The sequence below is a fragment of the Delphinapterus leucas genome, unplaced genomic scaffold (assembly GCF_059928025.1).
Source record: "Delphinapterus leucas isolate spDelLeu-1000000601 "Yukka" unplaced genomic scaffold, BTC_Dleu_Yukka2 spDelLeu_asBTCV2_sq62, whole genome shotgun sequence".
Taxonomy (NCBI): Eukaryota; Metazoa; Chordata; class Mammalia; order Artiodactyla; family Monodontidae; genus Delphinapterus; species Delphinapterus leucas.
Window position 1 is genome coordinate 717,963 of NW_028322271.1, and position 288,358 is coordinate 1,006,320.

General features: G+C 37.6%; 1 protein-coding gene and 2 pseudogenes across 25 annotated transcripts; 2 read left to right on the plus strand and 1 right to left on the minus strand.

Moving 5' to 3' along the window:
• Positions 1–75,738: 75,738 nt before the first annotated feature.
• On the minus strand, positions 75,739–240,137 carry LOC149743871 (uncharacterized). Of its 25 annotated transcripts, none has more exons than XR_016391687.1 (9): positions 234,944–237,146; positions 230,520–230,611; positions 223,380–223,422; positions 208,050–208,313; positions 163,846–164,444; positions 162,106–162,205; positions 140,710–140,853; positions 135,734–136,033; positions 119,220–123,439 (listed from the first exon to the last, which is right to left on the minus strand). XR_016391687.1 is itself a non-coding variant. In XM_089906092.1 (5 exons), exons 1-5 carry the CDS (start codon positions 234,967–234,969, stop codon positions 123,433–123,435), a joined length of 432 nt encoding a protein of 143 aa, XP_089762218.1. In that variant the 5' UTR covers positions 234,970–237,146; the 3' UTR covers positions 119,220–123,432. The 25 variants fall into 25 exon arrangements, 5 of the variants coding, with proteins under 5 accessions (XP_089762221.1, XP_089762218.1, XP_089762219.1 ...); XR_016391688.1 differs by having other exon boundaries at positions 140,710–140,868; XR_016391686.1 differs by lacking the exons at positions 135,734–136,033; positions 140,710–140,853 and adding an exon at positions 237,160–240,137 and having other exon boundaries at positions 234,944–235,007.
• On the plus strand, positions 80,123–93,648 carry LOC149743872 (T-box transcription factor T-like; annotated as a pseudogene).
• Positions 96,080–106,614, plus strand: LOC149743873 (casein kinase II subunit beta-like; annotated as a pseudogene).
• Positions 240,138–288,358: the final 48,221 nt, after the last annotated feature.

The following is a 288,358-nucleotide window of genomic DNA, read 5'->3' on the forward strand; positions in this document are numbered from 1 at the left end:
TTATCTCATATTTCATGTTATAAAATATTTATTTTGTTTCCATTTTAAATGATATTTAACTAGGTATAGAATTCTACACTGGGGAGCATAGAGAAAAATGGAGCAGTAGTGGAAAAATGGAGCATAGAGAAAAATGGACCCTCAAACCTAAATGCAGGGAGAGAAGAAAAGGAAGGATAGAAAGAGCTTCAGCCTGTAATGCAGCTCTGACAAAGTATTGGCCAGGATGATCAGAGCCTCAGGACAAAGATGTCCCATTTAAGGAATCACATATTAGGCAGGAATATGTATCATAGCTCAAGTACCTGAACCATGTTCAGTCATTGGCTGGGAGTAGTCTGGGAAGAGTGTGGTTTGATAAAATGTTCTGGAAGATCCTTAAGTTATGGCAATTGGAGGCTCTCAAGTAACTTTACTCTTTCCAACACAGATTCTCTCTTGAAGAGAGTTCTGAGTGGAGCACTCCCCTGGCTGCCACAGAGACATCCTTATCCTGATATAGAGCATCTTTGATAAGGCTACAACAAATATCTTCCTTACGATGGAAGATCGAATACTTTCCCCTTGAGCTCAGGAACAAGACTGTCTGCTTTCTATTCAGCATTGTATCAGAAGTGTATATATATATATACACACACACATATATATATTTATGCCATATATATGTATTATATATTAATATAAAGGTATATTACATCTGACTTTTGAAGGATGCAGTATTCTCTCATATCTTTAAGGATAATAGCAGTATTTCTTCCCCATAAATAAATTGATTCTCTCAAGTTGCTTTGGTTTGTTTTCATATTATTTTCTTTCCTGGTGATCTTGATCAAGCATCTTATGTATAAGATAGGGATACTAAAAAGCAAGGTCAACTAACAGGTGTGTGGGAATACTTGGCCTCTCTATCCTTACTGTAGACTGATCTTGCTGGCACTTAGTGTAGAAATCCCTGGTGATAATATTTTTTATTTAGTTATTTTTTCATTTGCTTGGACTTCCCATATATTGTAGAGAAGATAATGTCCGTCTCCTGCCTTGAGTGTGAATACCTTTGTCCCAGTTAGAATACCAAGTAGCAGAAAAAGCCCTTGGGTGTTCCTTAATCCTCATGTGATTGTCTCCCAAGCTTCAACTTTTCCTCCAAGAAAGAAAATTTATATTTTACACTCTAGAGTATAATTCTGAGTCTTCTCTTAAGTAGGGAAGTTACAATCTCCTGCCTGCTTGGAATGGGGGAGGATACTTGGGTATAATTTCTTCTCACTTAGACTTTCAACCAGTCCACCTGCTGTAAAGGTCACCTTCCTTTACCTTTCAGAGTTTACTGCCACCAATTAGTATGGCTTCTGGAAGCTCTATGGGGATAGGTTTACTTCATTCTTAAATTTCCCCACTGCTAAATTAAGGTTCTGTCTTCCCAAGCTTACTGCATGTAAGCAGAAGGCACTGCTATCTCTTTAATCCTTTTAGACATTTAGGCTATATGTATGTATACATGTGTGTGCAGTTTTTCTGTCATCCCATGATCTCATGCTCTTGGGTTTTACTTTGAGGTTTTAAATCCAATAGCTTGAGTTCTCCTGGTGCTTGTGACTGATGACTTTCACTTACTATGAACTTTGTAATTTCTGATTTTGAGCTTGTGAGCTCATCTTAATCTGGCCTCTTTTGATTTTCCCCTTTATAAATCCTACATGGACCAATGTGTCCCTCCAGAACAATTTTGCATTTGATTTCTAGACTCCCTAGGATTTTCATGACACCAGGATCATTTTTTAATTGCTACTTTCTCAGCTTAGGATATCCCCATATTATGAGCATAGTGTAAATTCATGTTCAAACACATCAAAGTTGCAGGGCTACTCTTTTGATTTCTTGTGAGAATTGTTGCCCCACACAGAGTTATGACAAAGGCAAGCTTAATTTCCTCTGGTGGCAGATTTAGTTAGTTCCCTTACCACTAATACTAAAGGCCTTTGACAGAATCTACTCTATAGGAATTTTGTACGCCTGAAAGCACAGTACTCAAACCATCACTATTTCAATAATTTCACAGGACTGTTGCTGTATCATCTTATTTACCTCTGTCTAGTGCTCAGTGCATTCTTCACTTCTGGCATTTAGAATGCCCCCCCCCTTTTTTTTTGCAAACTATTGCATAAATTTTTAAATCATTTTATCTGTAATCTAGTTTTTCAGAATAAAAATAAATAATTGCAATTCTATTACTGAAGTCCAACACACAATTTAAGTAATGTTATAAAGAAACCATAATTTATATTTCTTAATAGTGATATGTGTTCATCAAGATAAAGAACTTACTAAATAGGACTGGGGTGTATTTCCTTTTTCATTACCCTTTATGAAAATCTCTAAGCTTTTAGTGCTACTATATTTGTTCACATCTCAATCAATCCTTTAGACCTATATTTACATTGGTTATTGGTTTGCTGCACTAGGCAAAGATTTTCTCAGTCCTCAAAATAAACTCTGTTTTTTTCTATCTTCTCATCTACCAGGTGGAAATATTCTAATGTGTCTTAAGTTATATCTTTTTGCTTGACATTGTGCTCCCAGCTTATCCTTTAGCGGATTCTCTGTAATAAACCGAGAAACAATTTCTAGCTTTACCTACTTTCATGCACCTCCTTAGGAATTCAGCATTAGAGGTCTGGTTGATTTGTGAGGCTGTCTTTTTCAGTTGATGGTGAGGATGGCTCATAGTGACACTTTGAAGCTACTCAAGAAGCTGAATGTGACATCCATGGCAAGTCTGTGTTCACAGCAGGAGAGATCTTGTGCTCAGCTCTGCTCTATTGACCCTTCACTCAATTTGTCCTTTCATGCTATAAGCCATGATTCAGAAATAGATACTGGCTTTCTCTGTTTTTCAAGTATCTACCACTTGCCAAATAATATATACAAGACAAGTTTGCCCAGGAAGAAACGTGTATAATTTAATGACTGATTCATAACAGAAGTCACTATATTGTTAAGGGTTTTCTTCCAGGTGTATATTATAAAACACATCAGTTCATCAATTATGTTCAAGAAAGTGTGTGGGTATATATCTCCTTAGGAAATTACATATATATATATATAGCATGTGTGTGCATGTCGATTTAGTCCGTGAATTCATATAGTTTCATGGGTTAAATATCATCAATATTCTGACATTTAAGAATTTATATTTCAAGCCTTATTCCCTCTCCACTCATACAATCCAACTGTCTAGTCAATATTTATATCCAACTGTCCAATCAGTATGTGATAGAAAGCTCAAATTTTCTACTTTCAAAACTTACTGGCTTTATATCTCATTTTTTGTTCTATACCACTCTTCTCCATTTCAGGTGGTCCCATCATTTCTGTTGCTCAGGTGAAAAATACTGAAGTTTTCCTTGACTCTTGTTTATCATAGTCCCATATCCAATCAGTCATTAACTCCTGTTTACATTTCATCAACATATGTCTAAAATCTAAAACTTCTCAATACCCCCACTATCAGCACAAGATATTCAATTGTCTCTCACATGAATTATTGTAATAGCTTCCTGAGTGTTCCTAGTTTTACTTTTTCATGCTTCCTTCCTACTGCATATTATCAATACTTGAACCAGAGTAAATTTTTAATAAGTCAGATTATATTGCTGCTCTGCTAAAAAGTCTATGGCTCCCTATGTCTCTAGTATAAAATAATAGCTAAGAACAATCTTATTATGTTGGCAGCATTATCACAATTTTACAAATGGAGTAACTAAAGCACAAAAGGGTCATTTTCTTGACCCATACTCTCTGGCTAATAATGGTAGTATATGATTTGAGGCCAGGAAGTCTTTTTGCAGAGTCTACGCTTCCAGCCATGATAATATATTATCTCTCAGTAGCAGGTACCTAAGAAGCCCTAAATGTTTGCACCCATTCTCTCCCTACTTCCCACTGACTTCTCTTACTTCATTCTCCTTTTAGTTTCCCATTTGTTCAAACTGAACTTGATATTCCCCAAAGATTCCAGGCATAATTCTGCATCAGGCCCTCCTCCTGCACTGGCTCTTCCCTCCTACTAGAGCTTTCCTGTACCAGAAATTCATTTGGATCACACTCTTATTACATAACTTCACTCAAATGTTGCCTTCTCACTCAGATCTATCTTGCCTTTATCGAAAATTCCAACATCCCCCTCCCCTGGCCTTACACCACTATAGATCCACACAAAACCTATCACCATAGGTTTTGTCCATAAACCTATCACCCTCTAATTAGTTGCACTTAGTTTATTTTGGTGTCATGTAGAAAAAAACAGAGAGGAAAATAAAATTTTTAATTTAGGAAATAATAAAAGTTAAATTTTATGTATCTTAATCACTCTTTAATTTATGGGTAGCCTTTTCCTCGAGTTTACTGTGAAATATTTACTAAGAATTCTAAATTGTGATAAGTGAAAACACTTGAATTTGTACTGCAAAGCTAAGGATAGACTGAGGTAGAAATTTCCAATTTTTTAAGGCTGATTTTAGCGACAAAATAAAGTAAATATAATGAACATTAACAATTGACATTTTTATTACCATTATCAGGCTCACTGTTATTTCTCCTCCAAACAGTTTTTTACCATATATAATTCCTTTCATAAAAGATGAAAGCATTTTGAAAATAGGCTATTAACAAATATTTATTGAGCACTTCCTAAATCTTAATATGTTAAATAAGATCTCAGTCATCACAAATGTTTGAGGTTTTTTATCCCATATTTTTATAAATAAGTAATTCAATTTACAGAGTATAAATGTCTCACTGAAGTTTATCCAGTTAGTAAGTGACTTATCCAGAATATAAATTCAATATTTTCTTCCACTAGAGAATGAGCTCATTGCCCACTGACATCCCCAAATTTCTCCCACCCATTCTCATTACTGAGAAATGAAAACCCATGTGTACATATCAGTTAACCTAAGAATATTTATTACTGTGGCTAGTGTCATTTCACAATGTCCATCTTCCTAAATGTTTTAAAATATTAGCCTAAGTCTAATATAATTATTACCTTTTCTATTGATTTAATTGCTTCCCAGGATGTCAAATGTGTTTTTATGTACACTGACATAATTTATAAAGAAGAGATCAAATGCAGGGCAGTCTGTGCTGGCAGTCAGACACACAATCACAGAAATGTAATTAATTCCTGCTCATTTTTATACACTTCTTATGCTCTGAAATTCTTTTGAGCTTGGCTTTTCCCCAGGTATATAGTTTGTGGTCTCTGATATTCAAGGATGTTCTTTGTCAAACTATATCGTCTCAAGTAAGTTTACTTATGTGGATTGAAGTTTGTAAAGCAGAATGACTTTCAGCTTCCACATCATTTCTTGAATGCTACCATAAATTAGTTTGTAATAGAGTTAAATATTTCTTGAACGGACTAATATCTAGACATTCATTTTTAGCATAAAAGAGACTCTCCATCCTTCCCTTGTATATTCTCTACTGATAGTTTGCATTTGAATTTACTTTATAACATCTGTGTAAATAAGATTTTTTAAATAAAATTTGAAGAAAACAGAGAATTGAGATTTAAGATTAACATGTTTCAACTACTTTTTAAAGTAGTTGAATAAGAAAGAAGCTGTAATATCTTCTTAAAAAATAATATTGAGAAACAGGCTAAAACATGTTGGATAACATCACAGGGAATGATATTCAGAACCAAATCAATATAAGACAGTTGTAATGCCTCAAAAATATGTTTTTGTTAATTTTTTTAAAAATTGTGAAAAAAAATAGTAAAACTCGAATATTAAATTAGCCATACAACTGGCTAACTTCAACTGACCTGTAATTTGCTTTTTTGTAACATGGAAATAATAATGCCTGCCTGTCCTTCCTCACAAAAATTTTACAACATCAAAGCTGTTGACAAATATGAAAATATAAACTACTATGGAGAAATCAAACCTCCTTAATCTATCTGTGCTGCCCTTTTTGATTTGGCCTACCCCTATATTACCATCCTCACCTCCAAACACATTCTATTCAACAAAGTAGGCTATTGTAATTTTATTATATTATGTACTGTTACCACAACCAGTTGGAAACTTTCACACCTTCTAGCCTGTAATCCTATTTCCCCATTGAAGGTGTTTCTTCATCTGAATTTCTCTCTCTTCTACTCATTTCTGTAGCCTATTCTGTATCAGTCAGTGTACAGACAGGAGAACTAAAACATCTTCTGGATGTTTCAAGCACATAAACATTTAGTCACAAATTATTTTAGATGGCCTAAAATTGCAAAAAGGAAAAATGAAGATTTCATAGAAATGTGGAAGATGCTACCATCCTAGCTGGAGCCCACTAGTCTACCTTTTCATCTGGAGCCTCCCCTGTTGTACTGCCAATGGTGTTGCAGCCCACAGTTTCCTGGAGGTACCCAAATCTGCTGATTCTTCTACTGCAGTCAGAGTGAGAAATGACACTTTCTCTTTTATATTCCCTTATTTCCTATCAGGGAATCCCAATAACAGCAACTGAGTAGAAAACAGCTGTTGAGGGAGTCTAGGCAGTGTGGTTTTTAGGTCCCCTGTGAAACTGTGGAGAGCTAAGGAGGATGGGAACAGAACTTGGAACCAATACACAATATCTGTCAGAGTGCCTGTACTAATTGTCTAGGGCTGTTGTTACAAAGTATTACAGACTGTATGGCCTTAAACAACAGAAATTTATTTTCTCACCATTCTGAAGACCAAAATTTCAAAACCAAAGTGTCGGCAGGGTTAGTTCTTTCTGAGAGCTGTGAGGGAAGTTTCTGTTCTAGAGCTTTCTCCTTGACCTGTAGATGGCTGTCTTCTTCCTATGTCTCTTCACATTATCTTCCCTCTGTGTGTGTATGTCCAACTTTTCCCTTCTATATTGGATTAGGGCCCATCCTAATGACCTCATTTTAATTTTATTAAGTCTATAAAGATCCTATCTCCAGATCAAGTCACATTCTGAGATACTGGAGTTTAGGACTTCAACATATGAATTTTAGGGAAACATAATTCAACCCATAAGAGTGTCCTAATATGGCAACTACATAAATGATTCATAGCCCATATGGGAATTTATTGAACTTTTCTATTTGTATGTTTTTTTCCCACTACTCTAGGAGGAATCTTGTTTTCTCTTTTAACTTTGTCTAGTAGCTAGCTGCTTGGCACATCAGAGTCTCAATATATGTCAGCTGGTCAATCGTTATAGATTAATGGAGCTAAACATTTAATGTTACATTAAAGGCTTCCAAAACTAGAAGTCAGTTTGCATTTCAAAATTATTCAACATTGCTTTCCTATGTTGACTCTCCCATTAATTTGGCCACTATCAATCTATTGATATTCTATACATCAGACACTGATTTTACAAGACATTGAAATGTTACACACTGAAGATAGAAATTCAGATAAATGTGTTACTCCTTCGGAAAGCTGATATTCAACAGGAAGACAGAACTAAATCAACAATATTCTCAAAGCTTAACAACTGCTCTTAGAAAAATCCCATGCTCTGGGAGTAAAGGTGCACTGATTAGAGAGCTGATCTTTCTACAGTACTCATTTCAACTCCCAAATATTGATCATGATGCTCATCCCACCACTAACACCCTCCACATTACTCTCTACCTATCTAATATATATCCATCAATACTTAAGTTATTTGTCCCTCTGTCTCTATAAACTAATACATGCTAAGTTCCCTACCACAGTGCCTGGAACTTTCTTTCTACATTTCTCTCCATTCCTCTCTCCTGTCTTCCATTCTGCTTCATCCTCTCTTCCTCTATTTCTTTCATTTATCACTTCATTTCAGCAAATTCATAACAATTACATCCAGCTTTGCTAAAACCTGACATACATGTTGATTAAAATTAATGTGCTATCCAAAATAATGCCATCAAAACCACAAGCCTTTGGGGAAAATAGAATTTAGATTTATATCTGAATATTTATAATCAGAATTTTATAGTGTATTTTCTTTTATGCCTTGTATAGTAAGACTTGCATATATACATTTATTTTTAATGTCAGTAATTAACTCATTGAGTCCTTTTCTTGTATTATATTTTTTTATTTTTTATTTTTTCGGTACTTGGGTCTCTAATTGCTGCGGCCTCTCCCGCTGTGGAGCACAGGCTCCATATGCAAAGGCCCAGCGGCCACGGCCCATGGGCCCAGCCGCTCTGCAGCAGGCGGGACCCTCCTGGACCGGGGCACGAACCCGCATTCCCTGCATCGGCAGGCGGACTCTCAACCACTGCACCACTAGGGAAGCCCTTCTTGCATTATTTAATCAATCTTTTTTAATACGAATACTAATTTTAAAATTCTATAACCATATATATCCATTACATTACATTAAATTGTATTGTTCTGAAATGCTCTTTTTGTACAGATTTGAGAAAACTCATTTCTGGTCACAATTCTTTCCTCCCAGAGTAAGCCACCTGGAATGCACTGTGCTCATATTAATTTGTCCATGTGCTATTATCTTTCCTATATGCATATTGGATAAATTTGAAAGCAAAGTATGAATAAATTGAGAAAAAGTAAATTATGTTTGTTAAGAGGATTGGCATTCATAACTGCTGTCATCACCATCACTATTATATAGTTATCCAGACAGACAGAATCCACCTAAAATTTGTAAGGATGCAAGACACAGAGAAGATATCATAGATTCTAATACCTCTGTGAAACACTGAAAAGGGTAGCCAAATATCATAAAGCATTCCCTTTACTTTATGCCAATGGGGACAGAAATATTCTAATATACATGATTTACTTGTGGAAAAGTTCCAGACTACATATAAAAACAAATGATTAGGACTTCTCTGGTGGCGCAGTGGTTGAGAGTCTGCCTGCTGATGTGGGGGACACGGGTTCGTGCCCCGGTCTGGGAAGATCCCACATGCCGCAGAGTGGCTGGGCCCGTGAGCCATGGCCACTGAGCCTGCGCATCTGGAGCCTGTGCTCCGCAACGGGAGAGGCCACAACAGTGAGAGGCCCGTGTACTGCCAAAAAAACAAAAAACAAATGATTAATTTATTAAAAAAAAACTGAGACATTGGATTTGAAATCATGAATAAAATCACAAAAATATCCATTAAAACATAAACATAGTAATATGTTGTCTTTCAGCTAGAGATGGAGATAGATGACCAATAGCAAGGCTAAATGTAAACACATATGATCTTTTGAATTAATATAATGTGATATTGAATTAATCATAATATTTAAATAGTATAACATTGAACTCCATTATGAATAAATATTTAACTAAATTATTGAGAAATTTGGAATGCCAATTGTTGAATTGTTTTCTTGTGCCATGTGTTTATGCTACATATGAGAGGGCTTTGCATTTAGGTATGAAAAAATGACTTGAAAAATGCCCACTAAGATTTTACAAAGAAATATATTGTACTTAGGTCCCTGTGCATGAATCTGTGTGTAGGTCTGTGTGTGTGTATGTGTGCACGTGCCCATACACTTACACACTTGTCTGGCATTTCCTATTATGTCAGAATTCAGAGTAACCCAAACATCTAATAGAACAATTTGTTACCTTGGTAGAATATAAAAGCATTAATGCTCATTCTTAGCTTTTTTTGATTTGTATTACTGCTTATTCTAAATATTTATATTAAACTTTTATAGCATTTTTCTACTCTTTAAATGGCTAAAATATAGCCAATTAATACTTTACACAGAATGAAAAATTTATAATATTTAATATAGTCTAGTATTTGTACCCTGTGTTTTTATTTTATAGGCACCTGTTATTTTCTTATTTTGTTCAAATAGTATTTTGATTCATATTTATTCTTTAAAATTTGAAAGCAATACCCAATTACATTTATTGAAATATATACTTCTCATAATTTTTAATAATTTTGATTAATTTTGAGTTACTTCAGAGCTAAGTAAGATTTTTTATATATAGTCCTGTTACTCTTTTAAGTTTCCATTCAATAATTAGAATTCTCCAGTTTTGAAATCAACTCAATGTATAACAAAGATACACCACTGGTAAAATAAATTTTTGTTTGTTTCCAACTGACCATTCCTCTCTTTGACATCCTGAGGAGTTATACTTCTATGTCCTCTGGCTATTTCTCCTCAAAGATTTTACCCACACCTGGGTGCCAATAGCGTAAAATTTACCATAAACCTACATCATGTTAGGATTTTCTAAATTTCAGTACTCAAATACATTTAGAATAATAAATCACTGTTAGGTATGTGATATATATGAGACATAAGCTAACTTATCCTTCTTTTCTTAAAAGGAGTGCTTGCAAAAACAAATATAGATCAATGGAACAGGACAGAAAGCCCAGAGATAAACCCACGCACATATGGTCACCTTATCTTTGATAAAGGAGGCAAAAATATACAATGGAGAAAAGACAGCCTCTTCAATAAGTGGTGCTGGGAAAACTGGACAGCTACATGTAAAAGAATGAAATCAAAACACTCCCTAACACCATACACAAAAATAAACTCAAAATGGATTAAAGACCTAAATGTAAGGCCAGACGCTATCAAACTCTTAGAGGAAAACATAGGCAGAACACTCTATGACATAAATCACAGCAAGATCATTTTTGATCCACCTCCTAGAGAAATGGAAATAAAAACAAAAATAAACAAATGAGACCTAATGAAACTTAAAAGCTTTTGCACAGCAAAGGAAACGATAAACAAGACCAAAAGACAACCCTCAGAATGGGAGAAAATATTTGCAAATGAAGGAACTGACAAAGGATTAATCTCCAAAATTTACAAGCAGCCCATGCAGCTCAATATCAAGAAAACAAACAACCCAATCCAAAAATGGGCAGAAGACCTAAATAGACATTTCTCCAAAGAAGATATACAGATTGCCAACAAACACATGCAAGAATGCTCAACATCATTAATCATTAGAGAAATGCAAGTCAAAACTACAATGCGATATCATCTCACACTGGTCAGAACGGCCAACATCAAAAAATCTACAAACAATAAATGCTGGAGAGGGTGTGGAGAAAAGGGAACCCTCATACACTGTTGGTGGGAATGTAAATTGATACAGCCACTATGGAGAACAGTATGGAGGTTCCTTAAAAAACTACAAATAGGGCTTCCCTGGTGGCACAGTGGTTGAGAGTCTGCCTGCCAATGCAGGGGACACGGGTTCGTGCCCTGGTCTGGGAAGATCCCACATGCTGTGGAGCGGCTAGGCCCATGAGCCATGGCTGCTGAGCCTGCGCGTCCGGAGCCTGTGCTCCGCAACAGGAGAGGCCACAACAGTGAGAGGCCCGCGTACCGCAAAAAAAAAAAAAAAAACAAGAAAAAAAAAACAAGACTACAAATAGAACTACCATACGACCCAGCAATCCCACTACTGTGCCTATACCCTGAGAAAACCATAATTCAAAAAGAGTCATGTACCACAATGTTCATCACAGCTCTATTTACAATAGCCAGGTCATGGAAGCAACCTAAGTGTCCATCAGCAGATGAATGGATAAAGAAGATGTGGCACATATATACAATGGAATATTACTCAGCCATAAAAAAACGAAATTGAGTTATTTGTAGTGAGGTGGATGGACCTAGAGTCTGTCATATAGAGTGAAGTAAGTCAGAAAGAGAAAAACAAATACCGTATGTAACACATATATATAAAACGTCATGAAGAACCTAGGGGCAAGACGGGAATAAAGACGCAGACCTACTAGAGAATGGACTTGAGGACAGGGGGAGGAGGAAGGGTAAGCTGGGACAAAGTGAGAGAGTGGTAGCGTATATATGGACATATACACTACCAAATGTAAAATAGATAGCTAGTGGGAAGCAGTCACATAGCACAGGGAGATCCGCTCGGTGCTTTGTGACCAGCTAGAAGGGTGGGATAGGGAGGGTGGGAGGGAGGGAGACAGAAGAGGGAAGAGATATGGGGATATACGTATATGTATAACTGATTCACTTTGTTATAAAGCAGAAACTAACACACCATTGTAAAGCAATTATACTCCAATAAAAATGTTTAAAAAAAGGAAAAACAAAAAAGGAGTGCTTGTAATATCTAATTATGCTCTTTAAAGAAAGATGAATCAATCTGCCACGAGTAGTATAGTTGCAAGGCTTAGCTTCTTAAAAACATTAATGTGAAATAACATAATTCTTTCAAACTGAGCTTTTCTTACTTTTACCAGCATGCTACACAAAATGATTTCTTACTTTTACCAGCGTGTTAGACAAATTTAACAAATAAATGACATTTTAATGCAAAAAGAAGAAATGTATTGGCTTAAATTATCATATTTATAAAACCATCAGAACAAATAAATACACTCACTTAAAATTATTTGAGGGATTAAGTAAGAACCTTAAATATGTTATTAAGTAGGAAACCAATATTTTAACAATAAAGAATAATGTAGTTTGCCTACTGTGTACTGTTCTGGGTTATTCTGACATTTCAACTATACATACATATATTTATGTATATATATATATGTTTCTGTTTGACTGCAGTGTAAAATCTATGAATTAACATGAAGATTTTTGAAAAGAATGATTACTTTTTAACCAATGTTATGCTTATTTTTCTTGACTTTATTAAAATATAATACGTGATGGGAAATGATATAGTTTCTCTTCACATGAAGATCACATAAAACAGTGATATTTCATTAAAAAAATTTTTTTTCCACCAAGTTACTCACAGGTTTGTCATTAGTTACAATAAAAACCATAAAAAATTAATATGCCTCAGGTATTACTTATTTACTTAGGTGACATGCCAATTGCCAAAATTCTGTCATGCTAACTTTTAGGAGAATTAATAACATTTATGTTGAGAATAATGACTGCATTGCACTTGTATTTATAAAATATAAAATACTGTGAAACCATACTTTTAATTCTCATTTTATTTGTCTACATTTAAGGTAATTTATCCAATTACATCATGATTAAGTAACAAGAACAAGACATACTTATGCCCTAAAAATAACTATAGTAAAAACAAACAAAAAAAGCTTGACAAGAGACAAACGAATGTTTCAGACACTAGACACTAAAGTATGATTTTGATTACAGACACAAAGAAAACAAATGTTATCTTTGATATTAACTCAGATTTTCTGCCTATTACATTTTTTTTTTTATTCTAAGATCAGGTATGGGAAACCAAGCAGAGTCCAAAGCCTTACTGAGATGAGGAGGTAGAGACTAGAAATCTGGAGAGGCTGAGATGGCTGAAACTTACAAAGTTAGGTTCTAGAAAAAGGGAACTACGAAGAAAAATAAATCCAGAAATATGCTTAGTGTCCCAATTGATATTTGCTGAATATGAAATTATGCAAGTGTGGAGAATAATTCTAAAAGCCCAGGAAAAGAAAAAGTGAAAAATTGTAAACTTAAAACTATTTTCACTAATCACGCAGGGCAAGTAGCTATTGGAGGTATTTACAGGCCAAATGAATAGTTTTTGGTGACCACCTGGGCCCTTTAGTGGAGACACCAGAAGACTCATGTCTTAGTAATAGGGCTGAACTATCCCTGGAGAAAATGTTATAGTTTATATTCTCTACAACAGCTAGTATCATATTGACTTGCAAATAATTTAACAGCCAGACAAAACAAACTACAGCACTCTTTAAGAAAGAAAACAAAATCCAGTCACTCAACAAGAAAATACCATGACCAGTATCCTACCAAAATATGACAAGAGGCAGAAAATTTCCCAAAAGTGTATCAGTAAATGTAAAGGCATAGCAAGATAATAAAATAGAAGTATTTTTTAAAAAGTACCAGAGCCTCTGTAATCCATGAGGAAATTTCCATTTGTCCAACATATGTGTGATTGCAGACCAAGCAACAGAGGACAGTGTGGGGATGAGAAGAAAAATTAAAGTAATAATAACCATTTTTTCCCAATGTGTGTGTGTACATATGCACACATATATAACATACATTTATACATATATATAAAACATTACATATATATTTCTTCCACTTTTATTCTTTGCCCTTTTTATTATTTTTTTCTGTATGCCTTTTGATGCACCAAAATTCTTAAAATTTTTTAATGGAATTCATTTATCTTTTTTTACAGCAAGAAATTTGAGTCCTTTTAAAGAAATACTTGCCCATCTGAACTTGAGGAAGCTATACTATTGCTTTCTAGAATCTTTGATACACCATTCACTGTTTCCATATGGAAATCGAATGTATCAGCACCATCCCTTTCACAATGTATTGTAGTGCAACCTTATGTGTACTGATCTCTATATTTGGTGTCTTTGATCTAATTAGCTATTCCTGTGACAATAACCACACTATCTTAAATAGATATTAACAATTTTCAAAAAGCCACCCTAAGTCCTCAAATTTGTTCTTTCAAACATGTTTAGGTTATCATCGGATGCTCGCAATTTGATATGTAATTTGGATTGTGAATTTACACACATCTGCTAAGACTTTTACTGGGACTAAACTAATTATTCATGTTTGAAGAAGATTAAAGTTGTTTCCATTTAAAAGCTTCAGCTTTATGAACTTCATATATTCCATTTACTTAGCTATTCCTAATGTCTTATTTAGGTTCCTGAGGTTCTTTTAGGTTCCTTAAGTTCTTGGAAACTAGAGTTGCCATGGCATAGTGTCCTATGTATCAATAAGTTTGATATGTTAATATTTTGCTGAGGATTTTTATATCATGTTCATGACAGAAATTGAGCTATTAACCAAAATGATCTACCTTTTTCAGGTTTGTCTTTTGTTTATTTTATTTGTTTAGTTTTAGCAAAGTTATTGGGTTTTCATAAAATTTGTTGGAAAATGCTTCATTTTCCATATTTCATTGTTTTGTGTTATTTACTTATTAAATATTTGACACAATTCACCCTTAAATCATTTAAATAATTTTGGTCTGGAATTATATACATGTGTGTGGGTGTGCACACATGCACATGTGTGTGTTAAATTTATTATTTTGTTGGTTTTAAGTTCTCTTTTTTTCTGGATTTGTAATTTTATTTAATTTTTAAATTGATTTACTTACACATGTTTATTTTTTTTTTTTATCTTTTTAGTATCAGTAGAATCTGGAGGAATAAAACCTGCATTCCTGAGTTTGGTATTTTGACAATCCTTTTTAGTTTAATTTTTAATTCCTATTTCAAATTTATTGGTATTTTTAAAGAATTTCTAATGTTTTTGATTGTTTTTTCTATTAATTCTTCTTTTCAAATTCTTTAATTTTTAGTCATATAATTATTTTCGATTTTCTACTTCCCTGGGATTTGCTTATCATTTGCTTATATCATCCAAATTCATAAAATTATAATTAACAATTTATTTCAAATTTTACCTTTTTCTGAATATGTTTTTAATACTAAGCCTGTGGAAAAAATATAGGAACAGGTCTTAAAGGAGTTGCATCAGGATCTAAGGAATGTAGTGTTGGATCAGCTTGAAATGTGCTGATTTATGCAGAACAAGGAGAAATTCTGGTTTCCATGTGTTGACTCAAGTGCCTGGGAATGATTAGCGTTTTTCTTGGTTGGCTGATGTAATCATAAACCCAAAGGTGATTTAACAAAATATAGTTGAAACTCCTGAACTTCCTTGTTATTCTGTAGAAAAAGATGTCAAGAGAAAAAGAGGGAGTGAGAGAAATCAGAAATTTAAAGTGGATCTGTCATACAAAACTTGTTTAATCATTCTCTACCCATTTTCTCTAGAAGGAAAAAAGTTCTTTATAAAGACTGTGATTGAGATTTCTCAGCATTTTCAAACAACACGGGGCTACTATCTGCAGGCAGAGAATGCCAGTGGAAGTGATGCCATGAAACTGAGCTCACTGAAATGAATGGAGATGACAGAATCTGTGGCGGCTGTGGCCAAATGGCATGGTTACCATAATGGGCAGCAGAGTCAAAGAATTAGAATTGTTTGGGTCACAGAGATTTTTGATGTGGCTGGTTGACCAAGATCCCAACAATGGAAACAGATGGGCAGCCTACAGAAGTTATATTTGTTTTGCATATGCAGGAAATATCCATATCTGTTCAACAGAATTGACTAGAATCACCATACTGGTTACAATTATAGTACTTAATTCCAAGACTTGAGCCAGCTAACAGAGTCAAAGAACTTTAAATAAAGGTGAAGTTATATCCTCTTACAGAAGTATCCTGCTACTTAACCATGTGTTACCCTGTAATTTTCCCTTTAGTAGACCTTAAAAGAAAATCCAGCCATAGATAGCAACACAGATGAACCCTGAGGACATTATGCTAAGAGAAATTAGCCAGTCACAGAAGGAAAAGTACTGCATAATTCATTTATACGAGGTATCTAAAGTAATCAAAATAATAGAAACAGTGTAGAATGGTTGTTGTTAGGGGCTAAGGGAAGTAAAAATACAGAGTTGCTATTCAACACATATAAAATTCCTATGCAAGGTGAATGTTTTAGAGATCTGCTGTGCAACATTGTGCCTATAGTTAACAATACTGTATCATACACTTAAATTTTTTTTTAATAGGATAGATTTCATACCCCATGTTCTTACCACAGTAACAAAAGAGGCACCTGAGGACAATTTACAAGGGTAATTGTACATTAGCGAAGGGGAAATAAACAGAGTTTATGAAATGCTGGCTTTAAACTGAAACTACTATCTGGAGACCAAAACTGTCATTGTATTCAACCAGTCAGAGAATAGCTTTACGAATATCTGGTAATCAATAGAGTTTCAACTGGGGTTCATTTTACAGTTGGCTCAGGTCTTCCTCAAACCTCTCTGTGGTTATTTCCCCAGTTCCAGAATGTATTGTTTCAACAGACATACTAAACAACTGGCAGCAATTTCTCATTGGTTTTTATGATCCATGGAATGATGATTTATACTGTAGGGAAGGCCAAATGCCTTTATCTACACAAGTAGTAAGTTAAAGGCAAATATAGAGGGACTCCAAAGAGTAATGCTGCCTTCAAGGACTTGAAAGATGCAAGAGTAGTGATTTCTACCACAGCCATATTCAATTTGACTATTATCCTATACACAAAATATGTGTCTTGAAAAATGATGGCTTTTCATTAACTTTAAAAAAAAACCTTCATTATCTAATGCTACATAATAAACCACCCCAAAACTCTGGTATAAAACAATTTTATTATTCTAACAGATGTGGATCTTCGAATTTTTTTGTTCAGTAGTCATTTTTAAGCATCTAATAATGTTTATCATTCAGTATGTATTCAATATATATTTTGAATGGTTATAAATTATCTATCAATATTGAACTACTTTAAAATTTTTAAACTGGGCAAACATTTTCACACATCTCTGTTCTTAGACTCTTGGCAATATTTGTCTCCTTGAATGCTTGCATTTATTTAATAAAATATTAAGCATTTATTAAAACATAAAATATTGTAACTATCAGAGCCCAGAGTATCTGAAAACGAAAGCACTTTTTGTAAGTGGGTCATTAGATGTAATCTTAAGAGATTTCCCCCCTATTTATGTTTCTTTGTTCCATACCTAAATATTCTGATAATGGAAGAAAAGAAATCTTGTGTGTTGGGTCAGAGCATAGCATACATTTGTATATCTCAACTTCACGAAATACTGTCTCCAAGATACCAATTAATGGAATTTTTTAATTGGACGCTTTACATATCTTTGGTCAGGGAAACGTTATATAGGAAAATATATTTTGTATTAGTGATATTTAGTATGCTCACAGATGGTAGATTAATGCACAGATGGAAATCACACCTTAGTTTAGAGTAAGTGTCTCTTTCAGTAAGAGTAAATAATACTCCATTTCACGATGGGAGGAGTTTGGTACTGTCGATTTGCTGGTAGGTAAATGGCTGGCATTTCCAAGGTATGATTAAGTATAGAAACCAATGAATTGTCCTTCTGCCAGCAAATGAAACATTTAGCAGTAAAATTAAGTACAAGTTAAATGTACTTAACCCATGCATATTATTCAGTTTTCATTTTTACCATCATGACAATTTGATCATGAGCTCATTGGACAAGACTATCTAGAACTGGGATAAAAGCTTACTAACATTCAGGCAGTAAGTCATTTTGCTAACCTTTCTATTCAAGGTATCTTCACTATAGAAGTCCTAAGGGGCAAACCCTTAACTTATTCTGAGATGTCCCCAAACTCCACCTTCCTATGAATTCATTTGTTCTTTATATACAGGAGCTCACACTCTAAGCAGAGTAGAGATGTACTGTTTAAAGATAAATCTTTGTATTTGACAGCTTTGTGGTGCTTCAGAGATTCTAATGAGCCGGGATATAAATTTGTAGCAGGTCACTCTGGCTGATGGGAATAAATTAAATAACTCTCCGTTTACCAAACTCCAATTGTTTTTTACCCTCAGCAGGCAACTAGTTAAAAATAACCCCCATTGCAGCACACGTATAGGATATTTCAGCAGGAAAAGTCACTGTGGGAAGGTGAAGAATCTGCTTACACAGTATACATATGGCTTCAGGACATTCTTGTGCCCAATCTCTTTTGTACACTTTAATTGGCATTGTTAATTAGATTTACCTAATGTAACGGCTAGGTGGGTCAGAGTAAGTTTGGGAGAGGCAGCCTGGATTTCATGTTCACTTGGGCTTCATGTTATATTAGGGCCAGTGGAAAACCACTGGCCCTAATATAAATGAGAAGATTTAAAAATAAGATTTAAAAATAAATGAGAAGATTTATTGACCAAAAACAGTAAAGCACAGTTGTATGATTGCTATGGGTCCCATGCTGCAACAGAATTTGCCTTAGACACTGAATTAATCATGTCTCCACAACTAGTCCATATAGTCCACGTAGTCAAATGCTTCTACCACTGTGTGAAAAGCTGGAAACCCTTCTGAATGCATTCAGAGCTGGAAACTTCTTTAGTTACTTACTAAATAGGTAAAAATAGCATATCTAAATAGAATATATTTTTCCTCAAAGGCAGTCCAACTAAAACTTAGTCCTCTTAGTGCTGGAAGGGATAGAGTATAACTTTTTCCTTCAATTATAAGGTAATATTTTACCCTGTCTACACCACTGGTTGGACAAGAAACTTTAAAGAAGTGTCAGACCACTGAATTATCCCTAAAGCATCTCTCTCTTTTGTGACAATTGACTTAATCATAGCTCTCTTAGAAGGTCGGATACTTGCCCTTCAGGTCGTGAGGGATGATGTCATCAACATGTTGAACAGAATATCTGTGATGATGAGCAATTATCCTTCCTAGAGACTCAATTTTGGTACAAAACTAGAGGGGTAATTCATTCCCTAAGAGTAGAATGAAATATGTACTTTTGTCACTGTCTTTTGAGAACATTTCCTCCTCTTAATTCTTATCACAAGGGTGGGAAAAAAACTAATCTCATCAATACAAGATAAAAGTAGCTTTATTAATTTGCTCAAGTAGGGAGACTACATCTGGACAGCATCTGTAAGCAGATTCATCACCCAATTAAACTGATGATTATCTGTCATTCTCTAATTCCCATCTGTCTATTGAGCCAATTGAAGTGGATAATTTAATGAGACTGTGTTAGCAATCATCATTTTCATGTATTTCAAGGTTTTAATGTGGACAGATCTCTGCAGTTCCACCAAGAATGATCCATTTGTAGAGGGTTGTATGTGTGTTGTTTGTTTTGGTTTGTTGTTTTTTTAAATGGACTGTAAACTCTAGGGATTTCCATCTGACTCTTCTTCCAAAATACAGATTCCAAAATAAGCTATATATATTTATATTTATATATTTATATATGTTTACAATTACAAAGTCCCAGAAATTACAGTGAGAATATATGTGGTGATCTATTTGGACATACTGAGGCATTTCTTCTTTTTTTTTGTTTTTAAAGCATCAAAAATTAGCTCTTGGGGCTTCCCTGGTGGTGCAGTGGTTGAGAGTCCACCTGCCGATGCAGGGGACACAGGTTTGTGCCCCGGTCCAGGAAGATCTCACATGCCACAGAGCGGCTAGGCCCATGAGCCATGCCCGCTGAGCCTGTGCGTCCGGAGCCTGTGCTCTGCAACGGGAGAGGCCACAACAGTGAAAGGCCCATGTACCACACACACACACAAAAAAATTAGCTCTTAACTTTCAGTACACAATTGAGTGTATATAGAAAAATCTAAGGAGTTGATAGTTTCCACTTAAATCAGATGAAATATTATCATAAAAATGGAAAATCTGAACAGTTGTGTATGGGTATGGCTACAGTTTTTTTTTGAATTTTTATTAGAGTATAGTTGATTTACAACATACTGAGGCATTTCTCTCAAAATTGTAATTATCACCTAAGTCCCATATGCTCTCAAACTTAGTTATAAACTAAAATTTTCTTTAGTTCACAAGAATTTATAATAGCTCAGATTCAGGTCTAATATTTCCTCAAAGTGCTGAATTTTTTTTCCATATCCAATGACTTTGACAGTTGTCTAGAGTCCCTTGGTAATAATTAAGAGAAATAACCTTAGTATATATTTATAGTGTTACTGTGTGGTCTCCTTCAGGTGTGTCTAAACTTCCATTTCTCAATTGATTTTAGGTCTATTAACTTATCTAGAGCTAGAAATTGGCTTAGGGGTCAAGGGTCTGTTGTGGTGGCTTAGGATATACCTTACAAACATGGAAATTTGAGGTTATATAAGCTAAGTTGAAACTTAAGTGGCCATTCATAACTTTTGATTCTGGAAACTCCACAATTAAGACCAACAAAATATTTCTGGTTCAGACTACTGTGACTCTACTGGCTCTTTGGTATCTACACTCACTTTATCACTAGGAGTTAGCTCTTACTAACAGATGTCTGTCACTATGAAATTCTTCTATCTTCTGAAATATGGAGACATTTTAACTTTACTATTTCAAACCTGCATCACCAACTGTAGCACTCAGAATGGGCTAGCGTATGCTGAAGTATAATAAACACCCCCAAATCTCAGTGGCAACACAAAAATGTTACACTTTACTTATGCTATATAAGGTCAGCAATGGTTGGAGGACTCAGAGACCCAGAATGAACTGTGATCTACCTGCACACATACTCCATAATGTCTGAGTGAACGATGCATTGTCCTCTAAAACTTTTACTCAGAGGCAGCTGTTCAAGACAGGGGTGTAGGAAGATCCTGAACTCCTCCCATGGACACACCAAATCTAGTTACATATGGAAAAATTCCCTTTGAAAAGACCTGAAAACTAGCTGAATAGTTTTTCCAGAACAAAGGAAAAAAGAGCCACATTGAGACAGGTAAGAGAGGTAGATTGCCAAAACCTCACCCCCAGCACAGTGACCTACAATCAGGAGGAATCTCACAAGTAAAGAGCTTTTCCCTGAGGAGTGAGGGATTTTTTCCCCATGTCAGGCACTCCAAACCTTGGGACCTGCACTGGAAAGATAAGCCCCCAAATTGTCTGGCTTTGAAAACCAGTGGGGCTTATGTCCAGGAGACCCAAAGAGCTATATGGAATTGAGATCCTGCTCTCTTAAAGGGCTTGTGTGCAGGCTTACTCACCCCAGGACCCAGCACAAAAACAATAATTTGAAAAGCACCTAGACTATATGCAAAGGAGATTCATTTGCTAATCTTAAAGTGTGTGCTGAAGGGGCAAGGGCCTGTTGGGGTTCTCTCTAGGGATGGAGGTGGTGGTGGGTACCAGTTTTGCACTCTCCTTCTACCTTGTTAACAGGAGCAGGCACACCCTGCCTCCATACTCTCCTGCAGCCCTGTTAAGCCAGGGGGCATGCCCTCCCCCCATACTCTTTTGCAGCCTTGCCAAAACCAGCAGGCAGGCTGTACCTCCACATTCTCCTGTGTCACTGCTAAAGCTGGCAGGCACACACAGTCCACACAGGGAATGTCCCTTGAGCATCTGGCACTAGTAGCCAGCAGAGTTAGTGTTTCTGAGCCCTACAGGACTGAAACAATTGGAGAGAGAGTTCTTGGCAGGCTACCACCCCACAGGGCATACCACAGAAAGAAAAATGAGACATAATCCCAGTCTTCCTATGAAAAAGGAATTTATTTACTTGTCCTGGAGCTTCAACCTGAGGGGCAGGCTTCAGGTTTACCACACATCTAGAGGCTACAGAAGAGGTCTCAGGAAACATAGCCCAGGGAACATGATCTTCGCACTCTCCCTTGGCCTTGCTACAGCTCACTGGTACCTCCCAGAAACGAGCTTTTACACTTGTCTAAAACCCTGATTTTTGCAACCACTGTCAAGGAAACACTTCTGGATCAACTGGTCTGGAGGTCAGCAGGGTTTAAAATTGAGGTCCCAGAGGACTGTATATATTTGCATAATTTAGAAGCTGCTGCCTGAGAAACTGGCTCCCAAACAGACTGAAATTAAGTACAGACTAAAAAAAAAATTTTTTTTGAACACTGACAGGTGTTGCACATCCTTAACTACTGGAATCTATGAAGAATAAATCAGGAAGCTTGGACAATCACATAGATTTCAGAGACAACCAAGACTAAGAACAAGGTTGAATGACAAGTTTCATCTCCTACACAAAGCCACTCCTTCAAGTCTGGGAAAGGTAGCTCTTCCACCTAATACACAGAAACAAACACAGAAAGTAAAGCAAAATGAAGAAACAAAGCAATATGTTCCAGATGAAAGAACCAGATAAAACTCTAGAAAAAAACCTTAATGAAACAGAGATAAGTAATTCATCTGATAAAGAATTCAAAGTTATAGACATAAAGATGCTCACTGAATGGACAGAATAGATGAACATAGTAAGAACATGAACAAAGAGATGGAAAATATAAGAAAGTATCAAACAGAAGTCACAGAGCTGAAAAATGTAATAACTAAACTGAAAAACACACTAAAAGGGTTCAAGAGCAGACTAGATGAAACTGGAGAAAGCACCAGTCATCTCAAGACAAGGCAGTAGAACTCACCCTGTCAGAGCAGAAAAAGAGAAAAGAGTTTTTTTAAAAAAGTAAAGATAGCTCAAAGGACATATCGCACCACTTAAAACAGACTACCATTCACATCATAGGGCTCCCAGAAGGAGAAGAGAGAGGGAAAGTAGTAGAAATATTATTTGGGGATATAATGACTGAAAACTACCCTAACTGGGGAAAGAAGACAAACATTCATATCCAGGAACCGGAAAGTTCCAAATAAGATAAACCCAAAGAGACACAAGCCAAGACATATTATAATTAAAGTGTCAAAAGATAAAGACAAGAGAGAATATTAAAAACAACAGGAGAAAAACTTCTTGTTATGTACAAGGAAACTCCCATAAGCCTATGAGCAGATTTTTTCAGCAGAACTTTGTATATCAGAGGAAGTGGCGCAATATATTCAAAATGCTGAAAGAAAAACCTTCCAACCAAGAATATTCTACTCAGCAAACTTCTTATTCAGAATTGGAGAGAAAAGAGTTTTCCATAAAGGAAAGGCTAAAGGAGTTCATCACCACTAAACAAGACTTTAATAAGAAATGTTAAAGTGACTTCTTTAAGCTGGAAAAAAAGAGCACTAATTAGTAACAACAACAAGAAAAGTAAAAATCTCACTGGTAAAGGTAAATTTATAGTAAAGATAGTGGATTAACTATAAAGCTAGTAGGAAGGTTCAAAGACAAAAGTAAAAAAAAACTGTAACTAAATAATTAGTTAAGGGATACACAAAATACAAAGATATAAAAATGACATCAAAAACATAAAACACAGGGATAGGGAGTAAAAATGTAAAGTTTTAGAATGTGTTCATACTTAACTTGCTATCAATTTAAAATAGATTGTTAAATGAAAGCTGTTATGTGAGCCTTAGGGTATCCACAAAGCAAAAACGTATAGTAGAAACAAAAAAGATAATGAGAAAGAAATCTAAGCACAACACTAAAAAAAGGCATCAAACAAAAAGGAAGAGAGCAAGAGAAGAAAGAAACAAGAATTATGAAACAGCCAGAAAATAATTAACAAAATGGCAATAAGTACATAACTAACAATAACTACTTTAAATAAAAATGGAATAATTCTTGAATCAAAAGATACAGTGGCTAAATGAATTTTAAAAAGAGCCATCTGTAGCTGCCTACAAGGGACTTACTTCAGATATAAGGACACACAGACTTAAAGTGAAAAGATGGAAAAAGATGTTTCATGCAAATTGAAACTAAAAGAAATCTGGGATAGCTGTATTTATATCAGAGACAAAATTCACTTTAAAACAAAGACTGTCATTAAAAACAAAGATTTGCATTACATAATAATAAAGGGGTCAATCCAACGAGAAATATAACATTTGTAAATTTTCATGCACCCAGTATTGATGTACATATATATAAAGCTAATATTAACAGACAAAGGGAGAAATTGACAGCAAATCTTAGGACACCCAGACTGCAAATAGGACACCCAGACTGAAAAGTCAACAAGGAAACACAGGCCTTAAATGACAAATTAGACTAGAGAGACTTAATAGATATATACAGAATATTCCATCCCAAAGCAGAATACACATTCTTTTCACGTACACATGGAACATTCTTTAGGATAGATCACATGTTAGACCACAAAAAAAGTCTCAGCAAATTTAAGATGACTGAAATCATATCAAGCATTTTTCCATCCATAAAGGTAATAAACTAGAAACCATTAACAAGAAAAAAACTTGAAAAAAATAATAAATATGTGGTTAAACAACATGCTACTGAAAAAGCAATGAGTCAAAGAAATCAAAGAGAAGTCAAACTATAACTTGAGAGAAATAAAAATGAAAATACAATATACCAAAATCTATGTGATGCAGCAAAAGCAATTCTAAGAGGGACAGTCATAGTGATACAGACTACCTCAAATGACCAGAAAAGTCTCAAAAAAACAATTGAACATTACAACCCAAGAAACTAGAAAAGGAAGAAAAAATGAAGCCAGAGTTAGTAGAAGAAAGGAAATAATAAAGGTAAGAAGATAATAAAAAGAGAAAATAAATGAAATAGAGTCTTAAAGAGTAGAAAAAAATTTTAAAATTAAGAGCTGATTCTCTGAAAGATAAAACTGACAAACCTTTAACTAGACTCACTAAAACAAACAAAAAAAGAGGATAAAATTAGAAATGAAAAAGGAAAAATTATAACTGAAAACCAAAACATTCAAAGACTCATAGGAGACTAATATGAATAATTACACACCAACAGATTGGACAATGCAGAAGAAATAGATAAATTCCCAAAACATACAATCTTCCAAGACTGAATTTTGAAGAAACAGAAAATCTAAATAGACCAGTTACTAGTAAGGAGATTGAATCAGTAAGAAAAAGACCCCCATCAAACAAAGTTCAGGATCAAACAGTTTCACAGGTGAATTCTACCAAACATTCAAAGAAGAGTTAATACCTATCCCTCACAAACAATCCCAAAAAATTGTAGTGGGAATGCTCCCAAACTCATTTTATGGGTCCAGCATTACCATGATACCAAAACTTGACAAGGACACCACACACAAAAAAGATTATAGGAAAATACTGCTGATGAATATAGATGTAAAAATCCTCAATAAAAATATTAGCAACCAAAACAATACATTAAAAAGATCATACACCAGAATCAAGTGGGATTTATTCCAGGGATACAAGGATGATTCAACAGCCACAAATCAAGATGATAGTCCACATTAACAAAATGAAAGGTAAAAATCATATGATCATCTCAATAGATGAAGAAAAAGCCTTTGACATTCATTTATGATAAAAAACCTCTAAACAAAGTGGGTATAGAAGAAACATAACTCAACAATAATAAAGGCAATATATGCCAAGTACACAGCTAACATCATACTCAACAAAGAAACGCTGAATGCTTTTCCTCTAAGATCAGAAACCAACAAAAATGTCCACTCTTGCCACTTTTATTCAACTTAGTATCAGAAGTCCTAAGACAGAGCAATTAGACAAGAAAAAGAAATAAAAGTCATCCAAATCAGAAAGAAGGGAGTAATACTGTCACTATCTGCAGACAATATAATTTTATATACAGCAAAATAATAAAGACTTCACCAAAAAAACTATTCGAATAAACAAATTCACTAACGCCACAGGGAACAAAATCAATATCCAAAAATCTGTTGTATTTTTATACACTAAAAACAAACTATCAAAGAGAAATGAAGAAAATGATCCCATTTACAGCTGCATCAAAAAGAATGAAGTACCTAGGAATAAATTTAACCAAGGAGATAATAGACTTGCATATTGAAAACAAGTCCTTAATGAAATAAATTGAAAAAGATACAAATAAATGGAAAGATATTCTGTGCTCTTGGATTGAAAGAATCAATATTGATAAAATATGTGTACTCCAAAGCAATCTACAGATTCAATGCAATTTCTATCAAAACTCAAATGGCATTTTTCAGAGAAACAGAACATATATTCCTAAAACTTGTAAGAAACCACAAAAGACCTCAAAGAGATAAAGAAATCTGGAGAAAGAGGCACAAAGATGAAGGCATCTTGCTCCCTGATTTCAAACTATATTACAAAGCTATAGTAATTAAAACAGTATGGTATTGGCATAAAAACAGACACATAGATAGATGGAACAGAATGGACAGCCCAGAAATAAACCCATGCATATGTGGTCAATTAATTTATGACAAAGGAGCCAAGATTATACAATGTGCAAAGGACAATCTCTTCAATAAATGGTGTTGAGAAAATTGATAAACAACATGAAAAAGAATGAAACTTGACCACTACTTTACACTATACATGGAGATTAACTCAAAATGGATTAAAGATTTGAATGTAAGACCTGAAACCATAGAACTTGTAGAAGAAAACATAGATGGTAAGCTACTTGACATAAGCCTTGGTAAAGGTTTTTCAATCTGACAACCAAAAGGAAAAACAAACAAATGGACTATATCATACTAAAAATCTTTTGCAAGGCAAAGGGAACCATGAACAAAATGAAAAGCCAACCTACTAAAAGGAAGAAAATATTTGCTAATCCTATATCTGGTAAGGGGCTAATATCTACAATATATAAACAACTCATACAACTCAATAGAAATAATCCCAAACAATTTGTTTAAAAACTGGGCAGATCTAAACAGACTTTTCAAAGATGAAACACAGATGTGCCAATATATACAAGAAAAGATGCTCAAAATATTAATCTTCATGGAAATGCAAATCAAAACTATGAGATGTCACCTCACACCTGTTAGAATGGCTATTATCAAAATGACAAGAAATAAGTGTTGGCCAGGATGTGGAAAAAGGGAACCCTCATGCACTGTTGGTGGGAATATAAATTGGTACAGCCAATATGGAAAACAGTTCCTTGAAAAACTGAAAATAGAGTCAGCAATTCTACTTCTGGGTATCTATCCAGTGAAAATGAAAACATTAACTCAGAAAGATATACAAGCCCAGTATTCATTGCAGCATTATTTACAATAGCCAAGGTATGGAAACAACCTAGATGTCCATCAATGGATGAATGGTTAAAGAAGAAGTGGTATACATACATACATATATACACACACACACACACACACACGAGATACTACTCAGCCATTAAAAAGAATGAAATCTTGCCATCTGCAATAACACACATGGTCTTTGAGGGTATTATGCTAAATGACAGAGAAAGACCAATGCCAAGTGACCTCAGTTATATCTGGAATTTAAAACGAATGAATGAATAAACAACAACTAAAACAAGCTCATAGATACAGAGAACAGATTGGCGGTTGCCAGAGACAGTGGGTGGGAGATATGTGAAATGAGTGAAGGGGATCAAAGGTACAAACTTCCAGTTATAAAATAAATAAGTCATGGGGATGTACAGCATGGTGACTATAGTTAATAATACTGTATTGCATATTGGAAAATTGCTAAGAGCATACAGTAAGTCCCCTACATACGAACAAGTTCCATTCCGAGAGCACATTCATAAGTCCATTTTGTTCATAAGTCCACCAAGTTAGCCTAGGTACACAACACAATCGGCTATACAGTACTGTACCGTAATAGGTTTATAATACTTTTCACACAAATAATACATAAAAAACAAACACAAAATATAAACACTTTTAATCTTACAGTACAGTACCTTGGAAAGTACAGTAGTACAGTACAACAGCTGGCATACAGGGGCTGGCATTGAGTGAACAGGCAAGAAGAGTTACTGACTGGAGGAAGGAGAGGAGGTGGGAGATGGTAGAGCTGAAGGATCGTCAGCAATAGGAGACAGGGGGCAAGCTGCAATTTCACTCACGCCTGACGTTGATGGCACAGGTTCTGGTTCCTTGCTGGATTCAATTCTATCTACCCTCTTGAAAAAACAATCCAGTGATGTCTGAATACTAGGCTCTTTTTTTCCCATCATAGATGACATGGTAGCACTGTATTACATTCCAAACAGTGGCTTCAGCCTTCGTGTACCATTCTACATTTAGGTCCTGTGCCTCAAAAACTAACGGTGCCTCCACAAATAGAACTCACATGATTGGACATGTGAACACACGTCTGCATCTTTGAAGGTTCGCAACTTGAAGGTTCATATGTAGGGGACTTAACTGTAAATCTTAAATGTCCTCATCTCAAGAAAAAGACTTTTGTAACTATGTATGGTGATGGATATAAACTAGACTTATTGTGATAATCCTTCACACAATATATCAAATATTGAATCATTATGTTGTACACCAGGAACATGTATATGTCAATTATATATATATTATATACATGTAATATTATTACATACATTATTATATTATTATAAATATATATATATATTATTACATTCTACAACATTCATGGCTACTTCAACTTCCAACATACCAAATAATAACAGTCAACTAAAAATGTACCTCTGCATGCAATCCAGATTTATTTTTTAGAACCATTTTCCCTAATCAAATTTTAGGTCAATAAATAATAACACAATATAAAATATACCCCATTAGTTAAATGATTCCTTATTATTATTTACAAACTAACATTTGCTTAAGTTAAACTTTCAAATAATAATTCCACATTATATATAAATATTTGGATGAGTAATAAAAAATTTCCTGTCTATTCTCTCATATTTTATGGTACATAATTACATTTACTCTCTGCCACTTTCTTTCAGGATGCCCATTTATAACTTTAGTACATCTGACATAAAATGATGTTCACAGAAATTCCCTGGAAGGGCCATTCATGATGGGAGAGAAGTTTAGTTCCTTACTGCCAAAATGATGTCAAATCCTATAGATCAAATGAGAGCTATAAATAACCTGAAACTGTGATTTATATTTTGAAATAATATGAGAGGTGTTACATTGAATTTTCCTTTTTATTCACCAAACTTATAATTCTCCATGTGATCATATAGTGTTAACATAGGAAAGTCAAGTGTTTAGGAAAATAGCAATGTAGAGGAGGTAATAGCCTTTACCTCCTTTAGGCTTAGGATTCTTTAAAATATCTAATTAGTACTGATGTGTCTATTTTTTTAAAGTCAACAAAATTAGTCGATATAATTAGTGTAACTCCAAAGAGCTAATGAAGATAACATAATTATTCTTCAATATATGCTATTCTTTTCTCCAATATATTATCTGCATTTGCCACTCCTAAAAAAAACTTTTTTTTTAAGCCTGCTCTTTTGTTAACAATGTAATTAATGGGCTTTTAGATTACATTTTCTAAACAAATGCTGAAAGCACAACATCAATGCCAAATAATGTTATCTTTATATCTTTGTCATCTTGTTATAGACTTCAATGTTGATGCTATGTTTTAACATGGCTTGTGACTTATCACTTACCATAAATTAGGAAGTGTCGAGCAATAAAAATGAGTACACAGTGTTTTATTTTATAAATTATCAGCTTTGAGTAAAGAAAGCCTTTTAGCAATACATGCCTAGAAAATTTAAAAAACCATGAACTATTACCTTATATTTACATTAAGGCTAAGTTGACTATCAATAATTTCTATTTAATATTATTTTATCAATTTACTGTATTTGAAAACAGAAAAGAAATACAAAACTAAAATTATGAGTGATTAATTTCAACTATAGAGAAATTTTATGATATTAGAGAAAGGCTTTTGAACTCTTTTTATTGGTTATATTTTTATAACAATATGATTTTCCAACCCATAAATTAATACTGACTAGTTATCAATTTATAGATTGTTACATTCTCAATTTTTAAATCTATCTTTTTAACCAATTTAAATTCACTATAATTATGTAACACAAAGTTATGATTATATAAGTCATATACATATATGTGTGTGTGTACAAATTAAATATATTTTAAAATTAAAATGTGATAGTGAAAATAATGGCTTCCTGAAACGGCCTATATATTAAATCTTATAATTGTGAATACTTTAGGCTACATTACAAAATAATTCAGGCTTCAAATGAAATTAAGGTCGATAATCAATTGACCTTGAAATAGGGAGATTTTTGCAGATTATTCAGATAAACATAATATAATTACAAGGTTGTTTAAAAGTGGAAGAGGGAAACAGAAGAGTGACTATGGAAGAAAGGCAGAGAATGATGCAATATTTCTGGTTTCAAAAATGGAAGAAGGGGGTTCTAGGAGCTAGAAAAGACAGGGAAACAGATTTGTCCCCAGAAACTCTAGGAAGGAATGCAGCCCCGCAGACACCTTGTTTATAGCCCAGTGAGACTCATATCAGACTTATTACCTATGGAACAGTAAGATAATAAATTCGTGTTTTTTAAGACACTAAGTTTGTGAAAAATTATTAAGACAGCAGATAAACTAATACACCAAATGGACTTATTTTTTAAAACACATTCTGGAAAAAGAGATTAAATGTGCAGTCAAGACACCCTTTTTCTGCCAATTACCTTTATGGATGTAATACCATAAATAAGGGGACAGTGGCAGAAAATTGAGTGGGCTTTCTAAGGCATCAAGAATCAACATATCCAGGAACTCAAGGGTAAGAAAGCTGACACAGGACCAAAATTTTGGTGACATGATAGGTAATAGAATGCATGGTGGTTTAAGAAACCTTTTTCTAATCAAGTGTACAGGATTTGTTGGGGGTGGGGAAAGGGAAAGCACTCAATCTGCCTAACATGGATAAACCAAAACTTGCATTGGTAATGTAAATTCTTCACAAACGTTTAAGTTTTGAATGAACTGTCTTTTGCATCTGGATGAACCTGAGAAAAGAGAACATGCTGGAGGAATACAATACACTGGTTAATTTTTTCCCAGCCTATAAGAGCAGAAGCTTCTATTCCTCTTACTCCTGCTGCTTGGCTATTGCTCCATAATGTCAACAAATTGAGTTCTACAAGTATTAAGGAACCATGTCATCCTGAGTAAGTAGAGAAAAATCTTATCTATTGTAACCTAATGGAGAAAGGCCAAAATGAAATAATTAAAGAGACAGAAAAATGAAATAAAGAATTATCAAGAAAATACAATTAGAGCAAAAACAAAAGCAAACACCCAGAACTAAAAAAAAAAAAATGTATTTCCAAATTTCAAATAAAAACATAACTGAGGGCTTCCCTGGTGACGCAGTGGTTGAGAGTCTGCCTGCCGATGCAGGGGACACAGGTTCGTGCCCCAGTCCAGGGAGATCCCACATGCCACGGAATGGCTAGGCCCGTGAGCCATGGTCGCTAAGCCTGAGCGTCCGGAGCCTGTGCTCCGCAACGGGAGAGGCCACAACAGTGAGAGGCCCACGTACCGCAAAAAAAAAAAAAAAAAAAAAACTGAGAAAAAGGAATGGCTATTTCTGAAAAACAAATTTATTTTCAAGTATATAAACTGATAAAAAAATTTAGAATTTAGAATTATGTCACGAAGAATGACAAATCATTTGTTAAAAATCAAAGAAACATGAGATGTGGCAAAGTCAGTACTTAATTGGGAATTTAAAGCATTGAATACACATATTGGAGAAGAAGAAAGAAATGAAATTAATAATCTAAGCTTCTACCTAAGGCAACTGAAAAATGAAGAGCAATTAACTCCAAAGTAAGCAGAAGAATTAGTAAAATTAGAGCAGAAATGAATAAAATTAAAAACAGGAAACCAGTTGAGAAAGATCAATGAAACCAAAAGCTGGTTCTCTGAAAAGATGAAGAAAATCAATAAGCCTCCAGCCAAGTAACTAAGAAAAAAAGGGAGAGGACACAACTTATTAATATCAGAAATGAAAGGGGACATCACTACAGATTCCATGGACATTAAAGGATAATAAAGTAATATTATGAACAATTCAGTGAAAAAATTTAATAACCTTGATAAAGTGGATTAATTTCTTGAAAGATAATCTGACAAACTCACATAAAATTAGACAATATGAATAGGCCTATAACATTAAAGAAATTGAGTCAATAATTAATAAACTTCCAAAACAGAAAGCACCAGGTCCAGATGGATTCACTGATGAATTCCACCAAACACTTAAGGAAGAAATGATACCAGTTCTCTTACCTCTTTAAAAAGATAGAAGCAGAAAAAATACTGACTCATTTGATGAGGTCAGCATTACACTAATACCTAAACTAGACAAAGATATGATAATGAAATTAACACAGATGCAAAAAATCCTCAACAAAATTTTAGCAAATTAAATCCAACAATATGTAAAAAGAATTATACACTACAAACAAGTGGGGTTTATTCCAGGTATGCAAGACTGGTTTAATGTTTGAAAATGAATTAATGTAATCCCTCATATCAACACACTAAAGAAGAAAAATCACATGATCATATCAACAGATGGAGAAACAGAATTTGAGAAAATCCAACACTCATTCATAAAAACTCTTAGTAAACATCCTTAACTTGACAAAACATCTGCCAAAACTTACAGCTAAAATCCTACTTAGTGATGAAAAATTTCAAGCTTTCCCACTAATATCAGGAACAAGACAAGGATATCCCCTCTCATTACTGTCCTTCAACATCATACTGGAATAACTAGCTAATGCAGAAAGACAAGAAAAGGAAATAAAAGTTATACATATTGGGACGAAATGAAGTTGTCTTTGTTCACAAATGACTTGATTAGCTATGTAGAAAATTTGAAAGAATCAACAAACAACTTCTGGAACTAATAAGCAATTATAGCAAGGTTGCAAGACACAAGGTTAATTTATAAAACTCAATGACCTACCTATATATGAGACAGAAATAAGTGGAGTTTGAAGTTAAAAACATGATACCAGTTGTATTAGCAGCCCTCTCAAATGAAATACTTATATAAAAATCTAACAATATAGATACAAGATCTATTTGAGGAAAAGTGCAAAACTACTGAAATAAATGAAAAGAACTAAATAAATGGAGAGATACTCTATGTTTATGAATACGATGACTCAATACTGCCAAGATGTCAGCTCTTCTGAAGCTGACCTATAGCTTCAATATATCTCAATCAAAATGCCATCAAGTTATTTTGTTAATATTCATAAATTGATACTAAAGTTTATATGGAAAAGCAAGAGACCCAGAATAGACTAAGGAAAACAACAAAGTTAGAAGGCCGATAGTACCCATCTTCAAGACTCACCAAGACAAGTGTGGTGTTGGCAAAAGAATATACAAACAGATCAACTGAACAAAATAGAGAGCCCAGAAATAAACCCCTATTAATATAGTTAACTTATCTTTGACAAAGGAAAAAAAGGCAACACAATGGTTCAAAGAATTTTCCAACAATGGTGCTGAAACAACATGACATCGACATCCAAAAAATGGATCTAGATACAGAACTTAAGACTATCCCAAAAATTAACTCAAAATGGGTCATGGACCTCAAAGTAAAATGCACAACTATAAAACTCCTGAAGGTAACTTAGAAAATCTAGAGAACCTTGGGTATGGAGATGACTTTTTAGATATGACACCAGAAGTACAATCTATGAAAGAAAGGATAAACTAAACTTCATTATGATTAAAAGCTTCTGTTCTATAAAATACAATGTAAAGAAAATGTCAAGACAAGCCACAGACTGGGCAAAAATATGTGCAGCACATCTTATGGACTCTTATTCCAAATATACAAAGAACTCTTAAAACCAACGATAGGAAAACAAACTGCCACATTTAAAAATGGGCCCAATACTTTAACAGGCACCTCACCAAAGAAGATATACAGATGGAAAATAAGCACATTGAAAGATACTCCACATCATACGTCATTACAGAAATGCAAATTAAAACAATGAGATACCACTACACACCTATTAGATGGCCCAAATCCGGAACACTGACATCAAATGCTGGCAAGGATTTGGAGCACCAGGAATTCTCTCTCATTCACTGCTAGTGGAAATGCAAAATGGCACAGCCAATTTTGAAGATAGTTGGGTAGTTTCTACAAAAATAAATATTTGCAAACTGTCTTAGTCAGCTTGGATTCCTAACCATCATCTTCCTGGACTTCAACTATATGTTAGATTATTTGATATTGTTCCACAGCTCTTGGATGCTCTTTATTTATTTTTTTGTCTTTTCCCTCTCTTTTGCTTTGTGTTTGTTTTTGTAATTTCTGTTGTCCTGTTTTCAAGTATACAGATTTTCTCTGAGGTATCCAAAGTAGTCCATGGTAGGAATTCACCTCTGAAATAGTGCTTTTAAAAAATTGTGTTTTCATTTTATTCTTTATCTACAATTTCCATTTGTCTTAAAATTCCTCATCTCTTTTTTCTCCTATCATTCCCACTTGGCACTTTAACATAGTTCAGAGTTATTTTAATTTTCTTGTCTGTCACTTCCAAAATCTTTTTCTTCTATGGCTCTAGAGCTATTAATGGCTTTATGTCTTAATAAGTCAGTTTTGATGCTGTTTTCTTTTTCAGTGTTTCAATTTTTGAATAAATGCCAAAAATGTGTATCAAATTAGAGAGGCTGAGAAAAATATTATACTTGGTAATGTGCACACCCATCTCTCCTTTGATGGAACTTTTTCATGAAGTGCAAGGTCAATATAGTCAATTAAGCTTCTTATTTGGGGGGAGATGGCATGAGCTACAATTGCTTTGAGATTACTGCTATTTAAAAATTCCACTTTATATTGCATTTTGTGGAGTTTTAGAGATCCAGAGCATTTTTCTCACTTTTCCTTTCCTACCCTCAGCTTTCAGCAGGTCTAACACACATGCACCAGAGATTGATTCTCTTGCATTCTTCTACCTGAGCCAACAGTAGATAATGGTTTCTTCTTATTAACTGAAGGCTCATGGTGAGACAGGAGTAGTTTCTTGGTTTTCTTTCTCCAGCCTTAGGCAGGCTCATTATCTACCAAAGTGAAAAAGCTTATGTGCCTTATCTTTGAGGAGACTCAACACCCTCTGGAATTTATTTTACTTGTTTGCCTTGAAATATCAGTTCTCTACAGGTTCAAGGAAACATGATTCTGTAGATTAACTGACTGTTTCTCACTGTTAGAATGTGAACAATTTTTCTTCTGGGTTCTTTCACCTTCAAAAGGATGAGATTCTCATTGTTCTCATAAGTCTGCTTAATAACTAGTAAGTTCAAAGCATACATCACTAAATCATGGCTGAATGTTGGCAAATTCAAATAATTTTGTGGCAAAAGAGTAAATGTATACTGATTTCCATTTTATAGCGATATTTACTCTGCCTTGCTGAACTCTAAAACTGAGATTATGAAGAAGGTATTAGCCAGGCTATAAAGAGTAGATTACCAGTTCCTCTCGGTTTGTTGCATTTCCTGAAAAAGCTTTTTACATAAAAGGTAAAACTGAAGCAATCAAATAGTCTATATTAACTTTTCAGATCATCTTGCTTATGTACTGACCATAGTGTTCTTGAAATGTCAGTTATTGGAAATCAAAACTTCTTTTTCCAATATTTAGAGAAATAATGTGTGTTGCCCCTGGGATTCTTTATCATTCAGTGTGTTTGTTTTTTTTTTTTTTTTTGTGGTACGCGGGCCTCTCACTGCTGTGGCCTCTCCCGTTGCGGAGCACAGGCTCCGGATCCGCAGGCTCAGCGGCCATGGCTCACGGGCCCAGCCGCTCCACGGCATGTGGGATCTTCCCGTACTGGGACACGAACCCGTATCCCCTGCATTGGCAGGCGGACTCTCAACCACTGCACCACCAGGGAAGCCCTCATTCAGTGTTTTTAAAGGAGTAGTGCATGGTTGTAGTGTAAGCCTTGGCAGGTTGTTTTGGGGGGTTTTTTGGGGTAATGCAAGTGCCTGACTTATGCTTTGATTGCTAAGGCATCCACTTCAAAGAGGCATCCACTTCAAGGATGGCTATCTCAAATAAACCCATGACTAGATAAAGGTTAGGATGCAATACCTTAAAGGCTGTATAGTAGGAAAAGACATATTTATAAAGCATTTAAAGAGTATGAGAGAAGGGAGATGAATTCAAATGGGTCACAGATTAAATGTAAAGATTGACAATCCATTCTAGCTTGCAGAAGATGTGCTGGAGGATGTGATACCTGAGCTATGTCTTGAAAGATAAGCAATATTTCATAAAGTATAAGGTGGGGTCAGCTTGGAAAAAACAGGAGTTTGTAAAGGGCTTTGCATGTTCTGGTGGTAAAATTTAAACAGTAGACATGCCAATTTATATGGATTCAAAGAATTTGAACACCTTTAAACAGAATTACAGAATGCATAAATCCATATTCACTTAAGTTTCTTTATGTAAATATTTTCTCTCCAGTGATGCTGTAACAGAAATACCCTAATATAAACTTTCTTGTACACTATGGTCCAATAGCTCTGACACTCAAACTAGTGGATTAAGCATCCATTATTCTTTTTGAAGTGGTTTTGCTTGCTTGTTTTTTTCGGTATGTGGGCCTCTCACTGTTGTGGACTCTCCTGTTGCGGAGCACAGGCTCCGCAGCGCAGGCTCAACGGCCATGGCTCACGGGCCTAGCCGCTCCGCGGCATGTGGTATCTTCCCGGACCGGGCACGAGCCCGTGTCCCCTGCATCAGCAGGCGGATTCTCAACCACTGCGCCACCAGGGAAGCCCTGAAGTGTGTTTTTATACGGTGATTTCTAAGACAGTCTTTTAGTAAAATTAGGTATTTTTTACTGACTTGACCTACTCATTCACTGAATTGAAATGAATGGCCAACCTGGGAAACTGGAACAAAACAAATTCATGTTGCTTTCATTTTGTTTACATGATTCATTAGCGGAGAAAGGTACAAAGTGGAAAATAAAAGACAGGGAAGCGAAGAAATAATAGCAGATGTGGGATATACAATCACTGCCTAAATCTTCCAACAGAGGAATTTGAATTGACATTGAAAAATTAGCTTCTGGAAAGCTTTTACTTACTGGTTACCTATACTATATTACCTACCTAACTTTAAGAATGGTCAACACCTAGGAAAAGTAGGAAAAAACAATCAGGTGAATCAAGTCAATTTGACAAATACCTGGCTTTACTTTCTTCCTCACCAGGGCTGGGAATACACATGTTGCAAACAAAAGATAAATCACTAGGTGTGTGGTCTCCTAAAATTTAGTCCTATCCAATCCGTGAATACTCTAAAAGAGAGAAAGAAAAGCTCTGAAGTTGTTGAAGAAATGAAATGGAGCAGGACCATATGGGGCCCTCCTGGGTACAAATCCTTTCCAGGTCCCCCATTTTCTTGTCTGTAGAGAAAAGGCTTCACCCTCCTTGACCTTCCTTGAGTTCCAAAGGGAATATTCAAATAGTTGCTTATCAGGGAAGGGCAGGAATGCAGAAACAAAGTAGCAGCAGTAAAGAAACAATAGTTCAGTCATGGGGCAGGGTCCTGGTTCCTCTTCAAGGAATATACATAACAATATCTTTAAGTTCTTCTGTGGGAACAAAGGTCCCAGCCCAGGTGGAGGATGATAACTTCAGACTGAGCACAAGATTCCTGGAGCACTGCCCTCTTACCTCACCACAAACCAATCAAAAGAAAGTCTGCAAACAGTGGAAGATAAGGAAGACTCTGATCCCCTCCGCAAATGATTCTCCCTGTAAAAACATTCATGGTTCAGCAGAATCTTTGGAGTTGATTTTTGTTTTTTAGTTTGTTTTTAACCTTTTATTTTATGTTGGAGTACAGCCTATTAATAAAGTTGTGATAGTTTCAGGTGCACAGCAAAGCGACTCAGCCATACATATACATGTATCCATTCTCCTCCAAACTCGGCTCCCATCCAGGCTGTCACATAACATCGAGCAGAATTCCCTGTGCTATACAGTAGGTCCTTGTTGGCTATCCACTTTAAATACAGCAGTCGATCCCAAACTCCCTAACTATGCTTTCCCCCACTCCATCCCCCCAGTAACCATAAGTTTGTTCTCTAAGTCTGTGAGTCTGTTTCTGTTTGTAAGTAAATTCCTTAGTATCATTTCTTTTTAGATTCCACATATAAGGGATATCATACAATATTTCTCTTTCTCTGACTTACTTCAGTCAGTATAACAGTCTCTAGGTCCATCCATGTAGCTGCAAATGGCATTTCATTCTTTTTAATGGCTGAGTAATAGTCCATTATATGTATGTACCACATCTTCATCTTCTTTATCCATTCCTCTGTTGATGGACATTTAGGTTGCTTCCATGTCTTGGCTATTTGTAAAAAGTGCTGCAATGAACACTGGGGTGCATATATCCTTTCAGACCATGTTTTTCTCCAGGTATATGCCCAGGAGTGGGGTTGCAGTGTCATATGGTAGCTCTATTTTTAGTTTCTTAAGGAACCCCCATACTGTTCTCCATAGTGGCTGTACCAATGTACATTCCCACCAACAGTGTAGGAGGGTTCCCTTCTGTCTACACACTCTCCAGCATTTATTGTTTGTGAATTTTTTGATGATAGCCATTTTGACTGGTTAAGGTGATACCTCATTGTAGTTTTGATTTGCACATCTCTAATAATTAGTGACGTTGAACATCTTTTCATGTGTCTCTTGGCCATCTGCATGTCTTCTTTGGAGAAATGTCTATTTAGGTCTTCTGCCCAGTTGTTGATTGGGTTGTTTGTTTTGATGATATTAAGCCTCTTACCAATGGCATTTTTCATAGAACTAGAACAAAAATATCTTAAAATTTGTATGGAGACACAAAAAACTCCAAAGAGCTAAAGCAATCTTAAGAAAAATGGAGCTGGAGGAATCAGGTTCCCTGACTTCAGAGTATACTACAAAGCTATAGTCATAAAAACAGTATGGTGCTGGCACAAAAATAGAAATATAGATCACTGGAACAGGAGAGAAAGCCCAGAAATAAACCCATGCACCTATGGTCAATTAATCTACAACAAAGGAGACAAGACTACACAGTGGTAGAAGGAAAGTCTCTTCAACAAATTGTTTTGGGAAAACTGGACAGCTACATCTAAAAAAATGAAATTAGATCATTCTTTAACACCATACACAAAAATAAGCTCAAAATGGTTTAAAGACCTAAATGTGAGATTGGACACTATAAAACTCCTAGAGGAAAACATAGGCAGAACACTCTCTGACATGAATCGCAACAATATCTTTTTTGATCCATTTCCCAGAATAATAGAAATAAAAGCAAAAATAAACAAATGGGACCTAATTAAACTCAAAAGCTTTTGCATGGCCAAAAGGAGACCATGAACAAAATGAAAAGACAACCCACAGATTGGGAGAAAATATTTGCAAATGATCTGACAAGGGATTAGTCTCCAAAATTTACAAACAGCTCATGGAGTTGATTTTTGGACATGAGTCTGCCTTCTCTCCAGGTTGCCAGCCTCCTGAAGAAAGCAAACTTTTGTTTCCAACCAACACTTGTCTTTCCGAGTATTGGCTTTCAAGCAGTGAGCAGCTGAACCTGAGTTCGGTAACAGAAACACAGACAGGGAACTCCGATTACTTTCAGCTTGACCTGCCGTTAGTCTTGCCCTTCAAAATCCTTCAAAAATTTCTAGAAAGGTAATGTTGGGGAGAAAGAAATTTTCTTTTACCCTTCTGGATTCTTCTGGCAGGTCTAAGACTTAAATTGATGTGACAGAGTTTAACAGGAGAAAGTCAAACAAAAGCTTAATAACATACATACTTTGGAGAGACCCAGAAAAATTCCAGAGTAACTCACCAAAATGACTGAAATACCTTAAATACCATCTTGAGCTAAAGACAAAAGATGTTGGGGGTAGTGGTTTGGGAAGGAAGGGAATTCACAAGGAGATGGAAAAGCAAATATTTCATAAGCAAGTGTTCCGTAAATAAGCGTTTGGTGGGCCATACAAAGACAATGGGACATAGGAATTTTAAATAAATTTTGATAGACTCTTCCCTGTCTAAACACCTAGCTCATCCTATACTTATGTACGGTGTTAGCTCCCTTCCTGGAACAAGTCCTCTATCTACATTCTTTAGGCAGTTAGGGGAAAGGTCAAAGTCTCTTCCTGAGTCTGTTTGGCCTTGTTTTCAGCTCAAAATAATTCACATGCCAAACAGACATTTTGGGGTGCCAAATTTTCTCCGCTATAGTAATTACCTAGGTTATTCTGAAAATAACAAATTGATCTAGTAAAAGTTTTCAAACAAAAGAGATAACTATTCTCTGAAATTTAACCAGTAGGTTAATGAATATTTTAGGGTTGAGTCTTCCCTTGATTTTCAAGTGTCAGTGATACCTTTTACAAGCAATTTTCTCAAGAAGTTGGCATAATTGGAGCTAAAATTAAGTGTATATATATAAATAATTGGCAGATGTTAGACTTAAACTATATGCAAAAAGCAGTGTTTCTTCTTACAGTGATTTAAAAATAAACATTAATTAATTGGGATTAAATATGAACCAGTAAAAAACTTTAAAAATATTAGTTAAAATGACAAAATAAAAAGAAGTTCCACCTGAAGACATACATGTGCATATATAATTATTTTAGATGATTCATATATCATTAGCTTCTTGGAGTTATATCTATAAATTATGTTAAATCTGTTCTTATATTACTATATAAATATTACATTAACATGTGAATTGTATTGCAATACTATTTGCTGATTCTGAGACTCGGATGTATTAATTTCTTAAAATGAAATTTGCAAACATTGTAATAAAACAACAGGTTATTGAGCTGGCTAGCTGTAATTAAACTTCAGGTGGTGTAACAAAAATTAAATTTTTTAACAGGTAGTCTCCCAATGCCCCTGAAAAATAGGTAATTGATGAAAATAACCATAATTCAATATAATTAGTACAAGAAATTCTCATACCCATATTACAATATAACTGTTTAAAATACAACATAAAATGTTATTCATTTCAAACTTCACAACTTTTAACTTTAGTTAAAAACTGGAAACATTTTAGTGCAGGATAATAGTTTTCTGACTTCTCTTGCAGACAGGGATTGTTGCCTGCCATTCCAGTAAAGAAAGAATGTTGCCTATCTTTCTTCTACAAGGATCAAGCCATCAGCCACTACAGCTGCTCCCTTCCACCCATGGTATGCCCTGAAAGGAATTCAGGATGGAGACAAACAGGAAGCATTCTGGACTTTGGATACTGGCCCTAGATAGTTAAGCTTCATATCTAAGGAATAGTTCCAATGAATCCAGAATCTTGCATCTTCCTCTACATAGAAAAGCACTAAAATTATTAACTTGAGATGTCTGTTCTTTGTGATTAGCAGTAATCTTTTGATCTTCAACTACATGTTTTTTTCCCCCCAGCAAAAAACTCCTGGCTCCTCCCTTAACTCTAAGGAACTGCTCCAAAGAGATACCTGAGAGGCCTGTCTCCCAGGCTATAGTATTCAGTAAGACATCCAAATAAAACTTAATATGCAACTTTTAGGTTGTGTTTTCTCTTCAGTTGATACTCTTCTTCTTGCTTTTTGACTACTATATTTGTACTTATGAGTTTAAAACACCATTTTGTCCTGAGTGAAAAATTCTAGGCTGTTAGACACGTTTTATCAAATCTTAGATATCATCATTTTAAAATACACAATTATTTTATGTAGGGCTAAGATTATTGAAAAAAGAGACAAAAATGACAATTATCTATAACATGGTGCTTTCTTATGACTTATTTACAAAATAACTCATTTATATTTAGACATAGATTTCTATAATATAATCAACTCATATATTTTTTCACTTATAGAATCCAACTCTTCCAAATAATTTTTCTCCTAAAGTTTTTAACGTCTGTTTTCCATTCCATATCCTCCTCTGTGCTGTCAGTACTGTTAGTGGTATGGCATTAAAAAAAATGTTTTATAATAGCTGAGATTTTTTCTCCCCAATACATTTATATCTGTCCCCCAATTTTTGAGATCCTGATTTTTTACCTCCTCTAAATGTGACAATGAAATGTTTGCAGGACAGTAGGCAAGACTCATGGTTTCTCTTCAAATAATCCTTAAATTATTGTTGATTGAAATTTCAAATGGCTGAGGGTGTCTAGTCACACTAACAAAAATAGTAAGGTTTCCCCCATATGCAGGCTGTGACACTGGTGTCATTGTGACTATCACCTGCCAATGACAATTTTAATATGCCATTGAACTTAAGATGTGTCCTACCTACAGATACATAAAGATATGGGAAAATGTGCATCTTACAATTGAGGGATTATGTAATTAATATTGCAGAAGGATACAATATTTAATAATATTTTATTATGAACTAGTGAATAGCTTTTTCCATTTGCCTTGTCCTTAAGATCCCTCATTATGTTTATAAAATTAATATATTTATGACATTTTCAATTTATACTATGTATATATATTTTCATATTTGTGTATGTACACAGGTATGTATGTAAAATAATTCTTTATTCTCCATAGGAAATAATGTGTATTTGCCCCATGTTTTCCAGTTTCATTATGAGGATTTGGGTAAGAGTATAGAAATATATCTTTAGGTGTCCAAATTTATTTCTTGCAACCTGTTTTCAATTTTTATCACCATCAGTAAACTGTTATTTTGGTTCCAGTCTACGTCTCTGCTCTCATGAAACAATTTGTTTCAAAAGGCTATAGCTCTGTTCAACAGGAAATTCCAACATAGTATAGCACTTAAGAACATGACATTGAAAAACCAATAAGTGCACCGTTAAGGAAATGCAATTACCTAGATTTGTGTTTGGTGTTACCAGAAGGTAGATGGTAAGGTGTTATTAACATTCAGTGATGAATTTATTCTATGGTTTATGAAGGACAACTGAAAACAGACACCAACGATAATGACATTTTTCAAGTCCTATCACTTCACTTTCAACCTGGTATTCCACCCCATGAACCATATATTTTTGGTTTTTTTTTTTTTAAATGCTTACCTGCCTAGGTTTATGATTGACCCCTCTTCTATTTCTTCTGAAAACTATTTCCCTCATTTCTTTATTTTTTTTATTTCTATTCTATCTTCCAGTAAATACACATATTCTTTACTAGAACTGTATTCCACCATTTCTTTCTTCTATCTATGGATTCTATCTAATAAATAAAAGAGTGGCTCCAAGAGTCCAAATAGTACAACACTTTTTGTGAATGACAGCCAACTCTACTTTCAGTTTTCTGACCTCTACTTTCATAGGTCAAACTGATTGCAGACATATGCATATGGATAGTGTTGCTTTTTTGTTTTTGTTATTTTTTATGTATAATTTACTTGTGTTTTATATCAAGTCTGAATAATATTGCAAATAATATTTCAACAAAGTTCCTGAAAATAGGAGACATTTTTCAGTGACTAAAGTGACCACACTCATAGCTACATAAAAGATCACTCAAGATGAACTGACTTAGGAAACTGGAAGATTAGACAATGTAGTCTTTGCATAATTGTGGTAATGTGGCTACACACAAAGCCATATTGCCTAATGCTATCACCAAGACCTCGGATCATATCACTGATGGGGAGTTATAAAATCAAGTATAATATTCATGAAATTAAGGATTGACTTCCAAAGGGAGGATTTTAATGCTGCAAAATAGCTTCGACATGTAATTCTCCTTTCCCATAATCTGGCTAATGATACCTACATTCATTGGCAAAATTAAAAATATTTTGTTACTCAATTCCTAATTACAAAATATTTTATAATGAGTAAATGGATTACAATTATAGATAGTCTGCCTTCTGTTAAATAAAGCATTTTATACACAGAAAATATTTTTACTCCTGTCATCTCATGATGAAGACATTTCCACCGCCTGCACCACTGTCTCTACCGTGCTCAATTCAGACTCAGCAATTGGAGAATCTACCCTGAAGAAGGTTTTGTCGGCTAGGGAGATGGAAGATACATTGGTGTGGGCCTGTGTGTATGTGTGTGATGGCTGTGGCTGTGGCAAAGGAAGACACAACTGGAAAGCGCCCCCTCTGTGCAGCCTGCAACTCATTTTATAGGCAATGAATTTGGCAAGGGGATGCAAACCAAGTAGCAAATTGTTGGCATTTAGTTTTAAAATCAAATATGAGTAATTCTGGTGGAAAAGAATCCATTGTTGAAAAGTACCATTTCTGTTAAAGCACAACATGTAGACATATGTAATCATATATGTACACACATATTTACTTTTTCTGTTCTGATACGACATTCATTCTACCAAGGGGGTCAGAGCTTTTAGGTTAGATGCTTTACTGCTATCACCAGTGGTTTCTCAAACCTCACACCTCTGCTTCCATATCAACCCTGTGCAAAATGTCATCAGTATTATCTGGGGGTGTTTAAGAACTTATTCTCTTTATTCATAGATTTGCTAGAACACCTTTTCATTCTCAATACAATATTATATTTATAAAGTTCTTAGAAGGTCACACGAGGTCAGATTTAATGGTTTGCTCGATTATACAGGAGAGAACTAGGTGAGGACATTTGGACACGATTGGCTTCTAAGTTTAATTTTCTCTCTTAAAATTCCATGAAATCTGTGCTCATTACTCAACACTTTCATTGCTCAAAAGAAGACGTCACTTGAAGGGGAAGCCTGTTATACAAAGATGTCCTAACATTTCCACATAATTCATCTCTGTACCCGAAGCGATATATCACGTTTCTTGATTAATGCCCACCAGAACAAAATAACCTGGGATGGTTTCTTGTAGTTTGCATTAATATTATCTGGCCGACACACCTAGAGGTTACTGGTCTATTGAGTAGCAGTTAATAGCTAGCTGTAGAATGCTTATTTAAGTTTTCAATTTAAATGCCTAGATAATGCTGGGGGCAGTGCAGATATATAAACAACTTGTTCTTGGCCTTAAGAGGTGTGATTATTGCTTAGGATGAGCAATTGTTCAAGATATCCTCAGGGGATGTGAGATGTGACAGATGACACACTGATACTATTTAGAAGGAGCCTGCCAGATGGTCAGAACCTGCAGCTGTGGAATGAGGACAGTATGAAGGGACCTGGGGCAAAAAAACAGTCTCTGTAGCAATCTGGTAGCAGCAACATTTGGAAACCTGAGAGACCGGGTCTAAGGGTATGGGAGAAAAACTTCACAAAGTACATGAGTTAGATAAGAACTGAAAGTAGACTCATTTCACAATTCAGTCTTTTCCTGATTAAATCATCTTCTATGGCCTGAGAGGTTGGCTGTTTCTACTTCATCTTGATATAACATACAAGTTACAGTAAAATTTAAAATTTTACTTTAAAAAGTGAATTTTCCCCCCCTCGGGCTACAGAGAAAAGAGTTGGTTATTGCTCTGGCCACAGTTTCAGCACGTTCTTTAAGTCGCCCTGTTATCAAAATCTTTTGCTCTCTTCAGTCTCCATATGCTGCTTACAGCTTGTAGTGCTGAGGATCATTAATTCTTTGTCCAACCGGTATATCATTGGTGGATGAGGACACAAGGAAGTATGAACTGCAAATGAATGTTTGGAGGACAGGAAGGCAAGAGTCTCTGTCAGCCTCATTTTTAGTGTTATTCGAGAAGCACAATACAATGGTGGGAAAATAGTTATTAAAGGGAAACATCAAAATTTACCCATCCCAGCAAGAATATGCCTTTCAGATGAAACATAATATTTCTGACATGTTTTAAATGTAAGAAATGATACTTTGCTAGATTATAGGAGAGAGAAGCTGTCACTGTAATTACACATCACTATTCTTTAGATTTTTTTTTTTTTTTGAGGTACGCGGGCCTCTCACTGTTGTGGCCTCTCCCGTTGTGGAGCACGGGCTCCGGACGCACAGGCTCAGCGGCCATGGCTCACGGGCCCAGCTGCTCCGCGGCATGTGGGATCTTCCCGGACCGGGGCACGAACCCGTGTCCCCTGCATTGGCAGGTGGACTCTCAACCACTGCACCACCAGGGAAGCCCATATTCTTTAGATTTTTAATTAAATATTTTAATATAAGTCAAATACAATAAAATGCTCTCATGCCAATGCCATGATTACTACAGTTTTATAGTAAGTCTTGAAAGTGAAAAGGTAAGTGTCTGACCACCTTTAAATTATTTTTCAAAATACTTCTGGCTATTCTAGGTAAATGGCATTTCCAATAAATTGTAAAGTTTGTCAAGTTTACAAAATTTCTTGCTGAGATTATGACTGGGATTGAAACGAAGCTATAAAGTCTTCCAAGCTATGTATGTAGTTCAATAATCTGTTTATTTAAATTTTAATTTTTCAAGGTTACTCGTCTATTGAGTAGTAAGTAGTTCATAGCTAGCTGTAATTTATAGTTTAGTTATTTTGTCAAATTCATTCCTAAGTATTTTGATTTTGATACTACTGTAAATGATGTCATTATGTTAATTTTATATTGAAATATTTTGTCCATGGTGTCTAAAACTGCGATTAAAAAATATCTATTGCTCTTTTATTTTGAATCTTGCCATGATCACTTTACTTTATTGTATATATTTAGATTTCTTTCAGTTTGATTTTGGTGTTTTTTTTTTTTTTTTTACAAAGATTATCATATGGTTTGAAGACAGTTTTAGAGTGGGGCATCTTTGCCCTGTTGCAAAACTTAGAATGAAATTGTTCAGTCCTTCAACATTAAATATATACTAGTTCTAGGTTTTTCAGAAATGACTTATCAAATTGAAAGGTAGTGCTCCACTCAAGACAGTGGAGTCATAGGACGTGGAACTCACCTCCTCCCACAGATACATCAAAAATACACCTACAAATGGAACAATTCTCACAGAACACCTACTGAACACCAGCAGAAGACCTCAAATACCTGAAAGGACAAGAAAGATCTCTACGTAACCAGGTAGGATGACAGGAAAAAAAAGAGGAAGCAGGACGGGACCTGCACACTTGGGAGGGAGCTGAAAAAGAGGGAAGGTTACCACACTCTGGGAAGCCCTCTCACTGGCAGGGAGATCAGCCAGGACAGAAAAGGAGCTTCAGAGGCTCCTTTTGCTCCTTCTGCAGAATGCAGCCCACTATCTATGGCAGGCAGAAAAGAGAGAGACCTACGTGGATGCACGTGTCACTGCCCTGTGCACCCCAGCTGCCTCCTAGGAGGGTTCCTGTTCCAACCACCACCTCAGCGGGCCCTGGGAGCAGGCATCAGTGGGTTGCCCACTCACAGAGGTGGGGTTGAAACCACAGCTGAGCCCCAGGGGCTGTGTGACTCAGGAAGCAGGGCTGAAATCTCTCAACATGGCTGCGTGCACTATGGATTTACACCTCTGCCTCTGGCTTTGTAAATTCATCACCTGTGGGACAACCAAATAGACAATGGGTGCTCCTGCAGCTGGGACAGAGCTGGCCTTAGCAGCTGTGGGCTTTGTGGGTGCATGCACACGGGGGGCTGGCCTGGGCCTGGGTCTGAGTTGCCTCCATAGCTCCCAGAGTGGGTCCAGGTTCGTAACTACTGCAGTCCATGGACCTGACTTCAGCGCATTGCACTGGTGGCCTTGTGGAAACAGTGCCTGAGAGACATGAGGCATTGTGTGATCCAATCCTGCCTACCTCACACTGCAGCTCACAAACACAGCTCAGAAACAGATCTGGGGTTTCTACTCCAACACCTTGGGAACAGATCCTGCCCCTGACAAGGCAGTGACAACCACAGAGCTAAGGGGAGGACCTGCTCAACCTCCAGTGCAGGACCTGGTCACCACAACACCAGTCACACCTCCTATCAAGGGGATAATGGCCAGCATATACTGAGGAAAGAGGTGGCAAGGCATCTATATTAAAAACGGCCTTCACACCAAATATATTAAACCCATGCAGGTGACACAGGGATGTTCCCACATAAAAATAGTCCCCCAAGATCACAGTAGATAACTGTTTCTCCTAAACTCATAGAGCAAGAGAAAAAAAGTAAAATGAAGAATCAGAGGAACGATTCTCAATTAAAACATCAAGAGAATTCTCTTGAAAAAATAAACAATGAAACAGACCTCTTCAGTCTAATAGACATTGATTTCAAAAAGGAGATAATAAAAATACTGAAGGAATTTAGAAAGGCTATTAACAGAAATGCAAATTACTGTAAAAAGGAACTATAAACTATAAGGACGAGTCAAGAAAAGTTAGAAAATTTATTTCCAGAGATGAAAGCTGAACTAAAGGCAATGAATGCAGAATGAATAATGCAGAAGAAGGAATAAGTGACCTGGAAGATAGAATAATGGAAATCACCCAATCAGAACAGCAGACAGAAAGCCAAATGATAAAAAATGAAAGCAATATAAGAGACTTTTGGGATAATATAAAGCAGGACACTCTACTGATAATAGGGATCCCAGAAGGAGAAGAAAGAGAAAAGGGGATTGAAAATGTATTTGAAGAAATTATGGCTGAAAACTTCCCAAACCTAAAGAAGGAAACAGCTATCCAAGTACAGGAAGCACAGAGGGTCCCATACAAGGTAAACCCAAACAGACCTACACCAAGACATATTATAATAAAAATGGCAAAATTTAAAGAGGATTCTAAGGCAGCAAGAGAAAAAGAGTTAATTACAAGAGAACCATAAAGCTATCAGCTGATTTCTCTACAGAAATGTTGCAGGCCAGAAGGGAGTGGCAAGATATATTCAAAGTACTGAAAGGGAAAAATCTACAACCTAGGATGTTCTACCCAGCAAGATTATCATTTAGAATAGAAGGAGAGATAAAGAATTTTTCAGACAAGCAAAAAGTAAAAGAATACAGCAATATTAAACCTATCCTAAAGGAAATATTGAAAGGTCTTCTCTAAATAGAAAAGAAGTAGGAATCTATAGGAAAGAGAAAATCACAATTGAAAAGTAAGTAACTTAAATAAGCCAGTACACAGATTAAAAAATATCAAAAAAATTCTGTGAAAGCAATGATAACCACAATGAACAGCAAAAGGATATACAAGAAGATGTAAAAGAAGACATCAAAATTATAAAGTGTGGGGGAGAAGAGTAATAAAATATAGATTTTTTTTCTAGAATATGTTTGAGTCTATATGACTACCAGTCTAAGGCAAGTAGATGTAGGAAGGGAATACTATACTTGAAAAATAGGGTAAGCACAAATCAAAAACATACAATAGATTTACAGAAACCAAAAAGAAGAGAACATAATTATAATACAAATTGAAGCACAAAAGGAAAAACAAGAAGGGGCAAAGAAGAAATATAAAATCAATGGAAAAACAAGATTAAAGGGGAAATAAATATATATCTATCAATAATTACCTTAAATGCCAATAGAATCAATGCTCCAATCAAAAGACACAGAGTGGCAGAGTGGATAAAAAAACAAGAGCCTACAATATACTCCCTACAAGAGACCCACTTTAGGGCAAAGGACACACATAGACTGAAAGTGAGGGAATGGAGAAAGATATTTCATGCAAACAGAAATGAAAAGAAAGTGGGAGTCATAATACTCATATCAAACAAAACAGGCATTAAAACAAAGGCTATAAAGAAAGATAAAGGACACTATAATGCCCAAAGGATCAATACAAGGAGAGGATATTACACTCATCAACATATATACACCCAATATAGGAGCACCAAAATACATAAAACAAATACTAACAGACATAAAGGGAGAAACTGACAGGAATACAATAATAGTAGGATACTTTAACACCCCACTCACATCAATGGACAGATTTTTGAGACAGAAAATCAGTAAGGCAACAGAGAACATAAATGATACAATAGAACAGTAATGTAATTGAAATTTCAGGACATTACATCCAAAAAAAGAATATACATTCTTTTCAAGTGCACATGGAACATTGTCTAGGATTGACCACATACTAGGGCAGAGAAACAAGCCTCAACAAATTTAAGAGTATAGAAATCATTTCAACCATCTTTTCTGACCAAAATGGCATGAAACTAGAAGTCAACCACAGAAAAAGAAATGAGAAAAAAAACAATTATATGGAAATTAAACCACTAAACAACATGCTACTAAAAAAACAGTGGGTCAACAATGAAATCAAAGAAAAAAGTAAAAAAAACCACCTTGAGGCAAATGACAATGAAAACATAATCATGCAAAATCTATAGGATGCAGCAAAAGCACTGCATAGAGGGATGTTCATAGCAATACAGACCTTCTTTAAGAAACAAGAAAAATCTCAAACAATCTAACCTACCACTTAAAAGCAGTAGAAAAAGTAGAACAAAACCTAAAGTCAACAGAAGGAAGGAGATAATAAGAGAGGAAAAAATAAAATAAAGATTGAAAAATAGAAAAAAATCAATGAAAGCAAGAGCTGGTTCTTTGAAAGGGTAAACAAAATTGACAAACCTCTGGTCAGTCTCACCAAGAAGAGAGAAGTCCCAAATAAACAAAATAAGAAATGAAAGAGGAGAAATCACAACTGATATCACAGAAATACCAAAAGCCATAAGAGAACACTATGAACAATTGTATGCCAACATATTTGACAACCTAGAAGAAATGGACAACTTTTGAGAAATATAGAGCCCACCAAAACAGAATCAAGAAGAAATAGATAATTTGAACAGACAGATCACTAGAAGTGAAATAGAATCTGTGATTTAAAAAAAAAATCCCTACAAATAAAAGTCCAGGGCCAGATGGAGTCGTAGGTAAATTCTATGAAACATACAAAGAAGAACTTATGCTGATCCTTCTGAAACTCTTCCAAAATATTAAAGAGGAAGGAACACTCCCAAAGACATTCTTTGAAGCCATCATCACCCTGATACCAAAACCAAAGACACTACCAAAAAACAAAATTACAGGCCAATAACTTTGATGAATATAGATGCAAATATTTTCAACTGAATATTAGCAAACCAAATCCAACAACACATAAAAATGATCATATACTGCAACCAAGCTGGATTTACCCCAGGGTCACAAGGATGGTTCAACATATGCAAATCAAACAATGTGATACACCACATCATGAAAAGATAAAAACCATATGATCATCTCAATAGATGCAGAAAAATCATTTGATAAAATTCAACATCAGTTCATGATAAAAACCCTTATGAAAGTAGATATAGAGGGAACATATCTCAACATAATAAAAGCTATTTATGATAAACCCACAGCCAATATAATATTCAATGCTGAAAAGCTGAAAACCTTCTTGCTAACATCTGGAACAAGACAAGGATGCCCACTCTCACCACTTCTCTTCAACATAGTATTGGAAGTCCTAAGCACAGCAATCAGACAAGAAAAAGAAATAAACTGTATTCAAATTGGCAGGGAAGAGGTAAACTTGTCATTATATGCAGATGGCATAGCTTGAATTCATAAGTGGAAGAACAATGAGAATTTGAAGTGTTGTTATATTTGTTCAAGGACATTACTCTTAAAAATTTGAGAAACAGTATTTAGTGTAATTGTTAAGAGCACAGATTTGAGGTCAGACTATTTGGGTAAAATAAATACATCTGCCTTTTATTGGCTGTGTTTACTTGAGCAAGCTATTTAATGTCTCTGGGTCTTTGTTCTTCATCTGTAAAATGGAGATAATATATTCACATCTGTTGTCAAGAATAAATAAATACACGAGAAACACTTCAAATGCAGCCTTATCTACATTAAAGTACTGTGTGTTAGTGATTATATTTAGTCTATTTTCCTATCCAGTGATAAAAATTTTCATTTCACATTTAATTTCCTAGGGGCATTTTATAACAACTAGAAACCACAATAAAAACAAAAAAGTTCTCAACACAATTATTTTCACTTCCGCAACATGCTTTCCGTATGTATGTGTTTCCCCCTTGATTGATCTACATTCTATAGTTGTTTAACCTACTTTACCGAAATTTCTCCCTGATGATATTGTCCTCTCAAATTTCATTTCAGACATTCCCTCCTTCATCCTAAAGCCCAACTAAATCCCCTGATATAAATGATCATCTCTCCATCTTAAGTCCCATAATAATTATCACCTCGGTTGTAGCAAAGATTGTATTCTGCTTTGACGTTTTTTCATCCTCATCCAGATCTTAAATAACTTATCTATGAGCTTTGAGTTGAATCATTCTCCATCACATGTATAACTTGAGCTTTTTCGTTGTTATTTCATAGGTAATTTTTAAGTTATAAAAGTAATGACTTTAGAATATTCAATGTAACTTAATACTTTATATGTATATGTAATACCTTATGTAATGTATAGTTAGAATTAAGATTCAATTATTTTCCAAATGCTTTTATTTGTGGGTATCTATATAAACATTTGCCTTTGCTCTGTTTTCTAATTTTAACTTTAAGAAAAGGTAGTACTTTTCCTCTGTATTTACTAGTGGTTTTACAATATTTTAAAATGTATTTTTCTCACATAGTGCTCATCCATAATATTACAAACATTGGGTATTGCATTAATATGACTAAGTTGCTGTAACTTAGTTTGTTAACAAGAATATATTTCAAGAAGTATACTGTCCAATTAGTTTTCTATTTGAATAATTTACAAACCTTCTGAAAATGGATAATAGTGAATAATAAAAATGTCATACAAATTAGTAAGACCTGTCTAATTATATAACTATATGATATATTCTAAACCTTTGGGCCTTAAACACAAGATAAATCTAAAAAACCTTATAATTTAGATAAAATACATAATAACAAAAACAATAGCAAAGACAAACATTCCTATAGTTCCTACTATTTATCACACAATTTAAGAACTTTACTAATGCATCTATATGATGGCAAACAAAAGCTTAACACTGACTATTTCTAGTGCTATTACATGTGATTATTTCTCCTTATACTTTTTTGTTTTGTGCAATAATTTTGTTAACAAATATGTTACTTTGGGGCTGAAAAATTTTGCCTTTTATGCCTTTTCTCTTTATTTTTAAGAAGTTACTTTCTGTTTTTCCAAATAATTGTACCAGAGTGGGTTTTTCATACATTCTGATATTCAGTGGAAGAAACTCTCATACACAAATGTTTTTTAATGATTTTATCTTAAAAAATCTTATAGGATTTTTAAAAATTTGAAATATAGTTATTTATTTCTAAGTTAATCTCAAGAGAAAGTTAAAATAACTGCAACTATAAGATGTAAGAAATAGGTATACATGAAATGAAAGAGAAAAAGAAATTCTTAAAATCAGCAACTATCAAAAAATCTTATATATTTACTATATACCATTTTCAACATACATATAATCATATGCCTCATTTTATGGAAAAAGTTGGCAATATTATATATAGTAAAAATGTAAAAGCAGCAGTGAGTTCAATGTGAGTCTTCTTTATTTATAGAAAAATTTCAATGAAATGATTTCAATCTCATGATCTATCCCTTTAAAGAGGTTCTCTGGTACCACCTTATCCCCACCTCCATCTGTATATGTGTGTGTATTTGAAAAAGTTTTAGATTTTTATTTGGAAATAATTAAAATGGCGTGATGTGTCTCTCTAATATGGGTCTCGTTTTTCAGACTTTTGTATACTTCAGTTTGAATGCAAGAATTAAGGTCACTGGTGTTATACTTTAAGGGTTTGGGGGCTTATTTTTGGATAACCGTGAGACTGGGCCCATTTTCACATTAGCAGTGACTTGAAAATTATTCCACTGGGTAACAGACATATTCAAAAACTACAATCAATAAAATTAATATTTTAGATACGATCATAATAAAATCTTATTAATAAGTGATTAGGTGTGGGGGGCAATATTTTATGTGCATTTTGTTAATAAACAAAATACAACATGCATTCACTTTTAAGTGAATAGCCGATAGCTCAAAGTACTGCCAGTATTGCAGTTTTGAAAGAAGAATTTCCCTTCACCAAATAAATGTTAGTCCTGGTATATTTCCTGAAACAATCTAACTTTTTATTTTCCAAGTTAGGTTTTTAGCCTATGAACTTCAGCATATTTTTGAATGTTTCTTTCTTTTTTTTTAAAATTTTATTTATTTAATTTATTTATTTTTGGCTGCATTGGGCCTTCGTTACTGTGCGCGGGCTTTCTCCAGTTTTGAGGAGCGGGGACTACTCTTCCTTGTGGTGCGCGGGCTTCTCATTGTGGTGGCTTCTCTTGTTGCGGAGCACGGGCTCTAGGCACGCGAGCTTCAGTAGTCGTGGCTCGTGGTCTCTACAGCACAGGCTCAGTAGTTGTGGCCACGGGCTTAGTTGCTCCACGGCATGTGGGATCTTCCCGGACCAGGGCATGAACCCGTGTCTCCTGCATTGGCAGGAAGATTCTTAACCACTGCGCCACGAGGGAAGCCCAAATGTTTCTAATAATGGTGTACCATGAACTAATTCAACACCGATCATTTTTACATACTGGATTTTGTTGTTTAAAGCAACGAAAGCCACTTAACCACAAGGACATCCTTTATTGAGAAATAGGATACCACTTAGAAATGCATCACAATAGTTGCAGAATATATATTATCTAATATTCACTGGGCTCACTGTGAAACAGACTTGAGCTAGCAATAAAACAACCTATTTTATTAATTTTCATTTACTTAAGGGTCATTTAGTCCAAACTAAATATAAATTATCATTAATTCATTCAACAATATTTATGGAGCACTGATTTAGGGGCAGGTCCTTCTCCAAGCTATGGAATTTCTGTAAGTTTCCAAAAGACATCAGTCCTAAACTCATGGAGCTCAGTCTTATAAATCTTAATTATATTAAAAAGTCTTTTGTAAAGAACTTTTGTTGTTGTTTCTAAAACAGACTCAATTCAAAGAATTAAAGATAAATTATATACTCATATAAAATTTCAGGTTGATTTAAGTTAAGAAAAAAAAAAACAAGAGAGAGAAAGTATATCTTTCAAATTTCAAAAACAAAATTATCCATTTCTCATTAAAGCATTTACCTTGTGTAAAATAAGGATGCTTCAGCTTTTTCTCTCACTTCCATAGGAAGGGATATTTCTTCTTTCAAGAGAGAATTTCCTGGCATTTTCCTTTTTTTACTAAAAAGAAACTATTCTTATATGTTTTACCGGATTTTCACAGCACCAGGACCCGGGGTAATCAAAGTCATTCACCAGAATGACCGTGCATTGTAACAAGGCCTTCTGCTGCTGCCGTCTGTCAAGAATGGAATCTTTTTTTTAATGTAGAGAAGCCAGGAAGAAATAAAATGAAATGTCTGCCCTTTAACATTTCAGAACTGGGAAACTGATTCACTCTGCCCTATTCCAGTTAAATGTAATAGATGTATTTTTGTACTTGTTCAAACCACAGAGCTTCTGATGGGCATTCTTTTAAAATACTCCTATAGATAGAATATATTCTTCCTCTCTGTTTATTTTCTTTGGAATGGCAGCTGCCTCAACTTAATGAGATTGAGACCATTTCTCTGAGGATCAGATGCTAGTTCAGTGAGATTAATGAACAGTATGAAAGCTTAGTTTGATATTTGAAAAACTTATTTGTTTACTTATTTATGACCACTACTCATGGAATTCTGCTCCATAACCAGTGAATTCTAGTTCCTCAGGCCTGATTCAGGGTAACATGTAGACTTTAAAATATGACCAATACTATCCTGATGATATTTTGACATCCTTGACTCTCTAGTAGAATCAGTAGATTTTTAGCAACATTTATTATTTGTTCAGAGATTTAGAGTTCATTCATTTGCATCATCTGTCTTATCAGAGTGCCTGAGTGAAGAATGATGGTGATGGTTTCTATAAATACACATTCTCAGTTGAAGGAAACATTTTTCTAATCCTTTCCTATGGTCATTAAAAATATTTTGAAAGTAAATATTAAATATTTTCAATACCAGTTAAAATTAAAGTATTATATCTCTGTGTATCTATTAATATTGTAATTGCATCGTAGTAAGCTGAAATATGTCTCCCCCCAAAATAGTCACAACCTAATCCCTGGAACCTGTGAATGTTACCTTATATTGCAAAAAAACAGGGGTATTTGCAGATGTGATTAAATTGAGATCTTAAGACAGAAAATTATGTTGGATTATCCTAAATGCCATCACATGTATCCCTATAAAAGGGACTCAGGTTTTACACAGATGGGGGAGAAGGCAACGTGAAGATGGAGCAGAGAGATACTTAAAGACACTGGAATGATGGGGCCACATTTGACGGGATGCCTGCAGCCACCAGAAACTGGAAAAGTCAAGGAAAAAATTCTCCTAAGAGCCTCTGGGGGGGCCATGGCCCTGCCGCCACTATGACTCAGATTAAGTAATACTGACAGAATTGTGAGAGAATAAATGGAACACATTTTGCTTGTTTTAAGCCAAGTATCTGCTGAATTGTTACAGAAACTTTTTATGACTTGGAAAAATTATTCTTATGTTATCTTCTTGATTGAGGGCTTAGCTAATTTATTTCTTGGTTTTTAGTTAATTCTTGAAACATCAATGTCTTTCTGAGAACTATTTTTATCATATTATATATTCATCAGCCCATAGTCCATATGGTTGCCATTTAAGCAAATTTAGTGAGATTTTTCTTAGTGCCCATATTCTATGTCTGTAAAACATTATCGATGTTTGAATAGATTGAATGTTATTCATATCGTAGACACATATATTATAGGTTAATATATAGAGGGGTATGGATAGATACTTTTTAATATCAAGTAAAACAAGTTTTATTATGATATAATCCCTTCTTTGTGTTTTCCTCTTAGTTTTTTGCTTGCTTTGCTATATTTGAACAAAACTGTTTCCTATTGACTTATTACTTACACATGTCATACAGTTTGTAATGATTTCCTGTGAATTTAAAATATACATTGTTATATCTTTAATTAGTAGACCTTTAGTTAACCAGTTTCTACCTATAGGTGATATGTTGTTTCACCTGTCATATAAGGTCTTTAAAACTGGCCTTAAAATGCCCTAAGGCCAACATTGTCACTGTTTTTTTAGCTAAAGACTTTTCTCTTGTGGTGGAAATAAAGGGGAAGCATCAGGATGCATATACTTGTCCCACCCACATGGCTGTGTTCCCCTCTCCAATCTGCATCACTAATAAGCATTTCTAGTTGATCTTTCAGACCTTTACTGTGAGAGACCAATGGATTTAATGAAGAAAGAGTCCTCCAGGACATGCAGACTCCCCCAGTTTCTTCAGTGCAGGGTTGTTTCACATGGCATTCCCAGCCTGCAATTAACCTTCCTCAAATGTCTGTCCTTCTAACTAAATTCTTCTTACCAGCTTCCTGCTGTGTCTACCAATTTTGTTTACTTTTGTGTTGTTTTAAGAACTTGTTTTATCTGTATGTAACAGTACTATTGTAACAGTGAAGAGCTAAATTGGACTGCAGGTTAGATCTGTTTCTTTGAATTTAACCTTTGCTTTTCATTGCTTTTATTATTATATCATACATAATGGCCTGCCTCAAGGAACACTGCCCCTCTGCCTGAATGTTAAACTAAACTGCCTTGGTTCAGCTCACAGGGAGCCGATCTGACCCTGCCCACTTGTGAATGGCTGCAGTTAAGAAGAAATTAACACATCTCCTCCTATTTTGCAAGATAAATGGCCTTGTTTACTTTACTTCTTCACCTTCTCTCCCTCTCTGTTCTGTAAAAGAAACTGGCATCCAGACCCCGATAAGATGTTTTTTTGGGAACCCTTGCCTCACCACTTGCTGTCCCGATTTATTGGCCTGTCGTGCGGCGAGCAGAGTGAGCTTGGACTCGGTAACACTATTGCATTATTTGGAACATTAGTTACCTCTTAGATGTCATTTTCTAAGAAAGACAGCATCACATCTGACTCTAACAAATTGTAAATTCTTAAGTATGTCTTAACTGCTAGAATTTTCTATTTCTTATTCCACTTTTTAGAGTATTTCCCTCATTCACATGTGTGTTATATTGTGCAAGTTTTACACACTTGTGATGTTTCTCTGTTCTTGTTTATCATAATTTTTACTGATATAAAGCAACCCCCTTGATTTTTAAAGCATTTTTACCGTAAATTCTATTTTGACTGAGATTTACATTGAAAATCTTGTTTTAATCTTGCTTAAAACTTCCAGGTCTATAAATGGAGATACTTTTAAATGTCTTAAATTTTGGTTTTGATTTGTCTACTATAAATAATATAGTGATAGAATTTTAAGTAGTCAGTCTAGGAAAATTTGTCTTTTAATGCAAGCTTTCTATCAATTCACAATTATTATGATCCATAATATACTTCCTCTTATATCTGGTTTTCATTGAAATTCTTTTGCTTTTTCCCTTGTTTCTGCATTTTCTTGTATTCCAATTTAAAAACTTTTCTAGAAATAGTTTGTATTTTATATTTGTGGTTCTTATTTTTCTCTAACACTTAAAAATGTCTATCCTCTCTTTATAAATGGTACATGTGAAACCGAGCAGGGCCCTTTTGAGGCTCCCGGGCACGGAGGTCTCTTTTTTGTCCCCTGTTTCTTGTCGGCGAGATTCCAGCCTCCTTGACCTTCCCTGAGTTCCAAAGGGCAGATTCAAACAGTTGCTAATCAAGGAAGGAGGAGGCAAAAAACCACTTGAGGCAAGATTAAAGGGAGCAGAGAAGCTCATCTAGATTAGGAGACCCGCCACTGAGACCCTGCACACACCCTAATCTTGTCAGCAACCCCACCCTTGGGAAGCATTGTTATAAAACTCCTTATCAAATCCTCCTGGGTGGGGACACACAGCTTTTTGAGGCAGAAGCCCCCTGTGTCCCCCTTTGCCTGGCAAAGTTATAAAGCTATCCTCTTCTATCTCATCCAAAGCTCTGTCTCCGAGGTTCGATTCGGCACTGGTGTACAGAGAAGCTGAGCTTTTGACATCACAGGTAACTGAGATGACCGTATCTAAATGTAAAACAACTTTAACTGCAGCATAAACAACTATGTATATATCCCTGGTAAAACAAACAAATAACAAAAATATCACTATGCATAACTTCTCCTATAACATAGCAATACGTTTTGCATGGAATTTCTTGATCCTTCTCCCCTCCCTACCTCTAAACCCAAGGGTTGGTCCTACCATCTAAAATATCTCTTCTTGTTTATAAGTTTTTATATATACAAACAAAAACAGCAAACAACATGAACGTTCTTAAATGGTAAAAATGCTGAATAAATGATAGTACATATAAATACAGAAATATTACCGTTTTTATATGTGACTTGTATGTCCGTCCTCACATGATATCTTGATTGATGTTTAAGTGGGAAATGCGGGTTTCAGAGTACTGTGCATAGTTTGCTTCCGTTCTTTATAGAAGTAAACAGCAAACACATCTACATATGTGTCTGTGTGTATGTATGTTTTCGTATGGGTGCATGGTATTGAAGCCGAATCCAGCCTCTGTACCCTGACACCGAATTGAATCTCAGAGACAGAGTTTTGGGTGAAGTAGAAAAGAATAGCTTTATTACTTTGCCAGGCAAAGGGGGACACAGCGGTATAATGTCCTCAAAACTGTGTGTCCAAAAAGGGAGGGGGGGTTGTGAAGAGTCTTATAGTCAAGGGGGCAGGGTTGCTGATAAGGATCGGGCTGTGCATTCCTTCAATCCAAATATCATCTGGCGTCAGGTGGTGATGGGCAAACTGTTACCTTCTCTGGAATGAAGAGTGCTTCGTCAAGTAGTTAACATCTTCCATTTGGTGAGGGTTTTAGTTCTGCAGAAGAGCTCAAAGGTATTGTTATGAATATCCTTTGCGGGGGTGGGGTGGGGGTGGGGGGGGACCAGGACCCTGCCCTCAAGGCTGTACTATTGTTTCTAGACTGCTCCTCCCTTGTCTCTGCATCCCCTACCCCCTCTCCTGATTAGCAACTGTTTGAACCTGGCCTTTGGAACTCAGAGAAGGGGATACAGAAAGGCTTTTGTGCCCAGGAGCCCCATAGGGTCCTGCTGGGTTTCAGTATCTTTTTAAATTCATGAGGAAAGATGTAATAAGTTATATATATATATATATAAAAAAACTCATTGCTTGAAGGAGCTAGAAAATGTTTTATTTCTGTGATTGCATTGAACTTGTATTATTTTGCAATACAAATATTTAGTACTTAAATTGCATTACATTCCAAAGTAGTGTTGTCAAAAAGTATTTATGTTTTAGTCAGTTTTCTCCAGAAAAACAGAGCCTGCAGCAGATATAAAGATATGCAGAGAGAATTTTTTTATGAAGGTGACGTGATTATGGAGGCTGAGAAGTTCCGCGATCTGCAGTTGGCTTGCTGGAGGCCCAGAACACTGGTGACGTAGTTCCTCTTCAAACCCAAAGGCTAAGTGGAGGGGAGCCAATGGCGTAGGTCCCAGTCTGAGTCTGAAGGCCTGAGAACCGAAATCATTGATATCTAAGGGCAGAAGAGGGACCTCCTGGCTCCAACAGAGAGTAAATTCACCCTTCCTCTGCCTTCTTGTTCTATTCAGGCCCTCAGTGGATTGCGTGATGCCCCCCTCCATTGGTGAGGGCCATCTTCTTGACTCAGTCTACTGATTCAGATGCTAATCTCTTCCAGAAACACCCTCACAGACATACCCAGAAATAATGTTTCACAAGGTATCTGGGCATCCCTCAGCCCAGTCAAGCAAGTTGACACATAAAATTATCTATCACAATTTAGCATAAGCTGTGTTTTGCTATTTACATATATATGTACATACATATATAGTTTTTTTATATATAAATTTATTATCAGTTTTACTGACCTTATCTATGTGATTAATTTTCTTTTTCTGAAAAAAAATGTATGTACTTTATTTTTTAATTTTTATATTTCTTCAATATATTTGTTTTTTTATACTTGCATAATTAGTTACAGAGTTGTTTTTGCAATATATATTTTTTTGACCACACTTGCACACGTCACTATATTGTTTTGGAGAATGGGGTCATCTCTCAATACATGTTTTATTACCTCATCAGATAATAAAGAAAATGTGACTGTTTTAAAGTGTAAATATTCCTTTTCCCTAGGAGTTTGTAGCAATTTATTATTATTTTGTTTGTTCATTAATTTTGTCTGAATGTTTCAGATGAAAGCATCATCAATCTTAACAGGGTTTTTGGGGTTGTTTTTAATTCAGTGATACGTTGTACTATTTATTTATCTAAATACCTTTTGCTCTTATATTCTCTCTATCCCTTAGTAGGATATATGTTACTGAGGTTGCATATGCATTTATTTTAAATTCCTAAGCTCCCTTAAAGAAAAGTTTCATATTTTGCAGGAATGCTACCTTCTCAAACATTACTAAGCATATTTATTAAGTTATTTGTGTTTATTTTTCCATTAATTTCTTTCCTTAATAGATAGTTCTTTCATTAGCTCCAGCCAGTGTTCCTCTTCTATGTTCCCCTCAGATATTTGGTCATTATGGATTTTTCTGTGTAAATTTATAACAGTAGTTAGCATTGATCAATAGTAGTTGTTTAAGTAGCTTCTTTTTATTCACTCAGCACAACACTAAATATTTTTCTTTTCCAAACAGCAGATGCACTTTTACTTTATGTGATTTCTAGCTGTGGTTGTAATTATGAACTTGAGTCTGGTCTGGTTTTTCTGTTGAACAGGAAGAAATAGCCTTTTCTATGGTGATGACCAGAAGTTTTCCTCAGCACACCTCTCAGCTTCTCCTTCCAGCTTCAACACTCTGGGAACCTGCCATACTTGATCTCTTTGGAGAGGTATTCTGGGACAAATCCTCTAGATACAGCAAATGTTAAGAGGTAACTGGCACAGAATTAACAGCTTTCATACTTGGCTACAAGACAGTCTTCTCTAGTTTCCCATATATTTCTTGACCTGATGCATTTAAGGACGTTTGAAATCACATTATTTTGAAGTGTCTTAATTTTGCTTATATTGGGTTGTGGAAGTTTCAGATTAGGTTTATCCTCTCAAGGCAATCTGATCTTATTGGCTCTGTATCCTTCAGAAATAACTGAATAATTGATTCTTACTAGGGACTTCTCTTGGTTTTTCAGGACCTCCAAGTCTTTAACTGTTTATTTACTATATTTTGTGATTTCTATAATCTCAATGGGATTTTTGAAGGAAGAAGAGATTAAAACATGGCCTTAGTCAGCCATTTTGAAACCCCAAGTCTCTCTTTTTTTTTAGGTAATATTATCACAGTGAGGGAACAGAAAAAACAGTTAACAATCAGAGTTTAATACAGAGTACGGTTCTATGAGTTATACATGGACATATAAACAGCAGTTGAAATCTAATCCCTATTAGAAGGAAATGCACATTCTTAAATGTGATTATTTTAACTTCATTATGATTAATTTTAATAAAATTACATACAGTTTTCTGGAATCCAGTTTATCATTAATTAAAATGAAAGGTATGATTAATACATCCACATTAAAAGTGTTTTTAAAAATTAAGCAAGAAAAAAATACACTAATAAAGTAAATGTGAATTTTATTAGTAAATAAGGAAAGTTAATTGGTTTGAAATAATTAGAAATAGACATATCCTAGATTTAAATTGGGTGTAGAATAGAAATTCCACAGAGAATGTAACTTTAATTCAAAAGGTAATACAGTGAGTTTTACAAATCATAACTTGAGTGTGGGTGGAAAATCACCTCAGTTTCTTTTTTTGTTTTTGTTCTTTTTTTGCAGTACACGGGCCTCTCACTGTTGTGGCCTCTCCCGTTGCGGAGCACAGGCTCTGGACGTGCAGGCTCAGCGGCCATGGCTCACGGGCCCAGCAGCTCCGCGGCATGTGGGATCTTCCCAGACCGGGGCACGAACCTGTGTCCCCTGCATCGGCAGGCGGGCTCTCAACCACTGCTCCACCAGGGAAGCCCTCGGTTTCTTTTTAAAGTATGCATTCCTGGTCCTCATTTCCAAATATCCTAGTGAGATTCACAAGAAACTAAATTCCTAACAAGAATCCCCAGGTAATTCTAATGAGAGACACTGTTCCAAGAGAGTATGTACTCATTTTACCACTCAATAAAAGAGCTCAACAGAAATAGTTAATCAGATTTGATAATGCTGCAGCAATGCTAACTATGAGAGTAATAGTAATAATAACAATTACAAGAGCAAACAAATTAATAGCTTTATAGGTGTCAGTCTGCTATGAACTTTCTTTTAATGGTTTCCAGTAATCCTTATAAAAATCTGAGTTCCTACAAATTAAGTTTATACTTCTGATAAAGAATTTAGTCTAAGAAAAGAGAAGCTATTTGTCTATGTCCTGTAAGTAGCAAGCATCAGCACTCTCTGACAGCAGAGACTTCTCCCATAATCCTCCCTGCTAGACACTTCTATTTAAAATCATAATTTTAATAGTGCAAGTTGAAAACAACATATATTTATATAATTACTATGTATCATGTTAATGTATCACATGACTAATAGAAAGACACCTTTCTGATGTTGATTCTTCCCATACAAGAACAAGGTATTTACTTCCATTAGTCATATCTTTTTTGAAGACTCTCCATAATGCTTCACTATTTTATCTATTGAATTTCTAAAATGTATTGAATGAGTTATTTCTAAATATGTAAATATTTGTTCTATTGCAACAGAGTTTTTTTTTTCTTTCTATGATGTTTCTTATCAATTTTTATTAGGAGAAGTAATTTTGGTATATGATTAGATCACCAATTTAACACATTGCTTATTTTAATTTTTTGTTACATTACTAAAATTTTCTAGGTAATGTATCTGTAAATTGTTAAAATTTTATACCACTTATGCCTCTCATATAATCATATGATAATTGAAAAAATGTATATTAATCAAGAGCTGTGTCAAGCACTGCATTGAGTGTTGTAGTGAAAAAAACAAAAAGCAAAACCTTGCTTCATTAAACTTACAATTTACTGGTAATCTCAGGCATTTGCCAAGTAATCATACAGAAATATAATTCCAAATTGGATAGGTTCCATTAAGAAAATACAGAAAGATTTTTTTTCAATAAATTTATTATTTTATTTATTTATTTTTGGCTGCATTGGGTATTCGTTGCTGCACACAGGCTTTCTCTAGTTGCACGCAGGCTTTCTGTAGTTGTGGCGAGCGGGGACGACCCTTTGTTGCGGTGCGAGGGCTTCTCATTGCAGTGGCTTCTCTTGTTGTGGAGCACAGGCTCTAGGAATGCGGGCTTCAGTAGTTGTGGCTTGCGGGCTCTAGAACGCAGGCTCAGTAGTTGTGGTCCACAGGTTTATTTGCTCCGCATGTGGGATCTTCCCGAACCAGGGCTCAAACCCGTGTCCCCTGTATTGGCAGGCAGACTCTTAACCACTGCGCCACCAGGGAAGCCCAAGAAAATACAGAAAGCTTTTAATGTATGTCACGGGGCATGTGATTAGCAGTTCAGATTTTAGAGAAATGCTGCAGTTAACGAGAAGTGTTACGGAATATTGTTTTACATGGGTGGCACTATTTGAAAGCTCCAGGCATGAGGGAAAACAGGGCACAGTGGAGAGCCTAAGGCCTGGTGACTGAGGCAGAGACCACAAAGGGGAATGAGATAGGAGAGTGTATTATCTACTGCTGTGTAAGAAATTACCTAATTTTAATGGTTTCTAACAATAAAAATGTATTTTCTAACAGTTTTTGGGAGTCAGGGATCAGAGTGTGACTTAGTTAAGTGCCTTTGTCTAAGATCAATACTGAAATTATAGTCCATAGGCCACCTGGGGCTCTGGTCACACCTATAGACTCAAAGTGAGGAGGGATAAATCCAGTTACAAGTCCATTCATGTGGTTGTTGGCAAGTCTCTGTCCCTCGGCACATGAGCCTCCTACAGGGCTGCTCGACAAGGTGGCCTAACATGGTGATCAAATCCAAGAAAGCATGAGAGAAAGCAGCCAAGATGGAAGCCAGTCTTTTTACAGCCTAATCTTGGAAATGACAAGTCACCCCTTCTGCTATTCTATGTTACAAAGGACTCCATAAGTCCAGCCTCCACCACCCACAGCCCCTCCCTCCGCGACCCACACCACCACACACACACATGCACACTCCATCCTTCCGATCTTCTCCATCTCACTGTCTATGTTCCCAGGGTGACCATAAGCTGTGGCTGAACCATAAAAATCTTCACGTACGCACAAGCTGACAGTGCTTTGCAAAACGCCCATACTGTGCCCCTCTTACTCCCTGTCTGACGACTTCTTTGTTTGAGCCGTTACAGGACCTCTTTTGGCACATTCCTTTGCACAACCTGAAAGTATGTGGGAGTTAATGTCCCAAGGGGTAAACTTTGAACAGTAGGATTCAGTAATTTGTGGGTAAATTCAGTCCTATTTATCCCTTCCAATAGAAGGACCCAAAATGAAGCTAGTATGGATTTTTGAGAGTAATCATGGTATTCTGCAATTTGTCTTACTTAGTGGTAGGCAGTTCAATAATCTATACTTGTATCATCTCTCCCTTCCTCCTTGCCACTTTGTCTTTCACTTCTGCTCCCTAGAAATGAACATAACTCCTCTGCCTCAGGCTCAGCTTTCTGGGAAGACTAAGCTACCAGTGTGTACTTAGAATGCTAATCTTCAAGGTGGAATTTCGGAACTGAATTTTACCCTCAACTGAAAGCAATAAGAACACCATGTAACAGCACAATCACTAAAGATTTTATGTGTCATTTGGATGAGATATAGGTGGAAGGTGAAGAGTTCAGATTTATAATGGCTAAGGCACTTGAGCAGTATGACAGCAAAAAATAATTATAAGAACTGTGAAGTGGGTTGGCTTTTTATAAACTGCTAACCATAAGAATGTACTGTAAACCGTTGTTATTTTTAACCCAAATTTTAGTATAAAAATATGTGACCTTCAAAAATTAGAAGTTTGCATTCCTATATCTCTTACCTAGAGTTTCCAGGTTTCATTATTTGCTATATATCCTTTATCTCTCACCCTCGGTCTACCTAAACATACACTCACAACAATACACATTTTGATTACATATTTATCAATTATTTAAAACTAAGTTTCTGATACTTCACACAAATATTTTAGCTTGTATTTCATTTTTTTTGAGATATTTTATCTAATTGTAATGTAATTATCACATCCAGAAAATTTAAGCCTGATATACAAAATGTTCTTTAATATTTATGTCACGTGTTCAATATAACAATTTTCTCCAAATATGCCACTGAATATTTTTCTAGTTGTTTTTATTTCTTAGTTCTGATCCAAGATCTAATAAAAGATCACATATTGAATTTTCTGGTCATCTAGAACAACCCATATTCCTTTTATTTTTATAACGACGTTTTCACAGTTGTGACTGAGAATTTTCTTCACTTACTTCCAAATACCAGGAATGAACTTGACTAAGGGCTCCAAATCCACCACTCTGAAATCCAACTCTGTGATAACACTGAGGTCACAGGCTATCTACCGGACTCCTCTTAGAGCCGATGTTGCCAGTAACAATGTCCCTTTATTTTCCATTCTTGATATTGAAATTTTTCATTCTTATAGGAAGCTCTTCTCCCTTTTTTCTTGGTCACTGTAACTAGAAGTTTGTCGATTTTATTGAACTTTTCAAAGAATATGCTTTTATTTGCATTGATTTTTTTTAATTTTTCTATTTTCAATTTCATTAATTTCTTCTCCATTCTTTATTACTTCTTTCTACTTGCTTTGGGTTTAGTTTTCTCTATTTTTCTTTAAAAATTTCTTAAGATGGGGCTTCCCTGGTGGCGCAGTGGTTGAGAGTCTGCCTGCCGATGCAGGGGACACGGGTTCGTGCCCCGGTCCGGGAAGATCCCACATGCCGCGGAGCAGCTGGGCCCGTGAGCCATGGCCACTGAGCCTGCACGTCCAGAGCCTGTGCTCCGCAACGCGAGAGGCCACAACAGTGAGAGGCCCGCGTAACACAGACACACACACAAAAAATTTCTTAAGATGAAAAATTAAATTATTGATCTGAGTCATTTCTTCTTTCCTAATATAAGTATTCAATACTATAAATGACCCTGAGAGCACTGCTATAGCTGTATCCCTCATATTTTGATGTGTTGTATTTTTATCTGTATTTCATACAGACTATTTTTTCATTGGTTTTAGACTTCCCCTTTAACCCTGGGTTATTTAGAAATGGGATGTTTAATATCTAAAGATTTGAGAATTTTTTAGATTTATTCCTGTTTGACTTATAGCTAAATTCTATTATGCTATTAAAATGTAGCTATGATTTCTACTCTTTTAAATTGTTTGAGATATTTTTATTGGCTTATTATATGGTCTATCTTGTTGAATATTCATATGTCTTTGAAAATAATGTGTATTCTACTGTTGGGTGAATTGTTCTATAAATGTCAATTAGGACTATTTGGTTGATAGTGTTCAAATCTTCTATACTCTTACTGTCTTTCTGCCTATTTGTTCTATCAATTACTGGGAAAGGATTTTTGATGTCTCAATTATAATTTTAGAACTGCCAACTTGTTTTACTAACTTCCATTTTTGTCTCATTTATTTTGATGCTCTGTTATCAGTAATATATATATATATTTATGGTCATTATGTCTTATTGGAGAATTGACCCTTAATGATGATATACTGTCCCATTTTATTCTGGATAGTATTCCTTGTTCCGAAGCTGGCTTTTTCTGATATTAACATAGCTATTCAAGGTTTTGGGGGATATTTTCATGGCATATCTTTCTCCATCTTTTTACTTTTAACTTATCTTTATCAGTATATATTAACTGCATTTCTAATAGACACAGTAGAATTGGATCTTGCTGTCTGATCCAATCTGACAATTGCATTCTTAAGAAAGTTATATTTAAGCCATTCATAAGTAACGTGATTATGGATATCGTTGGATAAAAACTTTACTAAATTGCTAGCTGTTTTGTATTTATTTAATTTATTATATACTCTTGCTTTGCCTTCTTTTGCCTTAAATAAACATTATATAGTATATCATTTTACCTCCACTATTGACTTATTACTTATACATCTCTTATAAAGTTTGTAGTAATTTCCTGCTAATTTAAAGTATACATTGTTATATTTTTAATGAATATACCTTTAATTAATCAGGTTGTACCCTCAAATGATTGTTTCACCTATCATATAAGCTCGTTAAAACTGGCCTTAATATACCCTAAGGCCGGTAGTGTCACTGTTCTTTCTGATTAAAGCTTTTGTCTTGTGGTGGAAATAAAGAAGCAGCATCAGGATGCATATACTTGTCCCACCCACATGACTGTGTTCCCCTCTCCAGTCTGTATCACCATAGGCACTTCTTAGTAGATTTTTCAGACCCTTTGCTGTGAGAGGCCAATGGGGTTCATGAAAGAGTCCTTCAGGGCATGCAGACTCCTCCAGTTTCTTCAGTGCAGTGTTGTTTCACATGGCATTGCCAGCCTGCAATCATCCTTCTTCAAGTGTCTGCTCTTCTAGCATCCTACCAATTCTGTTTTGTTTTGTGTTGTTTTAAGAACGTGTTTTTTTCTGTATATAGCAGTACTATTGTATTATTTGGAACATTAGTCTTCTCTTAGATGTCACTTTCTAAGAAAGACAACTTCACATCTGACTCTGACAAACTGTAAATTCTTAAGTATGTATTACCTGCTTGAATTGTCACATAATAGTAAATGTTACACTGAAAATATTTTATGATGAAAGACCTTTGGAATAAAATACCCTTGGAATATTGTAAACAAAGTTTTAACATATTAAACAGGGAACTTTTTAAACAGAAGTACTTAGTAAGTTTCTCACAACTTGACATAACCTTAAATACATACCTTACTTAGAATGATTGCTTCTATCATAGAACAGTCCTATGCTGAGATCTATACCATTATTGAAATAGCTGAAAATCAATGTGTTATTGGGAGATATATAGCCAGGTGTATATTCACATTGTCAGTATGCTTTATAATAAATGCTCAAGGACTTAAAATTATTATAGCTAAGTGATTTGCCCTTGACATTCAGGGATTACTGTTATGTATTTTGACTCTTGCATTTTATATAATAGTAAGTTCATTTGGCTCAGAGCCCTAAATGTTTCCAAATGACTACAATTTTTTCAATGCCAGCAGTTTGGAAAATAATTGCTTTGAATCTCATTTTTTTTTTTATTACCCATCATCTACACTATGCCACCCAGACAAGAGAACAGTGAAGTAAAAAAAATTGTTGATTATTTTGTTACATTACAAAGTCTTCCCATTAACGTATATTGATATGGAGTTTTTTTAAGTGCAAGGACTAAGATCACTGAAAGTACAAAATAACATGCCTTAAATTTTGTTGTTTCTGGTAGATAGGCTCTGCTATAGAAATGCTGATTTGAAGGATAGTCACAAAAAGTCACAAAGCCAGATATGTAAATTTTACATGGATTAGAATATATTAGCTCAAATTTAACTTAATCCTAATTTTAGAAAAGCTACAGAACTTAACAGATAGTCAAGTTAAAAGCTTATTTATTATAATTTGTGATAAGACAAAAGATCATATATTCATACCATTCCACACGTCACAATATATAGGGCATGGAATTTCTAACACTCTTGATATCTTTGGCTTAATCCCATAAAGTTAACATTAAAAACTTCAATAGTTTTTGAGAAAGATTAACAATTTAAACAAATATTACATATGGTTTAGGATTTACTAAATGAAAATTGAAATTCCATTCTGAAATTTAGTGATTATTGATTTCTTCAATCCACATAAAATTAATTTCAGGACACCAAGGCACAGTTCAGTCAGATGAGCACAAATTTCCTTATTTTCTCTGTTCAATGTTAGACAAGAAATATTCAAATATAAACCATGCTATCTTCTGTCTGATGATAGTGTGTCAGATACAATGGTGTTCATCAACCCAGTCTATTCAGCCCCACTGTTTTCCTAGTCTTCTTTCATCTAAGGAAAGCAATGTAGCATGGTTCCAACAATTAGATGGAAACAAGTCACTGAGTTGAGCTTTTGGGAATGTTTTGAAGAATGGTGAGGCTCCATAGGCAGGCAGTTATGCTTTTGCCCTTAGGCACTTTATGTTTTTTCCACCCTTTCTTCTTCTTTATGCTTGGAATAATGGCAGGTTGTTAGAAGATTATCAACCATACTATGAATGGGAGAATGGAATCCACATGCTAAAAATGGCGAAGCAGGAAGATAGAATGTACCTGGGCCTTCAATGGCATTGGTCAGAAGCTGCATGTTTAAGAAAAACTTATAACAGCAACAAAACAACTAAGAGAGAAGAGGAGGATGAGAGAGAATGAGAGAGAGAGAGAGAGAGACTTAGAATGAAGAATGTTCTTTTATGTTTTTCTCCCTTGTTTGTACTCTTTCTTTGAAAAAGAAAACCATCATAGGATAAAGTGCTAAAAAAATGCTCAATATTTACTTAGTTAACTTATTCAATATGCTTTCCAGAAGGAAAAAAAAAATCATTACATGAAGTGGTTGACAGAACTGTAAAAATATCTCCCCAAGATTTTTTGTTTCCTAGCTGTTCAGTAAAGCACTGATACAGATACTGCTGAGAAGAGTCTTTCACGTGGAATTAAGGTTACTAATCAGTTGCTTTCTATTAGGAAGGTTATCCTGGATTACCTGAGTGGACCTAATGTAATCATATGAGCCCTTAAAAGCTAAAGAGGAAGACAGAATCATCAGTCAAAGAGATGAAGCTTGAGTGACTTGAGGCATGAAAGGGACTTGACCCACTCTTGTTGGTTTGAAGATGGAGGAATGGGGCCAGGAGCCAAGGAAGGCTAGCAGCCTCTAGAAGCTGAGAAAGATCCCTGATGTCTAGCCAACCGGCAATACCAGCAAGAAAACAGGGACCTTAGCCCTACAACCACAAGGAAGTGAATCCTGCCAATCACTCACACAAGCCAGGATGTGGATTCTGCCTTAAAGCATCAAGAAAGGAACACAGCCATGTAGACACCTTGATTTTAGCCTTCTGAGACCCAAGGAAGCTAGACTTCAGACTGTGAAGGCACTGTGAGATAATGCCTGTGTTAAGTCTCTGAATTTGTGGCAATTTGTTATGGCAACATTATGAAACTAATAATCATAGTAATACAAGAGAACCTGTTTAGAACATTTGCAAAAAATGTCTTGACATATTAACCTTTCAAAAATTACTTTCATCAAATTATAAGGCACAGATCAGAGATCAAAACCCTGAAAAATTACTACTAAGAACTCAGTGTTTTAGTGGAGGCAGGGAAGTAAGGATCATGAGATGCAATCAGGGTAGATAGTGTGTGGCTCTGTGGATGGTCCTTTGTGATTGAGCTTCCAATTGGAAGTTTGAAAAATGAATGCCAAAAAACTACACTACTTCAGAGTTTCCACTAGTGTCAGTTTCTAAAAAATCTTACATGAATTACTATAATTTCAACAAAACATTGATTTTACTAACATTTTATATTGTTGTAACTCTAAGATTTGAACAATAATGTTTACTGTGAAATATAGGAAATTTATAATTATGTTTTTAAATTTTTTGCATGTAAAAAGTAGGTTGATTGAGACTATGCAATCCCATCTATTCACTCTTTTTGTGATTATACTGAAGTGCCATTCTCTTCAGAAAAGAAAAAAATATAGAGAGCTCAACTGAAATGAAAGGATTATAGTAGTATGAATTACTCATTCATGTTAGTGATATATTCAATCAATCCAAAATATTAATTGAATAACCATTATATCCAATGATTTTTATACATAAATTTACCTACATTGCCACAACACAATGCATATTTTGAATGCATTTAAATTATTTTACACACATACACAAAATAAGACTGCTGATGATTAAATTTCACCTCGAAGTATCTTATTAGGTGATTAAATAGTAGGTGGCACAGAGTACAGTGAATAGTACCAACTATTATTTCATCACTCACTTATAATAAGAAAACATTGAATAGAGAGTCAGCGTTGTATTTATCTGAGTTTCCCAAGCAAACAACAAAATACCTAATACGTAGGAAAATAAAAATGCTGTTGGAGTGAACTGTATGTTAATAGTTACACTATTTAAGCAAGAACATGACCAAGGATAAATGTATAACTGAATAGTTATGTCCTGTCATTTTGATAAAAAATTTCAAAATAACACTAAAAAATCAAATTTTATTCTCAATTATTTGCTATTTTTCATTCTCTAAACAAATATTACATGAGTACTTGCCATGTAGCAAGTATCCAAGACATTTAGGGAATGGAAACGAGCAAAGAGAGTCTCTGGCTTTAAGAATTTCCTGGACATGTTAGAATGTTTGCCACATGCAATACCTGAAGATGTTTATTAGAGCTTTATTCGGCATGCAGCAAAGGGCAGAGGAGAAAGTGTTTAACTCAAGGTAAGTTGTTTATCTGCTGGGGGAAAATCAGTGAAATAGCTGAGAAAAACTGTCATGTGATATTATGGTTTAGTTATTCTGAAATGGGAAATAAAAGAATATTTTATACAGAAATATTAAATTATTTTATGGTGTGCAAATTAAATTCTTTGCATTGAGGTTTTGTAAAATGGCAATGTTAATCATGAACTTAAGAAAAAATATAGGTGAAAAAAGAGAAATGAGTTATATTTTTCAGGATTGGGCTGAGGGGAATATATTCCAGGCAGTGGCAACGGAAGATGCAACTTGCAGGGCTGTGAAAACTCATGGAACTTTTGAATGATGACAGGGAATTCAGAGCCAGAGCAGAGAGGTCTTGTAGGCAGACAGGGATGAGTCTGAGAAGCAAGCAGGAGTAAGATCAAAAAAGTTCTCAAATATATTGCCAACAATTATTTGACTTCAAGCTAGGCTCTGGGAACTCAATGACAGATGTGAATTGCAGAGGAATGACCGTATTTCCATTTCAGAACAATCACACTGGCAACAATGTGGAGAGTCAGAAGGGAGGCCAGAATGTGAGCACTCAAATGAAGAAAAAATGAGCATGAGCCCAATGCCAGCAGAAATAGGGTGGAGGAGAGGGCTTCAAGATAGGTTTAGGACGTAGAGTCTGTAAGACTTTCTGATTGATTTGAAATGAAGGGGAGGAACTGCCAAAGGAAGATTCAAGGACCACCCCAATTTACTGGTTAGCAAAACTTAACTTATCACACATACTTGTGATAACTATAAACTGAGATTTAAAAAAATCTTATTTATACTTGAATTTCAGAGTTAACCTAAACATTTCCTAATAAAACTTGCCTATAATTATGATTCCTTCTATTTTTTTCCTAATACTCAAAAGCAGTGATTTTACATTTCATGTAATCATGGTATAAGTGGCATGAGAAATACTAATTGCAGAATATTTACTTCAATAAGCCTTTTTCTCATGTGTTTGAATATTTCAAAACATAGCTTGTGACATTAAAGAAAAAATAAAAAAGATATAGTTAATTCTAAAAGGCACCATGAAATGCAAAATTGCAACCTATACTTAAAAAAACATTAAAACATTGAGTATTTGTCCACATACATTGCCCATTGATTTGCAGCAGCAGTAATTCATGTAAAAGCTATCATGTAATATACATGAGGCTGCTTTTCTACAATCTTGCAGAAAGGATACTTGGAAGTATCCTTTTGTACCAAAACTGGAATCATTTTTCTGATGATAGGGTAAAGTAAGGTGAAGCTTTACATTTCATGAGTAGTCAGTAAATGTAGGTGGGTGAAATCATTTATTCCTTTCAAACAGATCACAAAATGTGTTATTCTTGATGATTTCCAACAATATTATAAGTCCTTGAAGTAGCACATGTATTTGCAGAAAAAAAAATAATATACACATAAGCAAAGCAGGGTGAAAGAAACAAAAATTTACCCATGATCCCAATAGCGATTATATATATATTTGAAAGAGAGAGAGAGAGGATGCTAGCTAACTGACTAGGTAATCAGACTCCCTAAGCAAAGTCTACCATTACAGGGATTCTAGGAATCTAGGGGTGGGCAGGAATATAGTGATTCTAGTACGTCATAGTGCTTAGTCACTGGGGAAGCAGTCTGGCAAGAACACATTGGCCAATCTTGGGGCAGCTGGGGGCTGTCAACCAGCTATCCTTCCTGCAGAAGTCTTCCTTGAATAGAGATGTAAGCAAGACACCTCCCATCCATCCCTTGCTTCATACAGATTCTCTTCTCTGTGCATGAGGTTTGGAAAACAGCTCCTTCATCATTTTCTTTTTAAGCTTTGTATATGCATTTTTCTTTTGAACCAGAATCATTTTTTTAATTAATTTTTTTTAAATTTTTGGCCGTGTCCAGTCTTTGTTGCTGTGTGCAGGCTTTCTCTAGATGCGGCGAGTGGGGGCTGCTCTTCATTGTGATGAGCGGGCTTCTCATTGCAGTGGCTTCTCTTGTTGTGGAGCACAGACTCTAGGCACACGGACTTCAGTAGTTGAGGCATGAGGGCTCAGTAGCTGTCGCTCACGGGCTCTAGAGTGCAGGCTCAGTAGTTGTGGCACACGGGCTTAGTTGCTCCGCGGCACGCGGGATCTTTCCGGACCAGGGCTCAAACCCGTTTACCCTGCATTGGCTGGCAGATTCTTAACCACTGTGCCACTAGGGAAGTCCCTCCTCCGTAGTTCTTGTCCGTGTTTCTAAGGAGAAACTTATGAGAGGTTAGTGAGAAGAGGTACAGACACCATTGCTGCAGGTAGGTTCAGGGTACCATTAATACTCATCCTCTCCCTCTTCAAACACCTATACTAACTTCCTCCTACCCTTAATTATTACCACAGGATTTGGTAGCTTACCTGGCTTTATGACCCAGGATTAGCTATATAATTTTCTGTGTTCAGTGCAAAATGAAATGTAGGACTCCTTGTTCAAAAATTACTAAGAATTTCAAAACAGTGACAGCAGAGCAATAGACCAAGCATGAGGTTCTTTTAAGTATGGGGCCCTTCATTTGACCTGTGGGACTGCCCAGGTCAAATGCCCATGAATCTGGCCCTGTTGTGGCCCAAACTTAAATTTCTAAAGGGACTGAGACCTTGGTAATCACCCCTCTGTCTGGCTGGGGTTGCTGCATCCATCCACTCACAGGTACAACTGGGTAAGTTCCAAATTTCATAATGAGAATGCATAATCATTACTGAACTGAGCATGAGGAATTGGATTAATATCAAGATTTTACGTGTGGAAATGGTAAATAGGAGCTTAGAATTCACTAAATTATAAAACTGAAGAATGTTTCAATGTTTATGCCAGTTGAATGGTATTCTTTTAACAATGTTACTTTGTTTTCATATGTGATGGGAACCTCCTAATTCCTGAAAAGACCTGTGACTTCTGAAAAAAATAAACAATATCTTGAAGTTTTGTGACTTCACACCTACTTTATAAACTAATTGAGCTGAAGATTGGTGTTTAAAATTCTTGTGTTCTCGAGTGGACAGCTTGTGAAAAAAATTGAGGAAAAAATAATACTGGAAAATAAGAAATTTATTTGGTAAAGTATAAAAATATTCTATTGGAGAAGTGAATATGGCCTGTGCATTACTTATTAATAATAATAAATATTTACAAAGCACCTTCTAGGCACTAGGAAAAGTTCTAATTGCTTTCCATTTTTTTTATTATATGATAAATGCCCCCATTTTATGGATAAGGAAACAGAATAAGTAAATATAGGTAAAAATTTAAGAGTTACAGTCTTAATCAGTTTTTTAAATTAATTACAAATTAATAAAATTCATGTTCTGGTATAAATTAAATTGTGTTTTGAATCATTTACTTTTTAAAATTTTGTTTTAATTTTACTCAAAGAGAAAAAATATACTCCTGAGTTTGATTAGAGAGAAAAGTGGTCACATTTCAGGAACTAGGTAATATACGATCTTTATATACAATGCCAGCACCCAGGAAGAGACTGCCTATTATAAGTTGTTTTTTCTCAAAGTAACAGCTTTATGGAAATATAGTTTACTTACCATACATTTTACCACTTTAAAGTGTGCAATGTTTAGCATTAGTGCTTAAGTGTTCATTGTTTGGTATATTCACAGAGTTCTGCAAGCATCGCCACTATCTCATTTTGGAATATTTGCATCACCCCAGGAAGAAATCCTTTAGCAATCTCTCCCCTGTCCTTCCTCTTCTTAACTCCTATTAAACTCATAAGTTTTTCAAAATTGAAAAAAGTCACATTGAATCTTAATGTGAGGCCCCATTTTTGTTTGTTTGTTTGTTTTTAAGCTGTGAGAGACTTATTTGTTTGAAGTTGATGATAATTTTGTTTTTAAGAGATTTACAATGCCAAATTACTGAGTGTTTGATAGTAATGTTAATTTAAATGTGTTACACTAGATATAACAAAATTCAGATTTTTCCTTATGTAGTATGTTTAAGATGGGTTGCTTGTATATTTTAACCCCTTAACATGACTCTGCATTGAATTTCTGTGGTAACCGCATTTCTGCAAAAGCATAAAAACATTCAGAGGCTGTGCCCTCTCTCTCCTTTTCCTGTTGCCTTTCAGATCAGGAGAACATGTCTCTCCAGAAGTCACTGGAATGCCCTACATACATTTATTATTATTGCTATTTCCATCCCCCAAATTAATATCAAAACTACCATGATAGATTTGTAAAGAAACCATTTAGGACTACTCATGAGAAAGAAAATTATCTTGGATAATGACAGAAAAGAAAAAAAAATACAGTTAGAAGATAGGAAGTCAAATTCAAACTGTTTGGCCTAATCCTGAATGTATCATTTTCATTATATAGTCAACTTCTGCTGTGACTTTATGGCTTAATGATATGATTATGCCCAGTTGATGATGAGTAGCTCTGGTCATAGGATCACCCGAAATCCTAGTCATGTTTAAATAGAACATAGTGGTATGTGAGAAGCTCTTACTCAAACTAAGAGTAATTTACTGTCACAGCAACCAAGACTTTGTCCCCCAACTTCAATTAGGCTATGATGTTTTATCATAATATTTCATTCCTCTCAGATTTCCTATCTTTGGTTATAGGACCAGATGGTTTCACTGGTGAATTCTACCAAATATTATAAGAAGTCATACCATTCCCTCTCAAACTTCTCCAAAACATAGATGAGGAAAGAACACTTTGAAATTCATCTTACAAGGCCATCATTACCTGATACCAAAGCCAGACAAGGATATACAAAAAAATTAAATTACAGGTCAATATATGTGATGAACATAAATGCAAAATTACCCAATAAAATATTAGTAAATCAAATTCAACAGTACATTAAAAGGATCATACACCATGATCAAGTGGGCTTTGCTTCTGGGATGCAAGGATGGGTCAACACTTGCAAATTAATCAATGTGATTCACCACATTACAAAATAAAGGATAAAATCCTGTGATTATCTTAATAGATGCAGAAAAAGCATTTGACAAATTCAACATCTTTTCCTAATAAAAAACTCTTAACAAAGTGGATATAGAAGAAATTTATCTCAACATAATAAAGGCCCTATATAACAAGCCCACAGCTAACATCACAATCAGTGATGAAAAGCCGAAAGCTATTGCTCTAAGATCAGGAACATGACAAGAATGCCTGTTCTCACTATTATTTAACACAGTACTGGCAGTCCTAGTCAGAGCAATTAGTCAAGAAAAAGAAATAAAAAGCATTCAAATCAGAAAATAATAATTTAAGTTGTCTCTGCTTGCAGATGATATGATATAATATTTATAATAGACTTCACCAAAAGACTGTTATAACTAATAAACAGTTTCAGTAAAGTTGCAAGATACAAAATCAATATACAAAGGTCAGTTGTGTTTCTATACACTAATAATACCTATCAGAAAGAGAAATTAAGAAAACGATCTCATTTACAATTGCATTAAAAAGAATAAAATACTTGGTAATAGGTTTGTTCAAGGAGGTGAAGGATTTGTACACTCAAGAATTGTTCCAGATTGAATGTTGAGCATCTTTTCATGTACCTGTTGGCCACTTGGGTGTCTTCTTAGGAAAATGTCTACTTAGTTCTTCTACCCATTTTTTAGTTGGAGTATTTTGTATTGAGTTGTATGAGTTCCTTAGATATTTTGGACATTAACCCTTTACTCTGTATATGGTTTGCAAAAAATTTTCTCCCATTCTGTAGGTAGCCTTTTCATTTTGTTGATTGTTTCTTTAGCTGTGAAGAAGCTTTTTAGTTTGATATAGTCCCACTTGTTGATTTCTGCTTTTGTTGCTTGTGTTTTTGGTGTCAAATCCAAAAAATCATTGCCAAGATCAATGTTAAGGAGCTTTCCCTACATGTTTTCTTCCAGACGTTTTATATGTTGAAGTGTTTAATCCATTTTGAGTTAATTTTTATGAGGAGTATAAGATAGAGGTACAATTTCATTTTTCTCCATGTGGTTATCCAGTTTTCCAGACACCATTTGTCGAAGAGGGTATTCTTTTCCCAGCAAAAGAAGGTATCAAAGAGGTATCAGCACTTCTGTCATTATTGCAACTTTACTCAGAATAACCAAGATACGAAAAAACTTAAGTGTCCATCAATGGATGAATAAATAAGATGTAAAATATATATGCATGTATATATATATTTATATTATATTATAATTAATATTATAATATATATATATATATAATTCAGCCATGAAAAAAATGAAATTCTGCCATTTACAACAACATGGATGGACCCTGATTTATTATGCTAAATGAGCTAAGTCAGACAGAGGAAGATTAAATGCTGTATGATATTACTTATTTGTGGATTCTAACAAAGATAAAACAGAGAGTAGAATAGTGATTACCAGGGGCTGAAGGTTGGGGGATTGGGGAGATGTTATTTAAGGATACAAACTTAAAACTAGTAGATAAATAAATCCTGAAGTTCTAATGTAGAGCATAGTAATTATAGTCACCAATACTGTATTATGAACTTCAAATTTACCAAGAGACTAGATCTTCATTCTTCTCATCACAAAGAAAGAAGTGATAATTACATGACACATTAAAGGTATTAGGTAACACTATGGTGGTAATCATATTGCAATATATAAATGCATCAAATCAACACATTGTACACCTTAAAATTACACAGTGTTATATGTCAATAGTATCTCAATTTAAAAAAGAAAAAAAAGTAATTGGTTGAATAATTTAGTTATCAGAATTGATGTATGTGTAACTTTACCACCTCAACGTGAAGCCCTGATTTCTGTCTAGTCTAAGCTTCAGAATTCAGTTTTACAATTGTAAATTAGAAATGAGGATTCTGAAAAGTCCTACACATAAATCCATGTAGATACATATAGCACGTGCACACACACACACGCATCATACTTTGTGTATTTATTTTGAATAGAAAATGGAATAAGCAGGTGAGTAGTTTCAAAGTTGAAGATTTATTCATTTTTGGAAATTTTAAGGTAATTTTAGTCAGTTTGATATAAATATCAATATACTATATGTTGGCTGCCATTGGTCTAAAAATCTACCAGATCTTCCAGCTCCATGCTACTAACAATATCTAGTACTGCTGTGAGCTGAATTGTGTCCCCCCAAAAGATGTATTGAAGTCCTGAACCCAGGCACCTGTGAATGTGACCTTATTTGGAAACGGGGTCTCTGCGATTTAACCAACTTAAGGTAAGGTCATATTGGATTGAGGTGGGCCCTAAGTCCAATGACTAGTGTCCTTATAAGGAGAAAGAGACACAGAGAAGTAGACACGCAGGGTAAAGGGCCATATGATTGTGGAGACAGAGGTTGGAGGGATGAAACTTCGAGTCAAGGCACGCCAAGTATTTGCCAATGATCATCCGAAGTTAGGGAGATGCAATGAAGGATTCTTCCCAAGAGTCTCCAGAGGGAGCCTGGCACTGCTGACACATCAATTCCAGACTTCAAGCCACCAGAACTGTAAGAAAATAAATTTCTGTTGCTTTAAGTCATATACGTGTAGTATTTTGCTATAGCAGCGCTAGGATATTAATACACATACTATATACAGTAGTAGATAGTAGATTGGCCAGTGATATTCCAACTGGGTAAACATTTCTTTGACATGTTCTTACACAGATGGGCATTCACCATACCTTAATGACTTGCAATTTATAATTTTGCTTCTGTGACAGACCCATGATATGAACTTTGGAACAACAACAACAAACAAAAAGTACTGGGTGAAAGAACAGTATTGTTTCTCCTGAGAGACAATTAGAAACTGGTTTCAGACAGGCTGGAAGTAGAGAATGCAAATTTTCTGTTAAAAATCAGTGGAATAAAAGCATTTTATTTCAATCTCGTCTTTTCGACCCCTGTCAAATGCCTAAAAGAACAAAAGAATAGTAGAAAATTCAAGATTTAATATAATAGAAAAAAAACCCTTCAATATACAAATAGAATTATACTAGCCAAAAAATGTGAAATACTAACCTAAACAAGAGTGCATGATATTTATTTTCACAAACTTCCTCAGTCTCCAAGGTATTTGTACATTTCCAAAAAAAAATTAAGTATCTTATTCTGCATAATCTCTACAAAATGACAGTTAAGACATCAAGAGTTATAGGAAGGCTCTGGGTACTGTGGAGTATATCCTGTTGGGACCCAGATATTTGTGACAGAAAAGCAGATACCTGGCAAATAAAAAACAAATAAATAATAAAAATAAATAAAACCATCTGTACACTTTCTTTCCTAGCCTGAAAGTTACTTCACTGAGAGCTGAATAGAGGAGAGGAGGAAAAGCATTGCCATAGACTAAATGTTAGTGCCCCCATTCATATGTTAAAACTTAATTTACAGTGGGATGTCATTTGGAGGTGGGGCCTTTGGTTGGTGATCATGTCATAAGGGCAGATCCCTCATGAATGAATGACACCAAACCTGCTGGCACCTGATCTTGAATTTCCCAGCCACCGGAAGTGTGAGAAATAAGTTTCTGTTGTTTATAAGTCACCCAGTCTACGGTAATTTGTTATAGCAGCCTGAATGGGCTAAGACAGGAATAGAGGAGGCAATCCATGATTTTATAAGTTGAGGGGTGCTCTGGATACTCTAGCTTTCAATATGATGGGCTCTCAATATTACACTTTCCTTTCTGCACTTTCTTCTGTACTTTTGAGGGATAAACATGCAAGCCACATATTTCAGACAACCTAGCTTTCTGAATTTCTCTTGGTTTCTGCCAATTGGAGGCACTAGATGGAATTTAGAAGGAAGAAAGAAGAAACAGAATATTACTTTGCTATTTCAGTTTCTTTCAGCACCTAGGGGCTGTGACAGTAGCAGGACCATAACGACAAAAGAAGGCATCTTGCTCATGGTCTTCTTGGCATGGAACCTCCATTCTAGGAGAAGAGCATGCAGGGGTGGAGGCAAAGAAAGGCAGACCAGCTCTACAATATACAAAAATTTATTGAATTAAATGCTCGCGAAATGGGTGAATTTTATAATATTTAACCTATATTTTATAAAGCCGTTTTTTTAAAGGTGATTTTAGGCAGCAGTGAATGTCAGCAACTTTGAGAGTAATTTAGCAGCAATGGTAGAGTGGGCTCCTGGTTTTTGCTTAATAGCAAAATACATTTCTAACATAGCAGACACAGAGAGCTTACCCCTCATACTGTCAGCAGCTCTGGGGCGAAAATGGTCACATGAGCTGTAGCCTAAGGCAGTGACAGTTTCTTGATCTATGAAGAACAACCCTCCTCTTCCCTTAACGCCTTTAGCCATTCCATCACTCTAGTCACCCGTGATCAGCTATAAATTTCCCCATCCTTAAATACTGAATGGTTTTCACATCTGCCAAATGTACGCTGAATACCAAAGAAGATTTTTCTGTCACCCAAGCAATTTGTTGAGGAAAAGTTTGGAGTCAACACCTCTGAATCCACGCCCCAGATAGTCCCAGTTACCATAGTTGTCAACATCTCTGGCAAGCAGCAAAAATAATTCAAAGATGGATCATACTTAGAAAGGAAATGATATGTGCTCTATGCACGAAACATTTTTCTTTAAATCAGTAAACGGTCATTTCTGATAAAAAGATGGTTACAGTAAAACAAAGGAATGAAAGAAATGCTTCTCATTATTCTCACAGAATTTATAGATAATATCATCTTTATAAGTAATAAGTGAAATTTGAACAATGAGAAAAAGGTATTCCAAAGAGACTTTATAGGATGTCCAAAGAATATAGAATTGAGTTGCAAAATGTCACAATATGACAAAAAATGAAAAGCCAGTGTAGAGAATAATGCCCATTATAGGTGGAAAAAGTTAGATGTTTGTAAGTAGTTATGAGGGTGACTCAGAGAGAAAGAAAGAGAGGGAGGGAGGGAGGTGGAGCAGGGAGAGAGAAAGGGGAATGTAAACATGATCACAGAAGGAATGTTAGACTTTAAAAAGGTATATCTAACATGCATTATTGATATTTTTAAGAAGAACTAAGCAAATGAAAATATAGAAAGAGTCTAAAGTATAATTTTTTCAACATTTTTCTGAAATAAAAACAAGTTGAATGTGTAGACTGAAGGGGCTCATAGATTTCCAAGAAATAATGAAACCTAACATTCATACCTACCATTCCAAATCAAAGCATATTCTGGTAAGGATGTTAAAATTCAGGTACAAAGAAAGAATCCTAGGAGTAGGAGGGGAAAAAATCATGCCCCCTACTAGTGTGAGATATCAAGATGGATTCGACATCTTCACAGTAATATTCATGCAAGGAGACAGTTTGATCAGTATCTAAAATATACTGAGAGGAAGAATATGTGATGCAAGAATTTTATAATCAGCCAGGTAATCCTTTGATTTTAAAGAAAACTTTTGAGTAAAAAGGAAAAGGGTGCACGAAGTTATGCCATTTATGAATAACAAGGTCTGAAACTCCTAGGGGACAAGGTTAGGCAGTGATAAAGAAAGAAAAGGGAGAAAATGGAGCTGAAATCAACTGATTAGGTGATGAGAACTAAAGGATATTTTTTAAATTGACAGAGTAGACACCCATGCCAACCCACCCCCACTCCTGCCCAAATACGTTAAGATTAATTTTTATTTAATGAAAGTGACAGAAGCGTGAGATGGTCACATGATCAGAGCAAAGGTAGCGGGAATATTCAGCCAGCCTCCTTTGGGTTGCAGAGTCTGTTAATTTTGACTCTGTTCTCATGTGAGGACTCTTGTCAATACGCAAAGCTCATTTTTTCTAAGCTCAAAGCTTTTTCAGAATCAAGTCACCTAACACCATTCAGAAAGAACTTTAAGCAGCATCTATGTCCTTCCTGTGAAATATTTATGAGCAACTTGGATTCTGACTTTCCTGTCAAACCCACCAAAGCCTAGTCTACATTCTCTTTTAAGGACATGATGGATGTTGGAAGTGGAAATCCTGTTTATCCCCAGCCCACATCTATCTTTCTATTTTTTTCTATTTCTATAGATGATAGATAGAGAATAGAGATACAGTTAATTTCTCACCGAGCTTATTAAAAAATCTATGTTCTTACAAGATGTTACTTATATTATTTCATTTGATTTCCCCAATACTGTTAATAGTTGGCATCATAATTCCCATTTTACAGCATAGAAATTTCAATTCCATTAGGTTAAATCAATTTGTTCTAAATTACACAGAAATTCAGTTTTGTGTCTGGTATTCGAAGAATCTCTTTGTACTTCCCCACCACCCCTTACTGTAGTTGTAAAATTCACCTATTGGCAATCACATATGATAAATGATCATATGATTCCAGAGAATAAATTACAAGTGTTAAACTTAAAAATAATGGCTCGTTAGTTCCCTATCCCCCCATCTTTAATGACAGAAATCACAGATCTTGTTCATGAGGATCACAGTTTTTGAAGTAAAATACTGGATTTTTATTTCTATTGCTATGACGGTATTATTATAGTAATACCAAAACAAGAAAAACACAATACACAAAAAGAAAACTACACACCAATTTCCATCATAAAATAAATGTAGAAATCCTTAGCAAAATATTAATAGAATTAGCAATATATAAAAATAATTATACACCATTACCAATTGATATTCATTCTCAGCATGTAAAGCCAGTTCAATATTCAAGAATTATCAATGTAATTTACCCAATCCTAAAGAAAAAAAAATTGCATGGTCATATAATTCAATGCAGAAAAAGGGTTTGACAAATTTCACAACCATTCATGTTGTAAAAACAACAAACGAACAAAAAGCTCTCAGAAAAATAGGAATAGAGAATAACTTCTTCCACTTGATAAACAGCACCTATGGAAATCAAAAACAAAAAGAAAACCAAAACCAAAATTCCCAAAGTTAACTTATACTTAATGATGAAAGACTGAATTATTTCCCTCCTCAAGATCAGGAACAAGGCAAGGATATTCACTCTCACCGCACTCATTTCACATAGTATGAGGTGTTCTAGCAAGTTCAGTAAGGCAAGAAAAACAATTAAAAGACAGATATGTAGGTAAGAAAGAAATAAAATTGTCTCTATTCGCAGATGATATGATTATATACAAACTGAAGTCTAGGAATACACATATACTCAAAAAATACCCTTTTAGAATTAATAAGTTAAGCAAGGATACAGGATATAGAACAAACATAAAATATTAATTGTAAACCTATTTGCTAGGAATTAACTATGGGCAGTGAGATTTTTATAATCACTCAAAAATGAAATATAGAAATATATCCAAATAATCAAATATTTACAAGACTTGTCATCAAAAACTATAAAATGCTCATGAAAAAAATCAAAGAGGTTCTAAATAAATGGAAGACATTCAGTGTTTATAGATTGGAAGCTTCAGCTTGGTAACTGTTAGTTTTGCAAGGGCCATCATAACAAAATATCAAAGGCTGGGTAGCATAAATAAAATAAATATATTTTCTCACAATCCTGGAGGCTTATTAAAGTCCATGATCAAGATGTCAGCAGGGTTTTATTTTGCCTAAGGCTTCTCTTCTTTTCTCCTAAATGGCCATCTCTTCTCTGTGCCTTCAGAGTCTTCCTCTATGTGTGTCTGTCCTAATTGCAAATCAGGTTGGATTAGAGCCCATCTTAATTACCTCATTTTAATTTAAATACCTCTTTAAAGACCATATCCCAAATATAGTCACATTATCATACTGTTAAGTCTGGGGGGTTAAGACTTCTACACATAAATTTTGGGGAGAGTCAATTTAGCTCATAACAGTAAGGATTTCAATTATGCCAAAATTGATATATAACTTTAAAACTATTCTCATCAAAACATCAGCAAGAATTTTTGTATAGACCAGATTATTTAAAAATATATATGGAAAAGAACAAAGGAACTAGAAGAACAAAAAGAATTTGGAAAATGAAGAATATAGTAGAAGAAGCCAGTCTACCCAATTTTAAGCCTTATTTTTTATCTTTATCTTTTTTTATTACTGCTTTATTTATTTATTTTGGAGTATAGTCACTTTACAATATTTTGTTAGTTTCTACTGTACAGCAAAGTGAATCAGCTATACGTATACATATATCCTCTATTTTTTTGGATTTCCTTCCCATTTAGGTCACCACAGAGCACTGAGTAGAGTTCCCTGTGCTATACAGTAGGTTCTCATTAGTTATCCATTTTATACGTAGTATCAATAGTGTATATATGTCAATCCCAATCTCCCAATTCATCCTTATACTATCTTTAGTAATCAAGACTGTGTGGTGTGAGTGGAGGAATAGACACATAGGCCAATAGAAGAGAACAGAAAATCCAGAAATAAACTCACAAATATGCCCAAATGATTTTTGACAAAAGTGAAAGGAACAATTCAATGGAGAAAAGATAGCCTTTTAAACCAATGGTACTAGAGTAATCTGATAGGTTAAAAAAAACTGGGCCTTGACTTGTCACACATCTTACATAAAAATTAGTATTCTGGTTGTGATATTGTACTATAATCTAAGATGTCACCATTGAAAGAAACTGGGAAATGAGTACATGAGACCCCTCTGCATTATTTCTTATTACTGCTAATGAACCTACAATTACTTCAAAATGAAACTTTTTAAAAAATTTAAATAAAACATATAAATCCTGAATAAGATCAATAGTCTGAATATTGATTCATAGTAAAGCCTTTGCCAGTTTGGTGCTTGTGCTATCAACAGCAAGGCAGACTGCTATGATCAGGTGAAAAAAAGAGATTACTGTGTGTAGCCTCTCATCCTATAATACCCCACTTGAGTTCAGACCTAAATAGAAGAGAGTCCTATTTACCAATCAGCTGGGGGAACACATACTGTCTATATATATGTATATATTTCATTTTTAGGAGATTAAAGAAATTCCTAAGCTATAAAATCAAAACTATAGTGCTTAGGACTCAGAATGTTATTTGCTAACTTCAGAGTTTATGAAGATCTTTCATTATGAGCTTAAGGGAAGAAAAGAAACTAATATGTAAATTAAGCAAAAGAAAGTTATAATAAAAGAAAAACAAAGAGAAAACCCAACAGAGAAGGTAATAAAATTCCAGTGGAGATCATTACAGGTACTTTTTAGAAATAAAGGTAGTAGAACATAATGATAAGCATGATTTAGAACTGAAAAATGTTGAGAATAAAAGCAGTACATGCAATTTTTAAATGGCCAATATAACCTCCAAAAATGACAGAAACTGAGGATGGAAATTATTTTCCAAATATAATTTTAAATGATTTTTTACCAACTGAGGAAATCCTTTCAGCCTAACATTCTCCCCCAAAGGGCATTTGGATTTGAACTCCTAAAGATGGGAAGATAATTGGTATTTTATTGCTCAATATGTTTGCAACCATAATGATGAAAATATTGTTTATTTACTTTCAATTTTGAGTCAATCTTCAGGCCACGGAAAGAAGATGCTATGTTTAAGGATGGAATGAAAATCCAAGAGCTATGATAAAAATGTAACTTACACAAAGCAGATTGTGAAGAATATTGGGTAGAGAAACAAGGGCATTAAAATTGTCATATAAAGTATGAAAACTGAATTAAAGGACTATAGAAAAATGAGTTTAATTACATTGTTTATACTAAAGATAATTGACAGAAAAACCAAAAGAATAACATAATTGACTAAAACAGTTGGAGAAGAGGACCTGAGTGAGTTAAATATTTATATTTGATATTGGGGGAATAATAAATGTTATCTGATATTAATAAATTCAGAAAATATATATTGTTTGAGAAGGGAAATAACCAAAATATAAACAATTGTGAAGAACTTGTCTGGAGAGTAGACTTAGAAGTGAAGAAGTGATCTGACTCTGTTGATATTTAATATAAAACATTCTTTAACATGTGATTTTTTTAATGAGCATATATTACTTGATAAAACCAAATACTTTAAAACTACAACCCTACTTACTTATAAGTGATAGTGATTTATATGATACGAAGGTGCTTATTGTTGAATTGATATGAAAAAATTTAGAATAGAAGCAATTACCAAACTAGAATCATGCATGTAAACATTTTTTCTAGCATTTTTTATGTGTTAAAATGTGTTATTTTTCTTTGCTTTATACTGTTGAATTTGAAATATCACCCACCCAAGGCTCTTCGTTTCTCCCTAGTTACTTGGCTAGCGGCTGCTTCTATTTGCAAGGACATATCATGTGAATTACAAGGAAGTAAAATAATTGGCCTTCAACTAGACTAAATTTTCACCAAGTGGATTATTGTGCCCTGATAATGCCCACAGTCTAAATGACAACACTCAAAACTCAAATGTGTTCTTAATTATAATTTCCAAGTTAGGAAAATTGTGTTTTGTATAAAATATTATTTCATTAAATTAGCCACAATAAAAAATAAGAATCACCTTTCATTGGGAATATACAAGAGTAAGTTTCAAATAATTTTATCATGGAAAGTATTATAATAATCATTTCTAATATTTACAGTTAAGAATCTTAAAATCCTTCTGGCTTTACTTTCAAGAAAAGTCATCAGCAACATTTAAAAATGTATGCTTATGAAATAAATCATCCAATTACTCTATTTCTATGTTTAAATTCCCCAGTTCTTCTGGCAATAGAATATAAGTCACTGAAGCTTTGTTTCCAGTGGAAAGTGGCTGGTACCTCCAATCCTACCCCAGAAACCCACATTTATATAATCTGCAATAATTATCCAGGTATTTTTAGATCACTTCCATGGCTTTAATATTTACTTGTCATGTTACTTATTTTCACAGCTAGGCATCACATCACCCGTCTTTACAAATCAATTTATTACAAATTAAAGGATATAATCCTTCTTCTCTGACTAGTTTTCTACAATTTCTTTTTCCCAGCAACAAATATAATTAAAAATAATAATTGATCATTTGTTTTAACTTGTCAGTAGAACTTACCATTTCCTGGTAAGGACATCTTTGTTAAAATTGGATGATTTTTAAATGTGTCAAAATGATCAAGATAATAAAGGTCTTGAAATATTTGCCTTTTTGAATTTAGAAATGTAAGCTATGACAGAATACAATTTCTTTCTGTAAAACACATACAAAAATGAATAGCACGTTTCAAATAGTTAACTGTTATTTCACAAGGATCATAAAAATTAAATAATTAGATGAGGAACTCTGTTCCATTATTCAACAGGACAATTAGTTCTATCAACATTTACAAGTTTTAAATATAGATTTATAATGCAAATATATTTATAATGTATTTTTATTTTTTATAGTGTATTTTTAAAATCTTCAATTAAAATCAGTAATCAAAAGAATTTAACATTAATGATAAAGCATTTATTATAATGTTTCTTTTATTCTTCAGTTATACTATTTCAATACTTTAAATACATGTTCAATTTTATTACCATATTTATGAATTAAAAATCTTAGTTTTGCTTAATGTCCTCCACTAGCAAGAAAACAAAAATTGAATGATACATTTCCATTTACTTATAACTTGAATTCTTTATAAATAATTTTATTTATCAAATATAAATAACTATGATTATAAATATAAGGTTTCAAAAAATGAGAAAAGCGAAGATACAGTTCATGAATTTGTGCTAATGACAGTTAATTATGCTTAAAATTTACTGTCAATTTGAACAAAAAACTATCACAAAAACAAAGTAGGACATTATATAATGATAAAAGGTCAAATCACCAGGAAGATATAACAATTACAAATATATATTCATGCAACATCAGAGCACCTAAATATATAAAACAAACACCGACAGAATTGACTAGAAAAATAGACAGAAGTGCAATAATAGTAGACGATTTCAACGTCTCACTTTTAAGAATGGAGAGACAGTTACCTTATAGGGAACAATTTTTATGAGTTTTTCTTCTCTCCTTTCCTTATTTATTTTTGCAAATATAAAAAAAAAGCACAAACTGTGAAATAATAAAGAAAAGAAACAGAGGTGAAAGAGAGAGAAAGGGGTGGAAGGAAGGATGGAAAGAAGGAAGGAAGGAAGGGAGGGTATCTTACACAAAAGGTGACATACTATACACAGTTTTCTGCAACTTCCTTTTATCACTTAACAATTTATACTCCAAAATATACAATATATAATCCATTTAATCCATTTTGTAGAGATCTTCCCAACTGCTTTGCGCAAGTACATAGTAATCCACTGTGTAGATATATTGCAGTTTATATAACTGTTGGATTTTGGTGTTAGAATTTTGGATTTTGAGGGCGATTTCAATTTTGTTACTAGTACCAATAATGTTACATTGAAGAACATTTGATACATGTCATTTCAAACTAATGTCAGTGTACTTTTGGATCTTTGGAACAGATTCCTGGAAGAGGGATTGATAGATCAAAGGCCAAATACAGCTATGATTTTGTTAGATATTGATAAAATCTTCTCCATGGATGTTGTCCCATTTTACATTTTGAAAAACAAAATATTAGACTGCTTTTTCCTCCTTAGCCTCACCAACAGAGTGTTATCAAACTTTTCATATATTTCAAATCTTACAGGTGACTAATGGTTTTGGTTTTAATTAGCATTTTTCTCATTATAAAGATTATAATATGAAATATATTTTCTAACAAACATTGTTCCATTGAAAATATGAAACCTACATTTCGATCTGAGTAGCCCAGGGAAGTATCCTGGGTTAATGACATAAGTGGCTATTTAGTTGTAATTAATTAGGTTAATCTGAAACCATCCATTTTACTCAGGACTGCAGTTTAAAGAGATAGGAGAAAGAAAGGCAGAACAGAAGAAAGGGAAGGAAAGATGGAAGGAAGGAAGGAAGGAAGGAAGGAAGGAAGGAAGGAAGGAAGGAAGGAAGGAAGGAAGGGAGAGAGGGAGGAAAGGAGGGAGGGAGGGAGGGAGGGAGGGGTGAATTAAGCTAGGTCTGAATTAAGACAAAAAAATATATGAATAAATGGGAAAGAACTGCTTAAATCAATGTAATTACCCTTGTTTGCTTGAAATCTGTGTTATAGTTTGAAGTCCGTGCCATACCTACCTTGTTAAAAAAACACTAAATTTACCTATTTTGCTCATATTCATGTTTCTCATAAACTCTGACCAGAAATTACAAATTTTAAAGTTTTACCGCATTTCAACAGTAAACTACGTGCATAACCTCAGAAATGGATTGATGTCTCTTGTTAATACATATTTTGTTCATCATATGCTGGGTAGGAGCTACATATTAGTATATATGCTCAAATTTTTATTGCATTTAACACACCAGAAGGGACATTATACAACTAATAAGAAGTGAAGTCCATATTAAGTTATTTGATCAAATATGTTTCATGAAAACTGCCTAAGAACATCAAAACAATTAGTCAAACCCAAAATTCAATCTGAGTTAGCATTCATATTCAAAGATTTGAATTCAGAAGTAAGTTCAGAGACCAAATATTATATTTTGATTTGTTCTGGAGTGGCCATCTGCCCATATGAAAAAGCTACTGCAACCGTCTGGCAGGCAGTTTAAAGAACCAAAATAACTACTCTGCGCAGGTCAGGTTCACAGGCATCTGGGTGTTGACTTGGAAAGCACAAAAAGTAATAATCACAGCACGTGGTACTTTACCGAGTAGCCAGCCAAAAGTGTCTGTCTAAATAGTCAAAAAATTTAGCTGTCATAAGAATCCTTTGAGGAAACTTTATAAATACCTATCAAATTTCAAATATCAGTGGCCAACATTTTTAAAAACACCATAAAGATCTAATAAAATGTTATAGAAAAGTTATAATAATCCTGAGGTACCCATAATTTATATCCTGGCACATTTAAAAATGTTCCTTTTGTTTAAAAATGGGCTTCAAAGATATCAATAGTTTTATTTGTATATTTTATAAATATTTGTGTGCTAGTCAATAGTCTGATTTTTAATTGTTTAAAGCAAATCCAATGCCACAAAGAGCTACTTTAGTCATGACTTGCAGGAGTTCAAGGGGAATATCCTCTATCTTCACCCCTCTGCCCCTCCCCTACCTTCAAGTCTTCTCCTCACAGGTCTCTGCCTGGGAACTGTGGACTTTTGCTGCTCCTTTTCTTGGAAGAGTGGCTGCTGAAAGGAGTTAAATATGGCTCTTGGATAAGTAAGTCTGGGTTGGAGGGCCATGAAGAAGGGTCAGCAAGAGGACAATCTCCCTTGGCGTCCGGAACTTGTAGAATAGCCTGCAATAGAGTGGACCACCAGCTGAGCTCCTTGAAGTGAGAGCTACAGGCTGGCAGGGAGAAGGGTGACCCCAGTGTCAACCAAGAAAAGTTAGATATGGCTGCACTTCAGAGAGCTCACCAACCAGGTGATGGTCACCAATAACAGCAGGAGGATGTTCCCAGTGCTGAAATTGAGTATGGCTGGCCTGGACCCGAACACCATGTGTTGTTTTATCTTGGATTTTGTGATGGAGAGCAACCACTTCTGGAAGTGTGTGAACAGAGAGTGGGTGCCTGGGGGGTCAGTCCAATTCATATGTGCATATGAAACTTCTTACATAAATAAAAGCTCTAAATTCATATAGTATGAGTTGAGGGTCTACAGGGGATGACTACCAGCCACGGCATTCTCAAGACTCAATGCATATCTGTCAAGGCTTACCAGAAAGAGATTACAGCTCTTAAAACTAAATACAACTCATTTGCAAGGGCTTGCTGTGATGCAAAAAGAAGCAGGGATCACAAAGATAAGATGGAAGAACCCAGAGACAAACAGCAACCTGGGTATTACTAATGGAAGTAGCTTATCCCCGGACTCAGTTCCTCCTATCTGCTGTCAACCCCCATCCTCAGTTTGGAGGTCCTGTCTCACTTTTCTCCACCCATGGCTGTGAAAAATGCTCTATGCTGAGGAACCACAGTTCACACATCCCTGTCCCTGTCCTCAAAGCTGTGCCTAGGACTCCTCCCCACTTGGACAAGCTCATACTTAGCCCATACACTCATTGGAAAAATTCTCCAACCTATTCTGACAATTCATTTGCAAGTTGTCCATGATCTGATCCCATGAACTTAGCCCAGCCTCAGCATGCGTGTACATACTATCATGTTACTCCTGAGCACAACAGGACTGCATCAGTACCCCAACCTGTGGTCAGCTAGCAGAGCACCTTCACACCAGGGTCTCAGACAGCATAGCTACCTAATGGGCTGGGAGTCCAGTCCTTCCCAGTGAACACTATCTTACCCAAATAATCTCAGGTCCCTTCTCCTCAGGATTCTCACTCTATAAGAACCATGTCCTGGCCACAGATATTCCTGACAGCCAATATCACACCTTGGCCTCATAACCTCATGGATATCCCTGTCACCACCTTCCATGTAAACCAAAGCCTTTCCTTAAAATATACACTATTTTTTTTTTATGTCTACCACTTTTACTCAGGATTTGATCTAGGTACAAAATGACAGTCTCATAGGTCAAGAAAGAAAAAAAAATCTTATTAACTTCACTTTAAAATATGAAAAGCAATATATGTTCTGTTGTTCATCAAAAAAATAACCCCACCCATCATCTGCAACACAAGTGTAGTCCTATGTTGTGTTTGTATGCTACAGATGAATTTAAGTATGGAAACAAAACTCAGTTGGACTATTAAATCACCATTACTTGATCATAATAAAATTTTGTTTGCTAAGATCCAGAAACTTATTTGTTTGTGTCTCTTACAGAATATAGAAGATTTGACACACTAGAATTAATAAACTCAACTCGTCTTATTTAGTGAAATAAAAAGCATACTTTCAATTGCATTTCTTGTTTCTTCAGAGTAGTTTTCAGGTCTCTTTTGTGACAGCTATCATACTTATAGTTAAGCTGTTAGGGACAAAATAATAAATTCATAGTTGAGGACAACAGACTTTAACTGAAATGGAAATTTCACTGTTCTGCCCAATAGAATGCGTTTATTTTGAGCACATGTAATTGCCTCTTGTATTGTTAAACATACAATGGCAATATTTTTCTTCTGAAAAAAATAGCCAAAGACAATGAGCAAAACATTTTCTGCAAAATAAAGGCAATATGAAAAAAAAAAAAAATAGAAACAACAACAGCAAAAAACTAAATACAGTTCTAAAAAGATCTAGTGAGAGGAGTCAGTACTAGAAATTAGTGACAAACATAATCCACTAAAATTTTCAAAATTTACATAGCTCAAATTCTCGTCTTTTGCTAACTTACTGTGCGTCTAGAAATATTTATTTTGGAAAATATTGAGCAAACTTCTTTTGCCCAGAATGAAAAACTTTAAAGTTTAAGATGGATTACACAAAAGAACACATGCTTTCCTTTTCAAAGGAGACTGATTTTTTTTTTTTTGGCAGTACGCAGGCCTCTCACTGTTGCAGCTTCTCCCGTTGTGGAGCACAGGCTCTGGACACGCAGGTTCACCGGCCATGGCTCACGGGCCTAGCCACTCTGTGGCATGTGGGATCTTCCCGGACCGTGGCACGAACCCGTGTACCCTGCATCGGCAGGCGGACTCTCAACCACTGTGCCACCAGGGAAGCCCTAAAGGAAAGTGATCTTAAGAGCTTATAATTACTTAGTAAAGGTTTTCTGAAGATCAAATGCTTTTTAAATGCCCCTTTTTTGGTAATCTCTAAATTAATTGGAAGCATGTAAAATTGTTCTAAATTAATGATAAAAAAATCAACTTCATATTTTTTAACTGGCTCTTTAAGTTTTATATTAACAAATTGTAGCTCATGATATACCTTAAAATATTCTGATAAAGTATCCAGATTAAGTTCATCCAAAGAAGAGATAATGCATTTCTACATTTGTTTGTGATAATTGGAGCAAAGACTGTATTAAACTAAATAATGATACTTTGACAGTGTAAAGATGCAAATGTACATGAAAGTAATATTTTTCCAATGGTGAGAAGATGTATTTTGTACTAGACCTGACTTAAGTCTTTTGCACAGGATATTTCTTTGTCTGGAAATGGCTTTCCCCACATAATCGCCTGGCTTACTCCTTCAATTTCATTCCTCACAGAGGCCACGCCTGACCACTCCACATCAACTGCCCCAATGTACTATGAAAACTCTTGGTCTGTTAGATTTTTTTCATAACATGAATTTTTATCTACTATGTTTATTCTTTTATTTTCCAAATATTTTATTGATTGCCTCCCTTGCCCCTGCCAGAATTCAAGTTCCTCAAGTGCAAGAACTCAAGTTTTCCTTGCTAGTTGATCAGTCCCCAAGACCTAGAATCATTTTTGGAAAATAGGAGCCCAGTACATATGTGTCAAAAAACACTCAATGACCTAGGAGGAATTTCAGGAAAACTTTTGTTGTCATAATCACATAAAAATACATAATGTCTATAAAACAGCAATAACTAATTAGATGGGAAGAACAGGCTGGAATGAAAAAGGAATAATGAGGCAAAAATGGGTTTAGGTGAGATTAAAAAATACTGCTAAGAAAGTAAAAAACAAAATCTAAAAATTACAGCCACACTAGAGGCCCTAAGACAACAAGAAACATTAATATGATTATAAATGTCACAGCAATAATTCTTTTTTTGGTTAAATTCCTGAATCAAAAGCAAAGTATAAAGTCTGAGTTTTAAAGATGCGATAACTACATGTACTCAGAGAGAAACAAATTACCCAAATGTTTGATAAAAATGTTAAAAAAAATAATTATATACAAAAACTATTTAAAAAGTGATGAAGAATGAAAGAAATGTCAATTGATATTTACAAATATACCAGTCTAAATTAGGGATATGATTAGTCTGAAACCATTGAGTGTTAGAAAAAAATGATAAGAAGGTAAAAAAGAAGTTAATAAGAAATCAATGATAGTATGAAAAAGGAAAAAATTTCAACATAACAAGAAGGTAATAGAAAAAGGAAATTGAGGTCATTTAACTACTAAACTGTAGACTGTTCTTACTATGTAACTATGTTCTCACTCTATCCACTTTCTGCCTCCTATTTTTCCAACATACTTTGGACATTTTAAAATAAATTGCAACACACTTGAAAACAGATAAATTATAAGGGTTTACATCACATTTTCTTACCACAATGTTATAAAACTAGTAATTATAACAAAATGTGATAAAATATTTTGAAGTTAAAACACACATTTCTGAAAGTTTGTGTAAATAGGAAAATAAAAGCTGAGTTTTTAGATTTCTTATAAATATCAAAGTAAATTATGTACCTCAAGACTCAAGCACAGGGGAGGAGTCAAGATGGCGGTGTGGGAACATGCAGAGTTAGCTTCTCCCCACAACTAGGGTGTCTGCCAGCCACTGGTAGGGGACTCTGACCCCCAAGGGGACAGGAGGAACCTCAGAGTGAACGAGTAGGATGTAGGCAGACCGATGGGGGAGAAGTGGAGCCCAGACAGGATTGGCGTCCCTCGGGCCGGGGAGCCTGCTGAGTTCCCAAGCCAATTCCCCCTCCCCTCAAAGCCCCATCCAGGCCACATGGGTCCTGAGGACATAGGAGGGAGGCTGGGGATATCAGGAGTGGCAGATAGGAGGGGCCATCCAGGAGGATCAGGAGAGGAGCAGAGGTTGATTACCCTACTCACTTGGGCACAGGGAGCCTGCTGAGCTCCCAGGCTGGTCCCCTGCCCTCGAAGGCCCCCTTTTCCCCCTACCGTATTGGTCCTGGGGACATAGGAGAGAGGCCTGGGAGATCAGAGAGGCAGGCAGGAGGGACCCTCCCAGACCCCAGACCAGAGGAGCAGGAGAGGAGAGGAGGGCATTTGCTCTGCCCCTGCTGGGCTCCCAGGTGAGGTCCCCTACCCTCTGAGACCAGGGGCGGGTGGCACGCCTGGGTTCCTACTGTTCCTTGAGTATAAGCCCCACCCCCCACAGCCCTCAGGACGTTTTCCAGCCTTGTGGGTCCTGAGCATTGGCCCCATACACCACCCAAACCTCACCCTTACTTAGGCCTCGCTCTCCACAGCCAAGGCCTTCCCTCCCCCACCTTTTTTTTTTTTCCTTTTCCCTCCTCCTCTTTTTTACTACAGGGTACTGATGTACATTCCAGTTGTTGATTCATATATATTTTTATTTTTACACTCTTTCTAATAAATATGTTAGTTTCCGTCTAATTTTATTTTTACTTTGTTACTGTTCTTTTTTTTTTTCTTTTTTTTGCTGCCCAACATGGCTTGTGGGATCTTGATTCATGACCTCAGGGTCGGGCAGAAGCTCTTGCAATGGGAGCTCTGAGTCTGAACCACTGGACTAACAGAGAACCTCAGACTCCAGGGAATATTCTTCAGAGTGAGGTCTCCCAGAGGTCCTCATCTCAGCACAAAGACCATCTCTACTCAATAGCCTACAAACTCTAGTGTTGGAAGCCTCAGGCCAAACAACCAGTAAAACAGGAACACAACCTACTCATTAAAAAAAAAAAAAATGAGATGGCAAAAAAATATGTCACAGTTGAAGGAGCAAGGTAAAAACCTACAAGACCAAGTAAATGAAAAGGAAATAGGCAATCTACCTGAAAAAGAATTCAGAGTAATGATAGCAAAGATGATTCAGAATCTCAGAAATAGAATGGAAGCATGGATTGAGAAAATACAAGAAGTGTTTAACAAAGACCTAGAAGAACTAAAGAACAAACAAACAGAGACGAACAACACAATAACTGAAATGAAAAATACACTAGAAGGCATCAGTAAAAGAATAGCGGAAGCAGAAGAATGAATAAGTGAGCTGGAAGGCAAAATGGTGGAAATAACTGCTGAGGAGAAAAATAAAGAAAAAAAGAATGAAAAGAATTGAAGACAATCTCAGAGACCACTGGGACAATACTAAATGCACCAACATTCAAATTATAGGCGTCCCAGAAGAAGAAGAGAAAAACAAATGGTCTGAGAAAATATTTGAAGAGATTATAGTGGAAAACTTCCTTAACATGGGAAAGGAAAGAGTCACCCAAATCCGGGAAGCACAGAGAGCCCCAATACAGGATAAAACCTAGGAAAAATACACCAGTACACATATTCATCAAATTAACAAAAATTAAATGCAAAGAAAAATATTAAAAACAGCAAGAGAAAAACAAAAAAATAATATACAAAGGAATCCCCGTAAGGTTATCAGCTGATTTTTCAGTGGAAACCCTGCAAGCCAGAAGGGAGTGTCAGGATATACTTAAAGTGATGAAAGAAAAAAACCTACAACCAAGATTACTGTACCCAGCAAGGATTTAATTCAGGTTTGATGGAGAAGTCAAAAGCTTTTCAGACAAACCAAAGCTAAGGGAATTCAGCACCATGAAAACAGTTTACAACAAATGCTAAAGAAACTTCCCTAAGCAGGAAACACAAAGAGAAGAAAAAGACCCACAAAAACAAACCGAAAACAATTAAGAAAATGGTAATAGGAACATACATATCAATAATAACCTTGAAAGTAAATAAACTAAATGCTGCAACCAGAGGACATGGACTGGCTGAATGGATACAAAAAAAGACCCATATATATGCTGTCTACAAGAGACCCAATTCAGTCCTAGGGACACATACAGACTGAAAGTGAAGGGATGGAAATAGATATTCCATGCAAATGGAAATCAAAAGAAAGCTGGAGTAGCAATACTTGTATCAGATAAAATAGACTTTAAAATAAAGACTGTTCCAAGAGATAAGGAGGGACATTACATAATAATCAAAGGATCAGTCCAAAAAGAAGATAGAACAATTATAAATGTTTATGCACCCAACATAGGAGCACTTCAATACATAAGGCAAATGCTATCAACCATGAAAGGAAAAATCAACAGTAACAAAATAATAGTAGGGGACTTTAACACCTCACTTACATCAACGGACAGATTATCCAGACAGAAAATTAATAAGGAAACACAAACTTTAAATGACATAATAGACCACATAGATCTAATTGATATTTATAGAACATTCCACCCAAAAGTGATGGAATACACTTTATTCTCGAGTGCTCATGGAACATTCTCCAGGATAGATCACATCTTGGGTCACAAATCAAGCCTTGGTAAATTTAAGAAAATTGAAACCTATTAAGCATTTTTTCTGACCACAACACTATGAGATTGGAAATCAATTACAGGAAAAAACCTGTAAAAAACACAAAAAAAATGGAAGTTAAACAGTGCGCTCCTAAATAACCAAGAGATCACTGAAGAAATCAAAGAAAAAATAAAAAAATACATAGAAACAAATGACAATGAAAACACAATGACCCAAAACCTATGCATCACAGCAAAAGCAGTTCTAAGAGGGAAGTTTACAGCAATTCAATCTCACCTCAAGAAACAAGAAAAATCTCACATAAACAATCTAATGTTACTTTTAAGACAACTAAAGAAAGAAGAGCAAAGAAAACCCAAAGTCAGAGGAAGGAAAGAAATCATAAAGATCAGAGCAGAAATAAATGAAATAGAAATGAAGAAAACAATAGCAAAGATCAATAAAACTAAAAGCTGGTTCTTTGAGAAGATAAACAAAATTGATAAACCCTTAGACAGAATCATCAAGAAAAAGAGGGAGAGGACACAAATCAATAAAATTAGAAATGAAAAAGGAGAAATCACAACTGACACTGCAGAAATACAAAGGATTATAAGAGACTACTACAAACAACCATATGCCAATAAAATGGACAACCGTGAAGAAATGGACAAATTCTTTGAAAGGTACAATTTTCCAAGACTGAACCAGGAAGAATTAGAAAATATGAATAGACCTATCACAAGTAATGAAATTGAAACCATAATTAAAAATCTTCCAACAAAAAAATGTCCAGGACAAGATGGCTTCTCAGGTGAATTCTATCAAACATTTAGAGAAGAGCAAATTTAGAGAAGAGCAAACACCAATCCTTCTCAAACTCTTCCAAAAAATTGCTGAGGGAGAAACACTCCCAAATTCATTATACGAAGCCACCAGCACCCTGATACCAAAACCAGAAAAAGGTATCACAAAAAATGAAAACTACAGGCCAATATCACTGATGAGCAGAGATGTAAAAATCCTGAACAAAACACTAGCAACCAGAATCCAACAGCACATTAAAAGGATCACACACCATGATCAAGTGGGATTTATCCCAGGGATGCAAGGATTCTTCAATATATGCAGATCAATCAATGTGATACACCACATTAACAATTTAAGGAATAAAAACAATATGATCATCTCAGTAGATGCAGAAAAAGCTTCTGACAAAATTCAACACCAATTTATTATAAAAACCCTCCAGAAAGTGGGCATAGAGGGAACCTACCTCAACATAATAAAGTCCATATATGACAAACCCACAGCAAGCATCATGCTCAATGGTGAAAAGCTGAAAGCATTTCCACTAGGATCAAGAACAAGAGAAGGATGTCCACTCTTGCCACTCTTATTCAACATAGTTTTGGAAGTCCTAGCCATGGCAATCAGAGAAAAAAAAGAAATAAAAGGAATACAAACTGGAAAAATAAGGATTAAAACCATCACTCTTTGCTGATAACATGATGCTATACATAGAAAATCCTAAAGATACCACCAGAAAACTACTAGAACTAATCAATGAGTTTGATAAAGTTGCAGGATACAAAATTAATGCACAGAAATCTCTGGCATTCCTACACACCACCAACAAAAAATCAGAAAGAGAAATTAAGGAAACACTCCCATTTACCATTACAGCAAAAAGAATAAAATACCTAGGAATAAACCTGCCTAAGGAGGCAAAAGACTTGTACTCAGAAAGCTATAAAACACTGATGAAAGAAACCAAAGATGACAAAAAACAGTTGGAGAAATATACCATGTTCTTGGATTGGAAGAATCAATATTGTGAAAATGACTATATAGCCTAAAGCAATCTACAGATTCAGTGTAATCCCTATCAAACTACCAATGGCATTCTTCACAGAATTGGAACAAAAAAATCTTACAATTCATATGGAAACACAAAAGACCCCAAATAGCCAAAGCAATCTTGAGAAAAAAAAAATGGAGTTGGAGGAATTAGGCTCCCTGACTTCAAACTATACCACAAAGCTACAGTAATCAAGACAGTAAGGTACTGGCACAAAAACAAATATAGATCAATGGTACAGGACAGAATGACCAGAGATAAATCCATGCACATATGGACACCTGTTTTATGACAAAGGAGGCAAGAACATACAATGGAGAAAAGACAGCCTCTTCAATAAGTGGTGCTGGGAAAACTGGAGAACTACATGTAAAAGAATGAAATTAGAACACTACCTAACACCATACACAAAAATAAACTCCAAATGGATTAATGACTTAAATGTAAGACCAGACACTATAAAACTTTTGGAGGAAAACATAGGAAAAACACTCTGACATAAACCACAGGAAGAACTTTTTTGACCCACCTCCTAGAGTAACAGAAATAAAACCAAAAATAAACAAATGGGACTTAATTAAACTTAAAAGCTTTTGCACAGCAAAGGAAACCATAAACAAGACAAAAAGACAACCCTCCGAATGGGAGAAAATATTTGCAAATAAAACAACAGACAAAGGATTAATCTCCAAAATATACAAATAGCTCATGCAGCTCAATATCAAACAAGCAAGCAATCCAGTTAAAAAGCGGGCAGAAGACCTAAATAGACATTTCACCAAGGAAGACATACAGTTGGCCAAAAGGCACATGAAAAGATGCTCAACATCACTAATTATTAGAGAAATGCAAATCAAAACTACAGTGAGGTATCACCTCACGCCAGTCAGAATGGCCATTATCAAAAAGTCTAGAAACAATGAATGCTGGAAAGGGTGTGGTGAAAAGGGAGCCCTCCTGCACTGTTGGTGGGAATGTAAATTGATCCAACAACTATGGAAAACAGTATGGAGAGCCCTTAAAGAACTAAAAAAAGAACTACCATATGACCTAGCAATCCCACTATTGGGCATATACTCTGAGAGAACCATAATTCAAAAAGAGACATGCACCCCAATGTTCATTGCAGCACTATTTACAATAGCCAGGACATGGAACCAACCTAAGTGTCCATCAACAGAGGAATGGATAAAGAAGATGTGGCACATATATACAATGGAATATTACTCAGCCATAAAAAGGAACTAAATTGAGTTATTTGTAGTGAGGTGGGTGGACCTAGAGTCTGTCATACAGAGTGAAGTATGTCACCATATGTTAATGCATATATATGGAATCTAAAAAAAAAATAGTACTGATGAACCTAGTTGCAGGGCAGGAATAAAGAGGTAGACATAGAAAATGGACTTGATGACGTGGGGTGGGAGGGAGAAGCTGGGGCAAAGTGAGAGTAGCATTGATGTATATACACTCCCGAATGTAAAATAGTTGGCTGGTGGGAAGAAGCAGCATAGCACAGGGAGATCAGCTCGGTGCTTTGAGGTGACCTAGAAGGGTGGGATAGGGAGGATGGGAGGGAGGCTTAAGAGGGAGGGGACATGGGGACATGTGTATGCATACGGCTGATTTGCTTTGTTGTGCAACAGAAACATGGTATTGTGAAGCAATTATACTCCAATAAAGATGTACTAAAAAAATTGGTATCAATAGAAAAAAAAAAACCTCAAGCATAAGGACAGTTCGAAAAACTGCAGTATTTACAAAAGCTGAAGATACACAGTTCCAAAGATAATCAGCTCCACTCCTATATATATACCTAAACCCAACAGGAGTGCATTCATAAGTTCACTGAAAGGCATGCACTAGAATATTCATTATAGCATTATTTGTAAGCCCAAACTGGGTGCTACCCACATAAATATCCACTCATAGGAGAAGCCGTGAAAATTGTGGAATACTCACACAATGGGAATTGATCGTCTATAATGTGCATAATGCATAATTTATCAATACTAAGTACAAAAAAAGACAGGACGAATCTCTGGTTTTAGAAGTCATGAGAGCAGTTAACTGGAACAGTTTTTACTGAGATGAGAATGTGCTAGGTTATTGGTATTCTGTTTTTGATCTGAGTCTGACTAAGCAGGTATCTTCTGACATGTGAAATCAATACATTAAGCTGAACTCTTTTGATGTGGTTACTAGTCTTTACCGATACTATCTTCAATAAACACTTAAAAGTACATAGAAATTAAAAATATCATTCCCATGATATTTTTATTTATTAATTCATTAAAATAAGTAGAAACACATTTTAATCATGGCATGCTTTGCAAAACAAAAGAAAAAAAAGACCCCTAACTTTCAAAGACTTTTATGATCACTCAAGAAAGCAAAATTACAGAGACAAAGAAGCATCAGGAAATCAGTAAGGAAAAATAAATGACAAATTAAAAGAAATGATTTAAACATCAGGAAGTGTTATTTATACTGGTTCTGTGGGCTCCATGACTATGAATTCTTCTGTGAAGTGGATGAAGACTCCATCCAGGACAAATTTAATCTCAGTCAACTCAATGAGCAATGAGCCTCACTGTAGACAAGCTCTAAACATGATCTTGGACCTGGAGCCTGATGAAGAGCTCGAAGACAACCCCAACCAGAGAACCCTGATTAAGCAGTCAGCCAAGATGCTGTATGGGTTCACCCAGACCACCTATATCCTCACAAACCATGGCACCACCCAGATGTTGGAAAAGTACCAGCAGGGAGAGTTCGGCTACTGCCCCATGTGCACTGTGAGAACAAGCCAATGCTTTCCAATAGCCTTTCTGACACCTCAGGTGAGGCCCTGGTGAAGCTCTACTGCCCCAAGTGCATGGACAATTCCACACCTAAGACACCATCGAGACAGCACCACACAGAAGGCCCCTACTTGGGTACCAGTTTCCCTCACATTGCTCTTCATGGTGCATGCTGAATGCCGACCCAAGCAGCCCACTAACCAGTTTATGTCCAAAGTGTACAGTTGCAAGATCCATCCACTGTCCTACCAGGTGCAGTTCCAAGCTGCCAGCAACTTTGAGTCTGTCAAGACCGTTCACTTATTCCCAACCCCACCTGTCACTCTGTCTTTGACAGTTCCAGTCCTCCCCTGCCACCTTTAAGGAAATCTCTATGGTTTATATTTTAAATTAGAAGAGTCATTATTGTGGTGTGAATATGAAATAAAGTAGAAAAAAGGCAAAAATAAGTATTTACTCAAAATTTATATAAAATCTTGCCAGATCTCTTCAGGAAAAATATTTTAGAGCTTGATGACTCCTAATATAAATGTTGTAAAATCATAAGGTATTTTAAAAATAATTCTATGGTAATTTATTTAATTACTAAATAAAATTGATTATTTATATTAAGATACATTAGCATCATTGATGAATGTATGAGAAGAATACTGAATAGTACCATAATAATGAAGAAATTTTTTAAAAGATCTACAAAAACTACCATGTTGAAAGGTACAAGAATCACAGGTCTTTAGAAAGGAAATTTTCATATACCTAAAATCAACGAATTCTCATATTATTTAAATAGTTCTGGGCTATAAGTTGAAATGGACTTTACTGTGTCAAACCACAGACTGACTCGCATTATTTTAAAAAAAGCAAATCTCAAATATCACTAGTAAATAGCAATTAAATCTTAAGAGAGAATATATTTTTATACTTGATAAAATCAATTCAATGTTTAATAAAATTCAAAGAAAGCATAAGTACCAACAGACGTATCTAAACATGACAAGAATGTGTATCTCAATCCAGCTATATTTCAAAATGTTCTGGAAATTAATTTAATAGATTTATGATTATAAATGTGAAAAGAAGCTAAAATTTAGGTATATGATCTAGCAACTACTATAATGTACTACAAAACCTTTTATTTTTCCCTTGGAATAGAGAGTCAAGTCAAAAATAATGAATAATCCAATGAAATCAGAGTGTATACAAAATTTATGAACATCAGCGGGGAGAGATTGGATGACACATTAAATTGAGAATTGGCTAATTATGTCAAGTTGGGTTGATATAAAACATCTCTTAGTTGGAGAACTGAAATTCCAATCCCATCTCAGTGGAAAAAATCAAGATGCCTATTTGGAGAGTGTTCTTAGCCATCAAAATCTAGCTAGGCTAATTCAATGACTAATGATAACACCATACTTCTATGTGAGTGACAACAAATATAGACATTGTAATATTCATATTCTTCTCAGTATATTATTTGTTAAGCACTGCATGTTGTTCTAGTTTTTTTTTTTCATATTATAAGTGTTAGTTTTTGTTAACTTGATCTTTCTACACCTATCTATCCTTGAGGTGCTTGGATTTATCCTGTAGATACTGTGTTGGAATCATGTTAGCCACCTCAGGGTCAGATATTATGAAACATTTTTGTAATCCACAATGGAGACTTTGTAACAAGCTACAGCGGTGGGGAGTAGCAATTTATTTAAGTATAAGGTATAAATGGGGCAGCAAAATAATAACATTAAAATTCAAACAAGACCCTTTCAAATAAGCATATTTGTTGAAAATATTTAATCTAAGAGGCAAGTAGACAGATGAGTAAGGACAAGGAGCAGAAAACTATGGTGTCTTGGAAAACCATATCCATGTGAAAACTGAATACTGTCAGCACCAAGTTCTTTCATGTAGTCTTGAATTCAACTGTAATTGAAGCACAGATCATAAATCAGAAAGGTTTTTCAATCTGACACCCTTAGAGGAAAAAAGTGACAAATGGAATTTTCAGATTGCAAAGCATTAGTTTATCATTGCACTTTGTTGTGAAGATATAGAGCAAAGTTGGAGAATATTTATATACCACATCCTAATGACACATGGAATAAGAAAGTTGAGCTCATCATTCTGAAACTTAATATCTCTTTTGTTTACTAAAAAAAGCAAAAAGCAAAACTGTGATAATCGATATTTTTCACTTATATCTAGGGATAGTTATATTAAGCATGGTGTTTGTACTAAGAAGCTGCTGTTGCTCAAATGGATATTGCAACATATTTTTCTTGTCCACTCAAATTTATAATCTATGTTAGACAGAATATTTAGTTTACCAACTTAATCTAATTATCCATACGTATACCCCAGTTACCATGTTTTAATTAATGTGAACATTATATAAATTATATAAATCATCTTGAATTATGAAAAACTTTTAAAACTATCTTTCTAGCATATTGTTAAGATAAAATTAAAATTTTATTTACAGTCAATTCACTGAAAAACATTTTATCTGAAGCTTTTGGGTGGAAAGAAAAAGCGTTTACCGTTACCTGTACCCTCAGAAGGACTGACTGAGTCTCTTAGTATCAAATAACATATACATAAAGTATGAGATAACTTGTTTCTTAATCATATGCATTAGGAAGTATATACTGCCTTGCTAAATAAGGGTTTGAAAACTCTTATTCTGATGCTTTCTAGTTTCATAATCTTGAGAAAAGATACCTAATCTGTATTAAACTCAATTTATTAATTTGTGACGTTGACAAACATTGAGTGACTCCTCATAGATTAATTGAAGAGATTAATAACATAAGCCACATAAAGTATACTACTATATATAGAAAATGATCAAAGTGTATTGACTACTATTGATATTAATTTAATGTAAGTAAGTGTATTTGGTAATTCCACCCAAACAATCTCTCTATAGTGCTCCTGGCTTCTGGGATATTATGGAGCTATTTTCACTAAAGATGGGAGATGATTCCACTTCAAATACAGCATATTTCTTTCAAACATATCTTCGATCCTGTTTCTATTTAGCATCCTTTGAAGTACAAATAAATTTCCAAAGGGAGCCAACCCTCTTTTGCTGAATGTTGTAAAGAGATTTTTTTTATTTATTTATTTATTTTTTGTAAACAGATTTTAATCTCAGTACCTGACAGGACAACACAGCTCTTCTCTTCAGCACACCATGTGTTTGTCACTCTACTCAGTGTATCCAGTTTTCTGTGCACTGTAGATCAGTAGCTGTATCTCCATCTCCAGGCATATTTATTTCTGCACTTTTTGTATCACCAAATAATCCTAAGTATGCATTGATTGTTTCCTGAATTTTATATTTCAAAGGCACTAGTTATTGATTGGGCAGCTCCAGAAACCTAGATTTGTGCCCTTGTCTCCAGTCCCCATTCAGGGACAGCTAGAGCAGTGGCCCATATGCCATTCTTCTCAAAAGCCTAATTGCTTCAGGTGACTATCCCTACTATTTTCTGAAACGTCTGAGACTGAATTCAGAGAGTTGAATTCCGTTCTTTTTTGACATGTTCTAACTACATTCATGGAAGGAAACTTGTACACATTTTCAATTTTAAAAATTACCTAAAATAGTAAGACTTTAACTCCCCCTGGATGCCATTCCTCACAATCATGGTTGTTTCTTTGGGACATCAGTCTGGGCAGGAATCTCCTCCTCCTCCTTTGTCAGGAGGTGAAGTCATATCTTTGTGCTTGCATTTGTTCAGTTTCTCCACACTAAGTTTGGAAAGGCTGTTTTGATTATTTTACAATCCTGACATTCAATTGTGATCATGACTAACTTACTGCAACCAAAACTATTAAGAATCCAGGAATAAATCATCATCTTTCTGTTCTCAGGACAAAGCATGCCACACTCGAAAGGAAAATTGTTTTTAGTAGACCTATTCAATTTTTCTGAAAGGATGCAATTCAAATGTAGACTACAAACACATTGTACATATTTTACTGCATTGTGTAAGGAAACAAAAACACAGGTAAATAAAAGTAAAATTTCCTTCAGAGTTTTGCAATTCACTAAAATAGCACTATAAAATTTCTTTGTAAAAGAAGATAATAGGTCTGTTGGTTTCAAAACAGTTCTAGTAGGGTAAAAGTATCTTGAACTGTCAACAAATGTGGCATCCATCTTATCTATTAATGGTCTTGGGAAGACCGTTTTCAGAATGCAAAACTTTAAAACTGAAATTCACTTCATGGGGTTACAGCTTTTAATGGACTGTCACTGATAAGGAAATGATGGAGAGCACAATGTTTCTGCAATCTCATTAGCTGCATGTGTTGTGTGAAGTTGAATTTCCCAATCTCCAGAATACGAACATATAGTACCAGTGAGGAGAGAAGAAAAGCAATTCAAAGTTCTATATTTAACTTTTATTCTTTTGAATACAGCATTAAAATAACAATTTCCATGGCACTGTATTTTCCTTAGTTCTTTAGTGGGCAATAAAAATAAATCTCATATTATTTTAGCATAATATCATCCTTCCAAAGGAAATCTATTTTGAAATGACATCTCATGTGGTCAGAGAACTTCCCTTAGTTCATATAAAGTTGGCAACTACACTGTTTTCTTCATTAGAAAGAGACAAGATAATATATTCAATCATCAGTGTCACAGGGGCATGCTTCACGAGTATTTGCTTAAAACTTTTAATGCTGTGTAAATGTGACATTTAAGAAATATTTATTTAGAGTAAGCCAAATAAATTTGTTGACTTATTCATGATGCCCATGGAATATGATTTTCTATTGATCATTTATATTAAAATGTCAATGTGTAAAACTAGATCTCAAAAAGCAGGAATATCTGTATATGAATGCAAACTATGTCAATCATGTAGAATTGGTTGACAGGTACACAGATGTTTGGCATACTGCAGCTTAATTGACAAAATTTCCCTATAAAAATAATGGTTTTCTCTTTCCAATTTAATGGAGAAAGTCTATGAATTAAGGCATTCAAATTTTTTTAATATTTATAATTTCAACTTAAATATATTTAGATAGAAATATATAATGAAAGCAAAACAAAGAAACACAATTTTAGTCCCAGTTCTGCCACTTTCTTATTTATTTATTTATTTATCCCAGGCAAATCACTCAGTCTCTCTGAGTTCCCCTGTATTGATACTTTTGTGTCTAGTAACTAGATAATTGTCAAAGACACTTATAATTTTATGATAACTTTATAAAGACCAGAAACGGGGTAGAGTGATCTCAAAAATACATTAAATATGTGCAGCAGTGAATAAGAATGCTGTTTTCCTCTATGAAGATGGTTGCTACAAATGTGCAATGTTGCAGGGGGGAGAAAAATGTGTCTTCTGACATCTGCAGCAGTATTTCCATGTAAACCAGGAAAAAAGAATGACTTCAAAGGACATAATGATAACTAAGATGTATGGAACACTTTCTATCACTGATAGCTTTAAAGATTTCCTTACAAAATCCTCATAGTAAGCCTCTGAAGTTGATCCCAAAATGACCATTATTTTCTAGATGAGGAACCTGGGACTCAAGAAATTTGGGTAAGACACACAAGGTGAAGTAGCTAGCAACATCAGAACTGGATTCAGAATATGAGAGTCTAGCTATAGAGGTGATATAATTTAACCATGCTTACAGCAACAATTTTGAAAAAATGTGAGAATTCGTTCAGAGATTTGGAAGAGATATGGAAAGAGACCATCCATTTTAGGCAAAAAATGTATTGAAAGCAATATCCCTTTGTTTCAAAAAATACCTGTATTGCTGTAATTTAAAAATAATCTTTTAAATACTCTTCCCCTTTATCAACTGAGAACAATTATTTGATTATTGGGAAATATATAAACAATCATATTAGCCAAACGATTAGAGTTGCTTGGTCTTCAACCAATGGCTTTTGGAAGGAAATACATTTTTCTCTTGATGCTCCTCAAGGAAAAATTGACATAAGAAATAATTGTCACTTAAATATTTTCTAAATGCTTTTAAGGACTTTGATTAAAATTGGGGAGGGGCAAGACCAAGGTCAAGTACATAATGCTTTTTCATTTAACAAGGAGGAACTTCCTGACTTATTTGATTCAGCTCACAAGGACTTTTTTTTGTTAACATCAACACTCAAAAATTTAGAGAGCTCACATTAAAATATGAATTTCTTTCTTTTCCACAAACACTGGAATATCTGCCAAACCTGGTTCTGAATTCCAATGTGGCAATGATCCATGGTTGCTGGGTAGCAGCTGCCACCTTTAGGCGGACCACGCACTTTGCAATGCTTCCAACCACCCGGGGCCTGCTTCACTCAATTACATTTCCAATCTGGCATTAAAAAAAAGAATATTCAGTGCTTTACAGTCTCCTCCTTAATGCCACCATTTAATACTTTTTTTTTCCTTCCCAATACTCATTAGGGTCTTGTGAAATGCCCTGAGTCCAAAGCAGTGAATAATTTTTGTTACCAGTGGAAAGAAGGATGGATTAATTTGATTAATTTCCTCTGAATGCCTTGAAGTAAGGCATCAAAGAATCACTGTTTACCTCTTGAAATGCTCAGATTTGATTCTATAGTAAAGAAAATGTGATTCAACTTTCATCCAAAGGACAATTGGAGAACTTTGTGCTTAAACAAAGACATATCATAGTCCATTTTATTCTTTTCTTAAAAGGTATGCATTTAGCATTAATATTATTTACCCCCTGGCATGTATCAGTAAAAATAGTTTCCCTTTAATATGATTTTTAAGTGTAGACTTATAATTAAAATACATTCGCACTGTAAAAGAAGCTTTCGTCCAAGGAAAATAAAATTTGAAACTATTTTAACATACTCAAATTTGTGCTTTCAGAAAACTTCCCGACTTATTGCATTACAATTAGTTGCTATGAAATCATCTAGCCCTTGCTGTTCTGAAAAGAACCTTGCATAGTAGCCCTATAATTATATGTGCATTATCTGAGTGAATTGAGAACAATAAAAATAATGAATTATATTAAGTTTATGAATTATAATTTGTATCATTTAGGGCATAATTTTGATTTTTCAGAATGTAATTAGTACTTTGATTCTTTATATAGCTAAAATCTGAAAATGAGATAGAGTTGTGCCGCCTTTACAATCCTTAGTATCTCTCTGTCTTTGTCTCCGTCTGTCTCTCTTGCTCTCACAAGCACAGAAAACACACACACACACACACACACACCTGCAATATCTTTTCTACTCAAAGTCTGAAAGATTATACTTACATGGTGTTTTGAAACAACAAAAAAGAAAACTTAATGCTAAGGCATACTCTCTTAGAGATAGTCTGTGGTATACTCACACATACTGATGGTTAAAATGGAAAATATTTTTAAATGATACACAAGACAGCAATTTTCTATGAGCTTTGATAATGCATAACTCAGTTCAACTTTATAGACACTATATTGAAGAATCTTAAAAACAGTTCAGATCACCTTTATGCATAGAACTGTTCATCATAGTTCTACAAAATGAAAACCTGGAAACAGAATTTCAAAACTAGGAATTAGTAATTTTTTATTTCACAAAGTATATTATTCTAATGCTATTAAAGTAATATATAAGGAGTGTGTAAAAAAACAAAGTCCATCAAAAGTATTTCCTTTAATGTTAAATGACCAAAAAATGCCAGACATTTCAAAATCCAGTTGTGTTTGTGTTGGTATGCGTGAAAACTGACAAGTAGAATATTTATATTAAAGATCAAGTAGGTGAACATAGCCAAGACTACCTTATTAAATAGAAAAAAATGGAATGACTTACATTATTGAATATAAACACATATCGTGTTACCATCCTCTAAAACACAATTTTTGTACAATCTATACAATCTACGTGTAGGATATATATACTCCGTAAAAGTTACTTTTAAATGCTTTTGAGAGCTGTGGTTTTCCCTATTTTATCCTATTCTGATTCCACATTTTTCCAATATTGACCTCATATTGCATTTGTAATCAGAAATAAATTTTTAAATAATAAAGTTGGAGTGAGCCTTAGTGCATCCTGCAGGCAGTTTCCCAGCAAGTACTGTGGACCTCAGTTAAGCAACATCCCAATGGGTGTTCCAGCCACTTCCCTGCGAGTTCAGGACCCACTCCACCTACCCCAAATGTAGCTCCCCATGAGTTTCCTCTACATATAGGAGGCAGTTCTCTGCTTGCTGGCATCCTCCTGTGGAACTTCAGTGAACTTCTCCACTATCTGCTGGGCTACAGCCATGCGCCACCAGGGGGTTCTGAGCCTCAGTTTGGGGTGGGGGGTGGTGTTTTGGGGGTGGGAGTGAGGGAGGAACTTTTGCACTGATATCACCCCTAAGAGTAGTGGCTGCTTTCTCTATTAGGTATTACTGCATTCTTTACTCCATTCACCTGTTACTAGGTATGAATTCTTTTGATAAACTGCACCCATTCCACGTACCGCATGGTTTATCTCCTGACTGAACCATGACTGAAAAATCAGCATTATTTACAGAAGAAGACAGATTGAAAGAATCCAACTGGTAAAATGTAAGGGTAATATTTAGGTCAAATGTGAGACACAGGGTAACATGAAAAAACTGTAAATGAAACCTTCCTCATTTGAGAAGAAGAGAGTGAAAAAAATGTGACTTTGGATCTAATGACTAAGCTTCTAAAGAGGAAGAAAAAAAATTATCTTACTGAACTAATTATACAAATCATTGCAACAGTTAGGCATAAAGGTAGTTTTTTTTTTTTTTTGGAATATAGTTGATTTACAATATTGTGTCAGTTTAGTTTCAGGTATACAGCAAAGTGATTCAGTTATACATATACACATATCTACTATTTTTCATATTCTTTTCCCATATAGCTTATTAGAGAATATTGAGTAGAGTTCCCTGTGCAATACAGTAGGTCCTTGTTGATTATCCATTTTATATCTAGTAGTGTGTATATGTTAATCCCTACCTTAAAGGCAGTTTTTGAATCTACTTTTTTTTAATGTTTGTCTTTTTTAACATCTTTACTAGAGTATAATTGTTTACAGTGTTGTGTTAGTTTCTGCTGTATAACAAAGTGAATCAGCTATATACATACATATATCCCCTCTTGCGTCTCCCTCCCAACCTCCTTATTCCACTTCTCTAGGTGGTCGCAAAGCACCGAGCTGATCTGCCTGTGCCATTCAGCTGCTTCACACTAGCTATCTATTTTACATTTGGTAGTGTATATATGTCAGTGCTATTCTCTCACTTCGTCCCAGTTTACCCTTCCCCCACACCATGTCCTCAAGGCCATACTCTACATCTGTGTCTTGATTCCTGGCCTGCCCCTAGGTTCATCAGAAGCTTTTTTTTTTTAGATTCCATATATATGTATTAGCATATGGTCCTTGTTTTTCTCTTTCTGACTTACTTTGCTCTGTGTGACAGACTCTAGGTCCATCCACCTCACTACAAATAACTCAATTTTGTTTCTTTTTATGGCTGAGTAATATTCCATTGTAAATATGTGCCACATCTTTTTTATCCATTCATCTGTCTATGGACACTTAGGTTGCTTCCATGTCCTGGCTATTGTAAATAGTGCTGCAATGAACATTGTGGTGCATGACTCTTTTTGAATTATGGTTTTCTCAGGGTATATGCCCAGTAGTGGGATTGCTGGGTCATATGATAGTTCTATTTTTAGCTTTTTAAGGAACCTCCACAGTGTTCTCCATAGTGGCTATATCAATTCACATTCCCACCAACAGTGCAAGAGGGTTCCCTTTTCTCCACACCCTCTCCAGCATTTGTTTGTAGATATTTTGACAATGGCCATTCTGACCAGGGTGGGGTGATACCTCACTGCAGTTTTGACTTGCATTTCTCTGATGATTAGTGATGTTGAGCATCCTTTCATGTGTTTGTTGGCAACCTGTATAACTTCTTTGGAGAAATGTCTCTTTAGGTCTTCTGCCCATTTTGGGGTTGGGTTGTTTGTTTAATTGGTATTGAGCTGCATGAGCTGCTTGTAAATTTTGGAGATTACTCCTTTGTCAGTTGCTTCATTGGCATATATTTTCTCCCATTCTGAGGGTTGTCTTTTCATCTTGTTTATGGTTTCCTTTGCTGTTCAAAAGCTTTGAAGTTTCATTAGGTCCCATTTGTTTAGTTTTGTTTTTATTTCCATTTCTCCAAGAGGTGGGTCAAAAAGGATCTTGCTGTGATTTATGTCATAGAGTGTTCTTCCTATGTTTTCCTTTAAGAGTTTTATAGTGCCTGGCCTTACATTTATGTCTTTAATCCATTTAGAGTTTATTTTTGTGTATGGTGTTTGGGAGTGTTCTAATTTCATTCTTTTACCTGTAGCTGTCCAGTTTTCCCAGCACCACTTATTGAAGAGGCTCTCTTTTCTCCATTGCATATTCTTGCCTCCTTTATCAAAGATAAGGTGACCATAGGTGCGTGGGTTTGTCTCAGGGCTTTCTATCTTGTTCCATTGATCTATATTTCTGTTTTTGTGCCAGTACCATACTGTCTTGATTACTGCAGCTTTGTAGTATAGTCTGAAGTCAGGAAGCCTGATTCCTCCAGCTCCATTTATCTTTCTCAAGATTGCTTTTGCTATTCGGGGTCTTTTGTGTTTCCATACAAATTGTGAATTTTTTGTTCTAGTTCTGTGAAGAATGCCATTGGTAGTTTCATAGGGATTGCATTGAATCTGTAGATTGCTTTGGATAGTATAGTCATTTTCACAATGTTGATTCTTCCAATCCAAGAACATGGTATATCTCTCCATCTGTTTGTATCATCTTTCTTTCATCAGTGTCTTATAGTTTTCTGCATACAGGTCCTTTGTCTCCTTAGGTAGCTTTATTCCTAGGTATTTTATTCTTTTTGTTGCAGTGGTAAATGGGAGTGTTTCCTTAATTTATCTCTCGATTTTTCATCATTAGTGTATAGGAATGCAAGAGATTTCTGTGCATTTATTTTGTATCCTACTACTCTACCAAATTCATTGATTAGCTCTAGTAGTTTTCTGGTAGCATCTTTAGGATTCTCTATGCATAGTATCATGTCATCTGCAAATGGTGACAGCTTTACTTCTTCTTTTCCAATTTGGATTCCTTTTATTTCTTTTTTTTTCTCTGATTGCTGTGGCTAAAACTTCTAAAACTATGTTGAATAATAGTGGTGAGAGTGGGCAACCTTGTCTTGTTCCTGATCTTAGTGGAAATGGTTTCAGTTTTTCACCATTGAGAACGATGTTGGCTGTGGGTTTTTCATATTTGGCCTTTATTATTTTGAGGTAGGTTCCCTCTATGCCCACTTTATGGAGAGTTTTTATCATAAATAGGTGTTGAATTTTGTCAAAACCTTTGTCTGCATCTACTGAGATGATCATATGGTTTTTATTATTCAATTTGGTAACATGGTTTATCACATTGATTTGCGTATATTGAAGAATCCTTGAATTCCTGGGATAAATCCCACGTGATCATGGTGTATGATACTTTTAATGTGCTGTTGGATTCTGTTTGCTAGTATTTTGTTGAGGATTTTTGCATCTATGTTCATCAGTGATATTGGCCTGTAGTTTTCTTTTTTTGTAACATCTTTGTCTGGTTTTGGTATCAGGGTGATGGTGGCCTCATAGAATCAGTTTGGGAGTGTTATTCCCTCTGCTTATTTTGGAAGAGTTTGAGAAGGACAGGTGTTAACTCTTCTCTAATTGTTTGGTAGAATTCACCTCTGCAGCCATCTGGTACTGAGATTTTGTTTGTTGGAAGATTTTAAATCACAGTTTCAATTTCAGTGCTTGTGATTTGTCTGTTTATATTTTCTATTTCTTCCTGGTTCAGTCTCAGAAGGTTGTGCTTTTTTTAAGAATTTGTCCACTTCTTCCAGGTTGTCCATTTTATTGGTATATCGTTGCTTGTAGTAATCTCTCATGATCCTTTGTATTTCTGCAGTGTCATTTGTTACTACTTCTTTTTCATTTCTAATTCTACTGATTTGGGTCCTCTTCCTTTTTTCTTGATGAGTCTGGCTAATGGTTTATCAATTTGTTTATCTTCTCAAACAACAAGCTTTTAGTTTCATTGATCTTTGCTATTGTTTCCTTCATTTCTTTTTCATTTATTTCTGACCTGATCTGTATGATTTCCTTCTTTCTGCTAACTTTGGGACTTTGTGTGTGTGTGTTCTTCTTTCTCTAATTGCTTTAAGTGTAAGGTTAGGTTTACTTGAGATTTTTCTTGTTTCCTGAGGTAGGAGTCTATTGCTATAAACTTTCCTCTTAGAACTGCTTTTGATGCATCCCATACGTTTTGGGTCATTGTGTTTTCATTGTCATTTGTTTTTAGGTAGTTTTTGATTTCCTCTTTGATATCTTCAGTGATCCCTTGGTTATTTAGTAGCGTATTGTTTAGCCTCCATGTGCTTGTATTTTTTACAGTTTTTCTACTGTAATTGATATATTGTCTTACAGGGTTGTGGTAGGAAAAAATACTTGATATGATTTCAATTCTCTTAAATTTAGCAACACTTGAGTTGTCACTCATGATATGGTCTATTCTGGAGAATGTTCCATGAGTACTTGAGAAGAAAGTGTGTTCTGTTGTTTTGGGATGGAATGTCCTATAAATATCAACTAAGTCTATCTTGTTTAATGTGTCCTTTAAAGCTTGTGTTTCCTTATTTATTTTCATTTTGGATGACCTGTTCATTGGTGAAAGTGGGGTGTTAAAGTCCCCAACTATTTTTGTGTTACTGTCAGTTTCCCGTTTTATGGCTGTTAGCATGTACTTTATGTATTGGATTGATCCCTTGATCACTATGTAGTGTCCTTCTTTGTCTCTTGTAATAGTCTTTATTTTAAAGTCTATTTTGTGTGATATGAGAATTGCTACTCCAGCTTTCTTTTGAATTCCATTTGCATGGAATATCTTTTTCCATCCCTCACTTTCAGTCTGTATGTTTCCCTAGGTCTGAGGTGGGCCTCTTGTAGATAGCATATGTACAGGCCTTGTTTTTGTATCCCTTCAGCCAGTATAGGTCTTTAGGTTGGAGCATGTAATCCATTTATTTAAGGTAATTGTCAATATGTATGTTCCTATTACCCTTTTCTTAATTGTTTTGTTTTTGTGGGTCTTTACTTTTTCTAGTGTTTCCTGCCTAGAGAAGTTCCTTTAGCATTTGTTGTAAAGCTGGTTTGGTGTTGCTGAATTCTATTAACTTTTGCTTATCTGTAAAGATTTTTATTTCTCCATAGAATCTGAATGAGATCCTTGCTGCGTAGAGTAATCTTGGTTGTAGGTTTTTCCCTTTCATCACTTTAAATATGTCCTGCCACTTCCTTCTGGTTTGCAGTTTCTGCTGAAAAATTTGTTGTTTCTGTTGAAAAATTTGTTTCTGCTGAAAATTTGTTGCTTTTCCCTTGCTGCTTTTAATACTTTTTTCTTTGTATTTAAGTTTTGATAGTTTGATTAATATATGTCTTGGTGTGTTTCTCTTTGGGTTTATCCTGTATGGTACTCTCTGCTTCCTCGATTTAATTGACTATTTCCTTTCCCATGTTAGGGAAGTTTCGACTATAATCTCTTCAAAGTTTTTCTCAGACCCCTTCCTTTTCTCTCTTCTTCTTCTGGGACCCATATAATTCGGTCTGTTTAATGTTGTCCCAGAGGTCTCTGAGACTGTCCTCAATTCTTTTCATTCTTTTTTCTTTATTCTGCTCTGTGGCAGTTATTTCCACCATTTTATCTTCCAGCTCACTTTTCCATCTTCTGCCTCAGTTATTCTGTTATTGATTCCTTCTAGAGTATTTGTAATTTCAGTAACTGTGTTGATCATCAGTGTTTGTTTGCTCTGTAGTTCTTCTAGGTCCTCCTTATATGTTTCTTGTATTTTCTCCTTTCTGTTTCCTGGATTTTGGATCACCTTTACTATCATTACTCTGAATTCTTTTCAGGTAGGTTGCCTATTTCATCTTCATTTATTTGGTCTTGTAGGTTTTTACCTTGCTCCTTCAACAACATATTTTTTTGTTGTTTCTTTTTTTTGGGGGGGGTGTGCTTTTGTATTCCTGTCTTACAGGTTGTTTGTCATGAGTCGCCCAGCACTGGAGTTTGTAGGCACTTGGATAGAGCTGGGTCTTGGTGCTGAGATGAGGACTTCCGGGAGGCCTCACTCCGATTGATATTCCCTGGGCTCTGAGGTTCTCTGTTAGTCCAGCGGTTTTGACTCAGAGCTCCCATCGCTGGAGCTTGGGCCTGACATCCAGCCGGGGAACCAAGATCCTGCAAGCTTCATGGCACAGTTAAAAAAAAAAAAAAAAAAAAAGGAAGAAAGAAAGAAAATAAGGAGCAGTACAATATCAAAGAATAAAAAACAAAATAAAATTAGAAAGATAAAAAAATCTATTAGGATAAATAAAACTATAATTGAAACAACTGCAACAAGGTAAAATAAATACACAACAGAAAAAAGAAAAAAAAATTGGGGGGGGAACAAGCCAAAAGGAAAAATCACTAACAAAATATAAAGAATAAAATAAAATTAGAAAAATAAAAGATTATGAAAAATAAAAATATAAAAGAATCAACAATAATGAATCAACAAGGTAAAACATAACCCCAATCTGACAGCGCAAAAAGGAATAGAAGAAAATAAAAGAAAAACAGCCTTGGCTATGTGGGCGGAGTTTGGGGGGGATCTTAGGCTGGGGCAGTGTTTAGGGTGGGGGGTGACTTTTGAGTGTGGGGCGGGACCTACATGGGGCGATGTCCAAGTGTGGGAGGGGGCCTAGGTGCGTGGGTGGGGGGTGACTTTCAAGTGTGGGGCGGGGCCTCTGCTTAGGACCTGAGCAGAAGGGGAGAGGCAGCATGTGGAAAGGAGGGCCTCTGGACTGTGGGCTTCTGGAGTTTGGAGGTAGGAACCTGAGTGAGGGTGTATGGGTGGGGTTTAGGCCAAGCTCACTGGAGGGGGTCTCTGAGCGTAGAGGTATGGCCCTGGGTGGGGGTGTAGGGGCGGGGCTTGGGCTCTGCACTGCAGGAGGGAGGCTCCAAATGCAGAGGATTAGGCCTGGGAGCCCAACAGGCTTCCTGGTGCTTAAGTGTACAGGGAAAGCACCAGCCGTGTTCCTTTCCCTTCCTTCGTGCCCCTCCCCCATGGTCTCCCCCCATTGCTGCTGGACCCCTATCTGAGTGGGTCTCACTGGGTGTAGGAACTCCTCCCCTCCACCAGCCGCCCCTCAGGGGTGCCAGTCCCAGAGGTCTGGCCTTTACTTTTGATCGCCCTTCCCTCCCTCCCACTCCTTCAGGACCTGCGTGGCTGGAGGGGCCCAGGTGGTGGGCAGGGGCAACCTGGCCATGCTCCCTTTTGATCTTCTTCCCTCCCAGTGGTCCTCCAATTTCCCCCTTCTGGCATGGGATCCCTTCCCTTCCCCCAGCCACCCCTCAGGGGGGCCAGTCCTGACTCGCCTCCACTTCTCCTCCTCCCTCACTCCCCCCATGCCCCACATCCTACCCAGTCACTGGGGGTTCCTCCCATCCCCTTAGGTGTCCGTGGCCCCCACCATTGCCTGGTAGGTGCCCTAGTTGTGAGGAGACGCAAATTTTGTGTCCTCCTAGTACACCATCTTGACTCCACCCTTCTCGCATATCTACTTGATCAATCTGTCCTGCATGAAAAAAAATCACAACTCCATAAAAATCAAACTAACAGAAGAAGAAATTTATTAATATTGAATTAGAGTAAAATGGTTGAAACACCAGCTCCAGTTCCAGGGGTCAGGGATCACCAAGGCACGTGATGCTCTGGTGTTGAGGCCACGTGTGCATTTACTTGACAACCAACAGCTTTCAAGATCTTTCTGAACATCCCTTCTGCACCGTTCATCCGTAAGTCTACCAAACAACAAATTCCACTGCCCTACATGGGGCAAAAACCGTCTCTTCACACATTACATTTTAAGGCACAAATTATTCATTATAAACTGGAAGCCACTTTAAGAAATCTATCAAAAGATGGATTTTATGGTTGAAAATATGTCTGTGAATTTATATTAGGTCTCCAAAGTAATCAAAAAGAAAGAGGATGTCAAGTGAGTTCTCAAAGAAACAATTTTTCTTGTCATTCAAATTTTCAAAATTCATGTGTGTTCTTCTGAGCCAGTAAAATAAGTGCATTCTCCTGTTCCATTTATGAAATCTCTTCCTCAAATTTTGACATAATGAATTAATTTAATTCATCCTCAAGGCAATTTCAAGGTTTTCACTGTAAATTTCTTAAAGCAGAACTCAAATTTCATGGATTTCTATAAAACAAGGACTTTTTTGGATCAAAATACTCCTAGAGCTATATACTAGTACAAAGCATTACACATTATTTGTTTATATACACTTTCTATACAGTGTCACTAAAGAACTTTGAAATCGTGGTTTCCATATTTCCCATTTTAATTTTTCCACACAGTTTCACTGTTTTTTTCCTGAGTGTGAATTTTACATAAATTTTATTGAAAAATTATTTTAAAAGGAATTTAGAAAGAATTCATTCATGCACCTCCCACTCCCAACTGTACAAAGAAAAAATTTTTTTCTCTTGATTTGATTCTAAGAAATGGAATGATAATCTTAAACTTTTCCTTTCAAATCCAGTCCTTGTGCAAATTCAAGCTCAATATATTTACAACATGAAGCAAGATATGAACTAACTTCACATTTTCAAAACAGATCATCTTTTCTGCATGGTTTTTTTCTCTGTAAGGATTTAGAGTTAGTACCCATGATCATTAAAAATATATATATACAAATTTTGTATATATATACAAATATATATATATTTGTATATATATATATGTATGTATATATATATATGAAACTCAGCATTCTTATTCAAAAAAGTGTTCATACAAAAACCTGCCACTCAACTAGATGAGTTTTATAGGTCGCTTTTTTTTTGACAACCTATTTATCCTACTATTTAAAATCCTTGAAGGAAGGCTTGCCATATATGATAGTGTATTTCAAAGGTCATGTAAGTTGCAATTTGTCATTCTTCATTTTGCAGGAAATGGTTCATGATGTAAACAACACATGAGCAATATATTAACATGTTTTGCTGTCTTTCAGTGTGAATAGATTTTTCTCTTAATTTTGATGACAGTCAAGGCAAACTATACATTGTTCTGGTCAACTATGGGTTGTAAAGAAGATATGTATTAAATTGTATATGTTGTTATGCTTTGGTATCTCTAATTGTTGTGCCTTGTTTGTTTGGTAGAGGTAGATTCTAAACTTCTAGAAAGAAATACACTTTTGATTATTCATTTATTCATTCTTTTAAATACTCATCAATTCTGTCAAAGTGCTTATATTAAATGCCTAATAAATTCAAGAAAGAAATGATTTAGGTAACAGATGATGAAAACTGTGGAATAGTTTCTACTTTTGTGAAACTCATGGAAAAGCAAGAGAAGCAAACAATCATGTGAATGTGAGTTTGTTTTGTATGTGTGCTGTCAGGATGGCCTGCTTGCCAGACACTTCTCTATTACCCTGTTTGTGGTGCTGACAGAGGAGGATTCCCATGCCCATTATATATTTCTCACCTTAGTGCCTCATATGAAGTAGAGAGGACAGATCCTTCTTTGCGGGCTATGGTCAGACATGTGACTCAAACTTAACCAAATGCACATTCACCCTTTCTATGTGGCTTTTCAAAGTGGGACATTTGGCTCAAGAATTGGGAGAGTTTTGTTTTGTTGTGTCATTACTATCATGACAGCAGTAATTGCCCTGGTAGCTCTAGCATGGCACCTGTGATCTTGGCAGAGGGACTGCTGGTGACATCTTGAATAGTATAAAGCTGTTGCATGTCCTTACCCTTAATTTCTGCTTTCCAGCATCCATGGACATGTGCCTTGTTATAATTTCAGTATTGCTGTCTCTCATTGATTCTATGAGGGTTTAATTTATATCTACTCCTAATGTATCTCCCTCTCCCACCTGCCAAAACACAAACAAACACAGCTAGGGTCAGAAAGAACAGCTCAAATGTCCTTCACAGCTTAAAATAAAACTTATTGAACAATAGTTTATGTCCCCAAAGAGTGAAATTAAGATAAAAAGAACAGAATTTCTGTCCATGTGGGTACAGCATAACAGTCAAATGCACTTTGATTTCATATTTTTTTGACCTATTTTGTCTTTCATTAAAATATGTAAAACACTCAGAGTAGGGCTTGGTGAGTAGTAATCATGTCAGTATGAGCTATTTTATTATACAAAGGGGTGGAGCATAGAGGTTAAGAGCCCAGGTTATGGTTCTACACTGACTTTATTCATAAACTAGCTCTTCCATTTACACATCTGTGTGACCTTGGGCAAGTTACTTGGGCAAGTTACTTAACATCTCTGTGCCTGAGTTTCTTCATAGGTGAAATAAGGCTCATAATAGTATCATTCAAGACTGAGATTGATAATTCCAGCAATATTTATAGAAAAGTCTTGTCATATATTAAGCTCTCATGGAGTGTTATCTGTTTCTAGCTTCATCTAATTTCATGTCCATTTTTCCAATAAATCCACTGAAATTTAATAATTATGTTTTATATATATATATATATATACTCTCTCTTCTTAATAATGAAAGGATTTATAGCTTTTCGTGTTCTCTTTGAGTAAAGGTTTAGTATATTTTATATACTTTGTTATGTTTGGTTCTGTAAGTACTTAATTTCTAAATAGGCATTGTAATTTTGCTTTCTTTCAGAGTAATTAGAGCTATTTAAATGAGTTCTATATTATAATTTCCTACTTGTTATTGTGTTATTAAGCTTATTAATTTCTCAAGTTATTGCACTGAGGCCAGAAACTGGTTTTTTTCTATTTTTCATAACTGATTAAAGTTTATTGCTTTGAGAACATAAATTTTGAACGTTTTTCAGATATTTGGGAGCTCTTTGCATGTCTATTTAGTCTAATTTTAAATTTCAGTATAAACCTATTAATTCAGACTTGTACTTATACTCTTCAAAATCGATATCATTTTTAAAGTTTTCTATGGACTTGCTTAAAATCATTTTGAGAGATGAGTCAAAGATTTCCACTTACATTATAAGACCAATATTAATCATCTTCTCATTATTCTAAAAGTGTTTGCTATTCACATATATTCTTCGTGGATCATGAATTTGTCCATTTTAATATTGATATTGCCCATCCTCCTTTTTTTTGGTTATTGTTGGTATTTATTTGTTTGCTTTTATCAAGTAAAGAAGGGTCTCTTCACTATTTGCCAGTCAAAATCTCTTCAGAACAGACAAGCTGTACTGGAAAGGAATAAAACCCAGGGTCATAGGCTTATTCCAAGTTTCAGAGAATAGTCATGTTCTCTCCAAGTATTCTTTTCTTTAATTGAAGTATATTTGATTTACAATATTGTGTTAGTTTCAGGTGTACAGCAAAGTGATTCGGTTATACATTTGTATGAATAAATTAATATATATTCTTTTTTCTCAGTTCTTTTCCATTATAGGTTAGTATATGATACTGAATATATTTCCCTATGCTAGACAGTAAATCCTTGTTGTTTATCTATTTTATATATGGTCTCTCCAAGTATTCATTTAAGCACATGCCTGGCAGCCATGCCCAGTCTCTCCTTGACCCAGATAGGAGTTTCCCAGATTGACATCACCAACAGGTTTGACTTTATTTATGGCTATGCATACTCAGTGAAAAATGAAAATGCAGTGCTCCTTATTCAAAAATTCTTCAGAATTTCAAGATGGCAACAATAGAGCATTAAACCAAGTGTGTAGTCCTTCTGTCTGGGTCTGAGTGGATGCACTAGGTGCATGCCCATAAATCTGGCTCTTCTTGTACCTTCTTTTTCAATGGTAATGTTTCCATCTCCTACTTCAGCCACTTTGGGAGAAACATGGGGAAAAAAACGGGAATTAATTTTTTTCTTGCAATCACTGATTTTCAATTTTAACATACAATGGAATAAAATCCATGGAGCTAAAGACACAGTTGAAGTTCAACAGTCATAATAAACCACTAAGGTATTATATACTTCTGATTTTATAGTGTATACAGGATTATTTTTTGTAACGCATCTCCAGATTGAGGAATTTAAATACTTTAATAGTCAAAATTATGTTTGGGATTTAAAGAATATAGTTAAGAATGCATAAAATTTGCCTTTTATCCTTATCTGTAATTTTATTCTATTTTTACTCTCAATATTAACCTACAAGGTTTTTCTTAGTTATATAATTTTTTACATTTTAGTAATGTGATATTCCTTATTGTTATTCATTTGAGTTTTATTCCAAAAACTCTGTTGTATCGATGACAATGATGGTGATTGATGATGGGGGAATAAAATGTACTTTATCCATGAATTATGTCTTAAGATTATCTATATGTAAACATCAATGACTCTAAGAGTTAGTTATGAAGTTCATAAATTAATCATTTACCGTTTACTCATTATGTTATTTTTGTTGATATAATTCTATTGATAAATGAATCTGTTGCAATTTCAAAGCTAGAAAAAATGTATTGCCACTTCTTCTCAATGTAAGTGTATTACTTAATTTTTAAATCCAAATGCATCATAATTCAAAGTTAATTGCAGAGACTTTTTGTTAAATTATCCCAACTTATCTTGCTCTTTGTATTTATAAGCTCTTTAATATTGCATGTATTCAAGATATCAAAGTAGCCTTAAAAGCTTATTACAAATGATAGCTTTTTTACTTAGATTAATCTGCTACTATGATACAAAGGGTGTTTTATTAAATATTCATTTTCTTCTATCAGCACTGATACTAGTAATTTAAGTTTGGCTATAGAGTAATCAATTAAAGTAAAGCATGCTGTGTGAACACTAAACCTAACACATTAATTTAGTCTATATTGACTACTCCTGCTGTCTTGCAAATCATTCCTATGGTTACAACACATTTATCAAAGTTTCTAATAGAAAAACATTCCCATGATGGCAAGACCTATACTAAATAAATATAAGATTTATGGATAATAAAAATATTTAGATTTAATTTCGTAAATTAAGTGACATTTTCCTAATGTCACAGAACACATACAATAAAAATGAGCTAAATACACTGAAATTTTGTTTAAATTATTGTGGAAAAATGACTGTGTAAGATTAATCATAGAAGGTGTACAAATGATTATACAAGAAGAGCATAAAATTTAATTAACTCTGTGATAAATTAAGGATAGTGAACAGGCAAGTGACATCTTAGAGCTGGCATATAAGTGAAATTGTGTCCAAGTGTCACCTTGGTTGGAGCTTTTTCATATTCCTAGTTAGCAAGTGTCATTATTTCAACAGAATAAAAGGACAAGAAACTTTACAATTTTGTCTGAACTTTGGAATCACTATTGCAAATCCTTAAAATGATAGCATAAATGTGACTTTCATAAATGTACTTGTATTGTAGGGAAGTTAACTTTACCCTAAAGAGGTCTGGCCTTTGCCTTTGCTCTCAGGGAGATATATCCTTTGGAAGGTCATGCCTGACAGGAACATCTTTGTATAGGGGTCTGACCACACCAGATTAAGGTAGGGGTTGACCAGGACAGAAAGACCAACAATGTGATACAGAGTAGGGCTTTGGGTCATACAATATCACTTGAAATGGAGACTGAGATCAACCAGGGGGCAAGTGGAACCCCAGTAGCGACTGAATACTGAAGCTGAATACTGGGGTGAGATTCCCTGGTTCATAGTGCTGAAACCTTAGGGTACTGTCGCACAAGGATACCAGGAAAGCAACACCTCCTGATTCCACAGAGAGTCAATCAAGTCCAGGAAGCACAGAGAGTCCAATAGGATACTATCAGAGAAACACGCCAAGACACATATTAATCAAACTATCAAAAATTAAATACAAAGAAAATATATTAAAAGCAGGAAGGGAAAAGCAACAAATAAGTACAAGGGAATCCCCAAAAGGTTAACAGCTGATCTTTCAGCAGAAACTCTGCAAGCCAGATGGGAGTGGTATGACATTTAAAGTGATGAAAGGGAAAAACATACAATGAAGATTACTCTACCCAGCAAGGATCTCATTCAGATTTGATAGAGAAATGAAAACCTTTACAGACAACCAAAAGCTAAGAGAATCCAGCAACAACAAACCAGCTTTACAAAAAATGTGAAAGGAACTTCTCTAGGCAAGAAACACAAGAGAAGGAAAATACCTACAATAACAAACCCAAAACAATTAAGAAACTGGTAATAGGAACATACATATCGATAACTACCTTAAATGTAAATGGTTTAGATGCTCCAACCAAAAGACTTAGACTGGCTGAATGTATACAAAAACAGGACCCATATATACGCTGTCTACAAGAGACCCACTTCAGACTGAGGGACACATACAGACTGAAAGTGAGGGGATGGAAAAAGATATTCCATGCAAATGGAAATCAAAAGAAAGCTGGAGTAGCAATTCTCATATCAGACAAAATAGACTTTAAAATAAAGACTATTACAAGAGAGAACGAAGGACACTACAAATGAGCAAGGGATGAATCTAACAGGAAGATATAAAAATTGTAAATATTTATGCACCCAACATAGGAGCACCTCAATACATAAGGCAAATGCAAACAGCCATAAAAGGGAAAATCGACAGTAACACAATAATAGTAGGGCACTTTAACACCCCACAGATGATCCAAAATGAAAATAAATAATGAAGGAAACACAAGCCTTAAATGATACATTAAACAAGATGGACTTAATTCATATTTATAAGACATTCCATCCAGAAACCACAGAATACACTTTCTTCTCAAATGCTCATGGAACATTCTCCAGGATAGATATCTTGGGTCACAAATCAAGCATTTGTAAATTTAAGAAAATTGAAATCATATCAAGTATCTTTTCTAACCACAATGCTATGAGACTAGATATCAATCACAGGAAAAAAATCTATAAAAAAATACAAACACCTGGAGGCTAAACAATACACAACTAAATAACCAAGAGATCACTGAAGAAATCAAAAAGGAAATCAAAAAATACCTAGAAACAAATGACAATGAAAACACGATGACCCAAAACCTATGGGATGTAGCAAAAGCAGCTCTAAGAGGGAAGTATGTAGCGATACAATCCCACCACAAGAAAGAAGAAACATCTCAAATAAGAAACCTAACCTTACAACTAAAGAAATTAGAGAAAGAACAAAAAAACCCCCAAAGTTAGCAGAAGGAAAGAAATCATAAAGATCAAATCAGAAATAAATGAAAAAAAAATGAAGGAAACAATAGCAAAGATCAATAAAATGAAAACCTTCTTTGTGAAGATAAACAAAATTGATAAACAATAGCCAGACTCATGAAGAAAAAAAGGGAAAAGATTCAAAATATAGAATTAGAAATGAAAAAGGAGAAGTAACAACTGACACTGCATAAATATAAAGGATCATGAGAGATTACTAGAAGCTACTCTATGCCAATAAAATGGACAACCTGGAAGAAATGGACAAATTCTTAGAAAAGCACAACCTTCCGAGACTGAACCAGGAAGAAATAGAAAATATAAATAGACCAATCACAAATACTGAAATTGAAACTGTGATTAAAAATCTTCCAACAAACAAAAGCCCAAGACCAGATGGCTTCAGAGGCGAATTCTATCAAACATTTAGAGAAGAATTAACACCTGTCTTTCTCAAACTCTTCCAAAATATAGCAGAAGGAGGAACACTCCTAAACTCATTCTATGAGGCCACCATCACCCTGATACCAAAACCAAAGATTTCACAAAAAAAGAAAACTACAGGCCAATACCACTAAGAAATTTAGATGCAAAAATCCTCAACAAAATACTAGCAATCAGAATCCAACAGCATATTAAAAGGATCATAAAGCATGATCGAGTGGGGTGCAAGGATTCTTCAATATACGCAAATCAATCAATGTGATAAACCGTATTAACAAAATGAAGGAGAAAAACCGTAGGATCATCTCAATAGATGCAGAAAAGCCTTTGACAAAATTCAACACCCATTTATGATAAAAACCCTGCAGAAAGTAGGCATAGAGGGAACTTACCTCAACATAATAAAGGCCATATATGAAAAACCCACAGCCAACATCGTTCTCAATGGTGAAAAACTGAAATCATTTCCACTAAGATCAGGAACAAGACAAGGTTGCCCACTCTCACCACTATTATTCAACATAGTTTTGGAAGTTTTCACCAGAGCAATGTAAGAAGAAAAAGAAATAAAAGGAATCCAAATTGGAAAAGAAGCAGTAAAACTGTCACTGTTTGCAGATGACATTATACTATACACAGAGAATCCTAAAGATGCTACCAGAAAACTACTAGAGCTAATCAATGAATTTGGTAAAGTAGCAGGATACAAAATTAATGCTCAGAAATCTCTTGCATTCCTATACACTAATGATATAAAATCTGAAAGTGAAATGAAGGAAACACTCCCATTTACCATTGCAACAAAAAGAATAAAATACCTAGGAAAAAACCTACCTAAGGAAACAAAAGAGCTGTATGCAGAAAACTATAAGACACTGATGAAAGAAATTAAAGATGATACAAACTGTTGGAGAGATAAACCATGTTTAGATTGGAAGAATCAACATTGTGAAAATGACTCTTACTACCCAAAGCAATCTACAGATTCAATGCAATCCCTATCAAACTACCAATGGTATTTTTCACAGAACTAGAACAAAAAATTTCACAATTTATATGGAAACACAAAAGACCCCAAAGAGCCAAAACAACCTTGAGAAAGAAAATTGGAGCTGGAGGAATCAGGCTCCCTTCTTCAGACTGCACTCAAAGTTACAGTAGTCAAGACAGTATGGTACTGGCACAAAAACAGAAATCAAGATCAATGGAACAGGATAGAAAGCCCAGAGGTGACCCACGCACATATGGTCACCTTATTTCTGATAAAGGAGGCAAGGATATACAATGGAGAAAAGACAGCCTCTTCAATAAGTAGTGCTGGGAAAACTGGACAGCTACATGTAAAAGAATGAAATTAGAAAACTACCTTAAACCATACACAAAAATAAACTCAAAATGGATTAAAGACCTAAATGTAAGGCCAGACACTATAAAACCCTTAGAGGTAAACATAGGGAGAACAGTCTATGACATAAATCACAGCAAGATCCTTTTAGACCCACCTCCTAGAGTAATGGAAATAAAAAGAAAAATAAACAAATGGGACCTAATGAAACTTAAAATATTTTGCACAGCAAAAGAAACCATAAAGAAGATGAAAAGACAACCCTGAGAATGGGAGAAAATATGTGCAATTGAAGCAACTGACAAAGGAGTAATCTCCAAAATTTACAAGCAGCTCATGCAGCTCAATACCAATTAAACAAACAACCCAACCCCAAAATGGGAAGAAGACCTAAAGAGACATTTCTCCAAAGAAAATATACAGATTTCCAATAAACATATGAAAGGATGCTCAACATCACTAATCATTAGAGAAATGCAAATCAAAACTACAATGAGGTATCACTTCACACTGGTCAGAATGGCCATCATCAAAAAATCTACAAACAATAAATGCTGGAGAGGGTGTGGAGAAAAGGGAACCCTCTTGCACTGTTGGTGGGAATGTACATTGATACAGCCACTATGGGGAACAATATGGAGCTTCCTTAAAAAAGTAAAAATGGAACTACCATACGACCCAGCAATCCCACTACTGGGCATATACCCTGAGAAAACCATAATTCAGAAAGAGTCATGTACCACAATGTTCATTGCATCTCTATTTACAATAGCCAGGACATGGAAGCAACCTAAGTGTCCATCGACAGATGAATGGATAAAGATGTGGCACATATATACAATGGAATATTACTCAGCCATAAAAAGAAACAAAATTGAGTTGTTTGTAGTGAGGTGGATGGACCTAGAGACTGTCACACAGAGTAAAGTCAGTCAGAAAGAGAAAAACAAATACCATATGCTAACACATTTAGATGGAATCTAAAAAAATATATGGTTCTGAAGAACTTAGGGGCAGGACAGGAATAAAGATGCAAACGTAGATAATGGACTTGAGGACATGGGGAGGGGGAAAGGGTAAGCTGGGACGAAGTGAGAGTGGCATGGACATATATACACCACCAAATATAAAATAGATAGCTAGTGGGGAAAGCAGCTGCATAGCACAGGGACATCAGCTCCGTGCTTTGTGTCCACCTAGAGGGCTGGGATAGGGAGGGTGGGAAGGAGACTCAAGGAGGAGGAGATATGGGAATAAATGTATATGTATAGCTGATTCACTTTGTTATAAAGGAGAAACTAACACACCTTTGTAAGCAATTATACTCCAATAAAGATGTTAAAAAGAAAAAAACAAACAAAAAAAGAAACATCCTCACAGATACACCCAGAGTAATGTTTGACCAAATATCTGGCCACCCTGTGGCCCAGTCAAGTTGAGGCATAAAATAAACCATCACACCTTCCATAAAACTCATTTCTTTGAAAAACAATTAGCAGAACAGGAATGTTTTTGAAACCCATATACACTGGCAGAAATATATAATAATAATTTATTCTAGTGACAAGACCAGTGATATTCTCAGGATGGAAGCTATTCAAAATAGTTAACTTGTTACCAGGTAGATAGTAAGTCTCAAGAAATTATGTAATTTTGGAGCTTGGTTTTGGTCTCTTTTTCTTACAGGTTGGACATTTGGCAGTAGCAGTAGCTAGATTAGCCTTAGTTAGTGAGAATCCACGCTGTTGGCCTCTCTCTCTGCCATCATGACCACTCCATCCTCTAAACAGTGTCTCATGAAGGCCTTCATAGTACTAACTATTTGAAGAGATTAACATGCTATCCTGAAAGCAATGGATTCATGTGCTGCGCTCTGCAATGTTTAGATAGTCCGAGATCCCTTTGGACTACATTATAGCAGAGGAAAAGGAATTACAGCTCAACAGCAAAATTTGCAAGTGTTTATTACACATTTGAAGTGAGCAAAAACTCTCCCTGATCCTCTTTTCTTACTGAAATAGAAAAGAATGCATATGCCAAAACAATGTCCATATACCAGAACCTGAGGCTCTATCTGTTCTAACAAAGTTACCACATCCATCGTGGCAACTTCAATCAGGGCAACTACTGGGTTGAGCTTGCAGCGGTCTACAGTCACCTTCCAGGATCCATCTGGTTTTTGCAAGATCATTGCTAGGTAACTTAACTGGGGATGTGATAAGGACCACCATCCTTGCATCTCTTAGAAACTCATAGCTGATATAAATCTCCTAAACTCTATATAATACATATATGATACAATTTTTATTTATATATTTTTACTTACTTTCTCATGACAGGAACAGTTTCAGAGGCTTCCATGTGGCTTTCCCTATTTTGGTAGTTATCTACAACCAAGGACCCAATCTGAAAGTTGTACTAACTTCCAAGTATGTTAATACCAATTAAACATTCAGGGCCCAGGGAAATGACCATCAGGTGGTCTATGTAAGTGATTTACTACCTGTCTCCCATATGCCCCCATACATATAGGAAGGCCACAATAATGTTTCAAAGTATTCATAGTTCAATATCACAGAAACCCTATAACCTATACCAACAGTGCTAAAAATGAGTAATCCCCATCTCCCAATTTATAGTCAAATGAGTAAATGGCCATAATTTTCTTGAGGAAAAATGCAGCAAATCATTGCTTTGTATACATGCTATGGTATTGCAATTGTTCCACTTGGAACCACTGTTTAGTGGGCTCTGATTCTGAACAATGGTCCCCAGTCTGAAACCTATGCAAGGAATCATGACATATTTATTAGGGTGGCTATCCTCAGACGCCCAATCACCAAACCTTGATTTCTTCTGCTGGTTCAAGCTGAGTAGTGACTTTGTCAGCCACCAATCTATTTTGCCCCTAGGGAGGTCATATTCTATTAACCATCCTTGTAAGTCCCTGTGCATCTGGTTCCCAGGGCTATTACTCCAACTTTGCTAGTGATCACAACATATGTGGTTAAGTACCACCTGGTTACTGACAGTTAACTGCTGCCACTTAGACTCTACTATTTTAAAGTCCATTCATGGACATTGTTTTCAGCTAGATAAATTCTGTAACAGTATTTTCTATCTCCAGCCCTAAAATGAAGAGTAGAGACATTACTGAATTTTTTTTTTTTTTTTTTTCCTGTACACGGGCCTCTCACTGTTGTGGCCTCTCCCGTTGTGGAGCACAGGCTCCGGACACAGGCCCAGCGGCCATGGCTCACGGGCCCAGCTGCTCCGCGGCATGTGGGATCCTCCCAGACCGGGGCACGAACCCGCGTCCCTTGCATCGGCAGGCGGACTCTCAACTACTGCGCCACCAGGGAAGCCCCTGAACTTTTTAATGATGCTGCTTCCTGTCTCACCAGGCCATTCATATGGTCTTGATAAATTTTGTGTCCTTGGGCCTTCCCAAGGAACATAACCATCATGCTTATCTTCTGACTGTACATGTTACATCCATTCTAGCATGTCTACTTCTCTGAGCTTTTTAATTTCTTTATCCATCATCTGACATTGCAGTTCATGCATTTCAATTTTGCTCAGCTTGGCCACTGTGTGTACCATGCCATGTACTGGGAGCCACCTTATTAGTTTGTACAATCTCCTGAGGTTCTTTCCCGGACACTAAATCCTTTATCTCCAAAGAATATTCTCAGGTAAATAAATTCTTCCCTTTCCAATTCTATGTTCCAGTCCCTCTGATAAAGAATCTTCTAACACAGTGCCACTCATCCATCCCAGATGGCTACTGATACATGTCAGATAGATTTACAGCATCTTTAAATTACACTACTTTGTTTATGAAGCCAAGTGCATCCTCAGTTGCTTGATATTGTGACTTAAAACCTAGGTATAAGCCAAGTGGCCAGGAGGGAAAGTGAGGGCAGATCTTCAGTGGTATATCTGCTGCCTTTCAGGATTATTGAGATGACTGCTCTTAGCAAAAAGGAATGGAACACTTCTGCAGGCTTAGAAGGTTCAGAAGTGTCAGAGGAATCAAAATCTTCAGGAGCAATCATCCGCATGTCTAGATTCTGTGTGTTAAAGCTTCAGATTTTCCCAATGGGGGCAATGCCCTTGGTATAACAAATCAGCCAAGTTTAACCTCCTTTGAAGTTAGTCGCACAGACTAATAAATCTCAGGCCTCATGTTTGGCTTTCTCTGCACTCCTGTTGCAAAACGAGGGCTTCTTTGCCTCTACCAAGGAGTCCCTTTGGCTTTCACATCTCATTTTTAATTCATTCTTATTTTCTTTATCATTCTGTAGAGAAATTATAGCCCATAAGAGTGTGACAGAGAGGGCACTGGAATTATAGAAATTGAGGAAGGTATTAATGGTCTCCTTGTTCCTGGATGAATTCATGTCCATGTTCATAAGAGTGCACTCTCACTTGTGAATCCCATCATATCACTTCCTTTCCCAAATCTCTTCAGGATAAACCATATATATATATATAACAAGACTGTATTATCTATTCCCCACCAAAATAGTAAACTCATTTCCTGTTGCTCCCTTTTGTGGCATTTTAAATTCTCAAAAAATATGGAAATATAGAGAAGATCAATAATTATCAACATACGTCCAATCGTGTTTTGGCTCTGCCCAAAACACGATTACTTTAAGGTTACTTTAGGATTACTTCAGAGTTACTTTAACCCCTGAATAGTATAGATGAAAATACTAAACATAGGATTTTTCATCGGGGAAAAAATAGCATAAGGACTAAAAAAATACAAAATAAGACAAAAGCTTTTCCAGCTATCCACCCACAAATTTAACAATAAACCCTTTATATTAAAATATCTAGTCAGTGTATATATCTGCATGATGTATCATAATTTATTTCCAAAGTTGTTTTATTGAAATCAGAATCCCAACAGGGCTCAGAATATTGATAGCTTGGTTGATTATTCTCTTGTCTTTAAATCTATACGTTGTCCCTCTCTCTTTTTTCCATGAAGTTTATTCTTCCTTGTGGGTGGTCATTTGCCTTGTAGAGTTAACAAAATTTTGCATTTTTCTGTGTGTATTCCTGTTTTATTTTTAACATACTTCTCCGATTTTCATGTTTTTCTTTTTTAACAAATTAGTGATTGGGAACTACAGTTTTGATTCAGATTTGATTGGTAAGAGCTCTTCATAGTTGATGTGCTACACTTATTTCTTCACATTAGGGAGCACATAATATCTGGTTGTCTCAAGTTTTATGTTCTTAAAATTAATCACTAGGTTCATTCACTTAAAATCCCCCTCGATATGTTATGATTCTTAAACACTAATACATTTAGATGTACTGTTTTCTCTATGGTTTTGAGTGCCCACAGCATACTTTACTTATATAGCATTATAATAATTATTTTAAAGAAATAAAGCAATTAACAAGGATTAATGTGCAAGAATGCTTATTATAGAATGTTTGGGGATAGAAGAAATTAGAAACACATTTAATATCAAGTAATAAAGGCACAGATAAATTATGTGGTACTTGCATAAGATGGAATGTTTTGTAGGTATTAACATGCTTTCAAAAAATATTTAATAACATGGAAAATGTTCTTAATGTAATGCTACATCAAAAAGTGCTGAAGACACAGATTGTTCCTTAAAAAAATACAAAAGCTTATCAAATGTAATTTCAAGAGCAAAGAAATAATATGTAATTTTAACTTCCTAGTGTTTCTGAGCGTCTGTAAATATACTAAATTTTAATTTAGGATAATGGATAATAACAACCAATATTACTAAATATCAACAAACTGATTTGTAATTATATATGGCTGAATAAAGTTGTTTCTTTTGCCCTTTTCTCAGTAATTTGGTGCCAACAACAAAAGTAAAAATTAATGAAAAATATTTTAAGTGCATCTTCAGTAAGAATAAAAAATATTTTTTTACCTCTCAAAAGAAGATTTTGTTAGCATAAGGAAACATGACCAAACTGAGGAAGAACTGTGAGATCCTAAGATTAACAATACAGACCTCAATAACACAAAACAAAGTTCTAAAATTAGGTGACTATCCTTGTGTTTCCTGAATTAAAGTTTGGGAAAAGGAGCAGGTTTCTTCAGGAGAATTAATGAGTGCTAAGAAAACACATCGAAACCAAATTGTATGGATAAGGTTTTCTCGTATAGAATTGCTGGCATAGCAACCAAGTGAGGACAACTTGAAATCCCCATAAGAATGACAAATAAATTATGAAGAATCCAGAATATGTGCTATGAAGGTATTTTGAAAAAGTTATAAATCTATAAACAGACATGAAAAAGTCTCTAAATCTTACCATCAAATAGAAAGCAAAATCCAAAACAATACAGAATATTAGTCCAATGTTTATATTTCCATCAATTTGAATAGTTTACATTTAACAAATTTCATGAATTAAACATAGACAAAACATTCATATTATTTTTATTTAAAATTTTGTTTTGTTGAACACTGGTTAGTTTGAGCATTTCATTGTATTTATCACATTTTTTACATTTGCTTTCCTGAATTTCTTCTTCCTGGCATTTATTCAATATAATATTTACCTTTATTTTTTAATGAAATCTCTTCCCCCTATATTGATTATTTTGCATTGCAGAAGTTATTTCTCTATTTTGAGATTTGTTTAAACTTCTTGAAGCTTTTGGTGTTTAACCAAATCATTATGTCTGCTTTTATTGTGTAGCTCAGAGTTTGTTATCTCCTGTATTATTTCAGTAATTTTATGCTCTACATATTTAAGTCCTTATTCCATCTGAATTTTATTTTGATTTGTATTTTAAAATCTATATAAGGAGACCAACCATCTGCTAACTAAAATGTACATATGTATTTTGCATTATCATATCATGATATCTGTGCCCTACAGAAATCTCTGAATAAAGCATACTACTGTAGTTGAGGGGATGGGCGGGGGGACAGCGTGTCCTTAAAGAGAATAACTTACCATCAAGAGAAGAGTAGGTCCTTCGAGAGAAAACAGAAACCTAACAGAAAATGTTAACTTGCTGGACAAGAGAAAACACATTTCAAGTTTCTCCTTAACCACTATTCTACAGAATGCCAAGCACTTGAGAGTATTCACTTTTGACAGTAGGGGATAGAGTGTATTAAATAATTTTGATACTCACTAGCTGATCCCATGAAGATGGGCTGCTGCTTTGGTTGCTTTGGAAAACCATAAATATCTATTTAAAACTCAGTTTGTGAACATCTGCGGTTATGTTAATCAAATATTTTATCAACGTTTCTTCATGCATTCTCAGTTCCATGAGGTGAAAACGTGCTTCATTTTTCCCCCCTCAGTCCACCATTCACCAGAGGAAAGTTTTCCTTCGTTTGCAGCATTATGTTTTTATCAGATCAAATATTGGGCAATTATCAGCTTCATCTTGACTTGTGTCTTCAGAAATGTTGAAAGGACTCTGAAACTAGTAAATGATAAATAACTATGTCACTTTCTGGATTAAAAAAAATCTTGTAATTTGTAAAAGTGACTGTTTCATGAAGTTACAATTTTATGTAGATTGGATTTTATTTTCCACCTTCTTTCACTTAACTATTTTCTCATCACACCTAGTTTCTATTATTTTCTTCTGAATTCTGAGAAAAACTGAGTATGTATGTATGCCGAGTATGTATTTCATTGCATTGATTTTCTAAGGAATATAACTTGCTGCTTACTGCTATCACAATTTTAAATTTGATAATTCTGTTTTTAATCAGGAATAATTTCTTTATAATCTCTAGAATAATAAAGAGGCAATGATAGCTTTGAATCAGGTTGAAAATGGAGTGGTGGCTAGACTCTGGGCTTCTGGGGTTCTAGGTATGTCCCAACCACATCTGGGGCTTCCCATGTCTAGAGGTGCCTCAAGCAAGGAGGGCTTAGCTCACACTTGGAAGGCCCCTATTTACTTTGTCATGTTCCCCAGGGTGGGAGTCAGCTTGCTGAACGCCTTCCTGTTTGCACCAGAGAAAACATAAGAACCCAAGTTTTTGTCTATCCCCATCTCTGCATCAGGTTCAAGCCCTTTTCCTAGACATACGGTAACCATTCTTTATTCCATAACCCTCATTTGAAGCCACTTCTGACCTGCAATGAAGATGAATAAAGAAAACCTGGACCATTGTTCTACATCACGGACCACAGCTCAGATTTGGACTATTCTTGCACATGGACCAGTAAAATGTATAGGACCTTAAGCCCATGTTCTTTATTTGCATCAAATGATGACCAGTAGACTGATTTTCCATCACTTTTCTTGTAGCAGGAGATGAATTAAATAAATAACTTAGGTAAAAAAAGAAAAGGAGAGAAAAAAAGGTAAAGTTAAGAGGAAGACCATGTATCACTCCCCCTTTTCTTGTTGCCCTAGATTCCATCCTTCCGAGCAAGGAATCATAACATTTATATATATATATATATATACACACACACACACACATATATATATAACATATACATGCACATATATATACACGTTATTTATGTTTTGTGCAAATAAACATTCTGCACACTATATAAAAGACAAAAATTGATCAGTTACAATTAAAGTTCCCACTACTCAGCACTGTGCAAAGAGAAAATTGGAAAAATCAGTTCGAGATTAGTTCTCACTTTGATGCAATGGTCTCAGCAGAGGTGGATCTAGAGGAAGTATAAGGTGGCAGGTCTTCTATGATGAATGGCTTATTAGAGTATGAACTGGTAATAAAAAACATGGGATTTCAGTTCACAATACTGATATAATTTGTGAGGTGAAAATAGCTAAGAATTTTTCAAAAATAATGACAGACACCAAACCATAGATCAAGGACTCAGAGGAGTCCAAGTGGGATAAATAATAAAAAAACTTTCACCTGGCATGTTGTGTTCAAACTACAGAAAATCAAAGAAAAAATCTTGAAACACACACACAGAAAAACACCACCTTACCTATGAAGAAAGAAGTATAAGATTTATAGCAGACTTCTTGTCATCAACAATGCAAGCAAAAAGAGAGTGGAGAGAAATATTTAAAATGTTGAAATAAAGGAATCACCAAGCTAGAATTCTGTATTAAGGAAAATTGGTCCTCAAAAATGAAGGAGAAATTAAAGACTTTCTCAAATGAACAAAAATGAGGAATTTTTCACCAGTAGATCTGCCTTTCAAAAAATGTTTAGAGGTTTAATTTTTTTAAACTTTAGAGAAAGAAAATGATGCAGGTTAGAAACTGAGATCTACATAAAGGAATGAAGGGCATTAGAGAGGGAACACATAAAGGTAAAATAAACCCTTTTCTTTTTCTTTTTCTTACTTGATTTAATATATAAGTGTTCAAACTAACAACAGCAACAATATATTGGATGAGTATAGCTTATTGATAAGTGAAATGAGTGACATCAATGTTAGAAGGGATGAATATGAAATATTTTAAGGTACCTACACACTCATAAAATAATATAGACCTATTTAGAAGTGGACTTGTAAATACACGTTGTAAATACATGTTGCCATCCTGAGGGCAACCACTAAAATCATTTTTTAAAAAGAAGTATAACTGATTTGTTAAGAAATGAGAGAAAACAGAATCATATAAAATGCCTAATTAAACCAGATAAGGCAGAAAAGGGGTAGAATAATAAAAAATAAGAAGTGCAATGAATAGAGAACAGTACAGAAAGGGGAGAGATTAATCCAACTATACACATAATCACTTTAAATGTGAATGGATTAAATGCAACTATAAAAATTAAAAACAGAAAATGACAGAGGGGATTAAAAAAACAACTGACTATATGTTGTCTGCAAGAAACCCACTTTAAAAAGAAAGACATAGATTGTAAGTAAAGTGATGAAGAAAACTATACCACACTAACACTAATGAAGGGAAAGCTGAAGTAGCTATATTAATGTCAGGCAAAGCAGACTTCAAACAAGGAAAATTATCAGGGATAGAGAGAGGCATTACATAACGATAAGGGGGTCAATTTTCTAAGAAGACTTAATCCTTAATGTGTACGTGCATAACAGCAAAGTACCAAAATAAGTGAGGCAAAAACAGATAGAATGGCAAGATGCAATAAACAGCTCTATTATTATAGTTGGAGACCTCAACAGACCTCTATCAGTAATTGACAGATTCTGCTTACAGAAAATCAGTGAGCATACAGTTGAACTGAACCACCATCATTATCAACTGTATCTAATTGACATTTATAAAATACTTATCCAACAGCAGAAGATTACAGTCATCCCTTGGTATCTGAGGGGGATTGGTCCCAGGAGCCCCTGCATATACCAAAATCTGCTGATGCTCAAGTCCCTCATATAAAATGCAGTAGTAAAATGAATGGAAATTTCAATCCAAGTTGATTGAATCCACAGATGCGAAACCCAAGAATTTGAAGGGCTAATTAAAATCACAATAAATACATTAAACGTAAGATTTAATTTCGCTAAATAGACAATTATTATTATTTATTTATGACATACCCAATTTAACAGGACATAGGAAGTCTGCAGTATAAGTGACAGAAAGAATCTAAGGGGAGAATACTGATCAAAAAGAAATGGATTTAGTTATAATAATATCAGAAAAAGAAGTCAAAAATACTATCAGGGATTAAAAGATATTTACTATGATAAAATGTATGAATCATTAAGACCTAGTAACTCCAGCTTCTCAAGCTTCTATAAATATAGCAACTCAGTCTTCACAAGGGAAAATTGAAAATCCACAAACTGGGAAATGTTCTCACACTTCTTTCACTTAATGCTATGTCAAAAAATATTTATAGATATAGATAGGTAGATGACAGATAGATGAATGGATGTGTGTGTGTGTGTGTGTGCGCACGTGCACATGCATATGTGTATCTTATAAGAGTCTTGAATCAGCAACTGAATTATTGAATCTGACACTGACCTGGGGTAACATTCAGACACTTCAAAAACATCTAGATAAGTGGTCTGAGGTATCAATAACATCTATTAAACAGAAATGATACCCTCTCAAGTTGTTAGCATGAGAGATATGGAGGTCAGGTGATAAACTGAGTTCTGACCCAAGCCCAACTCACAGGGTGCTCACTGGTTCATAATGAAATTTGTGGATATTTATCCCGTTCCTGATATATAAGTGGAAAAAACACAGTTAGTGATAGAACACCCCTTGTCTTGCTTTTCAAATTTGTGTGGGAAAGCCAAATGAAACTGAACTGAACTTGTCTCCCATTCCAACAAGCTTGAAATCAACAGCAATACTGCATTTCTGGAATTATTGAAGAGATGTATATTACTGTCAAAGATATGGAAAATGTAGTAGCTGTGATTCCTAGATATCCCCATTTAATTTGCTTACATGGCTTTAGCACAACAGTGATGGATCATGGCACATAAACATGGACTCCTGTATATTTAACAGGTGGTAGCCTGATTTTGAATTGAAACTGCTATGTCTACATATGATACCCTGACTAAAAAAGCTTATCATAGACATTACCATTGGAGATTTAGGTGTGCATCTATTGGTTTGGAAAATAATAAATAAGTAAATTTTCAATCTCCATTAAGTGTGTGTGTGTCTATGTGTGTGTGTGTTTATATGGTAAGGACCAAGGATGATAGTTCCACCTTCACGGTTTTATATAAGTATTATATCAACTCTCTTGCTTTCTACATAATACTGTATATAGGGCATTTATGATCTCAATAATCCATAGAAGATACCAGTAATTTGCTATATTGATTACATCAGAGTGCTCATTTAACCCCTTTGGGCCCCCACGGGAGTGGAGGAAGACTGGAAAGAGAGGGAGAAGGGGCCATTGAAGGTACAGTATTTACTATGGGATTTAACTCCTCAAAGGCCTCCCAGTAGCTTCAGATCTGCTCAAGAATCCTTCATGTCCTGCTGGTTTGCAGCGAGTGGCTCACAGCTTCAAGGCCTCCTCTGCCAGATGGAGAACTATTTCAAACATCCTGCCTCTATTTTGTACTGTAGCAATGCAGACAGGAGACCTGACCCCATTTTCAGGTTCTAAAGAGAAATTCTAAGTACCTGAAAGACTGAGGAACATGGTGGCTTTTATTTAAGATGTGGAGATAGAGAGCACATACCTGGACTTGGGCCTGCAGCAGCACCAAATTGCACCAAGATTTCCCTTTATTTTCTCTCACATCTCTGTTCCTCCTTTTCTTTCTGCTGGATTAGCCATGGGGACTCCAAGTTCTTCATTGTGTGGTCCTGGTACCAAGATTCTCCTGGGAATTATAAAGCTATTCACCTTTTACATCGAGCACTTCTTATTTTTTCCCCAGCAACATAAGTCAATCCTTAAGAGGGGTCAGGGTGCTAGCTCTTAAATATATTTTAGTCATCCCTTTGTACATTAAATTCTCTTTCTTGGAGACTGCTCCTGACATGGTGTTCACCGTGCTCTCAGCTGGCCTCCTGAAGTTCTGCCCTGCCTTCCCCACCAGGTACAGTTCAGGAGCTGCCTACCACAGGGTGATAGGTTATCTTCTAGTTGCTTTATTCCTTTCCGTTTTACATTTAGAGAGTGTAATTGGAATACATAAACTTCTCTGTGACCACAGCTTTATTTGCAACCCACAGGTTTTGTTATGGCATATTTTCATTATCACTGAATTAATAAAATTCTGATTCCCATTGTGACTTTATCTTTGACCTACATAATGATCAGAAGTATGTTTTTAATATCCAACTATTTGGTAAAATATTGGTTATATAGTTTTAAATTTCTTGCTTGTTCGGAGTCTTGTTTTATAACCAGAATATAGTCAATTTTATAAATGTGCCATGTGCACCTAAAAATTTCTGCATAATATATATATTCCATCATTGTTGGTGCAGTGTTTTATGTAAATTTAGGCCAAAGTTTTTAATGATGGTATTCAGATCTATAATCTGCTGATTTGTTGTTGTGGTTCTATGTTACTGATCTAGGTAATTTAGATTTTTCTATTTCTACTTAGATTTTTGGAATTTCCCTTCATATATTGCATTGAAGTTTAGACTTAAAATATATTCCTTGTAAAGTAACAGTGGGTTTTATTATCCTGCCTTATCGCCAGTGATACTTTTTGCTTTCAAATCTATGTTAACATTAACAAATCTTCTTCAATTTTACTTATTGTTGTTATGACATAATTTTTGAATCCTTTCATTTTCAATCTGACTCTTGTCTCTTGTAGGTGGCATAGAATTAGGTTTTTGGTTTGTTTCAATAATCCTTGTCCTTTAATTTCAGTATTTACAGTTAATGTATTTTCTTACAGACCGTTTACTCCTTGTTTACTATTTGTCCCACCTTGTTATGTTCCTTTTGCTCTTCTTTCTTCCTTTGAGATTTCTTCAAATTCCATTTTCCCTTGTATTAGCTTGTTATTTTTACATAAGTAGCAGTTACACATGTACCATGACTTATTAGCTCTTTTACTGCTTCTCAAGCAATGCTGAGATCTTAAATTTCTTTTACTACTTTTTCCTCTTCCTTTTGTTTTAATGCATTCTAATTTTTGATATATTTTATTATTACTCTTTTTTGCTGTTAGATTTTATTTAGGTTTATCCACTTATTTATCCTTTCTGTTATACATAATTCTTTATAAAGTCCTTATTTTCATCTGTGATAATCTTCCTTCTGCCTGCAGGTCTCCCTTTAGAATTTAATTCAGTCAGTTCTGATGAGAACATATTTTCTAAATTTTGTTTGTCTGCAAATTTCCTTATTTCATCTTTCCTTCCAAACATTTTCTCTGCCTCTAGAATTCCCAATGGGCAGTTCTTTTCTTTAGCACTTAAAAATGTTATTCCATTATTTTCCAGTATCCAGTCAGTTTCGCTGAGAAGTAAGCTGTAATCTTAATCCTATTGTTCCTTTGAAAGTAATCTCTCTTTTTCCTCGGGCTGCTTTTAAGATGTCATGTTTTTCTTTGCTGTTCATGAATTGTACTGTGGTGATCTTAGGTGTGGTTTTCTTTGTATTTGTTCTTGTTGCTTTTTTTTAGTGCTTATTGAATTTAAGGCTCCATATATTCTTTTTAGTTTTAGAGAACTCTCAGCTGTTAATATTTCTGAAATATTGTTTTCATCCCAATCTCTCTCTCCTTTTTTCTTTGGACTCCAGTTTACACATATGATAAAAATGTTTACTGTGGCCCATATGTCTCAAATGCGCTTTTGTGTACTTTTTATTCTTTTCGTTTCCCATGCTTTAGTCTTAATATTGTTACTACTCTATCTTCCAGTTCACTTACCTCTCTTTACCTGTGTCCAATTCACTACCGAGTTTTAAATTTCATATAATTTTTAATTCTATCAGTTCAACTTCAATCAGTTTATAGTTTCTAGTTGTCAAGTTAAATTCTTCACCTTGTCATCTATTTTTTTGAACTTGATAATATTTACCAAAATATGTATGAACTTGAACGTTTAGGTCATCTATGATTCTGATTCTTTTTTGTTTTTTATTCTAATTCTCCTTTTCTTGGTAGTCTTGGTGGTTCTTCAGTGAATACCAGACTTGGGATATGACAAGTTGTAGAGAATCTGAATGACATTACAGTTGTCCTTTGAACAACCTGGGTTTGAACTGCACAGATCCACTTATGCATGGATTTTTTTTCAATAAGTAATACAGTACTACATGATCTGTGGTTGATTGAATCCTCAGATTCAGAACCACAGATAAGAAGGGCCGACCATAAAGTTATATGTGGATTTTTGACTGCACAGGGAGTCAGCGTCTCTAATCCCTACATTGTTCCAGGGTCAACTGTATTTTCTTGAGTAGAGAATTTCCTGTTCTTAGGTAGGGAGCAGAGGGGAAGATCACCTCAGTCACTGGACCAACTTCATACTCATTTTCCTTCTTTATAAGGTTCAATGTAGATGTTGCATCAACCTTCCTAACACATAGACACACAGACACACAGACACACACACATATGTAGAGACTTCCAATGTCCTAATTCATATCATTAGTTTTCCATTGGGCCACAAATCTTTCATAGGTTCTGAATCCCAATTTTGTCTCTTCAGCATTATGAGCCAACTAAGTCTTTGCTTTGACTTCAGTTAGCTTTTGTTTGACTTCTTAGCATCTTGTCTTGTCTACCTATTATACATGGAAAATACTGCAAGGGAACACTGTTGCTGAATCCAGCTCCGTTCTCTGAATCTTTACTCTCTCTGTGATTTTGGTCCTTAAAATTCTAGCTGCCTTGGTATTTCTCAATTCCAACTCTGGTTTCCTTAGTCCTATGACATTGTCCTAAGATCTACTGGCTTTTCTACCTCTTAGGAGCCACATGTGGTTTCTCAGACTTTTGCTCTTCATCAGTAGTTTCTAAATGACTGGGCTAGAAACGCATGTGCAGAATATTGTTCTCACTTCAGTGAGTTTCTTTCTCTATTTTACTTTTCTAGGTCATGGCTACCTCAGTAGCTTTCTAACACTCACAGTCAAATGTTTCTTATGATTTATCTGGCCTTTCTAGTTTTGGGGTAAACATTTTCATACCTTCCAATCCAATTTGAGTAATGTATTGTTTTTACAGTGCATTAGTGGAAATTAAATGGTAAATTCAGTCAGTCATTTCATACATCAAAAAGGAAAATCAGTCAACACAACTGTCTGACTGAAATGAATGAAGAAAACAATTCTAGGTAAACAACTGTCCCAGTAGACTTGTATAAATACAGTAGTGGTGTCATGTGCAGAATTAATCTTTCCTCACCCTTAACTGCAGAACACTCTGCCAGCCAATTCAGTCACTCAAATGATACTGAATTATAATATTCCAGTTTCATTTACTCTCAGTTACTGGTGACTGCCCTTCCTTCTCCTTCATCTGTCCATCAGTGGAGAATGTCAGAGCAGAAGAATAGTAATATTGGCCTATTGTAATGTACTGTCTTGAATTCTACAGCCTCAAAATTCTTAGGCTAACTCAATGATCTTAAAGAGCCTGGTGCAGAAAGGATATGTGAATTAAATCCCAGACCACTGGCTGACCCTTCCAGCACTAACATCCCTTATTCCTGGTTCTAATATATCACAGAATACTCAAGAGGAAATTTTGAGTGGTCAGCAGAAATATGGCTCCAAAGCAGGCACATGGAAAAGAAATGTCATCTGTGAACTACTTTAAAGTTGACTTGTCTTTTACTCATAAACCAGATTCAGTGTGAATTCTGTTCTGCTAAATGTTAGAGAATCTGTTGGAGGAGTGTGGGCAATTCTTTTGAATTTTTTACTATCTAACTTCTTGGTTTTTTAACACCTTTATTGGAGTATAATTGCTTTACAACGCTGTGTTAGTTTCTGCTTATAACAAAGTGAATCAGCTATACATATACATATATCCCCATATCTCTTCCCTCTTGCGTCTCCCTCCCTCCCACCCTCCCTACCCCACCCCTCTAGGTGGTCACAGAGCACGGAGCTGATCTCCCTGTGCTATGTGGCTGCTTCCCACTAGTATCTATTTTACATTTGGTAGTGTATATATGTCCAAGCCACTCTGTCACTTCATCCCAGCTTACCCTTCCCCCTCCCTGTGTCCTCAAGTCCATTCTCTACATCTGCATCTTTATTCCTGTCCTGCCCCTAGGTTCTTCAGAACAATTTTTTTTTTTTTTAGATTCCATATATCTGTGTTAGCGTACGGTATTTGTTTTTCTCTTTCTGACTTATTTCACTCTGTATGACAGTCTCTAGGTCCATCCACCTCACTGCAAATAACTCAATTTCATTTCTTTTTATGGCTGAGTAATATTCCATTGTATGTATGTGCCACATCTTCTTCATCATTCATCTGTCGATGGACACTTAGGTTGCTTGCATGTCCTGGCGACTGTAAATAGTGCTGCAATGAACATGGTGGTACATGTCTCTTTTCGAATTATGGTTTTTTTAGGGTATATGCCCAGTAGTGGGATTGCTGAGTCATATGGTAGTTTTATTTTTAGTTTTTTAGGGAACCTCCATACTGTACTCCATAGTGGCTATATCAATGTACATTCCCACCAACAGTGCAAGAGGGTTCCCTTTTCTCCACACCCTCTCCAGCATTTATTGTTTGTAGATTTTTTAATGATGGCCATTCTGACTGGTCACACAAAGAACTTTGGCATGGTGTTCATCATCTAGCTAATCCTAACATGCAGACATTTATGAGAGTAATGTCAGGTCTTTGCCAGAGTGGGTTGCGTATTTGGGCAACTGGGTCAAATCAAGAAGGGCAAATGTAGGCTGCCAGAGTAAATAAGGAGAGGAAAAACGAAAAGAACGAGACATATCATTCATCAGTGATTTTCTCCCCAATATTCTTAGCCTCCACCTATCTCCATCTTACTGGTAACACAGGAAATAGGCTGAAGAATCAGGTAAAAGGTCTCTACAGAAACTGAGGTAATAAAGAAAATAAAAAAATAAAACATAAAATTGTAAATTTTCTTCCTAGGGATAATTGAGATGATACTTCAATAATAACATAAGATCAGGTGAAGTCTAAAGAAATTTTAGAAAACCTGGATAAAGTAAGAAAACATCTCTTCGCCAGCATCCGAATGTTAGAGAGACACCGAGACATGTGGGCCAAGTTCTGGAGAGAAGGGAAACACAGACGCAAGCTTGACATTTGGTGCAGCTTTTCTCCTTGGGGCATTTGCTGATTCAACTCATACAGCCTAGGAGCTGAAAAGCCAAGGAGTTCAAAAGACTCTAAGCACAGAAGCCAAACGGCAAGAGCTCAAGCTAAAGGCAACGACTAATGGAATGACAAGCTACACCTATCCTTAGTCTCACAGGGCTGGGGGAACCATTACATTTAAAGCCTGACAAATACAAGGGTAGTTGGAAATAGGGAGAATCTAAACGTTCACATGGTAATCCCAAAGGGCAACACCCATAGAGGAAGGACAAGACAGAAATAGAGCAACCTTCACACAGAGTGAAAAACGGCTTTGAATGAGCTCAAACTGAGAATGGACTAAGGTTTCCAGTCCCTATAGTAACTGTCTGCCATGGGCAAAAGGAAATCTTTTCAAGAGAACGATAACATCCTGAATGTGGAGGTATATTTATAGTTTCCTAAAATAAGTGAAGCCAAATTTTAATATAAAAATAATTGGACATACCAGGAAAAAGACTAAATGATCAAAAGCTCAAAAAAAAAAAAAGAAAGAAGGAAAAAAGAAAATATAAATAGACACAGGAGGACAAGAGTTAGTAGGCCTTGGTTAAAAAACAAAACAACTATGATTAAACAAAGAAAATAGACACATGGCAAATAAGCGTATGAAAAGATGCTACACATTCCATGTCATCAGGGAATTTTAAATTAGAATAATGAGATACCACTACACACCTATTCAAATGTCTAAAATCCAAATACTGAAATACCAAAGTTGTTGACAATGCAGAACTGGAATTCTCATTTGTTGCTAGGAGGATACTTGGCAGTTTCTTACAAAACTAAACATACTTTTACCATACAGTGATCTAGTAATCATGCTATTTGGTATTTACCCATAGGAACTGAAAAGTTACATCCACATAAAAACCTGCACATGGATGTTTATAACAGTTTCTTTCATAATTGCCAAAACTTGAAATCAACCAAGATGTTTTTCAATAGGTGAATGGATAAACAAACTATGGTATATCGGTACAAAGGAATAGCATTCAGCAATAAAGAGAAAAGGCTATGTAGCCATGAAAAGACATGGAAGAAGCTTAAATGCATATTGCTAAGTGAAAAAAAGCCAATCTGCAAAGCCTACATGCATATTATATGATTGCAGCTATATGAAACTTAGGAAAAGGCAAAAACGTGGAGATAATCAAAAGATCAGTGGTTGCCAGAGGTTGTGGGGAGGGAGAAAAGGATGGGTGAAGCCCGGAATTTTAAAGGCAGAGAAACTCCTGTGTATGGTTCTGTAATGGTGGATACAGGCTATTGCACATTTGTCAAAAATCATATAATGTACAAAACAAAGAGTGAAGTCTAAAGTAAACCATGGACATTAGTAATAATGTGTCAATATTGGTTCATTAACTATAACAAATGTATTACGCTAATGTAAGATATTAATAATAGGGGAAACTGGGTAGAGAGGTAAGGAGGTATGAGAACTCTGTCCTTTCTGCTTAATTTTTCTGTAAACCAGAAACGGCTCCAAAATAGTCTGTTAATTTAAAAAACAAATCTAGACCTGCATACAAAACTTGCACGTAAATCCAACCACAGCAGCATTATTCATAAGAGCCCCAAAGTGGAAATACCCCAAATGGCCATTTACTGTGAATGGATAAATGAAACATAGTAATATCTACACCATGGAATTATTATTCAGCCATAAAAAGAAATCAAGTACTGATGCATGCTAAAACATGGATGAACCTTGAAAACATGCTAAGTAATTGTATGATTCCATTTGTATGCAATGTCCAGTCTAGACAAATCTGTAGAGACAAAGTATATTAGTGGCTGCCTAGGGTTTGGAGAAATGGGGGAGTGAGTGACCTATAATAGATTCTTTTTCTTTTGCGGGGTGGATGAAAGTTCTAAAATTGATTGTGGTGGTAGATGCATAACACATTAAATTGTACACTTTAAATAATATGGAAAGTAAATTATATCTCAATGAAACTATTATTTAAAATTATGATTAATGTATTAAAAAAAGGACAACATGTACAATTTAAGCAAAAATTGTCTGTGAAATGCAACCAAAAGAAACTTCTAGAATTAAAAATGCTGAAATTAAGCACTCAGAAGATCGGTTGAACAGTACTTTAGTCAAACAAAAGAAAGGATTACAAATGTCAATTAAAAAATAACTACACTAAAATGTGGAGGGAAAATGATGGAAAAGAGAAATAAGTACTTAAGACATATAGAGTATATATAAAACACTGTGTCTAGCCAGCCCCAAGTCACACAGCCTAGGGAGGAGACACACAGCCTACCTGAATCACAAGGACTTCTCCAAAGGAAAAATGAGGTTCTGATGCCAGAAGTGGATGGAATGAATTGCAAAGAAAAAGAACAATGGTAAAGTATAATCTAGATATACATCGGTAAATACATAGGTTCCCTGGGGTTGTGACCTGGTACAAACAATAAAAAAAAAAGGATAAGGCTCATAGTAGAGGCTGCTAGATTCTGCTGAGGAAAATGTCCAGGGAGGGAAGAGTTGATTTATTTCCTTATTTTTTTAGAGTCCACATATAAGTGACATCATGCACTATTTGTCTTTGTCTTATTTCACTTAGCATAGTGTCCTCCAGTTTTATCCATGTTGACTTAAATGATAGGATTTTCTTCTTTTTTAAGGTTGAATAATATTCCATTGTATATATATATATACCATATTTCCTTTATCCATTAATCTACTATGGACACTTAGGTTGTTTCCATACCTTGGCTCTTGTGAATAATGCTACAATGAACACGGGAGTATAGATATCTCTTCTAATAATGATGATGTTTCCTTTGGATATATACTCAGAAGTGGGAGTGAGGAAGAACTTATGACACAAATCGACCATGTGTAAAAGATGTTGTAGGAATGAAAAAGTCTGAACACCTAGGCAGAGTGTGGAGTATTTGGAAAGGTCATTGTTCAAGGTCATACATAGTTTAAAATTATGACATTTCAGTGAGCCTGTGTGCATGAAGGCTTGCTTATATTTGGGGATTTGAATATAGTGCAAAGAAGTGTTGCTAAATTTTCGATCAACATCAAAAACAGGGTGGAAATGTTTTTTCTTTTATTATGAAACTGCAGGAAAGGCAAGCCTAGAATTCTAGGCCCACTAGAATCTTCCCCGATGATAGTGCTAATTTAGGAGAAGAAGAAGGATCCAAGGCCATAGAACAATTTTGAAAGCAAAATAAGACTGCTGAGTCTTCACCCAGTGTATGAGATTAAGTTTTAATGGCATATGATGCAGTGGCCATGACACAGCCGGCAGAGCTCGTTGAGTTGTGGAAAATGGCTCTTGAAGCTACAGGAAATGAACAGTAGACATAGAAAAAGAACAAGGTAAGTTCCAAAGAGTGGAAGGACAAAATTAATCAAGAGAAAAGTCAAAAATAGAGAAGAAAAGCAGTAAACTTGACAAATAAAACCAAAAGCTTGTTCTTTAGAAAGACCAATAAAATAAGCAATATTTGGCAAATATGATAGTGATGGGACTAGCTATAAAACAGAGAGATTTGTTTTTTTAATTACAAAAGAATACCATGGTAGCTTTATACCAACACATTTGAAAATCTGGACAAAATGGCTGATTATTGATTAGTTATGTGCAGCCATTATTTACTCCTGTTTTGAGTAGAGAATACAAGTAGCTTTACGAAAATAGAAAATATAATCAAAGATATACACCTTAGAAAGACATCAGTTATTTTCCAATGTATTAAAAAATTAGAAGAGTCCTAATACAAAAATCAGATATGGAAAATTTACCCAAAAGTAACTAGAAGCACATTTCTTTTAAGATCTTAAGTTCTACCTCATATTAGCAAATAGATTCCAGCAACGTATTTTTTAAAAGTCATTATGATCAAGAGGGATTTATCACCATAAAGCAGATTTTTTCCTAATTGGGATTCGGGCAGATGAGCTATGGGACTTTTCAAATCTCCAAAAATAATGACAAGAATAGTGACAGAAAAATAGGAGGCTGCAAGCAAAAACATTCAGGAAATGAGGAGAAATGAATGAGATTTAATAGATGATTATGACAGCCAGGATAGTACAGTTTGTTGGCACGTACTTCATACAAGCTGAGGCTTTGGTTTTTTGTTGTTGTTTTGTTTTTGTCTTTTTTAATTAGGAGAAATGTCTTAGAAGCAGCACTGGTGGAGTGGGGGGAAAGAATGACAATCTAGTCTCTAAGCTCTACAACAGAGAGTTGTCCTTCTCTGAGGAGACAGTAAGGAAAGCTGTGTCATCAGGGGAAGTCAGTTTTTTGTGGGTTTTTTTTGGCGGTACGCGGGCCTCTCACTGTTGTGACCTCTCCCGTTGCGGAGCACAGGCTCCGGACGCGCAGGCTCAGCGGCCACGGCTCACGGGCCCAGCCGCTCCGCGGCATGTGGGATCTTCCCGGATCAGGGCACGAACCCGTGTCCCCTGCATCGGCAGGCGGACTCTCAATCACTGCGCCACCAGGGAAGGCCGGAAATCAGTTTTTTATTCAAGTCAGAAGATAAAGGAAACATTAAAGGAAAATACTGAAGATTGGGAATTTTGATAATGACAGACTATATATTCTAAAGGATACACAGAAACTATTTGGGGAGTGAGGGATTGGAAAGAGACGGGAGATTAGATCAGATCAAGAGATGTAAGAGGTTATGGGGATAAAAATTAGTATTTAAATATCTTGAATGCTTGGACTTTTGGTAGTTACAGAGTAAAATGGAAATAAAAGCATGATGAGATTAATCCTGCTGGTCTTCTGGGGGAAGGTAAGTGGTGAAAACAGAGATATGGAGACACGCTGACTGCACTGGTGGGGAGTACTGGTTATACACCATACTGGTGGGCTTTCAAAATGCTAAATGGAGGTGGGGTCCTGGCTAGGGAAGGGGAAGTCTATATTGACTTGGACAACAGAATTTGGGGGGGTGGCAATTTATTAAATCCAAGAGAGTAAAATATATCAAAAACAGTGGAGGTCGGGAATCAGACAATGTGAAGAAGTTGGGGAGAGAGGAGGAATTGATTGGGGGTGGGCTGTCCTTGAGTCATTACCTGGTGGTGAGCACTCCTTAAAAGACAGAGCTGGGGAGTAGAGGTTTACCTAATGCAGCGCTGGAATTAATTAGTTGAGGTAAAATATGTTTAGGAACATAGGAGTCTATCACTCACAAGTGTGGAAAAAAATTTCATCTCCCAGTAGAGACACTGCATTTTACACTTGCCATAAGGAAGATGAGTGTTGATGGGGGTCTGTATGATCATGGGCTGATGATCCATAACACATATAGTCATAAAGATAAATGGGTTCTAAGTGGATCTGGTGATAGATTCTATTTACACTTCTGGTACTTCTTATTAAAATGACTACAAACTCATTTCAGGGATATATGTTCTTTGCAATTAAAGATGAAAACCAGGCCCCTTAATGAGCCCATATAGGGTAATACATTGTCTAGTATTAGCATCATGCTATTGCCACTTTTCAGGAAGCACTGTTCGCTACAGTCTTTTCGTAATTTTACAGACAATCATGAAGTGTAATGTAATCATGGGAAAGCATTTACAGGAAAACTTCATTTATTTGGCATGATTGGGAAATAAATGTTCCTACCTTATTATTTTAGATAACTCAAACATCCCCCTGGAGAATCCAAAATTTAAAGAAAAAAATCTGTTTTCAATGAACTTCTTTTACAATTTGTTGTTTCTTTAAATACGGTAAAAGAACATAATTTAATCCTTTCTTGACTACTTAGACTAAGCAGGCTAGAGTCATATCTGAAAGCTAGGTAGCCAAGGCCAAGATATTTAACTTCTCTCGACTTTCCTTTTCTCTTCTATAAAGTCAATACCAATTTTATAGGGTCATTATGAGAATTTAATGAGATAATGCAAAGAGAGCTTAGCTCCATTTCTGTCACACAGAACACAATCAAGGGTACCTATGGTTATCAGTAGCCTCATCAGATCAGCACCTTAATTAGTAACATCAAAATCTGCCTCCACTCCAATCAAATGATGGCATCAGATCATATGACCCTCGACAAAATGACCCTAGACTACTGAGGTTTTGAATTACAGTTCCGTGTTTTTCAGTATCTTCACTCTTTGCTGCACTGTCTGTGCCTATACACAACTGCATTAATTTTCTCTTCAACCACTGGATTTTCTGTTTCTAATATATTCTGGTATAACAAACTTGATACCTGAATTTAGTGGAGACGAAGCATAAAATTAATTTTGAATGAGAGCCAGAGGGCCTCTGTCATAAGCAAAGTCATGGATATTAGTGTATTGAATTGGTGACATCCACGGTTACTGAGAAACATTTCTTGAATTCATCTCAACTTTTCAAATATTTGTCAGGCATCTGTTATATAAAGTCTAGATCACTGTCATAGCCTTTTATTTCATGATCAAATGCATTAGAGCACTTAATATGTTCAAGATGTGCTGCTGTACTAGGTATTAGGAATGCAAAAGTGATAAGCTAGGCCCTACTTTTAATTAGGGAGGCTGACCAGAATCTTCGCCATTGTAATATCTTAAAGATTGGTACAGAGGATCAGGCTTAAGTTATTTTACCTAGACCTGAGTTTTCTAGGGGAAATGATATTTAACTTGGTTAAGTAAGAGACAGACAAATAAATGAAGAGAAAGGCAGGGACATTGGAAGTGTAAAGGTCCAGAGGTAATAAAGAACTTGGAAAAGTTGATGACCTGAATAAAGCTCACTGTAGGCGAAACATAAAATGGAACCGGACGATAATACTGAGTTGTAACGCTGAGTACGTACATTAAGCAGGGACACGGATATGCAGACTGTGTAAACCATGGTAAAGATTTTGGGCTTTTTTCCAAGGATTATGAAGGGCTGTTTAAAGGTTTAATCTGTGAAGTGATATACTCAGGCTTATGCTGAGTATATCATGTTTCAAAGGTCATTTTATGTTAACCACAGATAATGGATGGAGTACAAGTCAAGGGATGGGGGACGGTGAGCATGCTGCCCAGTGGTCCGGGGGGGAGACTGCAGTGACCCACACTAGAGCGTGGGCGGTACAAATGGTAGGGATTTTCACGAGGGAGAAACGGTAGGACTTGAAGACCAATAGAATAAAGGGAGTGAAAGAGAGGTAGGTGTCAAGGCTGACTTTGTGTTGCCCAACTTCACAGATGGTGGTACAATTTACTGAACAAAGGAATACTGACAAGGGACCACACTTGAAAAAGAAGGTCGAGAACTGAGACTCAAAACTTGGCAAATTTGAGGTACCTTTGAAGTATATACTTATCCCCTGGGAAGGGACCAAAAGGTGCCCCAACTCTCCTCCTTCAAAGATTCATTACTGTGTGTATTCCAACCTCTTATGCTGTTCCATCAGTCAAAAGTCCTGATAGTATGTCCCAGCAAGGCCACTTCTAAATTTTTACCAAGAGGAAATGAAAGTATATCATCCACACAAAGACTTGTAGACAAATATTCCTAACAGATTTAGTTATAAAAGACAAGACTGGAAACAACCCAAATGCCCATCAGGGAGTGCAAAGTTAAATTGTGGTATATTCTTGTAATGGAATACTATTCAGCCATAAATAAGTGAATAAATGGAGTAAGCTATTGATATGTTCAACGACATGAATGAATCTCAAAATCATTATGCTGAGTAAAATAACCCAGACCAAGAAAAAAAAAAGCATAATGCCATTTTTATAAAATTCTAGAAAATGTAAACTAATATATAGTGGTTAAAGCATAGAGAGAAGAAAGAATTGCAAAGCTGCACAAGAAAACACTGGGAATTATAACATATTTGGTATTTTGATTGGGATGATGGGTTTGTGGGTCTACGCATATATTAAAACTCACAGTATTTAGTATACTTTAAATATGAACAATGTATTGTGTGTAAATTGTACCTCAATAAAGTTATTAAAAAGTCAAACCCCTGATCACCTGCTTCCAACCAGGTGAGCTCTCATTCCCTGTTCTATGTCCATTCATAACAACCTGTTTGATAATTAGCAGCATACCTGTTTGCTCCTTCTCTCCCTGTGGATTTCCAGCTGGGCGCCAAAAGAGATTACGCCCCTTTTGTTCCATGTGTCTCTTACAAACCTAACACAGTGAATGAAAGGATGAAGCATTGGTAGTCTCACTCATGCTGGTAAATATCTGAGAATGAACACGTTTTCCTATCAAATCAGGTCCTACGAGGACAGGGCAATAGGGGATGGATCAATGGTGGATACTAGGAAAGGTGTCTGCTTACTGTGCTCTCATATGCAAGTGAGGGACAGGAGGGTAAACAGGAGAGGGAGTGAGATAGTTAGGAAACAATGCTTTAACTTGAGACACATGTAGAAACCAGTAAAGAAAAATCTACGTGGAGGTGCAACACAATATAAAAACTATCCCATTTAATTTATGCTACCTATGAGACACCAAAGAACAATGCTTACATTTTAGGAATGGTGTTGGAAGTGCAAATCGAGAGGGAGATTTTGTACATATGTTAGAGGCAGCCGTCAGGGAACACCCATTCTGGAATGAAGCGATGTCACGTCACTTTGGGGTTTCACTGTCATTCAGCTTCACTCTGAGCTCACTGCCCTCAGGAAGCTAGCAGGTTAGACGCTTTAACTGAGAAGGAAAAGCTTTGAGTCCTGGGAGATATTCCTGTAGCTGAGAGTTTAATTTTAACTAAATGGAAACGGCTCATGAAATAAAAGCGAGATTGAGCCTTTATGGAACATTTTAGGATTGTACATGGTGGCAGTCCCAAGATGAAAAACCAGGGTCCAAAGGTAATCTTAAAAAGATGCCTGTAGGGTCACTTAAGGCATCTGAAATGATCTACCATGGAAAATAAAATCCTAATGGGCAAATCCTTGTGCTTTATCTATACATATAAATGGAAAGTTAAATAGTTATCTAACTGTTCTTAGATATTCAGTTTTATGCAAACGATGTTATTCTTAACGGCATTTTTCTAAGGCCCTCATTGCATACCATTTTAATTAAATTTTTATTTATTTAGCCACCGTGTTCACTGCCACAGAGCTGTAAATTATAATTTAAGATATAATTATTTCCTGATTTCAAGGATTAGCCTCTCCCTGCACTACTTAAATAATACTTAAATAATATGATAGAAATTCTGTGATTCAACACTCAACTGAAAGATAAGAACAGTGTTTCAAGGGGGTTGGAAGAAGAGAGATCTATGTAAGCAATATGGAACAAGTAACTTTGCAAAGAAGAGATGGGCTTTGAGGCTACTCTTGATGGATTCTTGAACTGGGGAAGTGATATAAGATAGAGAAGGGCATCCACATAGGAGAACAGGAGGAGTACAAGAGAGATACCACAGAAAGCTCTCAGGTTTCCCTCCTTGTTAAAAAAAAAAAATCTTATGGTGTCTGAGTTTGTTCAAAGTCTAAGAAAAATATTAGCATAGCAGGGCTTCTCTATAATGGTGTAATGATCGAACCTGAAATAGAAACCACCTCAGGACAGAGGGAGGGTAAAAAGGCGTCAATTTCTCATTGTCTCCCATCAACACCCACTGTAGACATAGTTCATAGATTAAAATCTTTTTTGACTGTGGACCTCAGATTGGACTGCCTGGGAATATGGTGTTCCACAGCACAGGCTAGTTTTATCTGTTTCTGGATTTATTTTTATGCTTGTTTTAAACTTCTGTAGTGAGAGATACTCTAGCAGGGTACTAAATATCAAAATGGAATTCGTCTTTACTAATGGCTTTAAAGTTAATCTGGGTTAGGGATTATAAAATTATAGATATTAGTATTTCCCTACTGTGTGATGAAAGCAACCCATGCTATACCATGCATTTAAGAAATGTCACCACACAAATCCCAAGATGGTCTTCCTCCACAATTCCAATGGCCAAATCCTTCAGGAACAGAATGCCATCCTCTTTTTAAATAATAATGTTAGATATAGTACTGTTTTTAGAGTTGCTTAAGGGTTTGTTTTCTTGGTTTTTTTTTTTTTTTTTTTTTTTTTTGCGGTACGCGGGCCTCTCACTGTCGTGGCCTCTCCCGTTGCGGAGCACAGGCTCCGGACGCACAGGCTCAGCGGCCATAGGCTCACGGGCCCAGCCGCCCCACGGCATGTGGGATCTTCCCGGACCGGGGCACGAACCCGTGTCCCCTGCATCGGCAGGCAGACTCCCAACCACTGTGCCACCAGGGAAACCCTGTGGTTTTTTTTGATGTTAACTATAACAGGCCAAGTAGGGGGCATAACCAATATGAGAGGCAGATCAACTTGCCTAGGGCCACAGATACCGCAAATAAAAGAGAATAATTTTAACACGTATTTAATATTTTACAGGTTCTAGGCAAGATTCTATGAACTTTCACATACGTTAAAATCACCATAACAACCGTGTGAAGAGAAGATTATTAGCCCAATTTTATGGATGAGGAGACCGAGGCTCAGTAAGATTAAAAGCAACAGAACACAGGGCTTCCCTGGTGGCGCAGTGGTTGAGAGTCCGCCTGCCGATGCAGGGGACACGGGTTCGTGTCCCGGTTCGGGAGGGTGCCGCGGAGCAGCTGGGCCCGTGGGCCATGGCCGCTGAGCCTGTGCTCCGCGGCGGGAGAGGCCACAACGGTGAGAGGCCCACGTACCGCAAAAAAAAAAAAAAAAGCAACAGAACACAGATAGAAACTCAGGTCATCTGACCCCAATCCCAATATTCTGTGTAATCATCATGATTAAAGTAACATGTATTAGGTACTTGCTCTATGCCATCTTCTCTGCTAAGTGTTTTATATAAATCATCTCATTCCCAGCATAATGTCCCTAGAAAGGATTATCACTGGCTAACATTCAGATTCAGAAACAGGTTGATCAAGGTCACACAGCTGATAAGTAACCCAGCTAGAACTTGAAATCTGAGTTTAGAACTAACACTCTTGATTAATATATTTTGCTGCCTCTTAAACGATAGTGCAATCCTAAAAGTGAATTCAGTTACAGGTATTAGGACCTTATTCAGGCAATATCTATGTGATAAAGTGAGGGAGAAAATCCATTCTCTTGGGGAATCAGACAGCAAGCACACATTGAAATCTCATTAGAAATTAGTTACAGCAAATAACACGTTTAAATGTTTCAGTATATCATCCTCCTCCACAAAAAGGACACTTCCATTTTCGCTTAATATCCTATCCTTAATTAGCAATGACAAGAGCCTCAATTACGGATTGCTTTCTATATGTGCCTAAAGCCATGCTCAGCAATTTATATAAAATATCTCATTTAATCCTCACAACCAGACTATTAAGTCTATGATTTCTTCCTGTGAATCAAGGGAACAGTATACAAAGCTCAAAGAACTCCAACAGGTACTAACCTACCTAGTTAAGGGAAGCAGAGCAATTCTGGCCCACAAACACCTTGGAAGCTAATCATCTCTGCCTCTCACATGGAAGCCACAGTTGTGAGATTATTCAGCAGTCACCTGGTGAGATGTAATGCATTTTATCTGATACGACTGTGGGAAATGTGCTATAAAAATAAACCCAGTGTGCCTTGCTTGTTGTGCCGAAGAAACCTCCCTGGACAGTGTGAGTGGATAAAATATTGAAGAAATATTGCTGCCCATGATTAGAGTTAGAGGGATGGAAAAAAATGAAGCATAGATTTGAGAAGGGGATAAACAGCCACAGGCTTCCTTACTTTTGTCCAGAGAATGTGAGCAATTCAGCAAAGAGCTCCTAGCCTTCCTCTGTGTAAAACTATTGCTAGATGTTAACTTGCCAGGGCTGCAGGACCCAGCACCTCCTGCATGTATACCCTGTCAATGGAATGTGCGCAAAGGTAACGAATGTCACTTCTGGGATGGAGTGATTAAGAGCAGAGCCTCTACACCCTTTTCTCCTCTGTCTTCCAACTACATTCCAAAGGCTTTGAGGCCCTAGGAAATAGAGTCAGGACATAGAAGAAGCCTGGGCTCCTAATTCACTTCATGGAGAAAAGATCTCAGCAAATAAAAAATATCATGTTGGATTATGTCCTTAAAAGCACAAACTCTATTAGATTGATTTCCATCTTAGGCAGGTGAATACTCAAATACATAATAAGACTAAATAAAATATTTTTCTCCTGATATTCTGTTCATAAGACTATAATGATACTTGTCCAACTGTACAATAATTATGTGTTAACCTCTATGACTCCGCTCAAGACTGGGAGACCCTCCAAGGTAATGATAATGACGTTTTCACCTTTCCAGCTCAGCACCTAGATCAATACCAGGTACAGTATCCACAGTAACAAATATTTTGTGAATATATGAATGATGTGTAAATAAATGAATACAAGGATGAATAAATGAGTGGAGAGACTGGAGTATACAGAAAATAAAACAATTATTTTCATAACAAGACCACACAAATTACTTTCCATTTGACTTTAGAATGCATTTTTGAACTTATATTTAAATGGGTGTGTCCAAATCAATTCAAAATCATTCAAATAATAGAATTAAGTCAAACCATGAGAGGTTAAAAAAAAGAAAAGAAAAAAGCTTGTCTCTTTTGTTCTTCATCCTCAGTTTCTCTCCCTAAACCTTTCTGGCTTAGGCAAAGCACCAACCTAACTTGAATTGTCCTTTTTCATTCAAAGTGTGTTACCTTCCTGCTGAGTGTCTTAAGTAAAAGATAAAGAATAAATATGTTCTCAGCTCCTGTGAGGCTGCAGGTTTAGTCTAGGTAAAGAAAGGGTAAAATAGAGAAGTTTGCCATTTTTTATATTACTTTCAAAGCTCTTCAAGGCTGTTTTAAGTCGCGTACCTGAATCAGAGGGTACCAAGCAGTCTGCTTAGGTATACAGTTCGGAATCTAACGTTTGTAAGTGGGACATGAGATAATGATCCCCTCAACCCTTGGGGCTGCCTGGTACAGCCTGGGTTACCCAGAACCCTGGAACTATTCACATTCAGCCACAAATAGCCTCTCTAGGGTCTCCCAGGAAGGTTACCCGAGAGAGAGACAGAGTCAGACAAAAGGTCAAAAGTGGTCTCGGATGGCAGACACAGTGAGAAACGCCACACCCATGGGTCCATCAAAGTTCTCTCGCCATTCAACCAGCGGGCATCAACTTGTGCAACAGCCAGCGGCGAGTATGCCAGTGCTCATGGTGAACAAGAGATTGCTAGGATTGCTACAAGAACTAATGATCCAGAGCAAAGATACAGCAGGTCAGGGGCGGGAGTCCCAGGAGACCTTGTCAGCGTGGGTTTAGGTGGTTACCCGCCCATCTCTGTCTTCATGTAAAGATGATATGACCGCCTAGTGGATGTGAAGGCTCTACCACAGTCTGTGCCTTCTACCATCATTATTGGGACATACCTTATAAAAGCAACCACCAACTTGGAACGAAATCAGTCTCATACACATCATCAGATGATACTGCAATGAGTTTTTGTGTGCCAAAGAAAGAAGAAACTAGATTCTTTGAAAAACACTGGCTTGAAAATTTTAGATCGTAAAAATGATTAAAATTTTCTTGTCTAATGTGACGATCAAAAAGAGAGAGATGTTATTAAAACATTGATTAGAATTACAGTCACAACTTCAAGAATAAGACCTGGTAAACAAAACAAAACAAACAAAAAAACCCAAAAACACTTATGTTTGGGGAAGCAACTACAAGTTTCTCAGTAAAAATCCTGAAAAGCACTACTTGAAAATTATGTAAATTAAGTATTTGATATCTTTCCCAATACTTTATACTTTATTATGGCTTGTTATTTTAAATTATTTATATTAGTTGTTTTACTTTATCATTGTTTAATATAAAGGCTATACAATTTTTACCAAGCTCCATTTAGATCCCCTCTAGTTTATTCTAGTATAGCATACAAGTATCATTTAATAAGTGTGCCATGAAGTGAAAACAGTAAGCAGTAGTACCTAACTATATAAGCAGCATATTAATATTCACAACTAGACAATGTGTTCTAGAGTCGAAGGGGGCAGAACCCAGAAGATATCCTTAGCCTACTGATTAGGTAAATATTCAATTTAAGATGATATATTCCCTAGACCACACAAAAAATAGATACCAGTGTAATAATAAGATTTGAGGTCTGTAATTTTATCTAGCAATGTAGCCCTTAAGGCAGCAATCGCTGGTGTTTCATGAATTAATTGCCTACCGTGGAGCTTTTCAACACAGAATACAAATTAATCCCACACACCTTACTATTATAAAATTTACTTACATTTTTCATGACACATGCAGAATCTAAAGATTTATAAATATGGAGTAGATAATGCTTTCCATTTAAATTTGGCATCAAGCTATCGCTCTGAGCCCAAAATAACAATGCAGACAACGCTGGTTTAAAAAAAATCCCAGATTTACTTAATTTTGGCTGTTTGTTCCTTTGCCTAAGTGTTTGGTTTTTTCTCTGTTTTTAATCTTACTCTATAAAGCCAAGCCAAAGTTCTTTATTCGAAGAATCAGATGTTTTGACTGATGGTGAAGCAGATGGATCACAAAATTAGGAGGTGGGACAACTGGATATTTCTGATTACAACTCTTTTACAGATTTGTTTGCTTGAGTGTGGTTTTTTGCTTCTTATTTGAGCTAGAGTTTCCTCATCACTAGAATGAAGGTTTTCATTAAATATTTCTGAGTGTTCTTTTGAGCATCATGTGAATTTGTGATCCTAACTTGTTGCAGAAAAAATTTAAATGTATATAATCTTAGAAGTATTTATACTAGTTATAAATTCAAACAAAGTAGGGATTTTAAACGCTGAATTATCCTGATTTTATGCCATGCTGCCACTAATAAACCAACAGCAAGTTCCCTGATAGTGATTCTCTATTATGGGATATTGATATATTTTGGGATTTGGAGGTTGGATTGACCTCCCCCTGTTTACAAGACACAGCTTTCTGATTTGCCACCTGCTATGTCTCCTATTCATCTTTTTGTAAGACTTTGTAAACATTAAGCAAAACCCTCATGGTACAGAATTTCCCACAAGTGGCCCACATTTGAACAGTAGGATTCAACTGAGACTTGAAGATGGGCCACACGCAGCACACCCTGCTGACATGTTCCTCTACCCACGTCCCTCCTTTTCTCACTGCCTGGTAATTGAAGTGTATTTTTGTCAGTGGTGTCAAAGCCTGTCTCCTAGGCTGTCTTATTATTTTTAAATCCCCGACAAGTCCACCACAGTGATCCAGCTCCTTGCACTTTATAGGTGCTCAAGATGTACTGGCCAAGCCAACACGTCTCTCTCAGTTTCTCTAGACTTGCAGGTCCTTAACTGCAGACCCTAGGGTGACTGGGAGACACAGCAGCTGGCCTGGAAGAAACTGTGCATAAACCACAGATTTTTACTTATGCAGCTTTGTGCATTAATTCTGGATAAGCACATGATAGAATGTCATATGTCTGAATTTTATTTTTCAGGTGTAGTGATGGTGGGAAAGAGGCTGGTAATAGCTATTGTAGACCACACTGCATTACAAAAAATCTGATAAATCCAAGCAATTCAATTCAAAATGGTCAATTAAGGGAAAAATGCAGTCATTTAACTTGATAATTCTACATGATACATTAAGTCTCTCACAGACTCCACCACAATGAAAGCGAAAAGAGTTGAACGAAGGTAGAGGAAGATTTTCTTTAAGGCCCACTACTTGATTTCTTTTAGCTCCTAAATATGTGGGAAGCAGTAAAGCATGGTGCTCAGGCCATGGTACTCACCTGGTCTTGGAGTTGGGCAGTGTAATTTGTGCACTGGCTGAACAGATGGATAACTGATCATAGGCAAATTCTTAACTTTTCTCTTCCTCAGTGTCTTCATCTGTAAAATGGGGATATTATTGGTACTTACTTCTTAAGAGCTTTGTGAGGATTAACTACACTAATCCATGGACAAGAGACATGTTGTCTAAATAACAGGTGCCCAATAAGTTACAGTGATTGTGTTGTTGTTGATAATGCCCATGACAACAATGATGGCATGTGTCTATTTTTATCATTATAGTGTGATTACACGTCATATATGTTGTATCTCCTTGTTCTGAGATTAACATAGCCTCTTTTAGAAACCACCAAAAGGCTCAACAGTATTGGTGAGAAACATCTGTGAGCAACAAACATTCAGACACAAACATTCAATTAAGACGACCGCTTCCAGAAGCAGTCTCTGAAGCATGTCTGATCTAGAAGGGATGCCCCCATGCACTTCCTGCTGGGAGAGAATCTTCTATTGTCGCCAGTCAGGATCATTCCCTGTTGGTTTAAATTAACCTGAAAGATCCTCAGCAGTTTAGGTATGTTTAGCTCAACATCGCAGATTGTTTATACCTGTGATGCAGGCACGTCAAAACAACAACCACTGAGCCACTGGCTTAGGGTTTCCAGCTGAAGCTACGGCGGTTCTTTTCTGTAAGCACAGGAAATCAGCCAAGCTCAGTTTGCTTAAGACATTCAGGTAAACCGTTTGCTTTGTCAGAGCACTCTCTCCCAGGAACGACCAAGATATTCTGAATCATTTACTTCTTTCCCATTTGCCATTCTTTTCATGAGGTGGATTCCCCAATCGTAAACACAAAGAAAGTGTTGAATCAGAAGCAGCCAGAAGTGATTGGTGATAACTGGGATTTAATGGCTCAATCTCAAATCTAGTTTCAGTTGTGTTTCACCAGAAAATTTTCAGATTCTTGCTATGAGAGTTTGGCAGAAGACAATAAAAATCATGATTTCCTCACTTTTTTCTGATGTTTTGCTATGGCACTAAATAATATGTTCAGTATTCCCTTGGAAATATATAAAGCACATTACGTGGTGTGTTCATCATTTGCCTCTGACTAAAATGTCCAAATGACTGAGAATTAATGAAAATCATTATGGATAGGAGCAAAGGATGTGTACCAACATGTTCACTAAAGCATTGTCTACAATTGTGAAAATGAAAACATATATTATGAACTGTATAACAATAGGCATGAAGTATTTACTACTACATGGACTACTATGAAACCATTAAAATGATGATGTAGAAACAAAAAAATGTGAAAAACGGGTTTTAAAATAAAACAATAACACACTAATATTATTTAGTTATTATTCTGGGTCCAACCAGAAGAAAAACAAACAGTAATTTGAGCATGGAAAGTGTAATGAAAAAACTATTAATTATGAAAGAGGATTAGAGTAAGGAAGGAATGGCCAGCGACAAGTAAAGAGAACGCCAAAACACACAGTTAGCAGAAATAAGGAGAGCCGCTAACCCTCCAGTTGAAAAGAAGACCTCCTCCTCCCTGCCCACAGGACTGAGGTCCAGACCCGGTTGAAAAGAGCATGACTGTGGCTCACTGGATGGTAAAGAAGCTGCTGTGGTGTCTCATGGTGGAACTTTCTGGAAATATGCCCTCTGTAAGTTGCTGGAAATCCACATTCTAGGGTTCCAGTAAAACTATGCACGGGGAGATTTCTCACCTGAGGCGCTACTCCAGAACTGCTTGATAGAAGATGCTGATGGAAGCTGTCGTCCACTGCTCTCTCTACGCACTGCTGAAGCCGACTACCGGAGAAGTTGTGAGCCCCGGGAGCAGGGCTGAGGACGCCCTCGGAGCTGCAGGAGTGAGTGGGTGCTGAAGACGCCACCAAGAGCCTTCCCAGCAAGCACCGGGGCATCACGAAGCAACACCTTCCTCAGGTGCCATCAATTAGGAAAGCCTAACATCACACGAGGTGGCCAAAGAAAAACTATTTAAAGGACCCATAGCACTTTTCACAGAGCAAGTAACAAAAGAGTGAATTTCGAGCTGAGAGGCGATAACCAATGTTACCTCAAGAAAAATTAAATTTAAACGGAGTTGTTTTTTTTGTTTTTTGTTTTTTTTGGCGCTACACGGGCCTCTCACTGTTGTGGCCTCTCCCGTTGCGGCGCACAGGCTCTGGACGCGCAGGCTCAGCGGCCATGGCTCACGGGCCCAGCCACTCCGCGGCCTGTGGGATCTTCTCGGACAGGGGCACGAATCCGCGTCCCCTGCATCGGCAGGCAGACTCTCAACCACTGCGCCACCAGGGAAGCCCTAAAAAGGAGTTTTTATCACATAATCAGTGAAATGCAAATTCAAGCAATAAGATGCCATTTTTGACTAAAAAACAAACTGACACAAAGAGTATATAATATTAAAACGTTAACAATGGCTCTCTTTGGGTGGGAAATTACCAGTGAATTTCTCATTTTTCTTGGAGCATTGCCATATTCCTACAATATAAATGTACATAGATTTCCAATGCACAAAAATAAAATACAATTATCAACTCAGCTACCCAAAAAACTTAATATTCACTCAATAACTTTTACTCTGTATTTAATTACAGCATAAAATGTAAGAACAAATGCAATATGGATGCTGCATATTAAAGGGACTCGATCAGTCTTACTCATTTTGTGGAATCAAGGAAAGGACCATTCAAGCGTTTCCATGAGTTTCTCTTCCATTCTACCTAAAACTCCCTCTTGCTGGAGGAATTCTGTCCATCAAATTCTAGTTATCCAAATCAACACATTTAATATATCTTACAGGGGTATCAGTGCTTTGTGTGTGTGTATGGGGAGGGGTGGTGGGTACAGGTGAAATAAGTTTAGGAAATGATCAATGTACCAAAGGTGAACAGGTTTACATATTATTGTTTCTATCTGTACATACCACACAGGTTTGTACAGAGCTGCAATAGTGTTTGGATCTAGCTAGAGCCTGGATATGATTCTGCTTTACCAACCCAACAAGGAACTTCTTCTATGCACATGACTGAATCAAGGTGAATGAACATGTTTGGGGGAAGTTTTAAAGGCCTACACAAAGCACTACAGCTCTGTCAAGTGATGTAATATAATTATAAAAGTTCTTTAAAAAAAATTTACTGTTGCCTTTCAGTCTACCTTCCTGTATTTTACTACACTCTACCTTATTTTAAATGTGATTTAAGGAAATGTTTTGCTCCATACTTTCTTAGTCTATCCCTCCCTTTCTTCCTCTCTGCCTTATAAAAGAATATATAATCGAGCCAAAAAAAACCCCCTCCAGCTTATTTGTAAAAAAAAGCTTCAACTAGCAACCTAAGTGTCCAGCGACGGATGAATGGATAAAGATGTGGCACATATATGCAATGGAATATTACTCAGCCATAAAAAGAAATGAAATTGCGTTATTTGTAGTGAGGTGGATGGACCTAGAGTCTGTCATACAGAGTGAAGTAAGTCAGAAAGAGAAAAACAAATACTGTATGCTAACACATATATATGGAATCTAAAAAAAAAAAAAAAAAAGGCTCTGAAGAACCTAGGGGCAGGACAGGAATAAAGACGCAGATATAGAGAATGGACTTGAGGACACGGGGAGGGGGAAGGGTAAGCTGGGACGTAGTGAGAGAGTGGCATGGACATATATACACTACCAAATGTAAAATAGATAGCTAGTGGGAAGCAGCTGCATAGCACAGGGAGATCAGCTCGGTGCTTTGTGACCACTTAGAGGGGTGGGATAGGGAGGGTGGGAGGGAGGAAGACACAAGAGGGAGGAGATATGGGGATATATGTATGTGTATAGCTGATTCACTTTGTTATAAAGCAGAAACTAACACACCATTGTAAAGCAATTATACTCCAATAAAGATGTTAAAAAAAAATAAAAATAAGCTTTAAAAAAAGCTTCAACTACAAAGGGACATGTTACCGCCTGCTACCATCAATATAATACCTAACAATTTATCACTGACGCTGTAAGAAAGTTAGTGGTGTACCTAAAACCATCTTTTATTTTAAATATCCCTTGTTGTGCTAGTAATGATTTTCCTTTATTATCCCCAAGTCATATATTTAAACCTAAAGAGACAAACCCAATTTCACTTCTCTAAATTAATCTACTGTAACCACATGTACCCTAACTGTAGGAGATGCCTGAGCCATTTTCTACTTAAAATTCTGAAAGACTCGTGCTCACATAATCCCCACTGACACTTTTGCAAATGACCAAAAATTTCATCAAGGCCACTGGATCAGAACAATTGGTGGGTACATCAAGTAAAAAGCAATATAAAGGGTTAACACTAAGAATACCTTGAGGGAAAAGCCTAATTGTGTGCCTCTGTAGGTAAGACATCCATATTTCTTTTAAAATGCTTTTAGGGCAATACTACAGATGCATGTTAATACACCCTGCTTGATTTAAAAAAAAAATTTAATGGTGGAACATATCAAATTCAAATCGCACAAGTTGCAGCACTTGATTTTTCTTAAAAGGTCCATTTTTACTCCTTACTCTTCAATCTTGACATCACTTTTAGAATGCGTCCCCAACACCTGCCCCCTGATCCAGGCAGGCAGTGATATTTCCTTACGTCTATGTTTCTTTTATCACATTGCATCATAATCATTTACTTAATCAACTTTCTGCTTCACTACGAGTTCTGTGAAGCCAGGATCCATGTTTTATTAAGTTTGAATCTCCAAAGTTTCGTGGATTTGCTGTTTCAACAAATATTTATTAAATGTCTACTCTTTCCCAGATGTGTGTGCTGGGTATAAATAAGGTGGCTTGTCAAAAAGAGAGATGCGGTTCTTGGGCTCATGGAATTTAGAGTTCAGTGAGGGAAACAGTAAATTAACAAGAAAACATTCTAACAAATAATTACAAATTCATATAAGTTCTATAGTATAAAAGAGAAAGACGTTGCGACACATGTTAACCTGGGGGAATTTCTCGGGATAAACAGGACAAGGCCACCTTGGAGGCCACTTGGAAGCCACTTGGAAACCACTTGGAAGTATGTGAGGCTCAACATAAGGGAACAGAGTGTGTGAAGTTTCTGAGTCCAGGAGAACTCAGCAGGAATAAATGGAGGGGTGAAGAAATAAATGATTTGGAAATGAACACTGTGGCAACATGATGGAAAGTTGAAACATTACCTGTGTCTCTAAGAAGCTTATAAACAGCAACGAAATTGAGCCCGAGAATCCCCATCCTTTCCGTCCTGCAAGTCACTCAACCTATTTCTATTCTTTTTTCTTTTAACCAAGGCAGACATTGCTAATCAATCACGGCATTCTTCCCCCCTAAGGCTGGACAGAGCTTAAATTTTTTTCTTAATTCAGTGTTTCTGCCAACCATTACCACTCATTCAAAATGGGCACTCAAGATGATACCCTTTTGCCCTTCCTGATGTAAGCGGTTAATACCATTTTTACCTAATTAATAAACATTTGATATTGGCTTGAGGGGGACAAGAGGTAGCAAACTGAGCTAATATATATAAAGCAGTGAAGGTTGTACATGGATAAGCAGCCTGGCTCATTACAGGTGCTGAATTGATAGGAGTGATTATAATGATGCTGGGAAAATATGGGGCATCCAGTAATTGATGGGAGCTAGCATTTGAGGCTACTCCTGAGGGTGAGAGAAATTACCAAGTGGGAAGCACTGAGTCACTGAAGTCACTCTTTCATAACGTCATCGTTTTTAGCTAACATAACGTCATGTTAGCTTGGGACAGCCAAGCTAATATTTTCTCAAAAATACAGAGAAAAGAATATCTTTACACTCAAGCAAAAAAAAAAAAAAAAAAAAGATCATCATCAGAAAGGATATATGCAGTTGGAAACTAGCATCTTGACCTAGTCCTACTACATTTAGAAATGAAACCTCATCAGCTTTACTGACTTCACCACAAGTAGTCCGTGTACCAGAACTTCAGCAAGCCAGAGTTAGCCAGTCTAAAACATTCAGTTTTCCCCCATCTGCACTGAGTGAACCATGCATCTTAGGTATAAAATGATAGCATTTATAATTTAGTAAGAGCTAAACCCAGAAGTACTCTAACATATTATTAAGGTTGAAAATTTCTTAGAAACCAAAGAAATACAGAGGTTTAGTTCTTATGATGATATTAATTGGAAATACGTTGCATCTACTACATGTTGAGAATCTCCTTGGATATGAATTGATGCACTGAGACCTAGCCATAAGATATAGCTACCCAATCCACTGCCTACTTATAAGTTCTTCTGAATAAGATTTTATTATATATTGTTGCACTTTAGAACTGCCTATGTTGGGCAGAGTAGTTTTCCTGAGTTATAGTAATAGATACCACTTTGAGTGTCTGTTTTATGTCAGTGCCCTGCTAGGCCTTTTATATATATTATTTATAATGCATATAATAACCCAGTAAAGACTGACCTGATTTCTACCTCACAGACAAGGCAACTGCAGTTCAGAGAATTTAAGGAACTTGTTCAATTTACGTAACTAAATCAATGATAGGGATGGGACTTGCAGTTCTGTCTCACTCCAGAGCTCATGTCATTTTCACTACCCTTTCTTTGCACGTTAGCTCTGTCTCATTCCACAGCCACACACAGATTAGGGAAAATTAGAGGACCACCCCAGACACCACACTTGTAAGGGCCTGCCTTTAGGAAGGGGGAAAGCGGGCTAGCTTGTGGGGGAGAGAGTTGTTCCCATCTGATGCTAGGGCTTGTATAGCCTCCATCAGCCCCGGAATCTCTCTGACAGCACCTGAGCAATGTATGTGATCAGCACTTTCCACCTTCCTTATGGTTACATATGCTGATTAATTTTTCCTGGTATAGATGCTCATTTTAACAAGTCACTCGTTGTAAACAGGGCCAGGTGTAGGGCCCATTTCCTGCTCCACCCACTTTATTGAAGCCAAATACTCCATCTATATCCTTCCCGAGTTGTATCTCACAGTTATAGACAATAGGTACTGTGAGTCTTAAGCATGAATAGATTGACATAAAAGCATTCTCTCTTCACTAAAAGGAAAAAAAAAAAAGTACACTTACTGGGTGATAATATGGCAGGAAGTCTGCTATATATCTTTATAAACAGGGTACCGAGGTATAATTAGTCCACTTCAGCTCACAGATGCTTTCACTCTTTTCCTGATTTTCGTTTTGTTTTGTGCGGCTCACGACAGACCAATCCATTTTTGCAGAGATCAGGCCCTGCAGCCCTCTGTACCTGAATCAAGTACAGAGATGAGCAGCTGGGAAGATGGGGGAGGCGGTCAGGGAGGCAGGGAGACCTGAACAGATGAGTAACGGGGACCAGGAAGGAGGACAGAGGCTCCATACATGATTAAACATGAATATGGGTCCTCTTGCCAACCAGATGCATCATCTTTATGCAACTGGAATGACCCCTTTTCCCACACCTCCCTACGCTACACAGAATGCTTTGACTGATTTTTATTGACAGCTCAGCATGTGCTATAACAACGGTAGCACACCGAGTAGAACAGGTTGACAGTGTGGCAGATACCGCCATCCCTTTCCAATGTTTGTAGGCTTTCTGAGCAGGCCGTGGGCGTCCTGTGCACCTCACTCCTCTTCTAGCAGAGGCCAAGCGATGCAGACATTAACTATGCACCTAAATGAGACTCCTAATGAGACAGAGCAGGACCCTATGATCCTTTCCCCTAACCATGTCCTCTGCCTGCTTTTTGTCTGTGGAAAAACTTTAGCCCAAAATTAAGTTTAATCAGAGAAGTGAGAAAATGCAGAAGCAAAAAATAAAAGCAGTCAAACAGGACAAAACAATAATAATTTATCAGTAAGCAAAGTTAAGGACCTTTAGTTCCTCCTCAATGGCTATAGATAATATTCTGAGCCATATCCTGTGAGCTGTGTGAAACCCCACTAGGTGAAGAAGTTAAGTACATGATGACCAGACTGTAGGCATGACATAAGCTGCCACAATTCACAATTCTGAGAACTGGCCTCAAAGAAATGAGAACAAACCGACCCTGGGACTGAAGACTAACTGTACTTAAAACAATCAAGATGACACTGGTCAGACCACCGATGACCAATTTCAAGATGACGGTCAGAGCTGACTGTGCTGTTTCTGCGTGTAGCCCCCCTCCCTCCGTCTATAAAAGCTCTTGCCCCCTCATTGGGTGGGTGCGGGGAGTTGGCCTTCGGACAGGCGTCCTCCCTCCCACACCCCCTGGTCGCCGGCACCCAAAACAAAGTAAACTTTCCTTTCCACCAACCTTGCCTCTTTACTTGCTTTTGAGCGGCGAGCAGCTAGACCCCACCTCCGGTTACACTAACAGGAAAGGCAGAGAGAAAAAATCATTTAAAAACATGATGTAGAGAACACAGATGTAGAGAACAAATGTATGGACACCAAGGGGGGAAAGTGGCGAGGGGAGGGTGGTGGTGGGATGAATTGGGAGATTCGGATTGACGTATATACACTAATATGTATAAAATGGATAACTAATGAGAACCTGCTGTATAAAATAATAAAATTAAATTAAAAAATAAAAAAACCCATAAGTGGCACTTTATGCACCAGTTCAAATAAGGGGGAACCTAATCATTGTGAATGATAAACAAGTTTGTGAAAAACCCACTGCTTATTAGAACAGCACGCTCCACGTAAAAAGAAATTTTCTAATGGTAAATATAGCAGAAGGCTACAATTACCTTTCAATGATTGCAGTCCACAGAAAAGCCATTTAGTGATAAATTGCAGAGCAAGAGGAGATTATCACCTGTTTAAGCTTCCACTGATTCTATCAAGTTGTTTGCCTGGCAGTATCTAGGCTATGATGGAAAAGCTGAGAAAAACTCATTCTTCCCCTATCTAAATATTATTAATTGCAAGCATTCATTTTGAAAGATTCGTGGCTCTTTGGGAGAAAAGGATCTGCTTGACAACTACTAATTATACTTAATAATAAATAAACTTATCATTTACATAATTATTTTCATATTTAAATCCTTTCACAGATTTTGTTTCCTCATATGGAATATCAGTGCAACTTGACTGCATATAATGTTATGAAATTTCTGTGAAACCAGCCCCAAGTAGTAAGCTTTCGTAAGAAAATTGGGGCCTTAATCTTATCTATATTAACAAGTGTTAACAAATCATTAGAATTTCCTTTTTCAGCACCTGAAGAGGCGGGCAGTATTGAACAACTATCTGAGGAACACTGAACTGACTTTTTGGCAAAACACCCAGTTAACGCCAAAACTGTGCAAAAATATTTAGAAGAGGCAGACACATGAGGCAACAAGATCAATGAGAGACGTATTAAATTAAAAGAAATGCCTCCCTCTCTCTATCTGTCTATCAACAGGGTGAAAACAAAAGAGCAAAACAAATGAAATCAATATACTTAATATAGTTGTGAATGTAAAGGTCTGAATATAGATTTTTAAAAAATTGCACGAGTTGGATATTTGACCTAGTGAGTACACGTGTAGAAATTTATTCTAAGGATTTCACAGAAATCTAGGTACCATGGCATTAATTGGAATATTTGTAAAAAAGAAAAACTTGGAAATAATTTGTTTCCAACAATAGGGCATTGTTTAAATAAGTGATATCATATGTTGAAATATTAAATAATTTTTAAATTTTCTAAATGAGGAATATTAGATCATGTGGGAAATTGTCATGATAACATCAGGTGAAAAGGTGAAAATAAAAATTATATAAACAGTATATCTTATCCTTATTAAATAATGTATGTATAAAATACATGTAAATATATTTTTATATAAATATATATGCATATATAAGTGGGAAAATGCAAAAATGGAAAAGATAATATTTATATCAGAGTTCTGCAAGTGTATTTATATTTTTCCTTTACATTTTTCTGTATTTTATAATTTTTCTACCATAAAATATTAATTTAATTACTATGTATTTTTGAACAACTCTATTTTTTAAAATTGTTTTTACATATAGAGTGGTCACGTGTTTGCTTAACAGAGTGCAAGTGAAAATTAAAGGCTGTTTTTGTGGTTCTCATGATGTTTAAAAGACTAAAACAAGTTCTGAGACCTTGAAGTCTACTTTGGCCACACAATTCCACATCTAGTCTGGGAGCTCATCATAAGACTATCAAGCAACTGGGTGAAAAAGATATTTGCTGCAACACTATTTATAATAGGAGAAACAAGGAACCAACATTAAGGTCTACCGAAAGGGGATTTATGAAATGAATGGTGGTACAACCACTGCCTAGAGCTACAGCTATTAAAACGATCGTGTTCCGGCAACACAAATTCACCCAGGAGGGGCTGTTCTTGCAGGCTGTTTGCATCAAATAGGAAACGCTGACGATGAAGCTCTCGTTGGAGAACACCTCCCAGGGCATCAGATGTACCTGCGCTTCAACTTCCCCCACATCCAGGTAAGGCTGCACACCAAGTATCACCAGACTGTCCACTTTTCAGGAGAAGCTGCAACACGCCTAGGCTTTTCAGATGTTGTGCAGGCCCGGGGGTGGGACTGGGGGGTGGGAAATAAAATGTCTACGGGCTGAATTTAACTAGTCAGCCAAGAGTTTGCAAACTTTGATGCAGAATTAAATTTATAACTATGTAATAATGTCCAATGCTTACATTAAATTTTAAAACGGGTTTAAAACATTATGTTTTTATTTAGGTTAAACTATGTGTATATATTAGTATGTTTGTGTGATGTTCACACAAATGAACATACACACAATATAGGGAGATAAAAAGCAGACATGAATGGATCTGAAAGTACTTTTCTTTGGGTAATGGGTTATTTTGAATGACTTCAGGGGTTTTTTTCCATACTACTCTATATCTATATTCTATTATATAAAATATTGTATATTTATACTATTCTGTATTTTTATTTTTGAAACAAACACATGCAGATTTTATAAGAATTAGATAATTATACTTAATAGAAATATAGATTTCCTTTTTTGCATATGTTGTCTCATTCTGTCTCAAAAGGACCATGTCAGAAGCACTAGATCCAGTTCTGAGCATTGCCTTTTTGGGAGTATTTTAGAAAACAAAAGCAAGTACAAACATCAATAAACAAGATGGGGAAGGGCCTAGACATACTTTCACAGGATTTTTAGGAAAAAACATTAGATGTTTTCCTGAAGAAAAGTAGACTTCAGTTGTGTGATAATGGACTACAAAGATGTGAAGTGCAAACATGGGTATTTGAAACTCAAATATTTTTCTCTGTAGTTCCATCAGGTCAAGCTAAGACCAATGGGTGACATGCTTCAGGAAGGCAACTATAAGGAAGTACTTTGTAGAAATTATAGCTGTTCGTATGCTGGATGACTTAACTCACCAAGTAGAGCATTCAAGATACGAGGAGTGCTCAAACAGAGGCCAGATTACCAGTACTTTTATAGCATGAATTCTTACATTGGATGAGGTGATAAAACAGATGACGTCAACTTCTAAAATCGAGGTATTTCCCTTTGAGTCCTAACACTATGATAATATAATCTCAGTTATGGTATAAAGCAGGTAACTGATTTGAGAAGGGTACTGAGTTTGAGGACATATTGACTGATTCATTCCACAAATACTTTACTAAGGGACTATGCTAAGGGCCTGGGATCCCATGAAACAAAATGCCAGCAGAAGTGAATCTCTTTAATGAAGCAAAGTATGTGGAAGACAAATCATTAAATGCTTACTTACAGTAAAGCATGCAATGTATCCTGAAATAGGATATATAAATGACTATATGTCCAGGGCTTGCCCCAAGAGCAAGTCTTCTCTAAATGGATTATTTTCTTTTCCCTTTCTTTACTTTGTCTTCCCCACTTATACCTCTACTCTCTGCTTCAGTGAAAGATATTTCTCCTTTCCACTTCTAGCTGAAAAAAAAACAAGTCTCAGGTGTCAATTTACTATGTAACTGTGGGTCCCTCTCTGTATTACAAAACAAGACTCAGGGGACAGTGAGTCCTGATATCATGACCTCCAAAAGGGATCTCTGAACATTTCAATCGTTTTAGAGTCTTTTCTACATCTTTTCCAATGATTCAGGTATGGAGGTTTCTGTATCTTGGGCCTAGAATTCCTTCTACTGAGTGGCGAGTCGATGTGGTTTTACTGCTTATATCCTATAAGTTCTTTTAATTAGTGTCTTATAGCCTCCCAAAGTGTTTATATATATATGACTGGCCACCATTTAAAATGAAAAAAATAATTTACATTGCTACTTATCCTCATTGAGTTGCCCATTTAAGAAGCAGAACTGCACTGTCAGGGCATCCACTTTTGTAATACCTTAGCCATAGTATTTTAACATATATAGTAGTTCTCAATATTTACAGTGTATTGGAAGCACCATATTAGTCAGGGTACTCCAGAGAAACAGAACCAATAGGAGATATATAATAAATATAATGTAATATATGTAATTGCTTTAACATATGTAATTGATATTAAACATATTAAATATATTGTATATTAAATATAAGCTGGAAACTAGGAAATCCAGGGGTGTAGTTTTCAGAACTGACGTAAGCCACAGTCAGAGGGCAGGGGATCAGATCAAACACTCAGGCAGAGAGAGCAAATTCTCCTTTCCTCTGACTTTTTATTCTTTTGGCGCCCTCAAGAGATTGGATGAGGTCCACCTACACTGGAGAGGGAAATCTGCTTTACTCCATCTACCAATTCAAATGCTAATCTCATCTGGGAACACCCTCACAGACCCACCCAGAAATAATGTTTAGCAAAATACCTGTGTATCTCAGGATATAGTTGAGAGTTGATACTTAAAATTAACCATTACATTCTGCAAACCTTAAAATATACCAATGCCTCAGTCCAACCCCCAGAAATTCATATTTAATTGGTATAAATTACGGGCTGGGCTTTAAGATTATCAAAAGCTCCCCAGGAGATTTCAATGAATCACCAAAAGTTAAGAACCATTAACATCATAGAACATTTCTTTCTTGATGAGAAATCAAAATGCTTCTCACTTTTAGCGTTGATGCCCTGGGAGAGATATTATCTACCTCTGTAAGGTGCCTTCAGAGTATCCCACTGTACCCCATGTAGTCAGGATTTTCAAACAGGCCACTGCAAACATGTGCCTCCAAGTCTGGTCAAAGTCAATCCAAATTTTTTTCCCCAATATGGTAGGAGATGGGTAGAATTTCTTTTATGATCACCACGTTGTATGGTAGGCATAATTATTCCCATGTAGAGGGTGAACTGAGATTCAGAGAAAAATAGGGGTGCATATTGCCACAAAGCTAGCAAATGTAAAAAATTAGGAAAAGGTCAAGTTTTCTGATCTGAGTTAAATAAGTAGTAGGTATCATTATTTTATTTATTCCACAGATACTACTGTCAGGGGTGAGTAGAAAAAAAGCAAATGAATAAAAATGTAGTCAGCCTATGAACGGGAAGATTAGCTAGCATCCTTCACACAAAAGACCTGATATGTATTCGGCCACTAGAGAGGTTTAGTCAGCTGTATTTACAGTCCCATAAATGGAAAGAAGAATCATGACAAAAGGAAATTCTATGAATCCAGGAAAAAACACATCAAATTAAATAAATAATTCACGGGCAGAGCAAAGATTACAGAGTTGGCTCTGATAACAAAGTATCTAAAATAAGTGGTGATGTGTTTCTCCAACCACACAGGCTGCCAGTCCAGGTGCAAAGGAAAATAAATAAAACTATTATAGATCTAGTAAGAGTTAAACAGACAATAAAAACCAACAATGGAGATGAATTTTAAGTTGGTGATTCTTTGAACAATCTTCAAAAGATTTCATTTGCTCTGTTAATGCAATGTCAAGTCCATTTTAGAAATAAAAGAACATTTTTCTGCTTGCTAGAGTTTAGACATAAATCCTCAAACTGTATTAAATCAAGATGCTTCTAGAATCATAGCGCTAAAGATCATCAAGGATTATTAAAGAACTATAGTCACTCCCTCATTTTACAGGGGAGAAAACCAAGGTGGTACATGACTGTGTGATGGGCTTAAAGTCCACATGATTCCCATCAGTGGCCAAAACAAGATTAGAATGCAGGTGCTCCCATTTCCTCTTCACTTAATTATTCATCATTCTTTAGGCATTTTGAGCACAACTAGTGCACTGCTGTTTGAAACCTGACCTTTCCAATGGCAGTCAAAATGCCATACTTTAATAGTGCTTCCATTGTCTTTGACCAGAATATTAAATAACTGGCAATCATGTTCTGAGCTTCTTTCCAGATGAATTATATGTTAAGCTCTATTTCAATATTGATTTGTAATATACTTTAAAGCATGTTGATCTTCCTCTGGTCTCTTCTTACAGTTCTGAGCTACATGAATGCTAGAGTTCCTAAAATTTGTGATTTTCTGAATGGCCATCTCTACTATGTCCACCAACCCAACAATAGTCACTGCTTGTTGCTAGACAGAAAAAAAAAGTTAATACATTTACAAGTGAAATCCTGTGTTCGTTGTTTTAAATGAAAAACAGAAACCTATTTGATTTAGAATCTAAACCCTAGAAGCATACACAGGGCTTAAAGAAATGTATGATTCTTCTATGGAATATTGGAGAATTCTTGTTTAATCAATGGAAGCACATCGTTAGTTTACTCAGGTCCCTAAAAAGGTGGAGGACCTCGCTTAAAAGAAACAAGTGACTATCTTAGTTAATGTAAATAGAAATGCATTTCCAGCTTATTTATGGTTGTTCATTTCTATACCATACAGTGGTCTGTTTCTCAGGACATCAGTATAAAAGGCAAATTGATAGGTGAGAAGGATAAGTGGTATAATAAAAAAGTTAAAAGCATGGGCTACATGACATGGACAAGTTACTCAGCCTTTCTAATCTTCCATATGCACATCTATAAAACAGGGAATAAAACATATTACAAAGAGATATGCTTCTCCTCCCACCATGCTTTGGCCTTCACATGTTTGGGAGGCATAGGAGATCCAGTGCCTTTCCCCTCCATCCTCTTCTTGGAAGAGGAACTGTTAATGTTATTGGTCAGTAACCAGAACATCTATGGAGCAATGGGTAGAATTATTACATTTGAAAGTGACAAACGTGTCACATGGTTCTGTCCCAGTAGCTCAGCTTATGATTCACAGAATAAGGCATGTTAGCTTAAGCTTGTCCCATGACCTAGTCATCTGTGATTTGGGGGCAAGAGAAAGAGAGAAGGAAAGCCTCAATTAGAATTCCAAAATGAAGTAACAGCGGCTAGCTCACTAGTAATAAATAATACTTTGGTCTTTTCTGATTATCGTTTCTTGTGTATGGATCCCTTGGCAGGAAACTTAACCACCCACTTCAGAGGTCTGTTATGAAGTCCGATATGGTATAAAAAGGGCACAGTGCAGTGCCTCACATGCAATAAGCTGTCAAAGAATATTATCTAGATGACCTTGGATTTGCACTTAAATGTTTGTTATTAAGTCAGTTTGCATGGGACTAGTATCCAGAGCCTCAGGATAAAGTAGATTCATGTGAGTTAATAAATGAAAAGCTCTCTGAAATTCTAGATGGCAGGTCATGCTAACTCAGGTAAGTGGAAGCTGGTGGCTGGGCGTTCCCTCAGGACACGTGTTTTGATGGAATGAGGACTCAGGGTGTAGAAACCAGCTTGGCAGTGGATGGTAAACCATTGCCCAGCACATGCTGCCTCCTGCTAAGCAGAAGGCTCTCATGCAAATTGCTTTCTGAATCATTCATTAGCTGTCGGCAACCCTCATCTCTCCTCCTGCAGCTGTTCTTTCTGATTTTGCCTGCAAACTTTTCATACTGGGCAGGCTCCCAAGCCAAACAAGTTGCCCCTCTGCAGGCTTTGTTCCTGGGGGCGAGAAGTGAACCTCACAGATAAGTCAAAGTAAGGATGCACCATGGACTAATACACACTGAAGGAACAGACTCCTGTAAGCTAAGGTGATGAATGCCTTTGAAAGTAATTTTCATGCGGCTTCCTATGAGAACGTCAGCCAGGCTCCAGAAGTTATATGCTGCAATTTAAAAATTATCTGCCTCTGTAGACTTCTAAAGCTTCTATCAGCTAAGAAGTATCTCTTTTAAAAAAGAAAGTATTTCTATACAATTTTAAAGACTACTTTCCATTTATTACAAAATATTGGCTATATTCCCCGTTGTATAATACATCCTGGAGCCTACTTTACACCAAATAGTATGTACTTCCCACTTCCCAATTCCAACTCTTAAATTGCCTTTCCCCCCTCCCCCACTGGCAATTACTAGTTTGTTCTCTATATCTGTGAGTCTGCTTCTTTTGTTATATTCACAAGTTTGTTTTATTTCTTAGATTCCACATATAAGCGATATCATACAGTATTTGTCTTTCTCTGTCTGACTTGTTTCTCTTAGAATAATGCCCTCCAAGTCCATCCATGTTGCTGCAAATGGCAAAATTAATTTCATTCTTTTTTATGGCTGAGTAGTATTTATATATATATATGTATGCAAATATATAAGTTTTAATTATATATATATTATATATATATATAATATATATATAATATGTATATAAAAAATCTTCTTTATCCATTGATCTGTTGATGGACACTCAGGTTGTTTCCACGTCTTGGCAATCGTAAATAACGCCTCTATGATGCTGCGAACATTGGGGTGCATGTATCTTTTTGAATTATAGTTTTGTCTGGATATATGCCCAGGAGTGGGATTGCTGGATCATATGGTAATTCTAGTTTTAGCTTTTGAGGGACCTCCGTACTGTTTTCCACAGTGGCTGTACCAATTTATTACATTACCACCAGAGGAATGTGTGGGAAATCTCTGTACCTTGTGCTCAATTTTACTGTGAACCTAAAACTTAATTAATTAATTCCCAGCAGCATTAGCAAATAAGACCATGCATTTTTTTAAAATCTTTTTTTAAGGCATAGTAAATATTTGCTGAATAAAATGAGAAACTCTATCTCGATTGGGTGGATTAAATCAGCAGAAACTAAGCTTCACCTGTGATTTTAGCAGCTGAACTGGTTGAGAAATTCAAAGCAGAACAGGCACAAGTCCTCTCTGAACAAGGTAAGGTACAAGAAAAGGAAGGATGGATGTTGTAGGCAAATCATAACACTCTATCATGGCTAAATATAATATCAGGAATTAAATAGCTTTAAATCATATAAAAATTTCCTTTACTCGTATGCCCCCTCCCACATAAAGTGGAAGGTGAGCACAAATGTAAATCAAGCAGGCAGAGGCTCCCACTATCTTATATATGAAATCAAAATTCTAAAGTGTTTTCTTCAGAATCCCTTTTGCCTGGGTGCAGAAGAAAAAGTAGCTGATCAGTGCACCCAAAGGTAAAATGAAAAATAGTAAAAGAAAGTTTTTCTACATTTTTGAATTTAAAATCTGAAATACACTTCTTTAATACTCTTCTTATTTATACCCATGTACCTTAAAAACCAAAATTAAAATTAAATTGTATTAGAGCAGAGGAGCAAAAATTTCCAGCCAATCCAAAGGTTAAGTGGTGCCTGATACACTGTTTGAATAAAGTTACGAATCCATATCCAGACTCAGCTAGAAAATTAAAGCGTGCTGTGATCACTTGGTACGAAGAGGGGTCATGGCAATTGATTTTATTTATACACACTTTCATACATAATAATTTATCAAATTTGTCCTATGCCACTTTCCATGCTTTTTTAATCCTCATTTAATCTCTACCAAATGAATACTGTGAAACACGTTTAATCATTATTCCCATTTCCAAGATGTGGAAACTGAGGCAGGAAGTATGGTACATCAAAATTCAGAAATTTTGTCACTCCAAATATCTCCAGGTCTAGCTCTTTAACCCGTATAATAGTCTTTTTCTCTTTTCCTTGCCGTGTGAACCTTTCATCTTCTCCCACTGTCAAATTCAAGTGTTAACTCTAACCTCTCTTGACCTCCGCTATCCACTGGAGGATGCCTTCTGGCTTCCTAGAAAAGCTTCACCATTCTTAGCAGAGTACTTGAGATCTAGCAGGTGCTTTGTTAAGTGAATGAGTTAATAAACATATAAGAGAGCATTCAAATTGCCATTTAAGGGATGGAGAAACAGGCTCTGAAAGATTAAGTAACTTCCTTCATGTTAGGGGTCAAGCTGGAATTCAGATTCTGAAGCCCAAGTGATCATGCTCAGAATAATCTAAGTTATCTTCATTGGGATAGAATATGCTCAGTCTATATCCCTCATTAGACTCTAAGGAACAAGAAGGCAGTACTAGGTACCTAATGCACTTCATTTTGGGTAAATTTTTCATTTATGCAAAAATACGTGTGTAAAGATAGACTAAAGCCTTAAGCTTTCCCTGCTGGATTCCCTGCTCAACTGTGAGTACTCCTGTGATGAAAACTCGCCTAACGCACTGAATGACCTTGACCAAGCAGCTTTCCTTTACAGCCTCCATTTTCTTTTCTGTAAAATACTGTTGACAGGACATGTTCCACCTGCCTCATAGAAATGCGTTTATAAAGCACTTTGGAAAGCATGAAGCTTTCTTTCTTTCTTTTTTTTTTCCGGTACTTGGGCCTCTCACTGTTGTGGCCTCTCCTGTTGCGGAGCACAGGCTCCGGATGCGCAGGCTCAGCAGCCATGGCTCACGGGCCCAGCCGCTCCACGGCATGTGGGATCTTCCCGGACCGGGGCACGACCCTGTGTCCCCTGCATCGGCAGGCGGACTCTCAACCACTGCACCACCAGGAAAGCCCAAGCATGAAGCTTTCTTCAAAAGCAAGCAAGTATTTTAAATGTCATTATTATAGGACTCCTTAAAAGGAGCCTTTTTATGGTGGAAAGAAACCTTAGCTTATCAATTGTGCAACTCAACCACAGAAAATTTAAGGCAGAACATGCATGACACAATAATAATTCCAAATAAATCCTTCTAATAGTTAAGTAAAGAGAAGTCAAAATTCTTCTCTGGACTATTTTGATTTCATACAAAGGGCATCCCTTTAGAAGTTATGGAAGTTCAGATACAGAACCTCAAACTCTAGATTGCAATGCGACATTTGTTTCTGAACTTCTGCTGCCAGTCTTGCTAACAGTTCACTTGCAATGTAATATATTACTGCATTTCATTTCTAGGCAAGAACATTATTTACTCACAGGAGAAATACTTTCCTGAGGAAAGACTGTCTTTGGAAACTTTCAAGGACATTTGAGAAATGCTTCAGCCCAAGCCACAAAATTATGAGCATGCTTTTGTGCCTCTCTGTTCCCAGGGCACCATTTTTAAAAATCTTTCATTTAAGTTTATTGCAAGCATCCATCTTCCCTTTCCAGAAAAAATAGCAATTAACACTTCATTGATTTCCAGTTTTCCTAGGTGTCATTTCATAATGCCTATATTGTAAGCAGTTCACATCATCATTTTCATCGCTTTCAACATTTTCCATGTTGTCTCCCTACCTGAATTGTGACTTTTTGTATGGAAAGTTTTATTTATCACTTGCATCTTACTTTGAATAAATCTGAAATCAACATTCAGTATTATTTAATTATTTTCATTTTCTTCAGTATGTTTCTAGCTTAGCAAACTATGGGTAAAAATGCCATGTAACAACAATATGTAATATTTACATAGAGCCCATGTAGTGAACATAGTCCTAAACTCTTACCAGATCCTCACCAGACCCTATAAAGTAGGTACTATTAACCTTGTCATTTGATAGATGAGAAAACTGATGCATAAACTGGTTAAGTAACCTGTCTGAGGTCAGATAGCTAGTGATTACTTTCCCCATCACCACCACTGTTTAGTTAATGCGTCCTTCCCATCTCAGTTCAAATGGCACTGACACAAAAAAGCCTTTCTTTGACCTCCTGAAAATACTGGGTCTCGTTGCTTTTACAGCATCATATGTTTATTATTCATTTCACATATTTGTGTGATTATCTAATTATATCTGAACGTATTTTTCCTAAGGGTAACTCTAGTCCAGCTGTGCTTTCCAAATTATGAAATCCGGGACTACGTGGGCTATGTCTGTTTTGCTTATTACTGTAGTTTCAGTATTTGGTGCATGGTAAGTATTCAGGAAATGTGCTGGATGGATGAATACAGGACTTTGTAAGAACAAATAAATAAATGACTGGATCAATAAATTTGGTTGATCATAACATAAACAACAGTGCCATGTTAAAATTTTTCTCTGGGTCTATACACAAACTCTTCTCAGACAGGGTTCCTGTTTGCTGTCTACACCACCAGTTGGAAGAGAAAAAAGCCAATCAAGGTCTGACTGTCATTATGTGTACAGGCTGAAGCTGATGCATTAGGTTGAGAGACAGGGTGATTTAGGAATAATTTTACTTCTGGCTGAACTATATATAGAACCAAGTCTTACGTAATAAAAAATAAATCTACTTTTAATATGTTTGTGTGAAGAATGAAATAGGAGCATCAAGCCCATTAATTGTGATATTTAATTATATCGTCCCATTTCCACATTCATTTCCATGAATTTGGATGCCTTTAGGTCAAGCTAACCCAAGCATTTACACCACCATGATAAATAGTGAAATATCAATGGATACACAGAAAGAAAATTCCCAAATTTAGCAGAGAACACATTAGCATGAACTTGTAAATTTAACATTCAAGTTCATTGGCGTGCAGAGAACCAAGTGACTTTTGTTAAAGTAGGAAACTTTATGACTATGTGAGGAGATGAACATCGAGAAAGTGCTCCCTATTTTAAAACCAGGACATTAGAAATATTTTAATGAATTTATTTTTTGCATATCTGCCATCTAGGTGACAGTAAAACTCAATATTTATACATCAGATTTTTAAAACATTGTGCATATATACTGTATACTGCTACAGAATATAAGTTGCCCCAAAATCTCCAAGATACAATATGGGATCAAACAAACAAACAGAATGACAAGAAAAACCAACTGTAATATTTTGACACCTCTTAATTATTAAATCATTATGTTTAGAGAAATAGAAGTTTAAAAATTGTGCTCTGAAGAGTATTTAAAATATGAATGAACCTTCAAGATGGCAGAGGAGTAAGACGTGGAGATCACCTTCCTCTCCACAAATACATCAGAAATACATCTACATGTGGAACAACTACAGAACACCTACTGAACACTGGCAGAAGACCTCAGACTTCCCAAAAGGCAAGAAACTCCTCAAGTACTTGGGTAGGGTAAAAGAAAAAAGAAAAAACAGAGACAAAAGAATAGGGATGGGACCTGCACCTTTGGGAGGGAGCTGTGAAGGAGGAAAAGTTTCCACACACTATGAAGCCCCTTCACTGGTAGAGACAGGGAGTAGTGGGTGGGGGGAAGCTTTGGAGACACGGAGGAGAGCACAACAACAGGGGTGCGAAAGGCAAAGCGGAGAGCATCCCGCACAGATCGGTGCTGACCAGCACTCACCAGCCTCAGAGGCTTCTCTGCTCACCTGCCAGGGCAGGTGGGGGCTGGGAGCTGAGGCTCGGGCTTCAGAGGTGAGATCCCAGGTAGAGGACTGGGGTTGGCTGCGTGAACACAGCCTGAAGGGGGCTAGTGTGCCACAGCTAGCTGGGAGGGAGTCCAGGAAAATGTCTGGATCTGCCTAAGAGGCAAGACACCACTGTTTCGGGGTGCACAAGGAGAGGGGATTAATAAAGCACTGCCGAAACGAGCTCCAGAGATGGGCGCGAGCCGTGGCTATCAGCGCGGACCCCAGAAACAGACAGAAGATGCTAAGGCTGCTGCTGCAGCCACCAAGAATCCTGTGTGAAAGCACAAGCCACTGTCCACACTTCCCCTCCCGGGAGCTTTTGCAGCCCGCCATTGCCAGGGTCCCGAACTCCAGGGACAACTTCCGCGGGAGAACGCACGGTGCGCCTCAGGCTGGTGCAACGTCACGCTGGCCTCTGCTGCGGCAGGCTCGCCCCGCACTCCATACCCCACCCTCCCCCCGGCCTGAGTGAGCCAGAGCCCCCGAAGCAGCTGCTCCTTTAACCCTGTACTGTCTGGGTGAAGAAAAGACGCCCTCAGGTGACCTACACGCAGAGGCGGGGCCAAATCCAAAGCTGAGCCCCAGGAGCTGTGCGAACAAAGAAGAAAAAGGGAAATCTATCCCATCAGTGGAATACCTGAATAGACAATGAATCATCCCAAAATTGAGGCGGTGGATTTTCTGTGATTTTGTCTGTATAGCTTTGCTTATACCATTTGTCCTATGGTTCTGTCTGTACGTCTTTTGTTTTTTTTGCTTTTTAGTATAGTTTATAGGGCTTGTTATCATTGGTGGATTTCTTTTTTGGTTTGGTTGCTCTCTTCTTTCTTTCTTTTTTTAAATTACTTTTTAATTTTTTTTTATTTTAATAACTTTATTTTATTTAGTTTTTACTTTCTTTCTTTCTTTTTTTCTCCCTTTTGTTCTCAGCTGTGTGGCTGACAGGGTCTTGGTGCTCTGAAGGGTGTCAGGCCTGTGCCTCTGAGGCAGGAGCGCCAAGTTCAGGACATTGGTCCACGAGAGACCCCCCCCCCCCGGCACCACGTAATATCAAAAGGCGAAAGCTCTCCCAGAGATCTCCATCTAAACGCTAACACCCAGCTCCACTCAACGACCAGCAAGCTACAGTGCTGGAAACCCTATGCCAAACAACTAGCAAGAGAGGAACATAACTCCACCCATTAGCACACAGGCTGCCTAAAATCATAATAAGCTCACAGATACCCCAAAACACACCACAGGATTTGGTCCTGCCCACCTGAAAGACAAGATGCAGCCTCATCCACCAGAACACAGGCACCACTCCCATCCACCAGGAAGCCTACACAACCCACTGAACCTACCTTAGCCATTGGGGGCAGACACCAAAAACAGCAGGAACTACGAACCTGCAGCCTGCAAAAAGGAGACCCCAAACACAGTAAGTTAAGCAAAATGAGAATACAGAGAAATACACAGCAGATGAAGGAACAAGGAAAAAACCCACCAGACCAAACAAATGAGGAGGAAATAGGCAGTCCACCTGAAAAAGAACTCAGAGTAATCATAGTAAACATGAGCCAAAAGCTAGGAAATAGAATGGAGAAAATACAATAAACGTTTAACAAGGACCTAGAAGAACTAAGGAGCAAACAAACAATGATGAAGAACACAATAAATGAAATTAAAAATTCTCTGTAAGGAATCAATAGCAGAATAACTGAGGCAGAAGAACAGAAAAGTGACCTGGAAGATAAAATAGTAGAAATAACTACTGCAGAGCAGAATAAAGAAAAAAGAATGAAAAGAATTGAGGACAGTCTCAGAGACCTCTGGGACAACATTAAACACACCAACATTCGAATTATAGGGGTCGCAGAAGAAGAAGAGAAAAAGAAAGGGACTGAGAAAATATTTGAGGAGAATACAGTTGGAAACTTCCCTTATATGGGAAAGGAAATAGGCAATCAAGTCCAGGAAGCGCAGACAGTGCCATACAGGAAATATCCAAGGAGAAACATGCCAAGACACATATTAATCAAACTATCAAAAATTAAATACAAAGAAAAAATATTAAAAGCAGCAAGGGAAAACAACAAATAACATACAAGGGAATCCCCATAAGGTTAACAACTGAACTTTCAGCAGAAACTCTGCAAGCCAGAAGGGAGTGGCAAGACATATTCAAAGTGATGAAAGGGAAAAACCTACAACCAAGACAATTCTACCCAGCAAGGATCTCATTCAGATTTCACGGAGAAATTAAAACCTTTACAGACAAGCCAAGGCTAAGAGAATTCAGCACCACAAAACCAGCTTTACTACAAATGCTAAAGGAAATTCTCTAGATAGGAAACACAAGAGAAGGAAAAAACCTCCAATAACAAACCCAAAAGAATTAAGAAAATGGGAATAGGAACATACATATCAATAACTACCTTAATGTAAATGAATTAAATGCTCCAACCAAAGGACATAGACTGGCTGAATGGACACAAAAACAAGACCCCTATATATACTGTCTACAAAGGAACCACTTCAGACACATACTAGGGACACATACGGACTGAAAGTGAGGGGATGGAAAAAGATATTCCATGCAAATGGATATCAAAAGAAAGCTGGAATAGCAATTCTCATATCAGACAAAATGACTTTAAAATAAAGACTATTACAAGAGACAAAGAAGGACACTACATAATGATCAAGGGATCGATCCAAGAAGATATAACAATTGTAAATATTTACGCACCTAAAATAGGAGCACCTCAATACATAAGGCAAATGCTAACAGCCATAGAAGGGGAAATCAACAGTAACACAATCATAGGAGGGGACTTTAACACCCCACTTTCACCAAAGGACAGATCATCCAAAATGAAAATAAATAAGGAAACACAAGCTTTAAACGACACATTAAACAAGATGGACTTAATTGATATTTATAGAACATTCCATCCATAAAGAACAGAATACACTTTCTTCTCAAGTGCTCATGGAACATTCTCCAGGATAGATCATATATTGACTTGTCACAAGTCAAGCCCTGGTAAATGTAAGAAAATTAAAATCGTATCAAGTACCTATTCTGACCATAATGCTACAAGACTAGATATCAATTACAGGAAAAAAACTGTACAAAATACAAAAACATGGAGGCTGAACAATATGTTACTAAATTACCAAGAGATCACTGAAGAAATCAAAAAATACCTAGAAACGAATGACAATGAAAACACGATGACACAAAACCTACGGGATGCTGCAAAAGCAGTTGTAAGAGGGCAGTTTATAGCAATACAAGCCTACCTCAAGGAAGAAACAACTCAAATAAACAATCTAACCTTACACTTAAAGCAAATAGGGAAAGAAGAACAAAAAAACCCCCAAAGTTAGCAGAAGGAAAGAAATCATAAAAATAAGATCAGAAATAAATGAAAAACAAATGAAGGAAACGAGAGCAAAAATCAATAAAACTAAAAGCTGGTTCTTTGAGAAGATAAACAAAATTGATAAACCATTAGCCAGACTCATTAAGAAAAAAAGGAAGAAGACTCAAATCAACAGAATTAGAAATGAAAAAGGAGAAGTAACAACAGACACTGCAGAAATACAAAGGATCATGAGAGATCACTGCAAACAACTCTATGCCAATAAAATGGACAACCTGGAAGAAACACACAAATTCTTAGAAATGCACAACCTTCTGAGACTGACCCAGGAAGAAATAGAAAATATAAAGACACCAATCAGAAACACTGAAATAGAGACTGTGATTAAAAATCTTCCAACAAACAAAAGCCCAGGACCAGATGGTTTCACAGGCGAGTTCTAGCAAACATTTAGACAAGAGCTAACACCTACCCTTCTCAAACTCTTCCAAAATATAGCAGAGGGAGAAACATTCCCAAACTCATTCTACGAGGCCACCATCACCCTGATACCAAAACCAGACAAAGATGTCGCAAAGAAAGAAAACTACAAACCAATATCACTGATGAACATAGATGCAAAAATCCTCAACAAAATACTAGCAAACAGAATCCAACAGCACGTTAAAAGGATCCTACACCATGATCAAGTGGGGTTTATCCCAGGAATGAAAGCATTCTTCAATATATGCAAATCAATCAATGTGATAAACCATATTAACAAATAGAAGGAGAAAAACCATACGATCATCTCAATAGATGCAGGAAAAGCTTTCCACAAAATTCAACACCCATTTACGATAAAAACCCTCCAGAAAGTAGGCATAGAGGGAACTTGCCTCAACATAATAAAGGCCATATATGACAAACCCACAGCCAACACCGTTTTCAATGGTGAAAAACTGAAACCATTTCCTCTAAGATGAGGAACAAGACAAGGTTGTTCACTCTCACCACTATTATTCAACATAGTTTTGGAAGTTCTAGCCACAGAAATCAGAGAAGAAAAAGAAATAAAAGGAATCCAAATTGGAAAAGAAGTAAAGCTGTCACTGTTTGCAGATGACATGACACTATACATACAGAATGCTAAAGATGCTACCAGAACACTAACTAGAGCTAATAAATGAATTTGGTTATATAGCAGGATACAAAATAAATGAACAGAAATCTCTTGCATTCCTATACACTAATAATGAAAAATCTGAAACACAAATTAAGGAAACACTCCCATTTACCACTGCAACAAAAAGAATAAAATACCTAGGAATAAACCTACCTAAGGAGACAAAAGACCTTTATGCAGAAAACGGTAAGACACTGAGGAAAGAAATTAAACATGATACAAACAGATGGAGAGATATACCATGTTCTTGGATTGGAAGAATCAACATTGTGAAAATGACAATACTACCCACAGCAATCTACAGATTCAATGCAATACCTATCCAACTACCAATGGCATTTTTCACAGAATTAGAACAAAAAATTTCACAATTTGTATGGAAACACAAAAGACCCTGAATACCAAAAGCAATCTTGAGAAAGAAAAACAGAGCTAGAGGAATTATGCTCCCAGGCCTCAGACTATATTACAAAGGTACAGTAACCAAGACAGTATGGTACTGGCACAAAGACAGAAATATACATCAATGGAACAGGATAGAAAGCCCAGAGACAAACCCACGCACATATGGTCACCTTATTTTTCATAAAGGAGGCAAGAATATACAATGGAGAAAAGACAGCCTCTTCAATAATGGTGCTGGGAAAACTGGACAGCTACATTTAAAAGAACGAAATTAGAACACTCCCTAACACCATACACAAAAATAAACTCAAAATGGATTAAAGACCTAAATGTAAGACCAGACGCTATAAAACTCTTAGAGGAAAACACAGGCAGAATACTCTATGACATAAATCACAGCAAGATCCTTTTTGACCCACCTCCTAGAGAAATGGAAATAAAAACAAAAATAAACAAATGGGACCTAATGAAACTTAAAAGCTTTTGCACAGCAAAGGAAACCATAAACAAGATGAAAAGACAACCCTGAGAATGGGAGAAAATATTTGCAAATGAAGAAACTGACAAAGGATTAATCTCAAAATATACAAGCAGCTCATGCAGCTCAACATCAAAAAAACAAACAAGCCAATCCCAAAATGGACAGAAGCCCTAAACAGACATTTCTCCAAAGAAAATATACAGATTGACAACAAACCCATGAAAGGATGTTCAACATCACTAATCATTAGAGAAATGCAAATCAAAAGTGCAATGAGGTATCACCTCACACAGGTCAGAATGGCCATCATCAAAAAAATCTACAAACAATAAATGCTGGAGAGGGTGTGGAGAAAAGGGAACACTCTTGTACTGTTGGTGGGAATGTAAATTGATACAGTCACTATGGAGAACCGTATGTCGGGTCCTTAAAAAACTAAAAATAGAACTACCATACGACCCAGCAATCCCACTGCTGGGCATATACCCTGAGAAAATCATCATTCAAAAAGAGACATGTACCAGAATGTTCTTTGAAGCTCTATTTACAATAGCCAGGACATGGAAGCAACCTAAGTGTCCATCGACAGATGAATGGATAAAGATGTGGCACATATATACAATGGAATATTACTCAGCTGTAAAGAGAAATGAAATTGAGTTATTCATAGTGAGGCGGATTGACCTAGAGTCTGTCATACAAAGTGAAGTAAGTCAGAAAGAGAAAAACAAATACTGTATGCTAACACATATATATGGAATCTAAAAAAAAAAGAAAGAAAGAAAGAAAAAATGGTTCTGAAGAACCTAGGGGCAGGACAGGAATAAAGACGCAGACATAGAGAATGGACTTGAGGACATAGGAAGGGGGAAGGGTAAGCTGGGACAAAGAGAGAGTGGCATGGACATATATACACTACCAAATGTAAAATAGACAGCTAGTGGGAAGTAGACACATAGCACAGGGAGATCAGCTCAGTGCTTTGTGACCACCTAGGGGGGGGGATAGGGAGGGTGGGAGGGAGATGCAAGAGGGAGGAGATGTGGGGATATATGTATATGTACAGCTGATTCACTTTGTTATAAAGCAGAAACTAACACACCATTGTAAAGCAATTATACTCCAATAAAGATATTTAAAAATAATAATAAATAAATAAAATGTGAATGACTGTTTTACATGTGATTCATCACAAAATCATAAAAGTGCAATTCTCCATTGTATATATTTAAAAATATATTCATGATGCTAAGGTCTTCATATGACTGTGGCTTTGGTCTTGAAACATGTAGAAATTTTTTCTTGAATTTCTATCAAACACAACTACCCAGCTGCCATTAACAAGTGATGTGCAAAGTCAGAGAGGGTCAACGCTTGTAGGATTTGGGAAAATTTTCTCCATTCTGTGAAGTGTCGAAGTCATTTATTGAACACCCACTAAGTGTAAAACAGGGCAGGATACTAAAATACTGAAAAAATGGACAACATATACTTTAAGTCTTCAAAGAGGTGATACTGACATTAAAATATGTGAGAAAATAACCAACGAAATGAAGAGTGCTATACTATCATTTTAGATAACAAATATGTGAGTTAAAATACATTTCTATGTGATCAAATATAAGTTGTTATTATTAAGGATTGACAACTATATTTGTATTGAGGAGAACTGTATTGAAGCAGCCTATGAACTTATTAATGGTTTATTGATTGATTGACTTATAGATCTTGGAAAGCAAAAATTTTCTTAAGGTCAAGTTGTAAAGGTAGGAAAGTAAAGACCATGTAGGATTGAAGACTGTGAAGAAGTTGAAAGACTTCCTAGGCAGATGAAATAGGGATATATTGGAATATAAGGAAAAGAACTTGCACTCCAGATAAGTGAATGCAGTTGGGTGAATGGATATTTGCTGTATGAAAGAAGTGGGGAGAACTACTGGAAGTGGATTTTGGTGGATTAGAGTATGAGTATCTTGAATGCCAAGCTAGGGGATTGAGATTCCATCTGGCAGGCTGTTTTTGAAGGATGGCATGCCCAGGAAGCCAGGGCTGAGTAGTTCATTGCTAGTCATAGTCAGGGACTCAATCATTCAGCCTGGTTGTCTAATTTTTCTACTGCAGGAAATTCATATGAAGAAAGGTTGGGTGGAAGACTGTGACGGGCTGAAGACCACTTATCCTTACCCTTACTACTAAAATCACTAAAATGCTAAACCTTTAATGGAACAGCCTTCTGGCTTGACTAGGAACACTACTTCACAAATAAAGGATGAAACCAAAAGGTTTATCAAACTCAGACCTAGAAGTGGGGAGAATGGTGGGATGGCTGCAAATAGTCAATCATTTAATACTGAATGGAGAATTAAGGACTCTAGAACTAACCTTTGGAGAAAAGTAAGAACAGAAAAGATAAGATTTGGAACACTCATTATTATTCCTGTATTCATATAACAGGGTTTCTTGTCATCCAACTATTCGTTATCTACATCCTAATTTTAAGGTGTCTATAGATTCCAGCCCTTCTAAGTCAGCAAACTGCTCATCCTGTTTCAGAAAATTACTCACTGATGGATTCATAACATAAACATAATACCGTTTAATAGAAATAAAATTCAAATCAACTTTTAAGTGAAATTCTGAATTTTAAAGCTATAATATCATGAAGCCATTGTAAATAATACCAGAGATCTGCTGGGTTAAACATACAAAGCCATTGATAAATGAGGATGTGTAGTTAACAATTTAAAAAAGAGATACAATAGAAGTAAAAGAAAAAACAATTGAGTATCAAATAATTAAGAGAAGGCCTTGGAAAACTGTTGAATTTTTACCAGAATTAGCCTGTTTGAGCTAATTTGAGCTAACATTGAACATGCAGTGAAGGACAGTTTACTGTCCCATAAACCAGTTTTGCTGAAATAATCACTCGAAACAGAATGTAATTCTTTTTTTTAATTGTAGCACTTGTGCTTAATTAAAATTTAACCTAAATTTTACTGGCTATAAGAGAAAATATACTGGATTCGTTTATATAATAACATAGTTTGACATAAATTTCAAATGAAAATTATTTTCAAATGTATTTTCAATTACTCTTCAGTCGCTATTTACAGATGATTTTAAGTATATGGATTTTTTTTTTCATGTACAAATCATCCTTGAAAAATAAGGATTCTTTTACTTGAGTAGGACTTATCTTAATCCAGAGATCAGATCTAGGTCCAATAGACAAAATTTTAAAACTTAAAATTTTCTAATAGTAAAAGGCACTTAAGTTAAAACCTCCTAACAGACCAGCATTCCGACTATAGAATCAGCTGATTTATGGGTAGCGAGCATTTTGTTATCAAAATACTCATCCACAGCTGAGTGAGCCTATAGCATGGATACATGGTAGATTTCTGTACCAGAAATTGGATGAGCTTGTGTGTGGATCTCCTTCCAAATGCTAAGATTTCAAGGGCTTAACTGAGACCAGAACAGCATTTTCCAAAGTTGCTAGAAACAGAGTCCTTTAAAATGTTCCACTGACAAAGGGTTGTAGAGCCAAATAAAGTTTAAAAACACTTCAGACAAAACTCTACTTAACAGTGAAATTCACAGAGCACATTATAGCTCATTCCACATCTCAAAAGTCCTCCAGTCACGAAACATGTTTAAATTTACTGAACCCAGGATTTCTCAAGTTTATTTTACTACAAAATCCTTTTTCTTACTTTTTTTTCTTTTTTGTTGACTTCACATTCACTGATGTCCCATGGGAGCATAGGTGATATTCAAAATATTTAACAAACTTCAAGTGAAGGCACTAAACAATCAGAAGGCTGTCTGACTAATGAGAATGACCGTAAAACTAGTGTTCTTTGGATCACTATTTAGAGGAAAAATCTGGTTTAAAACTGAGATCTTAATTGATAATCTAATGCCATCAATCTGCAAAGTTGCCTTAATTAGTAGGGGTTTTTTTTCTTTTTTTTTGGTTACAGTTGCTGGACTTAAAATGTAGCTGATATAATGTAAATCATTTCAAAAAGGTCAAATGTATGATGTCACATGTTCTCTAGCATCAAATCCATTTCACTAAGTCTAAAATAATCTCTTTCAAGAGATGCAATATTTTTTTAACCCTGGAAGGTTCGGTTCTAACCTTAAAATAACTTAAAGACACTTTTCAAAACTAAACTAAAAGTTGAAAAAATAAATAATAACTAGAAAAAGGCAAGAGCTAAAGTAAGAGACATTTTCACTGGCCATTAAAAAAATTCTCTTCTTAAATCTGATTTTTAAAAATTAATAGAAAAGACTGGCAATTAACTTATTTTCCCTGGTGACTACTGCCTGTTTGGGGTGATACAAACATTTACCTAGATAACTGTGATTTAGGAGTAATAAGAATTATAGTTTTGGTCTCTGTCCCAGTTTCTGCCAGTTTCTAAAACCCTTGGGATTTCCTAAGTGATGAGATGATAATGGTGTCTTTTGTTATGTTAACAAGGTGATCTTTGGAAAGCACTTAAGGATGGGAGCAGGCAGCCTGTGGAGCCAACATTGTGATTAGAGGTTGGAACTTTCAGTCCCACCCCCTTGCCCTCAGGGCAGGGAAGAGCCACTCAAGATTGAGCTCAATCGCCCATGGCCAATGAGTTATTCAGTCACACCTGTGTACTGAAGCCTCCATAAACCCCCAAGGACAGGGTTCAGGGAGCTTCCCAGTTGGTGAGCACATGGAGATTTGGGGAGAGTGGGCTCCATGCTTTCTCCCCATACCTCATCCTATACATGTTTTCTATCTGGCTGTTGCTGAGTTTTATCATTTTATAATACACCGGTTAATCTACTTAATAGGATATTTCTGTGAGTACTATGAGTCACTTGAGCAAATTAATTAAAGCTAAGAAGGGGTTCGTTGGAACCTCTGATCTGTGGTACAAGGGTCAGAAGCACAGGTGACAACATATACTTGGTGACTGGCACCTGAAGTGTGTGTGTGCATTCCTGCTGGACTGAGCCCTTAACATGTGAGATCTGATGCTATCTACAGGTAGACAGTGCCAGAATTGAGTTGAATTATAGGACACCCAGCCGTTTGAGCACTGCTATGCTCTCTCATTGGAAATGGGGTGCTCAGGACCACTTAATGCTTTCCAGGCTCTGGCTTCTGTGAATTCATGACAACAGTAACCTCTGAAACATACACATGTACCTTTGCCACAAAAAACTTCTGATAGACACACAAGAAATTAATAAAAGTTGCTAAGAAAGGGGGTAAGGGACCTAACATTGGTTGGATGAGGGGCAAAAATATTCCAGAAGGAATTACTACTACTATTTATCTTTTGATAGTATGTGATTTTTAAATACGTGATCTCATTAGATTTTCCAAATACAAATAAACAAGATAATTATCATTTTTTTAAAAAAAGGCTGAAGAAAATGTAGTTTTATATACTTCAGAAAAAAGAAAATTGAGGGAGGATTTGACTATAGCGTTCAGTAGGCCAAGAAATGTGAATAAAGAAAGAATTACTATAAAGGGGCCAGAAAAATGATTTAGGAGACAAGACTTTAGGAGACACTTTCTGATAAGCAGAGCAGTAACTCTTGCCCATTTCCTTTGTTTTTGGCCACGAATGGTTAAAGGCTCCTGTGAGAGGGCTACAAGGGGACTAGTGTCCACATCAAGTGGATAGCTTAGATCCTGATACCAACTACTGGAAATTATCCAGGGCCCAGGAAAGAAGTACTGGTAAGCTGCAGTTGCCAGCACGGTGCTTGGTAGATGTAAGTATTTGTGGGTCTGCTAAATTAACGGTCGGACTATAATTCATAATATCTTGCACACAAACTAGATTGGTAAGTTTTCAGTGGATGACTTTATTACCATTCCGAACTCAGTTAGATGGAACAGTACTCCTCAATGATTGAGAAATCCATCTTCCTCAATCTTCATGTATCACCATCTGCAAACATTGCTCTCTCACACAGATTACCTGCCTTCAGCTATGGATGAGACAGTGAGATGCATTTCATTCTCCTCTTCATGGACACACAGAACAATGACCTTTTCTAACCTCCCTTGGAGCCAGGCAGAGGTCAAGTTTTTGCATTCTTGTTGAAAGGGTATGGGTCTACCCCTTTCAGGCCCGGCCAGGGGATATTATGCATGATTGCCCATGTTCCCTTCTGCTGTAGTTTAGGTAGTCATGCATTTAAGACAACACCTCAAGGTGGAGGGGGCACGGGTTCCTGATTCACTACTTGAAAGCAATCTGCTAAGAATGAACCACCTAATTCACACTGGTCTCTGACAAGAGAAATAAACATTTATTAAGTTAAGACACTTGGCTTTCAGGAGTGTCTGTTAGACTACCTAGCACCAATTACCTTGAGTAATTCATTGCTAAACTGCTACACTGGTAATAACCACGGACTAGTGATGAGTCTACTTAATTCCAATCCTCTCCATTTCTCATTGCTGATTTACTCTATACTCACCAGAAATTATTTTTCATAGGACTGCTCGATGACCATGTCAGTCTAGAATTATCCATAGTACCTCTATGTCTATCTCTTCCTCCAATTCAACTTCCCAGTAGGGGACCTGGCATTACCCCTCTGTGTAGATACAACCATGGAGAATCAGGTCCTAACGAGATCGTATCTAGAAGGGCCCTGTTCTGCAAGGTTTATGGTTTATTTTGCTATACCTTGGATTCATATGTTGGTTTAAAATAAAAAGTGACATGATTTTTGAAGGTTGAAGCTGAGTGGCTGAACCAAATTTCTATAATCAAGTTAACATATATTTTCCCCCTGAGTCTGTACTAGGTCTTTTCTTAAAAATTATTTTTTCTATCCTATGAATCTATATGTTTACATAAGCATTAGCTATTATTCCCAACGTGTATGTTATGGACGGAAAATAGGATTCTTCTCGTGTCCCAACTCAAATCAAACAGTAAAGCATTGTTTACATTATACAAGGTTTACATTGCACAGGACTGTTTATATTCTACAAGCATCCTGAGGTCATGTCTAGACCCAATGGGAAAAAATGTCATAATAGATTAGTAAGGACTGTAATGAAGATGGAAGGGGAAAGTGGTGGCATATGTGCTAGGCATTTATTTCCCCAACTGAGGTCATTTCCTTGTCATGTACAGTAAAAAATCACAATGTTACTGTAGTTGCTCATGTGCTGCAATCCACTGCCCACCCATCCACGCATCTAACATTTTTGAGGACTTAATCTGTGCCAAGGACTCTACTCTCTGCCTGAAAGGCAAGTGAAAAATACAACCCAGGTCTTTCCTGAAAGAGCACATAAAGGAAGACTGATCTCTGAATAGTAAGTGACACAAGATAATGGCTGAATGGGTGGTTTCTTTTATCGTGCACTTGCAAGACAGAAAGCAGAGAGAAAAATAGCTCCAAAGAGTTGGACAGTTATATTATCATTGATTTTCGAGTGACCACCAATTAAAGGGCATGCTTAGCAGCTAGAAATGAGGGACCTCATTAGATGACTACAAGAGCCAGACACTTTCAAAACGTTCCCCTAAACTCTCAGTTCCATTTTCATTTCATGAAGAGACAGCTTGGGAAGTCGGAGGTCACGCTCTTGTATGTCCACAACAGGGATGATTTAAGGCACCGGTAAGCTCCTGCTGAGCTGCCACCTAAGGTCATACGACTGTGAATCATGGCGGGATATAATGACTTGGGCAACATTCTTTCCTGCAAATACGTACAAGATGGATGGTGAATAGTATTGAAGTATAATATATGGTGCCGATCATGAATTTAAATTCCCTCAGAAATGGAGGAGAAACAATTAGCAAAGGGCATTCTTGACTTCGTTGAGCAGCAATGCCTCTCTGACTCCTGAGACGCTCATTTTCAACAGTCAGGCCACAAGATGTGTCTTCAATTTCTGCAAAACCTAGTTCTAGCTAGATTTTGGGAACTAATGGGAACATGATCTTAATGGATGCCTCATGTTTCTCATGCAGTGTGGCTGTGGAAGTTTATGGGATGGAGTCAACAAAAAAGACAGGTCCTTTTTTACAGCATTCTTTATATCTGTTCAATCTTGTCACTACCATAGTGTCCTACTAAAAGGACGTTTCAGGGATTGTGTGAGGCCTGGTACAGTGTGTTTTTATAGTGAGAGTGGGTCAGCGGATGGAGAATCACATGAGAGAAAACAAGAGGATGAGGTGCTATTCCTGGCTCCGGCTTCACCTCACAGAATGACCTTGGCAGAAGCACTTAACCTCACTTTGAATCTTTGAATCTCAGTTTTCTCATCTGTGAAATGAGGAAAGAACATCTGCCCCCTTGCTCCCTCTCAGGATTGTTGGAGGATTAAACAGATCAGGGCTATAACCTGAACTACGGTGAACCCATGAGGAAAAAAATTAGACATCACTTAACTATATAATATTCTTTTTAATCATTACTAATTTCCAAAGGTGAAGAAAACCTTGTTAAAAAAAATATGTAAGCTGATTGTTTTTCTGAAAACAAAATAAAGGCTCAACTAGCAACCCTGCATTAAAAAAGAGAACCTGAAATTCACATTCCAAATCTACTTCGAGACAGAAAGACCCCCAAATTCCTTCCAGTTTCCTAAGATTTTTCCACTATAATTTTTTTTCGTTATTGTCTTCTTCATAAAACGTTATATTTTTGGGTTTTGCAATTGCATAGTTTAGCATATATAAGGAAATCGTCTTTCCAATTCACTAATAAAAAAGGGAGTACAGGAGAGAAGGAAGAGAGGGAAGGAGGAGGGAACAGAGAGCAAACCCACGTGGCTAAAAGAAACTGACCTGAGAAGACAAAACAATTCATAATTTAAAATACTATATAATACAAATGAAGTTAAAGATGTGTTTGCCCAGAAGAGGACTGACTGGAAGTAAACTGATATGATTATCTGGATAACACCCTGTATTTCCCTGCTTTAGTGAAACAGTCAGTCATAGAAGAGCTCTATCTACAGGGAAATTATGAAAGAAATAATCTTCATTTCTCCATGATTCTTTAAAACCAAACTGGACTTTATTCCTTCTTATTTCTCTCTCAAACTCCACTCCTCGACATAGAAAATAGCATTCTGGAATGACTTAGAATTAGAATTAGAGATCAGTCAATATTTCATGATTTTAAGGTTCTTCATTAGGAACAATGTGAATTTGGGCCCAATAATCCTAATCCTAGCTTTTTCTTTAGTTCTATAGTTCTATTGGGCCATGTTGTTAGAGCACTGTTTACACTTATTGCCAATAGTCTCTGGATTGGAGGTCAAACTGTTACTTACCTTCTTCAGCATACCCTTCAATGATTAAATGCCCCCAAGGACTTTTAAGAATCATTTTCATCTTGTAAATATTTTTTAATTGACATCTTAACTTTATAGTTGCTTCCCCTGTGAGGGAAAGAGACTAGGGTGATGGAGGGTTTTTGCTTCTTACTTTGTATTTTTTCAAGGACTTATTACTTTTTAAATTAAAATCAAGGAACCAGCACAAGAATACTAGTAAGGTATAAGTGAGATGTAATGCTTGGTGTGCATAAGGGTTCAATAGTCCACTGTGAGAGTGCAGCCTGTTGAACAACCTCGGTGATAAGTGGGAACCACTTGTCCAAGACTATTTTATTTAAGATGCAATACTCATTTCTATCCCCTTCAATACATTTTAAGTACCCCAAGCTAGAATAATGGGGCTAGAGGTGCAAGAAGAATATTATACCAAACAGGGGCAATATAAAAACACATTACAATCAAATTTTCCTTATTAAAAATATAAGTCAAAAACCTAAATATTATTCCACAGAGTTTTAAGGTATATTAAAAACATTGTGATAGGATGTTTCAAAAATTATGGTACAATCCCCTTCTGACACCCTCATTCCTGAGTCACCACTTCAGCAGGACTGGGCTTTGGCATACTCAACCCACATGATGAGACAATAGCAAAAGAGCTTGATGGCTCAGCTGCCGACGACTAGGTTCTGAAGACAAGTGGACCAGGTGCTCCCACTGCCCATGCCAACCACCAAACCTGTGAGTGAGGCTGTCTCAGACCAGCTCTCACTCAGCTGATCCATCAGTTGACTAAAACTGCATGAAGGAGCCCAGAAAAAAACGAAAGTAAAACACTACCCAGATGAATCCAGTCCCAAATTGCCAAGTAATTGCTATTTTAAGCCACTAAGTTTTTTGTTGTTGTTGTTTTGTTTTTTATATCTTTATTGGAGTATAATTTCTTTACAATGGTGTGTTAGTTTCTGCTTTATAACAAAGTGAATCAGTTATACATATACATATGTTCCCATATCTCCTCCCTCTTGTGTCTCCCTCCCTCCCACCCTCCCTATCCCACCCCTCTAGGTGGTCACAAAGCACCAAGCTGATCTCCCTAAGCCACTAAGTTTTGAGGTGGTTTGTAATACAGCAAAAGCTAACCTATACTATAATACGATTTGGTCAAGTGGGTTTATCCTTGAGAATGCAAGGTTGGTTCAGTATCAGCCAGTCATATCATGTGATTCACTGTATTAGTTAAATAAAAGGAGAAAATCGTATCATCATTCTTTTTAGATAGAAGAGATAAAAAGCATCCCATGAGGTTCAAAATCTATTGGGTAGGGTAAATTTTATAAAACTAGATCCAAATAATAACTATCTTTCCTTGATAAAGGCTATATACCAAAAATACATAGCACATGTATACACTAACAAAAATTATTATACTACTAATTTTTTAAAAAAATTAGCATTTCCTTTAAGGAGAGAATTGAGATAAAGATTTCTAACATTACTGGTCTATTGGAACCGACCTTTTCGGAGCTGTGTATTGAGAGGAATAGAGAGAGAAGGTTTAGAAGAATATAGATAAAAATGTCATATTTATAGATTGTTTTGATTATGTATTTCATTGGAAACACAGGAAAATCAATAAGCTATTAAATCTAAGAAAAGAGCTCAACATAGGGGCTGGAAAAAAATTAATGCACCAAAATCAACTGTGTTCCTCCATAGCATCAGTATCTAGATACAATACAAGATGAATTTACCATAGTAACAAAACCTATAGAGAGTATGGGGTTTCACCTAATAAATTATGCAGAAAATCTTCATAATGAAAACTTTATTAGAGGACACATGAGTAAAAGAAATATATATCACAGGTATGGATGAGATGACTTACTATAATAATATAAATGTCCTTATATTAATCTATAAAATTAAATGCAACTGTAATAAAAGGCCAAGCTCTTTTTTTTTGAGGGACAGCATAAAAAAGTGATTCTAAAATGTATCTGGGGGACTTCCCTGGTGGTGCAGTGGTTGAGAATCTGCCTGCCAATGGAGGGAACATGGGTTCAATCCCTGGTCCACGAAGATCCCACATGCCACGGAGCAACTGAGCTGGTGCACCACAACTGCTGAGCCTGCACTCTAGAGCCCACGAGCCACAACTACTGAAGCCCACGAGCCTGGAGCCTGTGCTCCGCAACAAAGGAAGCCACTGCAATGAGAAGCCTGTGCACCACAACAAAGAGTAGCCTCCTGCCCCACCCCTCGCTGCAACTAGACAAAGCTCACATGCAGCAATGAAGACCCAACGCAGCCAAAAAAAAAGAAAGAAAAAAAAAGAGCAGATTGCTCTATCTCCTATAAAAACATTAAAATAAAATAAAATAAAATAAAATGTATCTGGAAGAATAAAGTTCTCCATACAGCTAAGGTAGTTTTGAAAAATAAGCTCAAAATGGAGAATGTGCCCTACACATTAAGATATATTGGGAAGTCATGATAGATAAGAACTGTGTGATGCCCTTGGAAGAAACAGCAAACAAGAAAACAAATCAAACAGGTGGCCTAGAAATAGAGCTATATACAGAGAGGAAGTTGGCACATGAAAGAGATGGAATCATAGTCCAATGGAGGAAGCTGAATTACAGCTTTTGGGGAAACAGTCTCATTTTCAAAAGAGATATGAGACTGGATCTTAACCTAGTGATATCACTTATGTTGTACCCAGTCCTATATAGCTCACCTAATCTTCACAAAAAAATCCACAAGGCATAAACTATTATCCTCATTTTACAGGTGGAAAAACTGAGGTATGAGAGATAAAATGACTAGCCTAAGAAGTACATGGTGGAGCTGGAACTTAAACCCCACAGAAATCATTCTATTAACCATTATGTTATATAATTCCACCTAATGTACAAAACTAAAATACAATAGTTTTAATATCTAAATGTGAAAAATAAAATCTAGAGAGAATAAAAGAAATTGCAAGGGAATATATTTGTGATTTCAGGGTAAGAGATGAAATAGATCTTTGAAAAATAAAGAAACATACATTGTATGAAGCAAAAGTGATGAATTTAACTATATTAAAATTATAAATTTATTAATATAAAAAATCTGATTTAAAAAAATGGGCAGAAGAGCTGAATAGACATTTTTCCAAAGAAAACATACAGATGGCCAACAGGCACATGAAAAGATGCTCAACATCACTAGCCATCAGGGAAATGCAAATCAAAACCACAATGAGAGATCACCTCACACATGTCAGAATGGCTATCATAAAAAAGAACAAAACTAACAAGCCTTGGCGAGGATGTGGAGAAAAGGGAACCCTGGTACACTGTTGGTGGGAATGTTAACTGATGTAGCCACTAGAGGGGTGGGACAGGGAGGGTGGGAGGGAGACACAAGAGGAAGAAGATATGGGGACATATGTATATGTATAGCTGACTCACTTTGTTATAAAGCAGAAACTAACACACCATTGTAAAGCAACTATACTCCAATAAAGATGTTAATAAAAACAAAAGCAAAACAGAACAACCATATAATCCAGTAATTCCACTCCTGGGTATATATCTGAAGAAAACAGAAACACTGATTTGAAAAGATGCATGCACCCACATCCAGTGTTTATAACAGCATTGTTTACAATAGCCAAGATATGGAAGCAACCTAAGTGTCCATCAACAGATGAATGAATAAAGAATATGTGCCATATATACACAATGGAACACTGCTCAGCCATAAAAAATGATTAAATTGTGCCATTTGCAACAACATAGATGGACCTGGAGGGTATTATGCTTAGTGAAATAAGTCAGACAAAGACAAATACTGTAATGATATCACTTATAAGTAGAATCTAAAAAATAAGACAAATGAATGGATACAACAAAACAGAAACAGATTCACAGATATAGAAAGCAATCTAGTGGTTACCAGTGGGGAGAGGGAAGCGAGAGGGGCAAGATACAGACTGGGAATTAGGAAGTGCAGACAACTTATGTATAAAATAAATGAGATACAAGGATATATTGTAGGGCATGGGGAATATAGCCAATATTTTATAGTAACTTTCAATGGAGCATAATCTATAAAAATATTGAATCACCACGTTGTACACCTGAAATTAACATAGTATTGTAAATCAATTATACTTTAATAAAAAATTAGAATTTTATGTACAATAAAGGATACCAAAGTCAGACTGAAAAACAGTTGATGGGTAGAAGACATATACATTATCCAAAACCCAATAAAGGACTCAACATCTGAATACAAAAACTTCTACATCTCTAAAGACACAGAATACTCAATAGAAAAATGAGCGAAGGTCATGATAGGCAATTCATAGAATGGAAAACATGAATAGCAAGAAAGTATATGAAGACCTAACTTTTCTAGAATCAGAGCAATGCAGAATTAAAACACCTTACTTCATATGAACCCACACATGCCAAATTTCCAGAAGTTAAAATGCAAATTATGCTGTGGAGCAACTACGCCTGTGCATCACAACTACTGAGCCTGCGCTCTAGAGCCTGGGAGCCACGACTACTGAGCCCGCGCGCCTAGAGCCTGTGCTCCGCAACAAGAGAAGCCACTGCAATGAGAAGTCTGCGCACCGCAACGAAGAGTAGACCCCTCTCGCTGCAACTAGAGAGAGCCTGAGTGTAGCAACGAAGACCCAATGCAGCCAAAAATAAATTAATTAATTTTTAAAAATGCAGATTAACAGCATGTGGTGACAAAGGATATGGCAAGAGAGAAATTCCAAGTATTGCTGGTGAGGGGGAAATGGTGCAGCTATTCTGGGGAGGAATCTGTGAAATAAGGCATATATATGACTTCCACCTCAGCCATTCCACAGCTGCACTGTTACTCAAGGGGACATGTGGAAAGAGTGTATTAATGCCTTATGGTGGACATAAAGTGTTGAAAATAGCCTAAGTATGTATCACCAGGGTAATGGATAAGCAAAACATGGTATTAACATATGGTGGAATATTAGACAGTGGCCAGAAGCAATAATTTCTATGGAGCAACACAAATTTTAAAACAATAATTTTGTGTAGAAAAAATAAAAGAACAGGATGTGATTTTTAGTCGATACTACTTTTGCAAAAATTAGAAAATACAAAACAATTCGATATTTCAAATATATACACGTTTAAAATAACTATGAAAGGTGAGTTGGGAAATTACATATTAAATGGCCCAAATGGTGCTATATAGGGGAAAATAAAGGAAATAAATCTGGCAGAGGAACGTCGGGGCCAAAACCAATCTTAAAAGTATTAGAAAATAGAGTGACCGTACACACTGATGATAGAGTAACATGAACTGAGGCATATGGTCCCTTTTGAGTAAATGCCTTAAATACAAACTAAAAAAATAATGTCATAAGCTTTACAAGCACTATAAAAATATTTGGCATTATTGCAGTAGATAGTAGAAATATATAACCTTTCAACTTAAATAAAAACAAGACTGATGAAATATCAGCTTTGTTCCCATGTCATCCATGCTAAGGAAGAAATAATAAATCAGCTTTTAAGATAGAATTTTTTACAATGAGAGATAAAAAAACAAACAAAAAGAAACCCTAACTGTTTATCCCATGAAGGGAGAAAAAAACAATTTGAAAAGTCACAGTAGAACTCTCTGAGGATAATATTTAACATCAATTTTTTTGAAACAGAATTTTAAGAAGCTGGTTTTGAATTGTTTATAGAGTTTCTAATTAGCATGCTGAGGAAATACAGGGTCCATCTTAATCCAGAAGCAAGTAAAAAGTTCTGACTCTTAAAATTCTAGGCTCTAGAGTAGGTGCGTGCTGGTGTGCTGGTGTGTATGTGTGTGTGTGTGTGCACATTTGCTGTGTGTTTTCAATAAACTCAAGAGTACATAAGGTGTATGTTATTACATGGTAACAATTCTTGAGCAAGTCTAACTGAAGGTCAGTAGCAAACAAGTAGATGCCACTTGGGTGGCCCTCCAAACTCTCAGGTAATGCGCAGATCTGGCTTGGCATTCATGTTCTGCTTTTAGACATAATGCATTTTTATGTTCTTGTTAGCATTGAAAGACTAACTTGAATATTTTGCAACTGATGAAATGGACAACAGAGCAGTAACCTAGAGTTTACAAGTATTTGGGGCAGTAAAACTTTAGTTCTAGATTTAACTTGGATTTTAGTCCTAATTTAACTTGGACTTTCTACAACGCATTTTTTTTCTATAAACTGGAGGCATACACCACCATAATCCTAAAAAACCTGTGACTTTGGGCTTCAGGGGTCTAAGCCTTCTCTCTAAGTGACTGAAATGTACAACTGGATATTAGACCTGTCTAAAAATTGTCCTTTTCTGTCCTCATATACAAGGGTTCAGCTTGATTTTTGGATAGCTGTCATTAAAAAAAAAAAAAAAAGTGCAAAGAGCTAATGCCCTTTGCTACAAGACAAAACAATTTCTCCTGGACATGCAGTAATAGGAGGCAATGCCATGTGTTGGAAGCATGCACATATTTTATGATAGATATTAATCTGGAGGCTAACAGCTAGGTGCTCTGGTTGAAGTAGTTTATTTCAAACATACATATAATGTTAACCCACTTTGTAACAAAGCCTTCAACATTTCATATGCAAATTCGTTTTTCTTTCTAGTTTAAGCCCAAGGAAATCCCTATAAGTCTTGTCTCCAAAGAGAAAATATAAAGAATTCATAAGATTAAAGAGTTCTTATCAATTGTATAAAACACTAGAAATGTACTAACTAGACAAAAATGTAGACGTCTAAGAGATAGAAAAGTAGAGGACTGCACTGAGATTGCAATCCTGAGAAAAATACATTATTTCTAAATGAAAAAGTAAAAGGAGATAGTATAAATTAAAGCCAGAAGAAAAATTTTAAACCTACAAAAATACGAGTCAATACAAAGTTAAAAACCCATGAATTTTACTATATACCCAAAAGATTCACAAAAGATCTCATGAATATCACAAATTAAAATAAAACAAAAGCCAGAAATATTGTTTTCCCCAAATTGTACTACTACCTGCTTATTGCTTCAGTGGTAAGAAGAAAAATTATCTTCAAATAGTTAAACTGTATACCTACTTATATTTTAACTCTTAGGTGGATCTTGTTATATAATATATATTATCTCTAAAGAAAACTTGTTGATTGTTTATTTTGGCATCTCTTAGGAAATTCCTATTTAATTAGATAAATCTCCTTAGAGAACTCTTAAATAAAAATAGATGCAAATATAGTTATGTTTCATATCATTCATTTTAGACCTCTAAGAGTTGGAAAAGCTCAACCTGGAGAAGAAACTAGTTTTATTGAGGGAAGAAACTACTTTCCAGTTTAGAAGAGGAGGGATTATCCCATTTCTGTAGAGGAAGCAATCGGGAAGATACAAAAAGAATGATCCTTGCCTAGTGCTAAGGCCAGAACTACTGTGAATATTGTACCAGATCTTGTAAAAACAGCCACTGTGCTGGCACTCACCGGCCTGGGTCATGGTGTGTTCAACAATAAAACTTTGTTCCAAAGGACGGAACTCCTTTGGGCCAAAAAGCTTTCACCTGCATTATTCCATTAACCTCACTGTTTTGTTATGGGAAATGTGTTTATTTTTTGAAATGACATTGAAATATATCCTTAAAAGAACACTTTAGGTCTCAACAAGATTCTCTTCTCTTTCAGCCAACACATTACCTTTTAGAAATCAACAGTCTACCTCTTTCTTTAAATCATCACATTTCAAAGCTGTAGCAGCTAATAAATGTTAATATAATTTTTCCAAAACTGCAATCTCCCTAAATTTCTATGCTGTCTTCTTTATGCTGTCTTTTCAAGGTAAAGGTATCTTTCCAGTTTTCTTAGCATTATCAGGATTATGGATTTTGTTCATTGTTAAAGTTCATTATTTATGGACATAAGTTAATGTAAATGCAAAAATATCTTGTATTATTCACAAGCTGGCTGACTTAAATCACTCGCTCTTAAAACAACTTTACTGCTCTCCAATCTGTTCAAATGCACGGAAATATAAATTCAGGATGATGTGGCTTTTCTGCAATGCTTTCTTTTCAGGCTGCAGTCTACATGACAGCGTTATATTTTATCCTTGCTGCTGTTGTTGGTCAATCTATAAAATCTCTCTTGAAGACCCCCAAAACAGCTTGTAATTTACTTTTACTTTTGGTGACTCACTGTTTTCAAATTGCCATGTCTGACCATATCCCCCTTCCAGGGGAATTTATGCAGACTCTTGTTTTTTTTTTTTCTTCTACATACTGATTTACTCTAACCTGAGCAATTTACCACTTCTGCATCCATATAGTAGCTCAAATAAAATGAGTTCCTGTGTTAATCCCACAGTAAACCTCGGTAATTCTCACATCACAGGAGTTGTAAACGTTTGTTAACAGAAAAAGAATGTTTTTCCCAAAATAGCTACATAACTCTTAAGACTACTCAAATTCCTAAATAATCCTTTTTACAAGACCCCCGCCAACTTTATTTTGATACATTAAACATGTGAAGCCTCTTTTAAAAGGTATTTAACAGTGACTTCATCAAAACAGCTTCCTAGTTGTTCTCATAATGTCTTTTTTCTAAAGTTTTCAAACTGCTTTTAAGCCAACTTGAATAGTGATGAATGTGAGCCGCTATCAAAACGCTTCAGAAGCATTCTGCCAGACAAGATGGGCAAAAATGTTCTAGATCTGCTCAATCTGACATTAGAGGTCATGCAACGTGAAAAAATGAAATAACTATTTCCAACACTCATTGAGCCCTTCATTTTAAAAATAGCTTCAGGGCTATTTCCACACTCTACATTTAATAATACAATTTTTTAAAAAGGATGTTAGGCTCGGTGAAATCAGAAACTGATCTGCCACTTAAAGCTGGTGAGTCTATTCTTAATGGGCCTCTGGTAGATTTGGGATACTGCCGATAGCAGTTTCATTTAAGAACTTCACTAGTAAAAAGAATGACATCCGAAAAGGACTGCTGGGGAAGACAGGGAAGAGAAGACCGGAGTCTCTTGAGAAGAAAAAGAGAAACGATTTAAATAAAGTCGCTAAGGAGGAAGGAGGTGGTGAGACGCGTAGACAGAAGAGCGAGAAAGAAGATTTAACGAAGAAGTGAAATGGAGCGCAGAGGAAGGCAGAAGCTAATGAGGAAACAAATGGGAAAAGGTAGTGTTTTCAAACAGGCATGCACCAGGAAGGGACGAGTTACGGCCTGGAGTAGCCCCAGTGCTTTCAGGTGAAAGAGATGCTCGCAGAGAACAGGGACAAGCAGTTTACTTCCAGGCTTTGGAGCAAACTAAAATTCCCTGCCCCGAGCCTCTCCCAGCCTCGGCCGAGCGCGGAGGCGGCGGCTGGGGAAGGGACCTAGCCAGGAGCCAGGCCCGGCGTCCCGCTCCTCTGGGCTCCGCGGCCGAGGGAAAGAGGCGAGGATTAAGCGGGGAGAGGTCCCGGCCGCAGCTCGGCGGCACCCCGAAAACGGTCCGGGGCCTCAGCGGTGCCCGCGAGCCATTCCCCCTGCGGCGGGGCGCCCAGCGGCCTTACCTGGGGCGAGGGAGGGAGGCGAGGTCTAGGGCGTCCGCTCGCGCCCGCCGCAGAACCTCTCTGCTGCACTCAGCCCAGGCTTCCACAGGAGGCGCCGCTTCCCCCTCGGGGGCTTGGCCACCGCCTCCGCCGCCTCCGGGGCTGTTTACACCGTTGGGCCCCGCACGCCGCCTTCTCTCCACCCTAGCGCCGTTGCCGATTCGGCCGCCGCCACCTCCTCCGCCGCAGCCTCGTCTCTCTGGAGCATCTTCCAGCCACCGAACCCTGAGAAACAGAGACTCCAGCCGCGCCGGCAGGAAACTCCCCCGCAACTGCTAGGGGGACGAAGCGGTCAGAACACCGGCCGCTTTTCCGCCATTGAGCAGCAGCCGCTCCGCTCCTTCTGCCTATGCAGACTCTTAACCCATACTTGCTTTACTCTTTACCTCTGTTTCTGGGTTCTTAAATTAACTGTTACATCAGTGTTCTTCATTACTCAAATTATTTTTTCTTAGGAACTTTTCCTGGAAGTAAGTTCATGCTACTTTTGACAAGCAAACATTTGACTTCCGAAAGAATTCTTACGGAAATGGGTTTATATCCCAAATGCACCACCAAAAATCTTTGTGACCTTGCATAAACGTCCCTTACCATTTCAGGTGCTATCTTTGCTTGACTCCAAAGTAAACTGATTAAAACTATGAGCATCTAGCTGTTACGTACTTTTGTCTCAGTTTGGTCAATGAAACTCTCAAAAATCCATCAGATTTTCATTATTTTTATCATTAGCCTGTTTGTGGAAAATAAGTTACCATTTATGGAGCCAGTGTTCTCCTTTATTCCGGCATCCAATCATTGTAAATATTTCTCATGGACACATTCTTAGAAGGCCTATGAATAACCTGGCCTCTTACTGATTCTCCCTTTTGGAGTCTTACTAGCCAGACTTCCCCAATAACTTTCAGAGAGAGTTTTCCCCCTTTCCGGGTCTTCTTTTTGACTTCTATACGCCATAGAACTTTCAAAAGTCATCACACCAATACTAATATTACCACATACCCCCTAAAAAGCTCCAAGCTGTTTATGCCTATTCGTTAAGTTAATACTTTATCAAAACTTGTCCAATTGAGTAGTTTTAGCACAGATATTTTAGCACAGACATGCTCTGTTTAAGGCTGACAGATCCATTAGGAATTAACTTTCTGGTACATTTTCCCTCTGACATTTTCCTCACAACTGCGTTTCCTCATAACTGAGCCATCAGTTATCTCTTGCCTATAGAAAGGCAGATAAGAGAAAAGAAAGCTAAGTGAGAAAAGATATGTAAATAGACTAGCACAATATTGGACACATAATAAGTATTCAATAAATGATAGCAAGTATTCTTACCCTTATCCTCACATTAGTTTATATGTATTAAAAACTGATTGCTGGACTCAACTCTTTACTTCCATTTCTCATTAGATCCTCACAGAAACCTTGGAGGAAGCGAGGTTTTATCCCCATTTTACAGGTTGGGAGACTGCAGCCTAGAGGGCTTAAGTACCTTAACTGAAGTCATATAGTCAAGAAATAAGCCTATATTTGTCACAATCACTTGCCCATGCTTTGACGTGACACCACCACCCATCACTTACCCAGCTTCACCAAGGTACTACTAAATTTTTTACTCTTATTCTCCTCTCTTTGCTTCATACTGCCATTGCCACCAACCCAGTCAAATTCACTTTTAATTTTCCAATGTTAGTGAAGGGAGTAGAAGGTGGAAATTGAGGTTAAAGGAGGAAACTTTAATGTTATTCAAGGATGACTTCATCTTAACTTCCAGCCTTCGTCTACCCATTCTCTGCTCCAGTCACACGCAGAGTATTTGCTATCTCTTCCATAAGTCTTGACTTTTCTTGTCTTTATGCCACTTTTCTTTTCTCCATTTGCAATGAATCTCCCTTTCCCTTGGTTCTTCACCATTTCTTACTCCATACTCTCCATTAAAATTCAAATCTACCTTTAAAGCCCAACTCATATACCAGTTCTGTCCTGCAGTCTCCTGGATCTGCCAAGTCAGAACTAACCACTGGCTCCTCCGTGCTCCTGCAATGGCAATGATGTTAGAAGGGCGAGTGATTTTACAGCTCGCTCACCACCTGCGAGAAATATGTCCTATCTGCCCTTCCACATCCTTTCTCCACCCAATTCTATATGGATGGCTTGCATGGCCTATCTTAGTAAGTGTCCTTGCTCTGGCTTCTGTTTGGCTCACCAATGAAGAGTACCAATAGAAGATTGTAGGGAATGAAGGAGGGGAGTGAAGTTAGGGTATTAATTCTTGCCAAATTGCTGGGAGTTGGCTGCATCCCCCAACTAACGTATAGTGCTTCTCTGTGGGGCATCACAGCATCTTTGGAGAGGACTCTCTCTCCAGCAAGGCTTCCTTTCTCTTTCATCTCCTATAAAGTAGCCACACTTTTACTGAACCCAGGGCACTACACTATCTCTTGATTCTCTACATTGGGCTCAATTTATCCTTATTGATGTACCCCTGATTTCCTGCTGAGACCCTGTCTGATGAACTTCGTAATATGCTCTTCTAAGCTGTTAATTTTACAAACCACATTATTACACTTATTAGAAGAATGTCTTCAGGATGTGTCAGTAAGCTCTGATTGATGATAATGGTAAACAGCTAGAATTTATGGAACATAAAGTATGCTTTGGTTACTCTCTTGAGTACACCGTGTGCATTATTCTAATTAATTAAAATCACTATTAGCTAAGCAAGGCACACAGATGCTAAGAGGTTCCCAGAAGTAACTTGCTCATGGTCACTCCAGTGTCTCAGTAGTGTTTAGGACTCAGATCTGTCCAAAGCCTAAACCTTAAGCTCTAGGTCTAAGCAGTGGGTCTCAAACTTGAGTATGCATCAGCATCACCAAGAGAGCTTGCTGAAACAGGTAGTGGGCCCCACCCCCAGAGTGTCCCAGTCTGTAGGTCTGGAGCAGGGCCCAAGACTTTCACTTCTAAAAATTCCTACGTGCAGCTGATGTGCTGGTCTGGGTACCAGACTTTGAGAACCACCAGTCCAGGCATTTTAGGTCCAGAATTTCAGGTGTTAGAATAATTTTCTGGTGATAAATTGTCGAAAAAAAGAAAAAAAAGCACTGCATTTTCCTGTTTGTAAGGAGGTAATACATTCAATCTTAAAGAGTCAATAATGGGGCTAAGTATTTAAGAAAGAAGAGTTATTCTCCAGGAAGATGGGAGGAGATGGACATTCTAAGGACAGGAATGCCCTTTCAGGAAACTTGCAAAGGGAACAGAAAAATAACATAGTAAGATTCTGCTATCCAGTGTTCACAGAACATGAGTGGGATACTCTTGACTGTAGAATGGGAAGCCAACTTTTGCTCACCATATACATACCTTATTCAGTACAAATGTTTATTAAGAATCTCCAAAAGCTAGACACTAGGCATCAGGGCTACACTGATAGAGCAGATAAAGTGCCTGGCCTCAGGGAGCTTGTGCTTCAGATGATGTACATCAGCTAGATAGACTGAATGACGGATACTATATTGGGTTCACACTTCGTCTCAAGAAAAAAATATATCCATAGACGTGATCCAGGAGTCAAATGGCAAAAGACCTAGCCTCAAAGCGAGTGTTAATTTCATTAAATGGTAGGTAAAAATTATTTTATATGCCGAGATAGGCTCTGCTTAAAAGACACACTATTCCTCCAAACGTATTATACAAGCCAGCTTATGAACCTGTGACTTTTTCTAGGAGAAGTGTTGCCTTCTTTCCCAAGAAGGGAGCGGTAGGGGTCGGGGTGGAAATAGTTTCATCATCAGAGGCACAGTCTCACTACTACTGCTCAGCTCCAATTCGCAACCTTCTGAATGGTTTCCAGACTAAGTCATTTAGCAAAGTGATGAAGAAAAAATGGCCCATTAATCTTATGATGCGTGTTATAACTTAACTCTGGGTTTAGCATAGGAAAAATATTATTTGCATTGATTAGAAATATGCTTTATGGCTGCATATATTATTCCCTCTGAACATTCTAAAATTATTAGCTGGGTTGACATGATGAACTGCACAGGAGTACTTCTAGATGACATCTCAATGTCATCTGTTACTCACATCATATAGGTCTAGAAATCAATATGTATTTTACTCAATATGAGATCTTATTCCAAACACCAAAATATGCCTGTTTTTATTCGATGGTTATCATCATGAAACTACCAGCTAAACATCATTTAGAAAATTCAAAGCAAGTAAATTACTGTATTAACTGTCCAACTATGATTATGACTTTCCTCCACTTATAGCTAAACCTAATATAATGATCTGGTCAGTCTGACTAGGAGGATTTATTCATTAATTTACTCAAATGTTCTGAGGTATATTTTGAAGGACTTAAATTATGGTCTGGTTTGTAGGATCCAACAGTAAGCGTGCAGGTTTATCTCCTACAAGCTCTGTGACCTTGCCCAAGTGACTTAGCATCTCTGAGCCTCACTTTCCTAACCTGTAAAATGAAAACAATAATAGAACCCAAGTTGTAAAGCTGAAGGAAAAAAAGTAATATGGTAATGTATTTTGGCACAAAAGAGCAGTTATGCTGATGGTCATTATTTGTGAATACTGTTGCTAAGATTATTGAAAACCTGTTTTGTGTTAGGTGCTGTTCAAGGACTAGAATTTTAAGACTGTTCTTCACCTTTATCCCAGTTTTACCTGCAAAGTTCTGCCATGCACTGGAAAAACATACTGGTATTTCTAGGGAAGGGGACCACTCAGGTGACATTTTTGTTTCACCAGGTATATAAAGTATACAAAGGTTATAGTGTATCTTTTAAGTCCTTTGGACATCTAGTTACCTTTCACTAGAATGATTCTAGTAAATCCTGATAGATACCTGAGACAAGGTCAGGTCAGTGATGTTGGTACCTTTTCTGGCTTAAGAGCATAGGGCAGAAACACAGGAAGAGAGGTCTTCCTTTTCCACTCCTGTTACTAAGAACCCTCTCGAATAATGACAATCTGAAACAGATCACTACATTGTTGCATGTTGTAGAATCAAAGCAGTGTACAAAGCAAAGAGCACTGGCCTCCATTATACTTGCATTTCACTCGAGATTCACTTTTCTAGACCGTGGAGAAAGCAGACGTTCCAACACTTTCCAGGTACTGGAATATTACAATCTGGCAATCTCCACCACTGCATGTTTGATCACACTATTCCCTGCAAATGGAATGCTGTTCCATCAAGGTCAGATTGACCAGTGCAAATACCTGATCTTATTGTACGGTCAGAACCAAATTAACTTACTGAAATTCTGCCCAGCTCAGGGTCTACCTTCTCTGTGAAACCTCCTGTGAGATCCCAAGTTACAAACAACTCTATCTTCTTCAGAAGACACTGTATACTATATAAATAGTAATTTACATATAAATATATATATGTGTGTGTATTTCTTTGTTACATTAAGTTATAACTCCTGTGGTTTCTCTTCTTAACTAAACTGGACCCCCTTATCATCACAGTGGCCATGTACATCATTGTATCCTCCAAAAAATCCAGATAATAATATCATGGATATTATTACTCAATATCATGGATTCAGTATATAGTTGTTTAATAGAAAACAATTAACTAACCACTGCAGAATACTAGTGTCTCTCAAGGTGTGTTCAGTGGATCATAAATCCTATGAGACAGTCCATGAAGGAAAAGATTTCAAATAAATTTGGGATCTGTTGTCCACTGCATCTCCTTATCAGAGACTCATAATTCACAAGACTCGTAAAAAGCTCTGTAGCAAAGAAACTGTTGACTTAGTTTGACCCAGTATTTCTCTTACAAGAGTATCAGTTCTGGAGGTCAAGGACATTTTCCACCTCTAATACAACATCTCTACTGCCTAGTAGAGTGCCTGGCACTTAGTAGACACCTAATAAATATTTGAATAAGTTTCAACATACATTCCCCTTTTAAGCTATAGAAGAAAAACACAGTATATAGTAGATTTTGATTTACTTAAGGAGAATAATAATATGAATAGAAAAATTTACACAAATCATTTTGAAGTATATATATTTGATAATACTTTTTTCCACAAATCTACACAATTGCACATTTAGTGGTGACAGTAAACGAACTACATTTGCTTCTGAAAACTTGCTAAGAAGGATGGCTACTAAAAACTACAACTTGAACCCGAAACAATTGATTTAGTTCATTGGTCCCCACTCCTTAGCAGTTTTAATATAGAAGAAAATAGACGCATATATTTCTTTTCTGCCATAATATGACATCATATAAGGAATGCTATTTTATTAGCTAGAAATAAGATTTGCTTTTGTTATTTTAGTACATTTGATCACATAAGAATAATTCTAGATTTTTTCCCCTCCTGTGACTCTCATAGCATCCCCATCTAAAATAGACTTTGGAGATTTAGATCAAATGTCATATCAATTGTCCTAGACTGCTTACTATGTGCTTTCACTATAGATTTTAATGTCAATAGAGAAAGGAGAAGGAAAAGTCAGAGGGAAATGAAACAGGTGTATGCAACACCCCTCTCTACTACCGACATTTCTCAGAATTCTGGGGGAAGTTGCATCTATAAGTGGAAAGTTTTTCACCATGGAACTCACGGTGGTTGAACTTCTCGTGAAGAATTTTTTTTTCACTACTGAAGAAAAATATGTTTGATTTTACCATAACTGAAAAGTTCTCCTGTTTCTACTTCTGAGGTTTGCCCTCAAGACTACTGTTTACCTAATGGAAGAGACTCCTATGCATGGAGGAAAAAGTGCACCATTTGAAGAAAAAGCTGAAGGAGTGATATTCAGGTAGCTCCTCATTCCACCAATGAAAACATACACATAGATTTTCCACTTTACACCTCATTTTCCACCTTATTTTCATGATTTTGAAATGAATATGTAGGGTCTGATGAGTTTGTCAATAGTCTACAATTATTAGTGTTATTAAAATAGAATACAAATGATAAGCCATATGTAAAAATGCTGTGTGAATAAACTGCTATACTCCAAATAATACAAATGAGTGAATGGCAGTAAATGCTAAGAGGGATTAACAACATAAAGGATATTAAATAAATGATGACCGTATTTCATATTTATGTGTCTTTTTCTCTCTCACTCTTTTTTTTTTTTTTTTTTTTTTTTGCGGTACGCGGGCCTCTCACTGTTGTGGCCTCTCCCGTTGCGGAGCACAGGCTCCGGACGCGCAAGCTCAGTGGCCATGGCTCACGGGCCCAGCCGCTCCACGGCATGTGGGATCTTCCCGGACCGGGGCACGAACCCGCGTCCCCTGCATCAGCAGGCAGAGCACTGAACCACTGCGCCACGAGGGAAGCCCTTCTCTCTCACTCTTACTCAACTCCTAAATAACTAAGAGAATATGCTCACAAATGGTAAGCATGTTTTGGATGTTCGATGTGTGTTTGTGGGAAAGAACAAAAAAAAAACTGCCTCAATTAGGTCAAATATCATACAAGAGATGAATGAGATTAGAGATGGGATTGGGATTTGTGTTAGTTACTCAACAGCTAACCAATCACAGATATGACAGTGTAGTGCAATATGCAAATATACTTTTAAACAACTTCTCTTTAAGTTATCTACTGTCTGTAAAGACAATCACACTCAACTGCTCTGCACTTAACCCCAGAGCTTCTGAGTTAGAATCTGTTAGAAATAGGTACACGTTTCATTGCTTTGGCAACATTTACATGGCTCTGCATCAGGCAATATAACTGCTAAGATCACACTCTGGGAATTCAGGAAAGGCTAGTGTCCAGTTCTGGTCGTTCTACCACCCAACTGTGATCTAGGGTAAATTCCTGATAAAAAAAAAAAAGAAAAAGAAAAACCCTGAAGATGCTGAAACAGTATTTCCTACTTCACAGGGTCATCATGGGGTTAAAAGGTCATTAGGATAAAGTGCCTCTCACCCAGGAAACACTGATAAATGCTACTGATGCTACCATCATCATCATCGTGACCGATCAAGAACATATGGCCACATGGAAATTCAACATTCCCTGGGCCATTCACAACTTTCCTTTAAAGGACTCATATTCTATGTGGGGTCTTAACACCTTCAAATAACAGAAAATACAAGTCTTTACGCCTTTTTTTCTGTAGCTAATTTTGGCATCGTTCACCTCTGTCCACTTAAGTGTTGGTTTAGCATATTCTTGTCACACAAAGAAGCTACTTCCCAAAGAGAGGAACAATGTGTCAAGTGACAAAGACATTGAGTGAAGTCTTTCACATCCTAGATTGTCCACGGTACAGCTCAGCTGGTCTCTGGGTTGGAAGGCCTGGGTCTACTTTGCTCGTCTGTTACAGGGGAAGGGACATGGTCCTTAGCATGTGGTCTGTGAAACAGAGGCAGCTACGGGTAGAATTATAACACAAGCAGAACTGGCTTCAATTCTTCCTTCTTAGGTCTTTTTCTTCTTGTTCAGCTGTTCAAGGAACTTGCCTGCCCTCTGTCCCTGCCAGGACGATGTTACATCTGCCTGGATAAGTAGGTCACCACTGTATATCAGGAAAGGTCTTATTTGTAATCATCAGGAACCAGATACGGCTAATTTGAGCAGAAAAGGAAACTTTTGGAAGTTTATGGTTAGGTCTCAGTAACTAGAAGCAGACTAAACAACCGAAAGCCAAGGCTATGCTATTGCAATTATAGGATCAGGCCAAAGTGATGTTATAAGTCCTAGCTGGCCTTGCTACCAAGCAGGAACAGGAAACAGGAGGTTGACCCAGCACTGCTGGCCTTGCTTCTTTACATCATTTATTTGTAATTCAAAATCCAAGAGAGGGGTGCAGTTGGCCAACCTGAGGTCGCCCGACTGTTTTCCATCTGTAAGGGAGACTGAGCATGTGAGTAAACAGTGTATCTGACATGTTCAGCTTGTATAACGAGAGGAAGGCTCTGTTTCTCACCAAGACCCACAAAGTGGAAAATTCCCCAAAGAGAAAGGAATTTCAGATCAGATGCTTGGAAAGTTAAAAACAACAACAACAAACAAATGCAGATGTGGAATTAAAGACATGGAGTCATTAAGAACCTATATGTGGAGTGATTCAGACCTGAGTTCACATCTGGAGCAAGCTACTCAATCTTGCTGAGCTTCAATTTTCTTTAAAGGAAACAACGTGGAAGATGATATCCACATGTAACTTGTGGTACACATGAAGGAGGGTAGTACAGTATATGATGCCTGGCACATCCTATGCATTTTCTAAAACTACTAGTAGTACTATTATTATTGTTACTTATTATACAATTTATTGTAGAAATTAACAGGGAGAGTATTAATAAATGTTAATACAGTGCTAAGTGTCACATTTATGATCTCAACTAATTATTTGTTGATTCAACAAACATTCCACGTATCAAAAAATAACTTGTTAGTATGTATATATATATATATATATATATATATATATATATATATATATTTTTTTTTACAGAAGAAAAGAAACCCTGAGGCTTAGGAAGTGTAAACAATGTACCAAAAGTCAGTCACTTAAGAGGTAATGGAATATTATTCAGCCTTAAAAAAAATGAAGGAGATCCTTTCATTTGTGACCATATAGATGAAACAGGAGTGCATTATGCTGACGAAATAAGCCAGACAGGATAAATACGAATGATATCATTTATATATGGAATCTAAAAAGAAAAAAAGCCACACTCATAGAAACAGAGTAGAAAACTGGTTGCCAGGGGCTGGGGTGTGGGTGGGGAAAAGAGGGGAAGACTGGTAAAAGGGTACAAACTTTCAGCTGCAGGATGAATAAGGTCTGAGGATCTACTGTATAACATAGTTACTACAGTCAATAATACTGTATTGTATAACTAACATTTTCTGAGAGAATACAACTTAAGTGTTCTCACCAAAAAAAGAAAAAAAGGAAAAAGGTGTCATGAGCTGTTAGATGCATTAATTAACGTGATGGGAAGGATCCTTTTACAACAGATATGTATATCAAATCATCATGATATACTCTTTGACTATCTTACAATTTTGTCAATTATACCTCAATAAAACAGAAAAAAAAAGAGGTAATAAAGATGAGACTCCAATCCAGGATTATCCAGCTCAAAAAACTACACTCTTAACCATTACAATATAATATCCATCCATATGTTGTAACTGTAAAATGCTTAACACAAAGGAAACGTTAAATAAATGGTATTTATTCTAACTCTAATGCTTACTAGATATTAGTTACGTGGTATGCTTTACTTCTAACTACAAGGGTATAAGGTGCAAATTCTTGCTACAGAACATAAAAGCCCCTGTGGTACCCTGTAGGATAAACACAGTGCCTGTAAATCTCTCATCTCTCAACCCAGAGTCTCCTCAAGTTGGAGGTCTTTACCCCCTTTATAATGTGGGAATAATGCCTTTCCCACATTTGCACTGGGCATGAAAATCCATACTTCCAGGTGTATACTGAACCTCCATTTAGCTCCTCGTCACCTTGGAATCACCAGACCAAAGATCATTTATTCCATTAATATAAATGATCTAGGGATAGAAGTACAGAGTATACAGAGAGTGTTGGAGGAATCCAAACAACAAGTCCTCCACTCTCAAAACAAATTTTAGAGTTCCAAAAGTAAAGAGCAATGTTTGGAAATAAAACTAAAAATGAAACTAACATCTACAATTAGCCAAGTATTTATTATGGGCCAGGCTACTTACTAGGCACTTGATAAACATTACAGCTCATCTTCCTGCAGTCCTTCAAAGCATATAATATTGTTTCTATTTCATAGAGAAGAAAATTGTATCTAAGCAGGTTAGTGATTAGCCCAAGACCACAGGGCTAGGCTGTAAGAAAAGAAGGCCAAGTTTCAGTGGTCAAAATGGTGATGGATGTTATAACTAGAAGATTACGGCTAATCAAATAAAAATATTCAAAACGGTCCTAATGTATTATTAGGATTTCTTTAGAATAACTTGGGTGCCTTAGTGAATACAGTAGTGGTAGGCACTACAGTCTCTTTAATTTGCTAATCATACAAATCTACTTTAATATTCTTGGTGACAAGGAGCTAACTACTGATAAGACAGCTTCTTCAGTTTTGGGGCTACTCCAGGGTGAAATGCCGGAACGTCTTACTGCCTGCAATGTTACCTAGTTCTACCAGGGGGAATAAAGCAGAACAAGTAGCCACTGTTCTTGACAAATGGATACAGTTTCAGTTTTTCAAAATATGAGTGTCAGATTCATTCATTGTATCAGATAGATTGGCTTTGCCCATTTACTAATGGATGGCACACTGCAGACACACGTTGGGTCAAAGGACTCAATGTCACCTCATTGATACTGTCATCAATATAATTTGTATTGGCCTTTTGTCTCACCCTGACTTTAAGGACTATGTGAGGAGATCCAAGTCTACAGACCATGGACTGATCACCTCTGCTTGACACAGTATTCTCTGCTCATTTCCAGAGGGGACCAAGGATGAGCTCTTGTACTTCTGAGTCTATTCACCCTACCTGGCAACACATACTAGCTGGGCTGATTGGATCAAGCAGGAGCCCCAGAGTTTAAATTTCCAGCTGCATTGGAGGAAACAGAGGCTATGCCCCAATCCCATAACCCCTCACTTCTTACTGCTAGCCTATCCTAGGCTCTTCTTGCTGATAGGAGTACTTCACGCTAAAAATTAATTTTGCTTACCTGATGGCAGTCACACAGCCTCAAATGCCATTTTTATAAATAAGGCAACCACCAATGGAGTGTGATTTAGGGTTTTTTCTTCTGTCGACCCTGCCTACCCTATAAAATCTCCCATTACTGCATCATGGAGACTATAATCCCTTTCCGAGGGAACAGATTCTTTCCAACCTTAAGATGAAATAAGAACTTACATTTCCATACTGCCCAAGAGGAAATAAACTGATTACAAAATGCAGGAGAATGACTGATTTTCCACATTTGTTGTGTTCATTAAAGGGTTTTTGAATAGACTTGACAGTATTAAAGAAGTTCAACACACACAAAATAAAAATTAATAAATGAAGAGAAAAAAATTGCATTTACAACAAACAACAAAATAAACACATTGATATATAAAAGGTTGTTATACATCGATGAAAAATGGATGTCATAAAGTCACAAACTAAAAAGTATTAACAGCCAATAAAGATATGAAAATATGTTCAACCTTGCTATTATTAATCAAAGAAATACAAATAAAATAATTCAGGTGTCATATTTTACTGACTAGAATGACAAAGTTTTAAAAAACTTGATAATACTGGTATTGATATTGATAATACTGGTACTGATGAGTGTGTGTAAGAAACCACACTGGATGTTAAATTCTTGGTAGAAATAAAAAGCACGGTAACCTTTCTGGAAGACAATATGTCAGTATGTACCAGAACTGACAACCAGCCATTCAAGTTCTAGAAGTCCATTCTAAGGAAATAAACAAATGCTCAAAGACATATGAACAAGGATGCTTGTCTCATTGTTTAGCAAAGCAAAACAGAATAATCTAAATGTTGAACAGCAGGGACTGGTTAAATAAATAATAGAATGCTGTTCAACCATTAAAAATGATGCTGCAGATTTTTATTAGGTGATGAGTAATCATACTTATATTACTAAATGAAAATGCTATAGAACTGCTTTGTAGTTTGATATAATAATTAAAGGTATTTTATACTTGCATTGTATTTATATGCACCCCGTCACAAAAGAGTTTCCAAAGATACCCTCAAAAATGTTACAGAGATGATTTATCAGAAATGGGATTTTGAGTTATTTTTCCTTTTTTCTTTAAATCCTTTCAATTTTGGAGTTTCTGCAATGAGCCTGTATTATTTTTACAATTAAAAATATTTAAATTTACAACAAAAGGATCTAAATTCCTCCAGTTTTCCATTTATTTTCCACCCTGGCTCGGGGTATTTGTGTAAAAAAAAAAAAAAATCAGCTTATTTTCTCTTTTGTATCAATCTAAATTTACTTTTCATAAGTTAACTATTTTAGTCTGGCAAAAGTTTCACACAGGAAAATTGTTAAGGTCTGAGTATTCTATTACGTTGAAAAGCACTGGAAACTTTGAAATTATTTCTTTCAGAATTTTCATATAATACTGAAAGGCGGGGGGTGGGAGGTAGCAAAATGAAGGGAAATAGATAGTAGTAGTCAACTTCAATTAAGGAAAAGCAACAAGAGGCAGTTTGTACTCTTTTGATACGGCAGAAGCCCCATGTGTCAACTCATGCTAAAAAATGTATATATACACACACATATATGTTTGTGTGTATTATATGTATATGTGACACACACACATAATTAATCCACAGTCTTAGGCTAATCACTCATTGTGGCAGAAACAACGAGCTGTGGACTACACTTTAATTAGCTCCTCCAGCCTGTAGAGGCATCACTAGGACCAAGATAGGAACAACATTCTCCATCTCCGCTTGCATCTGGGTATGGTTCTATCCCAAAGAATGTGACCAGAGGTGACCTGAAGAGTTTATGTCTGAAGGATAACGAGTTGATAATTGTAGCTTGCAGCTTCCTCTCTCCTTTCCCTTTTAGGACAAACGTAGAGCCACTTGATGAAGGTGGTGGGTCCTTGAATAACTGAGCAGAAAACTGACCCTCAGACCACCAAAGTCCATACTACACTCCTGAGTGAGTGAGAAATGAACTGTCCATGTGTTGCTCCACTGAGGTTTAAGGTTTATTATTTAGTGTTTAACTAACGCATTTTTTCTTTACACCTCAGTTGCCTTCTCTGTAAAATAAAGTCTTTGAAAAGGATCCACTGTAAGTTTTTTCCATTGCTTATGTTTTTATCTTAGTTTTTAATTCTCAGAAACATTGCGCGCATTTTACCTTTTAAGTTAGTAAGTCTACTTTTTTTCCCACAAAGACGGGTTCTTCAAGTTATGGAGAAGTCATAGCAGACTGTTGCTTCAGTTTAAGATACGCATTCACATATGAGATGAGAAGGGTGAGGACCCAGAGAAACGCCTTTGACAGAGGGGAGTGAGAGCATACTGAAGAACGTTTAGTAATAAAGAATTCAGATGGGAGAAACGGATGCGTTACATCTAACAGATTTGCTCAAAGGAATTCTGGAAAGGCAAATATGTGAAAATGTATAGCAAAGACATGAAATGCCTTTTGGTCCCTAAATGGATTTCATTTCAAAGACGTGCATACTGCAAATACATGTACCATAACACTTCTCTGTCCACTTTTAGAATTTTCTAAAGCCTGACAGAACATCTGCAGAGAGAGGATGTCATTCCAAGATAATCGACTGCAAGTTACTAAATTAAGATTAAAATGTCCTTAACCTTGAACAGTTTTTAAAGAGATTTTAGAAGAAAGGAGCCCTCCAGGGGGTTGTATAACTATATAATTGTACCCTTTCTAAAAGGCTATTTACAGATACATAATGTTTCCCCTCCATTCTTTAAAGTAAAATATAGGATAAAAAAAAATAGTTTGGGGATAATATTTGTTTGGGACAGCAGGCACTGCTAATCAGTACCACTCTCTCCTTATTCCTTACTATCAGAGCCCTGGTTTAGGAGACCCCATTATCCTTAAGGCTAAGGTGGCCAGTTTAAAATCCGAGCTGATGAGATCTAAGTGCAAGTCTGCTGACCATCTGTGGTAAAAAATTTGCTCTCTGAGTTAGACACTGCCTTTTTTTTCTTACTTAATTTCTTTTTTTTTTTTTCCTTTTCTTTCTTCCTGCCCAAATTGTTGGAACACTACTGGAGATTCTGGGGTCGCTTTGAAGCTATGTGGACGTGCTAGAGATGTGGAAGCTGGAAGAGCGAAGCAACCCAGTCCCCTGGTGATGCCCTTCAGCAGCTGGACTAACGCTAGAGGGACTATCTCCAAACTTCCTGCTACCCGTGGAAAGTAAGGTAAATCACTCATTCACTTTCTGTTACCTACTAACTGATCCAGAACTCTAACCTCAGGGTTGTAGAACCCTTCTCAGTAACCCATAGTCATACTCATGTTCCGGACTCCTGATCATCAGACTTGCTTATAGCAGATGTATGGGGAGGGCGGGCTCTTCTGGAAGCCCTCATACTTCCTCCCCTACCCCCACCACACACAAATAATGATCTTTATGTCCACTCATCCTTCTATCTACACTCAGAGGCCAGGGCCCCCAGGAAGGCTTCACTGACAACCCTTTACTCCTCTCTACATGCAGAAAGGGTAGAGGTGTGGGCTCTGGAATCAGACTTCCTAGACTTGAATTCTTAATCTGTTACTTACCAGTTTAGGACGCGGGCAAAGTAGTTACCTTCTCTGGACACCCCTGTAAAAGAGGAACACTAAGTAGCACCTATGTACCTTACTGAAAGGATTAAATGAGCAAATGCAGGTAAAGTTCTTATAATTTTTTCTTGGGTCAATCAATTCTAGCTGCTATTGTTACCTTTGACTAATTTAGGGCAGAGTCCCTTTGCCCTCCTTTGGTTCTCTGGGCCGTCTCATTCACAACACACACAACCGCATACTGCAGCGTTTTGAAAGGTGGTTCTCAAAATGTGGTCCCTGGGCCAGCAATATCAGCCACACCTGGGAACTGGTTAGAACTCTGGCACTGGAGCCCAGCAATCTGTGTTTTAACAATATTCTCAGGCAAATCTGATGCACACTAAAGGTTGACGACAACTGAGAACATCTGTCTCAGACTCTCCTGGAGGCATTCACCAAAAATTGAGTTACAGGACCTTACACCTGACCAGCTGGAGAAGGGGTCTAGTAATTGCCCTGGTTATCATGCTTGTCATGATTTTTCAGCACATAAATGTTTGAGAATCACTGCCATTTTGAATGTGTGTTTCACTTGTCTGTTTTTCCAGCGGACTTTACTTCCTTGCAAGGAAGGTTTGTGAAGATTTGTTGCTGTTGTTTGCATTATTAGTTTTATTATGCTAATTCTAGAATCTCTGGTGCATAGTGCAATCTCAGGCAGGAAGTAATGGCTCATTAAAACAGGTATCCCAAAAGTCTTAGTAGAACTTCAAGATTAATTCCTTCAGGAAGAGGTAAAATTGTCATTAGATGCAGATGATATGATTCTATATATAGAGAACCCTAAAGACTCTACATGAAAACTACTACAACTGATAAACGAATTCAGCAAGGTAGCAGAATACAAGATTAACATACAGAAATTGGTGGCATTTCTTTATGGCAACAATGAAATATCGGAAAGGGAACGTAAAAAAACAATGCCTTTTAAAATCACAACCCCCAAAATAAATACTTAGGAATAAACCTCACCAAGAAGGCAAAAGACTTATACGCTGAGAACTGTAAGACATTAATAAAGGAAAGTGAAGATGATTCAAAGAAATGGAAAGACATCTCATGTTCTTGGGTTGGAGGAACTAATATTGTTAAAATGCTCATACTACCCAAAGCAATCTACAGATTTAACGCGATCCCTATCAAATTACCCATGACATTTTTCACACAATTAGAACAAATAATCCTAAAATTCATACAGAACCATAAAAGACCCAGAATTGCCAAAGCAATCCTGAAGAAAAAGAACAACGTTGGAGGCATAGCCACCCCAGACTCAGACAGTACTCCAAAGTCACAGTAATCAAAACAGCATGGTATTGGCACAAAAACAGACATATGGATCAATGGAACAGAATACAGAGCCCAGAAATAAACCCACACACCTCACTTAATCTTTGACAATTAATCTTTGACAAAGGAGGCAAGAATATATAATGGGAAAGAGACAGTCTCTTCCGCAAGTGGTGTTGGTAAAGTTGGACAGCCTTATATAAACCAGTGAAGTTAGAACACATCCTTTCACAAATGAACCTATCTACACACGAAAATAAACTCAAAATGTCTTAAAGACTTAAACATAAGACATGACACCATAAAACTTCTAGAAGAGAACACAGGCAAAATATTCTCTGACATAAATCATACCGATGTTTTCTTAGGTCTCCCAAGACAATAGAAATAAAAATGAAAATAAACAAAGGGGACAGAATCAAACTTACAAGCTTTTGCACAGCAAAGGAAACCATAAACAAAATGAAAAGACTACCTACAGAATGGGAGAAAATATTTGCAAATGATGCGACCAGCAAGGGCTTAATTTCCAAAATACACAAACAGCTCATACAACTTGATGACAACAGAAGCAAACAACCCAATCAAAAAAATAGGCAGAAGACTTAAAGAGACATTTCTCCAAAGAAGAAATACAGATGGCCAATAGGCACATGAAAAGATGCTCAACACTGCCAATTATTAAAGAAATGCAAATCAAAACTACCATGAGGTACCACCTCACACCAGTCAGAATGGCCATCATTAAAAAGTCTACAAATAACATATGCTGGAGAGGGTGTGGAGAAAAGGGAACCCTCCTACAACACTGTTGGTGGGAATGTAAGTTGGTGCAGCCACTGTGGAAAACAGTATGGAGGTTCCTCAGAAAACTAAAAATAGACCTACCACATGATCCAGCAATCCCACTCCTGGGCGTATATCCAGACCAAACTATAATTCAAAAAGACACATTCACCCTGATCTTCACAGCAGCAATATTCACAATAGCCAAGACATGGAAACAACCTAAATGTCCATCAACAGATGAATGGATAAAGACGATGTGGTACATATATACAATGAAATACTACTCAGCCATAAAAAAAAGAATGAAATAACGCCATTTGCAGCAGCAACATGGATGCAACTAGAGATTATCATACTAAGCAAAGTAAGTCAGAAAGAGAAAGACAAATGCCATGATACCACTTATATGTGGAATCTAAAATATGACACAAATGAACCTATCTATGAAACAGAAACAGAATCAGAGACATAGAGAATAGACTGGTGGCTGCCAAGGGGGAAGCAGGTGGGAGAGGGATGAACTGGGAGTTTGGGATTAGCAGATGCAAACTGGTATATATAGATTGGCTAAACAACAAGGTCCTACTATATAGCACAGGGAACTATATTCAATATCCTGTGATAAACCATAATGGAAAAGAATATGAAAAAGAATGTATATACATATGTATAACAGAGTCACTTTGCTGGACAGCAGTAATTAACACAATGCTGTAAACCAAGTATACTTCAATAAAAAATAAGTTAATTAAATTTTTAAAAAGATTAATTCCTTCAGAAGAACAAGTACTACACATTCACAAAAAAAGCACCCTTTGAAAGTTTAAATTTTTGAATTTCTTTGCCACTTCCTTAGTTTTGATCATCTTGGACAATATACTTTTAATATTGACTTTTAAAAATAATTGTGTTTCAGTGTTTGCTATCCTTAGAGAGACAGAAACAGATAAGTACAACTAAATACTTATTTTTCAAAAGTCTCAAAAGTATAAGGGAAATGAAAGTAATTATATCTTCAAATGATTTTGGGGTATGTTTCTAATTCCATACTTCTGATGCGATTAAAGATTAAAACTGTATTAAGACATTTGGGACATGCCGCATTGGTATTAAATGAATTTAATTTTGCGTAAAGTGGTAGAAATATTTTCTTCAGCAAACATACCTGCAGATATAAAATCACAACCATAAATCTACAAAAAAGCAAGCTATTGAATGAAATCTGATTGGTTATTTCCCTGCAGTATGGATCTGCTAATAATTTAATTTACTACTTGCTAACAGAAGCCAAAATTTAAATATACATATATATATGTGTGTATATATATATCTCTCTTCAATTTTAAATCATTCATATATATGAACAAGTATACATACACATATATAACAATTGTTCGTATATATATATATATATATATATATATATATATATATATATAAACAATTTAAAGTAAAGAAAGTACATCTGGTGGCCTATTTTTTCCCCCCGATTTCTAAAGAACACCATATTCTATTCTAGGCAGTGGAATGTCAATCCACCTTAAGGGCTGTTCAATGAGCATATCTGAGAAAGCACTGGTTTAGCCAATGATGTACTTATTGAGGGAGGCCCTAGTGCCACTGTCAAGAGCTTATCCACAGGAGAGATAAGAAGGTACTTGTTTGGTTTGTGAAAAGAAGTAGTGAGGAATGGCAGGTAGCTGCAGGCTGATGACACGTGATGTCCATATATATGTAGAACCAACACGCCCATAATTGCACCCATTTTCCATACCCAAATCCAAAGCCTTTATATCATTAATCCCAGGCAAAAATGGTAAGATTCATGTGTGTTACTATCCCACGGCTTCAAGATGCCTATAAACTCATATGAGTATGTCTTAGTTATATCAGTGGAGGACAAACCAGGCTTCTATCACCAAGCCCCATTCCATAACAGGCAAACCAGTCCAAGACTTCTCTGAGTGCTGCAGGAGAGTCTATGGAAGGGGCGCTCACTCCACTGTGATGCCTAAAATGCCTTTGCACAGAGCAAACATTCAATACATGCTGAGTGAATGAATGAGTGAACTGGTGTCATAAAACAGGCTTATTTCAGGGAAATTCCATTCAACAGGCTGGCATTCCTTCCTACCCATCTTAACTGTTAAGCTCGCCATCAGACAAAAATTTAATTATAAAACGTTAGAGCTGAGGAAATTTTAGAAACTATCTACTCTCCAGAGGTATACAACTTTAATTTAGTGGTAAAAATCACTAGGAGTGATTTAGGAGTCTATCAGACCTGAGTCCAAATTCCACATCTACCATATTTTGGTGAGCCAATAACTACTTCTGAGGCTCTGTTCCATGTATGCATTATGGGATATCATAATAATACATACATTAATTGTATGACTATCAGGGGATGAAATGACACAATCCATTTGCCATGGTCGGCTAAGTAATTTGCACCAAGTAAGCACTCAAGACATTAGCCAATATTAATAGCGGAGAGATGAAAACAAAACTCTGGGACTGATGCCTACCCTAGGGGCCCCAGTGGTCATAATGACTTTCTTCCATTCAGCCTGCTCTCTTCTCACTAAGACTAAGGAAGAGAAGATGAACAAATTAGGAATAACAATTGGAAAATGGTTTTATACTCCCTGAATGAATGGAATTATAATAAAATGATTCATGAGTTCTGCAGAAATATGATGAGGCTTTAGATCTTTATGTTAGTTCTCTACAAAACCAATTTATGGCCCTAAGATGTACCTTCCCACCCAGCCCCATCCTTACCAGGATCAAATATCATTGTAAATGGAAAAGTCAACAACACATAATCAACAAGCTAAGTTACAAGCCAGTGAAGTCTCGGAGGTTTGATAGAGAAAATTCAGATTTATCATTATATGTAAAAATAAGATGATATGAAGAACTCAATCTAAAAAGTATTACCTGGAGATCTAAAATCTCTACAATAGTGCTATAAAAAGTAAAGAGCTAGAAATCTATTTAGATGGTTTTCCTTATAAGAAAGCACTTTCTGTATAACTTTTAATGTACTATTGATGAGAACAATTCAACAAAATTCAAATAAATACCTGCAGATGTCCTACAAGAAGAAGAGAACAGAGTTAGATGTGACAGGGGATAACTGGACTTCAGGATGAGTAAGACCCTATACTTGACCTCAATAAATTAACATGAAATACAGTGGATGAGTCACGTACAGAATGTCAGAATTCTAAAAGGCCAAGCTAAGTACCAAAAGGAACATGTGGGGACTCTTAAGAAGGAAATAAAATATTGGTTAGTTGATTACGAAAAGGCAGAAGGGAGTAGGTTCCCTTTGGCTGCTCTTTGAAGAGATCACTTCCTTTCCCCCCTAGTCCTGAGGCTAGGGTGGCATGGGCAATAGAGGAATGTGGGGACTGAGAATCATTTCTACTCTCACCAGAGTGGCTGGAAGCAGATTTTCTTACCAGGATGTAGTAGTATGCTAATATTTAAGGGTTCTTGAGGTCAGAGAGAAGGGTTTGAATACTCCGGCTCCATCTCTTGCTGTGGGTCAAGTTTCTTACCTTTCCAACACCTCAGCGTCTTTACCTGAAAACTGGGGATGATGATAATGTCTCCCACCTGAGTGGAGTGTGAGAACTACATGATATAGTGCATACGCAGGGCTAAATTTGGTGCCTGGCAAACAGAAAGTGCTCAGTACGGCAGGCGAGTGTAGTGACAATAAAGGCAAAGATGACGGGGGTAGTGCCGGTGTTGCTTCTGCCCCCAGAACAGGCTCTGACTGGGAGAGAGTTAAAGCACCTTTGGGTTCATGGGGGTTTATATATAAGCAACGGTTGATCAATGTGAGCTGGTTGTCCAAATGATTATGTGCAATCTAAGAAAAAAATGGGCCTCGGATCTGCTCAGCTACTTAATAATATTAGCAGCGGTAGTAGTCAAAGAAGCTAAATTTTATTAAGTGTTTATATGCCAAACAACGTGCTGAACGTTTTAAAAGGATTTACTCACTTATTACAACGAGGCTATACACTAGGTTCTGATAATGTTATTCGTCTCTTTCAGGTGTTGAATGAGCCTCAGACGGGTTACAAAAGCACCTAAGATCCCGTTGTCAGTACATGACGGAAATGAGTTCAAATCCAGCCTGTCTGACTTGTTCTTAATCACTAAGGTATGAAATTAAGCATGTTGCCCTTTGCCTGATTCTCCTTCTGAGGCCTGAATATTTCACTTAGCTCTCTGAGTGCAGAAGAGAGAAAATTCTCTCTCCTTGACCCAACTTGGCATCAATATCCAACTCCCCTTCTCAAAATGGGTTGCTTCAACGAGCAGCAATGAATGCCGGGGTCATGGACCAGTCACCTTGATGACTAAGAGTCAGACACTAGGGAAAGAAAATGCTCTGTGACAAACCTACCCTTGTACAGAAACAAGACAGAAATGGGGGAACAGGGCAGAAGATAATGGAATAAGGCATAGGAAAAATAGCACCTGGCATCGTGATAGTAATAATAATAATAGTAGTAGTAGTAATAGTAATAATAATAGACTTTACTATGCTCTAGGCATTGTATTAAGTGCTTGGTGTAAGTGACTTCATTTTAACATTGAAAACAAGTCTATGGGGATGAAATATTATTAACATCATTTTATAGGCAGGAGTATTGAGGTTCAGGTAATCAGGTAAATTGCCCAAGCTCATATGGTTAGCAAGTGGAAAGCAGAGATTGGAACCAGCACCTACACTCCTAACCATTATGCTATAACCATTATGCTGAAGACATAAGAATTCCAATGGTCTTTCCCCATAACCCACTCCTGCACTCCAGACTTAAATACTCCAAGATCAAGAGAGAGCAAGCTTGGAGCTGCCACTCTTCAGTGAGTGTCAATCATTTCAAAACAGTGTATTTGCTAACAAGATGCAGTTCTTGTGATAATCTTCTCAACCAGGTATCAAGAAACAGGAAGCAAAGATTCAAGTAACAGTATGTTCCTACTTACGAGGAAGGTGGGACAGCATAGTTGACACTGGGCTTAACTGTTCTGGAAAAACGTGGTCCCAGTAGGCATACGCGCTGGTACATTTTCCCCACCTACCAAATACAAAAGAATTATTTCATTTCCATGTTGCTCTTCAAAGTTCCACCTCATTCGTGCCTGTCATTCATCCTCTGGCCTCTTCCTGTCTCCATTTCTGTACAGAAAGGTGCTGAGTCTCTGCTCTCGGATATAAAAAGGGTGTGTTAGGAGAGGGAGCCATGGTACCTCAATGTCTTTTTTTTTTTTCATCTTAATTCTATTATGCCAACTCCACTGAACTTAATTAGAGTGAATACAGAATTACACAATTACCCTCTGTTCTATTCTTCAGATGTTATATTTTGATAAAATTTACGACATGCTGCTCTCCCCTTGAACACCAGATGAACACTAGAAATGGATGTGTGTTGACATAAAATCTGTTATAATTACAATTCAAGTATAGCTTACATAATGATAGTGTTAACATAAAATTATAGATGTGTAGAGACAACGTGGTCATGCATTTTTTAGTATAAGTACATGCTTAGACCAATATCTGTTAGCGGAATGAAGATGGAAGAGAATTTTGGTTAAGCCACAAAGGCTGTTTAAGGACTTGCAGATAGCTAAGGGGAACTCAAAGACCAGTAAGATAGTATTTCCCCTGCATTCAATTGCAAATTCAATTGCAAAGTGAAGGGAAGATGTGTAATTTCCCCTATGGAAATTACAAGACAAGTACATTTTTTCCCTTGAATACCTGGGTAAATGCTTAAATTCTAATGTATATCAGTGATGCAAATTTTCAACTGAGTTTGATAAATCATAAAATAATAATTATACATATATGTATATAAAACTGCATGGAACTAGACAGTTCAGAATTACTTCTAATTAAAGAGGTACCCTATGGCAACTAACTTAAACCTTACAAAATATGGTTCCAAGTACCCTATCAGAGTGAAAAGTAGGAGACGGAAAGGTTTATTGTAAATGTTTGTAGTCATGGTGTCTTAACTAAAACTACTGTGTCACAAATACTATTAAAATAATTGTGACATTTTATTCACTTTTACTGCAAACAACAAAACAAACTATAGGTATTTTTTCATTTCAGGTCATTATTTTAGCTAACAGTTATTCAATGTTTTGAGAAGACAGAGTGCTAACTGCATGACTTCATTTTATCTTTAAAATAGCGCTTCCATGTAATTACTCTTAATATCTCCATTGTATTAAAGTGTATCTCTAGTTCAGACCTTTCTTCAGAACTGCAGACTTGTGTATCCAACTGTGTACTCAGCATCTCTGCTTGGACGTCACGAAAACATCTCAAATCTTATACCTCCAAAACTGGTCTTTAATCCCCCAAACATGCTCTACCCCAAACTTTTTCCATCTTGGGTGACAGTAACCACACCTTTCCAGTTTCCCAGGCCCTAAATCTCGAATTCACCCTTGACTCCCTCTTCCTTTCCATTCTTGCATTCAATCTACCACGAAATGCTGTCACAACCTTCCCAATGTGCCACTTCTGAGAATTACCAGCCGCTAGCAGCCTGGTGCAGGCCACCAGCATAGACCTCGAGGATCCTGTAGTTGCCTCCCGAGATTCTCCCTGACTCCACTCTCTCCCCACATCCTCAAGGCCACAGATAGAGTTATGCTTTTCAAACAAGAGACAGTTCATACCACACCTCGGCTAAAATCCTGCCCCTGGCTGCCTACATTTAGAGTAAAAGACACAATGCATGTGATGGCCTCCCAGGACTTACCCAATCCAACCCATCACATATCCGACCTCCAGCCCTCCTGCTGTCTCTTCCTCCCCACTGACTAAGTCAGCCAGGGTGGCCTCCTTGATATTCCTCCAAGCTGCCCGGCATATTTCTGCCTTAGAGTTTGGGGACTGGTTATTCTTGCTCCCAGGGAGTGGTCTCCCCATCATACATTCTGACAACTCCCTCACTTCAAGTCTTTGCTCAAATGTCAACTTATAAAATCCACCCTGACTACCCTATTTAAAATCGGAACCTACCTGTACACTCCTCCAGCACTCCCAACCCAAGCCTCTTCAGTGAGCTTCACATCCTTTTCCTTACCCCGTAGCGCCCGTCAACTTGTGACAAAGCACAGAATTTATTTATAACATCCGTTTCCACACGAGAGTGTAAGGAGGGAGAAAGCATGCAAGAAGGAGCACGCAGGCAAAGGCTCTTGTCTGATTTATTCATTGATACGTCCAAGCATAGAGAACAGGAAGATGCTTGATAAATAGTCCTGAAAAAGATACAGATGAGGAAACTAGTAGTGAAGCTCAGAAAGTTTAAGTAACTTCCTCAAGGTTCTAGAGCTAGAAGAGGGTCACAGTAGAATTCACACCTGGGGATGTCTAACTTCAAATCTCTTAGCCTCTCTGCTATCTTTTTTTTTTTTCTTCTTTGCGGTACGCGGGCCTCTCACTGTTGCAGCCTCTCCCGTTGCGGAGCACAGGCTCCGGACGCGCAGGCTCAGCAGCCATGGCTCACAGGCCCAGCCGCTCCGCAGCATGTGGGATCTTCCCGGATCGGGTCACAAACTCTCAACCACTGCGCCACCAGGGAAGCCCCTCTCTGCTATCTTAAGTCCATGCAATTCAGGATTTGTTTTAATCAGTGCCATGGAAATTCTCACTCCACTGAATAGGATCACTAAAGTGTTCTCTGTCTAGATTTATATATATATTTTCCATTTAAACAAAGGAAACAGAAGAGGGGAATTCATCATGGGTTATTGCGGTAGTTTTACAGCAATTTTAGCAATAATGACATTTAAGTAATAGTGATATTTAACGATAGCATAATAATAATAAAATAATAGCTCTTAAATGTATTGAAGACGAATCGCATGCTAAACTCGGTGCTAAAATATATCCATGTATATTTTGTGCAAAATCCTTATGAATATTCTATCAGATGAGCTTTACGTGTAACTCCACCAGGCATACTTCTCTTATTCCGCTTTCAAAGATAAGGAAATTGATGAGAAGTGTGGTAACCGTTTGATCAAGATGAGACTGGTAATAAGTTGTGAGTATGAATTTAAATTCAGGTCTAACTCCAGAATTTGATTCTCAATCCATACATGAAAATTCTGATAATTCCTTTGATAAGGGTATGTTCTCTCCTGGAAAACATCCCCCATTATGTCTGCCTGTGCTCATACCTTCAGAACACAGTCAACTTTGAAACATGATAAAAATGTTTAAATAGTGTGCTTTAATAAATGGAAATATCTTCATCTAAACAATAACACAAAAAGGCAGGCTGAGCCCTTTGAAGTGGCTTCGTTGCTATCTTCCATCCAGAACAAGAGAAGGAATCAACAGCTGCAGAGTAAAGAAAGCATGAAACCCAGAGATGGAGGATTCTGTAAATGACCAATTACAAGACTATTAAGCCACACTTCCATAGCAAGAGGCAAAATATTCCATTAAACTGAAAATTTTTCTACCGCTAACTCCAAGGCCCACACAAACATTAATGTTGCATTTATTAGGATGTATTTCCTGTGCTCTATCAACTTGACTTTCAGCAACTGTATTAATACAGTCCTTTCGCTTTGCACATATATCTGAATGATGGATTCCATTACTGGAGTTTTGTAGAAAGAGTGGAGTGAATGAAGTAAAGTTTGGGAAGAGCCATCATAATCCATAATGATGGGCACTGAATCAGGACAAGAAGAAACCTCTCTTCTCATTTATTTGAATGAAAATTCTACTATATATTTATTGCCTCTGTACAGGGCCATCTGTTGAATAGTGGAAAACAAGCATCTTTCATTTGGAGGTAGGATTTGTGTGCTCAAGTTTCTATGGGCCTGCAGAATTAATCTTGTTTTAGAAATGAAATAAAATGTAATTTCTTACTGTAAGTAGATGTGGTTAAGCAACTGGCAACTTTGATGTCTTTAAATCACTGCAGTTTCAGGGTAGGCAAATCTATAATTATTTCAAGCACTTCTTTATTGGTGCAACAATTGAGCAGTGTACATAGTGGTCAACAACCTGGGCATTGTCAGACGACTCTAAGTTTGAATCTAGACTTTGCCACTCACCAGCTATGTGACTTTCAGCTATGAGAATCACTCTCTTCAGCTTTGCAGTGTGGATTATTATATGCCCTTTGCAGAACTACTGTAAGAACTAAATGCATATGGGCACAGTGGCTCATAGTAAGGGCTCAAATTAGTACTGTGGTCACTACTAGTAGTATTGAAAAGAAATTAGAACTTCTATTCTCATAAAGTGGGATATGTGTCCCTTTATCATTGTAATTTCGTATCATTTTACTTTTGACCTTATAATTTAATAGCTTGATCCAAGAAACATTTAGCAGTAAATATAATTGAAAGAAGATTACCTGTCAAACATGAAATACTGTAGCATCAAGTGTGCTGGCACAATACTCTTCTCAGATAATTAACCTGTAAAAATATGTTATTGTCTTCTTTTTAATTAAGCACATTGAACATATATATTTACTGTGCCAATTGGCGAAAGGTCCATTAATTAATCAGTCTAACTATGTGTTGCATAAACGTCTTCTAAACATAATCGTATATGTATTTTATTTGTTGGGAAAATGTGTTTGAGATTGTTCTTTTCTGCCTATTTAAAGTAAAAGAGGGTGAGAAGTAGAGTTAGGCTTAATGTACTTTGTACTCCATTATGCCATGAAAATGCTTCTGTGCCCTGGAGACAACAACAAAAGATTTGCTTTAATGACAAGAATCAAGTATGTTCTAAAGCTTCCAGGTAGGAGGCATATAGGTTGCAGTTTATATCACAAGTCTTTGCTCTCTCTCTCAACTGCGTCTAGATGGGAAAGATGTGGTCACAAATGCTTCAAGGTGATATAGTAAATGTTGGAAAAGAGGGGGGTAGGAGGCAGAGTTTTGAGTATCTCAAACCTGAGCTAGAAGGATTTTATTTAAAGAAAATAGCGGATATTATTTTTCACTTAAGGAATGCCACTCAGCAAACCTGACATTAATGTAGGAAATTAGCTCTTTTAGCTATGATGCTTTCAAATGCACATTACTGAAAACAAATTCAAAATAGTCAAAGGAAATTTAAAAACAAAAACCAAACAACAACAACCACCTCAACAAACAAGTACTAGAAATTCAGGGATGCAGCCATATTCAGATACAGTTGGATCTGCAAGTTCCAGAGTATCAGCAGGGTTCCAGCTCTCTCTCCATCGCTCAGCCCTGCTTACCTCTGCAAGACTTTATTTTACAGAAAGTCTCTTCTTGTGCTGGATGGTCACTGGGAGTCCCAGAGTCATATCTCCCCAGCTTAGAAATTCCAGAGAGAAAAGACAATTCTTCCATTTTTCTCTGAGAGAAAAGTCCTGGGGAGGAGTCTGATAGACTCAGCCGAGGTCAGATGCCTACCCATGAGCCAATCACCTGCTTTACTGGAGTTCAGTCCCTGGGCGACTCATCCCCGGGGCCCGTGAGGAGGCAGGATGGCATTATCTGGCAGTTCTCCAAGAAAAGCCTGCTGTTTTTGTAAGATGAAAGGGGAGAGGACATGGATAATGAAACCTGTATCTGCTTCTGTAAAATCCACAGAATCTTACTCCCTGCCCTGTGTCGATGACCATGCAGTAAGCTGACCCAGGAGGTCATTTTGCCCACAACAGTCTTTATATATATGACTAAGGAACACACTGGTAAAAGAATATGGAAGAAAGTCTGAGTATGACAAGTCAGCTAGACTGGTATTAACTAAAAAAGCTGTGTGAAAATATCCTGAAAAAGTTGCCCCCAACTCACTCAAAGTCCAAAGTTGGAGCTGGAAATACAATGTCATGGAGTTTGGATAAGAACAGGTTTTCTCCAAGCTGAACTATGACACAGAGATTAGAGACTTCTAGAAACTATACTTTTTCAAAGAAAAAACATCACACGAGAAAAATGAGGCCTAGAAAAATTAAATGACTTAAGCTAATTAATGGCAGGACTGAGACTAGAGTATACTTTGTGTAATTGGCTATGGTCTTTTTGTTTGTTTGTTTGTTATCACTTCAGAACGAGACAAACTTAAAGAAAGGAAACACAACCAAAACTCAGTGGTTGGAAAAGAGACGGATGTGAACGCCATCTTGTTTCTTACGTATAAAGTTACCCCTCACAGTGTTTTGGAGGAGAAAACGCTGGCTCTTCCCAACGTTGGTTACATACACAAAGATTCCAAAGACAAGACAAGTGCTTTGCAAACAAAGTAACTAGAACCAGCTCAGGCTTCCCCGCGCCAGGTCCTCCGTTCCACGGTCAGAACCACCAACTGTATCCTCCCGGGTAACAAGGTGATTCAGAAAAGCTGGCGCCTTCAGAGAAGGGAGAAAACTTAGCCGGGAAGAGAGTCAGGAGGAAACTTGCTCAGCTTCTTGCTGGGGTCTGAAACGATCCCAATAGAGTCCTTAAACCCCTCAGGTTTCCCCAATCAAGCACCCTCGCCTCCAACCTGGGCCACCCCAGATCTGACTATCAGACGACAGAAGTCTGCGGACGCACGGAGAGCTGACCACCCCACGAGAGGGACCTACGCGCGGCCACGCCCACTCACCTGCCGCTCCGCGGGAGACGGGAGACCTGCCCGGGGTCCAAGTCCTGGGCGTGGCAGACTCGCCCCTCTCCGGGCCCGACTCCAGCTCACCTCGGCGCCGCCCGCCTGGGCGCCGCCATCTTGACCACAAAGGGGGCCTCGCGCCGGAGGCCCCTGAGCGGGCGCCCTGAGCGGAGCCGGAGCGCCGGGGAGGCCCAGGTCGGCGCCCTACGTCCCCCGCGCGCTCGCGCCCCGTCCACGAGCGACGAGAGTCCCGCACGCAGCGCCCGACCCAGGCTTCCGCGGAACCGGCGCCCCGCGCAGCCCGCACCGCGGCTAAGGCGGCGCCGAGGGCGGCCCGGGCGGAAGAGCGGGCGCGGGGCACGCGCTCGGTAACCTGGCAACGCGGCGCAACCCGGCGTCTTCGGCGAACCCCAGCCCTCCACCGCGAGGAAGCACGGACCCCCGCACCCGCCGCCCAGCCCGCGCCGCCCCTCGGTCGCTCCGCCCGCCGCTGCCCGCTGGCTATGGTCTTTTAAATCCGTGATACAACGTCTATATGTAACAAATCTGTTAAACCCTAAATGTTTATGATATTCAAGTAATCCATTATCTGAATTATTCTTGAAGATAAAACATCCAAAGACTTCTTAATTGTATGGGTATACATACATAAAATACACGTGGAGGTAACTTCAAATACAGTATGTGCCTGTCTCTATTCCTTCCCTCTCCGCTCTTCTAAAAAATGCCCCTTTAAAAATTGCTCACTCACCATCTATTAGGTAAATTTGCTGAAACACAGTAAATGTGGAGACAGAAATTGTTATAGAGACTATTCCAAATGGCACTGACACCTGTATTTATGAAATTTTTAAAAGGGTAAGTTAGAGTTGTTTTTTTAAAAAAAAAAAATCCCACTATAGTAACACCACATCATCCTAGGTGCCCAGTTCTATCCAATTACATAAGATGGAGAAAGAGAGAGAGATAGAAACAGAGAGAGGGAGAGAGAGGAGAAAGAGAAAGAAGAAAGGAAGAAAACCAACTACTTATGTATAAAATGTTGCTCCCAAAGTTTGAGATTATACTCAAGCATCAATGAACAGAAAGAAAACACTTACAAATTTACAAATGTATTTCATTTATGGTATGAGGGACACAGGTTTAGATTTGCAACACGCTCCCACAAGGGTCAAATTGACCACTTTTTTCTATCTAGTTGCTCTTGAGAGAACAAAACAATTGAAACAGATGCCATTCAATTCCAAGTCTATAGCTTAGACCATGTCACTGCACATGAAATATTGTTCATTCAGAGTCAGCACATAGCAAGAGTAATTTATACTCTCAGAGTATTTGCTCTCAAGTCAATAGCAGAGAAGCCTTGACTAAAAACGTTCCCATTACTTTCCATTGTAATATATCTTACTTATAGCCCATGAAACAGTGGTCAGGGGAGATTTATTCTTTGGACACCATATTATATAATCTCTCCACTTTAAGCCATCCCCCACTCGGCGATTATTTTTTAAATATGTTACTCGTAGTCAATATTAATTTACATTTAATCTTTCTTAGCATTATGAGTATTATTTTGTACAGGCTCAGAAACAAATCTCCCGAAATTCCTCCCTGATGCTCCCTTCAGGCTGAAAATGCATTGCAGTGTGGCTGCAGTGACTTAATTCTAGTTGGCAGAGCCCTGGCCACACACTAATTTCATTAGCCTCAAACTCCTGGATTTGAAAGATCCACTGAATATGATTCCTGTCCTCTGACACGTCACTTACTAACCAATTCAGTGTGCATACAGAGGAGAGAAAGGACTTGCTCAGCTCTGGCCCACCGGCAGGCAGATGAGAATTCCCAGTCAGAGACACTGTTTACATCTGAGTGGTCATTCTTGCCCGGGTCCTCATTTTCAGGAAGGAACTTCAATCCAGGCTTTGCCGGCAGCTGCAGCATTTGTTACATCCATTACTAGCTCCTTCTTCCTTCCTGCCCCCCAGTGCTTAGCATCCCCCATTTCAGTCACTAAGTCTTCCTTCCCCCAGCCTAGAAGCTTACCTCACCATAACTTTTTATCTCAAATGATAGGTTTGGCACATTCCCCACAGCAACCCACAGGGACTGGGGAAAAGAAAACTCAGATCTCTGGAGAGCTAAGAATTCAACCATTTAGAGAAGTTTCTTTTATACAGGACCGTCTTCATTGAGCTGAACCCTGCAATCCCAGAGAAGATTCACCTACCCGTTCTTTTCCTCTTTCCCTAAAGTGACTGTGTCTTTGAACAATGGGTCTGTGTTCCACTATTCTCTCTATTCATTTTGCAGGTTTACAGAGGCTGGGAAACTGGGGACTGGACTTACATGCCAGGAGCTTCTAAGATCACACGCAAAAATAAGGCTGCGGGAAGAGATTGTTGGAATCTATCTCTGTATATTTGAACATGGGCAGTGGTTAACCAGGATGCTCACACCAAGCTTATATCCAGCTTGCAGCACAAGCTACAAGTTGGTGCATCCCTCCTACTACCAGCCTCTTCTCAATAAATGCAGGTGAAAACTGGGGGCTCTTTTCCCTCAGCTGTTCAATCCAACATGAATAGCTGCAATTTGCAAATTAGAGGAAAATGACAGAGTTTTCTCTGAATGGTTTTGGTCCCAACCCACACTGCTAATGCTGGCATTCAGTTCCTTTCCTTCCCAGCCCAGGGAACGGGGGAACTAAGCATAAGGCAAGCGTTCTCTTTTCTTGCAAGTGCCTCAGATCCACACACCAGAGAAGGAATCAGCTCCCCCTGGAATCTTTTTCAGCAAACACAATCCTTCAGCCTAGTCTGCAAGCTCTCTCTTGACTTGAAGATTTCACTCTTTTTTCGACAGGCAGGCCCATCTGCAAGCTCCCAAGCTCCAAGTGAAGGCACCAAAATAATTTTTAAAATGTCAAACAGCAAATGTGCCTTCAACCCCCAGAGCTCCAGTAAAAACACGGTGAGTTGCACCTGTGGTTCTCAGGTGACTTCTGGCCTCACCCTCCCTGCAGCGCTGCCTCCTCAGGTTCTCTAGGTTAAGCTCAGAGGTAAAGGAAGTGCTTCTGGGTTTTGCTTACAACAACCCAGGCTCTTCCTGAAAGCATTACCTCAAAGTGAAGGCTGCCCAGAAGCACTTTTGGCCTTGCAAACATCTAGAGGTGACATACTCAACAGGTGCTAGGGATGCTCAGAGGCTCAGAGGGGCCATACCAGGCTGCAGCTTTAGACAGACACCCCTCCTTCTGGCACAAACACAAACTTCATACCCCTGGGTGCTGATGTAGTGACAGCTTGAATCTCACAAGGAGTCCCCTCCAGAAACCCAACATGCTTCAGGAAAGGCACTTGAGAGGGAGCCAACTTTTTAGCTACGGGGAGCATAAGGGTCAGCCAGAACATCTGGAGAAGGGACTAACTGAGCTTGGGTCCTACGAGGCAGGGAGAGAGCTGTGCATTAGGAAAGGATCACTTCAAGACAGAGATGAACAAAAAACTTGGAGATAGGGGTAGAGAAGGAAAAGAGAGGCAGAAATTGAAAGGGAGAACATAAAAACAGAGAGACAAAAAAAAAAAAAAAAGCAGGGAGAAAGAGACACAAGGAGAGAGACACACAGGAAGAAAGACAGAGAAACAAGAGAACCCATAGTCACGCATACCCTGAAACTCAATTTCTTCATACAGAAGCCATCCATCTATACCTAGGGCGGCACAGGAGCCGTGGGGCCGAGGCTGCGGGAGCAGGCGGTGAGAGAGCACTGCAGCACCGCCCACGGCTCAGCTGGCTCGATCCGCCGACCTCGCATCTTCCGCCGTTGCCCGCCTGCACCCGGAGCTAGAGGACCGCCCGGCCTTGCTCAGCGCACCCTACTGCCTCCCTCCAGGCGCCTTCTTGTCTGGCTCTGAGAATCGCCCTCAAAACCCAGGACTGGGGTTGGGGGCTGCGTTAGGGAGGTCGTGGGAAAGGATGGGCACAGGGTGGGTGCAGAAAAAGCGACTGTGTTTCGCAGTTAGCATGAGCTCACCTCCGGGCTCTGAGCTGGCAGGAGTAGAAAGCTGATCGCCCGGCTCCTGCCAGTGGCCGGATCGCAAAGGCAGTTTAGACGGTGCAAACAACTGCCCAGAGCAAATCACCTGGGGGCACGTCTGCGGGTGGCTTCTCCCCGCTTGAGGACAGTCCCCACGCCTTCCGCCCCATGCCCTCGCAGAGACAGGTTACAGGTCGGGAAATCCAACCCGAGCGAAATGGGCAATTCACGTCCAAATGTAGGTGAAGAACTAGCCTTCGGTTTAAGAACTGCCTCCCTAAGCTCTTCTCGAAATTTTCCAAGGGAGCTGCAGCTTGTCGGGCGGCTTGGGGCAGGGAAGCTGGGGAGTTGAGAAATGCCTAGTTTCTAGGCGTCTTCTCATCTTTCATATTCCTTGCGCCTAAGTGGCTCTCATAGGAGTCCGGCACTTTTACCAGCCTGTTTTGGAACCATATTTCACTCTAATGCAAACCCATTTAAATCATCCCCTTGTTTTTCGGAGACTGTTTCTTGTCAATGGGGCCATAAATCCAGAAAGTCAAGCCGGATGGAGTGGAGCGCGGACAGGGGAGAGGTGGAAGGGAAATGAATCAAACAGGGAAAGTACCTCCTCGGGTGAGGTGGGAGGGATTCGGCAGGATCTCCAGGGTGGAAATGAGCGAAGGCTGACCAGACCCCGCACCCCTGGAGTCCAAGCCAGCCTTCAGGAAAAAGAGCGCGGGGAGCTACGGCGCGCTCTGCCCCGGAGGGAGCGCCCCCCTACCTGGAAAAGCCTCAGGATGTTGGCTACCATGATGGAGACCGAACTCCCCGAAGCCCCAATCACTCCAACTACTTTCTCGGGCTTGACGAAAACCGGAGGCTCGCCGTTGGTGCAGCGCACTTCGGAGGTGTCCTTCTGGATGAGCGCCTGGACGAAAGTGAGCGACTGTTCGAGCGCATAAGTGTCCCTGGAACAAGTGTCCAGGATCCGCGCTCCCAGCGTCACGTTGGGCAGCAGGTTGGGATCGCTGTTGATCTGGTCCAGGGCGTAGAGCATCGCTTCCAGCCTGTGGATCCCGTTCTCCCTCTTGATGTCGCCACAGGGCACTCCGCTGGGACCCTTCGCGTGCACCGTGAACAGCCCCCCCGAGGGTGACGTCCCCCTCGATCCGAATGGAGTGCGGGGCGTACATCTCCTGGCCGCGCGCCGCCGCCGCCAGCGCGCACAGAAGCACCTCCAGCGCGCAGCAGGGAAACTTCATCAAAGTCAGGGCGCGGAGCAGCTTCCCCAGCTGGACCATGCTGCTCCCGCGGCTGCGGTGGTGGCGGCGGCACTCGAGGGGACGGTGGCGGGCTCGCCGGAGTCCTGGCCCCTTGGGGTGAGCTCCTCCGGGAAAGCCCAGGGTCTCCTGCGGGCGAGGAGGGTAGGGGCACCCGGGGAAGGGCAGCCGGCGAGGGTGGGGGGCCCCGCGGCGCCTGCCAGCTTGGGGCGCCGTGCGCTCTTGGGTTCCCCGGCCAGCGCGCCGCGCTCAAGCTCGCGCTCGGTGGCTTGCAGCTCGAGCTCTCCAACAGCCCAGCACTGGGGAGAGAGCGAGGATGGCTATCGCTTTAAATGCGCGTTCGGCTCCCTCTCCTCCTCGGCCCACTCCCTCCCACCCTCGCTCGCTCTCAGGCTCTCCCCACCCTTCCCAGCGCCCACCCTTCCCACGGTTTTGCATCATCACGCAGGGAGGGGCTGCGTGCTGAGGTAAAGGGGGAGGGAAAGGGTGGGCGGCTGTGGGGGGGGGTAGTAACTCCGATTGGGAGTTTCGAGGTCCCCAGGGAATCTGGGGATTGCAGGTCGCAGTCGAAGGCTGAGCTCCTGCTTCGGTCTCACTGTAGAAGCCGCTCGCTCGCCCGCCTGCACCCACACGCACATTCTAGGCACAGGGTGGCATCAGCCCCGGACAGGGCGGTTCTAGCTGGGGCTGACTGCTTCCAACCCTGAGGTCCGGAGCCGGGGCTGTCAGCGCCGGGAGAATGCGAGGTAGTCGAAGGTGATGCCGCCAAGCATGAAGGGTAGTAGGGAGACCCCAGTCTCTACTGCTAATTCGTCTGTGCCAGTTTTTCCTAAGAAAAACACACATACACACAGGAGCCTGATCTATGACGTAAAGAACCTTTACGCAGAGACTTCTCCGGGGCCAGGCACAGGGCTAGCCTGTAGGGAAAGACGCCAACAGGAAATGCTGGGAATGGAAATGCATCTTTGGTCTTCAGGGGTTACTGTGGCCGGAGCCGTATGAAGTAACCCTGGTCTCCAGTAAATCTGTGGCGGATTCGCTCCTTTTCTTCCTTTCATCGCAAGAGATGGAACAACTGAGAACTCTGCAGAGCGCACTTTCTTCTCTGGCGCTGACAGGTGTAAGGCTCCCTCCTACCCATTTCCAGAGGTGCTTTTGGGCTGATGTCAGGTTTCCTCGGGCAGGAAATAGCAAGAAAGAGGTGACAGTAGGAGGAGCAGACAGAAATCTCCCCATCGATCCAGTGATCCATTCTTTTTTTTTTTTTCTGGCTGAAGATTTGGGGGGGGTTGGGGAGTGGAATCAGGATGCCAGAGCAGGTTGTAGTGCAGTTAGGAAGCTGTTTTTCAAAGGTGTCCCCTCCTGCAGGTCCAGCCCAAACTTGGCCCATTAAAGCAACAAGTGGCCCTAGTTCCTACACAAGGAAGGGCAATGTATCTGCCCTTGGTGCCCACGTGTACTGCTTATGGTGGTCTCTACTCTTGCTGAGCCTTTCTGTTGGAGTGCAGGGAAACTGTCTTATACAGAATTGAGGGCGCAGAGAAAACCAAAACAAGACTATACTTTCTGTTGTAATGTTAGTGTACTAAAGAAAAATGTCCTTGCACGTAAACAAAACAACACACACACACACACCTAAAACGTCAGAAGTTGGGAAGTTGGTTGTCTCTTCCACCAACCACCTGTATGACCTTGGCACTTCTGTTCCTGTGCCTGAGTTTTACTTTGCCCATCTGTAAAATGATGAAATTGAATTGAATGTTTTACAGGTTAACTTTTAACTTTCAAATCTTCTGTTGAAATAGGCCATGCACCTTTGGCCATGGTGTTCTTTTTAGACCAATATCCTTTGTTGCTTTATGTGTAGGGCACCCGTTTTTTGATACCCAAACAACACTTCAAACATTTCCTGGTACAGAGGATTTTTTTTTTTTCTTGTTGACCACCCATTTATCTTCCTTCTAGGGAGAGTCCAGTCCATCATTTTCTTTTCAGACATGCCCCTCCTCCAGGTTTCAATACTTAAGGTTTGAGGAGGAAAAAAACCTTCTGGCTACAGTGTTCAAGGAAGGGAATAGAGGCTAACAAGAGCTAGGCAGGGCTAATCCCTGGACTTCTGCTGGAGTAACGAGGTTGATGACATAGGCTTACCACTGTCCAATAGACAATCCGTGCCGGAGTTAAAAGAAAAAGGAGCCTCCTTCCTCTAAATACTTTATGTATATCTTTGGACAATGTTACACTATTTGATTTTGTAAATACATACCATTTTACTGCCATCTTCAAGAAAAGTGATGTAAAAGCTATGCGAAGCTACCCCTGTATACAATGTGATCATCCATCACTCATAGATGTGATGCCCTGCTATATAAGTGCACACCTCGTGCAACCTTATGCTGTGATGCGCCCGCCCCTTCCAGCCAGCCCTGGAGCTGCGAGCGTATAAGCCCGCAGCTGTGCCAGAAGCTCCCACATAAACAGGGAAATATTTGAATCCCATAATGAGAGATACCAGAGAGGAGAAAAGGCAGAGAGAAGAAGGGGTGGGGAAGAGAGAAAGGGACCTGGTTAAAACATGTGAACTCCTGGATCCACATGTGCCTGAAAGATTGCCTCTTTTTTTTCAATTATATAGTATTTTATTTCTGTTGTTTGAAGTCAAAATATCCTCTTGTAACTCACCTATTCTGCTATTCAATACATTGGATCAAAAAGGCTGGAACAAGTGAAATAGATATCCTGTTAAGGCAGCATTAGCTAATTTGGAAAGGGGGAAAGAAGCAAAGCAATAGAAAGGCATCCTTGGGAACACAAATACTGTGATCCTAGTATTTAGGCATCAGTACCTCAGGCTATATTTGATAGAGACTGTATCCTTATTTAGTTTTTAATTTAAGGCTGTTTAGTAGGCACTTGGTGCCAAAAAATATATTTGAAGAGCTGTGTTACAAGTAATAACACTTGATTTTTCACCTGCCCACGTGAAGATCTATGTTCTCCTCTTCCATTTCCAGGTCACAGCTTGCAATTGCTCAACAAATAGTTCTTGGCTGACTGTTGAATGTTGCCTTATTCTGTGTTCTCTCTTTGCTCTACTCATTCTCCCCAAATATCTGGCAGCAATCGTTATCTTCTTTTTGTTGCAGTCATCTGTGTGCATATTTTATTTCCCTTGCTAAGCTGGAAGATCCTTGAGGGTAAGCGGCTAGGTATTATTTATCTTTTTACCTCGGACAATGTTCAGAATGGTGTTTTGTACCTAAGAAGCACTCATGTGTTGAATGAATCAGAAATGGTTTGCCATTCCCCACTGCCTTTATCTCACAATAACAGAAACATAAAGTGGGCAGAGCAGAAACGACGGCAAATAAATTGTCCTCTTAGTCACAGAATGCAGTTTCTAGAACTTAAAGAATAATTAGTAGATTTTGAAATAATTTTGTTTTACAAAAATTTCATAAGATTGAAATACTCTAACCTTAAAGCTCTCGATCAACTCTAAAGGAAGGCTTTAATTGGCTCTTCCTGAGTCAAGTGTTTATTCCTGGGCCGATAACTGGGGCCATTGTCATAATAGAAAGTGTGATTTATTACCAGAGAAAGAGGAAAGTGACGCTGGGCTTGCAAGATATTTATATCTTCAGCCAGAGTGCATAGGATCTGGAACTTAATCAGTGACGCAGTATTTGTTTGAGATTATATGAATGAAAAATCTTTGTGTAAGAGTGACTAATCTAAAACTTGGCCAGTCATTGTCCTAGTGTCATATTAAATTGCAGGAGAATCTAGTTTTAGGCACAAAGATCATAAATATAAAATGTGTTCCCAGGCTTGGTTCTGTGTAGTCAGTAATCTGTACTCAGCCACTCATTAATAAAACTGAAAGTTAAGGACTCAGTCCTAACTTATATGCTTAGCATTGTATTTTGTTAACAATCTCAGTTTTATTTTCTTTATTCTCCCCTGTCCATCATCTTCTGCAGAAAATAATGTCTCCACTTTCAATTCCCTGTCTATTTAAATCCAATTTGTAATTTATAAAGTTGTCCTCCTTAAGGGCTGCTGCTTCTGCCACAGTAATGTACTCTGGCCATTATTATACGCTTCCATCTTTCATGTAGGTCTCCATCCATAGGTTTTGTTTTCATAGCTTTTTTTTTTTTTGGCGGTACGCGGGCCTCTCACTGTTGTGGCCTCTCCCGACGCGGAGCACAGGCTCCGGACGCGCAGGCTCAGCGGCCATGGCTCACGGGCCCAGCCGCTCCGCGGCATGTGGCATCTTCCCGGACTGGGGCACAAACCCGTGTCCCCTGCATTGGCAGGGGGACTTTCAACCACTGCGCCACCACGGAAGCACTATACTTATGATTTTATATTTGCTTATTTACTTTTGTCTCCCCCCTCAGCTCAAGAGAGACTATATTCATCTGTGTTAATCACTGCTGTGTTTCCTGAACATGCCTATAAATCATACTGAAGAATGGTGCCTGAAATTTGGTAAGGGATCCATCAATTTTCTTGGCTGGATGAAGAAATGTGTTCATAAATTAATGAACAGATCTTCGGGGCTTCTGACTTGAGGACTAATGGGAAGAGGATGGCAAGTGGTTGGGACAGGGTACTGCAAGAAGTAGTATGTGGAGTACTCTGATAGCTATCCTAACAGATAAGATTGTGTTCATTTAAGTAGTTTTAATGAGAGAGCTGGGAACTAGGGACGCACAGCATTAAGGTTTTTATAATGCATTCTGTAGAGTTCTTTTTAAGTCTGTACAAATATCATTGAAAATATATGCATACATATACACCTCTGTTACTTTACTTAGTGCTTTACAAGAGCCCCTCAAGGAAGGGATAGTAGCAACTCTCAGTATCCTTCCTTTATGATGAGCTTAATTTATTCAAAGTTACATCATAATTTATTTGTAACTGTGAAACTAGACTTAGTTATTGAATAGACCCTCCCTAGAAACGTATGACATTAATAAAACCAACAAAACTTTGTTCAGTTTCCAATGATAGACACACTACAGACTCAATTATGGGCCATCCAGTTTAATGAAGAGAAGAAGTGATTGAACAAATACAGAGCAAACAGAATATGAAGTTTTATCCTCCATTAATATTAGTAACGGGGAGTGTGGGCTCCAATGCCTTCAAGATAGCTTGAGACCATCATCTCTGTGTCATGGGCAGGGGGATGTTCAGCCAGGATGTCTTTCACTGTCACTGAGAAAAATTTCCATAATATATAATGATACCTACTGAAACTGATATGGGGCATTTGGGTAATTAGGAATCCATTAGCATATTTTTCCGGAAGCCTTGACTACAAAACGAAGATAGTAGATTTGGACACTTTCAGCCATGAAGAAGTTGTTTGGATATTCATCTTTATGCCTAATGAAATAAGCTTATTTCATCTCTGCAGCTTCCCATATACCATTTTCCTACCTCTGTTTTATGTTTGGAAAGACTTTTAGAAATTGAAAGTCAAGTTAAAAAGTGAGTGACAACTTAAATGATATATGGAATATTTTGCTGACTTACAAGAGCATGCAGAATTAAATATGACCCAGTTCAAATGTTTATTTTAACGTGTATGTTGAGGTGGAGTTTTCAAGGTGCCAGAAAATGAGAATTCACCTTCCAGTGTGTGCTACCAGTTCTGTTCATTGAACAGAATCATCTTCATAAAACATACGGTTTGCTATGTACCTGGTATATATCTCAATTAGTTTGAAGAATTTCTCAGATACCTCTTAATATGTAGTGCTCCAATTCCAATCTCGCCATGTCCTGTACCAGTGACACAGCACACAGGAGTTTTATTTCTCTTTATTTCTCTGGGTTGTTCAGAACCCAATGAAAGAACGATGGAATGGGATCAAAGAGATCAGGGTTCTTGTCCCAGATTTACCATAAAATATTTGTGTCCTCTTGGGAAAATTATAGTCATTCTAGGTCCCTTTTCTTTACTTTGACAGAGCTGCACTAGATGACCCCAAATAATATAGCACTCTTTCAGTAGTAGCTTAGATGTCATTGGTATTCTGAAACAAATGAAGACAATGACACATGGAGCTGTGCAACATCTCTGTAACTCTGTTGTCTTAGAGTTGCCTCCATTTTACAGATGATAAGATGACTCTGCATAGAAGTAGATGTTCGGAACCAGCGGTTCCAAAGTAAGTGGAGGTAAACCACAAATTTCCTTCCTTCCTGAAGCTCACTTAGCCAAAACATAGGCTTCTGAATAGTAAGCTGTAAAGCATATTATCAGTACATTTTAAAAGAAGCTATTCTTCTAGGATTTCCAATTAATAGCAGGAGGTTTTGAAATTCTTAAAAGATCATCTAATTTTGTGAGATTTACAGCTCTATTTTCCTGTCAAGCAAGTTGTATTAGTGCCAGACAGTCATCTGAGCTTCTGGATGCTTCTCTGAACCTCTTGAAGTTTTCTTCTTGCTATCTGAAATTCATGCCAGATAAGCCTTTTTCTAGAGCGTATGTACAGACTTGTGTATTTTTATATAGGAAAGCGATGCAGTGAGTCAAGTCGGGGGTTAAGCCCTCATTCTCAGAGTGGTATTGAGCTCCTGGTGAAATGTAATCCTCATTTCCTCAGAATAGAAAAGCAGTTATCTCACGTTTTTAATGCCATTAACTCTTTATACATTTATGTATAATACATATATTTATTGTACCTACGAGGTGTGCTCTCTTTGGGAAGTACAAAGCTATTTGAGACGTAAGTTGTTCATTTTTTTGTTTTCCCACAAATACTGTGACCCTTTGAGCAGGAAGGTCTATGTTTTACTAACATCTAGAACAAGCAGCTAACACGGTGTCTAAGATGTAGTCAATAAATATGAATTAGATAGATGAACACATTTTTATGTAAGGGCCAGGACATGGACAAATAGAAATTTTTCATTTTCAGTCACAAAGCAACAACAGACATAATAATGATACAGACAACAAGTGCTATGGTCATTCAAAGAAGGCATAGAATAGATAGAAGGATCTCCTCTGTGGCACAGGGAACTATACTCAATATTTTGTAATAACATCTGTATGGGGCACCTGCTCCACACCAGGCCCTATGACAGGTGCTTACATACTTTCCCTCTCCCCCATCCTATGGGGAAAGTACTCTGCTATAGATTTAACATTTGCCTTCCCCAAAATTCATATGTTGAAATCCTAACCCCCAAAGTGATGGTATCAGGAGGTGTGGCATTTGGGAGGTGATAAGGTCATGAGGGTAGAGCCCTCATGAACAAAATTAGTGCCCTCATAAAAGAGACCCCACAGAGGTCCCTCGACTTTTCTGCCATGGGAGGTTACAGAGAAAACACGCCAGCTGTGACCCAGGTAGAGCATACTCACCGGACTGTGAATTTGCTCGCACCCTGACCTTAGACTTCCAACCTCCAGAACTATGAGAAATAAATTTCTGTTGTTCATAAGCTACCCAGGCTCTGGTATTTTGTTATAGCAGCCCAAATGGATTACGATAACCTCTGTCCTTAGGTTTCAGACCCAGAAACTCAACTTTGTAGAGGTTACGAGGACCCTAAAACCACTCAACCAGGCAGAGGCAGATTTGAAATTTAAGTCTCCAATTCCACATGTAAGTCTATCAGACCCTGTCTCCAGACATGATGCCATGAACAAGAGCTAATGCAACAAAGAGTTTACATGCAGCAAAACAATTAGCAAACAAAGTAAGAATATAGTAGACCGACTGTTTTTGTCACCCAATAGCCATTCACCACTCTTCCAGTTGAACAGAAGCCATGCCCCGTGGGCACATTCAGCCCTGCTGTTTTCACTTCCCAGATTTGAGGGGTAGGAAATTATTATCCCTCCTGGCCATCAGCACCCTGACCTCTACCACCCACCGGGCCAGCTTCAAGAACAGCTGGATCCACCTGTTCAAATGAAACAGGTCTGCTCTCTGTGGTGTTGGCTTCTAGTTCAAGCAGCTCTCCCCACATGATAGCAAAGCTGGCTCCCAGCAGTTGCAAGCATGAATCCTACCAGCCTAGCAGTCCCAACAGATACCTTTTAAGTATTTTTTCCCCAAAGCTCCAGTTAAAAGTCCTAGGCTGATTGCAATTTGACCTGCTCTGGACAAACATTTTCTTTAGAACCAAGAAGGCTGCCAGACAAAATACAGGATGCCCGCCTCGTTAAAGCTGAACTTCAGATAAACAGTAATTTTTTTAGTAGAAGTATGTTGCATGCAATGTTGAAGACACCCTAAAAAGTCGTGGTTTTCATCTGCGGTTCAGCTTTAACTGGGCGCCCCGTGTGGGCTTTGCCGGCTGTGGTGGGTGCCGAGCGGGGTCGGCGGGGACGGTGGGGGACTGTGGCCCGAGCCGGGTTGCACACCCAGCCCACAGCGTGCAGGGAGAGAGAGGCAGCCTCGTCTCCGCTGCAGGAGCTGAGACGGGGAGAAGGGGAGCGCCCCAAAAGGAAACCAGCTGTCCCTCCCAGGAGAGAGGAGATGGCTGTTCAGCAGCCAGAAACAGCAGAGGAGCCCGAGCACAGAAGCGGCGGCCTCTGAGGACGCGGCGCACATATTTCTGGTGGGCGAGGGGCACGCGGGCCGGTCCGTGGGAAAGAGGGGAGCCCGCGCCGGCCCCTCCGTCTCCCGAGCCTGTGCGTTTCCCTAAAAGAGCAGCAGCTGTGCAAACTGACGGTTCACAGTTGTGATAAATCTCCTTAGGAAAGCACTTCGATTAAAGTCACATCTAACTAGAACGCAAGAAGTCATCCCTGAACAGATCAATTGGGAGAGGGGCAGCTCTGGGCGCGCACCCACCCCGCTGCTGTTTTGCTTTCCCCGCAGGACGAGGGCCGCTCACTGGGTCGCGGGGACAGCGCGCTGTCTCAGCTGGGGAAGAGGCGCTTCCTCAGGACACATGCAAAACCCAAAGTGTGAAAGGAGGCCTTTATTCCATTCCTTTGGGGGATTTCTTAATGACGTAAAGCCCAACTTGGTTTCAGATCTGCCTGTCGTTTCCGTGACAGAACCTTCCTGGGGGGTCCACCAGCAGCGGGGTGGCCAGGCGCCACAGGGCTGTGCTCTCCTTCCCAAGCCAGTTCATCTCCATCTGTAGCATTTTCAGAGAAACTCTCGGATAGGTTTTCTCCAACAGGTTCTTTTTCCTTCACTTTATAAAGTCATTCTCCTGCACAAAATAAGCGGCCTGAAGACATCACTGAGCCTCTTTTTCTCCCAGGGTCAGGGCCAGCACGGCTCCCAGACCACAGGGGCGCAGGACCTCACAATGGGCTTCAGGCCTTCCCCTCCCCTCCCGCCCCTCCCACCCCGCCCTACCCCTCCCCTCCTCCCCTGCAGAAATCACATCCCTTTCTCCAGACTCCCCACTTCAGCTTGACTTCCAGCAGATCTTTACCCTGCCAGTTAGTAATTCAGGACTAACTAGGTGATTGCTTTCATTTATGGTAGCACTTGGGGGGGGGGTGAAATGGCTTTGCCCCTATTCTTGTTGGAAAAATAAATTACACCCACTGTCACTTGAGATCTTATTTTCCGCCCAATCAAGCAAATTAGCAGCGTGGTTCATTTTCCCAGCATTCACTCCTGAACAGACGGCAGTGCCCTGGAACGTGGCTTAGAGCTGTGTGGTCAGTGCAATTGTTTGGGGCTGTTTGTGCCGACAATGACAGGAGACGCCTGTCTCCCGAAAGAAGAGTGGCCCTTGTCTTGCTTAGGCCAACGAGCTGCCCGGAGCGCTGCCCGCCTGGCTTCTGAGGAAGCTGTACACCGCCATCTAGTGGAGATGGGGGCTCACTGCAGTGTGCTCGTTCTCCAGCCTTTCCTTCTGGCCGGTAAGAACAAGCAATAATGCTTCTTGTAAGTTCCTAAAAATAGGGGAGGTCTTATATCACCAGGAGTGAAATGTTTGCCTCAATGTCTGGAATGAAAGTGCAACCCCATGCTTGCACAACGTCTGTCTTGTCAGTAGCCCTCTTTCATCCCGATGTTTAGGTCCAAGACAGGATCGTCATTGTCTGAGCAATGGGTATCTCTCCGAAGCTGGGTAGTTCTCCCCTGTCCCAAGTAGTGTGGGAGGAGACAGTCAGCACCTTCACAGACGCCTTCATCTCTGCAGCCTCGCCATCACTCCTCATCTCGCCCACAGCAAGCCCGATTCCAAAGTGCACAGGGTAGAGGCGTTCGAAAGTTGGCTTGTTCAACCAGGGGCATTGCCACTTCCCAGAGGGAGCCAGAAACACACCCACATCCTAAGACTCTTTTCAGTCTTGGCGTTGAGGGGGTTCCCACTCTGTCCCCTGACTACACACAAGTCAGTGTCTTTTTCCTTTCCGCTCATTCTACCTACATGAAGAGCACATTGATGTCCCCAGTTTTAACACAGGAACCATGATTTTCTTGGGTTTTGTGTATGGGGGGGTGGAGAGAACGGGAGAGAGAGCAAGTACATCCCAATATGGAAGGGCTTGGGGCCGTGGTTCTCAACCAGGGGCAATTTTGCACCCAGGAGACATTTGAAAGTGTCTTGGGACACTTTGGATGGTCACAGCTTAGGGGAGGCTAAAAGTTCTTCCATCACAGGACAGGCCCACAGCAAAGAAGCATCCAACCCCACCCAGCAGTCGTGCTGAGGCTGAGAAAGCCTGGTTTAGGCTCGCAGATATCGCCCTCCAGCAAGCCGGTTAGAACACTGATTGTCCTCAAATGGCCCACACTGCAGAGGCTGTGGATAGATAATGCATCCTCTCCCAAGTCAGTACTGACCGCCATTTTTCTTCTTTTAGACTCTTCCATTTTAAACATAATTTAGTTGTCTCTTTTTTGTCCCTCTGCTCTGCTGAGAAGAGAAAGGATTGGAAAGGGGGAGGGGAAGGTGACAGAAAAGGAGGATTAGAGGCCTGACCTGTTTCTCCTGGAGAAGTGGGCACATTCCTCTCTCACACGTACTTTGTGACCGAGGAGGGTACAATTAAAAGCACAATAATTTGCTTGTTATTCAAGTCAGGCATTAGTCCGGGTAATGGCGTGCTTGGTGTAGAGATGGATTTCCTTGTTCGGAGCTAAGCACAGGACTAGCTGAATTCTCCATGGAGAAATCTTGATTTGTTCAGGTCTTTCATGTTTTCTACAGAGAAGGGATTATGTCTTCCTAAAGAGGGGCGTTGCTTAAAAAGCTACAAAGTGTAAGAAAAGGATTTAGGGCAGAGGGGCCTGTGGTTACGTAGCTGAGGGGTACAGGGAATTTCAGAGCCAAGGATTATTTAAAGCCATAAAGTTAAAAAAATAATTGCTTTAGGGACTTCCCTGGTGGTGCAGTGGTTAAGAATCCTCCTGCCAGTGCAGGGAACACGAGTTCGAGCCCTGGTCCGGGAAGATCCCACATGCCGTGGAGCAACTAAGCCCGTGTGCCACAACTACGGAGACTGCGTGCCACAACTACTGAAGCCCACGCGCCTAAAGCCCGTGCTCTGCAACAAGAGAAGTCACCCAGTGAGAAGCCCGTGAACCGCAACGAAGAGTAACCCCTGCTCACCACAACTAGAGAAAGCCCACGCGCAGCAACAAAGACCTAAGGTAGCCAAAAATAAAAATAAATTTAAAACAATTTATTAAAAAACATTGCTTTAGCACTACTGCATCAGTGCTGGCGAGTACACTGTAAAGGCAAGTAAGCATGAGCTAATATTCATTTTACTTTGGCTAATTACTGCATGGATCCAGGAGAGGGAGGGGAAAGAAAACATGCCCCCTCCCTGGCAATCAGAGAGGACGTTGGTTTTGGTTTCTTTGCCTTATAGGCACGCTTATTAGTTGGAGTGCCCAGAATCCAGCCATCACAAGGGCCTTATTAGTTAAAACACAGGAAAATTGTTCTCTCAAGGCAGAACAGTGAATGCTCTGCTGTCCCAGTGACCGAGCAGAAGCCGCTATTAGTTTTAACTCCATCGATTATTGTTAGCCAGAGAGGACATGACATACACAGTCCTGACTTCACCCATGTGCCTGCTGAGCCTGGGTCAGGGGCTCTCAACCCAGAGCAATTCTGCCCCCCTCCCCCCAGCTCCCCGCCCCCCGGACAATTGACAAGTTCAGGAGGCATTTCTGCTGTCACAGCTGGGGAAGGACTGCTGGCGTCCGCTGGGCAGAGGCCAGGGATACTGTAGGAGTATCCCGCAATGCCCAGGACAGCCCACAGCAAAGAATTATCGGACACAAAATGTCACCAGTGGCAAAAGTAAGAGGTCCTGGTGTAGAGAGAGGCAATTTCCTCTCTTTGAGTAGGTGAAGGTCTTCAGAATCTTCGCTTCCTCAAATACATAATGGACAAGTCATCAGATGACCATATTTCATGCTAACTAACACGCTTTTCTTCCCCCTTTTCTACACTGGGTATTCATTCTCCCACTTCAGGAAATCGAGTGACGCTAAGAAAAACTTGCCCTGGAAGAATGGTCCGCGGGGGCGAATCGAGACCCAATTCACACACACGCACCCAAGAGGGAAGACAGCGAGCTTCTCTACAATCCCCTGGTTCGGAGTTTTGAGAAGTTTTATTCCCTTCTCTGAGATTACCCATTCTTCCCTGCATGAAGCATGTTCAGCGAAGTCATTTGTCCTGCAGCTTTACAGGAGTTAAGAGCCCGCAGCAGTGAGATATCCATTTCCTCCCTGGAGAATGAGGACTCCCCCTGAGGGAGGTTAATGCTCAGGACAGGAGCATCCCCGGAGCTGGTGACAGCCAAGGGGCTGTGACTCAGGACTGTCCCAGGCAGGCCATCAACTCTCTGGGAGAGCCTCAAGGATGCACTTGGCCTCCGTTTACAGGAGGTGAGGAGGGCAGAGTGCTGCAGATGGGGAGCGGGGCGGCCACTCCCAGACTAAACCCTAGCCGGCACCCTGCAAGAGACAGAAAACCTCTCCCCTCAGGTCCCACCAGCCCTGCTCCCCCCTTCTGTGCACCCCTTTCAAATGCGTTTTTCTGCTTTGCCCCCTCCCATTCAATCCGTTCTAGGTACAGTGGTCACGGTGATCCTGGTAAGTCCCAAGTCAGATCGTGTTGCTCGGAGCTCAAAACCCTTCAGAGGCTCCCATCTGGGTTCGAATAAAAGCAGTCTTCTCCCTCTCTCCCCCTCCCCATCCCCGCTCTCTGTCTCTGTCTCTCTCTCACACACACACACACACATGCACGCACGCGCGCGCGCACACACACACACACACACACCGTCCCTCCCCTTCCCTCAAGCCCTTCCAGACACACTGGCATGCTGTCCCTGGCTGTTCCTAGCAGCTCCCTCCCCATAGCCTCCTGCACTTACTATTCTCTCTGCCTAGAAGGTTCTTTCTCTCCGTATCTACAGGGGCTGCTCTCTCTGGTCTGTCCACATGTCCCCTTCTAATTAGGGTAGCCCTCTTTCCCTTTGATGCTTTATTGTTCCCGTAACCTGCATCATCTGGTAACATGCTAAAAACGTCCATGCTTTCATTTGCGGATCCTTCCCTACCCCACCTCTCACTCCCAGATTGCAAGGCTCTCTGTATAATGTTTTCACAGCTGTCTATCTCGAGGGCCAAGTACAGTGACTGGCTCCAGCAAGCACTCAGATATTCGTTGAAGAAGTTAGGAAATGGACCAGGCCACTTAGCTTCAGAAGCTCTTTCATGGAAGTTCCCATCCCCTCCATACCAGTTCTCAGCTAGTTGACTGAAGACTAACACCCTCACAATGAGGCAGCTCTAAACTGTGAATGACAAAAATATTTACTGTGTCACCGAGGGCCACTTGTGTTTGGTGTTTTTTTTTTTAATAGTTTTTAAAATTAATTTTAAAATTAATTATTTATTTTTGGCTGCGTTGGGTCTTCGTTGCTGTGCGCGGGCTTTCTCTAGTTGCGACGAGCGGGGGCTACTCCTTGTTGCGGTGTGTGGGCTTCTCACAGTGGTGGCTTCTCTTGTTGCGGAGCACGGGCTCTAGGTGCATGCAGTTCAGTAGTTGTGGCACATGGGCTTCAGTAGCTGTGGCTCGCAGGCTCTAGAGTGCAGGCTCAGTAGTTGTGGTGCACGGGCTTAGTTGTTCCGCGGCATGTGGGATCTTCCCGGACCAGAGCTCAAACCCGTGTCTCCTGCATTGGCAGGTGGATTCTTAACCATTGCGCCACCAGGAAAGTCCATGTTTGGTTTTCAATTGTAGTGAAATGCACATAAAATTGTATCATCGTATCACTTATGAGTGTAGCGTTTAGACACGTTCAGGAGATTCACGTTGTGCGGCAGCCAAACTCCAGAACTCTTTTCTTCTGGGAAAACTGGAACTCTCTGCCCTCCAGCAACCGCTACCCCCAGCCCCTGGCACCCACCATTCGACTTCCTGTCTGTATGAACTTGACCACTCTAGGTGCCTCATACAAGTGGAATCGAGAGCATTTGTCTTTCTGTGACTGGTAGGTTAGCATCATGTCCTCAAGATTCATCCATGTTGTAGCCTGTGTCAGAACTTCCTCTTTAAGGCTGAATAATATTCTGTTGTGTATACACCCCGTTTTGCTTATCTATTCATCTGTCAGTGGGCAGTTGGGTTGCTTCCACAGTTTAGTTATTGTGAACAATGCTGCTATGAACAGAGGTATACAAAGTATCTTGCAAAACCTGCTTTCAGTTATGTTGGGTATATACCCAGAAGTGGAATTGGACCATATGGTAATCCTACTTTTAATTTTGAGGAACCACCATGATATTTTGCACAATGGCTGTACCATTTTACATTCTCACCAGTAGTGCACAGGGTTCCAATTTCCTACATCCTCATCAACCCTTATTTTTTGTTTTCATAGTAGCCACCCTAAAGTGTGTAAGGTGGTGTCTCACTGTAGTCTTGACTTGCATTTTCCTAATGATCAGTGATGCTGAGCATCTTTTGAGGTGTTTATGGGCCATTTATGTATCTTCTTAGCAGAAATGTCTAATCAAGTCCTTTGCCCATTTTTTAGCCAGGTTGTTTGCTTTGTGGCTGAGTTTTAGGAGTTCTCTGTACACTCTAGATATTAATCCCTTATCAGATATATGATTTCCAAACATCTCCTCTCATTCTGTGATTGCCCTTTTCCTCTGTTGATAGGGTCTTGATGCGCAGAGTTTTAAAAATTTTCATGAAGTCCAATTTCTCTATTTTCCTTTTGTTGCCTGTGCCTTCAGTGTCATATTCAAGAAATCACTGCCAAAATCTAATGCCATTAAACTTTGGGGCACTTGTGCTTTTTAAAAGGACCTTCTAATGACAAGTTCCCCAGTTTGGGGAGTTCAGAGCCCTGAAACCTAACTATAAGTGTTCCCAATGCAGAAAGTACATAAGAACCAGAGTGCTTAATCAACATTTCTGTTGGCAAGCGAGGTCCCAAGGAGCGTGTGGAAGCACAGCAGAAGTAACATGGAGGACTTTTAGGAATGTTCTCTGCCACCTTAGTTTCCTCCCTCTTTCTCCATATATCCCTCCCATTTTTCCTTCCTTCCTTTCAGATAACATGTCTGGGGCAGGATATGGTGAAGAAAATGCTTTTACCTCACTCCCCTATAACAACACTGACCACCCCATGAGCCTTGGAGAAGCAATTTGCCTAATTTGGAGAGAAAAACTCCATTCAAGCCCTGCTGGGATGCAAGTTCAAATCTGCGTGACCACAAAACCCACGTTCATGGACCCACTTGCCTCTATTGCTTTTTTAAGCTATAGGAATGCTGGATGAGGAATGTTGTCTGTTATCAACTAGAAAAACATGATCCCCCTTTGAGCCTTCATGTCATTACCTATAAGATGAAAATGGACAAGCACAGCACATTTCCAGTGTTACTTCTGAAGTTTTCAGTGCTCTTACATGAAAATAACATGAAGAAACAGAAGCAAACCTGCCTGATTCCCCCTTATGCCTTGACTACTTGGCCTGCAGAGAGGCCTCCAAGACCCTCCTTGGACGATCCAGGGTTCAGCCCAGCACTGAGCTAGACGACCACGGGCTCCCCTTCCAGCCCAATGAGTCTTTGCATGACTGTTTTGGGTTTATTTTTCTAGACTCCCATTTCTTCAAAGTTTGAGAACCAGTCACAGATATCCATTTCACCCAAGGGCTGGCATGTCACGAGGTCACCAATATTTGTTTTATGTACTGCTAAGAGATTAAGGGGCAGTATAATTTCAGAGAAAAGTTAGGTTCCCTGGAAGTCAGGAACCCCAGCACCCCGCCCTTAAACACTCGAATGACCTTGAGCAATGAAAGGTCTCCAGACCTTCATTTCTCATCTTCAAATGAGAAGACAAATTGGACAACATCACTGTTTCCTAAAGTGTGGTGTGTACACTGCTGTGGAAAGTAAGCAATAGGTAGAAAAAAGTTAGGTGCTTTTATCTTATGTATATATCTATAAATACTTAAATAGCCTCTCAGCTCTACAGTATCTTAGCTATTATTGCTACAGCAAGGCTGAAGTCGGTGACACACACACAAGCAAGACCCAATGCTAGTACATGCGGTGAAGGTATCGCACCTTCAGGAATTGTCCTTTCCACCCAAACTATCCAGAAAGATTGACACCGATGAAATGGATCGCTATTATGGATCCTCATATACCAAATTCCCATGAGCTTTGCTGAGAAGACCTCAGCATTGCATCAAAGCATCCCTTTGATGCAATGTGAATAAGGTTTAAAAAAGTTATTAATGGGGGAGGCAAATATTAAATCTATAGCAGAGGTACTTTCCCCATAGGATGGGGGAGAGGGAAAGTATGTAAGCGCCTGTCATAGGGCCTGGTGTGGAGCAGGTGCCCCATACAGATGTTATTACAAAATGTTGAGTATAGTTCCCTGTGCCACAGAGGAGATCCTTCTATCTATTCTATGCCTTCTTTGAATGACCGTAGCACTTGTTGTCTGTATCATTATTATATCTGTTGTTGCTTTGTGACTGAAAATGAAAAATTTCTATTTGTCCATGTCCTGGCCCTTACATAAAAATGTGTTCATTTATCTAATTCATATTTATTGACTACATCTTAGACACCGTGTTAACTGCTGGTTCTAGATGTTAGTAAAATATAGACCTTCCTGCTCAAAGGGTCACAGTATTTGTGGGAAAACAAAAAAATGAACAACCTATGTCTCTAAGAGCTTTGTACTTCCCAAAGAGAACACACCTCGTAGGTACAATGAATACATGTATCATACGTAAATGTATAAATAGTTAATGGGATTATACACCTGAGATAACTGCTTTTCGATTCTGAGGAAATGATAATTATATTTCACCAGGAGCTCAATACCACTCTGAGAATGAGGGCTTAACCCCTGACTTGACTCACTGCATCGCTTTCCTATATAAAAATACACAAGTCTGTACATACGCTCTAGAAAAAGGCTTATCTGGCATGAATTTCAGATAGCAAGAAGAAAACTTCAAGAGGTTCAGAGAAGCATCCAGAAGCTCAGATGACTGTCTGGCACTAATACAACTTGCTTGACAGGAAAATAGAGCTGTAAATCTCACAAAATTAGATGATCTTTTAAGAATTTCAAAACCTCCTGCTATTAGTTGGAAATCCTAGAAGAATAGCTTCTTTTAAAATGTACTGATAATATGCTTTACAGCTTACTATTCAGAAGCCTATGTTTTGGCTAAGTGAGCTTCAGGAAGGAAGGAAATTTGTGGTTGACCTCCACTTACTTTGGAACCGCTGGTTCCAAACATCTACTTCTATGCACAGTCATCTTATCATCTGTAAAATGGAGGCAACTCTAAGACAACAGAGTTACAGAGATGTTGCACAGCTCCATGTGTCATTGTCTTCATTTGTTTCAGAATACCAATGACATTTAAGCTACTACTGAAAGAGTGCTATATTATTTGGGGTCATCTAGTGCAGCTCTGTCAAAGTAAAGAAAAGGGACCTAGAATGACTATAATTTTCCCAAGAGGACACAATTATTTTATGGTAAATCTGGGACAAGAACCCTGATCTCTTTGATCCCATTCCATCGTTCTTTCATTGGGTTCTGAACAACCCAGAGAAATAAAGAGAAATAAAACTCCTGTGTGCTGTGTCACTGGTACAGGACATGGCGAGATTGGAATTGGAGCACTACATATTAAGAGGTATCTGAGAAATTCTTCAAACTAATTGAGATATATACCAGGTACATAGAAAACAGTATGTTTTATGAAGATGATTCTGTGCAATGAACAGAACTGGTAGCACACACTGGAAGGTGAATTCTCGTTTTCTGGCACCTTGAAAACTCCACCTCAACATACACGTTAAAATAAACATTGGAACTGGGTCATATTTAATTCTGCATGCTCTTGTAAGTCAGCAAAATATTCCATATATCATTTAAGTTGTCACTCACTTTTTAACTTGACTTTCAATTTCTAAAAGTCTTTCTAAACATAAAACAGAGGTGGGAAAATGGTATATGGGAAGCTGCAGAGATGAAATAAGCTTATTTCATTAGGCATAAAGATGAATATCCAAACAACTTCTTCATGGCTGAAAGTGTCCAAATCTACTGTCTTCATTTTGTAGTCAGGGCTTCCGGAAAAATATGCTAATTGATTCCTTATTATCCAAATACCCCATATCAGTTTCAGTAGGTATCGTTATATATTATGGAAATTTTTCTCAGTGACAGTGAAAGACATCCTGGCTGAACATCCCCCTGCCCATGACACAGAGATGATGGTCTCAAGCTATCTTGAAGGCATTGGAGCCCACACTATCCGTTACTAATATTAATGGAGGATAAAACTTCATATTCTGTTTGCTCTATATTTGTTCAATCACTTCTTCTCTTCATTAAACTGGATGGCCCATAATTGAGTCTGTAGTGTGTCTATCATTGGAAACTGAACAAAGTTTTGTTGGCTTTATTAATGTCATACGTTTCTAGGGAGGGTCTATTCAATAACTAAGTCTAGTTTCACAGTTACAAATAAATTATGATGTAACTTTGAATAAATTAAGCTCATCATAAAGGAAGGATACTGAGAGTTGCTACTACCCCTTCCTTGAGGGACTCTTGTAAAGCACTAAATAAAGTAACAGCGGTGTATATGTATGCATATATTTTCAATGATATTTGTACAGACTTAAAAAGAACTCTACAGAATGCATTATAAAAACCTTAATGCTGTGCGTCCCTAGTTCCCAGCTCTCTCATTAAAACTACTTAAATGAACACAATCTTATCTGTTAGAATAGCTATCAGAGTACTCCACATACTACTTCTTGCTGTACCCTGTCCCAACCTTGCCATCCTCTTCCCATTAGTCCTCAAGTCAGAAGCCCCGAAGATCTGTTCATTAATTTATGAACACATTTCTTCATCCAGCCAAGGAAATTGATTGATCCCTTACCAAAGTTCAGGCACCATTCTTCAGTATGATTTATAGACATGTTCAGGAAACACAGCAGTGATTAACACAGATGAATATAGTCTCTCTTGAGCTGAGGGGGGAGACAAAAGTAAATAAGCAAATATAAAATCATAAGTATAGGGCTTCCCTGGTAGTGCAGTGGTTGAAAGTCCCCCTGCCAATGCAGGGGACACGGGTTTGTGCCCCGGTCCGGGTAGATCCCACATGCCGCGGAGCGGCTAGCCCCGTGAGCCATGGCCGCTGAGCCTCTGCGTCCGGGTGTGCTCCACAATGGGAGAGGTCACAACCGTGAGAGGCCTGCATACCGCAAAAAAAAAAAGTATAAATATGTAAATAAAAACTAAATAAATGGATAGAATAGTATATCAGGTAAGTGTTGGAGAAAAACAGCAAGCAGGGAAGGGAGATGGAGATTGTTAGCTGGTAGGAGGAGGCTGCGATCTGAAACTAAGTGATCGATGAGGGCTTTCTGGGGAAGATAAAATATAAGAGGGAACTTAAGGTTGTGAGAGGGAGCAAGGTGCATATCTGGGAAGTGAATAGTACAAGCAGAGGGAACAGTCAGATGGAAAAGCAATGAGGCAAGAGTGGGCTTGGAGTATCCAAGGAGCAGAAAGGATGTCAGTGTGTGGAAAACAGAGGGAGCAAAGTGGAGAGGAGGAGGAAACAGTCAGACAGGAAACAGGGGCCCACATTTCTAGGGCTGTGGACGCACTTTGAGGACTTTGCTTTTCCTGTGAAGGAGCCACTGAAGAGACTTAAGTGACATGATCTCACTTACGATTTAACAAGATTTCTCTGGACGCCATGTTGATTAGAGACTGTAGGAGAGTAAGGACAAGCCCCAGAAGACCAATAGTTGATTCAAAGAAGTGATTCCTCAAACATGGTCCCCCTCCTCAGTAAGGACGCAGAGCAGGAATCGGCAAATAATGGCCACAAATCAAATCAGGCTCTCAGCCTGGATCTGTGGGACTGTGAGCTAATAATGTCTCACGTTTAGAAAGGCTGTCGAAGAAAAAAGGGTAGGAGAAGTTACAGAAACTGTATATGGTCCACAAAGCCTAACTGCTTAATTCTTTTTTTTTTTTAAGGGCAACTCATTCATTTATTGTTTAAAGATTGCAAGACAACTTCTGAATTTCTGTAGCACAATTTAAATATTTTACTTTTTTGATAAAGCAGAGTATAATAGAAAATACATTTAGCTTCCAGTAATATCTATATCTCTATTCAGAATTAAGTCTTCCACAGACATGTAACCTGGAAACAAAAGCCTGTTACAATAAGCAAAGCTTCAACAGAGCTGCTACTTTTCGGGCCAGGGAAAGGTTCATCCCTATAGGAGGAGGATGTGCTATGTAAAATGGCTGCAAGGTCACAGCCTTGAGGGCGCTGGAAGTCTATTATCCTATCCCACATTAAGTAGTTTGGTGAACTTCAAACGTCCGTTCATCTGCAACCAAGCTGGCAAACTTTAACTGATATTTCAAGCAGGTAAGAAATAAATTAAAAGAAATCCTTACACTGATGTTCCTTGATTTACACTGTTAAATGGTTCATTAACATGTAATTCTGGCTAAGAATTACATTTGAGACTCCTTGCTCAGATTTTGGTTAACAGTACCAATCTTTCAGAAATTCAAGTTCTTATTAATCAATAATTTGTCAGCTAGGATACATTCGGCATCAGCTGCAACTACAGAATAGGTGCACTGCCTCAGCGCTGTGGAGAGACATAATCCAGAACACTACTAGCAGACAAAATATCTGTTACTAGACAGCACAGGTGCAGTACAGCAAGACAAAAACATATATTCATGTGTGCCGCGGACCAGCCAGAGAGAGAGGATTTCACCGCCCAGGTTCAGAAGGGAAGGCGTAAGGAACTGAAGTAGCACCGACGAATGGGGTCAGAAGGACCGAGACAACTGATGGTTGCAAGGCAAATTTTATTATGCTACAGTTGCAGATTATCTAGACTAGAAAAAGGAAGGCTGCCAGATGGTGGTTTACATTATCTACAGACTGTCTCGGCTCAAGGTTAACTTCCCTGGGAGAAAATCCATAAACCCAGAAGCATCAAAAATAACCTGCATGTGCAGGGGGGAGACAGCTTTGCTTGTCTCATTTTACATTCTTTCTGATCTCTGGGCCCTGGTGATTTATCTCCCATGGAATGGAAGAAGGAGGGGAACAAGTGGGACAGTCCCTTCGAGCAGCGGCGGCATGCCTGGCATGTCCTTACCTGCTCTCAAGGCTGACTGCTTCCCACAGGTCCCCCTTTTTTATTTTTTAACTTTTGCTGCAAAATAATGCCATGAAGTTTAGTGCCGAGAGTAGTATACTGTTGCATGAGGATACGAAACAGACATGAGAAGATTACTATCAATAATAGGCAGATTATGGCCAGGGTAATAAATCCTGACAACCTTCCAGTAATCCAAGACTGAGGGTTTAACCACTTTAAATGATCCAGTAAAGTTTGAATTACATCTTCTGGCGAAACGTCATCAAGATGTGTACTTTGTATATCCTGAATTTCAGCATTTAATTTCTTAAGACTAATATTATTATCTGACCAAACACTCAGCAGATGCATTTTTACTTTTTCCCATTCCCAAATACAGTCACTGAACTTTTAAGGAGTAACACACATCCATGTATACTTTGCATGACAAGCTAAACGCATCCTCAATTTTAATGCTGCCATCTGATCTCCAATCCCCCAAACTGCGTTTTTAAATTCATCTAACTTGTTATTAATCTGTAAATCTATGTGACTTTGTAAAGATAAAGCAAGACTGGTATGTTGAGATAACTGATTAGCAAAGTGAGCATGATGAATACTCTGTGAAAGAGCAAGACCGGCAGTAGCCACGGTAGCAGACAGAGCAGCCGAGGCAAGTAAACTTACTATTAGCCGCCCAAGAAAGCGTCTCCTTCTCTGCAAGGCTTTAGAGAGTTCCACCCATGCCTGTACTCCAGTATCTTCACACCAAGGTTCTCTCAGATGTACAGGCACCATAACATACATGGGTTGCTTTAGTATAAGCACAGATTGCGTTCCTGCAGAAGGGAACATACAACTGCTAAAAATACAATTAACACAGCTAATATTATATTCTCCTTTGGAAGAATTACCAATGTTAATAGAACCACACAAACGTGTATATGGAGGAGCAACACAAGTTATAACAGGTGTACTGGAATAAGTTAGAGCTAGTTTCCATATATCCCTGTTCTTTTGAAATGTGATAAACCTATCTATGATGGGAAAAGAAGAGATAAGAATTGACACCTTGGTATAATCTATAGTACACCATATTTGGTTATTATTCCAAGATGCATTGCAACGTTCAAAACTGGATCCAGGAAAGTTAACAGTCATAAAAGGAGGCAATTGATTTTTTGATTTTCTGTTAAGCATAGTAACCTTATGTCCAGCTATAAGTATCCCTTGTCCTCCAAGTAAACGCTTCATACAGAAATAATTTCCTGAATCTTCACCTGTAACCTTGGCTATAGTAATAGTGGAATCCCTAAGTGGTGAGGCGTATGAGATTTGACCTCTAATATTAATAGCTTGCCCATTTTATACCAAATGATGGTATCCTTAAGATCCTCTCGTCGGCTGGTAGCCGGGCATGTAAGAGTAATGTTGGTTCCTGTAAAACGAAGGATGCCTGGAGAGCCTGACAAACTCATTGATTGATCCGTTCCCTCATAAACATCTGTATGCTCATAACTAATAGCCTTTACACATCCAGTTTCCAGATGCAATGGGCTAAGACAGACAGGATAGGTACTAAACCAGTTAGTATAATTTACATATTGATTTGTTTTATATTCCCAATAAGAGGCCCATAAACAGTTATCATTGTAAAATACAGGAAACTGTGCTTCAGACCAAGATATGGGTTGTAATAGTGGAGGATCAGGTACATAGGCCTAGTAAGTTGCTGCATTAACAGAGGGAACACATGAAATGGTTGCCAACATAACCAAAAATAAAGTTACAGGTGTAACAGGATTATTCTGTTGTTTCACTGACTCTTGAGCTCGTGAAACCAGTTGTTTAATTTGTCCCCAAGTTGGAACATCACTCCTTTGAGTCGTCCTGGCAAGTGGTCTCCTCTTCTTCTTCTTTTTCTGAATCAAGACTGTCAAATTTTCCGGAGAGGTGCAGAGCTTCTTCATCTTCTGAACTAGGTGAGCTGCGGCGAGCCATCTATTTGCTTGACTAAGCGCTCAGGAAGCCAGCAAGGTCCAGGCGCTGATCTGGGATAAGACACACACGTGACCACGTCCCCAAATCAACACAGGATCAGGACCACGCCAAGTGCTGGTTAACGGATCTTTCCAGAGGACCTCCGGAGATTAAGAGGCCAATCTTGGCTCAGCCACAAACCTTCCCCCTGCAGAGCAGCCAAATTTGTCAACAGTGAGTACATTTAAAATAAACAGAGCATGATCTATAAGGTTATGTGGTGTTGTTCTAGACAATTCCCCCCTTTTTATTTTTTCAATAGTTAGCTTTAAAGATCTATTTGCACGTTCTATAATACCTTGTCCTTGAGGGTTATATGGAATGCCTGTAATATGGGTAATTTTGTAATGAATTACAAAATGTTGCAAAAGCAGCGGGCCCATTATCTGTTTTAATAATTTTGGGAAGGTTCATGAAAGCAAAACAGTGTAATAAATGAGTGATAACATGTTTAGTAGCTCCTCCGGTCTGTGCTGTAGCACAGAGGAAATCAGAATAAGTATTGATAGTGACATGAACAAACTGTAATTTCCCAAAAGACGGGATATGAGTAACATCCATTTGCCATAAATGTCTAGGTAATAATCCACGAGGATTAACAACATAATGTGGAACAGGAAGGTGAGGTAAGCATTGTGGGCATTGCTTAACAATTTGTCGGGCGGCTTCACGAGTAAGGGAAAATTGTGTGTGTAATGTAGCCGTCGACTGACGGTGTAGAGCGTGCAACGGCTGTGCTGCTTGTGAAGCAGTTTGATCATAACTTACCGTAATATGAGGGTGTCCAGGACATGGACCATGAGTATCAACAGTATGAAGATAATGAATGCAGTACATTAGCCATTCTTGACAGCATGACGAACGGAAAGGAGGAGTACAGTAAATTGGGACATGTCCTGCTTTAGGGAAAAGAGATTGAGGAGGAGGAGTAACTTCAACTCTATTCTTGGGAGGAAAATGTACAGGATAAAGATCACGTTTAGATCGAGTTAAAACATCTGCAGTCGCATTAAGTTTAGTCAATGGACCAGGCAAGTTAGAATGAGCACGGATATACAGACCTGCAACAGGACCATCGTGGGAACGAATAAGCTGTTGAAGCAAACGAAAAGAGGATGATAATTCAGGGTTATTAGTATGCCCTATGGTCGCAGTCTCCAGAAGAAAGCATAAGCTAATAAGATATTTACTACCAGAAAACAAATTAAAAGATATAGAAGGCAAATGTTTAAAAGCCATAATGACAGCATACAGTTCAACACGTTGAGCTGAAGTCAAGGAAGTTTCTTTAATGAGGTTTGTTCCGTCGTCAATGATTACAGTAGCCACTCCTGAAGAAGAACCGTCCGTAAAAACCAAAGGTACATGAGGAACAGGCTGTTGCCTAATTATAGAAGGAAAGATATGAGTTAAGTTTGCTGAATTGGATCAATTTATCAGCAGGGTAATGGCGTTCCAAGGTACCTGAAAATCCTGCAAGAGCAAGACCCCATTCATTACTATGTTGAAAAAGCCAATTTTGTTGACTAACTGAATAAGGGATAATAATTTGAGAAGGTTCTATACTTACAGGTTGTAAGCATCTAGTTCTACCTTGCATTATTAAATTACTAATAAGTTCATAATAAGGGTTAATAACTTTAGAGGGTGTAGTTTTCATATGAATCTATTCAATAATTCCAACAGTTTGCCATAAGACGGCAGTAGGCACATGAGGAGTGGGACAAATTATTAAGAAAATTGGAAGGTGAGTATGAATTCTAGTTAATTGTGTAGAACTGATTGACTATTTGTAAAGCTTGAAATCCTTCTGGAGTCATAGAGCGTGAAGAAGAAGGATCTGAGTCACCTTTAAGAATATCAAACAAAGGCTGTAATTGAGCAGTAGTAAGTTTTAAGGAAGGCCTTAGCCAATTAATATCTCCAACTAATTTTTGAAAACCATTTAATGTTTTTAAATTATCAACTCGAATTTGCAGTCTTTGAGGCCTAATAGTAGTGTTATCAATGTATTTTCCCAAATATAAAAATGGAGATTGTCTTTGAATTTTTTTTGAGGCAACGACCAAGCCAAATGATTGTAAGGACTGTTGTAAAAACTGAAAAGCAGTCTCTAATAAAGAAATATTATCAGTGGCTAAAAGTATATCATCCATATAATGTATGAGATATAACGATGGAAACCTTTTTCTCACAGGAGTCAACGCCTGAGCCACATACTTTTGGCATAATGTAGGACTATTTGCCATGCCCTGAGGCAATACTTTCCATTGAAATCTCCTCGTGGCTTCCTTAAAATTTAAGGAAGGCAAGCTAAAAGCAAAATGTTTTCTATCTTCAGGAAACAAAGGAATAGTGAAAAAACAATCTTTTAAATCTATAACTAAAAGATGATAATTGTGTGGTATGGCTGTTGGAGAGGGTAGGCCTGGTTGAAGAGTTCCCATTATTAGCATAGTTTTATTAACAGCTCTTAGATCCTGTAATAACCTATATTTTCCAGATTTTTTCTTGATAATAAAAATAGGAGTATTCCAAGGACTACTGGAAATTTCTAAATGCCCTAATTGTTTCAGTACTAATTGTTCTGCAGCTTCTAACTTCTCCTTTGTGAGGGGCCATTGGTCCACCCATACAGGGTCATCAGTCAGCCAAGTAATTGGATCAGCAGTGAGTGGAGGAGAATCCAAGGCCCCTAAGAAAAACCCAAACCTAGTCTATCATTTTTTTATTTTCACATCAATAGGATAGACAGTTCCTTGTTGATTTGTTCCCAGCCCTTTTGTGGGAAGAAATCCTTGATCCAACATCATATTAGAGACTTGAGAGTTTGGACTATAAAGTAATACTCCCATTTCTTTTAATATATCTTGGCCCCAGAGGTTTAAAGGTAGCCCAGGCAAAACATAAGGCTGGAAGTATCCTGAATGGCCCTCACTATCTTGCCATAATAAAAACTGACTATTTTGCATAGGAGAAGAACTTTGTCCTATTACGTGAAGTTCTGTAATAGTAGGACTTAATGGGCCAATGTTTAGGCCAGTGTATCTGCGTCATAACAGAGACATCAGCTCCAGTGTCTAACAAACCTGAAAAAACCTTTCCATTAATGGTTCATTTCATTTCTGGACGTTCTTTCCCTATATTCTGAATCCAGTAGGCAGCATTAGACGATCCAAAAGCCTTTGTTTCTCTCTTTTGATGTTGTCAAATTTGTCCATGAGGTACAAAGGGCAAAAGTAGCAATTGTGCAATTTTATCACCAGGAGAAATAGTTATTATATTTTTAATAGTTTGTGCCATGACTTTTATTTCTCCTTCGTAGTCAGAATCTGTGACTCCTGGCATAACAGTTAAACCTTTCATGGTGACACTACTTCTTCCCAATAATAGTCCCATCAAACCCTTGGGTAAAGGTCCACAGATGCCCGTAGAGAGGGCCTGAGGACCCATTTCAGGAGTTAATACATATCGGGCGGAGGTACTGAGCTCCAGTCCTGCGCTTCCCGGTGTTGCTCTGGAGAGCGAGGATATTGTATATTTTTGTTTTTGGTTAATGTCTGATTGATAATTTGAGGAGGATACACAGACATTGCCCTTATTATTTGTTGGGGCCGGGGAAGGCCCCGGGAGGAGTTCCCCGACAATGGTGGCCCATCCTTGTGGGCCACTGAGCAACCATCTTGTGCCCAATGTTTTCCCCTATTGCATTTAGGGCATAAACCAGGGATTTTCTGACCATCTGGAGGTTTCTGAGTAAGGAAGGAAGGACTAGGGTTAGAATTAAAAGATCTACATTCTCTAGCAAAATGACCTGCCTTTCCGCATTTAAAACAAGTCTTTGTTTTCTTTTGATTGTTTTTAAACCCCACTTTAGTTAATGCTGCAGCCACAGCAGCACCCTGTATGTAAGTAGGCCCAATGTCTGCACAAAGGCGAATATAATCCTCCAGTGTTCCCCGTTTTCTCCAAGGTCGAATCGCAGCCTGACATGCATTATTAGCATTCTCAAAAGCAAGCTGCTCTACTACAATTGTACCAGTGAGTCCGTCCACAATGAGTCTCCCCACCGCCTGTGACAATCTATCTACCAAATCAGCATATGGTTCATCAGGTCCCTGTCTAATTGCTGAAAGATCCTCAGTTTTGTGTGTAGAAGGTCATTTCCTCCAGGCTTGTAATGCCAAATGATTTATTTGAGGATAAGCAACAAAGGGATAAGTTAATTGATCTTGTAAAGAAAGATATTGTCCTTCCCCAATCAGCATATGATAATCAACTGGAACATTATGGGCAGCATTCTTTTCTGCTTGTTCAGCAGCCCGTTCATAAAAATCAAACTTCCATATTAAATAATCTCCACCATTTAAACAAGCTCGTGCAATAGACTTCCAATCGGCGGGGGGAAGAGCTTCTCCTGCAATAGCTTCTCCTGTCAACCATACAGCAGTAAAAGGAGCAGTGGGCCCATACTGAGCACAGGCAGATTTTCAATCTTTCAAAACTTTAAAAGGGAGAGCCTGATGCTCCCTAGTAGCTTGTTGAGGATTACTAGGATCAGGTCTTTCTATGACGGGACAACAGAAAATAGGATCTTCTCCTCGTTTTATTGCTCCTTGTACAGCGCGCTGCAAGGGACTGAGCATTTTTACAGATGTAGATTTTTGAGGAAGACAGTCCTTATTAACCTGCAGCTTTTTCACTGACTTATCTATCATAGCCATTAGAAAATCATCCTCAGGATATTTCTCTCTTTTATGTTTACAAGCCTCATCTGTTAAGTCAAAATGTTCCTCTTCATCTAAAATATTTAAATTAATTAGCTCTTTCGGTTTAGGAAGTGGCGACACAGTAGCTGATAATACAGCCTCTCCTTCTGTCAGAGGCTTATGTTTTTCTGACTTTACATTCAAATCAACACTATCATGAGAAGAATCTAAACATATTTTTATCAGAGTCCACAAACGATATGTAACAACAGGAGTATGAGTAGGCCCTCGAGACTCATAATAATTTTTTAAATCTTCTCCAAATTTCTGCCAGATTTCTATGTCAACAGAGCCGCCATCAGGAAACCAGGGAGATACACCATGGATATGCTGTAAAAATTCAGTCAACTGTGAGGTAGAAACTTTATCACCCCGAGCTTTAAGCATCGAAAGTAAAACCTGAGCAAATAATTCACACTCCTTTGAGCCCTTTTGCCCCATCTTATTTTACTTCTGACTATTGCCTTATGCCTCTATTAGTTGCACTTTTACTGGTGGCCACACATATTTTGCATAAGGGTTCTCTTACCTGCACTTTCTTTTTCTTTTAATTGCCTTCACGCTTCAGGTCCCTGTTCGAGTGCCACTTGCCGCGGACCAGCCGGAGAAAGAGGATCTCACCGCCCAGGGTCAGAAGGGAAGGGGTAAGGAACTGAAGTAGCACCGACGGATGGGGTCAGAAGGACCAAGACAACTGATGGTTGCAAGGCAAATTTTATTATGCTACAGTTGCAGATTATATAGACTAGAAATCGGAAGGTTGCCAGATGGTGGTTTCCATTATCTACAGACTGTCTCGGCTCAAGGTTAACTTCCCTGGGAGAAAACCCATAAACCCAGAAGCATCAAAAATAACCTGCATGTGCAGGGGGCAGACAGCTTTGCTTGTCTCATTTTACATTCTTTCTGATCTCTGGGCCCTGGTGATTTATCTCCCATGGAATGGAACAAGGAGGGGAACAAGTAGGGACAGTTCCTTCGAGCAGCGGCCGCATGCCTGGCATGTCCTTACCTGCTCTCAAGGCTGACTGCTTCCCACACATATGTTGCCTTGTTTAAGCCTCAAGCCCTCGATCCTTTGTTGAAATACAATAATTTCATTCCTATGGTTTTCAATACCAACAACTCAACCTCCAGGAGGGCTAAAGTCTAATTTGTACTCCAAACCAAGTAGCAGTGCAGTTCGCTACTACTGAGGCTGAATCCATAAAGACTTCAAGACCACGTCCAGAAGACAAGTTATTATATATAAATCCCTAGAAGGTCTGAAACATAATTATCATATACATAGCTGGTCCTTCAGAGCTTTTTACCTATAACATGTTTTTTGATGAAACTTATTTAATGTACTGGAGATAACTGTGACTTACTGATCAAATATTTGAATACTTATACTTACCTGGGATTTCATTTCTGCTGAAAGAAAAAGGAAGAACAGGACTCACTAAAAAAAAAAAACCAAACTTTAGAAGTGAAAGTAAAAATCTTAACACACACTATCACTTTTGGAAGCAGCATAGAGGGGCAGTCAACGGTAAAACACTGGTGAAATAGGTCAAAACTCTAGGCCAAAAACCCATTATTATTATCATCAGTGACAGTACCACAACTGTGCCCTTCAGAATTAATAATCGCTCCTAAGAAACTTTATTTGGCATCAGATGATGTGTTTAAGAGAAACACTCTGGGAGGTTTTGAATCAGTCTTGGTTTTTTGTTCGCCAAGTTACAGGAGAATTTTTAAAGTGGGGGGAAGGGAAGAAGGAAACGGACCAGGAAAAGAATTTAAGCCATCATCTATAAACCAACAAAGCACTGATAGTTCCAAACATTATGTCACAAACTAAAATGACTGATATAGGCTCCAGTGGTTTATAAAACCTATAAAAAGACTACACCAGCAAAGTCCCCATTTATCTGTAGAGTTCAGAAACTAAAACAAGGAATACTTTAGCTTAAAACCGTATCTCAAGAGAATCATACACTTCACATGAATAAAAATACACGAAACCAAACATTTTTAAAAGCTCCAATACCCAAAATATAAAGAAAAATATTAATCCAGAAGACTCAATCAATCCACGATAATCACAAAATGGCTGGGCAATCTCTATCTCCCTTCCACACTAACCATCCATCCCATGGAAGACCAAGGGAGATCAGACCTTCCAGACTTACCTTCCAGACCTTCCAGACACCTGGATGCTGCAAAATTCTATGGAGACTCCTTGTGGAACAGCAGTTTCCCATCTCTTGTGTCTCTCCCTATCACGATCATGATCATGCAGGAAGCAAGTCTAGCTGTGCTATTTCTTATCATTGTCTGTCACCCATCTGCAACATGGTATTGTATGGATAAGGAGAAAGTAGTTCCCTTTCCCCCAGAAGGTTGAGGCTCAGGTACAGGGTAATTCTCCTGTGCACACAGTCATTATTTAGGCCGACTCAGTGACTTCAACAGGCTTAATCATGTGATCAGGTTTGTTGCCAGCTGCGTAATGCTCCCACATCTGTAGATAGAGCCGCTCTAGGTCCACTGTGTATTGTTTGGTATTGAACAGAGGGCTAGATGTTCTCTGCTTCCAGACTTTGCCACGAATTTTCTTCAGGTATTCTAGATCAGTTCCCAGTTTCACAGCTATGTCTTCATATTCTTGACTATTTTTAGCAATAAGCTCAAGACAGCCTAAACAAGTGAGCTGGGAAGCTGCAACTCGGGAAGCAAGAGTCTCTCCTGGCATAGTCACCATGGGTGTCCCTGACCAAAGGACATCCATCCCTGTGGTGTGTCCATTACAGAGTGGAGTGTCCAAGCAGACATCAGCCAGCTGGCCTCTCCGAACATGTTCCTCTTTAGGAGCAACAGGTGAAAAAATGATACGGTTCTGGGGAAGGCCCATATTTTGTGCGTACTGTTGAATATTAGGCTCTCCTACTGCTGGAAAACGCAACAGCCACAGTACACTATTGGGAACACGCTTCAGAATGTTTGCCCACATCTGCAAAGTAGATGGGTCAATTTTATATAACTGATTGAAGTTACAGTACACAATGGCATCTTCCGGTAACCCGTACTGAGAACGTGTGGTTACAATAATGGTACGGGGAACCTCCTCTCCAGTGGCAGCCTTAATGTTGATCTGGGTAGTTGCCAGTCCATTGCTAAGACTGAATCCATTAATTGTTATCTGAATTTGTCCTCTGTTAATCATGTCAATAACTGCCTCTGCAATAGTATTCATAGGAATGACAGGCATATTAAGAGCTGTATTACTGCTGTCTGCGGTGTCTCCTCCCTCAGGACATTTCATCTTGACAATTTGCACATCTGGGAGACTATCAAGAAATGCTTTGAGGTCGATGCCATTCAGCACAATCCGATTGTCATAAATGTGCCCATTGGACTTAAAATCGATGACCGCTTTCTTCTTCAGGTGAGGGAACATATTAGCATGATCACCAATAAAGAAAGTATGGGGCATATAAGCCAGTTTCTCAGAATACTGCTCAGCAACTTCAGCAGGTGAAGTTTCCTGATCAGTGATGATATAATCCATGAAAAGCACGCCACTGGTCCCAGGGTAGCCCAGCCACATTGCCTGAATAGGAGCTGGCCTGAGAGCAAAGAGTTCATTTCGAGCACCCCTGGTATAACCATTCATATTTACAAGGATGTGTATACCATCTTGATGGATGCGATCAGCTGCTTTCCCGTTGCATGGAATCTGAGAAAGATCAACGAAATGATGGGCTTCTGCCATCACCTTCGCTCGGAAGTTTGTGCCATCATCTGGGCTCAGGGCATAACAGAATACCTCAAATGTATCAGGATTGTGCGTGCCTGGAATAGACTGCATAAGATGAGAAGTAGGATGATTCCCAAAGTCAGAACTCACGTATCCTACACGCAGTCGACCATCACTGAGCTTCAAGTCTTTTGGATGTTCGTACGGTGGTTTATGAAGGACACTGATCTCATCCAAGCAGAGGTTCCCATGGCTCTCAGCAATAGCCTTCCTGAAGCCATGAGAAAGAGGATAGAGCATACTATGATGAGGCTGCACAGAAGGCAACCTATTCTTCTCCAGCTGGTCAGCCACAATGCTGACCAACTTCTTCATTCGCTCATCATAGTCTGTCCAATCACACACAATCTGCAGGCAATGAGCCAAATCACAATAAGCGTCAGGAAAGTCAGGTTCAAGCTTCAGAGCAGTGCGATAAGAAGCAATTGCTTCTGGAATATTCCCTGAATACTTGTGAACGGAAGCCAGATTGCTGTGGGCATCCGCAAGTGCAGGGTTAATCTGAATGGCACGAGTATAACACTGCAAGGCTCCCTGAACATCCTGCATCTTCTTTAGAGTGTTTCCCATGTTACAGTAGGCATCAGCAAAGGTAGGACTGATTCGAACAGCCTCCTTATAATGCATCAGAGCTTCCTGCAGTTTTCCCTGCTGCTCCAATACACTTGCTAAATTTGAATGGGCAACAGCAAACTCTGGGAAGACTTCTAATGCTTTACGATACAAGCGAACTGCCTCTTCAATGTTTCCCTGGTCTCCTTTGATATTGGCTAGGTTATTCAGAGAGTCTGCATGGGTGGGGCACAGCCGCAGAGCTGTATTATAACAATCTTCTGCTTCGGCAACACGGCCCTTCTCTTCCAGAGCGTTGGCTAGGTTGCAGTAAGCATCAGGGAAATGTGGTTGCAATTCAATAGCTCGCCTGTAGGTGTCTATTGCCAGATCCATCAGGCCTTGCTCATAGTATACACAAGCCAGGTTGGCACGTACCACTGCATGATTTGGGCTCAAGCTTAGGGCACAAAGGTAAGCTGCCACAGCTCTGTCAAAAATCCGTGCCTCTTTCAAGACATTTCCTAAATTGATATAAGCATCCAGAAAATTGGGGTCAAGGGTGACAGCCTTTTCAAAGTGATGAATTGCAAGCCAAATCTCCCCTTGTGCATTGAAAACACAGCCAAGATTACTCCAAGCTACTGCAAAGTTCGGTTGCGTCTCCACTGCTTTCAAATAACATGCCTTGGCTCCTTCCAAGCGACCCAGGGCTTTGAGCAGGTTCCCCAGGTCACTGCGAACACAGTACAAATCAGGATTGCACTGAAGAGCAGAGACGTAAGCTTGTACTGCCCCTTGCATGTCGCCTGCTGCTACCAAAGCGGCTGCCAGGTTAATATAGCCATCGATGAAATCTGGTTTGAGATGCAATGCATGCCGGTAATGCTCCATTGCTTCCTGCAACTGCCCTCTTTCCTTGTACACATTCCCCAAATTCGAATAGGCTTCTGCCAGAAGAGGGTTCTGTTTAATTGCCAGAGTACTAAAGTGGGCAGATCTGTCCAGCCTTCGACACTGGAAGTGTAGAGATGAAAGTAATAAAAGTACTCCAGTATTGTCTGGCTCTTGTCTCCACAGCTGCATGCAGTGTCTCTCAGCTGCCTCAAAATCTCCTGCCTGATATTCTCGATGTGCCAACTCAGCTAACCCTTGGAAGGAAAGCATACGTTTCGTTGGTTCTGTGCTGTCGGCCACGTTGCCCAAAGAAGACGCCATCTGGAGCTTCTGGAGAGAGTGAGAAAAGGGGGTAATTGAGTCCCGCTGCCGCCACTACTGGCAAGAATGTTTCTAGAGGTAGCAAATACGAGGGCAGCAGCCGTACCACTGCTTTGGCAGGCTTAAGCGGCGGCAACAGTTACAGGCACCGAACCTTAGGAACTCTGGTTGGCCATCTACCTCTCACGCTCTTGAAATCTTAATTCTTAACCCTGCCCTCTTCCACCATTTTTCTCCTAATCAGGGAATAAAAATTACCTATACACTTGCCTTAGAAGAAATCAAAAGTCAGTAGTCCAAACACTTTTAAAATTTTTGTTTTCTGTCCAGTTGGAAAGGAAATACATGATTGACTTTACTTCATCATTCATATAGTCAATGTGGAAAACATTAGGGCCATGTATTTCAATACAGTAAGATCAGAAAATTTTAAATTGGCCTTCCCAAACCACTAATAAGTAACCAACGTTGTATATAATGCTAAAATCTTAGAGACTGAGTTTGATATTTTAAAAGTTCTGAAAGGATTAGCTAATTTCTCCTCATCATATTTCTCATGCCTCAAACCTGAGTATTACTTTTTAAAAAATAAATCTATTTATCTTTATTTATTTTTATTTTGGCTGCGTTGGGTCTTCAATGCTGCGTGCAGACTTTCTCTAGTTGCGGCGAGCGGGGGCTACTCCTTGTTGCGGTGCCCGGGCTTCTCATCACAGCAGCTTCTATTGTTGTTCCACAACTCTATGGGTTCCTTTTTAGGTCCTATGAAGAACCCTAGAAATTAGTTCATGGAATTATAAGTTTTTGCAAAATTGTCAAAAGTGAGATGTTTTAACTTCCATCAGGTAAGACCAGCGTCTCTTTCTTTGCCAATTTTCCTTCTATCATATTCCGCTATGTTGGATCATATTGGAATGGCCACAGGCTTTTTTGAAATCTGGCTAAGGAGATTTTCTTTTTTCTGTGGTACGCGGGCCTCTCACTGTTGTGGCCTCTCCCGTTGTGGAGCACAGGCTCTGGACGCACAGGCTCAGCGGCCATGGCTCACGGGCCTAGCCGCTCCGCGGCATGTGGGATCTTCCCGGACCGGGACACGAACCCGCGTCCCCTGCGTCGGCAGGTGGACTCTCAACCACTGCGCCACCAGGGAAGCCCTAAGGAGATGTTTTAAGTGAGGCTATTATGTGATTTTCAGACACCGCCGTATGTAATTGACTATATACTATCCCATTACAGGAATAACTTCCAGTACTCATACTGACTACTCTACTGACTTAACCTAGCACAAGACACAGAAGCATAAGGACAAAAACCACCTTACAATATAGCCATGTCTTGCACTTCACAGCTCTCAAAGCATGTGCGTTTGAAGAAGAAAAGAACAACTGAAAAGTACAAAACCAGAAGCTATTCTGTGGAAAATTATTTCAATCATCAGGCATGTGAAAGATAAGTCAAAGATTCAGTTCTCATCAATGCTTAGTCAAAACGGAAATTTTCTTCTGTCAAGAATATACTCCAGGGGCTTCCCTGATGGCGCAGTGGTTAAGAAGCCACCTGCCAATGCAGGGGACAAGGGTTCGAGCCCTGGTCCGGGAAGATCCCACATGCCACGGAGCAACTAAGCTGGTGTGCCACAACTACGGAACCTGTGCTCTAGAGCCCGTGAGCCACGACTATTGAGCCTGCGAGCCACAACTACTGAAGCCTCCGTGCCTAGCGCCCGTGCTCTGCAACAAGAGAAGCCACCGCAATGAGAAGCCTGTGCACCGCAACGAAGAGTGGCCCCCAGTCCCTGCAAGTAGAGAAAGACCTGCGCACAGCAACGAAGACCCAACACAGCCAAAAATAAATAAATAAATAAATAAATAAATGAATATACGCCATCAACAATGTGTGTAATGGAATGGTGTGAGTGAGCATTTTATCAGAATCCCTGTAATGCACAAACCTATAGCAGTACTGAAATCAGTAATGCATTTATAATAGTAAATACTTATGAGGAAGTAATCCATAGAGGTTTTCTCAAAGTTAACAATGAAAATTAATGTGACATTATCAATAATAAATTGTGAAGCTGAAATAAACTTTTCTAAACTATTAATAACTAGAAGCAAATTCTAATCAACCATGTTACAAGAAATCTATGTCTAAAAACTACAAAGTTTATTTCTTAAAATTTTATTTCGAAAATACATAAACTGTCGTATGAGGAGGCAGTTAAAGAATATATAGCTAAAAGAGTGGGGGAAAAGTTTTATAGAGACACATCTGGCAGTAGTTAATTTTTAAATGTCATTTTTCTAGATTTTGTGACACCTATAGTATTGATATTTGAAAGCATTTAAAAAATTGTAATTTGAAGACTTGCTACTCCCAGGTAGAATAAAATATTTTGAAGCAAAACAACGTTTCCACTGAGAAAAACAAAAAAAGCCAAATAAAATAGCCAGCATTCAATCAAAAAGTTCTAGACAAACCAAGAGATAGAATCATATGGCTAAAATTCTAAGAAAAGAACAGATAATACAAAAATATTTATATAAGATATTGTGTATCTTTATCAGGAAAAGTCTTTATCAAGAAAAGACTTCAAAATCATCAGAATTAATATTTATTTGTATGTTATATTTATATATAGATATTTATATATTTATATAAAGAACTTAAAGATAAAGCCCTAGTTAAGGCAGTGACAATAGCAGTAGCAGTGGGAGTGAAAAGAAATGGTTATATTCAAGCATATTTTGTCAGGAAAAGTCCAAGATCAAATGTCTGACTGCATACATGGGATGGATAGACGGAGTGGGAAAAATCAAAGTTAACTATAGAGGTTCTAGTGAAGATGGGGTTGCCGTCACCCAACCCAAGGGGCTGCGATCATCCCCAAGGTCTAGGAGACTCAAAGGGAAGGTCATGGTCAGAGGCAGAGTTAATTGGTGGGAAAATAAGACTCCCAGTCTCTCCATCTCCTTATACCAGTTTTTTTTTTAACATCTTTATTGGAGTATAATTGCTTTACAATGGTGTGTTAGTTTCTGCTTTATAACAAAGTAAATCAGTTATACATATGTCCCCGTATCTCCTCCCTCTTGCATCTCCCTCCCTCCCACCCTCCCTATCCCACCCCTCTGGGTGGTCACAAAGCACCGAGCGCATCTCCCTGTGCTATGCGGCTGCTTCCCACTAGCTATCTCTTCCTTATACCAGTTTTGTTTTTCTGCTCATATACGTAGCAGCATTTCATTCAAGGGGAAAGTCATTGATCTGACTGGTCAAATTAAACAACATAGTTCAAGGCACATTTACAGTGGTTAGCTCCTCCACAATTTAGAAAGTCACATTCACAATTTCCCTCTTCCTATGCCGCGGAACACACTGGCCATTCCTCCAAAGTTTCCACTCCACAGAGTGGACCAGAGATGACGTGAGCCCAGAACTGAGAGCTTGGCATGAGATGGTGTCAGCCCCACGTAGAGCTCTGGCATAAGTTATAACCCAACCCAGGTCTACAGAGAGCTCTGCATGGAATCCTGGGAGTAAACTCAGCCATAATAATGTGATTCTGTTTTTCATTTGCTTTTCTTCCTTGCTTCACTTTCCCTGGCCACTCTGACAAACAAACTTTCAGGCATTCCTGGGCCACTCACTAACTTTATTCCATTTAATGTCATCCAGATTCCCAAGAAAATTACTAACTATAAGGAGGGAAATTTGGAACGTGGTGAGTTTTAGATGCCTGAAATATACAGGTCATTGAATCCAGTTAAGTAGCAAATTATCTGGATCTCAAACATGCCAGTAGAATAGCAGACTAAGCTCAATTTAATGTACTCTTACTGGAGACACATGTAAATTCTGGGTCAATTTTGAAAAAGTTAAAAGCACCTAGCTGAGATTAAAAGAAAGAAAGGAACACCTGCATGTTTCAGAAAGTAACAGAGAAATTAAATCCAGAGAAAGAAGAGCGGACTGATGTCTGTGGGTTCCGTTCCTTAGTATAGGCCTTATGTAAATAGGGGCTGGAGCTAGAAATCTAACATTACCTTGAGGCCAGGAATTTAGACTCAGGATGGAACAATACTGAGAAGTTGGTACAGATATCCTACAGAAATTTCATGAGGAACTGCTTAGTCCATTAAGAGGGCCAAGGGCGGTGGTGAGGAAGATTGATATCTCCTGAAAACCTTCAGGTACAGAAAACATCAACACCTCTGAAAAGTAGGCCTGTCCTTCCCAGCGTTGTGATGGCCAGGTTGTCACTAACCTGTAAGGCCCTGTATGAATCAGAAACTGCAAGGAGAGTAATTCAAAGAAAAACAGGTGCAGGATGGGTGTGGCAATAAATCCTAGGACCCTATCAGAAACAAAATTAAAACCACTCTAAAGGGAAATTTTAACAAACCAGAGCAGATAGTATCCTAACCAGAACAGAATAATAATTCTGAGGAAGTTACTTTAGTTATTTAAGTAATATTCAATGCATTTCCATGGCCAGGCCCTTTTGAAGAATTCTAAAACATATACAAACAATTCGTTTACATCTTATATATCCCACCATCCAGAGCAAAATTCACTTAAGTACTGTACTGGTGGAAATTGGGCAGCACTATGGAGACAATAAAAAGGTGTTTACCATCAAAAAACATCAAGGTAAGAAAGAGAATGTCTAATTTTTAATTATCCTGTGGTTTATTGAAATCTTTTGGAAACCCAAAATAGAGAAAACCTAGGAGGCAATGAAGACTTAAATCTTTAGAGATTTATCAACTCATCTATAAAAGCTTTATTAATCTCTTCTTTTAATATCATTCCTGAGAGGTATAAATGTGTCCAGTGATAGGGTTGAAGAAGCCTGAGAGAATTTCAATTGTTTACTATTCTTGGTCAGCTATTAAGACCTTTCAGGAGCATCTTGATTTTCATGGCATCATCCAACAAAAAGCAGGATATTTTACAGAAAGTCCTGGTCCACTTTTTGGCTTGCTTTTGTGTTTATGGTTTTGGTTTTCTCACATTGGGCGGTACATTAGGCTACCTATTGCACACTCCCTCATTCATGCATGCATTCATTCAAACAATATTTACTGAGTTGAGATATTTAATTAACACCCAATAAATGATGTTTAGATGAATGAATGTGCTTTTTATCAAAGTAAGTGTAAGTACTGAGAAAAATTACAGAATGTATGATCCCAGCCCCACAAAAGCATATAATTGTGTTGAGGATATAACACATGCTGGTGAAATAACTAATATATCACATTGGACAGTTTCTAAGTTCAAAAATGAGTTTTTATAAATAATCAGAGCCTAAGGAGGACAAAGAAGGGACAGTTCATTATGGGTTGAATCTATCAATAAATGTACATTTCAGATGAGATTTGAGATTGACCTTAAAGAAAGAAGAGGACTTAGATATATGAACACAGAACAAAAAAGGCATGGTGATAGCATGTGCATAGATAGTGTGGCCAATATTTATGTTCTTCATTAAAGACAGTCAGAGATAACCCAAATGTAACTGTTTCCATGGGTCCATTCTCAGTATCCAAACAAAACGGCAAATCCTATCTTAGTAAAACTAATGAAAAACACAGTCTTTAACAAAGGCATTGTGAAGGAAAGGGGGAGAGAGAGGCTTGCATCCCACACCACACAACAAAACTTATTTAATTATTTGTTTCATTTTCTCCCTCTGAAAATTTCCTCTCCCTCTCTCTGTACGTCTCTCTTCTCCCACATCTGGCCACACTCTACCAGCCACCTTTCCAGATCTTTCCAGAACTCCCCATCCTACTTTCATTATGCCACAAGTTGAACATCTCACAGGTCTCCAGGATGCATCCTCATCACTTATTCCACAAAGACAAACAAAGGACACTTCTCAGGATCACGTTTCTTGGAAGGAAGAGGTCACGAGGAGTGATTATAAATAATATAAGGTGGAGAGCAGTGACTTAAAATACCATTTTTTCCTCTTAGAATGTGAATACAGGGAACTTTGGGAAACTAGAAAATCTAGAAAGGATTCATTGATAACTATTCATTTTCAATGAATAAAATAAAATGTAATAATACGGCTAAACTCTGACAGATTAACTTTTTCAAAAGTTGCTTTCACACACCTTCACTATTGGGATGTTTGATAAACACACCTTTCTTCTTTCTTTGCAGATACTGGCACCAAACTTTCAAACAATAAGCACCTTCCCGTAAGTCCCTTGCCAGGCAAGATTAAGGTATAACAATCCAAACAGATTTTTGAAGAAGATAACTGGTTGAAAGCACAGGAAAAGAGCTGGGTTTCTCTTTTTCAACAGTCACATAATGAGTAATGTGGCAATTGGTTTACAAAGTCTCTCTCCATGAGGGGTTAAGGTTAAGATTAGAACTTCTGAGGCCAGAAGAGCAAAATAACTACAACAACCCACATATTTTCAAGAGCCGCCCTTTGGATGTGAGGGATTGATTTTTCCCACGCTTTTTTCAGCAACCCAACTGGTGTCTTTATTAAATGACATAAGAGAATACAGTGTGGCCAAGAAGGCTTAGATTTCCTTAGCCCCAAGTCAGATATTCTCAAGTGACTGTCCACTCAAATTAAAAAGAGAGATTTACAAGAGGAAACTGGATACAACTGAGTGTACTCTTATTTCAACCCTTTACCTGAATGTTTTGTTTTGTTTTCAGTTCTCCACTGAAGTTGCCTACATTAACATATTTTTAAGAACATTTCCTTAAGTTGAAGTATTCATTCAGTATATTCATTTACTATAATTGAGAAAAGCCAAATGACTTAGGCAAATTCATTTCTATATTGCCACAGCAGTGTATTGTGAACTAAATGACACCTGGCAGTTCTTTACTCAGATGCTAACTCAATTAGAAGGCAGAACAAGGATACCTACCCATTCAGGGAAGGAAAGGTCACTTAGCCTCTGTAGCTGTCTTAGGTCTCTTATCATCACAGTAACAAGTTGAAGACTAAAAACCGTACGATCACCTCAATAGATGCAGAAAAAGCTTTTGAAAAAATTCAATATCCATTCCTGGTAAAAACTCTCCAGAAAGTGGGCATAGAGGGAACATACCTCAACATAATAAAGGCCATATATGACAAGCCCATAGCTAACATACTCAATGGTGAAAAGCTGAAAGCATTTCCCCTAAGACCAGGAACAAGACAAGGATGCCCACTCTCACCACTTTTATTGAACAGAGTTTTGGAAGTCCTAGCCACAGCAATCAGACAAGAAAAAATAAATAAAAGGGCTCCAAAATGGAAAGGAAAAAGTAAAACTGTCACTGTTTGCAGATGGCATGATACATAGAAAATCTGAAAGACACCATCAAAAACCTATTCGAGCTCAAACATGAACTTGGTAAATTTGCAGGATACAATAGATTTCTATATATAAATTTTGTATTTCTATACACTCACAGTGAACTATGAGAAAGAGAAATTAAGGAAACAATCCCATTTACAATCGCACAAAAATGAATAAAATACATAAGAATAAACCTGCCTAAGGAGGTAAAAGACCTGTACCCAGGAAACTATATGACACTCATAAAAGAAATGAAAGATGACACAAACAGCTGGAAAGATATACCATGGTCATGGATTGGAAGAATTAATATTGTTAAAATGACCATCATACCCAAGGAAATCTACAGATTCAATGCAGTCTGTATCAACATATCAAGGGCATTTTCCACAGACCTAGAACAAATAATTTTAAAGTTTGTATGGAAACACAAAAGATGCTGAATAGCTAAAACAATCTTGAGAAAGAAGAACACAACTGGAGGAATCATGCTCCCTGGCTTCAGACTGTGCTACAAACCTACAGTAATCAAAACAGTATGGTACCGGCACAAAAACATCCATCACTGGAACAGAATAGAGAGCCCAGAAAGAAACCCATGCACTTATGGTCAATGAATCTATGACAAAGGAGGCAAGAATATGCAATGGAGAAAAGTCTGGGCTTCCTTAGGGATGGTTTCATCAATTAATTTGTTTTCTTAAATGGACCATACTTTTCCATGTCTTTGTATACCTTGTGAGTTTTTTGGTTGAACATTTGGCTTTCAAATATTATCATGTGGTGTCTATGGAAATCAGATTCTCCCACTTTCCCAGGGTTTTCTGGGCTTTTGATTGTTGAAGGCTGTAGTAGTCTGTTTGTTTAGGGACCTTTCCAAACTAGCTTTGCAATGACTGTAACGACTTTGACTTTCCAAAATAGCTTTGCAATGACTCCTTATCGTATGTAGGCACTGAAGTCTCTGTTCCTTTAGTTCATGTTTAGCTAATGTTTTGACAGAGATGTCCTTGAATTCCTGCACCTAAGACAAACAGAAACAAATATACACAAGCACATCCACATGCACACTCAAAACCACACACCTCTCCCCATTGTGCAGATTGCTGGATCACTCCTTCAACATTTAACTGACCTGCACTGAGTTCAGGGCTCAGCCCATGGTAAAAGCTTAGAGACTCCTCTGGTGTTTTCAGAACATGCATCTTATCTTGAGTATGCATGCGGCTTTCTTAATTTCTCTGGACACATGTGTACTTTTGGTATGTTCTAAGTTCCCAAAGAATCTCCCCCAACTTTTGCTCCTGCATCTTATGTGGTCTATTGTATTTCAATGCACAGTCTTCTGCCCCAGCCATCTGTGCTTTGTTAGCTCACCTTGCACTTTATTTTCAGCAATGACCGCTGCTTTTCCAGACTGTGTTCCAGGTTAGCTAAGACAGAGATAAGCATCTTGTGTCAGTCCTTCAGGTAGCTCCCAGACAGGTTAGAACAGATGCACATAATAATCTGAGAGTACGGTCTCTTCTGCTCCCTCCTGAAGCAGGATTGAGGGTCCCATACTACGAATGGTCTGCTGCTACTTTAAGACTATCACTGCATTAAGACTCCACCACTTTAAGACCATCTCTACACTAACAGTGGATGGGGCAAGGGCAAGTAAAAATGCCACAAAGCTTTCCTGCCATTTTCCAATTGCCTCTTCCCTGGTTCAGTATGTGTGTGGTTGCTGTAAATCTTTGGCTGATTTCAGGACTAAGAGAAACTCAAGGAACCCCACAACAAGAAACAGTATAATCAAACTCTCAGATGCCAAAAGACAGAGAAAGAATCTTTTCTCCCAAAGGAGAAAGAAAACACAAATTTGTTACAAAGCAGGGATCCTCAAAAAGATTCATAGCTAATTTTCTATCTGAAACCACGGAAGCAAGAGGCCAGACATATTTAAAGTGCTGAAAGAAAGAAACTGTCCACCAAGAATTCTATATTTGGCCAAAATGGTTTCAAAACTTAGGGAGAAATTAACACATTCCCAGATGAACAAAGGCTGAGGGCATTTGTTTTACAACTTCCTAACACTGCCCTACGACAAATGCTAAATTGAACCTTCAGGTTGAAATGAAAGGACACTAGACAGCAACTCGAAGCTGTATAAAGAAATAGAAATCTCCAGTAAAGATAAATACATGGGCAGATACTAAAGCCAGTATTGCGCTACTGGCTTGTAACCCTACTTTTTATTTCTTACATGATTGAAAAAACAAATGCATAAAATAATTATAAGTCCATGTTATTGGGCTCACAAAGTATAAAGGTGTAATTTGTGACAACAATAATGTAAAGAGGAGGAATGGAACTGTAGAGGAACAGAGTTTCTGTGTGCTATTGAAGTTGGTTTCAATTCAAATGATATTGGTTGAACTTTAGAAGGGTAAATGTAATCTTCGTGATAACCACAAAGAAAATATCAATAGACTATATGCAAAAATAAATGAAAAAGGGATCAAGAGTTCACTACAAGAAAATCGGCAAACCACAGAAGAAGTCAGTAATGGAGTAAATAAGCGGCAAAAAATGCATAAGACATACAGAAAACAACCAGGAAACAGACAGAATTAAGTTCTTCCTCATCAGTAATTTTTGAAAAAGTAAGTGGATTAAGCTCTCCAATAAACATATACATATTGGCCAATGGACTTTAAAAACAACCATAATCCAAGTACATGCTGTCCGCAAAAAACTCACTTGATTACAAGAGACACAAGTTGGTTGAAAGTTAAAGCATAGAATAAAATATCCCATGCAAATAGTAACAAAAAGAAAGAAAGAGAGAGAGAGAGAAAAAGAAAGGAAGGAAGGAAGGAAGGAAGGAAGGAAGATAGATCTGGGATGGCTACGTTAATATCACACAAAATAAACTTTAAATCAAAAACTATCACAAGAGGAAGAGGAGGCCACTATATGTTGATAACAAGTTCAATCTATCAAGAAGATATAACAACTATAAACATATATGTACCAAACATCCCCCAAATATGTGAAGCAGACGTTGACAGAATTGAAGGAAGAAATAGATAGTTCTAAAATAATAGTTGGAGATCAATACCTTGGTAAATTCAGGGATTAGTATTCAGGAGTACTCGTCACAAAAGCAGAGAATCTTAGCTCACACCAAAGGAAAAAAATAGAGAAAAAGTATAAATTATATGAATACACACACATACACACATGTGCCAACTATATGTTGCACTTCTCCAAAATCTATTCAGTATCTGCACATTTACTGTATATTAGCAGTAAGACCAGAAATGAGCGTAACGCTCTGTTTACAAGGCACAGAAAACAGACCCAAATATGGAAATTACTAGCAATGAGAATGGGGAAGAAAGACTACAACAAGGAATGTAGATGATATTTTTGTTTCCTAGCTATGATGCCAAATATTGAACTTTCAACTTGAGACAAGGAGGCCATAAAAAGTTGTATTAGTTTCCTAGAGCTGCCATGACAAAGTACCAGGGACTGAGGAGGTTAAACAACAGAAATTTACTCACTCACAGGTCTAGAGGCTAGAAATCTGAGATAAGGTGTCAGCAGGATTGATTTCTTCTCAAGTATCTCTTCTTGGTTTGTAGATGCCATGTTTTCCTTTTGTCTTCACATGGTCTTCTCTCTGTGCGTGTCTGTGTCCTAATATTTTCTTTTTATAAGGACACCAGTCATATTGGATTAGAGCCCACCCATTTGACCTCATTTGACCTCAATTACCTATGTAAGGGCCTTATCTCCAAATACAGTCATATTACGAGGCATTGGGGGTTAAGACTTACACATATTAACTTGAGCAGGACACAATTCAGCTGATAATAGAAGATAAGAGTAATTTAAGCAAGTAACTGTTGTTTACAGTGAGTTGCTTAAGGATATGAATTTACTCAAGAAAGACAAGAAGAAATTACATAACACTGTATGTTATACAAAGATATTAAATTAATCATCATAACATCCTGTGAGATGGGCATTAAATTAGACTAAGCAAGATTAAGCAACTTATCCAGAATTGTAGAGTTGGTACTTTCCAGAATTTAAACCAGGTATTTTCCCAGTTCCATTCTACGTTATATATTCATTTCATTATTTGAAATGAATTTTGAGTCTTCATTTTGCTTAGTTTCTGAAGTTATATGGGGATAGAATGGAGTTGGATATTTTCAGTGACATTCACACATGGGGAAGGAAATTGAGTCCAGAAGCTTCAGCAATGTTTCCATGGAGAGCACTAACAACAGAACAAGAAACACCGTTATCCTTTTGGTTCAGTGATCTTTCCTGAAGCACTACAAGAATCAATTTTAAGAAGCCCAGTGTTTTCCAAACTTTCACCAATGGGCTCTGTAGGGTCCTCTAACAGTATCTAAGAGACTAACTAGTTTCTCATCCCAAGCCACTTAAGACAAGGAGTTCTGATTGTTCTCTGTGAGGAAATCAAGTGAC

Bases quoted from the DNA above. Each gene is read 5' to 3' on its own strand.
- LOC149743871 (XM_089906091.1), bottom strand. From the start codon at position 164,043: ATGCCCCGGTGCTTGCTGGGAAGGCTCTTGGTGGCGTCTTCAGCACCC. The intron at 162,206-163,845 runs GTGAGAAATCTC...CCCATTTTACAG, and splicing joins GTTCTGGAGTAGCGCCTCAG to ATGAAGACACTGAGGAAGAG. The intron at 123,440-162,105 runs GTGAGTACCATG...TTTCTCCCAAAG, and splicing joins CTGCCCAACTCCAAGACCAG to TGGCTGAAGTAGGAGATGGA.